The 288358-nt window shown below is 46.1% G+C and overlaps 1 protein-coding gene and 1 long non-coding RNA gene across 6 annotated transcripts in view; both read left to right on the top strand.

The window, feature by feature from the left end:
• The first annotated feature begins 64451 nt into the window (after positions 1 to 64451).
• On the top strand, positions 64452 to 269337 carry LOC144936742 (uncharacterized). 2 transcript variants are annotated; one of them, XR_013637464.1, is made up of 5 exons: positions 64452 to 64761; positions 104441 to 104516; positions 240194 to 240350; positions 265906 to 265944; positions 269322 to 269337. It is a non-coding gene; the product is annotated as an uncharacterized LOC144936742 (long non-coding RNA). The 2 variants fall into 2 exon arrangements; XR_013637465.1 differs by lacking the exons at positions 265906 to 265944; positions 269322 to 269337 and adding an exon at positions 258058 to 258514.
• Positions 269338 to 277695: 8358 nt separating this feature from the next.
• The window catches only part of ADCY2 (adenylate cyclase 2), a 300516-nt gene continuing 289853 nt past the window's right edge, over positions 277696 to 288358 (top strand). For 2 of the 4 annotated variants that reach the window (XM_078864180.1, XM_078864181.1), the window contains exon 1: positions 277696 to 277863. The gene's annotated coding sequence lies outside the window, so the exon portion shown is untranslated. Of the gene's footprint in view, positions 277864 to 277949; positions 278350 to 279530; positions 279585 to 288358 lie in introns of those variants that run through there. The other 2 variants (XM_078864182.1, XM_078864183.1) reach the window with 2 other exon arrangements.

The following is a 288358-nucleotide window of genomic DNA, read 5'->3' as shown; positions in this document are numbered from 1 at the left end:
ACTAATATTTATGAAAGCAAGGTTTAATATCTCATCTTCTGGAGCATATTCCAACCACCAAGGCCCTGAATGCCCTGGCTGAATGTTTTCAGTATTTGCTATTAATAATAATGAATAATTGACATTTATGAGGCGCAATTCATCCAAGGATCTCAGTGCACCATGCACAAAGTTAGGCAATATAAATACATGGGAAGTGTAGACCAGGCGAAACAGGTGAGTCTTTAGAGAAGACGTAAACAAGGTGAGTGACCTTGCCTGCCTGACCACAGGTGGCAGGGCGTTCCATAGTCTTGGCGTAGCGCATGCAAAGGCTCGGTCACCCCAGGTACAGAGTCTAGTTCTCGGCACATGCGGAGAATCACACCAATATAAACACAATGCTTCATTAGAATTATGTATTGCACAATGATATTTAGCCTTTGACCTGTAAAATACAGGAAAACATGACAACTGTGAGGTTGGTGGGTACCTAAAACATGTCAAGAATTTTCAAATAGTGAAAAGGTTACAGCAAAAAAAATGTATGCAGCATATCACTCCAGAAGGGGCCTTTGGCAGAGGAAGAATATTATTAATTGACTAGCCTTTTGCCTGTTCTAGGGCAGAAGCTGTAATATTAAAGATTAGTGGGAAGTACCCGGCGTTGCCCGGGTCTTAAAAAATATTTAAAAACTACTCTTAAAAATCTAACAGCAGTGCGTACTGTGGTGGTACCTGCTATGATTACAGCAGTGCATACTGTGGTGGTACCTGCTATTACAGCAGTGCATACTGACTGTGGTGGTACCTGCTATTACAGCAGTGCATACCGACTGTGGTGGTACCTGCTATCACTACAGTAGTACATGCTGACTCTATAGCAGTATTTATCGACTCTAGCAAAAAATACTCACCTGACAGAGTGGCGTGGTGAGGCCTAGTCCCGTGCAGAGCCTCCGGCCTCACCTAGATTGTTCAGCCGGCCGAGGTGGCACCTTGGAAGGCTGGGGCTGGGCTGCTACCCCTGACCCCCCCCCCCCCAGCCACGATCTACTCGGCCGCTCTGCAGTAATATCTACGGCCTATAGTGGTAGCATCTAGCGACTGTATAGTAGTAATAACTGCACGCATCAGGGTGGGGGGGACATCACACAGTGAAGAATTAACGTCAGCGTTTAGTGTATTTTTACAGCATTTTTAACGCGAAAGAAAATGTCCCCCTCACTCCCACCGAAGGCGTGCGACTTGGCATGGGCCATTCCCCCCGCCAAAGGCACGTGAGTCGGTATGGTCGTGCATGCGTCATAAATAAATGAATGATAAGCGCACAAAAATCGCACTAAATCGCTAATTAAACTAATTAAAAGTTGACGCTTGCTCACCGCGGGGCTTACGGTTTGGTACCTCGCTATTTTTTTGTTTACGTAAACCCCACCGTTGGAGAGGCAAATTGTTCGCAAGCGCGCGGACACAAACCTACACACAGTTTTTGACTTTTATATATATGTAGGACTTGAAATATGACGTGCCACGCGTTCGGTTGTTCTGTTGCTATGCAAGCGAGCGGTGTACAGTGGGGGGTATCTGAGGACGGGGTTGTTGTTGTCGGGTATGAGGGAGACGTCGTTAAGATGGGCGACAGGTGATAGGGGTAACCGAGGATGCAGGCCGGTGATTGGTTAGGAGGGTGAGTAGTTAATGACCGGCGCCGCTCTGGCGGGAATAACAAGGCCACGTGAGGCTGGGGGCCTGAGGGCGAGTGACGAAGCGGGGGGGGGGGTGAGATAATTGATTGGGACTGATTGGTGTGGGGATAAGAGGATAGCGTAACGGAGAGACGGGAGTCTTGATTGGGATTGGAGCTGGAGCGGTTGGTGCCAGGGAGAGAGACGGAGTAGCAGTGAGTAGAGAAGATACGATAACGGTAGCAGTGGATAGAGATAGGATAGAGTACGGTAACAGTGGATAGAGATAGGATAGAGTACGGTAACAGTGGATAGAGAGAACGCAGAGTGCGGTAGCAGTGGTAGCAGTGCATCGGAGGAATAGAGAACAGGGTAGCAGCGGAGTAACGGACCTGGGGAGAGCAGGAGAGCGAACGGAGAGACATAGAGTGTCGTTGATGGCGGATAGTGTAACGGAGCGAACGAGGAGACACAGAGCGGTGATAAGAAGGTGTGAACTCTTAAAGTGTGAATAAACGGAACGAGAAAGACAACCGGAGTACGAGTCCTACATATATATAGATGTACATTTGCGTGTTCTTGTGTGATTGTACACATTTTTTAGGAATAGTTGCACGTAAATACATTTTTCTTAACTTAAACAATTTAATTAAGGACTTTGGAAGATTTCTCGGTATACGATATTTCGTCTGAATCTCTTATCACTGTTCAAAAGGCTTCCCTGCAGTTGACTATCCTTGATGAACACTTTGATCCGCTGAGGATTTTTAGATCTAGACAGAGCCACGTACAACTGTCCATGGGAAAATACGGGTTTATTGAGATAAATAGCCACATTTTCAAAAGTCTGACCCTGGCACTTGTTGATCGTCATCGCATACGCAGGAATTATCGAAATTTGTCGTTGTTTCGGTACGAAAGGAAGAGTGACATCACTTGGAGCTAGGTCGATTTTCGGGATGAAGATGATTTCGCCTCGGTTGCATTCCAATACAATCTTTGCGGTAATGAAGTTATTTTGTAATGATTTGACCATCAAACGCGTTCCATTGCAAAGACGTTCGTCGGGTTCAGATTTCGCAGCAGCATGATTATAACACCTGTCTTCAGTGCCAATGTGTGTGGCGGCATTCCTGAAGGCGTTTGATCGTGAAGAAATTCTGGAGGGTAATGCAATGCGTCCGCAGGATCTTCCGACACGATCGAGCCATAGCTGTAGTTATTTGACTCTTGTGTATCTTGTGCAATTTTAAAAGGCAAACAATATCTGTCTCAAAATTATTTGAATAAACACTTCCCGTAACTTTAACACTGCTTTGAACTCAACTGAAGCTTTGAACTGACAAATGTTTCTTCCCCGATGGACGATTGATCGTGAAGAATGTAGGCTGCTGATACTGTCAGAAGTAAGTTTTAAATTAAAAAATACCAAACATAACCATTAAAGTTACTAAAAAAATTACCAGAGTATTATTGTATCTTGTGTAAAATTTATGGCAGTGAATATTGCACAAAACTAAGTCATAAAACATGTCACTTCATGTCACTGTAACACTGTATTTAACTCACCTTCAATTATTTCAAAATCACTGCTCGGATACTTTATTTTCTTCTGCTTTCACTCGCTGGCGTTGAAATAAATTTGAATTCGATACAATATCTGGAAAATCACGGAGAAATATCTATATTTTATCATAATTTAGAAGCAAAAATTAGACTTACCTTTTGTTTTAAGTGCTGAAGAAATAAATAAAGACACCAAAAGCACATTGTTGCTGTGAAGAATTATTTATTTGATACAATTTCAATAAAGAAACGTAACATTTTAAGCGAATTTGCGTATTTTTTTCTCCGCTCGACCTGGGGGAGTGGAAAAATCCACCCGCTCATGATTATTAATGAGGGGGGGGGGGGCACTTTTGCAGTGACGTCACGTACGGATGTAGCACTGCTGCGTACATTAATTATTGACCGTCACTTTCTGTAAAGAAACGTCATATTTGAAGCGACTTTGCGAAAAAAAATATCTTTCCGCTCCACCTTCTTCCGCGTGAGTGTAAACATCCACTCGCTCATGATTCTTTTATTATTATTGACGGGGGGGGGAGCGGCATGTGGAGTGACGTCACATGCGTTGCACACATTTCTGGCCTATTATCTATTTAAATTAAATGATTAATTAAACAATCATTTTAATCACTAAAATAAAGTTGACACTTTGCTGTATGTTATCCCTGCAATGCATGTGTATGTATGTAGAACTCCTTTCACACCGTATGTAGCCAACCATGCTAATAGGAGGTGCAGAGGAAGGACAATAAACTAAACCAAAAAAGAAGTTTTAAAGAAATGGAATTTCAATATAGATTTAAATGTGCATAGCTCCAGCGGCTTCCGTATATTGGAAGGAAGAGCGTTCCATACGGCCGCAGAAGCGTATCTGAAAGCGTGCGATGCAATTGCCACCTTTGATCGGTTCCTTCGTTAAATACAAATGCAGGCCTGGTTAAATACAAGTTCTGGTGGTGCATATATGGATAAGCCATGGTTATAAAATAACAGGGGTATAATGTATTTAGAATTCTCATCCACCATGTATTATATTAAGTGATCAATTAATCATTGTGGTCCTGTACAATTCCATTTTACCATAAATTGACTATTCATCTGTACCTTCGAGCAAGCAACAAATGAACCATGAAATGTATTTATCAGTGACATGTTGCAGTGTAGTCCCACATGTTATGTTGCCGTGTTCAAGGAAAGGTAGAGAGAGGGTTTGAGCTAGAGTGGCATTGTTATGCATATATCCACATAATCCTTCCATTGCCTTTGTCCTAAAGCAACTCACCAGCTGTTCAAGTGCCATTATTTCAATGATGGTACTACAACACAGGGCAGTGTGCCAATCACGTAAAACGTTACAATACAGATAAATTACCAATATGAGCATCACCAAATATACGAGGAATATAACACAATTGAGTTACAATAAGCATGTCGTTCACACCGGATCATTAAACACATGCAAATTAACATTTTCAATTGAGCCTCACTTAAGTGATGTCACTGGGGTGTAAAGTTAAAAGTACCGCTATCCTCACGAGGTTGAAACTTTGGAAAGGTAAGATAACGTTAACTGAACCAGCAGGAAATCAGGGTTATGGTGGAGCAAAGAGGGCACGGCAAAGTGTTATGCATCTTTGAGTCGATATAGTACGATGGCGAAGCAACCATCACAACACACGTGACCCAAGGGTTAAGTTGCACTTTGGTGGTATGGACAAGTTTCATCCAAAATTATGTTCACGACGCAGGTCAAACATGCAGTGTGAACTTTCCCTAACCAGCTATAATAGCACTACAATGCACAGCATCTAATACTTTAAATATATATTAAGGATAAAGACATTAAAGTTAATGTTTTATTGGAATCAAACTGTGAGGACAGACCTTGGGGGCATGGTGTTGACTGTAAAACAGTTGCCCAATCTTGCAGCAGCAAAATTATACGTGGAAAGTCGTGGTGCATCAGCTGTTTAAGCCATTTTAACATCTTGGCATTGTCACTAATTCTGTTACACAACACACTGATGCATCGTCGAACACACCTACACAAACTGATTCGATTGTTGGCTTTGGTTGTGTATAGTTATTGCCATTGCGATTATGTATTTTCAGTATTGTTAAAGCTCTTATTTAATTTCAAAGAGTGCAAGATTAGATAACGTGAAAATTGGTACATTAAAGTGTCAATTTGCTCCGTATGTCTGTCTCCAGGAGAATTTAAGTCTTGTCCTGTTACATCACACAGAGCAGGAATCAGTGTCAGTGACAAAATAAGCCAGTATTCGCAATGTTAATTACTGTACCAGCTAAACAGTTTAACTGCACAATACAAATGTGGCCCGCTCTCTTAAGCTCCGGTTGTTTTTTAAATTAAGTTCAAATATCTTAGAAATTAAATTAAGTCTGCTGTAACCAATGGCACGTTCAGGCAAATGTTACATTGTATTCGATCAGGGTGATTATGACGTGATCTAATTTAAAACTCGAGAGATAAGCAGGCTTGAGGCCTAGCCAGCGTGACGCTGGGGTGGGAGGTCGCCTGAGAACCGCAGCGACTGTAGGTAGAAGCATGTGAATTTTCACGTTGCAGAATGTCTCTATTCCGAGCTTCTGGACCATAATTTGGGCAATTTTATCAATAAAGATTTTAGTTTGGCTTGTGAGTTGTGTACATATGTAATGTATATGTTTACTACATTGCCTGGTTTATAGGAGGTCGTGGGTTTGATCCCGATCCTGACGCATGCTGTATATTTGGAATTTGCATGTTCTCCCCATGGTCATGTGGATTTTTCTCCGGGTCCTCCAGTTTTCTCCTTCACATTTAGAATTACCATGCGTTTAGAGTATTTGGCTGCTATTCATTTCCATGTTATAAGCCACTTCGTTGTGCTATCATTTGTGACCAGGTCGCTTCTGAAAAAGAGCTTTCAATGGGCCTTACCTGGTAAAATAAAAAATAATATATATAGTTTAGTTTATTAACGACGAATGTGGCCCTGCGCACTAACTAATAGCATGTATGTGGAGTTTGAGAAGGATCACATTGTACCTCTATTATTTTTAAGAATTATCCATTTAAATTTTTCTTAAAAAATAATTTCGAAAATACGGGGACAAGTCTGGTAGTTAAGAAGACATCAACTATGCAGTCATGTAATCACGTGCAAATGTGCACAAGCATGTGAATATTTAAATACACCCCCCTCCACCCCCACCCCCCTGGCTCCTCCCCCCCTCTTGCCTTATATAATATCTTGTTACGAGCAGTTCTTGTCCACTCCAGCAAATTATTTCTGCTGTGGCTGTCCTACCTGATGACGGAGGCTTGTGTTGCTTCCGAAACGTCGTGATGTAATTTATTTATTTTCATTTTTATATTATTATTATCATTTTCATTTTCACCTACGTGACTTTACCGAAAGAACCAAAGAGTATGGATCCTTGCAGTCACGAAAACTTAAAATCTAGAATGCTAATTTCTCTGCTCCAGCAAACTCACCTCTCTCTCTGCCCACCCCCCCTCCCTCTCTATTTAAGGCCTCGGCACAGAGGCGTTGGGTCGCTGTGTGTCTATGGTATGTGTCTCTCTCTGTGTGTCTCTGTGTTGTCTCTCTCTGCTTGTGTGTCTGTGTGTCCCCGTGTCTGTGTTTTGTCTCTCTCAAATTTAGCAATCTTTGGAAGAACGTAATCAACCAGATAAAGTGTTAACTTGTGTTAGCCGACTCTCTGTGTTGGATTGCATTTTATTTCTAAGTTCACTAGGTTTGTTTCCTACCTGATGACGATTGCTTTGTTGCAATCGATACGTCGTATTCTATTGTTTAATTTTTATTTTATTTCTACGTGACTTTACCGAAAGAACCAAAGAGTAATTCGTGCAGTCACGAAAGCTTCAAATCAAGTTTGGATCAAACATGCTGTGAAACAACCCTTCCAACGGGCGTAAAGGTGTCATACCCTGGCTTGCCGGAAGAAAGCAGTGCAGCAAAATTGCGGACTACACCTGCTCCGTCTGTATGGAATGGAGTGTTTCCCCCCACATGTAAAAACTAATTAATGGACATTAACACCTTCATATAAAGAGGACCGCATCCCTTTGGCGATTTGTAGCGCTGACTTATGACGTGGCTTCCTTATTCTGCAGTTCCTTGTGCATGAGTCGTTCTCTCTCTACGATAGTGGGCGAATACCGTGCACGTTAAAAGTTGAAATTAGTCCTATGATAACTATGTTACACTTTCGAACCATGCGTAGCCAACTGTGCTAATTGGAGGTGCGGTATAACTGGTGAGTGATAGCTTAAGCCAGGCATGTCCAAAGTCCGGCCCGCGGGGCAATTACGGCCCGCGGTCAGATTTCATACGGCCCGCAGCTTCTGTCTCATAATCTGTTATTTATGGCTCGCTAGCTCTGTCAGAATAAATAAATCATAAAACTTTAAAGATGTAATTCCTACTTTCACCACACGGTGGCAGCACCATTCTAATGCTATCTGGCTCTGCATCCGTGCCGCGAACCCTTCTCGAATAATTTCTGCCATGGCGACTGCAAAGAAAAAGAGAAAAGTTGACAGTGAGGGCCGCCGCTTTCAGGAGCGGTGGGAATTACAATACTTATTCACTGAAAATCGAGGCAATTGTGTTTGTCTAATTTGTAAAGAGACGGTTGCCTTGTTTAAGGATTTCAACGTAAAGAGACACTACGAGACTAAACATGCTACAACATACGACAAGCTAACAGGGAGAGACCGCGCTGAAAAAGTAAAGCAACTCCAAGCTGCTTTGGCATCGCAACAGCGATTCTTCACGTGGGCCTGTGAGTCAAAGGAAAATATCACCAAAGCCAGCTATGAAGTGGCCATGTTAATAGCTAAACATGGCAAACCTTTTACTGAAGGTGCGTTTATCAAAGACTGTGTCATGAAAATGGTGGAGAACATTTGTATGAATGTTTGCCTGGCACGCAACGCTGTGGCACGGAGAGTTGAGGACATATCGTCAGATATTCAGAGACAACTGGGGGACAGGGGAGTGGCTTTTGGTTATTTCTCAGCCTGCGATGAAAGCACCCATGCATCTGACACTGCACAACTGCTTATTTTTTAAAGAGGAGTTGATGACAACATGAACGTGACAGAGGAGCTGCTTGACCTCAAAAGCCTTAAAGGGCAAACAAGAGGAACAGATTTATTCGTTTCTGTTTGTGAAGCTGTTGATGATATGAAACTACCATGGAGTAAAGTTTCTGGGATCATTACCGATGGTGCGCCTGCCATGGCTGGTGAGCGAAGTGGATTGTCCACACTGATCTGCAAAAAAGTCAGCGAAGAAGCAGGTAATGCGATTAAACTTCACTGTATCATTCACCAGCAGGCTCTCTGCGCCAAACATCTCAAATTTGACGATGTTATGAAACCAGTGGCAAAGGCAATCAATTCTATTCGTTCTAAAGCTCTATACCACCGACAGTTTCAGCAGTTCTTGCGTGACATCCAGACTGAATATGGTGATGTAATATGGCTAAGTCGGGGGTCCGCACTGCAGCGATTTTTCTCTCTCAAAGAGGAAATTGGACATTTTTTGGGTGAGAAGGGATAACCAATGGAAGAACTGTCTGATCCTGTATGGCTGGCAAATCTGGCTTTTTTGGTTGACATAACGAAGCATCAGAATGCACTGAATGTTAATCTTCAAGGAAAAGATGCAGTGGTGAGCCAAACTGCAACTTTTCCAAAGACACTTGTCCCAAACAGAGCCCTACACCGCGCACTTCCCAGCTTTGAAAGAGGTCATTGACAGTTTCCCACAGGACAGCATCGGTGCGCAAATGAAGAGTTATGCAACAGCTATCGCATCTCTTTCTGTGGAATTTAACAAACGCTTTCGGGACTTTGCAGTTATTGAAAAGGACATGTTGCTTTTCTTTTCTCCCTTCTCCGTGGACCCTGATGATGCTCCTCCACAGCTGCAGCTGGAGCTCATTGAGCTGCAGTGTGACGATGAGTGCCGCGGAAAACACCAGCAGTGTTCTCTTATTGACTTTTACCGGCAGCTGGACAAAAGCAGGTTTCCAGAAATGCGGTCATTCGCTAAGAAAATGCTGAGCTTATTCTGCTCCACATATTTGTGTGAGCAAACATTCTCAGTCATGAACTTAAACAAGAACCGGTTTGAGGTCAAGGATGAGTGACTCCCACTTGCGTGACATTTTACGCATCTCAACCACTGCCCTCAAGCCAGACCTGGTCTCTTTACTGAAATCTAGATCTCAGTATCACCCTTCTCATTAGTGTCAGCAAGTTATCTGTTCCTTGATCAATCTGAAATTGAGTGTTTTAAACGGTAATATCTGTCACTATTAACAGTGAAAAACCTAAAGCACACTAATGCACTTGGACTTATGGCACTTGTTTTATTAAACTCTTGGATAAGATTTGGTTATAACTGTTGATGTTATGTACCTGTAGATGTGACACAAACTATTGCTTTCTGAAAGATCTTGTAAAAGACAAGGGCAAAATTCACTTGTTTTAAAGTTTAATGATAACAGACCACTTTTCATTACTTATAACTCCTGTTTAAAATGTTCATGAGGCAAAGATATTTAACTCTTGGAAATTTAAGGTATTCTATACAGTTTGTTCAATGTTATCTGACTGAATGAAAGTCAGAATTGTGTTTTTAAAGTTGTTCACGTCTGCCTGAGTAGCTTATATTTGGTTACATTGTCATTTGAAAAATAAAGGTAATTGTGACAATGAAAATTGTTTTATAACAGTGTGTATTTTCATGTAACTTTTGTGGTTAAAAAAATGTCAGAAGGAACTATTGGCCCCCGGGCATCTTCACATTATCAAATTTGGCCCTCTTTGCAAAAAGTTTGGACACCCCTGGCTTAAGCGGTCCTCGACACCATCCTTTTACCATACCACATTGCCAAGTGCGGTGAGGAGTGATCAAACAAACTCCAATGACCAACAATGGAGAGAGGCCTTCATCCAGCAGTAAATTGATAGAGGGCTAAATATGTTTTCGTAATTATTCTGTACGTAGTTGCGTGCACGTTGCATAACGATTAAATGTAAGGGTCAATTACGTTATCACATAATCATCATTCAGCTCTTTAGGGTGACATCACCACGCCTCGGACATAAGCGTTCAGGGCTGATAACATTACGCAGAACGGGTTTGAATATAAATAATTTGGGAACCCAATTTCTGGAACCTATCAAAGGTGTCACACTTGAAAAAGATTTTGGCTCCTTTCATTTTGTATTGGACGTTTTCCCCGAGAAATTTTAGGTTAACAATTTTGTTAATTTAGAAAGGCTACAATTTTGTGTGTATATCCTCGCCAAGATAAACATTTTTCAACAGTTTTTTTCGTACAAGAATCATGTGCGAGATACAGAGCGTGACGGACAGTCACTTACACATTATACATATGGATTGGCTACTGTGGACCCTGAAAGAGGAAAACAGTATAATATTATGTTTTAAATGATGCCATCGTGGTAACTGCAAGACCTGTAACTGTATAGAAAGCAGGAAGCTAATGAAGTTAAGGAAATTCCTTCAGGACACCTGGAGCAGTGGTTCTATCAGGGGCGGTTTCTTCATTAGGGCGATTGGGCGACGCACCACCAAAGTGTGAAAGGGACTTTTTCAATCACGTTCACAATCTCATTCAACCACAGAGTTACGCTAGCCGTCACTGTGCCTCTGGATATAGTCCAATCAGCGTCATGTCACGTTCTGTGGAGTACCGCCTCTTTTTGGGCGATTTCACTCTGGCTGAGAATCGCCCAGAGTGTTCCCATAGACTTACATTCAAAGATGTTTTTTTCGAGCTGCAGGCACTGCAATGCATTCTCTATGGGTTCCAGGAGGGCTCGCACTAACGTTCTTACGTCATCATACGTATCCTTAACTTGTGCAGCGATTGGTGGGAAGAAACATCGCTGTTGGACGGAAGACTTGTATGTCCAAAACTGTTACTTTTCAGGAAACGAAAGAAAAGCTGTTTTTTCCCCAAAATAATTTCCAAGCTCTTTTAATGCTTTTCATTGGTTAAATATTTGTAAAACACATTGACAGATGTGTGACCAATAGCATTAATTTTTGAAAAAATATGGAGATATAAAATATGGATTCTGCCTGATACATTGTTGCTGTCGGGATGGAAACCTTGTATCTCCATATTTATATTATAATAAATAATTTATTTTATAACTAAAATAAATGTATTTATTTTGTCAGGTCTGCGACACAATCTTGGTCAACACCAAAGAAAGGTTCTCCTTTACCGACCACCTTGTAAGTGCCACGCTGCTACAAGGAGAGATGTTTCAACAGCATGGCCATACATTCCCTGTTGAGGCTCTGAACATCACTGTCAGGGCATACCCTATGTTAAATAAGGCGAAGCTGAAGACTAAACTGTCTCATTTATGAGAGTCCAGAATTCAAGGGCTGCTGTGGTGCACTGGCGCTGTACCAGGTTTTGCTGAAGTACAACCTCCAGGATACTTTTTCAGAGACTGTTGCTCTGTTGAACATCCTCATAACCACTCCCATGACAACTGCTGAAGCTGAGAGGTGTTTCTAAACCTTAAAGAGAATCAAGACATTCCTGAGAAATGTAATGGGACAGGAACGTCTGAATGCACTGGCTATGCTTTCCATGGAGAGGGAACTAGTCAGGAACATGCCTGCTTTCAATGAGAGAGTAATTGATCACTTTGCTACTTTGAAAGAGAGAAGAGCAAAATTTCAGTATAAGTAAGCAGTGTATTAAGCGAGTAATGTGATGTAAGCAGTGTAATAATAGTGAGAAACAAACAAGGAGATGTATTGTAAGAGTCACTTTATTTTTCATTAATATTAAAGTAGTGAAGTTGCCTTTACATGCTTAAGCTGTTAATTTATCCATTGCATGGGTGGACCTTATCCTTATCAATCATCCAAACATTTTCCCCCTCTGAGAGATTTTGCAGGAGCCGCCACTGGGTTCTATCATGACACCACAAAACTAGTTGTTGTGTTACTTTCGGTATCACGTTCATCAGCCAACCTTATACACTGTAGTTACAAATATTAGTGCAAATCTGGTGGGACAAGACAAAATACTGCTGGCACACGACATTTAAAAGTTTTCCGAATTTCCTTTTAAATATATGAAACGAATAAGATGCTATATATCAACAACCAACGATGGGGGGGGGGGGGGAGAAATGTGACGTCACATAAAAATGTGCAACTTTAAATACATTTAGACAACACGTTCTACTTAATTAAATATACTTTTTAATAAATGTTTTCTCCTACAACATCAGAGTGCAGCGCCACATTAAATACGCACTACAATGACAATAGTTTAAAGCGATTTGAAGCGGGTTTTTTTGGGAGGGGGGGCAGAGCTTTGTGATGTCATATTTGAGGGGGGATCTGACTTTTTGTGACGCCGTGTGACGAGAGGGGGGGGGAATCGTCCAAAATTGCGTGACGTCATTTATGGACAGCCCTTAAGACCCCAAGGCAACCACTGCAAAACAGGAGGTTGCTCCTTGTACTGCTTATGTTTTCTGGAATCATCTCCCTCTGGCGACCTGCATTTTCCATTGCTTTCCCTGTTAAAAGTCAGGCAATAAATGTCCATCTTGTCTTCACTTCAAATACTGGTTTAGGATGCCCAGATTTTAACTGACAAATTCAGTGGTAAATGTAACTTTTTCAATCTTATATATTTATCACTGACCCCGTTTGTAGCAAAACCTCCATTACTGCTTTTAATTTGAAAATGTAATTTAATAGTTGCTTTCTTTAAAACGTTACCATATAAACATGGCACAAAAGCACTTGACCTCCCAGGATGTCTTTAAAATGGAATATCATTCACTTAACCAAAGTCGTTTTCCTTGTTACTAAATACGTATGCTCACTAATGACCTGCATTTACCTATCAATTTTTTTGGGTTAGATCGCATGAATATAAATGTATCTTTAAACTCACCACCACCCGAAACAGCCCATTAGTAAGGTTTGTCAAGCAAACAACACATGCTTATTCGTTACTATTATTCAGTACACCGGTTTGTTGGAGCGTAAACCTATAACATTTACAATTCCAGTACATTTCGCCAGTAATTACAAGCCTCATGCTCTTGAACCAACACGTGTTTTAAAACCCACTGATAGCACTGATTTAATATGATGGATGCATCATTTATATATTATAGAGTATACTGTGCTTACAATATTTAAAATGACAAATATGCTCACCCAGCTCGAGAAACTTACGTTGAAAGGAGTCTTCATGTCAAGTAATTAAACTTCTAGTTCAATAGCAAAGGGCAGTAGCACGTAGGGAAATCTAATGAGACCCGGCAATAACCATTGACTAGTTAATTAATATTTTAAGAACACTCTTTTGCTTGCCAAGATGCATAATGATTTAAAGGTCCATGGTCTTGTGCAAACTTTAATGAACAAGGACATTTGGACTCCTGCCCACTTTAGGTCAGTGCATGCGCAAATACATTTGGGCTACTTGTTCATTGGGAAACAAAAATGCATTTTCCAAAGAAGCCATCTTCGAGTCTCAAAACTGGTTTTCAAGATTATACTTGGGATATTGTTGTACATTTTTACGTTTGCACTATGAAACTGGAGGATCTGAAGAAAACTCACTCATGGTTAGTGGCTACGCTTAGATATCTAAGCTTGCAGGAGACTCAATGTGTGAATGCTGTCGAATACACATGATCTTTGCATGTTCTACCAACCCCATTTCCAAAATCCTATATTTTACGTACCACAATGGTTGGCAAAAATAAAGTAATATGTCATATTTTTTTAAAATGCCCATTACGGAGAATAAAATAAAATGAGGGACATTTGGCTAAATGACCTTATTCATAAAATAAATATTCTGCATAGAGGTAACGAGTTGACTGACAGATGCACCACCTGTGCTCCCTAATATACCAACTTGCTGCAGTTTAGCTGCCTGGCGCTCCACTTTTTGCTGGGAGCGTCGCTCCTCTACCCTTCGTTTTTATTGGAAGGTGAGGGCCTCCAACTGCCAAGTAGCGTCCTTCACAAACGTTCTACATAGAGGCAAATCATAACACTGCTGGTGTCAGTCATCAGCAAGTCCAATCAGCTCCACATCCTTAAGTATCACATCAGCCAACCTTATCTCTAGCCTATTTCGCATCCATTTATTCCCATCTATCCAGCCAAACAGGTGCTGCTTTGGCATGTGGTGACTGGCCATGTGGGCTATGTGAGCCAGCCTCTCCTGCTGGAGGAGCTCACTGATGGTCTTTCAAGAATATGTGAGCTCCTCAGACAATCCAGTCGATTACCGCTGGCTCAACAAGGTCATGTTAGCAGATGCCGAATCCTATTCCTGGATAGATGAGTCCATCAATTATCTTTCCAGGGCCTCTTTCTTCAAAAACTTTGATTCCTCCTGTGGGTACTATCAGGTTGAACTTGATGAGGAGTTCATATCCAAGGTGGCTTTAGTGACCCCAGACGGCCTTCAAAAAAAATACATTAGGGTTAAGAGTTTCAGAATGCATCTGCCACTTTCCAACAGTTTATTGAATTGGTCTTTAATGGATTCTAATGAGAGTCCTGCCCCATTTATCTAAAAGACATCAGTCTTCATGAATTCAATTTGGTAAACATTTGCTGCAGCTTATATTGGTGTTACAAAAGCTGCACAAGGGCAACCCTGAATTGGAATGAGTGATTTCTGTTGCGCTACCTGGGGTACGTATTTAGCGTGGAAGGGTTGCCGACAAAACCGGAAAAGATTGGCTGTGTCTGCAATTGGCCTATACTGCAGAATTACACTCTTGTGCATCAATTCGTACATTTGGCTACCCACTTTCGACAGTTTGTAGCAAATTTCACAGATATTGCATGAATTTTGCATAGGGTTATGGCTAAGCACCAGCCATATGATGTTAAATGTAGGAGCCATAAGACATCCCTATTGCACCCCAAGGTGAACAGAAAATCGCTCTGACTCCTGGCCAGACAACTTTACCTGGACCTGCCCACCATCATGAAGGCCCTAAATTACTGTGAACAGAGGGTCAGGGACTCAAAAAGCAAATATAATAACCCAGGAGCCTGCTCTAGTGATCTATTAAATGTCATGTTCAGGTCAATAAATCATAGATGTAGGTCCTGCTGACATACACCTTTGCTGTAGCATGCAGACAGAATATGGACTGCCCTGGTCTGAAATCACATTGGAACTCCGCAAGGTTCTCCTCAGTATGGCTGGTGATGTTGGCCCACTAAGGAATATGCCATGGTAGTTGTTGCAATCAGTGCAGTCCCCCTTCTGAAAAATGGAGACCACCAGGACATCATTTCAATCCTGCAGAACCCATCCTGTGGACCAGATGGTTTTAATTATGTCGTATAGAGCAGCCTGTACACAAACACCACCCCCTTTCAACAGATGGCACAAGTCACTTACAGGGGGAGGCTATTTTCTCAAAAATGTTGATGCACAGCAGTCCCAGCAGGGTTAATCCCACCTTGTCCTGTGATGTTATTTGAGCTGAGATGTTTCCATCCCCCAAAGACCTCACATAAATGCTCAGCAAACCTGTTCCTGCAGGTTGGAGATAACCATTTTTCCCCCTTAAAGGTAATATGTGTGGTGCTACGGGTTACTTTTCTGATTAAATTATAGAGTAGATTATGATCCTATGCTACTGAAGCACTTTCCATCTCCTCAGCAACCACCACTCATTGTTGGAGTGTCACACGGATTTTCGAACCTCTGAGCGAAGGTTGTGGGAAACCTCCTAATTCTCAGATGTAAAAAGTAGGGTCTCTGGGGAGGTCTGGGCTGTGTACCCAATGCAGCCATTACTAGTCATAAGCACACTGCCCAGGTATGGAAAATTCTCCTCTCGACAACTGCTCCATCACCAATGGGGAGTGGAGGGGGTTGAGTGTTTGATGGCACAAAATACCCAGGCAGGTGCTTAGTTTTGTGGGGCTAATGATAAGATCCCACCCCTTGGTCGCACACTCCAGGTTCAGCAGGATAACCTCCAACTCCTCCTCTTGAGTGAGCAGCAATCACCAGATCATCAGCATACACGACATCGTCAACTAATAGGGAGCCATCCCTCAACTGCACCCGGCCACCGATCAGCCTCTCATTGTATCTGCAGCAGGTGGAAATTCCTATGGTACAGCCATGGGAAGTTTCTCGAACTACCCGGTCAAAGATGATGTTAAATGTTGGAACCAGACATCGCTGTCATACCCCAAGGTGAACAGGGAATGGCTCGGATTCCTGGCCATGTAGCTTTACCCGGGCCTTGTAGGAACTCCTTACACCTCAACTGTAGCAAATAGAAAGAGAATATGGTATCCATGCAGGATCGCCCTGGTCTAAAACTACATTGGGACTCCGCAAGCCTCTCCTCAGCGTGTCTGGCAAGGCGATGTTGAATAATCCTTGCCAGGACCTTTGTTGGCACACTGAGGAAAGAGATCCGCCGGTAGTTGTTACAATCTATGCAGTTCTCCTTAAGGGGACACCCAGGGCATGATCCCATTCCTGCAGAACATAAGACAGTTGTGATGTCATGTAGGGCAGTCTGCACCCAGACACCACCCTCCATCAGTATTCTGCTTGGGAGATCATCTCTGATGATGCATAAACAAAAACACAATGCCACAAACAAGAATATACGGAAAAATATGCTTAGCACAAATTATATCACAATATCCGTGCCAGGCAAGGACGCACGCACGATCGTAAAACCGAATATTTAACTTACATTAACTTAACTTGACAAAACCACCACCTCATCAGCTGATTAAAGTTAATTAATTACACTTATTAACTTTGATTTAAATAAAACCTTATTTAAAAACTCAAAAAAGTAACATATTTTACGTATTAAAGACACGATGCCTAGGAGGAGGCGAGGTGCTGATTAGGCCTCACCTCAGGATTTTCCGCAGAAAACGGTGACATCCAATACAGGAAAGGGCAAGAGGGGGTGGGGTTAATTAAAATCAACATACACGTATACACATAACACATTCCTGCGGAGGGAGCTGGTAGGAACGTTTGGTTGCTCGGTCAATGGCCAGGGTCAACGGCGGCGTGGTGTATTCCGCAAATATGCCCGACTGTGAGTGCGGGCACAAGCCGGCGTGAGTAGGTTAAACGTTGAGTTTTATAAGGGCACCACGGGGTGACCAGCCCCACCCAGCCCATCTCCACTCTCCCCTCCCCACCCAGCCCCTCCCCACCCACCCCACCCGGCCCCTCCCCACCTTCCCCTCTCCACCCAGCCCGACCCCTCCCATTTTTGGATGCACGACGGATGGACGGACACAATAATATCCTGTGGGCTGGTGGAACCAGGTGGTTCCTACCAGTATTAAGGTAATACAAGTACACAACAACAGCCACCATTCGCCATGTGCACACATCACCTCGCCATCACCCCCCGGGTACCCCCACCCTTGGGCCCCCCCCCTCCCTTACTCCCCTCCCCCCTCCCCCTACTGTGAGATATATAATTAATTATCTACGATGAGATAATCTGGCGCAAATTTAACCCTCCGCTATTTGTAATAAACAAGAGAATAGCACACGGTAGTAATTACTCCTTTTGAACGCGTTAAGTATAATACAGCATTATTACGACAGCTACTGTGTTATTGTCTTTTAAATGGCAAAATTGCATTTGACAACATTTATGAAGCCCTGTTATGACTCAGAAAGTGTTCATTATGTACATCTGATGGCATTGTAATCATTTTCCATGACGGTTCAGATTTTCCATGCCTAATTTGCACTTCGTGTGTGTTATGACTTGTCAATTGGAATTTATTTCATTAGGGGCGTCCTTTCTCAAACGAGAGAACACAATGTACAAAGCCCGAACTTTCCAGAAAAATAATCGTAAGGTCTCACTGAATATCAAAACAGTCCTGCTTTGGATTTTCTGTAGCACAAGGTCGTAGCCATGGAGTCAACATTGGGGGCGACCAAATCTTCCAGGGTGTCTGGGGGTCCCAACCCAGAAAAATATCTACATTTGAAAACTAATTTCCTGCCTAAAATATAAAAAAAATTCACTAACACATGGGATGGACTTTTTATTTATTTTTTATAATAATGTCTAATAGTGTATTGTATTACATTGCTCTGTTTTTACTTGTTTACCATTTCGTGTTTCATTGTATGTAATGGCAGAGATTAGGGATTAATAAAGTACAACCATAACCACAATCACGCTACAGTAATTTTACTGGAGCAGTTACACCTGATGACGGAGGCTTGTATTGCTTCCGAAACGTCGTTATTTAATTTAGTTATTTTCATTTATTATTATTTTATTATTATTATCTACGTGACTTTACCGAAAAAACCTAAGAGTATATGAACAGAAATCTATGCATTGATTTATATGAAGACATAGCATAACACTTTTATAGAAATATATTGGGGGGGACATTTTGAGCATATTTGAATATTCGGGGGGGATGTGTGTCCCCCAATATATATTATAATTACGGCCTTGCTGTAGCCGATTACATATTTCAATGTTTTTGTGAGCAGAAAAACATACCGGAGTGCCGGGAGAACACTCTATTAAACTAACAAGCGAGGGAAGAAGAAGAACACTACAAATCTGCACAGATACATTGGGCAGGAAGGATGCCATAAAAAGTAAAGGCGCAGCCCTGCAATTACTTTCTCACTCCTCTGGAGGGAATTCAACAGAGTTCTGGAAGGTATTTGTCCTACTCTTCCATGCTGGCAACACATCTTGCAACTCACCACTCTACGGGACGTCTGGCAAAAACAGCGAGCTGGAACGTGTACAAATGTATTTGGCACATGTCGTGACGGGTACTGTAAGATCCGATCATGTCTGTCCGGCGTCCGCTAAGCTGCATTGGCTCCTGGTTGCTGAATAAATACGTGTTGTAAGGTTGCACTCATTACACACAAAGTGCTTGCCACGAATGAACCACAATACCTTGCTGATCTCGTCAAGGAGCATAAACCATCACGCAAACTCCGGTCATCTTCGCAGCAGCTGTTGGCGAGCCATCGAACAAAGACGGTCACTGAATCGCGCGCTTTCAGATGCCCTTAGGCGGCCATCTGGAGGCTCTTCCGATATTCGGAAGCCACTGGAGCTATGCACTTTTAAATCTAGATTGAAAGGTAATTTATTGAGAACTGTTTTTTGTGTTTAGCTCGTTCTTCCTCCGCACCTCCGATTAGCACGGTTGGCCACGTACGGTGCGAAAGAGGTTCAAAATACAGTACATACTTCTTGGAAGAGAAGTGGGAGTACACATACTTTACCCAACCACATGCCATTATAAATGGTGTGCCCATTTATACTGCTGGGTGGACAGAAGCCAGGGTGGGGAGGGGGATTTAAGAAACTTGTTAAATGTTTCAACTGCTGCATAGCAAGTCCCAGTGTGCTAACAGATTTCTGTACTCATATACACGTAATAATTTTGACCTACAGGTGAGTTTCTCTGATACAGTGTCTCATGGTGATCAATCATCCTCGCTTTCAGGATTCTGGATTGCAGGTGTGTACCACAAAAAACTGACACAATTATTGATACTGTACGATTGTACACATTGTAATTACACAATGCGCTTTAACAAAGGAGACAATCTCGATCAAGTGTATCAGTGTCGTGATGTATTGCTCTGCATGCAGGTTTGTGTGTGTGATTATGTAGTGCAATGGATAGTGAGTTCGATCCCCGCTCCTGACCAATAACATTTGCAAATATATATTACCCGATCCTGGGTCTCCCTAGGTCGACTCAGCCTTAAGTGAGTACCTAATGCGGGTGTGTAAATAAGAGTACTGGGAATCGGCGTGGTGCTTTTCGACTCACCCCTTCACGTGACAACCACATTTGCAGATGTGAGTCGTAACTTTGATCCTTAGTAAAAATTGTATGTGCAATTCTATTGAGGGACTGTGTTTTGTCTTGGGGTGGTCTTGGACTGTTGTTTTGCTGCTTTGCCCAAGCTTGCATTTTAGTGTTCAAAAATCGACAGGAATTGATGCGCTTTTGCAATTTGTACTTAGTATACTTTCTATTTTTACTTATTTATGTTTAGTGACTTGCTTACCTTTCCTCTACTTTGCACTCCTATCGGTGTTTATATTGTTTGTTGTAACGTCCCGACCCGCCCCTACTGAAAATCTGTGAAAAAGAGCCTCATAGCTGATCAGATTCTTCCAGGATAAATAAAGATTCTGATTTTGCGTGATACCAGTCTTAACAGATGTAGAGGTGTTACGGAGGGGGTGTTATAGAGTTGATACGGATGGGAAACAAACACACTGGGCGTGGCTATGTCTGTACGCGAGCAGGTGCTTACATCGACGTCCGCGCCGTTTAGCCTGGGGGGCTAATACGGCGCTGGGATCCCCCACTGCCCCACCCCTCAGGGGGGAGTTGCTATATAAGGCGGTGAGCCAGAGGGCTCGGGGTTGAGTGTTCAGCTTTAACCAGAGAAGCAAGAAGACCTGCTAGATAAGCCCTGGGACTCCCTTGGATCGCTGTCCTTCTCAGGACCGACCAAGGCCAGCCAGTGGCGTGGCCCCAAGAGCCCAGAGCCGATGCTCTTGTAAGAGCCGGTCTGGGGACTCAGGGTGCCGTAATCCCAGCTTAACCAGGGCTGGGTTAGCTAGTCTCCCCTAGCCCGATAGTGGAGTACATAGGAATAGGCTAGCTGTAACATAGGTTGTCGATCTCCCAGTTAGACGGGTGGAGGGGCCGATACCCCTCCGAGTGTTGTATATCTCGGCCTGTAGATACAACTGTGTTGAATAAATAAGTGTGCCTCAGACTACGTCTTCCAAGCCTCCTTGAACAACACTACACATGTATAGTACTCGCTAACAGCACCTACCCCAACAGTCTGTTAAAAGCTATATGGGGGATCATTGTCTGTATGTGTGATTAAAGTACTGTGGTATGCTTCGATTTCTTTGCACACTTTGTCAATGACAACCAATGAACACCGTTTTGTGCCACGTGTTTCTGCTTGGTCAATGGTCATTTACATCCGAGCTGGATTAAACTTGACACTGGGATAAACTTGACTGTGATAGTTGATGCCATCCAATGTGTTAATTTAAGCTTAGAGAACAGCATTGATTCTTCAATCGTTGCAAGATCAGGAAACAATAAACCTTTGCACCACGGTTTTCAAAATGAATGTTTTCAATACATTTCCGTTTAACCAGGCCATAGCCCATTGTGAAGCTACAGCACAATACAATACTGTATGCATATCTCTATGTAAGGTTGACTGGGAGTTGGAGCGGTGGTGCAATGGTTTGCAAGTTGCACTATGAACCTGGTGACCTGAGTTCTATTCCGAGCCGTCACCAACCCCAATGACGGACGTGACTTGTGGACACCTTCATGCAACAGTAGTCTGAAAACGGTTGTATATATTTTATGGAAAGATGACCTCTTTTAGCATTACAGACTGCAGGGGTACTTACTACGGCTGGCACAACACGTAGTAATGTAGTGTTGTCAGCATCATACATCTGTATTTCTAATGTTGATGTTTATACACTGCATAATGTAGTCACTGCAGGCTGAATAAATCGAAGTAAGACCGAGGACAGGTTCAGATATTGCTTGCTGCTGATGTTACATGCGGACAAAAATAGAACCCAGGTCGCCAGGATCATATCGCGGTGTGCTAATAACTACACCACTACTCCCCACACGCACAAAAACAACACACCGTGAGCCATTAATTGGAAAGTAGTAGTGACGTAAATTGGCAGTGATGTGGCCACAGTGCTATTGCCAGTTTAGTTGCACTCTGAGGCCACATGATGCAGTGAAGGCTCATTTGCAGGAGATCATGTGGCTCACTTAGTTGATTTTGGGTTAACTGGCTGGGGTGACTGGTAAAAGAATCACTACTGCCCTCACTCGTTTTGTTTTAGCCACCAATTTCTGCTACTGGGTGCGTGCTCTCAGCCACTAATGATACATTTTGATACTCTGATTCACAGAGACCAGCCTTGACAACCATGGGGCCAGTATTCACTGGGTTCTAAGCCTTTATGTATCACATCAGTCTAACTATTTAGCATGCACTATAGTTTAGATAGATGATTAAACATCATCATTCAGCCACACTTGGTAACTGTGCTGGAATATCACAACAGTAAACTCTTGACTTAAAAGCTTTCGTGACTGCAGGAATTCATATTCCTTGGGTCTTTCGGTAAAGTCACGTGGATAGAACAACAAGATAATACAAATACAAATTTAAATAAAGTGAATGAAAAAAAAATCACGACGTTTCGATCACAGCACAAGCAACCACCTATATGGGGAGGATTTCTACACAACTATTAGATATTTTAACAAACTTCGAGACAAGAAGGCTCATTTGATCGAGTCGCTCACATTTCTCAAGAGATGCCGCGACACTAAGGTAATACCGATCGCCCTTACACTGACATCTGCTGCTATAACTTCTCCTAATGCTAAACGGATCTTGTTCAGGGCTGGCCTAGCCCAAATCTCAGAGAGAATAAGATTGCTCCGATTTGAACTAGACAATTCTGACAAGACTCTCTTGAAATCACACTTAACATTGACAGAAAAAATGTCGACATCTGATTGGGAACATGTAGACAGCATAACAGCCTCTTCAGCCGCCTCAATGTCAGCTAAATGCAAAGATAACCTGATTTCCAAGTTCAACCTTTCCAAGAAGAAGCCAGATCCACACGTTAAAAAGTTAGACGTTGACAAGATTGTTATCAATCAGAGTAGCTAAAGGGTTGAATTTCGCAGTCACCCCTAAACACATCCAAGTTGATATCATTGCCCAGGTCGACATAGCCCTTAAGGGTTTGGGACACATTCCTGCAGACGTGGCAAGATCGGAAATCGCTGCAATCCTCAAAAAGCTAAGACACCTATTAGCAACATCAGTAAGGATGAGCGCTTTGAGCTTTCTCAATAAAAAAAACGGATGACATTTCGATTTAAAGCTTTCGTGACTGCAGGGATTCATCTTCTTGGTTCTTTTGGTAAAGTCACGTAGAATTGAAATAATAAAATAATAAAACATAATAAAATAATTCTCACGACGTTTCGGCCACAACGCAAGTAGCCGTCCTCAGGTGGAGACTCTGTCTCCTCGACAGACCTGTTCTCCACCTGAGGACGGCTACTTGCGTTGTGGCCGAAACGTCGTGAGAATTATTTTATTATGCTTTATTTTTATTATTTTATTATTTCAATTCTACGTGACTTTACCGAAAGAACCAAGAAGATGAAAAGGATGACAGTCATCCTCTCAGCCGACAAGGGTAATACCACTGTCATCATGGACAAAACCACATCCAATAACAACATTCAGTACCTACTTAATGATGGTAGCTATACCAAAATCAATAGAGATCCCACCAACTGCCTGGTTACGAAAACCAACAATATCATCACTGATTCGACATCTTTAATCGAACCCTCTGCTGCTAGACCACCCAGATTGTATGGCTTACCAAAAATCCATAAAGAAGGCACAATACTTCGTCCTATCGTCTCCACCATTGACTCACCCACCTACAAACTGGCCTGATTTTTGCCTGAGACCTTACAATCATTCACTGGTAAGACAACCTCAGCTGTACTTAGCTCACTTGTTATCGTTAATTAAGGACATTTCACTATCTACAGGTGATGTACTCGTTAGTTTCGATGTAGTGTCTTTGTTTACCAAAGTTCCTGTGCCTGACACCATTGCAATCATTGAAGATTTGGTCCAACAAGGACTGAATGCTGATGTACTGGCCCTGGTTAGACACTGCCTCACCAACACTTACTTCACCTGGAATGGAACATTCTACTAACAAGTTGAAGGTACCCCAATGGGTTGCAGCCAATGTTTTCATGGAAATTTTTGAGACAGATGCCATCCAGGCATCCACTCTATGTCCGTCCTTGTGGAAGAGGTACGTAGATGACATGTTCGTCATTGGCCACATGGCCTACCAGCTCTGAACCAATTCCTCAACCACATCAATTCCATACACCCAGACATCAAATTCACCATGGAGGTGGAAAAGGATGGCAAGTTACCATTCTTGGATGTTTTAATAGAAAAGAGACCAGATGGCTCAATGGGACACTCTGTCTACAGGAAAGCCACCCATACGGATGCCTACCTAAAACCTGACTCCCACTACCATCCATCCCAGAAGAATTCCCTCATCAAAACTCTACACCATATAGTTCGTTGTATTTCCGACCATCACCACCTAGCCAGTGAACTGGAACACATACAACATGCCCTCAAGATACATGGATATTCAGACTACACAATCCGTAAAGCTATCACTCCAACCTTTGGGAAAGAACCATCTGAGGACCCAATCAAAACCATCACCTTGCCATACATAGCAGGGGTAACCAAAAATATTTCCAAAATCATGAGCAAACACAAGATCCAGGTTCGATTTAACACAGTACATAAAATTCGTGATCTGATCCTATCTGTGAAGGATGTGATCCCTGACATGCAATACCCCAGCATCTACAAACTAAGCTGTGCCTGCAGCATTGGGGAAACTAAGCAACATGTCTCGGACCGTGTTCGTGAACATAAGGCAGATCTGAAACACGGTAGAACCAATACCTCAGCCGTGGCTGACCATTGTTTTAATGCGGTTGGCTCACACGAAATTGATTTCTCCAAGACGAAGGAACTCTGCAAACCCACTGGCTATTAACAAAGATTCGTTCATGAAGCCATCCAGGTATATAGACACGGACACAAATTCAACCGAGAAGATGGGTATTAACTGAGCAATCATTGGAAGGACGTTATTAACCAGTTTAAGTCATAACTGGCTGTGATATTTGCATCCTACCTTCCGATGTTAGCAGTTTTTTTCGACTCTCTGATTGTACATTAACAGGTTCACACTAACACAGCCGCAATTTACATTGACATGCTAATCTCTTAAATTAACATGCTAATCTCTCTCACTTTAACATCACTAGCCCCACCCACTTCGTTTATGACCCTTGGGCTACACCCATTTCAAATATTTAAAACAGCCTGCCTCAGCAGCTTTCCCCCTCTTTTTTCTCCTAATGACGATTGCTTGTGTTGCAATTGAAACGTCGTGATATTATTTTTTATTCACTTTATTTTGATTTTAATTTTAATTATTTTATTGTTCTATCTACGAGACTTTACCGAAAGACCCAAAGAATATGACACATTACTGTCAAGGAAGTTTAAAGAAATTTAAATGGAAACGAAACAAATGTGATACCCCTCACATCACGTAACTTATTCATCCGTGTCAGTTGACTGCATGCCTAAAAATATATTAAAATAGTAACATGTAATATTGTAATATACGCTACTCATAGAGATAAAGTGTCCATTATATGTAGGATATTGTAACACTGTATAGTATTTTAAAATGCACACTGTCGATAGAGACGAAACCATTTGATTAAAAATAATAATCATATCAATGCAATAGAGGCACATATGCATCCATAAATTAAAACGCTGTGTTTTTCTAATCAACAAAAATGTGCCTTGGCTTTTGTTGTTGAGTGATTTGTTAAAACAAATTGCCGATCATTATTGTGCTACCACCAAAGATTGTTCGCTCTCACGAATGAAGTATGGACATTTTGGTTGGACCTTTTTCTATTTGCCCAAGAATGTCAAAGTCTATAAATACATACTTCTGTGAGGGACCTGCTTGGAATATGTGGCCAATTCCTTGCTGATTTATCACTATTTTGCATGTACGAGAAAAAAACACTCAGAGAAATCCGATGCATATGGGGGTTAGAACTCAAAATTATGAAGGAACTTGTCGGCAATTGAGTTGCCTTCTGCAGGCCAAGCCTTAATAAGTGGGGTTTTCATGATGTATACAGTCTATAAACTTTACCACATTCCAAACTACCACACCGGGTAAAATTAATGTTTATTTTGACAACTTTTAATGATGAAGCACCCCGTGTTTTCAGCATATTATGTGATTATTTTTTCCAGTTATTATGAACACAAATTGAACTCCAATGAATACACTCCCTCAAGTTAAATTACTGCGTAATTTTAAGCAATACTATTCACAGAATTTGATTTAAATCACTATTTTAAAATCATACCTAATTATTAGAATTATACAATGCACAATTGTATAACATTTTTAGTACAATTAGTGTAGTGTTTAAGAATGTCTTACTTTTCAGCAACATATAAACTACAAATGACACAGCAGCTTAGATAACTGGTTCAGAATCAAAACACATTTCCACATATCGTCATAATATGATATGGTTATGTATTAATTTCCCTGTGAGCACTTTCCGTTCAAGAATAATAATGAGTGAAACTAATATTGCTTAAACAAATGTTACATTAATTGTTAGGGCGTCGTGGTGGCGAGATGTTAACTCTGTTGCCTGGTATGCTTGGTCGCTTCTGAAAAAGAGCTATATTGCTCAGTGGGCATTACCTGGTAAAATATGAAATAAAATATATTGCTCAGTGGGGATTATCTGGTAAAATATAAAATAAAATATATTGTGTCAAGGAAATAAATACAATATTGTATACAATGTATTTGTGCAGCTAAGTCTATTGTTGCTCTTTTGTACTTTTGATACCTTCACCAATTTCTTCGGAACAAGCGTGGTGACAAACATGGTAAAGTATGGTCCAATCATCTTCACAACCTGCACTGGCTCTCACTCAGCAGTGGATTGACAACAGGGGTGTACATGTATCTAGAATTTATTCAGAATGTATGGTTAGGGCAAAGATGGGTTGGAGCATTTATTTTATTTGTGCTATGAACTTGACTACCTAGGTTTAATTCCAGAGCATGGGCTAACATTCATAACAATACACACACATGTTAACGCATGCATATATCATGCAATGATCAATCAAAAACTTGGAGGTCCGGAGCCAGAGCTCAAAGTCTCTCGTATGCCAGCTTGAACAGGTGAGAGCTTGAACAGGTGAGAGCTTGAACAGGTGAAAGCTTGAACAGGTGAGAGCTTGAACAGGTGAGAGCCTTGAGCTGCCGCCTGAAAGTGGATGGTGCTTGGATGCTGCGTATGTATTTACGTGTAATGAGCGACTTCCACGACACGTCGTATAGAGGGTACTTCTTTGATTTCTCACACGAGCACAACACAGACCAACCTTATTCTTCTCAATCTGAGATATTAACGTTTCTACTGGCTACACACAGCCAATCATTCGGCGTGGTCCCACCGCCCTCAGCTACGCCGCTGGCTGGCGCCATGATGAGGATGGCGATGGAAATCCCGCAGGAGATCTTCCACGTGGCCGCACAATGGAGAGAGATAACAGCGAGCAGCGACGCAGTCCGTACCCACGAATCCACATACGAACCTCGAGCCCCGGGTCTGCTTGCCCTTATATCTCCCTAGGCGTGGATTGGCTCCGCCTCCGGTCACGCCCTCTTGTGGAACCTTCGAGCAGGTTCCTGGAGCATCTCGGCCAACTCCACCTATTTATTACCTTTGTCCCAGATACCTCTCCCTCTCTGATTGGATGTTATCTTAACTGTGCCCGTACCCGTGCTTCCCTTTCCCAGCCAGCAGGTGTCATCATGTCATTACATATGTATGCATTCTGAACTTCTTTTGCACTGTATGTCGACAACCGTGCTAACTGCAATGGAGAGAGTTCCATATGACCGGTGCAACTACAGAGAAGTGCCGCTCAGCCAGGTTAGTCCTGGTTCTGAGTACAATGAGCAGATTGTTGTATTTATTCCATAGGGTGGTGGCAGTTTACTGTGGTCAGTGGAGTGAGAAGTTTGGAAAGGTATGGTGGGAGACGATAAGAGAAAGCTTAATGGCACATGATTTAACATTTTTTATCCTTGATTTGATTGTGAGCTAGTGCTAAGGTTTTAGCAAGGCCATGGATGTCATATGGCCACGTCTGATGCACAGGACGGCACGTGACATCACATTTAGTGATCAGGGGTATTATGAAAATAAGATCATTGGCACTTGTCACAATGGGAAAAGCCTTAGAGCCATTTTGTGCTTCATTGGTCAGATATTTGATGAATATATTGGCACAAATAATATATTTTTAAAAGTGATAATATTGTTGGGGGTGGTACGTTAATGAGAAGTGTCGGCTAAACTATTACATGGCCTAACCCAAAACGAAATATGGATCATAATGGGATTATATTTAACAATAATGATCCAATTACAGTGTCTAATGTGCAATCAATGAAACACTTCCTATGTATGAGGGTAATTTTGTCTAGACATTGTTGAAATGTCTGAAAACTTTGCTCTAATTTTTTACACGTGGATCATCTTGCTCATAAGTACAACAAATAACCTCATTATCTCTGGTATTGCCTGCATCAGGAACTCTATATGTATGTTGAACTTCTTTCACGTCCTACGTAGCCAACCGTGCTAATCGGAGGTGCAACTTTAACCAACTGGGAGTGGTTATTCATCAACCAGTTATGCTTATGGGCCGTCCATAAATGACGTCACGCACCTAGGGGGGGGGGGGTCAGACATTTGTGACGATGTGTGACGAGGGGGGGGGGGGTTCAGAAATGTGACGTCACATCAAAATGCGCAACTTTAAATAAATATAGACAACACGTTCTATTTAATTAAATAGACTTTTTAATAAATGTTTTCTCCTACAACATCAGAGTGCAGCGCCACATTAAATATGCACTACAATGACAATAGTTTAAAGCGATTTGAAGCATGTTTAATTTTTTATGGGGGGGGGGGGGGCAGAGCTTTGTGACGTCATATTTTAGGGGGGGTCTGACTTTTAGTGACGCCGTGTGACGAAGGGGTGGAGGGGGTCAAAAATCGTCAAAAATCGCGTGACGTCATATATGGACGGCCCCTTATCAACGTCAATCAGAACATCAGAATGGCAACCAGTTAAATACGTGTAGTGCTTATACTGCAATGCTTATGCTTTATTCTCCTGTCGCACATTGTACTTTGAATACACAAAAGAATTTGGCGCATTACATTGAAAACACTGTTCAACCTATATTATGCCTAATAGATTAATACATTCCAGCTATTCTCAAGCTACCATTCGATGAAGGCCTCCCCCATACCATGTAAGTCATGGGGGTTTTGGATGCTTTACCACACTGAACAGTGTGGTAAAGCAGGAGAGGGAACGTTTGGTTCTGATATCACGTGCCACTGATGTTCGCCATGGACGTGAATCAAACTCAGATTTTCTGCGTTATATCACAGTGTGGTAACTGCTTTGCCACCACTCCACCCCATTCACTGTATATCAGCTGTCATTTATTCATTTAACTTTCCCCATCACTTCTTCGCCGACGACATGCAGATTTTATTTTCCTTTCCCTCCTTTACCCGAGTTTTCCCGGCACATTTCCAACTGCTTAACCGCTGTCCAATCCCGGATGTCATGCCACTACCTCTCCATCGATTCTTCTAAAACTGAAAAAATATATATTCCCTTTTCCATGCTTCCCTCCACTCTGTCCTACCATCTCAACCCCTCCCTTCTCCCTCCTGTCTCCTCTGCTCCCAACCTCGGGGTAATCTTCAACTCCTCTCTCTCCAACCACATCACTGCCACTAACTGAACTTGCTGCTTTTCCATGTCCAATGTTCGAAAAACATGTCTCCTCACCTCACTAGCTGCTGCTAAACTCCGGGTTTACTCCCTTGTCTTCACTCACCTTGACTACTGCATATCTCTTCTTCTCGGCCTTCCTGCCTATGCTTTCACTCATCTTAAGTAAGACAAAATCCCACAACTGTGATCCTATTTAACCTATAGTGAGGGAAAAAAGTATTTTATCCCCTGCTGATTTTGTACGTTTTCCCACTGATAAAGAAATGATCAATCTATAATTTTAATGGTAGGTTTATTTGAACAGTGAGAGACAGAATAACAACAAAAAAATCCAGAAAAACGCATGTCAAAAATGTTATTAATTGATTGGCATTTTAATAAGGGAAATAAGTATTTGACCCCTCTGCAAAACATGACTTAGTACTTGGTGGCAAAACCCTTGTTGGCAATCACAGAGGTCAGACGTTTGTTGTAGTTTGCCACCAGGTTTGCACACATCTCAGGAGGGATTTTGTCCCACTCCTCTTTGCAGATCTTCTCCAAGTCATTAAGGTTTCGAGGCTGACGTTTGGCAACTCGAACCTTCAGCTCCCTCCATAGATTTTCTATGGGATTAAGGTCTGGAGACTGGCTAGGCCACTCCAGGACCTTAATGTGCTTCTTCTTGAGCCACTCCTTTGTTGCCTTGGCCGTGTGTTTTGGGTCATTGTCATGCTGGAATACCCATCCACGACCCATTTTCAATGCCTTGGCTGAGGAAAGGAGGTTCTCACCCAAGATTTGACAGTACATGGCCCCGTCCGTCGTCCCTTTGATGCGGTGAAGTTGTCCTGTCCCCTTAGCAGAAAAACACCCCCAAAGCATAATGTTTCCACCTCCATATTTGACGGTGGGGATGGTGTTCTTGGGGTCATAGGCAGCATTCCTCCTCCTCCAAACACGGCGAGTTGGGTTGATGCCAAAGAGCTCCATTTTGGTCTCATCTGACCACAACACTTTCACCCAGTTGTCTTCTGAATCATTCAGATGTTCATTGGCAAACTTCAGACGGGCATGTATATGTGCTTTCTTGAGCAGGGGGACCTTGCCGGCGCTGCAGGATTTCAGTCCTTCACGGCGTAGTGTGTTACCAACTGTTTTCTTGGTGACTATGGTCCCAGCTGCCTTGAGATCATTGACAAGATCCTCCCGTGTAGTTCTGGGCTGATTCCTCACCGTTCTCATGATCATTGCAACTCCACGAGGTGAGATCTTGCATGGAGCCCCAGGCCGAAGGAGATTGACAGTTCTTTTGTGTTTCTTCCATTTGCGAATAATCGCACCAACTGTTGTCACCTTCTCGCTAAGCTGCTTGGCGATGGTCTTGTAGCCCATTTCAGCCTTGTGTAGGTCTACAATCTTGTCCCTGACATCCTTGGAGAGCTCTTTGGTCGTTGCCATGGTGGAGAGTTTGAAATCTGATTGATTTCTTCTGTGAACAGGTGTCTTTTATACAGGTAACAAGCTGAGATTAGGAGCACTCCCTTTAAGAGTGTGCTCCTAATCTCAGCTCGTTACCTGTATAAAAGACACCTGGGAGCCAGAAATCTTTCTAATTGAGAGGGGGTCAAATACTTATTTCCCTCATTAAAATGCAAATCAATTTATAACATTTTTGACATGCGCTTTTCTGGATTTTGTTGTTATTCTGTCTCTCACTGTTCAAATAAAGCTACCATTACAATTATAGACTGATCATTTCTTTGTCAGTGGGCAAACGTACAAAATCAGCAGGGGATCAAATACTTTTTCCCTCACTGTACCTCACAATTCCCAAACTTCTGCTATACTTTTCCAACTCCTCTGGCTCCCAGTCAACTATTGCTGTCTGTTTAAATGTTCACCTTGGTCTAAAAATTCCTCCATGGTCTTGCCCTATCATGTCTTGCATCTCTGATCTCTTGCTATGTCTTATCCCGTCCTCTACGCTCCCGGTCTTTAATGCCCCTTTCTGGGCCCTCTCCCTCTGCGTCCAGTCCGGCTCTCGTTCCTTTTCCCTTCTCGTTCCCCTTTACTGGAACAAACTTCCACTGCACATAACACGATCTTCTTCACTAACCTGTTGCCATCCGTCCCTTAACACAACCCCCATCTCTTCTCCCTGTTTTGCCCCATAAGCTACGATCCGGCTTACCCCAACCCATATCACTATCCCTACCCCTAGCACTACCCTTATCACTATCACTACCCCAACACCTCCTTAACCACTCCTACCTGTGCTCCTAATTGTCACCATAACTACACCACCACATTCAATAACCCCACTCTTTATTTTAATCACTATCATCTAAAGTATATGTTTTTAATTATTGTGATGCACCTTGGACGAAAGAGCTATAAAATATATATATAATAATATATTACTGGCTAATAACTAAGTAGTTAGTCTAATATAGGCAACATAAAGATAATAAAAGTTAGAAAAAAATTACTTGTAGCCACATAAACCAGCAACAACTTTCTACCAAAATATGGAATGACTGGAATTTGCATGGAGTAATGGCACAATTATGGCTTGTGGTTTGGAGTCACATTTCTCCTGTTAGGCCAGTCATCCTTTCACCCATTTTAGGGTAGGATCTGTTTCCCATTCCCTCGCATTTGTTGTTGAATTGCTCTTTAGAGCCACAAACTCTCGTTGTTTTCATCATCTGTACGGGCAGAATAACATGCGCTGTTGTCTAGACTGCACAAAATGACAAAGCATGGAGGAAAAGGTCATTAATCGCGTGGCGGGCGTGAGAATGCTGATGGTGAAATAGTGTGGCTATTTCTGTGCCTGCAATTGGAAAATATGGACGATTGAATGTCATAAATGTTCGTTTTCAAGAATATATTAATTACGATTATATATAAACCTTTTGCAATTGTTATTATTTTTATGATTGGACTTAGTGGATTTTTAAATGTTATTTTGCAAAAATTACGACCACTCTTTTCTCAGGGCTGCAGCAAATCACTTTGCGATTCGATGATTTTGTTACGATTTTGGGTTATGAATTGATTTAGGCATTGATGTTGTTGCCCTTACAGCACTATGTGGAATTTATATTGATATCGATAAATAGAATTTGTATTTTATAAAGATATCTGAATCAGAAATAATCATAATTGTAGAATGTGATTGATTTGATGCATGGATCTTTGGCTTAATAATCAATTTAACCCAATGAATCAATACATGCCTACTCAAACACTGTGGTATTATGTGCAAGAATAGAGGCTATCATTATTGACATAATGGTCTCATTTATTTTTCAATGAATATACTGTAATGTAATGTTCCTAATTATCATGTTGTGAAAATTAATTAATGACTGTCCCAGTGCAGAATTGGGTTTTATGAAAGTAATGTTTGCATTTTGTAAGGATTTCATTGTGTTAAGCTTCCGGCTGTTTGATATGTTTGTATCCTTTGAAGCATGTTTACTTGATTACGTATTTGAATGTCTTACCGTTGGATCCCTCTTCGCTGGTACATTAGGCCCTAATGTTTCTGCCCTGTTGTCGTTTGTGTGGACCCAGGTCGCCCTTGCAAATGAGACTTGATGCCTTCGTAGGTTCTTACTTTATATTACTTTCCACAACTGACACAGAAATAATAAATGATTAATGCATTATACATGTCTTATGAATGTCTTATGAACACCCCGAATATATGGTAATTGTGCATTTCTGTTACGGCAGGGTATAATTAAAACCGTTTACGGTGCAGTAAATATTTAGATGCACAAAATATGGCAATGCAAGAGACACGACTTTAGCTGTGCTTGCATAAAATAAAAACATTTGCTCCTAAATGTGTACATATATTAATGCTGCCATGCACGTGTGTGTGTGTGAAAATGAAGACTCCGGCCCATAAATTTTCAAAAATCACATCAAGGTGAGAGTATTACACAATTAAACTTTGTGTGCAGATGTAAGCAAAAATGTAACTCCGAGTACAAATGCATTTATATACACAGTTGTGCATAAGTTTCACGCCTTAATACTGTAAATAATATTTTAGTCGCCATGCGAAAGTAAGAATTATTCTAGCATGCATTAATGTTCATCATATATTAGAACGATTTATAGTAATGCACATGCTGTCTTCTGTAGTGAACATTATCAGCTGCAATCAAGAAAAAACACTCCACCTGATTGGAGGAGCGGTACCACAGTGTTGTTAAGGCGCTGTGCTTTAAACCCAACCAGCCGAGTTTGTTCCCGGCCACAGCTAACATCAAAGTGCAAGTAAGATCTGAACTGATCCTCTGACTAAACTTCACCAATCCTCACTTAACCAGTGTAGATTGGTGTTTGTGAGTGCTTTTACACGTTTCTGTGTGTAGTTTGAAGCCTTTGGTTTTCCAGTCTGCACTATATTTCTGTTGTGATGGGTTTTTCTCATCATTTACAGATTTGATTAAGGCAGGTTAGCTGCGCTAATCTCTCCATAGAGAATGTATGACGCATCTGGTGACCTTTGTTGAACATTATTATCATTAGTCATGATCAATGCACTGTTGGATGATGGGCTCCCCAAGCTGTCACCATCCCACACAGTCCTGCGATGCCACAATCCATCTCGCGCCAGCACATGAGCTGGTCTTATTTCTTCGTTTACTCTTTTTGGTAGTGGCCCTCTTTGACATATTTTCTCATTTGTAGTACTTTCACTCTGCGTACAGTATACATAAACTGCCAAGGAGCCTGAACATATGACTGCAGTACACAAATCCAACAAATACATTTTAATCAATACAGACATTCCGTTGTAGCATCACTGGAACATATTTTTATTTGGAAAGGTTTCACAAATTCTTTTCCCATTGGCACTATTCTGTAACTGCAAGTGTCTGCTGAAGTACATTTGTTCAGCATGTATGCCCTCAGGAATATATAGTTTTGCCACCAATTCAAGTTGGGGAGGCCTTCATCCAGCAGTGGATTGATGATTTGCTCACTGTGATAAATTCAAGTTGTGCAGGTGGTGGCTTCATCGGTATGGTTGTGAACAGAACATTAGATTTGCCGAACCACTGGAGATGGCCATCCTAAAGGTGAAAGAGATCCATTCTAGGGATGCTGACATTGTTTTTGTATGAAGAGGGGGACTATTTTTTATTTCCTAGCCAAGCGAAGTTACATTAACTTAAGTTGACGAGTACTTTTTTTAATGTCATTTGAAAACGAAGTAAAATAGTACATGCAGTACTTTAACTGTGATTAGCATCATAAACATTTTCTTAAAATCTGAAGGCTGACGTGTTAATGCAGTACAGCAGGAGACTGCAACAGATGTAAAATGATCAAATTATCCCATAAATAAGAAAGAGATGTATTTAGTTATTTTTATTGCACTGTCAAAATGTATTGAATAAAACACAACCACTATATTCATGTCGTAGAGTGAGAGGTTATCTTGTAATTGTCCCATAACGGCTGTAGAAAATGACAATATCAGCCTGTAGCCTAGACATACGATGTCTGCATGAATCATCTGTCATGCATGTTCTTAGAAGTTTCAAATATTTTTTAGTAAAAGCTTCACTGATTCTTTTGCATTTCTCATTTCTTCACTAAAGTTTTTATCCGTGAATATTTCTCGGATAGGTAGAGATTATTTGCAAATTTATCCTATTAAATAAATTCACGGATAACGTCGCAAATAATTCATAAACTGTTTCTTTTGGGATAGATTTGAGCTTTTCAAAACGCCGAATGATGTTGGATATAAATATTCAGCGAAAAATGACACAAAAGTTTTAAACATTTTTCTTGCTTTTCAACATTCCAGTTTGAAAGAAAAAAACTAATCAATTGGCATATTTACCCACGCAACAACTTTATTTTATTGGCTCTGTTGGGTGGTGGAAGGTTTCACTTTATACAAAAATGGCATTTTGGCTACATGATTTAACCCAAAAGAAACACATTATGAAGCATAATGTTGGTCATGAAAGCCTACCGATACAATTAACATCGTAAATAAAAGATTTATACTGTTCATTCCCCACCTGACCATGGTGGATAACAGGAGTTCTACTGGACTTGAGACTTGATGCCTTCTTACCCAGCGAAATAAAGTCTTTATATTACTTTCCACAACTGACACAGAAATTATAAATGATCAATGCATTATACATATCTTATGAATGTCTTATGAACACCCCGAATATATGGTAATTGTGTATTTCTGTTACAGCAGGGTATAATTAAAACCGTGTACGGTGCAGTAAATATTTTAATGCACAAAATATGGCAATGCAAGAGACACGACTTTAGCTGTGCTTGCATAAAATAAAAGACATTTACTCCTAAATGGGTACATATATTAATGCTGCCATGCACGTGTGTGTGAAAATGAAGACTGATTTATATCAGAAAAAGACCCCGCATTCTTTCGAAGAAGACCCACATGTTTTGTCCATTAGCAGGTGGGTGTCTTCTTTCATATCTTTGCATACATTGATGTGATCCATCAACCCTACTTACAGTGTTCTGGACTATAGATGTGTGCATAATGAACACTATCAGCACTGCCAATAAAAGTTCCCATACACGTATTTATACGTCCAGTTTGGCCGTCTTCACGTGTGTGTACATCTCATTTGTGTTTTGAAACATTTTTATTCAGCTATTATTATAAATTAATACAGTGAACCAATTTTTTTTTTAGATCAGTTCAATCTTTCAAATGCCCACTGTAAAAATATTTTTTCCTTTTATATGAACAATGCAATTGTTACTGTGAGTTGAATGGAGTGACTAAAATGCCTCATGGCGCAGGATGTGAGCTCGATTGTTTGCATCTCAAAGACTGTGCCACGTTGTCCAAATTTTCCAAATTCGAAAAATGACATCGAGAAAAAAATCCTCAATTTGAACTACATGTAGAAATCGTGGCATGTGCTATATTAAATACAAATCATGATTATTATTTATTATGTGGTGGGGAGAGTGGCACATGAGAGAGATCAGTGGACAGCGAGACGATCTCATTGGTTAGGATGGGCGCTGGTCAGTTAAACGTACGTAGTTATTTTGCATCATCCATCATTTGGCCCTCCCCCCCCCAAATGTGTTCCAATTGTGGTTTCAGAATTGTGTCGTGAGATGGAAAGATCCATTTCGAAATGTTACAGAACAATGCAATTCGTGTCAGAGGATAGCTACTGAAAAACATGTTCATACAACTTTAACAAAAAAATCCTTAAAGTGGCCTTTTATCCGAAAAGTCATTGGATGCATGGCACACATATACAGGGGGTTCTGCACCCTGGTGTGGGTATTATTGCCTCCAATCAGCCAGTCACTTCTATTTTTTTATTACTTAAAATGTGCAATATAAACTCAGCTATGGCATGTGTGCCCTGTTCAGAAAGACACACTGAGTTAATTAAGTCTGCTGAGAAATCCAATAACAACAGAAGGATTAGATAACAGAACTGCTGCGAAAATATGAGTAGCAGTAAAAAAATAAATCGCGCTTATTATAAAGTATTTGACCCGGGATATTAAGGTGCATAGGGCTAAGTTCATGTTTTTGAGGAGAAATGACAATTCGCTCTTTGCCACATAGGCCATTATTCTAGTGTTGTGTGGTGTAAAACGACTTGAAGACGGAACTTCTCATAAAGGCTTGCGCCAGTTTATTAACAGGGATAACACACACCAGAGATAGGTGTTCACTACACTCGGTCCTTCCCGTGGACCCCAGACCCTATTCTTGCCTAACCTCGGCTATTCCCTTGGCTCTCCCACTCGTCGAACCCGGACCGGGGTTCAGCCAACACCATCCGGTCACGAGCGGTAGAGACCTTATTCGACCGCTCCACATTCCAGGCTCCCACAACGACCCCGCTCACATCACGGGGTCCCCCTTAAGTACCCCCTTACAATACCCGTCACATGACGTCATCCCACTACCCCATCACGTCATCATGCAACTCCTCAATATCACCCCTCCCCCGTGAAAAAAAATCAGCCGTCCCGGCTGTCAATTAAACTAAAGCAGCACCGCATCGAACCCGATGTGTAAGATATCAACCAGCAACAAGAACAATAATAACAACAACTAGAACAATAACGATATGGAAGAGAGTATGAAGGCTGAGGCGTCTGCGGGGGAACGAAAGGGATAATAAGGCAGACTGGCAAGGTAGGAAGGCCTTCATCCCGCGGTGCAAGGCGCCGATCACATGACGGCGACGGTTGGTGCCCGATGACAACGGGCCCAAGGGGGGGCGGTCAGCGGAACCGAGCGCCCCTAGATCGTGTATGAGCCGCCGGTCCGCTCCCGTGGGTGGTGTCCAGTGTCGGAGCATACAGAGCATCCGTTAATGTCAGCCCCTTCGCCAGAGCCCCAACAGGAACAGGCTGCACCTCGGGAGCTACTCGGGGAAGTTCTGTGGGCGTACAGACAGAGTGTTTACACTGCAAGTCATCCCGGCCAGGGCGGCCCGGCTCGTCGGATGCATCAATCACCGGACACTCAGGAAGTGGAGATTAATCAATAGGACTCGGTGGCACATATCTTTTAAGCTTAGACGGGTGGACAATCCAGTGCCCGTGACTGAAGCGGATATGGACACACTGCGGCTGTCGGACCTCCACAACTTCAACAGGGCCTTGCCAAGGGCGATTCAATTTTGGGGACGTCCCAACAGGCACCTGGGGACAATGAAGCCAAGCCCTCTGACCCTTTACCCATGGAAGCCTGGAACCTTGATGCTTTGGCAAGTGCTCGTTAGCCACTTGCCGGCTGGCCAAATTGTCGATGGCCGCTTGTCGTGCCTCATGCAACCTGTTGAGCATGACCCTCATCGAAGCGGGCACCGCAGATGTGCATCGGGGGCTCTGGTTTCCTCCCATACATTAAATAAAAGGGTGAGAACCCCGTTGAGGCATGAGGGGCCAACCTGTACGCGGCCAGGACCCCCGGAACGAACAGGTTCCAGTCCGACTGAGACGCGCTCACATGGTGGCACAGCATGGACATGAGGGTGCGTTTCAACCGTTCAACCATCCCATCGGACTGAGGGTGGTAGGGCGAGGTACGTATTTTCTTGGTGCCAAGGAGGTCGCAGACCTCCTTGAACAACCGAGAAGAAAAATTCCGACCGTGGTCAGTCAACAATTGTTCAGGAGCACCCTTATCTAGGACGTAACCCTGCACAAAGGCCTCGGTGATAGACGATGCCGATTGATCCACCAAGGGCACACCATAGGCCAGTGTGTGAGATATTCAACCCTGACTAGGAGGTACTTGTGGCCGCGTTGAGATGTTGAATATAGTCCCAAAATATCAAGGGCCACCAGCTCGTTAACACGAGAAACCCAGATGGACTGTAGCGGGCCCGATCACAGCCAACCAGGGTCTTCCGCCGTGCACAATCGTGGCAGCCCCTCAACAGCAGCACCACATCGCTCTCTACACCCGACCAGTAATAATCCCGCTTAAGGGTTTACAGGGTCTTATGGTATCATGAGGTGTATCAGTTTCTCGTGAACTGCTCGGGTCAGATTCCCCCGCAGGGCAGTGGGCACAATATCTCTCGAACTCTGTGTCCCAATGCATAAGAAGGCCGTCCTGCACGGCGATGACCGGGGCGGCCGACAGAGTGGATCTCCGGGCATTTGAATCAACACGGCATCACAGCCTCAGCAGAAAGGAATCCTCCATCTGCAACCTGGACCATTCCTCCCGAGGGAGACCCAGGCCGAAATCCGCAGACAGCGGCACACCTGGAGGGGCGGCCGTGTCGGCCGATGCTACCAACTGGGCCACAGTGTCAATGGGGGCCCTGCAGTGACCCAAACCCATGGTGCATGCACACCTGCTCTCTGTAGGCAACCTGGACAGGCCATACACATTACAATGCTGTGCCCCCTTCCTGTGGATAACGTCAAAAGTATATTCCTGCAGCACCTCGAGCCAGTGGGACAGCTGACCTGAGGACTGATCAATACGTAAGGAATATTGCAGGGCCGCATGGTCTGTCCGAACGGTGAACCGCCTGCCATACAAATAGGGCCTATACAATTGCACAAAAAACACGATGGCAAGCAGCTCTCTACGAGTCACAGTATCGCTGCTCTGTGGGGGACAAAACACGACTACCATATGCCACGACCCTTTCAACACCATTGACCAACTGGGCCAGTACAGCCCCAATGCCCGTGTCGCTGGCGTCAGTGTCGAGCACAAAGGGCAGGGAAAAGTCCGGATACCCCAAGGGTGGTGCATCCACCAGGGATGCGCGAAACGCAACAAACACTGCTTCCTCCTCTGTGCCCCAATGAAACTTCTGGCCCTTCGCAGACAGCACGTGCAGTGGCTTCGCGACCGTCACAAAATCACGCACAAAGTGGTGATAGTACGAGGCGAAGCCAATAAAGCTGCGTACTCCAGCGACAGATGGGGGAGTTGACCACGCCCGAACGCAAGCTGTCTTTTAGAGATCCGTGGCAACACGTGACGCACTCACAATATGGCCCAAATATTTCACTGACGGCTGCAACAAATGGCACTTTTAGGGTTTAAATTACAAGTCTGCAGCACTTACTTTGACGAAGACCGACTCAAGATGACACAAGTGTTCATCAAATGTATGGCTGAAAACAATGACGTCCAAGTAAATTAAGTAAGATTCCCATTGCAGACCCTCCAAAACTATCTCCATGAGGCATTGGACGGTGGCCGGGGTCGAATGGAGGTCCATAGGAAGCCGATTTAATTATAACAGCCCCTGGGGTGTGCGGAACGCTGTCTTGGGTCTGGAGGCCTTATCCAACGGCAATTGCCAGAAGTCTGAGAGCAAATCCAGGGTCGAAAATAACCGCGTACCCGAGAGAGCATCGAGGGAATCGTCCATGCGAGGAAGGGGATAGGCATCAGCCACCGAAATCTTGTTTAATTTACAAAAGCCGACGAAGAAACAGAGACTCCCATTCCGTTTCTTGACTAAAACAATGGGAGCGCCCCAAGGGCTAGTAGAAGGAGAGATGATGTCCGCCGCCAACATCTCATCAACGGCCAAGTGGACATGATCTTTTTCCTTTGGGCTGAAATTATGTGAATTAAGCCGAATGGGGGGCGAATTTCCCGTGTCTATATGATGCTCCAATAAGGACGTGCATCCATTGATGGACCCGCTTAGGCCACCCAGAGAATAATGACGAATGAACCCCGAGCGTCCCGGAGCTTTTAGTGATGGCCGTGTGATCCTGAGCCCTATCCTCGCTAGATGTGTGAGGAGAAGGGAGCGGCCGAGTGATCGATGTGTCTCGACTCGCCTGAGGCCCGGATGGCGACGCCGATGTGGAGGTGGAGGAAGACGAGTTCCTGAAGGCCCCGGAAGCGTTGTGGCAGTGGAAATAGGCACCGGGGGCCGCCGGCGGTGGATGTCGACCCGCGCGAGCGAAGAGTCCTCGCCTGTCACCGCTGTTCCGGCCGGTGGCCCCCGGCGCCTTTCCTATGTTGGTCGCCCACAGTGAAGGCGGCAAGGCCATCCTCTCCCTCAGGCGTGCCAGCCCCCGCGGGGCCCGGGACCCCCGTGCATGCCACCACAATGGGCAACTGCCACAGTGCAAGATGAGCCTGGATACCCTGCGCTACTCTAAGGGAAGAAATATCAGCCTCCTTGTCAATCGCCAAAACCACTCCGAGCTCTCGCACGAGGGACAGCAAACGCTCAAGAGCCAATGAGTCAAGCACCGCTCCATCCATGGTGGGGTAGGCTGCCTGAGCCAGCGCCAGCAAGGAGCTGTGGAATGCGAGAGACGTCTTGGCCTCCTCTTGCCGCCACGACGAGAAATTTAGGCACGCGCTGGAAGGCAGTTCAAAAATAGCGGCTCTCTGGGCATATGCCATGGGGAACGTCGCCCTATCTGCCGGAGGAATCGATTGAAACGCGGCCAGAGCCCTGTCGTCAAGTGCCATCGGGAGCACCTTAAGAGCCTCGTCCATAGGCCACCCAACAAAAGTTTAAGTCGCATCAAACTGGTCTTGAAATGACGTCCAGTCACCGCCTGCCACGATGAAAGGGCGAACGGATGGCAAGCGATGGAGCTTCTGACAGCTGGAGGTGAATACCGGCGTGGGCGCTCCCACCGGCACACACGGAAGCATCGCTGCAGCCGCAGCAATGTCGCCCAGTTGCTGAGTCGTGTCAACAATGGTGCCCGGTTGCAGAGGCGCAGAAAAAATGGCGCCCGGTTGCTGCATCAATCTCTCGAAACAATGGCACCCGGTTGCTGTGTCGCATCAACAATGGCGTCGAACTGCTGAGTCATGCCAGTTGGTAAAATGGCGCCAAACTCGAATGAGGCGGGAGGTGAAACGGCGGGAATCGGCCGATCCCGCTCCGAAAAAGTGCTGGGTGCACGCGGCTGAGCTCCCACCTCCGACATCGTGGCTACGAGCTGCGCGGCTGAGTGCAGCAGCTGTTCAAGCTGGCTCGTGAGGATGCACCAGGCCACCATCTCCTCCTGTTCCGGTTGGCCCGGCTCCACGGGTCACATCTCCGGGGCCCTGGACTCCGGGGATGTTGTGAGGACCTCTTCCATACTGTCCTCATTGTCCAATCTCAGCACAGGTAGGTTCTTCCGTTTCGCCGCCGACTTTGACATGGCGACGAAGGCTCGAGTGACTTATGGCACCATTTATTGTACGGTGTAGAACGACGTGAAGACGGAACTTCTTGTAAGGGCTTGCGCCGGTTTATTAACAGGGATAACACACTCACACCAGAGATAGGTATTCACTACACTCGGTCCTTCCCGTGGACCCCAGACCCTATTCTTGCCGAACCTCGGCTATTCTCTTGGCTCTCCCACTCGTCGAACCCGGACCGGGGTTCAGCCAACACCATCCGGTCACGAGCGGTAGAGACCTTCTTCAACTGCTCCACATCCCAGGCTCCTACAATGACCCCGCTCACAGGGTCCCCCTTAAAAACCCCCTTACAATACCCAGCACATGACGTCATCCTACTACCCCATCATGTCATCACGCTACTCCTCAACACTAGTAAACATTTGCAAGCCAACTGATTTCTACCCTGCCCACATCACTATTTTTTGTTGAAATGTCCTCAATGTATTTCTCATGTAAAGATCAACTGCTGGGCCCTGTAGAATACCTAAGCAATAATACTATGTACTTGTGTGGCTTTGTAGGAAGAAGGCAATCCTGGCCTGGCACTACACCCTCCTGAAACATTCCCAAGCACTAAATCTGCTTCCAAGTCTGGATGCATTGTTAAACTCCTAGAAGGCACAAACTTTTGCACCATACGTAGCCAACCACGTTAATCGGATGTCTCATCTCCACAGGCAAGTTTTTATCCCTGGACAGAAATGGGGTAAGCTGAGTAAATGCAGGCTAAGAAGGTAACTCCAATAATCTGCATTGATATGGGGGGACCATATCACGGATCCCATAATCAGTGGTGCACTGTGGCGGTTAAGCATGGAAATCCATGGAAATGTTGATACAAGCACAGTGTGCCATGGATTATGGGAGTGTAACGCGAGCAAGGACAGGGTGGGCGCTGCCTCCGAACCACTCACACGGGTCGGTGTATTGGAGAAGCGGAGCCTGGTCGTCGGGGTGAGTGAGGGTGGAGACAGGGGCAGTAAGAGAAGGTGGAGTTTGGGTCACGTGAGAGAGGGGATATAAGGAGAGAGCCGGGAGAGGAGGGGGGGTGAGAGAGAGTGAACCACGGAGGGAGCCACGCTGGCGGTGGAAGGAGAAGTGGCGCCATTGCCACGTGGTCGGGGGTCATAGGCGTACTGGCATCCAGCGTACGCGGGGTGCGGCCAGGCCAGCGGAGCGTGCGGGATCGCACGGAGATAGAGAGGGCCAGCGGAGTGTGCAGTGTACCCGAAGGGCGATGTGGCCAGGGCGGGTGAGGAGAGGGCACACGGAGGGGCCGACGGAGACGGTGTGGGCGAGAGCCACACGGAGCGTGCGCGGGGCGCACGAACACGGAGACGGCGAGGGTCAGAGAGAGGACCGGCAGGTTGCGAGGAAGAACCCAATAAAGGACCAACGGAGAGCGACATCGTGTGTGAAGGAGTCCTTTATTACAGGAGGAAAGAGCCGAGCGACTCTAGAAATTCACAGATTACAGGGGAGGTACGGCACGTGACTAGCGACTCCATTAATCCAGGATAAATGTGCATATTATAGGAGATGATTGTTTTTAAGACCCATATAGAGCAAATCTGGATTATGGGCCTATATAAGAAAACATTGTTTGACAAGAATGCGTGCAATTAACCTATGTGTAGTGGTGATACGCGCTGGGTGTGTACGTCATGTGCCAGCGCGTATGTACGTGTGTGTGTGGTGACGCGCGCTGACGGGGAAGAGCAGGCGTCAGTGCGCGGGTGGGGGTAGTGCTGCTGATTGGCTGTGTGCCGGTGACGCGCTGAGAGGGAGTGATCGGGTGGCAGCGCGGTGTGATTGGTCGAGGAGTGGAAACACGCGCTGGGCGGAAACGGATCGTAGAGATAGCGCGTGGTGATTGGGTAACTGAGGAGCGGTGCCGACGTTGAGGTCCGCATCCGCTCCGTCTCCCGGGAGGAAGAGATATATAAGATGATGCACAGAGGAGTAGAGGGCAGAAGTGGAACCATCTAAGAATGAAGACGAAGGTGCAGAGATAGAGCCCGGAGAGGAGAGTAATGGAGAGTAGAGGAGAGTAAGGTATAAGTGTGTAGCCAGAGAGAGAGAACGGTCTACACGAGCTGAGTAATGTATAGTGTGTAGCCAGAGAGAGAGAACGGTCTACACGAGCTGAGTAATGTATAGTGTGTAGCCAGAGAGAGAGAACGGTCTACACGAGCTGAGTAATGTATAGTGTGTAGCCAGAGAGAGAGAAAGGTCTACACGAGCCGAGTATGCATACGGTGTAGCCAGAGAGAGAGAAAGGTCTACACGAGCCGAGTATGCATACGGTGTAGCCAGAGAGAGATGCAAAGTCTACACGAGGCGAGTGGAGAGTGTAGCAGAGGCGCAGAGTCTACACGAGACGAGAGAAGAGTGTAGCCGAGGCGCGGAGTCTACACGAGGCACAGAGAGCCAGCAGCACAGAATCTAAGAGAGTCAAGAGAGGCGTAGGGCGGAGAGAAGAGGTCACGAGTTGTACCGTTGTATGGTGACCGCATTGTGAAGAAGAGAGGCCACGCGTTGTATCGTTACAAGTCAAGATTTAATAAAAGAAGTGTGTTCCCGTCAAGGAGTTTCCTGCCGTCATTTTCCAATACTTCATTTGGCGTCAGAAGTGAAACGGGCTTCCAAGCATGGAGACAAGGAAGACCCGTAGGACCCACGGGATTGACCGCGAGGAAAACCTGGACGACTCGGGGCCGCTGGTGGCGGGGGGTGAGGAGGAGGACTTGCCCACGCTACAGGATCCGTCGACGGCGCCGGCCGAGCGACCGGGGACCGAGGCCGTGCTTCGTGAGGCGCACTCCCGACTGGCGGAGCTGCTGCTCGCCGCCGCGTCCATCTTGGCGGAGATCAGCTCGTCGGGAGGAGCGGGGACGGTGGGGGACATTTTACAAGGTCGCCCCGCAGATTCCCGCCAAAACGAATGGGGGATTCCCGCCATTGCGCCTGGGCCTACTTTTGGCGGGAACGGCGAGCGCCACGTGGTGGTGGGTTCCCAAGCGCGCGCATCGACGTCATCAGCGCGCGAGGGGGTCCGCCATTTTACGTCTGCCGCTGGAGCCGCCATCTTACACACCGACGGAGAGGCGGAGAGGAACCACGAGGCGGATGACTTCATTTTTCAGCAGCGTCTGCCCACGTTGTCAGCCTTCAAGGCGGAAGGCGGAGACTGGGGCAAATTTCAGCGAAGGTTTTTGGCGCATCAAGAGATGTCAGCGTGGTCCGATGCTACGGCGCTGCGGGCGTTGCCTGCCCTGCTGGACGACGACGCGCTCGCGGCCTTCAGGTCTGCACGGAAGTCGGACCGCTCCACGCTGAAGGATGCGCTGGGTTTGTTGGCCAGGGTCTACGGACCTCCCTCGGCGTGCCGCCATCATTTCTACGCAAGACGGAAAGCGGCCACGGAGACCGCGCTGGCCTATCGCACGGCGTTGCTGGCTCTTGCTGATGCTGCGTTCCCTCGGATGGACGAGGAGGGCCAAGACGCGATGGTTTTGGAGCAGCTGCTTAAGTTGGCGCAGGACCTGGGGGTCCCTATCAACACAGCTGACGAGATTGATATTTCTTCTTTGAGAGTCGCCACGAGTATTCAAGCGCACGAGGCCCTACAACGGAAACAAGGAGTTGGTTGCAACGCTGCTGTCGTCGCAGCTCCGGGTTCGGTGGTCGCCGAACCCCAAGTCGTCAGCCCACGAGAGGAGGCGTTCGCCACGGGACGACCAGGGGGACTGGAGGCCGGGGGCTCGGTCGCCTCTGCGATCGGGCCGAAAGTCGGAGCAAACAAGATCTACTCCGACCCTCGTCACGTGCTATAACTGCGGCCTCCGGGGCCACGTGGCGTCCGGGTGCCGCGCTCCGCGTCAGCGCGCCATGGGTGCTCGGCTGGACGACGACCGAGATCCCAAGTCATCTCTACAATCCCCGGCAAGTCGCGGCACCTCACACGCTCGGCCTGTTTATTCGGCACACATGGGACGCCGCGTTGCGGCGGAGGAGGGCCGGTTAAGGTTCGGGGATTCGGTTCGGCGAGGGGGGTTCGGCCGGGACCAGGGAGACATTGAATGGGCGGAATTGGGGCATAGAATTGTGGCTGCTTCGGCGGGTTCGTCCGTTGTTACGGGATCTATTGATGGGGTCGAGATTAGGGTGTTAGTGGACACGGGGGCATCGGCAACTATTATATCGGACCTCATTTATGATATTCTCCCAGTCCAATGTCGTCCGCTGCTTCCAGTGGATGTGCCATTTTACGCCGCTAATGGGGGATCGTTGGGCATTATCGGTCAGATTAGGGCGTCCATTTGCATTGGAAATATCAAATTGTCGGGACCCGTTTTCGTTTCGTCTTCTTTGGCGGTTCCGTGTCTTTTGGGCACTGATTTTTTGGCTAAAATGCCCATTAAAATTCTTATCGATCAACGATGCATTGAACTGCCATCGGGTCGCCGGATTGCATTTTTGACGAGCCCTACTGACATTCGGACGGCGTGCGCTACGATACAAGCGGTGGCGACACAGACCGTGCATGTGCCCCCGGGTTCACAGATGTTGATTCCCCTCCGGTTGCGGAAACCATGGGTGAGGGAGGCTTCGGAACAAAGTATGCTTTTGGGTCCTTCTAACAAGGCTGTCGGGGGTCTTGATTTATCGGTGGCTCACACTTTGGTGCGGGCTGACAGGGATCCGTTTGTGATGGTTTTGAACGCGGGGTCGCGGCCAGCCGTCATTCCACAGGGCACCGTGCTGGCTCACGCGGCGCGGGTCCCTGTGGATGATGGGTTGGTTGCGCAGGTGGGCTCGAGCCCCGCGCGGAACGTTGAGCCAAGGGAAGACCTTGAGTGGGTCCATTCGCTATGCGCCGCCTCGGACGATTTGTCGGCGGCGCAGTTGGGTGCGCTGCGCGAGTTGCTCATAGAATTCTCTGATGTGTTCAGTAAACATGAGTATGACATTGGGTGCACGGATTTGTTGCACCACCACATTGAAACGGGCGATGCGGCGCCGGTCAAGCTAAATCCCTTCCGACTGAGTCCCGTGGAGAAGGAACATGTTCAGTCGGCTGTTAACGAAATGCTAGAAGCCGATATTATTTCGCCCTCCTCTAGCCCGTGGGGAGCGCCTATTGTGCTGGTTAAGAAGCAGGACGGGTCCCTGCGATTCTGCGTTGATTTCCGTCGCCTGAATAAGATCTCTGTGGCTGACGCGTATCCGCTCCCCAGGATGGATGAGTCCCTCGATGCATTGTCTGGTGCGCGATATTTTTCGACTCTTGATTTGTTATCGGGGTTTTGGCAGTTGCCGCTCGACGAAGAGTCGAAACCTAAGACAGCATTTCGGACTCCAGGGGGGCTGTTCCAGTTTAACCGGTTACCCATGGGACTTCACTCCTCTCCAGCGACGTTTCAGCGACTTATGGAGTTGGTTTTGTCGGGCTTGCAGTGGGATACATGCTTGATTTATATGGACGATGTCATTGTTTTCAGTAAAACGTTTGAAGAACACCTCCAGCGATTGAGAGGGGTGTTCTTGCGAATGCGATCGGCTAAGCTGAAATTTAAACCGGCCAAATGTCACCTCCTTCGGAAGTCGGTTAGATACTTGGGTCACATTGTCGATTCTTCGGGGATCTCCACCGATCCCGCGAAGACGGATTGTGTCGGTTCGTGGCCGACACCTACGTCCGTTTCCGACGTGCGTAGTTTCATCGGGTTTGCTTCTTATTATCGGCGGTTCGTTGAGCACTTCGCCACTATTGCAAAACCCTTGCACGCTCTAACGGCGAAGGGAGTGAAGTTCAAATGGGGACCGGAGGAGGAGGCCGCGTTTCGCTCCCTCCGGGACGCCTTGGTGGGTGCCCCACCCTTGTGTTATCCCGATTTTGCGAGTCCCTTTTTGCTGGACACGGATGCTAGCAACACGGGCATTGGGGGGGTGCTATCCCAAGTCGTTGGGGGTGTCGAAAGAGTTGTCGCCTACGGTAGTAGGGTGTTGTCTCCGGCGGAGCAGCGCTACTGCGTCACCCGTCGCGAGCTGCTTGCCATTGTCTTTTTTGTGCAGCAGTTTAGGCCATATCTCTATGGTCGTCACTTTACGGTCCGAACGGACCACGCGGCGCTACAGTATTCATTGAGGGTCGCCCAACCCTCGGGCCAGTTGTCGCGTTGGTTGGAAGTCCTCCAGGACTATCAGTTTACGACTACGTACCGTAAGGGGTTGCGACACACAAATACCGATTGCTTGTCGCGGTTGTTGCCTTGTGATGAATGCGCGTGTTTGTCGGGATCGGCGCGCTGTAAACCGACGCTTGCGGGGGAGATGGGGGCACTGGCTGCGACAGCGGGCGCACCGATCGTGGATGATTCCACTGCCTCTCAGGGTCGGGACTCGCTGCTCTCGTTGTCGCTCAGCGAATGGGGCCGTCTCCAGATGGCGGACAGCTCGCTGCTAGCATTGCGCCGCAAGGTTGGGGGTCCCGAGGGGGACCAGGAGCGTACCGGCTCCTATGTACTTGAGCAGGGCATGTTATTGAGATGAAACAGTTTGTCCCGGCGGAACGCACTCGTGGTGCCTTCTGCTGTAAGGGGGAGGGTTGTCTTGGCGGCACACGAACGCCTCTTGCACTTGGGAGTTAACAAGACGCTTGCCCTGCTTCAGCGTGACTATTACTGGCCGGGAATGGGAAGTGATGTGGTAAATATTCTGAAGGGGTGCGTTGAGTGCGCCAGGCGTAAACCACCGCCCGTGGCAGCTAATCCACCGCTGCAATCTATTCAGGTCTCGCGTACTAACGAGCTCGTTGCACTCGATATTTTGGGGCCCTTCCCAGTCACGCCGAGAGGGAATAAATATTTGTTAGTGGGGGTCGAATACTTTACCCGATGGCCTATGGCGTGGCCTCTCGCTAACCAGTCGGCAGCGGCTGTGACGGACGCCTTCGTCCAGGGCTATGTCCTGGACAAGGGGGCTCCCGAACGCCTGCTGACCGACCAAGGTAAAAAATTTTCGAGTAAATTGTTGCAAGAGGTGTGCGATCTGTTTGGTACCAAGAAGGTGCGTACCTCCCCGTACCACCCGCAGACAGACGGGATGGTGGAGAGACTCCACAAAACTTTGACTTCCATGCTGTGCCAGCAGGTGTGCGAGGCACATGTAGATTGGGACCTGCAGGTCCCGGGAGTCCTTGCCGCGTATAGAATGGCCCCCCATGCAGCTACGGGGTTTTCCCCATTCTATTTGATGTACGGTCGGGAAGCTGACCCGCCAATGGAAACGCAACTTGGCCTGTCCGCTCCACGAACTAATTCTAAATTGGCAGAACATATTAAGTTTAATATTCACAAGCTGACAGAGGCGAGGGAGGCCGCACGGCTTAATTCGCGGGCTCGCCAAATTGCTAATGAACGGTTGCGGGCACGGAAGGTGTCCGGGCACGATTGGAAACCAGGTGACAGGGCCTGGCTGCATTGCCCTCAGGCACCCTTGGCTACGTCGCCTAAATTGTTGAGACCGTGGAGGGGACCCGTGGAGGTCGTGCGCGTTGCACGACCCCAGTGCGTTCAGATAAAGTGGGGAAAGCGCCGTTGGTACGTTCACCCCTCCCGACTGAAACCGTTCTCGCCTCCATATGGCCTCCCCTTGTGTCGTCATGGCCGAGCGTGTGACGTGACCGGCGACCCACAGGGGGAAATGTCTCTGCCTGATCCACGCGTATTTTCGCCTGATCTGCTCCCAGGTGTCTCGGATCTGACAGCTGCCAACCACCGGCGGCCGGATCTCCGCGGCGGGGCCGGCCCTTTCAGGCCCGTTCCGCGCCGTCTGGAGCAGCCGGAACCGTCGGACGGTCGTCAGTGTCCCGCCCCATACGACGGACCAGCCAGACGGACTCGCGCCAAGTCGTGCTACTTTGCGCGACCCGCCTCGTGAGGAGTCGGGGCTGTTGGTGCGCCTCGTCACTGCGTGTAGTCGCAGGGGCGCGGGGCGCGTTCGTTTTCTGGAATTTGCTTGTATTGTGTTGTTGTTGACTTTTCGTGTTCGTTGTCAATTTGTACATAGTTGTTCTTGTTGTTGTTGTTCTTGTTGTTATGTTACGGGGCACACTGGGGGGTTACGGGGTTTTTTTTTGGTTGGTTGTCATCTTATCGTAGCGGTTGGTTGTTGTTAGCAGCCGGGCCGGCTGCGAGCTATGTGGGAGGGGGTGATGTAGTGGTGATACGCGCTGGGTGTGTACGTCATGTGCCAGCGCGTATGTACGTGTGTGTGTGGTGACGCGCGCTGACGGGGAGGAGCAGGCGTCAGTGCGCGGGTGGGGGTAGTGCTGCTGATTGGCTGTGTGCCGGTGACGCGCTGAGAGGGAGTGATCGGGTGGCAGCGCGGTGTGATTGGTCGAGGAGTGGAAACACGCGCTGGGCGGAAACGGATCGTAGAGATAGCGCGTGGTGATTGGGTAACTGAGGAGCGGTGCCGACGTTGAGGTCCGCATCCGCTCCGTCTCCCGGGAGGAAGAGATATATAAGATGATGCACAGAGGAGTAGAGGGCAGAAGTGGAACCATCTAAGAATGAAGACGAAGGTGCAGAGATAGAGCCCGGAGAGGAGAGTAATGGAGAGTAGAGGAGAGTAAGGTATAAGTGTGTAGCCAGAGAGAGAGAACGGTCTACACGAGCTGAGTAATGTATAGTGTGTAGCCAGAGAGAGAGAACGGTCTACACGAGCTGAGTAATGTATAGTGTGTAGCCAGAGAGAGAGAACGGTCTACACGAGCTGAGTAATGTATAGTGTGTAGCCAGAGAGAGAGAAAGGTCTACACGAGCCGAGTATGCATACGGTGTAGCCAGAGAGAGAGAAAGGTCTACACGAGCCGAGTATGCATACGGTGTAGCCAGAGAGAGATGCAAAGTCTACACGAGGCGAGTGGAGAGTGTAGCAGAGGCGCAGAGTCTACACGAGACGAGAGAAGAGTGTAGCCGAGGCGCGGAGTCTACACGAGGCACAGAGAGCCAGCAGCACAGAATCTAAGAGAGTCAAGAGAGGCGTAGGGCGGAGAGAAGAGGTCACGAGTTGTACCGTTGTATGGTGACCGCATTGTGAAGAAGAGAGGCCACGCGTTGTATCGTTACAAGTCAAGATTTAATAAAAGAAGTGTGTTCCCGTCAAGGAGTTTCCTGCCGTCATTTTCCAATACTTCATATGTGTAATAAACGACTTCCATGACGATCTTGACTGGCGTCTTTTATTGATAGAATTCTTGCACAGCTCACTCCGGCTCTCCCCGTATGTTTCCCTTCTCTCTACGGCCGGGGACGAGCCGTTCTCTCTGTTCCGCCATTGAGATCTGCCTCTCTCCCACTCCCCGATCCCGCCGCTGGCTGGCGGCGTGCCAGGAGGAGAGGCGAGCCTCGCTGGGTTCCGCCACGTGGTCGATGGCGAGGAGAGGCTTGCATAGCGACGCGGTCCGGACTCGAGGCTTCACACACCAATTTCTGAGTCCTTCCCTGCCCCTGCTCATATCCCTCTCGGCAGAGCGAAGCTCCGCGTCTAGCCACGCCCCTTCGTGGAACCTTCTCGATGATTCCTGCACGTTCCCCTTTTACTCCGCCCATTACCTTTGGCCCAGATATATCCCGGCTTGGGATTGGATACCCGCTACCCGGTGGTGGCCGTGTAGTTACCCCTTTCCGCCCATTAGATGGTCCTCTCTCATTACATATGTACGTCTCACTGCTGCTCCCTTTGTCTATCTGCAGCTTTGTTTGTATTTATGCACCTCCGCTTTTCTCTATGCATTTCCCTTTGTCACTCTCCAGCTCCACTTGCTTCTCTTCAGAATCACTTACTGTCTGCAACTCTGCTTGTCGACCCACAGCTCATTTTGCCTCTATGCAGCTCCACTTGTCTCTTATGCTCCGTCTCACTGTATCTTTGGCAGCTGTTTCCCTCTGCAGCTCCATATCTCTTGCAAAAAAAGAGCATTCTTAGTTGAAATAAATGTATTTGCATTGCACAGAGAGGTAGAGAGACATGTTTTAATAAGTAGCAGGATAGTAAGGGCTGTGAAGGGAGAGTTTATTCAAATTTACGCATTTTTTACACAATACATTAGCCCCATGGCTTTCTCGGAGTGCATAATTTCAGCAGCATTGGCTCTATATAAGCAAATTCTGCACCGTTGTTTGTCATACATTGTCTCATCAGCAGTCGGGGTAGCTTAAAACCATGCTGAACTTGCTGAACTACCAGATGTTAAAGGTAAGGACCCTTTCTTTAGGATATAGGTCCGAGTTCAAGGCAAAATTGTACAATAATACAAAATAATTATTAGCATCGTGCAAAATTTGAAGTAATGTCTCCTTCAGATTTCTGTTTTTCACACCTCTGATTAGCATGGTTGGCTACGTACAATGCGAAAGAAATTCAACGTACATAGTACATTGCCACGTAAAAAACTCGAATTCACAACCCATCGGCCTCACTGCCTTCTGAAAGTGCATAATTTCAACAGCATTGTTCAATAAACTCGTGGCAATATTTGACATACAGTGTATCATCAGAAGGGTCAGGCCTTATTTAATAAATGCTGGTGAACTGCCGAACGTTATAGCGATTAAGGATCACCAGGCAAGATGTTAGCTACCTCGCCTGGTATGCAGGAGGTCGTGGGTTCAATCCTGACCCTACGCCTTTATATTTGGAGTTTCCATGTTTTCCCTGTGGTCGCGTCGATTTCTATCTCGGTCCTCCGGTTTTCCCCTCCACATTTAGAATCAATGTGCGTTTGGAGTATTTAGCTGCTATATATGTCCACTTGATAAACCTTTCGTTGAGCTATCATTTGTGGCCAGGTCGCTTCTAAAAAAGAGTTGTACAGCTCAGTGGGCCTTACCTGGTAATATAGTTTCATATTTTAGTTTCAATAGTAAAGCAATATAAATCTCACATATATGTGAAGTCAAACATTACAAAGAGAGCATTTTCATCGGTAAAAACAATACTGAGTTTACAATTTTAATTGACTTTCCGATCTGAACATGATAGAAAGCCTTATCAATTATATCATGTATAATTTGTGTGTTAAGGTCTGGTATTACACTATAAATGCCAGTTGAGTGCTTCAGAACATTGCTAAATGAGCTTTTCCATATTGGAATAGCAACAAGTGAATCTGCACATTCTTTAAGGGCTGCCTTAAAGGCGGTTGAGTCACAGTTGATGTGTAAATACAGCATTGCAGGTGACTCAACAAATAATACCTTCAAAATGGCAAAGTTTGGAGACGGACACTTTTTTGTGTCAATTTAAAAAAAATGGAACGTGGTTTTTACAGATCTGGAGTTTAAAGAAAATACATTTTTGTGCAGATGTGATATGCCATTCATACATTTAAAATGCAAAAAATGCACCACATACTAGTCTTCATTGATCAAACTGAGAAAACAGTTTGTCAATACAAAATAAAATGTTTAATACAGGATTGTATAAACTTATAGTATGTACGCTTTTGCTTATCGCTCAGACTACATACAGGACCATTCTGGGTTTTAAAAATATGTTTTATCCAATAATTAATTCAGAATGGTGTCTGGTCCTTTCAGTGCTTTACCAGGTTTAATTGGTGGCTCGAGAAACATTTAGCCAATACATTTATATCCAGAGTATTTGGCAAATGAATTCTACTGATAACATTGGAGGTATCAATTTCTGGAGTTATTATATAAACGACTGTACAACGAGCATATAAACTAATTCAATGCTGTCGGTGCCCATTGGGCATGTCTGCTATGCAGTCATGACCCCTCATGATTTGCACGAGTCGGTCGAAGAAGATGGTAAACAATAACGGAATCGAGGGTAACCCTGAATGGAACCTCTCATGGGTAAAAAACAGTCTCCCACAAAGGGCCATTAGCTGTGACCCTGGAAGATGAGCTCGTGAATGAAACATTCACCTAATTGAGAAAACGTTTCCATTGCACCCATTTTTTCATGACGCATCGCAGTGCCTCCCACTGCACTCTTATCAAGTGGTTTTTGAGTGTACGAGGCTCTTACATGAACCGGAAAGGAGAGCTTCTTAGCTTTGAGCATTAAGATGAATGATGATCCAATACTGTTTGCTATGCATTTCCTTCTAATCTCAGCCCATGAGAGCCATCGGTGATGTTTTATTATAAGATGTACAAGTCATGAGATTATACTTGATTATTTTTCACTTATATATTACAAATGTGTACAGTGATTACATAAATCACTGCCCTTATTTACAACATATTTTGATTATAAGAATTTGTAAAAAAAATTTACTGCATCAATTTTACTATCACATGTGTTTAGTTTATTGTCCTTCCCCTGTACTTCTGATTAGTGCGGTTGGTTATGTACGGTCCGAAAGAAGTTCAACATACAAACATGTTAACTTTAGAGTGCAGTAACCCCTAACATTACATATTGGTAACCCCCCCCCCATAAAATTGGCATTAATCTGATGTGATTTAGAACTGCATCTTCTTTCCATAACATTTCGACTTCAGCTTGTAGTTAAAACGTGTTCCTTTCACTCCTCAACACTCCTATGTGGATGTAATTGTGAAAAAGTATTTGATCCCCTGATGATTTTGTACGTTTGCCCACTGACAAATAAATGATCAGTCTATAATCTTAATGGTAGGTTTATTTGAACAGTGAGAGACAGAATAACAACAACAAAATCCAGAAAAACGCATGTCAAAAATGTTTTAAATTGATTTGCATTTTAATGAGGGAAATAAGTATTTGACCCCCTCTCAATCAGAACGATTTCTGGCTCCCAGGTGTCTTTTATACAGGTAATGAGCTGAGATTAGGAGCACACTCTTAAAGGGAGTGTTCCTAATCTCAGCTTGTTACCTGTATAAAAGACACCTGTTCACAGAAGCAATCAATCAATCAGATTCCAAACTCTCCACCATGGCCAAGACCAAAGAGCTCTTCACGGATGTCAAGGACAAGATTGTAGACCTACACAAGGCTGGAATGGGCTACAAGACCATCGCCAAGCAGCTTGGTGAGAAGGTGGCAACAGTTGGTACGATAGCTCGCAAATGGAAGAAACACAAAAGAACTGTCAATCTCCCACGGCCTGGGGCTCCATGCAAAATCTCACCTAGTGGAGTTGCAATGATCATGAGAACGGTGATGAATCAGCCCAGAACTACACGCGAGGATCTTGTCAATGATCTCAAGGCAGCTGGGACTATAGTCACCAAGAAAACAGTTGGTAACACACTACGCCGTGAAGGACTGACATCCTGCAGCGTCCGCAAGGTCCCCCTGCTCAAGAAAGCACATATACATGCCCGTATGAAGTTTGCCAATGAACATCTGAATGATTCAGAGGACAACTGGGTGAAAGTGTTGTGGTCAGATGAGACCAAAATGGAGCTTTTTGGCATCAACTCAACTCGCCGTGTTTGGAGGAGGAGGAATGCTGCCTATGACCCCAAGAAGACCATCCCCACCGTCAAACTTGGAGGTGGAAACATTATGCTTTGGGGGTGTTTTTCTGGTAAGGGGACAGGACAACTTCACCGCATCAAAGGGACGATGGACGGGGCCATGTACCGTCAAATCTTGGGTGAGAACCTCCTTCCCTCAGCCAGGGCATTGAAAATGGGTCGTGGATGGGTATTCCAGCATGACAATGACCCAAAAACACACGGCCAAGGCAACAAAGGAGTGGCTCAAGAAGAAGCACATTAAGGTCCTGGAGTGGCCTAGCCAGTCTCCAGACCTTAATCCCATAGAAAATCTGTGGAGGGAGCTGAAGTTTCGAGTTGCCAAACGTCAGCCTCGAAACCTTAATGACTTGGAGAAGATCTGCAAAGAGGAGTGAGACAAAATCCCTCCTGAGATGTGTGCATACCTGGTGGCCAACTACAAGAAACGTCTGACCTCTGTGATTTCCAACAAGGGTTTTGCCACCAAGTACTAAGTCATGTTTTGCAGAGGGGTCAAATACTTATTTCCCTCATCAAAATGCAAATCAATTTAAAACATTTTTGACATGCGTTTTTCTGGATTTTGTTGTTGTTATTCTGTCTCTCACTGTTCAAATAAACCTACCATTAAAATTATAGACTGATCATTTCTTTGTCAGTGGGCAAACGTACAAAATCAGCAGTGGATCAAATACTTTTTTCCCTCATTGTATATTATTGCAACGGCTGAGCTAAGAGGACTGGGAAGCGTGGTGTCTGTGGCACGTGAGGGCTGAAGTTATGTGTCTGGCCAGTGCTACAGTGGTGGAGTTGAAGACAGAAGTATAACCCTTGGAGGACCTTTGGAATAAAGTGTTTTCCATTCCACTCGAAACCTTGCAGAATGAAGACCACAACACAACGCACGACTTCCATCCTAACAGTTCCCACGTTATTGGTTTGAGTCGAGCGGTGCTCTCACTATTAAGGCTGGAGAAAAAGGGAGACATGCCAAGGTTTTACATGTGCCTGCCATTATGCTGGTTACTGCAGAACACAAATGCAGATATGTATTCTGCAACATAATGCATGCAGCATAGCACAGTGGGGATATGCCATATTTACAAGAACGGTGCAGGACACGGTGCAACGGAGTAAAGGAGGCCTAACATTTCTAAGAGGAAACGTATATTTCATGGAAGGCCACTGAAGATGTGCACATTCAAGACTTTAAAAGGTCTGATTCGTTTCAGATAGAGATATTATTCGTGGTGCTAATTCGGTTTAGACTGCAGCATTGTTGGGAATCGACTGCAGTGTAGGCAGTTTAACAAGTAGACTTTCCCGACCAATATTATCCATGAAACAAGTTTTTTTGGGTTAGATCTGAACCCGCTACCACCTGACGGGTTTAACGACACATTTTTTACGCATATTTATGCAATATAACCCCCTAAAAAAATCTGTATCATGCAGTAAAGGCTTTTATTTATTACCCGACATGAAATTGTTGCAGAACGAGATATTTTTTTTTATTTTACTCCGTGAAGTGCCTTGCTTGAGGCACTTGCCACAACGGAAGATATTGCTCAGATGTTGGATAGCACCTATTTGCCAATATAGTGTGGAATGTTTATTAATACATCTCAGAATGTATTTACTCCATTGCCACCAGTTGGACCCAAGCAACATTCTTAAAAATGTATCTTTATAAAGTAGTAAATGTCCTTGTGTCGGCTACCGAGCCACCCTTAGACGATTTGTGAATCAATTCTGACACTATTATCAATTTACATTTACCTTTCTATTTCAGTAAAAAAATTGCAACCTTGGGCATTGCATTCAAACATATTCAGAGCCATTTTGAACTAAGGTCTTGAGAGCTCAAAGCATCGCGACTCGTCGTTATTTATGCGAATGGTTAGCGAGTAGTTTGAGGCAGAAACAAACCCCATTGCACGCCGGGATGATGGAGATTACGTTTGATTTAAAATATTCCGGGATAAGTGAAGAGAGAAGCAATATTAACGAACGAACTTGGCAGGCTTACCCGTGTTCAACGACGTCGAAATTTTCTGAATGTCAGCGGAGAGGTTAGGCACCTGGGGACTGTCCCGGAAGGAAACAGCTTTCGCACAGTGGCACACTTGCCGTTCTAATCGTGCCCAAGCGGTGGTGGCTCACGCGAAATTATTTATCAAAGGCACAGCGGCGGTCCGCTCTGTGTGCATTGTGCAAGAATCCAATTAGGGCTTTAAAGCTCCTCACACACGTTCAACTTTGCCTGTCTGGTTATATAGCCTTGTGGATTCTGCTCCCTCATTAAGGGTAGACAAAAGATGAAACCCTCGGATGTTGCTGTGAGTTAATGTTTTCACTTTGATCTATTTTTTACGTATGTACATTTTCGCATTTTTTTGAGATTTTTTTATGCTTATACTCGGTGACCATTGTAATGAACGTATGCACTCACTTCTAAAGCAAATGCTTGCAAATTGATAGGAGTACCAAAAGAAGTTGGTCATTTGTTAAAAGCCATCCCAAGCTTTGGTCACAGTTAATAACTGTTTTGGCCATGGAGTAATTTGCTTTGGCGTGAAATACATTTGCGGCCGTCGCGTCAAATGCACATCATTTCACTCCTGGTCAACAGACTGGGTACTAGGTAAGTCAAAGCGGGGACGTGCGTGCAGCGCTTTGAAAGCACGGACAGGCGACTGGAGATGGAAACCAGAGTGGTTTAAGCAGGGGGCTGTAACCGGACTTTGCAATGCCTGTCATGGGAAGGGTTCAAGTTGGGACTTTTTAAAGTCTGTGGTCTGGTTGATTTTCCTGATGTTACCATTTCCTAACTCGTATTATCTTGAAAAAACGTCGCAGCTGTTGGATTCACTGTTGTGCTTGTTTCGCATTCAGTTGTTTGCTCAATACGTGGTACGGAGCCTGCTCTTCATGTGGAGCTCAAGCCCTCCATACTTCGCTCAGGAAGAGGTGTTTTTTTGTAGGGCATACAAATTGATAGAAACATTCTGCCTGTATTTCCCCCGTTGTTATGTTTTCCCTTAGCGAACTGGTAGTTTTTTTTTTCAAAATGCATTACATTTGTGGCTGCAGATTAGTTTAAAATAATTATTTTGTGGATATAGTTTACCTGTCACCTGAACAGTGATCAGCCAAAAAACTGGGAGGATGATGGTTAAATGAATGAGAGGTGGGGGCCAGAGGGAGAACATATGATGAGTCAGGTGGTACTAAACAGCCAATAGGGGGGCATACATTTGTTTAAAAAGATGAAGGACCAGTGGTGAGGTTGGCAGAAAAAATACATTGCTACTACTATGGGGAAGGAGAGACGTTGTGGTTTTCTGTGGGCTACAAAGATGAGGTCTTTTTTCATTTTGCCTTTAAATCCGCTAAAGCGTGTACTGAAATGTAAAACAGTGACAGCAAGGCAAAATGTAAAACAGTGACAGCAAGGCAAAATGTTAATGCCTACTCAGACAAAAAAATGCGTTGCGCAGTTGAAAATAATATGGAAAAGACAGCACTCATCCAAATCAGTCCAACGAGAAGTCGTGGGTCTGTCCATTCAGCGCGGCTGGTGCTATATCACCCGCATTGATCTGTGGCGCCATATGAAGGTGCGCTTCTACGGCCGTCTGGAACACTCTTCCTTCTGATATTAGGAAACTACTGGAGATATGCACTTTTAAATCTATATTGAAAACGTATTTCTTTACAACCTCTTTTAGTGTTTCATTTGTCCTTCCCCCGCACCTCCGATTTGCACGGTTGGCTATGTACGGTGCAAAAGAAGTCCAACATACATACATTGTAAGACATCATCCTCGAACCCGAGGGACAGGAGAGAGACAATATGAAGATATAATTTCATTCATGATACCATAAAAAATTGGAGGCCTTACAACAGTCATGTGAAAAAGCCCATTATGTAACAAACCGTTGTATAAGGTGTAACCATATCACTGACAGATACGAATTTGTGAAGATCTTTGTTATTGTAGAGGTGTTACGGAGGGGGTGTTATAGAGTTGATACGGATGGGAAACAAACACACTGGGCGTGGCTATGTCTGTACGCGAGCAGGTGCTTACATCGACGTCCGCACCGTTTAGCCTGGGGGGCTAATACGGCGCTGGGATCCCCCACTGCCCCACCCCTCAGGGGGGAATTGCTATATAAGGCGGTGAGCCAGAGGGCTCGGGGTTGAGTGTTCAGCTTTAACCAGAGAAGCAAGAAGACATGCTAGATAAGCCCTGGGACTCCCTTGGATCGCTGTCCTTCTCAGGACCGACCAAGGCCAGCCAGTGGCGTGGCCCCAAGAGCCCAGAGCCAATGCTCTTGTAAGAGCCGGTCTGGGAACTCAGGGTGCCGTAATCCCAGCTTAACCAGGGCTGGGTTAGCTAGCCTCCCCTAGCCCGATAGTGGAGGACCTAGGAATAGGCTAGCTGTGATATAGGTTGTCGATCTCCCAGTTAGACGGGTGGAGGGGCCGATACCCCTCCAAGTGTTGTATATCTCGGCCTGTAGATACAACTGTGTTTAATAAATAAGTGTGCCTCCGACTACGTCGTCCAAGCCTCCTTGAACCACACTACATTATCATGGAATATGATGTAACAATATGAAAGTATCTACCCATACGAGCACTAATAAGCTTTTACACTGTTTCCAACAGTGTCCCACTTGGGGTATATGGCCAAACATTGTTCGAAGTTATATTTTGTTTTTGGAGGAAATGAAGGCATACAAGATAGGTCTTCACAGATATATCCACACTCTACACGGCCAACAATCCCATAGGCACATTTCCCTGCATCAGGAGGTTTCATTCATATGTCTAGTTGATCTACCAAATTGCAGAAATGGGTCAAAGATTCAAAGCATGTCATCCAGATGAGGTCAAACACGTTAATATTCCATGAAATTTGTTTTATATTGGCAATGTTGTCATATATCCTGACTTAAAGTTTTTGTGACTGCAGGAATACATATTCTATGGGTCTTTCGTTAAAGCCACGTAGATATAAAAAGTAAAAAAATATCACGATGTTTCAATCCCAACACAAGCAATCGTCTTCATGTGAGAGAGAGAGAGAGAAAGCTGCTGAGACAAGGTATTACATAGGCCTGACATGGGTGCAGCAAGGTAGGTGGGTGGAGCTAGAGATGGTCCAACCACAGAGGTTGGGGCAGTGACCTTTGTATTGTGAGAGATTAGCCTGTAGGGCGCCACCAAAGCTGTGGAGGTGGCTATTGTATTGTGTGTAGCCCAAGGGTAAATGGGTGGGGCTAGAGATGGTATGTGCATGTAAATGTACGATCGAAGGGCGCCTTGAGGCTGTGGAGGTGGCCATTGTATTGTGAGAGATTAGCATGTCAATGTAAGAGAACCACCGCAACGGTGGATGTGCAAGTGAGATATTGAGCCCATTGAAAAAAAACAACGAGAGCCACTGCCACATCGAGGGCAAGGAGCGTCGGTGGCTGTGCTAGTGAGACATCCAGCCTGTCAATGCAAAGACATCCAACCTGGCAATGTAACTCAGCGTCGAAAATAACAGCTAACATCGGCAGGTAGGACGAAAACATCATAGCCAATTATGACTTAAACTGGTTAATAATGTCCTTCCCATGATTGCTCAGTTTGTACCCATCTTCTCGGTTGAAATTGTGTCCGTGTTTATATATCTGGATGGCTTCATGAACGAATCTTTGTTGATAGCCAGTAGGTGTGCAGAGTACCTTCGTCTTAGAATAATCAATTTCGTGTATGTCCACAGTGTTAAAACAATGATCAGCCACGGCCGAGGTATTGGTTCTACCGTGTTTCAGATCTGCCTTATGTTCACGAACACGGTCTGAGACCTGTCGCTTAGTTCCCCCAATGTAACTACTGCCGCAGCCACAGCTTAGTTTGTAGAAAACCAGGGTATTGCATGTCAGGGATCACATCCTTCACATATATATATACTATTATGCCAGGCACACGTTGAGAACAAAAACCCTATAAAACAACGGAAACCAAACATTGGTATGCGTTTTTATTTTATTTTTAATTGTTTTGTTGAAGTTTGGCCACTAGTCCAATCGCAGATTATTGGGGTACAAGTGGCCCTGACCTCTTTTCATGCTCACTCAAATAAATCACTACACATATGCCGTGGAGTCAAAAACAGGGTCACGTGACACGTGGGACCAGCCAACTAATGATCACACGAACTTTAAAATCTATGCAGTTGCCTTGGCTTCCTTTACCGTCAAACATTGCCGCTATGCTGCAACACTCCTTGATCTGCACTGCTCAGAAGTCGATCAGCAATGACCTGAACAACAGTACGCATGTCTAGAGATCCAGAGAGCCATTTTGGAAACATGCATAAACTCTTGCGTGACACAAATTTCAGTATCGAAATGGTGTGCACCAGTTCGTGGGATTCAAGCAACGTACCCAACAAAAGCGTTATCAGTGAGCCCACCGCCTTACTGCCCAGCTTCCCAGTGCCGGATTAAGCTAAGTTTGGAGCCTGTAGCATATGTTATAAAGCGGCCGTAAATAAAAAAAAACACGTAAATATTAAAACACTAATTTTTAACTTGCATAGTAAAGTAATTGTATTTTTTTTTCATTTTTATACAGCATTTTAAACAACAAATCGCTAACCTTAAACACCCAGTCGTTCATAAAACTTGAAGGCAGTATAGTAATAGAGCAAGTGCAGAACCACTGACCGGAAATTATAGCTTGAAAGCATTTATAGTGGGGCCCTTGAAAGTGCGGAGCCCGTAGCATATGCTACTTTTGCTACTAGGATAATCCGGCACTGCAGCTTCCATCGTCCATGGAAACTATGGACAGTGCTTAACCGGATCTGCACAAATCCCAGAAATTGCGGATACCTGATGCACAAGCTGAAAATAAAAACCCCGTGTGTGACTGCAGTAACAAACACCTAACCTTGAATCATATGACTTTGCAGTGGCCAAAATAAAACATTGAAGTTGGTGTATCTGCAGCTCACCAATCTCAGATAAATCAAACGAGTGACTACATCACTTTAAAATGTATCTCTAAAAGTTGCTCTTTATTGACAATACCTAAAAACAAGTGATTTTCATGACAATTTCCAGTCGCTCGATTTATGGTCAGCTTAAGGCGCTGTCAGTAAAAAAAATTGTCTTGCTATCTTATTGCCATGACAACCTAGGCCTATTACATAAAACAGCCTTTTGGCATACTATGGTGTCTTCATATTCAACATTACTGGCACATCCTAAAGGTTTATTGAACAAGTAAACATACACTGCAGATGATGTTACTGTTGCACACTCGAAATGAAGGACGTAGGCAGGTGCTTCAAATCGAGGGCAAACACATTTATTGTGGTTAATCTGTAAAATGCAACAGCACGTGTGTCACACGGCAATCTTCAACCGAGTCGCCATTAACCATGTGACTGGTGTACAAGTGTGGTTAATCCTAAGCTGTATGTCTATCTATACCATCGACTTATATCGGTATCTTACACCCATTACCTGCACTGTATGTGTACAATATACGTACTGTACTTGTCACCATTGTACCACTTACGACTGTACATGTGTAATAAGAGAGCACACCGACGGTCGCCGACCGGTGGGATAGGCTCCGCCGCTTCAGCCATTAGCCAATCAGGTGGGATGGGATCATCTAGGCCAAAGTTCAAGGGCGGAGCTCAGGGGTGCTCGCAGGGAACCATCGTGAAAGTTCGAGAGGGGGTGTGGCTGGAGGCGGGGCTTGGCTACGCGTGAGGGGGTTATAAGGGGAAGCAGGAAGAGGCTCGAGGACAGTGTGGGAAGTATTGAAGCGGGACCACGTCTCACGCCTCCATCAAGGAATTTGTCGTGGGTGGCGACTGGAGTGCTTTTACATGGCGGTTCGAGTCGGCATTTTGTTCGGTGTGGTGGACGGAGGAGGCGGCGCTGGATGCTTTACCTACACTCCTCGACGACGTATCACTAGCGGTGTTCCGCTACATTCCCTCTGATAAAAAAAAGACATTGAAGGGCGCGTTTGCTGAGATGGCGGAAGTTTATGAACCACCTTCAGACACTCAGAGGAAGTTTGTGCATCGTCGGCGGAGGACCAACGAGTCTCCGCTTGCCTACCGGGGTGCTCTGTTGGCACTCGCGATGGCCGCTTACCCCGATGCCTGTGTGCGGTCATGAGCCGCTAACATCCCGGTGGGCCGCCAGGTGCCTCGACACCCAGGATAACTTTAGCCGTTGGGCGCAGATGGCCGCCTGGACAGGAGACCCTGCCAAGGATGGTGAACCGATGGGATGGGTGCCATCTCAAGTCGTCAACATCCCGGACGTCGCGGGGGTCGGAGACCTAGCCGCTGCCGCGCCTCGCTGGGATCCGTGGCGGGGACCTGATACGCGTCGGGGAGGGTCCTCTAAACCACACGGGGACAGAGATGGGGCCATTCGGCGGGCTGGGATGACGTGCTTGAAGTGTGGCCGCTTGGGCCACTTCGCACGTGACTGTCGGAGTCGCCCCCATCCTCCACCGCCTCCCGGGCCTTCATCTTCGGCGCCGCCTCCATGGACAGACCGCGACCCTGGCCAGGCACGCATCAGACACCCGGCATCAATTGACATCTCATGCATCTTCCGACGTGCGTAGTAACCCACCGTTCTAGATTTGAAGCTTTCGTGACTGCAAGGATTCATACTCTTTGGTTTTTTCGGTAAAGTTACGTAGGTAAAAAATAAAATAAATGAAAACAACTAAATTAAGCTAAATTAATTATAAACAAACACAAGATCCAGGTCCGATTCAGTACAGTACACAAGATCCGTGATCTGATCCCATCCGTAAAGAATGTAATTCCTGACTTACAATACCCTGGTGTCTACAAACTGAGTTGCACCTGTGGTGATTGTTATATCGGAGAAACGAAACGACATATGTTTTACCGCATTCACGAGCACAAATCGGATTTGAAGCACGGCAGGATGAATTTTTCGGCCGTAGCTGACCACTGTTATAATACTGCTGGTTCTCATGACATTGCATTCTCCGATACTAAGGTACTCTGCAAGCCTCCTGGATACTACCAAAGATTTGTCCATGAAGCCATCCAGATATACAAACATAGACATAACTTCAACCGAGAGGATGGATTCCAATTGAGCAATCATTGGAAGGATGTAATTAACCAAGTTGAGCTTTAGCTGTTTTTTTATAGTTTTACAGTCATATCCATATTTCCATTCTTTTTACTCCCAGCTTTATACACTACCATCACTCAGAAATTTGATGTACAGTGTTTTAATAGTGATCAGCTTAACTTACCGTTCATATTAATCAATTCACCTTCTGCCCCTTTGTTCACGGTACCCCAATACTCACCCTCCGCCCCTATCCTGCATAATGAATAGATGTTATCAATTGGCTTAACTCATCCTAGCATCCCCCCCCCCCCGACTCATGGTACCCCAATACTCACCCTCCTCCCCTCTCCTGCATAATGAATAGATGTTATTAATCAGCTTAACTCAGCCTAGCATCCCCCCCCGATTCCACACGGCACCCCCCCTTGGCTCCTCTCCCCCCCTCTTACCCTATATAGTCGCGTTTCTCTATTAGCTCTCTTCACTTAATACAGTCATCTTAGCTGTAATGGTTCCACCTGAAGACGGAAGCTTGTGTTGCCTCCGAAAGGTCGTGATTTAATTGAGCTGTTTTCATTTATTTTATTGTATTTTTTACCTACGTAACTTTACCAAAGAGTAGTAATCCACCGCTTCGCGATTCACACGAGGCTGTTGGGGGTTCGCTGCGTTCGATAACGCAATGGAGGAAATTGGCACGACGTGTTGTGGCAGCTGCGACAGGATCCTCCCAAGTGCCTGGTTCTATACAGGGGGTGGACGTTCGAATATTAGTGGACACCGGAGCGTCTGCCACTATTATCTATGATGTCATTTTTCACCTCCTTTCTATTCCCGCCTCGTGGGTGCAGCCGGCTTTCGATGCATGTATTGCTGCTAATGGTGATAGTATAGGCATTGTCGGACAGGTGGAGGCCCATGTCGCCATGGAAAATGTTGTTGCGTCGGGGATGGTTTTGATTTCCAGGTCCTTGGCGGTGCCCTGCTTGTTGGACACCGACTTTCTTCGTAAGATGCCGGTTAAAATCCTTGTCGATCAGGGCTGTCTGGAGTTGCCAGCAGGTCGTAAGATATTTTTCTTGCCATCCCAGTTTAGTCATCCCTCGCCATGCGTGGCTGTGCAGGTGCTTGTGGATGTCACGGTTGAGATTCCTCCGGGCTCCCAAATGCTCGTTCCATTACAATACCGGGAACGTTTCGACAAAGTAAACGCGGCGGCAGGCGTACTGTTGTCCCCGTCAAACACCGCCACCAAGAGTCTTGCTCTTGTGGGGGCTCAGAAGATTATCCGGGCTGGTCAGACCCCCTTTTTGCAAGTTTTGAATGGGGGTCCGGAAGGTGTTTTGGCCAGTATGGTTTTGGCTCATGCCACTACTGCTTTTACAGATCACGATGAGAGCCGACCTAGAACATTGGCTGGGGCGATTAATTCCAGTGCGATGTCCGATGATCATTGGATCGCGGGATTGTGCCAGGAAAATTCATCTTTGGCCGCTGACCAACGCAGCGCGCTATGGGCACTGCTATCCAACTACGCCAACGTTTTTAGCAGGAATGATTTTGATTTGGGGCGCACATCGCTCTTGTCCCATCACATTGATACTGGGGAGGCGAGCCCTATATGACTGAATCCACACCGGCTGAGTCCCTCTGAGAGGGACCATGTGCGCTGCGCGGTGGATGAGATGCTGGCCTCTGACATAATTTCTCCATCTAATAGCCCTTGGGGTGCACTTGTTGTTCTCGTTAAGAAAAAGGATGGTAAACTCGGGTTTTGCGTGGATTTCCATAAGCTTAATAAGGTTTCCGTGGCAGATGCGTACCCTCTGCCATAGACGGACGATTCCCTCGATGCGTTGTCAGGAGCAAAATATATTTTACACCCTCGATCTTTCTTCCGGGTTTTAGCAGCTGCCCCTCGATGATTCTTCAAAGCCGAAAACAGCGTTCTGTACGCCTCAGGGACTATTTCAACTGAACTGTCTTCCCATGGGATTGAATTCTGCTCCCGCCACGTTTCAACGCTTGATGGAGCTGGTTTTGGCTGGGTTGCAATGGGGCACGTGTCTCATATACTTAGACGACGTTATTGTGTTCAGTCGTACGTTCGAGGAGGACCTACGGCGATTGAAGTCTGTTTTCGACAGAATGCGTTCCGCTAATCTCAAATTTAAACCTAAGAAGTGTCATCTTTTGCAACGTTACGTGCGTTACTTAGGACACATTGTCAGCTCCGACGGCGTCGCCATGGACCCGGACAAAACTTCTTACATTCATGACTGGCCGACCCCCACCTCTGTGGGGGATGTGCGTAGTTTTGTCGGGTTCGCGTCCTACTACTATTGGTTCGTTCCAAATTTTGCTACCATCGCAAAGTCTCTACACATCCTCATGGCAAAGAATCAGAGGCTGAAATGGGGGACGGAGGAGGAGCAGGCATTCAGGACCCTTCGGGATCGGTTGGTGACCGCGCCGACGCTTTATTATCCTGACTTCTCCTTGCCCTTTATCCTGGCGTCGTTTTGTCCCAGTCCAAAAATGGCGTGGAAAGGGTTGTAGCATATGGTAGCCATGTCCTTTCTCCGGCTGAGAGTCGCTACTGTGTTACGCGTAGGGAACTATTGGCGATCGTCCATTTCGTTTGCCAATATCGTCCTTACCTGTACGGTAGAAAATGTATTGTACACACTGACCAAGCTGCCCTACAGTATTCCTTGAAGATTGAACAAGCATCTGGCCAGCTGTCTCGATGGCTTGAGACATTGCAGGAATTCTCCTTTGACATACGTTACCGTAAGGGTTCTCGTCATAGCAATGTGGATGCGCTCTCCAGGTTGCCACAGGGGTCCCCTTGTGCCTGTGCATCAGGCACTAATCGGTGCACACGTCTCTCTCAGCCCCCTCGGCCTGTTATGTCTGCGGTGGCGAATTCCACGGACCATGCCAGCCCAGGGCCGGCTGACAGGGCTTTACACCTGCCGTGCTCGGTATGGGTACGCGAGCAACTATTGGACGATTCGTTGGTTTCGTTGCGGTGTTGGGCTGACGGGTCGCATGTGTCCTCGTCCAAGGACGACTCCCTGCAGGCGGCCTTCTAGGACGGTCTATTGATGTGGAGAGACGATTTGTTGGGCGGTTAGCATCTGGTGGTTCCCGTCGCGCTTCAGCATGAGTTGATTCGGGTGCTGCAGGCCGAGAAATTGTTACACCTCGGCATGCAGAAAACCTTACTCACGCTACAGAGGGATTATTTTTGGCCCGGCATGACGGCCGATGTCGCCAAGGATATTCAGGCCTTCCTTGAATGCGCTCGGCGGAAACCACTGTGCCAGAAATATATTCCACCCTTGAAATCAATTCAGGTTACGCGGATTAACAAACTGGTGGCTCTTGATATCCTCGGGCCTTTTCCTCCTACCGCCAGGGGTAATAAATTATTGTTAGTGGGGGTGCAATATTTCTTACAGTGGCCAATGGCTTGGTCCTTGCCCGATCAATCGGCGTCTTCCATCACGGATGCGTTTTTGAATGGTTACGTGATGGACAAAGGTGCACCGGAATGATTGCTTACGGACCAGGGCCGTAATTTTTCGTCTAAGTTGCTACGTAATGTGTGTGATGCCTTGGGCACTAAGAAGATATGGACTTTGCCTTACCACCCGCAAACGGATGGGATGGTTGAGCGATTGAAGCGTACCTTGTCTGCCATGCTCTGCCACACTGTAAGTGAGAAACAAGCCGATTGGGATCTCCACAGCCCTAGCATGCTGTCTGCCTATCGTATGGCCCTGCATGCTTCCACCAGGTACTCGCCGTTCTTCCTCATGTATGGCCGGGAGAACGTGCCACCGATTGGCGTGCAACTGGGAGCGCTCACTAAAGGACCTGCGCAGACCCTCCCTGAACACGTCCGCGACTCTGTTTGCCGTGTCACAGAAGCACGGGAGGCGACACGAATCGGCACGGCCAAAACCCAGGCTCGTAACGAGCGGTGTGTTCATTGGTCGCATCGCGACATGCCGTGGGCTGTGGGCGACCGGGCCTAGCTCCATTGCCCCCAGGTGCCAGTGTGCACCTCTCCCAAGCTGCACAGGCCATGGCAGGGGCCTGTTGAATTGATAGAAATACGACATCCTCAATGTGTACGTATTCGGGCGGGTCCGCGCCGTTGGTACGTCCACACGTCTCAGTTGAAACTTTTTTTTCTCCGCGCGTCGATCCTTCATCCCCAGCGATTACCTTGCCAGTGTTTGATGCATCCGATGTGCCACCCCAGTTGCCGGTTGAACCCCCGAAGGGGCCCGTTTTGCCTTGCCCAGACTCGCAGACCCTGAGGACCCCGGTTGCTGATGACCCTGCTCTGGCCGGGCCTTCACCTGCTGCGACAAATGCGAATTCCGCCGCGCTTCTGCCTCCTGCTGGGTCGCAGCCAGCGGGGCCTCGTGCCGATGCAGGGGATGGGCTGGCGTCGCGTACTCATTTGAAATCCGTTAGATTCCATTGATGTCTTATCATTTACTTACCTTACGGTCATTGGATTCGTTATGCATCTTGTTATTGTTGATCTGTTCCTGATTCACGGTGTCTCTCTCATTATGCTTCTTTACCTCGTTCCTAGCCATGATGGCTAGATGATATTGGAGGGGGGCACCGGTGGACGGGGGCCGCTGGACGGTCACGTGTTTTAAAAGAGCTCTCAGGGAGCCTTCGGGAAAGAGCTCCAGAGATCTAGAAGGTGGGTGGGGCGAGGGGCGGAGCCAGCCCCAGCCCAGGCCAATATAACGGGGGCCCCGTGAGGGGCTCGGGGTTCTTCGTGTTGCTGCTGGTGATGAGGGTGATATGCATTTTCAATGAAGGTATGCTCCCATCCCTAGAAAAAAAATGGCATTGCTCTCTGAGCATCATTTTGGTGGCAATTTTCTGCTCCTTTGTTAGGTGGTCCAGTTTTACCAGTGGGTTCCATTTTTAAATCCTTTATATTAAGTTTGCGTGCTTGCTTGCTTGCTTGCGTGCTTGCTTGCTTGCTTAGGACCGTGCAAATCTTTCGGTCGTTTTTTAACCCACTTCCCGTGATCCAATCGAGCTGACATTTTCCACACAGACTCGTTGTGTCAGACAATTATTGTTCGTGAAAAAAAATTCCCAAAATTTTACACTTTTTAGGCAAAAAAAATGTATTTTACATATATTCAAATAGAACGCATTCATGGCTTTGGCTGAACGTCAGAGTGTAAGAGCCCAGAGCGTAACCCCTGCACAGGCTGTGGCGGAGTAGCGCAGTTGGTAGCGCCCTCGCTTCCCATGCCAAAGGTCGCGGGATCGATCCCCGCGTCCTCCACAGGCGAATATATTTTTTAATCCTTTATATTAAGTTCACTTGCTTGCTTAGGACCGTGCAAATCTTTCGCTCGTTTTTTAACCCACTTCCCGTGATCCAATCGAGCTGACATTTTCCACACAGACTCGTTGTGTGTGACAATTAATTTTCGTGAAAAAAGATCCAAAATTTTACACTGTTTAGGGAAAACAAATTAAATATTTAATTACCAATTGCTTAATGGTGGCAGACAATCATCTGACGCATAGGTGGCAGCCATCTCAAGCCAGAGGACGAGAGGACTCTAGCCGCCACGCATAATAAGGATTTATAGTGAAAAACTTTGTTTTTACGGGTTTACTTGTTCGCCCTGCTCTTGAACTTTTGGCCTCAGCTGCAGCCCCTTAGCTTTTGCTCCACCAGTTGTGTGGTCATCCTGTGTTTGTTGGCATGTCTGATCCTGAATAGGGGTGCCTTGGTGATACGCCACAGGTCTTGCTGCTGCTGGATACACAGATTTCACCAGCTGTAAGTGTCCTAGGGTGACCCACTGATCAAGTATGATGCTGTGTTTGGTTGTGTTGATCACTGAGATTGGTATGCAGGATGACTGTAGGTATTGTGGTCTATGTAAACATGACTCCTTGTAAAAAAAGTTGTCAGTTTTGTTGCCAGATAGAAGGGTAGAAAACCAATTATCAAATTTTTACTGGCAAATGAGGTTCCAATGGTGTAAATCTTAACACCTGTTTTGTTACAAAAAAAACAGGGGAAACCCTAATCTCATTATCTGTAACATCACAGGCTGTACGCCCTGTCCGCTCAGTGGGAACATTGCCAGCGCTAATTTTCCTGATCCCTGGGTCCATGGGGCAAGCCAGATGAATCGTGAACCTCAGCTCAAATAAATGGACTGCATCACCGAATGTAGTATTACAACTCTTACAATGTAATTTCTCATTGTAGCACGAGTAATAATGGTGTAATGGATTCAACTGAGTCGTAGACTTGGAGGCAACACATTTATTCAGTTCCAACACACGGGGTAACTTTCCCTTAACAGAATAACAACCAATGGTGGTGACCACCACGCTAACTACACTAGTTACAACGTATCTGCTACTATGGATCGGGACCGATAGCTTCGGCCTGGGTCCACGTGTTGGAGACTCATTGAACAGAGAACGTAGACGAAGGGTTTCTTCCAGGATGAACAACAACCCTGGTCCCTCTCGGGACCCGGCTTATATTCTCTGTGGCGTGGCCGGCTCCGCCCTTGGCCACGTCCACCTTCCAGAATCCTCTAGTAACCCCCAGCCCCCTCTTGGGGCTTCTTTGTCAACTTAACTGGTCACGTGTCCTCCCGGGTCAACCAGAGTGCCATGGGCTCACGTAACCTCATCCTTCGGCCGGCACCCACAAACCCTGTCCTGTAGGGTCGGCACTGTCCACAAAGCGTGGTGCCATCAAGCGGTATTATATTCAGCGCTCACCGGTCCACTCTAGGGCCGGCACTGCACCCAGCATGTTGACATCCAGCGATGTCACTACAATGGCATTCCAATGTTGTTATTTGAGCTCACTTAAGATTCCAGCTAATTCAAAAACACGAGTGTTTTCATTACAACCACTCATAGCAAGATATGTTCAATTCTGGATGGAGAGCAATCATTATATTAAACGATAATATCAAGATACGCATATTCTCGTAAATATGATATTGATGAATTGTTAAAAAAAGTATACATTGCAAGATATTTGAAAGCTACAATAAGCATTGATCAGTGGCTATCTCTACATCAGGGTCGTGTTAAACCTGACCAGGATTTGATTTCAGGATTTCATGATTGGGATTCCACTGGCATACCAATAGAGCAAAAGGTCTAAGAATGCTTTTTTATTTTTGTTTGCACACCCTCAGGCAACATGCTTCAAACAATACCCCATTTGTACCTGTAGCTATAGAAATATAGATGTGTATATAGTTTTAAAAAGTTAAAAGAGAGTGTAGGATTTTATATATATTTGACTTAAAACAATGGTAATTGACTGTGAGTCGTGTGCCGAATTCCTCCTGTAATCTGCAGCACACCCTGTCAGCACAAAAATGTTTTTGTACATTATGGGACGAATGGTTTGCTATATGGTTCCCTTTACATAACTGCACAAATTGCACAAGGCAGAGTGTGTTCATGTGTGCGAGTTATATCACCATGTATTTGTTACCGGACACAATTGATGTCGTAACATGATGGCATCTACCTCGGTGATAATTATGTGTATTTTGTTTATTGTGAAAATAAGCATATTATTAAAAATAACCCAGACCCGACACTTCAGACATTTTTTTTTAAAATATGCTCAGTGGGACCATATGTCATAGGCAAAATCGGAGCTCAATTTCAAGAATGTTTCTAATGATGGGCACTAATGTTTTTTTTCCTCAAGAGACAGTCCTCAATAGTGGTGATCAATATAAGTGGGCTCTGATTGTTTTAAATGCAAATGGCATTACTGAGCAGATTGCTCTCCTAATGGGTAGAAGGAAAAAGCCATCTGGTAGAGGCATCTCCCCAAGTGCCTCCACTTTTAATTTGGCTGGCACCTATAGCCAGGATCAACACCACAAGCCCGGTGGAGACCTTAACAATATCTGAGACCTCAGATGAAAGTTTGAGGCATTTTTCTAGAGAGGCAGGCGTGCATGAAATGGAATTTACGCAACTGAGACCGACACGCAGCTGTTTTATGAAAAACATCACTGCTGCACAATGCTGTTATTAAATTATAATTGCTAATGGGGGAACATAAATTTAACGGCATGTCTTAAAATCTTTGACTTAATAGCAGAATGGCCTGCTTTGCCAACTGTTCTATATTTAGTACGTAATTTCATTCACGCTTGTCGCTTTGGAATACTTCTCAAGTGTGCAACGATGATAACTTCTGGAACAGCGCATATTTTCTCAGTTTAGTTTCATTCCAAAAATAGATGACTGGGACCAAACTACTTTCACAGCAGTTGAAACACGTACCGACGGTTTAACTTGCTATAGAGGAATATCCAAGCCTGTAAGCTCGCCTTAAAATGCCCACATTATTCACATCTCATTGAAGTATCTCTTGATTTATGAATGTTTGGTTTACAAAATTTCTTGTTCACGTAATTCCGGACACTTTTCGATTGACAAAATCGAATTTCCGCGTAAACTAAATTTGACTTCGACATGCGCCATGAGATCATCAAACAAGAGCCACCGGGAGGCTGCGTCATCCATCCGGGATAGTGTCAAGGTGTTCCTATAGTGCAACAATAACGCCTCTACATCACCTTTACAGTCATTCCAACATGCAGCAGATTTTTAGGCGAATTGCCTGAAAAGGTACTTTTTATTATTCATTATTATTCAACCGTTTTCATATTTGTGTTCTGTATTTTTTTTACGGTATCGTGAGTCATATAGGTGTATATTTTTGGGTTAGTAGAGTTGTAATGACTGTCCAAAACATATTCCTAACTTTTTATTATTAAATGAAAGTGGAAAAGTCATTCTGATTTACGAAATATTGTTTTAAAAGTGTTTTTTGAGGAACGCATCCTTTTTGTAAATCAATGGATACCTGCATGCACAGATAACACTCAACTGTAGACTAGATATATTTTCTCAAACAAACAAATAGAAGTTGTTGATGTGTAGCATTTCTATAATGATGAGGCAGGGTCCATTACATATGCCACATGTAGATTTAATATGTCTGTAACAATAAAATACTAACACGGAGGTTCAGCTTACTGCTCAGGAGCACACTGTTAATGGCTTGCATGCAATGATGATTCACTGTGAGGGTGTAGGAATACAGTTTTCAGCTGTAATAACACTATGTAACACAATTTTTGTTCCTGCGTAGTAAGTGTTATTTCGTAATGGCTTATGCCTAAATAGTATAGAAAATGGCTATTATTCCCCACAAACTTTGCTTTTGTGACCAGGACAGTGATATTTTGAAATTTACATATTTTCAATGAGAAAACGGGCGAATTTGTGTCTTATACTTAAGTAATACAAAAATGACTATAAAAGATTTAGAAGTGAGTAGTTTTTCGAGACTTACGATTATTCTATAAATCACTTTCATGAATCAGCCCCCAAATGTAGTCTTCCATTATGTTCTCGTTATACTGTCCTTGGTAGCGGCATTCAAAGTCCAACATATCCTGGTGGAAGTGCTCGCATTGCTCCCCCGAGTACCCTCCCATTTTTTCCTTGAATTTATCAAGATGAGCATCAAGTATGAGCATCAAGGATATGGACTTTGAGGGACATCCTACAGCCCATTGTGCTGTAGTTCTTCACCAGAGTCTCAACAAGCTCCACGTAGTTTTCGACCTTGTGATTGCACAGGAAGCCACGAACCACTGCGACAAAACTGTCCCAAGCCGCTTTCTCTTTACTAATGAGCTTCTTTGGGAATTCATTGCACTCCAGGATCTTATTTATCTGCGGTCTGACAAAGACACCAGATTTGACCTTTGCCTCAGACAGCTTAGAGAAGAAGTCTTGAAGGTACTTGAAGGCTGCCGACTCCTTATCTACAGCTCTGACAAATTGTTTCATAAGGACCAATTTGATCTGCAGTGGTGGCATCAGCACCTTCCGGGGGTCCATCAGTGGCTCCCACTTCACGTTGTTCCTCCCCACAGAGAGCTCGGTCCGCTGTGGCCAGTCCCGCCTGTGGTAGTGCGCCTTGGTGTCCTTTTTGTCCCAAAAGCAAAGATAGCAGGGAAACTTGGTAAAACCGCCTTGGAGACCCATCAGGTATGCCACCATTTTGAAGTCTCCGATGACCTCCCAGCCATATTCATCATACTTTAAGGTGTCCAGGAAGGTCTTGATGCTGTTGTAATCCTCTTTGAGGTGCACCGAGTGAGCCAGGGGAAGAGTCGGGTTCTTGTTACCATTATGGAGCAGCACGGCTTTGAGGCTCCTGGATGAGCTGTCAATGAAGAGGCGCCACTCATTCTGGTTACAGGCGATTCCGATTGCCTCGAACAGACTGGTAACATTGTGGCAGAAGCAGAGCCCATTTTGATGGGTGAAGAAGCTGCAAAAAGGTTGGTGACGCTTGATCTGCGACTTGCTCACTTTCATCCAACAAGTTCCACTGCTTGAGCCTAGATGTCAAAAGCTCGGCATTGGGCTTGGTGAGACCAAGATTTCTGATCAAGTCGTTGAGGTCTTTCTGGTTGGGGTAGTGTGGGTTTCTCTCCTCAGCTCCACCTCTGACATTGTCATCTGGGTCTACAACGTCTTCTGAATCTATCTGGAATATTCTGGAAAATAGGTCAATTTCAAAATATCACTGTCCTGGTCAGAAAAGCAAGGTTTGTGGGGAATAATAGCGATTTTCTGTGGTTTTGAGGCATAAGCAATTAGGAAATAACATTTATTACCCAGGAATAAAAAAAATGGTTACACAGTATAAGTGATAGCCGTCTTATATGAATTGAAGAAACGATTCTATGTTTTTGATCTTCTTTCGCACCGTACATAACTCACCGTGAAAATCGGAGATGTGGGGAATGGATAACAAACCAAACACAAAAACACACATGCCATAGTTGGGTGTTACTTCGTTCACTCCCCTTGGAAATGTCAGCTTTTTCAGCCATATGCAACCATTGTGCCACATCGGCGTACTTATGTAAGTTCAACACATATGTAAGGGTTTTTTTCTCGCACATCTATGATTCGTGATATTTTAATGTTGAAATACCTGAAGAACGGAACATCTGATTTCAAAGAAGAACGAACCCAACATTCCGTTAATCGTTAGGATTTTTTTCTAGATATTTATGGACGTCCAGCTATTAAAAAAGCACGTACATTTATTTGAAAAAGAATAGACAGCATAATTTGCAATTGATGACCTATGCTTTCAGTTTTAATTTAATTCATCTTTCATAACTCTAAGTGGTGAAATCTACATGTAGACAACAGAACAGCAAGCAGCACAATGAAAATATCTATACACTGATGAAATTTGACATAACAAAAATAAAATTATATTACGTTTGACGTATAAAAAAGTCAGGTCATAGGGTCCACACCGGCACATTTTCTGCAATGATTTAGATTCTTGTTCTTGTGTTTTTTTTTATTGATAGTATATTGTATGTGTCAATGCTGTTTGGAAAATAACAGGGCTAGCGCCCTGTTATTATTCAAACCAAATAATATACACTACCTACAGCACAAATACACAAAACGCAATCCGATAATCTTCTGATTCCTGTAATTCGCTGATTATTGGTGGTTCACAACTGTTACTGTAATTCGCTGCAGACCGCACCGGATAAAAAATGCTTCGCAGACCTCGAACTGTGATCCATAAAAGTGGACACAGGGCTAATGCAAAGCTGCAGGAGTGGAGCTGCAGATGGAGCCGAGGTAAGTTATATTTTAGCATTTATTTGAGTATTTACATTACAAAGGTTAGCTCACATAGCTGTGCTGTAGTGATTTGTTAGTAGAAAATTACTTTTGTGTGTTTAAAAAAAAGTCCTTTCACATGGTAGAGTTGGACCATTTTGGTCTTAGAAAACATCGTAACCTCATATTCCACTAATTTATCGCGGAATCATTTGTGAATAGTGTTAAAATAAGCCAACAATAATGTGAACAGCATATTAACACAACATTTGAGACGTCAATATATTTATAAACATGTCCTGTCACCACCTCAAACATATCAATGGTAAGTAGGGTTAGTGCTCCCAACACCCGTGGGTTTAGTGTATAGTATTTCAACAGAACCATCTGTGTCAGTGGCCATTCACCCCAGCACGCAGCAAAAGACAGCATTTAGGACAGTTGCATAACTCTCAACCCCTTATCAGTGCTTACCTTATTACAGATAAATTCAGACCTTAATGGTCATCCCAGATGAGTCCTACTAGCAGAGTAGGGGATAGTAGCCTCCGCCAGTGCCGCAGGTAATCGCCACATAGTCGTTCACTGGGGTAGTGTGGTGAGGGCAGCTGGCGGTAGGGGGCATGTGGCGACAAGTCACCCCGGCACCGGGTTAAGCATGTGATGGGCCGGGGTGAGGAATATGGGCCAAAGGTGAATGAGGGGACATGGGAAGAGTAACTGAGAAACGTCTAGAGAGTTCCCGAAGGGCGGAGCCAGAGAGAGGTTAAGGGCGGAGCCAGAGAGGGAACAGGTGTGATGTTGCCTGAAACCATCGGGAATATTCCACAGGTAGGCACGGCCGAGGGTGGAGCCAGGCCACGCCGAGAAGGATAAAAGTGAAGCTCCGATTGTATATCGGGGCTGTCTGCAGGTGAAGTGGAACCCAAGTGTTACGTCTTCGTCTCCGTCTTCGACATCGTGGGTCAGGCAGCACGTTGACTGCTCTGACCCAATTATAGTTATCCCGTATGGGAGAGAAATAGGTGTATTGTGGTCCTATGTGTAACAAGAGTGAGAGATAGGTGTATTTAGTCCCATGTGTGTAACGGGGTTGCATAAAGAGTAGAATAAACGTTGTTGCCTCCTAAATAGTGTCTTTGAATGACTCAATACACTTGTATCACCACCGCAGATGCAATGCAGGTTCCTTGCAGCCTTTCCTTGATAGGACCCCTTTATCATGTGAGCTGACACGGGTTGTGGGAGTTTAGGATGCGCATTGAGCCTGTGATGCTATGGCCACACAGACACACGAGGAAGAACCCCAAAGCACAAAAAGACAGATCCCCCATATAACTTAAACAGACTGCAGGGGCAGGTGCTGTTAGCGAGCACCTATGAAGCCTGGAACGGTACACAAGTGGGTGGGTGGCCAAAACCACGCCCGGCCGCCTTTGTCTCCCCAGTGGTGATGTTCACACACCACACCAGGTACTCATTGGAGGCTGAGTCGACCTAGGGGAGGCCCAGGACCAGTTCAGATAATCGTCACCGGTATTGGCCATGAGCGTGAAATCGAAATCAGTCTCGTCGAGTTCGTAGGGCAGCACGCTAATGGCTACACCACCGCTCCCAAAGGATATCACGAACGCCACGTACATGTACCTGGGGTGTAAGCCCTAAAACCATCATCCCGACATCAACCTGCTTAGCGAGCGACCTCAGGCCAAGGGGTTCCCTAATGTGGATAAGAAAATAAAATCTACCACATTTCATAGCTGTCAGGTGAAGTTTGATATGGGGCCACCCCAGGTAAGACTGGCTACCTCAAAGGTCCCGAGACTGAGCGTCATGGGGGCAAGGGGGGTGGGAGGCGGCGCGGGCATAAAAAGGTGCGGGGGAATGACTGGGCTGTAGTTTTCTGGGTTTCACAATTTGTGCAGTCGAGGCAGGTAAATCAGGCAATCCCTTTCAGTTTGCTTGCACATTCCGCCCCCCAAGTTATAAGCCAGAGCCGTTGCACAGCCTAAATTGGCTCATAGAGTCAGGCATCGAAGTCATCTAACAAAGATGGGTCAACTGCATCACACGCTTTTAGATGCGTGCATTGGAACGTTCTTCCTATATTAGGAAGCCACTGGAAGATATATACTTTGAAATCAAGATTGAACTTAACGTTTTTAGAACTGATTTTTGTGCTTAATTTGTTGTCCTTCCACCGCACCTCCGATTTGCACGGTTGGCTACGTACTGTGTAAATGAAGTTCAACATATATACATTATGTTATACATGCAGAGCCGTTGCACTGCCTAATTAGCATAATTTAGAGGCAGGCGAGACAAACACGCCCCAGTTATGCATGTATCCCTGGGTCAGGTATCAATACGATTGCATGGCCTAATTTTTATAATCAAGGAAGGTGAGTCATTCACGCACAGGTAGGGTAGGGAATGTGGCCATTTCCCACCGCTCACTAACTCCGAGAAAGGGCAGGATCAATGCCAAGCACGGGTGAAGTTGTTAGCGCAATATTGCTCCCCACTAAAACAATGAGCTAATGGAGTTTGAGGTCAAAGGGCAGATGAAAGGGTGGGAGGGGGTGGCTAGAGGGAGGTTTAAAAGGCCCTAATAGAAGCATATCTCTCCAGGCCAGTCTGCCATGCCCAGTGACAGCTCTCCCCAGTAATTAAGATTCGTATGCTGTGGCTCTTGCCAGTACTGACCTGTCCGTTGCCTGCAAACCTCACCCGGTGAACATCGAATACAGTATTTCACATTGTCTGGCTAAAATACTCATGCATGTGCTCATAACAATACGATTAACAAAGTACTAACTATATATGTACATGTTTACTTCATATTACCTATACAGTACATGTGTAGTGAGTTCAACTGAGTTGCAGACGTACTCTTTGGAAGCAACACATTTATTAACACGAACACACGGGGTAACTGCCCCTTGACAGAATAACAACCTATGGTGGTGACCACCAGGCTACTTACACTAGTTACTATACTATTTACTACACTAGTCACCAGGCTAACTACACTAATTACACCGTAATTAGCTACAACAGACTGGACCACAGCTTGGGTCCCGGTCCACTTGTTGGAGACTCTGTAGGACGTAGAACGTAGACGAAGGTTTCTTTAGGATGAACAACAGCGCCGATTCCTCTGGGGGACCTGGCTTATATTCTTTGCGGCATGGCCGGCTCCACCCATGGCCACGACCACCTTCCAGAACCCTATAGCAGGATCTCAACCCGGACCACGTGACCACCCTTAGCCCCCATCTGGGGCCCTTTGTAGACTGAACTGATCACGCCAAGCGTGATGCCATTCAGCGCTATCACTCAGTGCCAACTGAGCCCCTCTTGGGCCGGTACTACACCCACATCCTAGAGGTGTCCGCGATGTCAATACACCACACGACGTGCCTTTCTCTGGCCATCATTACCCAGTGACATCCCGTGATGTCACTACAACATGTATAATGATCAGAAATTAAACATGGGTTATCACGCAATGTGCTAAGCACTATTCCACAACTAAAAAACATACATAGTATAGTACTGTCTGCTTTGTCATTGTACTGTCTGCTTTGTCATTTATAACTTCATCTTTCCTCAGACATGAATGTGTGAAATGCAAAGGCTGCAGAAAATTAACAGTGAGCAATGCTTTTGCAGAGTGCAATTCATCTGTATGGTGCAGCTGCATACCACCAAAGATGCGAACGAGAACTAAACAATATTTAATCGGCTCACCATTTTTAAAATGCACCCTTGTGCTAATTATTCAGCATAAAAAAGGATTTTTTTTTAAACTATGTCATTGCACAATGTTAACATCGATTGTTACACTGTGGTGTTTTAAGCACATTTTTGCTTTTTAAGTGTATAAATGATAGATTCATATCACGAGATGTAGACGAGAAATCCAAGTTTTATGCCATCCCACAGTTGGAAACAGCAGTGGCACAGATGGTGCTACCCATAACAAAAGGGATCCCATTGGATGGCTAGTTTGAGCAACCTGATGGCATGGACATGGCTGTGGAAAGAGAGCAGAGACAAATCTATGTGACAGCCCCTGGCAGCATTCGCACAGCCCTGTTTGGGCTAGCGTTTACAGAAAGATATCCATATTCCAGCGTTCCGATGATATCTCACGTGAAATAAAGTAAACTATTTTTCGAGGTGAGGTTCACTGAGCTATATAGATCTTTTTAAATAGTGACCTGGCCACAAATGATAGCTCAACAAAGTGGCTTATCATATGGAAATTTATAGCAGCCAAACTGCAGGACATGGAGAAAAATCCACATACCCACGGGGAGAACACGTACACTCTAAATTTACAGGTTTCAGGGTCGGGGTCAAACCCACGATCTCGTGTATAACAGGCGAGTTAGTTAACACCGCGAACCCACGATCTCGTATATACCAGGTGAGTTAGTTAACATCGCGACGCCCGAGGATTTCCTGAAGCGAGGATTTCCAGAATCTGACATCTGTTGCAGTCTACTGCACGGACCTGGGCATTGAGTCCATTTCATGTTGGGGCAGGGCCATCTCAGGAACAGTTGTCTCACACAGGATCATGTGACAGAAGAACTCTGCAACCCCCGTGAATACAAAGAGCACCCTGGTGGGATTTAGTTTTAAGTGGGATGGTCGTTTTAATCCAGAAGAGGTAGCCTTTGCCAAATCATCGATGCAGAGGCTGCCAAGGGAAGACATCAACGGTCAGGTTGTGTCAAACAAGGGTGGTTCATGCAACAAACATCACGGGGTACATCCTCAAGAGCAGCCTCACCCTTCTGGTGCAGGTTCAGAGGGAGGATGAGAGGCAGGGCATGAAGCATATTCTTAGGAAGCAATTATGCATAATCTCAAAGCAGCAGGGGATCCACCACCCTGTTTCCAGGAGCAACCACGTCAACCTTCATCCCCAGCTCCCAGTTGATGGTTGAAGCCCTCTCCAACCTGAACCCTCGGCCTTCCATCGGCCTCTATGGGGTTACCTGCACTTCTTCAGGGAGCAGGACAGTACGGTAACAGAAAAGTGAGCTGAGATGGTATCCAACGGCTATGCACTGGGGTTCTCCCAACCTCACTTTTCCAGTGGTGCCATGTCATCCTCATCCAAAAATCACGAGTTGGGTGAGGCTTTGTGAGGAGATCGACAAGTGGCTATTCCCGGATATGGAAGGGGGATGTACAACAGATACGTCATTATAAAAAATTCCAGAGATTTTAGCCCATTTCCGTGTCTGCGCCTTTTGAACAGGTATATCGCCCAATGATCCTGCAAAATGGAATTGAGCACCTTCGAGAATAAATCTCTCATGCCAGGGGATTAGATAGTGTCAAGTGTCTTTAAAGATGAGTGTTTATACGTTATAATTTGTTCTGATGAGGGTATTAATAGTACAGGTGATTATCTGTGCAATATTTCACATGCATTGGCTGCATTGGGATCTGATGCCCAAATGGTCTCCCTACAGCAAAGATACAATGGTCTCATTTGAGAACTCAAGGCTGAACCTACACGGTAGTGTTTTCCTGAAGAGGTTCCAACAGGAACTCACATCGGCTTCTAAAACCCCTTTTCTTGATAACCACCAACACTTCCTTGACAGGTTGTGTGGTGCACAGTGTGGTGGGGTGGTAGTTCAGGGTCAATGGCAACCAGAGGACATGAACTACATCAATTTGCTTAAGGTGAAAGCCATTCATCGGATTCTTCAGAGCCAGTGAATTTTCTAGAGACCGACTTATTCACTCAGACAACACATGAACGGGCAAGGGTCACCCAAGTTGAGCCACCTCATGCAACATGCCCCCCTTCTCTTCACACGGGCGAAGAAGGAACTGAGGAGCTTGTCACCAAGACACATTGTGGGGGTAGTCAACTCGATTGCCAGTCGACTGACCAGGTAACGGGTCAACTCACACGAGTGGATGCTCAACGTGAGATGTTCCAGCAGAATGGCGAGAGGTTCGGGATGCACGTGAGGGACCTCTTTGTGACAGGGATGAGCATGCAGATTACTTAGTTCTGCACCAAGTTCAAAGGCCAAGGGGAAAAAGGAGTGGATACCTTTATATCCAGCAGGAGCCACGATCTCCTGTATCTATTTCTCCCCTTTCCTTTGATTCCCAGGGTCCTGTACAATATCTGCTCTTACCAGATGAAGGTGATCCTGGTGACCCTTTACTGAAGCAGGAGGAAATGGTTTCCCGAGCTGGTGGAGATATCTGTCGACAACCTGTGGCTACTGTCAGATCGCGCAGACCTTAGCACGAAGATGGGACACGTTTGTGCAAGCGTGAAGCTGCTCAAGCTCGTGGCATGGACATACAATTTTATGTTTTCGAGAGACAAGGTCAGTCCAGAAGGGTATAGGCCATGTACGTGGCATCTCACAAACCTGCAGTGAGTCAGGATATTTGAGTACGAACATAAATCGTTTCGTACTTTCCACTATGGAGATTGTCCTATACATTTATGACTGGAGTTTTTAAACTATGGAATCCAACAGCAGGCTTGGTTGCATCCACAATTTAATATACATTTGTAGTGGTGATACGCGCTGGGTGTATATGTCGTGTGCCAGCGCGTATGTACGGGTGTGTGTGTGGTGACGCGCGCTGACGGGGAGGAGCAGGCGTCAGTGCGCGGGTGGGGGTAGTGCTGCTGATTGGCTGTGTGCCGGTGACGCGCCCAGAGGGAGTGATCGGGTAGCAGCGCGGTGTGATTGGTCGGAGAGTGGAAACACGCGCTGAGCGGAACCGGATCGTGGGGATAGCGCGTGGGGATTGGGTAACGGAGGAGCGGTGCCGACGTTGAGGTCCGCATCCGCTCCGTCTCCCGGGAAGAAGGGGTATATAAGGTGATGCACAGAGGAGCAAGGGGCAGAAGTGGAACCATCTAAGAATGAAGACGAAGGTGTAGAGATAGAGCCCGGAGAGGAGAGTAATGGAGAGTAGAAGTGAGTAAGGTATAGTGTGTAGCCAGCGAGAGGGAAAGGTCTACACGAGCTGAGTAAGGTATAGTGTGTAGCCAGCGAGAGAGAAAGGTCTACACGAGCTGAGTAAGGTATAGTGTGTAGCCAGCGAGATAGAACGGTCTACACGAGCTGAGTAATGTATAGTGTGTAGCCAGCGAGATAGAACGGTCTACACGAGCTGGGTAATGTGTAGTGTGTAGCCAGCGAGAGAGAACGGTCTGCACGAGCCGAGTATGCATACGGTGTAGCCAGCGAGAGAGAACGGTCTGCACGAGCCGAGTATGCATACGGTGTAGCCAGCGAGAGAGAACGGTCTGCACGAGCCGAGTATGCATACGGTGTAGCCAGCGAGAGAGAGGCAAAGTCTACACGAGGCGAGAGAGGAGAGTGTAGCAGAGGCGCAGAGTCTACACGAGGCGAGAGAGGAGTGTAGCCGAGGCGCGGAGTCTACACGAGGCACAGAGAGCCGGCAGCACAGAATCCTGAGTCAAGAGAAGTGCGGTGTGAAGAAGAGAGGCCACGCGTTGTATTGTTACAAGTCAAGATTTAATAAAAGAAGTGTGTTCCCGTCAAGGAGTTTCCTGCCGTCATTTTCCAATACTTCATCTGGCGTCAGAAGTGAAACGGGCTTCCAAGTATGGAGACGAGGAAGACCCGTAGGACCCACGGGATTGACCGCGAGGAAGACCTGGACGACTCGGAGCCGCTGGTGGCGGGGGGTGAGGAAGAGGACTTGCCCACGCTGCAGGGTCCGTCGACGGCGCCGGCCGAGCGACCGGGGACAGACGCCGGGCTTCGTGAGGCGCACTCCCGACTGGCGGAGCTGCTGCTCGCCGCCGCGTCCATCTTGGCGGAGATCAGCTCGTCGGGAGGAGCGGGGACGGTGGGGGACATTTTACAAGGTCGCCCCGCAGATTCCCGCCAAAACGAATGGGGGATTCCCGCCATTGCGCCTGGGCCTACTTTTGGCGGGAACGGCGAGCGCCACGTGGTGGTGGGTTCCCAAGCGCGCGCATCGACTTCATCAGCGCGCGAGGGGGTCCGCCATCTTACGTCTGCTGCTGGAGCCGCCATCTTAGACACCGACGGACAGGCGGAGAGGAACCACGAGGCGGATGACTTCATTTTTCAGCAGCGCCTGCCCACGTTGTCAGCCTTCAAGGCGGAAGGCGGAGACTGGGGCCAATTTCAGCGAAGGTTTTTGGCGCATCAAGAGATGTCAGCGTGGTCCGATGCTACGGCGCTGCGGGCATTGCCCGCCATGCTGGACGACGATGCGCTCGCGGCCTTCAGGGCTGCACGGAAGTCGGACCGCTCCACGCTGAAGGATGCGCTGGGTTTGTTGGCCAGGGTCTACGGGCCTCCCTCTACATGCCGCCATCAGTTCTACGCAAGACGGAAAGCGGCCACGGAGACCGCGCTGGCCTATCGCACGGCGTTGCTGGCTCTTGCTGATGCTGCGTTCCCTCGGATGGACGAGGAGGGCCAAGACGCGATGGTTTTGGAGCAGCTGCTCAAGTTGGCGCAGGACCTGGGGGTCCCTATCAACACAGCTGATGACATTGATATTTCTTCTTTGAGAGTCGCCACGAGTATTCAAGCGCACGAGGCCCTACAACGGAAGCAAGGCGTTGGTTGCAACGCTGCTGTCGTCGCAGCCCCGGGGTTGGTGGTCGCCGAACCCCAAGTCGTCAGCCCACGAGAGGAGGCGTTCGCCACGGGACGACCAGGGGACTGGAGGCCGGGGGCCCGGTCGCCTCTGCGATCGGGCCGAAAGTCGGAGCAACCAAGATCTACTCCGACCCTCGTCACGTGCTATAACTGCGGCCTCCGGGGCCACGTGGCGTCCGGGTGCCGCGCTCCGCGGAAGCGCGCCATGGGAGCTCGGCTGGACGACGACCGAGAGCCCAAGTCATCTCTACAATCCCCGGCAAGTCGCGGCACCTCACACGCTCGGCCTGTGTATTCGGCACACATGGGACGCCGCGTTGCGGCGGAGGAGGGCCGGTTAAGGTTCGGGGATTCGGTTCGGCGAGGGGGGTTCGGCCGGGACCAGGGAGACATTGAATGGGCGGAATTGGGGCATAGAATTGTGGCTGCTTCGGCGGGTTCGTCCGTTGTTACGGGATCTATTGATGGGGTTGAGATTAGAGTGTTAGTGGACACGGGGGCATCGGCAACTATTATATCGGACCTCATTTATAATATTCTTCCAGTCCAATGTCGTCCGCTGCTTCCAGTGGATGTGCCATTTTACGCCGCAAATGGGGGATCGTTGGGCATTATCGGTCAGGTTAGGGCGTCCATTTGCATTGGAGATATCAAATTATCGGGACCCGTTTTCGTTTCGTCTTCCTTGGCAGTTCCGTGTCTTTTGGGCACTGACTTTTTGGCTAAAATGCCCATTAAAATTCTTATCGATCAACGATGCATTGAACTGCCATCGGGTCGCCGGATTTCTTTTTTGACGGGCCCTACTGACATTCGGACGGCGTGCGCTACGATACAAGCGGTGGCGACGCAGACAGTGCAAGTGCCCCCGGGTTCACAGATGTTGATTCCCCTCCGGTTGCGAAAACCATGGGTGAGGGAGGCTTCGGGACAGAGTATGCTTTTGGGTCCTTCTAACAAGGCTGTCGGGGGTCTTGATTTATCGGTGGCTCACACTTTGGTGCGGGCTGACAGGGATCCGTTTGTGATGGTTTTGAACGCGGGGTCGCGACCAGCTGTCATCCCGCAGGGCACCGTGCTGGCTCACGCGGCGCAGGTTCCTGGGGATGATGGGTTGGTTGCGCAGGTGGGCTCGAGCCCCGCGCGGAACGTTGAGCCAAGGGAAGACCTTGAGTGGGTCAATTCGTTATGTGCCGCCTCGGACGATTTGTCAGCGGCGCAGTTGGGTGCGCTGCGCGAGTTGCTCATTGAATTCTCTGATGTATTCAGTAAACATAAGTATGACATTGGGTGCACGGATTTGTTGCACCATCACATTGAAACGGGCGATGCGGCGCCGGTCAGGCTAAATCCCTTCCGACTGAGTCCCGTGGAGAAGGAACATGTTCAGTCGGCAGTTAACGATATGCTAGAAGCCGATATTATTTCACCCTCCTCTAGCCCGTGGGGAGCGCCTATTGTGCTGGTTAAGAAGCAGGACGGGTCCCTGCGATTCTGCGTTGATTTCCGTCGCCTGAATAAGATCTCTGTGGCTGACGCGTATCCGCTCCCCAGGATGGATGAGTCCCTCGATGCATTGTCTGGTGCGCGATATTTTTCGACTCTTGATTTGTTATCGGGGTTTTGGCAGTTGCCGCTCGACGAAGAGTCGAAACCTAAGACAGCATTTCGGACTCCAGGGGGGCTGTTCCAGTTTAACCGGTTACCCATGGGACTTCACTCCTCTCCAGCGACGTTTCAGCGACTTATGGAGCTGGTTTTGTCGGGCTTGCAGTGGGATACATGCTTGATTTATATGGACGATGTCATTGTTTTCAGTAAAACGTTTGAGGAACACCTCCGGCGATTGAGAGGGGTGTTCTTGCGAATGCGATCGGCTAAGTTGAAATTTAAACCGGCCAAATGTCACCTCCTTCGTAGGTCCGTTAGATACTTGGGTCACATTGTCGATTCTTCGGGGATCTCCACCGATCCCGCGAAGACGGATTGTGTCGGTTCGTGGCCGACACCTACGTCCGTTTCCGACGTGCGTAGTTTCATCGGGTTTGCTTCTTATTATCGGCGGTTCGTTGAGCACTTCGCCACTATTGCAAAACCCTTGCACGCTCTAACGGCGAAAGGAGTGAAGTTCAAATGGGGACCGGAGGAGGAGGCCGCGTTTCGCTCCCTCCGGGACGCCTTGGTGGGTGCCCCACCCTTGTGTTATCCCGATTTTGCCACTCCCTTTTTGCTGGACACGGATGCTAGCAACACGGGCATTGGGGGGGTGCTATCCCAAGTCGTTGGGGGTGTCGAAAGAGTTGTCGCCTACGGTAGTAGGGTGTTGTCTCCGGCGGAGCAGCGCTACTGTGTCACCCGTCGCGAGCTGCTTGCCATTGTTTTTTTTGTGCAGCAGTTTAGGCCATATCTGTATGGTCGTCACTTTACAGTCCGAACGGACCACGCGGCGCTACAGTATTCATTGAGGGTCGCCCAGCCCTCGGGCCAGTTGTCGCGTTGGTTGGAAGTCCTCCAGGACTATCAGTTTACGACTACGTACCGTAAGGGGTTGCGACACACGAATGCCGATTGCTTGTCGCGGTTGTTGCCTTGTGATGAATGCGCGTGTTTGTCGGGATCGGCGCGCTGTAAACCGACGCTTGCGGGGGAGATGGGGGCACTGGCTGCGACAGCGGGCGCACCGAGTGGGGATGATTCCACTGCCTCTCAGGGTCGGGACTCGCTGCTCTCGCTGTCGCTCAGCGAATGGGGCCGCCTCCAGATGGCGGACAGCTCGCTGCTAGCATTGCGCCGCAAGGTTGGGGGTCCCGAGGGGGACCAGGAGCGTACCGGCTCCTATGTACTTGAGCGGGGCGTGTTATTGAAATGGGACAGTTTGTCCCGGCGGAACGCACTCGTGGTGCCTTCCGCTGTGAGGGGGAGGGTTGTCTTGGCGGCACACGAACGCCTCTTGCACTTGGGAGTTAACAAGACGCTTGCCCTGCTTCAGCGTGACTATTACTGGCCGGGAATGGGAAGTGATGTGGTGCATATTCTGAAGGGGTGCGTTGAGTGCGCCAGGCGTAAACCACCGGCCGTGGCAGCTAATCCACCGCTGCAATCTATTCAGGTCTCGCGTACCAACGAGCTCGTTGCACTCGATATTTTGGGGCCCTTCCCAGTCACGCCGAGAGGGAATAAATATTTGTTAGTGGGGGTCGAATACTTTACCCGATGGCCTATGGCGTGGCCTCTCGCTAACCAGTCGGCAGCGGCTGTGACGGATGCCTTCGTCCAGGGCTATGTCCTGGACAAGGGGGCTCCCGAACGCCTGCTGACCGACCAAGGTAAAAATTTTTCGAGTAAATTGTTGCAAGAGGTGTGCGATCTGTTGGGTACCAAGAAGGTGCGTACCTCCCCGTACCACCCGCAGACTGATGGGATGGTGGAGAGACTCCACAAAACCTTGACTTCCATGCTGTGCCAGCAGGTGTGCGAGGCACATGTAGATTGGGACCTGCAGGTCCCGGGAGTCCTTGCCGCGTATAGAATGGCCCCCCATGCAGCTACGGGGTTTTCCCCATTCTATTTGATGTACGGTCGGGAAGCTGACCCGCCAATAGAAACGCAACTTGGCCTGTCCGCTCCACGAACTAATTCTAATTTGGCAGAACATATTAAGTTTAATATTCATAAGCTGACAGAGGCGAGGGAGGCCGCACGGCTTAATTCGCGGGCTCGCCAAATTGCTAATGAACGGTTGCGGGCACGGAAGGTGTCCATGCACGAATGGAAACCAGGTGACAGGGCCTGGCTGCATTGCCCTCAGGCACCCTTGGCTACGTCGCCTAAATTGTTGAGACCGTGGAGGGGACCCGTGGAGGTCGTGCGCGTTGCACGGCCCCAGTGCGTTCAGATAAAGTGGGGAAAGCGCCGGTGGTACGTTCACCCCTCCCGACTGAAACCGTTCTCGCCTCCATATGGCCTCCCCTTGTGTCGTGATGGCCGGGCGTGTGACGTGACCGGCGACCCAGAGGGGGAAATGTCTCTGCCTGATCCACACGTATTGTCGCCTGATCTGCTCCCAGGTGTCGCGGAACTGACAGCTGCCGATCACCGGCGGCCGGATCTCCGCGGCGGGGCCGGCCCTTTCAGGCCCATTCCGCGCCGTCTGGAGCGGCCGGAACCGCCGGACGGTCGTCAGTGTCCCGCCCCATACGATGGACCAGCCAGACGGACTCGCGCCAGGTCGTGCTCCTTTGCATGACCTGCCTCGTGAGGAGTCGGAGCAGTTGGAGCGCCTCGTCACTGCGTGTAGTCGCAGGGACGTGGGGCGCGTTCGTTTCCAATTTGCTCGTATCGTGTTATTGTTGACTTTTCGCGTTCATTGTCAATCTGTACATAGTTATTCTTGTTGTTGTTGTTGTTGTGTTATGTTACGGGGCACACTCGGGGGGTTATGGGGTTTTTTTTTTTTGTTGGTTGTCGTTTTATCGTCGTGGTTGGTTGTTGTTAGCAGCCGGGCCGGCTGCGAGCTATGTGGGAGGGGGTGATGTAGTGGTGATACGCGCTGGGTGTATATGTCGTGTGCCAGCGCGTATGTACGGGTGTGTGTGTGGTGACGCGCGCTGACGGGGAGGAGCAGGCGTCAGTGCGCGGGTGGGGGTAGTGCTGCTGATTGGCTGTGTGCCGGTGACGCGCCCAGAGGGAGTGATCGGGTAGCAGCGCGGTGTGATTGGTCGGAGAGTGGAAACACGCGCTGAGCGGAACCGGATCGTGGGGATAGCGCGTGGGGATTGGGTAACGGAGGAGCGGTGCCGACGTTGAGGTCCGCATCCGCTCCGTCTCCCGGGAAGAAGGGGTATATAAGGTGATGCACAGAGGAGCAAGGGGCAGAAGTGGAACCATCTAAGAATGAAGACGAAGGTGTAGAGATAGAGCCCGGAGAGGAGAGTAATGGAGAGTAGAAGTGAGTAAGGTATAGTGTGTAGCCAGCGAGAGGGAAAGGTCTACACGAGCTGAGTAAGGTATAGTGTGTAGCCAGCGAGAGAGAAAGGTCTACACGAGCTGAGTAAGGTATAGTGTGTAGCCAGCGAGATAGAACGGTCTACACGAGCTGAGTAATGTATAGTGTGTAGCCAGCGAGATAGAACGGTCTACACGAGCTGGGTAATGTGTAGTGTGTAGCCAGCGAGAGAGAACGGTCTGCACGAGCCGAGTATGCATACGGTGTAGCCAGCGAGAGAGAACGGTCTGCACGAGCCGAGTATGCATACGGTGTAGCCAGCGAGAGAGAACGGTCTGCACGAGCCGAGTATGCATACGGTGTAGCCAGCGAGAGAGAGGCAAAGTCTACACGAGGCGAGAGAGGAGAGTGTAGCAGAGGCGCAGAGTCTACACGAGGCGAGAGAGGAGTGTAGCCGAGGCGCGGAGTCTACACGAGGCACAGAGAGCCGGCAGCACAGAATCCTGAGTCAAGAGAAGTGCGGTGTGAAGAAGAGAGGCCACGCGTTGTATTGTTACAAGTCAAGATTTAATAAAAGAAGTGTGTTCCCGTCAAGGAGTTTCCTGCCGTCATTTTCCAATACTTCACATTTATTAGAAATGTTGGCTGATCATAAGGGTGAGAAAGGGGTCTCCATAGAAATTGTTTCCCTGGCACGTCAGTTTACAATGTGGGATAGCCTTACAAACCCACAGACAAATGCTACTGCTGTCCGTGGGATCTCTTTTTATCATAAATGCTCTTTGCCATCCTCCTTACTGGACATCTGTGAAAAAGAGCTTCGTAGTTAATCGATTCCTCCAGTGTAAATACATATTGTGATTTTTGTTTAGCCGTTGGAGAAAGCACACTTGAATTTCTGACCTAGAAGGTCGTTTTGCTTGCGGCCATGACCTACAGTGAGGGAAACAAGTATTTGACCCCCTGCTGATTTTGTACGTTTGCCTACTGATAAAGAAATGATCAGTCTATAATTTTAATGGTAGGTTTATTTGAACAGTGAGAGACAGAATAACAACAACAAAGTCCAGAAAAACGCATGTCAAAAATGTTTTAAATTTATTTGCATTTTAGTGAGGGAAATAAGTATTTGACCCCTCTGCAAAACATGACTTAGTACTTGGTGGCAAAACCCTTGTTGGCAATCACAGAGGTCAGACGTTTCTTGTAGTTGGCCACCAGGTTTGCACACATCTCAGGAGGGATTTTGTCCCACTCCTCTTTGCAGATCTTCTCCAAGTCATTAAGGTTTCGAGGCTGACGTTTGGCAACTCGAACCTTCAGCTCCCTCCATAGATTATCTATGGGATTAAGGTCTGGAGAGTGGCTAGGCCACTCCAGGACCTTAATGTGCTTCTTCTTGAGCCACTCTTTTGTTGCCTTGGCCGTGTGTTTTGGGTTATTGTCATGCTGGAATACCCATCCACGACCCATTTTCAATGCCCTGGCTGAGGGAAGGAGGTTCTCACCCAAGATTTGACGGTACATGGCCCCGTCCATCGTTCCTTTGATGCGGTGAAGTTGTCCTGTCCCCTTAGCAGAAAAACACCCCAAAGCATAATGTTTCCACCTCCATGTTTGACGGTGGGGATGGTGTTCTTGGCGTCATAGGCAGCATTCCTCCTCCTCCAAACACAGCGAGTTGAGTTGATGCCAAAGAGCTCTATTTTGGTCTCATCTGACCACAACACTTTCACCCAGTTGTCCTCTAAATCATTCAGATGTTCATTGGAAAACTTCAGACGGGCATGTGTATGTGCTTTCTTGAGCAGGGGGACCTTGCGGGCGCTGCAGGATTTCAGTCGTTCACGGCGTAGTGTGTTACCAACTGTTTTCTTGGTGACTATGGTCCCAGCTGCCTTGAGATCATTGACAAGATCCTCCCGTGTAGTTCTGGGCTGATTTCTCACCGTTCTCATGATCATTGCAACTCCACGAGGTGAGATCTTGCATGGAGCGCCAGGCCGAGGGAGATTGACAGTTCTTTTGTATTTCTTGCATTTGCGAATAATCGCATAAACTGTTGTCACCTTCTCACCAAGCTGCTTGGCGATGGTCTTGTAGCCCATTCCAGCCTTGTGTAGGTCTACAATCTTGTCCCTGACATCCTTGAAGAGCTCTTTGGTCTTGGCCATGGTGAAGAGTTTGGAATCTGATTGATTGCTTCTGTGACCAGGTGTCTTTTATACAGGTAACAAGCTGAGATTATGAGCACTCCCTTTAAGAGTGTGCTCCTAATCTCAGCTCGTTACCTGTATAAAAGACACCTGGGAGGCAGAAATCTTTCCGATTGAGAGGGGGTCAAATACTTATTTCCCTCATTAAAATACAAATCAATTTATGCAATTTTTGACATGCGTTTTTCTGGATTTTGTTGTTGTTATTCTGTCTCTCACTGTTCAAATAAACCTACCATTAAAATTATAGACTGATCATTTCTTTGTCAGTGGGCAAACGTACAAAATCAGCAGGGGATCAAATACTTTTTTCCCTCACTGTATGTCAAGAGGGTACGGGAACTACCAGCCCCGTGCTGCAAAGCAGCATACCTTATTTGGCAGAAATAGAGGGTGTTTCTGTCAACAAATACGACTTTTGTGCCAAAGGTAGTTCAAACGTGATGTTGAATCAGAACATTGTTTGTCTCGGCCTTGCTGTGCGCTGCGTTGCACCGCTAGCTGAGTAGTTATCCTCGCGTCCAATAAACCCTCAGAGCCACGGTGAACATTTGACTCCAAACGTTATTTATTGAATTGAACAAGTTAAAACTGATGGAAAACACAGCACAGATACACCATCTGTTAATACTTGGAAACATCAACACAATGCTTGAACACTACAGCATCACAACATTGTCCTAGATAACATGTTTCTCAACAATAGATCCTGGATGGACCAGGCACCCACACCAGCACTGAACAGCTATACAAGAGAACAAGCTACTGTGTTAAACAAAAGCACATCGTGGAATCATCACACTGCACCCCAGATGTACAGTACTACACATAACACTAAATTGTGGATGAGATATTTCATCATCCTTGCTCTCAAGATCGCAATATAGTTACTTGGGTACAAGTTTGACTCGACTTATTAAATTACAAGTAACATTCACAATAAGGAAAGTTGCAGGCTTCGTTATTAACTAGGCCTCGTATTTATCATAACAATTTAACAGCATTATAAAGGCATTTACAGCATTATAACGGTCATTCTAGCATTATAACAGCATTCCCAGTATTTTAAGAACATAAACGAACTTACAGACAATGCTTCTTAAAGTCCCACAATGGACAATTACAGCTGGCTTCACTGGGACGCGATTTGTGCTGCCATCTTGAACTGTGTAATGGCTGCCTCCAGCCTCGTGGCTGAAACTGTCAAATCGTAACTTCCTGGTCATGTGACCAAACTCAGCATCAAAACAGGAAATTCCTGTGTACTCACACCCCCACTCTCACATGGAGCAAAACACCTGCTGTGAGGCAGAACATTGTTCTTTCATCTTAAAGTTTGGATCCCTCCTTCGACAAGGCCAGTCATCTGAGACTCCTGGACATCCCGAGATCAATATCCATATATCTGCAGCAGTCTAAGCATTGACGATCTTCTGATAGGCTTTTGTGTTGTATGGGGTTACGTGTAGAGGCATGTTGGTTTCAAAGATCAGAATGGCCTTATGGATCAGGGATTAATTGAACGACTTGCCCTCGCCCAGCTAAAACCACACATCACCTCCTCTGCAAACTACTGCTGCTTCCAGTCAGCTTACCGTCAAAACTATTCCACAGAAACAGCACTCACTAGAGTGCTCGATGACATTTTAACGATCATTGATTTCGGCTCAACTGTTGCACTTGTAAGTCTGGACATTTCGTCAGCCTTCGACACCATCAACCATTCGCTCCTTACTTCCCTCCTGAAATCCGACTTCGGTATATGCGGCTCAGCACTCAAGTGGATAGTTTCGTACCTTTCTGACCGGCAATCTTCAGTCAGGGTGGGCATGTCCACATCGCCTGAAACAACAGCATTATGCGGGGTTCCCTAGGGCTCTGTTCTAGGTCCCCTGCTCTTCACAGCCTACACTTCCCCGATCGGCCGGCTCATTGCGGTGTTAAGCATCACTCATACGCGGATCACACGATTCTATTCACCGCCATCGATTCTAGCAATGCATCTGGATTCGAGAGGCTCTCGGAATGTACCACCGCCATGCAACAATGGTTCACTGCACACAACCTAGCCCTTAATCCGAAAAAGTCAGTGGCCATCATGTTAGGTACCAAGCAATGTCTCAATTCAGCAGCACTCCCCACACACATACACATCTTCGGTCACAGCATCAAGTTCACTGACCACTTCAGCTACCTCGGTGTCATCCTAGATTCAACTTTATCCTTCGACCGTCACATGAACCATATCATCAGCTTATGTAACTTTCACCTGAAGGCTCTTAGACACATACGTCCTCTCATCTCTACTGAAATTGCCAACACATTGGCATGTCGCATAGTTGGGTCTCGCCTTGACTATTGCAACTCCGTCCTAGTCCGGACCTCCGCTGGCAACCTAAAGAAACTTCAAAGACTACAAAATAACCTAGCACGCGTCGTCATTGCCCACACTCATCCCCGTCTCGACTCACTAGCTTGTCTCCGTGCTCTCAACTGGCTACCCATCGCCAGTAGGGTCACATACAAGACCGCCTGCCTCTGCCACAATGCCTTCATATCCGCCTGCCCGTCGTACCTTTCTTCATTATTGACAACTTGCAGCTCAGCACACGGCAGATGCCTGCGCAGCGCGACTCACGACCTCCTCTTGATGCCAAGATCCAGGATGGTCATGTCTATGCGCCGCTTCTCGGTGGCAGCCCCAACAGTCTGGAACGATATCGCTCTGCACATTCGCAGCATCACCTCAATCGCCTCCTTCAAGAGAGACTTAAAAACTCACCTCTACAATCATGCTTTTGAGCGACTCTGAGCTTGGCTCTGCGCCTGTGAGTTGCGGCCACTACGTCTGCAAATTTGCGCGCGTTACAAATTGAACTATAATTATTATTAGTAAAGGTCAGAATGGCCTTATGGATCAGGGATTGTTTTCATTTCTGTTACGACAAGTCAGGGAATAAGACCCTTCCGTCTTTCAGAGTTCATTCCCTTAATGCAGTATCCACTTCTTTGGCCCTGGTGGCATCTTGGGGTAACACTAATCCCGTTATCAAGCATTACAAACTGGATACGGAGCCGCCACCCGAGGCTAACTTTGGTGGAGTCATCAAGTCAACAGCCGCTCAAACTTAAAATATTCAACACTTGCCAGTTTAAGGTTGCACTTCCGTGATAAGGGAGCAATTTATTTCGTACGTCACGCAGGGGAATACGGCAGTGCCCATCGGTGGATAAAGTTGTGCGGGCGATTTGAGGGGCAGACGGCAGGAATGGTGGATCTTGTGTCCATCCCTCTCTCCCTCACATCGCTGGTAAGGTTTTTATGTTGTTGATAGAAAAGCATAGCCGCTTTTGTTGTCAGGTCATGGGCACGAGTACCATTGTGTTGTATGGTGGCATGTCAGGCTAGTGCACTCTAACAATGTTTAAGAGCGATAGTGCAACATATGTTCTGCATGCTGTACCTTTCTTAATCTTATTTTAGAACCCTATTATCCATGTGTAGTGCTAATGCTTACGTGATCGGGGGGGGGGGGGGGCTAGAAATACTTACGGGATCCCAGGTTACACTTAAAATGACGTCACGAAGGAAATAAAAGAGAAGGCGGGGCGAGAGAGAGGGAACGCACAGGGAGAGAGTGGTGACGTCACCGGATGAGGCGCGTTGATTCGGGGGGGGGGAGCTGGAGGGATTCGGGGTGGAGTAGACATGTGCTGCGTGAGCTCGCGCGTAAAATAAAGAAGCGTGTGTCATCCCAATCTTCATCTGGTGGACTCATTACATATGCATTCCAGTCAACTTGTGATTATTCCCGTTTTATACGGATAGCTCTATGGTTGCAGAAAACACGTTAAGCGATGTTTCACTTAGTTTTAAATAACCATTCCAATAGAAATATCACTTAAGGTCGGAATGCAACATCACAGCTTTTCATTATCCACTGTAAAGAAATTGTGTCAGGAAGAATGATTCCGCAAACAATTTGTTCACGTCTCACCATGCTGCACTGTATCATTGATAGCTAACGCTTAAAACTCCTACCCTGATTTTATTCTCATTTCTAACATTGGTTAAACTAGCCAGTCAGAAGTGTAATGCTCCACTATTCCCATAGTCTACAGTATTCTCTTTATTGCACAATATTTAAAATAAAATCATGCATTGCAAATGATATAAATATTAATGGCATACTGTTTAAATTATGTAATTGCTTAATAATGTATTATGTTTCGACAGTTTAGAGTAAAGTTAAGTTATTTACCCATCATCTTCAGCAATTTGAGCATTTACCACTATAATGAGCCAAGACTGTCTGTGTCCCGCGCGTGATGTCACTCCACGTCGACCAGCCCCCCTCATTAATAATCATGAACAGATTACGTCCTATTCATATTCATTGGGTCTTTTGGTCAAGCCACGTAGATAGAAAACATTATAAAAATATCACGATGTTTCGATCGCAACACAAGCAAATCGTCATCAGGTAAAAAAATAGCGGGAGAGCTGCTGAGGCAGGATGTTATAAAGGTTTGAGATGGGTGTAGCCGAAGGGTCATAAGCGAAGTGGGCAGGTATAGTGATGCAATTTGCATGTAAATGTAAGATCGGGTAAATCGGAGAGCTACCTACACGACGATGAAGCTGCGGAGGTGGCCATTGTATTGTGAGAGATTAGCACGTCAAAGTAAGATCGTAGAACCACTGCCATATCGAGGAAAATTAGCAACGGTGGTTGTGTTAGTGAGACATTTATCCTGTTAATGTACAGATATCTAACCTGTTAATGTAACACCAGAGAGTCGAAAATAACTACTAATATCGGCAGGTAGGATGGAAATATCACAGCCAGTTATGACTTAAACTGGTTAATAGTCCTTCCAATGATTGCTCAGTTTGTACCCATCTTCTTGGTTGAAATTGTGTCTTGTGTTTATAGATCTGGATTGCTTCATGAACAAATCTTTGTTGATAGCCAGTGGGTTTGTAGAGTACCTTCGTATTGGAAAAATCTATTTCATGTGTGCCCACAGCATTAAAACAATGATCAGCGACAGCCAAGGTATTGGTCCTATCGTGTTTCAGATCTGCCTTATGTTCACGAACACGGTCCGAGATATTTAGCTTAGTTTCCCCAATGTAACCGCTGCCGTAGACACAGCTTAGTTGGTAAACGCCAGGTCATTGCATGTCAGGGATCACATCCTTCACAGAAGGGATCAGACCACGAATTTTATGTACTGTGTTGAATAGAACCTGGATCTTGTGTTTGCTCATGATTTGGGAAATATTTTGGTGACCCTGCTATGTATGACAAGGTGATGGTTTTGATTAGGTCCTCAAATGGTTCTTTCCCAACGGTTGGGCTGATAGCTTTACGGATTGTGTAGTCTGAATATCCATTCATCTTGAGGGCCTGGTGTACGTGTTCCAGTTCACTGGCTATGTGGTGATGGTGGGAAATACATCGAGCTCTATGGTGTAGAGATGAAGGAATTCTTCTGAGATGGATGGTGGTGGGAGTCAGGTTTTAGGTAGGCATCCGTATGGATGGCTTTCCTGCAGATAGAGTGTCCCAATGAGCCATCTGGCCTCTTTTCGATTAAACATCCAAGAATGGTAACTTGCCATCCTTTTCCACCTCCATGGTGAATTTGATAGCTGGGTGTATGGAATTGATGTGGTTGAAGAATTGGTCTAGAGCTGGTAAGTCATGTGGCCAGATGACGAACGTGTCATCTACGTACCTCTTCCACAAGGAAGGACGTAGGGTAGATGCCTGGATGGCATCTGTCTCAAATTTTCCATGAAAACATTGGCTACAACTGGAGATAAGGGAGAACTCATTGGGGTACCTTCAACTTGGTTGTAGAATTTTCCATTCCAGGTGAAGTAAGTGTTGGTGAGGCAGTGTCTAACCAGGCCGGTACATCAGCATTCAGTCCTTGTTGGATCAAATCTACAATGATTGCAATGGTGTCAGTCACAGGAACTTTGGTAAACAAAGATTCTACATCGTAACTGACAAGCAAATCACCTGGAGATAATGTCCTTAATTAACGATACCAAGTGATCTTAGTTAAGTACAGCTGAGGTGGTCTTACCAGTGAATGGTTGTAAGGTCTCAGACATAAATCGGGGCAGTTTGTAGGTGGGTGAGTCAATAGTGGAGACGATAGGACGAAGTGGTATACCAACTTTATAGTTTTTGGTAAGCCATAAAATCTGGGTGGGCATAGCAGCAGCGGGTTTTAAGGAAATCCGCTTGGTTGGTTCGATTAAAGATGTCGAATCATTGATGATATTGTTGGTTTTCGCAACCTGGCAGTTTGTGGGATCTCTATTGATTTTGCTATAGCTACCATCATTAAGTAGGTCCTGAATTTTGTTATTGTATGTGGTTTTGTCCATGATGACAGTGGCATTGCCCTTGTCGGCTGAGAGGATGACTATGTCATCTCTCTTTTTTAGTTGAGAAAGCTCAAAGCGCTCATCCTTACTAATGTGCCTAATAGGTGACTTAGCGTTTTTGAGGATTGCAGCGATTTCCGATCTTGCCACGTCTGCTGGAATGTGTCCCAAACCCTTCAGGGCTACGTCGACCTGGGCAATGATATCATCAACTGGGATGTGTTTAAGGGTGACTGCGGAATTCAACCCTTGAGCTAGAACCGATTTTAGGTCATCGGAAATTGGGCTATTACTCTGATTGATAACAATCTTGTTACCGTATAACATTTTAATATGTGGATATGGCTTCTTCTTGGAAAAGAGGTTGAACTTGGAAATCAAGTTATCTTTGCATTTAGCTGACATTGAGGCAGCTGAAGAGGCTGTCATGTTATCTACATGTCCCCAATCAGATGTGGACATTTTTTTGTCAATGTTAAGTGTGATTGCATGAGTGTCTTGTCTAAATGATCTAGTTCAAAACGGAGCAATCTTATTCTTTCTGACATCAGGGCTAGGCCGGCCCTGAACAAGATCTGTTTAGCATTAAGAGAAGTGACAGTAGCAGATGTCAGTGTAAAAAGACATGTCTTGGACCGTGTTCGTGAACATAAGGCAGATCTGAAACACGGTAGGACCAATACCTCGGCCGTGGCTGATCATTGTTTTAATGCTGTGGGCACACACGAACTAGATTTTTCCAATACGAAGGTACTCTGCAAACTCACTTTCTATCAGCAAAGATTCGTTCATGACGCCATCCAGATATATAAACACGGACATAATTTAAACTGAGAAGATGGGTACAAACTGAGCAATCATTAGAAGGACATTATTAACCAGTTGAAGTCATAACTGGCTGTGATGTTTCCATCCTACCTGCCGATGTTAGTAGTTATTTTCGACTCTTTGGTGTTACATTAACAGGTTAAATGTCTTTACATTAACCGGTTAAATGTCTCACGAGCACAGCCACCGTTGCTCGTTTTACTTGATGTGGCGGTGGCTCTACGATCTTACATTGACATGCTAATCTATCACAATACAATGGCCACCTCCGCAGCTTCATCGTCTTGGAGGTAGCTCTCCGATTTACCCGATCTTGCATTTATATACAAATTTCATCACTAGCCCTGCCCACTTCGCTGATGACTCTTGGGCTACAGCCATCTCAAACCTTTATAACATCCTGCCTCAGCAGCTCTCCCGCTGATGACAATTGCTTGTGTTGCGATCGAAACGTCAAGATATTTTTTTTATAATTTGTTCTATCTACGTGGCTTTACCGAAAGACCCAATGAATATGAATTCCTGCAGTCACGAAAGCTTTAAGTCAAGAGGTTACGTCCTCCAGATGGACCACCCCCCCCATCATTAATAATCATGAGCGGGTGATGTCACTCCACATGGAGCACCCTCCCCCCTCATTAATAATCATGAACAGGTGACGTCCTCCAAATGGACACGACCCGCCATTAATAATAATTAGCGGGTGACGTCACTCCAAATGGGGGGGGCGAGGGGCCTCCTCCCCCCTCCTCAGCGTAAACTTACAACCCTCACTACAAAGGCAGAACCTCACGTCACGCGATCTCCGTAACTCTATTGAGACATATAAGTAAAAATGACGCCATGATGATCAAGGGATTATAACCTTTAAATGAAATAAGTCTGTCACCGCGGCCTTACAAATTTCACAAGAATGGATGCAATGAATATCACGTCGCGGTCTGCTTTTCGCTTGCAAGTTTCAGATTTAATACAATACACCCGTCCTTGGACTGGCAAAAAGGCTAGTTTTATTTATTGAAACATCCATGCAGGCATTAATTTGTTGTTATCGTGCTCTCGTAGCCCAGCAGTACATATGGCTTTTAAAATATTACATCATGTCTTGCAGAGATGCTGCTGTACATATACACTGCATGTTCCTACTGAGAGCAAGCAGGATGTTCAGCAGAGGAAAGCATATCGATTTCATCAAAATCAGTCTAAAATTGGATATTTTACTTGGGAAGTCCAGGTGCATTTGTTTTTATCCACACATTATTTTTACCTTTTTCTCTTTTGCCCCTTGTATTTATGATAATGTAGTGTGCCAAATTAGGGGATTTCAGCTCCGAAACACAAGGATGAGAATGGAAAATGAATATAGATTTTATTTGGATCAGATTGCCACGCAAGTAAATTGCCCATGTGTGTCGTACACCCTCCTCCACCTAACGCAGCCAAATAAATAAAGCTTGTCACGTGAATAAGCACCCCATAATTTGCTTTTTGTGTTTAGTTTGTTGTCCTTCCCCCGCACGTCTGTTTAGCACGGTTGGCTACATACGGTGTAAAAGGAGTTCAGAATACATATATACAATTATCATTTGCTAATGATGATTTCATTGACCTAACTTCAACAGGTCTACCCATATTTCAATCGTGCCAGCAACATTTCATTATTTTACCTTCAATACATACATTTTTGAGAAGTGAAGGATTTTATTATTCAATAGTTACTAAAAGTGTAACTATTCACATGCCCTTTTTAACAATTGTAATAAATAAACATTTTTTAAATGTAATTCGTATCAGGCCCCATGATGAAATCTGCAGTCTCTATGTATGTGCGATAAAGAAGAGCCATTGCCCAAAACGTTGGCCATTATATATTTATCCTTTAAAGGTCACAATATTATTGACGAATATGTTGAGTTTTTTGTCATCGATGTTTATGTCATTCAACACGTGTAACATCAACATCGTAATACATTTTACTGCTTTTTTGCATTTAGTTTGTTGTCCTTCCCACGCACCTCCGATTAGCATTGTTAGCTGCATACGATGTGAAAGAAGTTCAACATACGTCCTGGAAAAGGTTAGAAAACATCATTACAAGGATCGTTGCAAACAACTCGGCCAGTGCTTTTTTATCTTTAGGCAGGTATCAACACATGCTGGATATATAATCAGTGCACCGTTTTTGAAATGATGAAAATAAAGAATTTATCATTATTGTTTTGTAATCTTTCACCTACTAAAGCGCAAATGCCATTGATTCAGTACGGTCGTGTAATTCGTGAATTTCTGCATTTATGACCCTTTCTGCCAAATGACCTTCACGTGTGAAATATAGCATCTAAGAGAAGGCAGTTTTCCTATTTCAGCATATATTTTTAAACGATAATCCCGCAGGATTAATCTGCCAATACAATTGTGCTATTGGGTGAAAATTATTTTTGAAGGGAATATACAGGCATTGTTTTGAGCTTGTATACACACTTTTACCTTCGGCAGTAAATTATGAAAAAATAATTGTCTGCAAATTTGCATGTGCTGACACACATAATTGTTAATGATCATTAAATAAAAGTTATAAACATTAGTTTTTTTCAACGCTTGAATGTTTAGATAAAAATGTAAAGATTCAGCCCCACAAGGGGTCTCCACTGCAAGCAGCTCTGGAGAGAGCCCCTCTAGGGGTATTTTGGTCTACTCTTCCACTGATCAGACGTCCTGGAAGAAGTGAGAACCAGTACCCTCACTTTACTCCACCACATGCGGTGTGCCTTTACACCACAGTAGAGTCCCACATGTTTAAATAATAACATCTTGATAATAATAATTTACAGCCGCATGTATCCATCCCCCACTGAACGAAATCCTCCCCATGCCGTGGTCGTGGGGGATTGTTTGACCATACTTCACCATTATATTCTGTGGATGGTGAATGGGCGTTTTCAGGACTGGTTCAGAGTTGGCCAAGGATGATGGATGTGGTCAGGTATTGAACGTAGGTCGACTCGTTCAGAGCACAGGGCTCCAAACATTGTGCCACAAGTGCACTCTGAATTAATATGCGAGTGAAATCGTAGAGAGGTTACAGATGCGTGGTTGTTCTTTTTGGGGTGTTTATTGAACAGACTAACACACGCCTCATAGAATCATGAATAGTTGGTTGCATTGTCTGAAAAACAAATAGGGCTGAAAAACCTCAGTTGGCAGTGCTGTGAACTTCTTTCCATGGCTTACGACAAAGACATTTACTATTGTGGCTGATATGACTGCATGTGCCAACAAAATTAGAATTCAAACGATATACAATACACTTACAATATGTGTTTTCCACAGAACCTTGTGACCTCTGGGTGAAAGTCACTTGAGAAGTCTAAAAAATTATGAAGTTATTATTTATTTTCTAAATCACTGGTGTGCATGATCATTGAAGTGAAATATTTATGACTCCTATTAGCATTGTGCTAGAAAGTTTGCTGCATAGAGCCTAATGGCGACTGTACATGCCACTGAGCCTGTAAGCATGAAATCGTAGGTTTGATATCATTTGTAACTGTATATTTTTTTCAGAACATAACTAACATTTATCCTGTATTCTTTTGTTGAAACAAGTGGTATAGAATAACGTGGCATTGTTTGTAAGAGTTGACCTTTGAAAGCAAACTGAGAGAAAATTGTGCAAATCAGCAAAATACATGGTGAGCAAGTGGAGAAACCTGAAGGGAGAAGTGAAAAATAAGATTGAACACTAAAAAAAGGAAATCTGTAAAACGATTTGAAGGAGTGTTAATAGCGTTAAAGCAATGATCAGCAACGGCAGAGGTATTAGTCTGTGCCCTCGTCCAGGAGGCCGCTCCCCTTCTATCTTACAGTTACATGCTAATTTCTCACATTAACATCACTAGCCCCGGCCACTTCTTTATGACCCTTGGGCTACACCCATTTCAAACCTTTTTAAACAGTCTGCCTCAGCAGCAGACCATGCTTTCCCACCTGATGATGGACGTTTGTGTTGCGCCCGAAACGTCGTGATTTATTTCATTTTATACCTACGTGACTTTACCGAAGGAACCAAAGAGTAATAATATTATTATTTAATGTGAAAATTAATGTAGATTATTTTTTTACACAACGCATTAGCCACACGACCTTCTGGGAGTGCATAATTTCAGCAGCATTGTTTCTCCAAAAACTCAAAAACACGGGTGAGAAGCCGTGCATGTGTGACGAGTGCGGCAAGACGTTTCTCGCGCTCGGCCTACTACAAGTATTTTATTTCGCTTGTGTGTTAAACTGTGTGTACCCTTGGTATTTTACAGATGGCAGTTCTCCTGCTATGTATCCGACTGCTGTCCCTCCCGGACATATCTAGTGCCACACTCAACTCTACCACTGGTAACCCTCGTTACTTCTCGTCCATACTTGTTTCTCAATTTGGCACTACACCTGCTAATGAAACAGCTTATAGACACTTCTACACTCCATCATTGTATCCTTTTAAACCCTATCTATGTCCCGTTACTTCACCAGCATTCCTTCCAAACTTCATTCTGCTCTTAAAAATATCGCCATCTGCGAGCTGCTGCTATTCGTCCAAGGTTCGCCGCTCTTCATCCTTTCACAGAAAATACCTGTGCAAACTATTAATTCTACTTTTCTTATTTCTGGGAGGTATTGAGCTTCACTCTGGCCCAAATGTAATGAACTCGTATAATTCTGTAGATTTTTCTGGCAGAAAAGGTGTTGGTGTTCTACATGTCAACATCAGAGGGCTTTTGATTAAATTAAGTCAACGAAAACTATAAGTGGCAAATCTGGACCCGGGCATTTTTTGCCTAACAGAAACATTTCTCACTCCTGCCGTAAATGACTTGCAGATTACGATTGACAACTACAACATTATTGGGCTTGACCGAGGGTCTAAAGGAGGTGGAATTGCCATCTATGTTTGTAATACTACTGCATGTTCACCAGCTTACTCCTTGTTAAAACAATGTTGCTTTGAAGGTCTGGCTCTCAGAATAACTCTCCCAAATAATCAACAGATATTGGTAGTGTGCTGCTATAGACCGCCTAGTCCTAGTGGTAAGGATGTTGAAGCTGCGTCTGCACTGAGAGAGCTTCTTGGGGGTCTCCCTAAAGGTTAAATCGTTTTAGTGGGTGATCTAAATTGGAATTGGCTAAACCTGCTGGCCGTGGCCACAAATTTTGCACATGAATTTTACCTATTTCAATTAATAAATGTCCCACGAGACCCAACCTAAAAAATCCGGGACAGTCATCTCTGCTTGACATCCTATTGACAAATGCCCATCACAGTTTTACGCTGACTGGTGTTCTGGGTAATAACCTTAGTGATCACTCCATCACATTTGGGGTGAGATCATCAGCCAGAACCAAGGCCCCCCCTAAATTGGTTGAGAAGCACTCCATGAAACACTTAAGCATACAGGCATTTACTAATGATGTGCTTCACTCGGATATTGACAAGGTCTGTGATATCCCCAACCTGACTACGGCTTGGGAGACCTTCAGGTACACGTTTCTCCAAATTCTTAACAAACATGCTCCGTTGGTTAGATTTAAAATTCAAGGCAACCGCTCACCATGGTTTGATCCTTTGATTACTAAGCTCATGAAAACTAGGGACAAGGCATGGGCATGTGCTCAGAAAAGTAATTTGGTCAATGACTAGCTAGAATACAGGATTTTAAGGAATAGACTGCGTCCAACAAATATGGCATGCAAAATATGCTTACTTTTCCTCCACTCTCCTGGAATCACATGGCACTGCCAGGATCTTCTGGAAAATAATTAAATGGAGTGAAAAGGCATCCAACACATATAATCTGTCCATTGTGCTTAATCTAAATGGAGACTATTTTTCAGAGCCCCAAAAAATAGTCGACAATTTTAACCTTCATTTTTCTGAAGCTGGTGACGTTTTTGATAATGTATTGGGAGTCACCCCTGCTCATGCAATTTCCTACACCTCTGTCCAAACATTAAACGAATTTAGTTTTCAGCCTATCCACGAAAGTAATGTTCTGAAACAACTGTCCTACTTCAAAGGGTCCTCCTCTACCGGAGCGGATAGTATTCCCGTCTTTGCTCTGCTAACTGTTGGTCACCTAATATACAAACATATAGCCCATATTTTCAACCTATCCATCAAAGAAGCATCAGTACCTCTAAAATGAAAACATTCTTATGTTCGTCCACTTCACAAAGGTGGCTCTAAAGATGATCCAAATAACTACCGACCTATTTCAATTTAGTCTCTGTTGATGAAAATGTTTGAAAAATTATTGAACTACCAAATTAGCAGTTTCCTGTCCGACAACAATCTATTACATCGAAACCAATCTGAGTTCCTAAAAAATACAGCACCACATCTGCTGCATTAGATTCTCTGAATCACATTTACAGTAGCCTTGATAATAAGCAGTACTGCGCCAGTCTTTTTCTTGACTTGTACAAAGCCTTTCATACAGTGGACCAAAACACCCTGCTTATGAAACTAAGTTGCCTCCGTTTCTCCAAACACGCAGTAGAATGGTTAAAAAATTACCTCTCTTCTCGCACCCAAACTGTATTCACAGGTGGTTGGAGGTCAAACAGTGTTAAGATGACAAAAGGGGTTCCACAGGGTTCCATCCTCGGCCCCCTCTTGTTCTCTCTTTATGTCAATGACTTGGGCACTGACCTGGATCATTTCAGGAAAAATCTTTTTGCAGATGACACGATACTGATTATTGCTGGCTGCTCTCTGGATGACGTGATTGCTAAGCTCCAGGGTGATTAAAAAAAACTACAACATCATCTAGTTGCTCTTAAACTAGTCCTGAATACCTTCAAAACCAAGGTGCTATGCTTCTCACCAGGACTAAAGTAGGAATTTATTTCCCCCCAATTATATTCCTTCAATAATCATCAAATAAAGTAAGTCAAGATCTATAAGTAACTTGGGGTCATATTTGATTCAAAACTGAATTTTAAAGATCACATTGATTATATTGCTAAAAAGACAAAATAAAAAATTTGGTTTCGGTATCGACACAAGCACTGCTTCCCTCCTATGTTCTGCTTGGAATTGATAAAAGCTACCGTACTGCTTCTACTTGATTATTGTGACATCGTATAGAAATCAGCCCCCAGTACTGTACTAAAGAAGCTTGACTCAATGTATCACTCGGCCTTAAGATTTGCATTGAATTGCCCATATAGGACCCACAACTGCGATCCCTAAATTGGGTCAAACTTAACTTACATTAATGATCGACGGCTTGTGCATCAGATCTTATTTATTCACGAAGTACTTACAAAAAAATCAGCAGACTACCTGCTGGATCTCCTCATTGTTTCGAAGAACAAATACTGGAGTAAGGGCCTTTTCTATTGATGCCCCAGGGTCTGGAATGCTATCGCCAATAAGCTGCAACTTGGATCACTACCTGTGAGATCTTCATTCAAAACTGCTCTCGAGGAGTTGTACATCCCTAGCTGTCACTGCTATTCACAATGGCCTGAAATCAAATGTATAATTCCAAATGACCGCTGCAAAGTATGATCTTGAGTTTTGATCATAGTGTGCTGATTTTTAAAGGTGTATTGAAAAATGTTGATTCTGCTACTGATACTCCTGCTGTTATGGAGTGACTCATGCAGCCAACTATGGCTGCAAAGTTTGGTCGTACATGTTATGTATATCGTTTATTGTTAAATTTGAATCACAGTTCCTATGATCACTGTTACATTGTTTTTATAGCTTTATTTGAGTGATTTTGAAAACTTTTGGTTTAGCCATGTTTGTTTGTTGTAGTACAGAATTAGCCTGATGACTTTAATCTACATTGTCTTATGGTTGTTATTGTTTGACTTGCATCCCACTGGGATTTTTGCACACAGAGTTGAAATACGGTGTTTTTTCTGTTGCGTGTAGTCACTTTAAGATTTCTCTTGTTTATGTTTTTGTTTTGTTGTGCCACATGGCTCACAGGGTTATACCTAATAAATTTAACTGAAACTGAAAACCAATCTTTACCAGTTTTAACATTCAATGTCTCATCAGCAGAATCAGGCTTGCTTCAATTACTGATCTTATAGGGAAGGGCTCTGCCATAACGAAATGGGTCTGGATTTAGCGTTGTTGTAAATAGTTGATTGCAGTCACAGAGGCATAGACTCAAGGCTCTATCTGACAAAAGCCAGATACAGTACGAACAATGATCATATATTTTGATCCAACAATAATATTATTATTTAATGTGATAATTAATGTAGATATTTTTTTTTATATATGTGATGTATTTTGTAAATATTTCTACGAATGTTCTCACCCAAGGTGTGTGCACTCTCATGACCCGGTCTGTAGGCAATCCAGATGATATGTGTTGATTGATATATTTCTGGATTTAACAAATTACCTTCGTCAAATTTGGCCAGTAAAATCAGTCTTAACGCAATGGAATGCGTTCCGGAATGTATTATTGCTTGACATACTTACAGTGGGTAATGCGCAGCTACTATAGAAGAGCCTTCTCTGATATGCTTCAACCCCATCCCTCACAACACGTATTATTGCTTTGCCCCTGAATCAAGGACATATAGCGGTGGTTATCGAAGCCTTGCCTTTCCTTCGATGAGATTTAAATCAGAGGTTTAAGAATTATGTTGTGTCATTGAAAAAGGTAATGCCCCTATTTCTATAGTGCATGCAGTGAATGATTTTGCATAGAAAAATTAAAAGACGTTGTTTAGAAATACGGAACTCAAAATAATAACGTCACATCCAAATTTCAATTCGTATTTTATAAAGACCCACACTTTACCACATTATGCCATGACACCTACAAGAATTATTGTGCGTGTCCAATCGATGTTTTAAATTGTAGGTTTTGCTGCGTCTACTCTGCCTGTGTTAGCGGTCAAAAACACGGTCGTAATTTGCAAAACAGTATGGAAAGATTATGCAAGAGACAATTGCTGGCGTAGATATTTGTTGGACTTTTTTTTACCATGAATCGATGTCGAGCTCTCAGGTTAACGTATTTATTGCACTCAGCCGGGAAATGGGGTAAGTGCTGCACAAGAAACGGTCTGAGTCTCGACATATTATTGCATTTAACTACCTTCCTATCTCCCTTAAACTTTGTAATAAATGTCTAATTTTGTCTTGCTCGACACCTTTTTTGTTGTAACATATTTTTTATGCGATCAGGGGACAAATGGTGGACAAATGGCAGAATAGGGTATTTCGAATGAATATATTGGGATGCTGTTTCCATTATGCTATTGTAGTATATCTTATCCCAGGTTGCTGAAGCAATTCCTTGTAAAGCAATGTGATGCATTTTTCTCCAACAATCCTAACGGTATTACTGCTACCACCGCTGCTATAGCAACTTCAACAGCATCCAATTTTCAAAATTGTATTTGTATGTACTGTACTCTAAATGCATATGTTTGTATATGGGTTTTAGTGCAGTTGACATACTGTGCAATGATCTCACAGATTGAAGATAAGATCCTGGCAATGCGTGCCACATTTGCTTTGGTGTCTGCTATTGAACCTGACCTCCTCTAGATTGGCTAAGCTTAAAATTAATGCCTGATAAATTGTGGTTAAAATCAGCATTGCAGAGACAAAGGCAGCTTAGGCATTTTGCATAGCCACATGTGTTGCTCCGGCCTTTTGATGAGCTCACATCTGCAAGTTCACAAGGAGGATACAATATCTTTGTTATACATGTGTGTATTTCTAAATCTTTAATATATACATATACACATGAATGTATCAACGTGTGTTTGTACAGTTACGAGCACGGCTGAGTTGAAATCTTTACTCCTGATGTTCGTCAGCACGCACCTCTCTGAAGACACGTGCTCTGGGAAAACGCGCGCTGTGGAAAAGTGGCCAGTGATTAATAATAATGGGCGTGCAGGATTATAGAATGGAGGCTTGGGTAGTTGAGGGAGCGACGCGAGTGGAGGAAGGAAGCCACCGATTCACGGTCGGTGTGGATATTCGTCAGATGGACGAGAGAGAGAGAGACTCCGTCAGTTCTCATTACTGTGTACAGCGTGAGGTCGCCACCAGCTTCCAAATGAAAATAACTTGCACTCAGGAAATGTTTAAGCAATTACAGCATCTCGCCTAAAAACTAAATAATAATAAATTGAATAAATCTTGCCTTAATTTGATTACGGCGGTTGGTGATTTGCATAATGTTGCACAGACAGTGAATGTCTACATTTGTGGTGTTCAGGGCAGACGGAAGGGATCTTGTGTGAAACGAAGCTTTCGCGAGTGAATCTCTCACCGATGCCAGGAATCATATTGCACAATGAAACGTTATTATTGATAGGTGGAATGTTTGTATTCTCATAAATAAAGTAATTTTGCGCCTTTGTAATCCAGTTATCTGGTTTGTTGATGTCCATTATTGAAATTATTTAAGGGCCCATCCCAATAATGCTTCCTATATAACGGAGGCTTGAGGAAAATGCAGGATAATTTCAGGCTTATGATTGAAAAAATATAATTTTCACTAATCTGTAGTACATTATAATTGATTTGAAGCTTTCGTGACTGCAGGAATCCATACTCTTTGGTTCTTTCGGTAAAATCACGCAGGTAGAAAAAATAAAAATAAAAATAGATCACGACGTTTCGATCGCAACACAAGCGGTCGTCCTCAGGCGGAAAAAAATAATCCAGCAGTGGAACTGCTGAACCAGGAAGAACACAGTGAGAAAGCTGTTACAACAAGAGGTTATATATGTTGGCAAGGGCAAGCAGGCGGGGTCTGAGCTGGAAAGGAATTCCATCCCTGCACGCAAGCACGTCAGTTGTGTTAATACGGGAAATTAGGGAGTTAGAGATTAGGGAGAGGGAATAGCATGAAATGAGCTTCCGTCGCCGCATAAGACTAACGTCCCCGCATATGCGCACAACAGCAGTGTTAATGGGAGATTATCAATATGTTGATGGGAGAGATTATGCAAAGAGATTAGGGAGATTAGCAAGTTAATGTCACGTCGGGTGGATGTCAGGATGGCATATGTTTCAAATGTCTCCATGAAAATTACACCATCGGGCCCGCTGCATCTCCGACCAGTGCCACCTAGCCAGTGAACTGGAGCACGTACACCAAGCCCTCAAGATGATTGGATACTCAGACCGCACAATCCGCAAAGCTGTATCCCCAACCATGGGGAGACAGCCATTTGAGGACCCAGTCAAAATGATCACATTGCCATACATACCAGGTGTTACCAAAAAGATTTCAAAAATCTTAAACAAGCACAACATCCGTGATTTGATCCAATCTGTGAAGGATGTAATTCCTGACATTCAATACCCTGGTGTCTACAAACTAAGTTGTGTCTGCGGCAGCAGTTACATTGGGGAAACGAAACAACGTCTCGGACCATGTTCATGAACACAAGGCAGATTTGAAACACGGCAAAACCAATACCTCTGCCATGGCTGATCATTGTTATAAAGCAGTGAGCTCACACGATATTGTTTTTTCTGAGCCATCCAGATATATAAACACAGAGACAATTGCAACCGAGAAGATGGGTGTAAGCTGAGCAATTATTGGAAGGACATTATTAACCAAACAAAGTCGTAACTTGTTGTGGTGCTTCCATCCTTCCTGCCGTTTGGCTGTTATCTCCGACTCTCTGAGTTGCATTGCCCTGTTGCGTGCCTCTGCATTAACGGGCTGGGGTCTCACTAACATGGCCACCTCTGCTCCCTTAGCCTCGATGTATCGATGGTTCTGGCTGTGTGATGGGCTGTGTGTCTCACTGGCGCGACCACCGTTGCGGTGGCTCTCTTGCCTTGATGCGCTTGCCTCTCACAGCGCAGTTGGCAGCGCCGCAGCTTGTGTTACACATAGACATGGCATTAACTTGCTAATCTGCCTAATCTCTCTGCCTAATCTCTCCCATCAACATAGTGTTAATCGCCCATTAACACTGCTGTTGTGCGCATATGCGGGAACGATACTCTTATGCGGCAACGGAAGCTAATCTCATGCTAATCTCTCTCCCTAACCTCTCTCTTCCTAATCTCCCCCATTAACACAACTGACGTGCTTGCGTGCAGGGATGGAATTTCTTTCCAGCTCAGACCCCGCTTGCTTGCCCTTGCCAACATATATAACCTCTTGTTGTAACAGCTCTCTCGCTGTGTTCTTCCTGGTTTAGCAGTTTCACTGCTGGATTATTTTTTTCCGCCTGAGGACGACCGCTTGTGTTGCGATCGAAGCGTCGTGAATTTTTTTTTTCTACCTACGTGACTTTACCGAAAGAACCAAAGAGTATACATTATAATTAGACCCAAATTCAGTGTCTTTTTGCTCAAACTATTAAAAGGTCAATGTTCATTCCTGCTGGTAGCGTGAAGTCAGTAGCATACATTCCATATTACCATGGGAGAACCACACTTGATGTTTATAGGACAAATCACTGTTGACTTCTCACAAAATGGTACGTATTTATTGACCCCCAATTGATGGGCTGTCATTACCCAAGTGGCATTTGAAATCACAATCTTCCGACAGCTTCACCTGACCACAATTCATCAGAAATTAATTATACGTTTAATTGAAAACTAAACAAATATAAAAATACGTCATCAATGCAATTATCCAACTGAAGTAAAAAAAAATGCTTACCCCGATCTCTCAATACTCTGATGGTGCGTTTTCTTTGAGTTGTGCGCCTTTTGGCGTCATCTGGTCCAACACCATGTGAGACTGGGCTCTACGAAAAGCTGTCTCGGGTGTGGACCAATCAATTTCAAGGACAGTGCATACATTATCAAAGTTGTCTTTTTATTTGCATCTTGACCACAAGTGTTGTGGTTAATGCAAATGTAATAAACGACTGGACCACGATGTCTGGCTCAGTGTCCTTTATTCGGTTCGTGCTGTACACCCACACGGCTGTCTTTACTCTGTAGCTTCTCCACGGTGCTGACTCCAATGTCGGCCCGATCCACAACAGCAGCTCCGCTGCTGTTTCTCTCACACAGCCCCCCTTGGCTGTACTCGCTGCAACTCCTCTCCCTCCGCAGCTCTGACAGCCTCTTGCTGTCTCTCTCTCTCTCCGCAGCTCCTCCTGGCAGCCACACCGCTGCCTCTAACATGCAGCCCTCTCTCTCTCTCTCTCCGCAGCTCCTCCTGGCAGCCACACCGCTGCCTCTAACACGCAGCCCTTCTGGCTGTCTCCTCTGCAGCTGCACACCACTCCGCAGCTTCCTCTTATCTTCGGGGTTGGCTCCCGATGGCCGTCGGCGCCCCCCCCTCTCCACACTCGCCCGCGTGGCCTCACTCTTTTCCGCTCACACCCCGACTGCCTTCCCCTTCCGGTTTACCCGCTTAAGGACCCGAACCTTCCCCCCACGTCACATGACTCCACCCCCCGTGACGTCACATCCGGAAGGTCGCTTACGCCCGCATTACACCACCCTCCCCCGTAGAAAAATCCCAGCCGACCTCGGCTGACCAATAGCAAATCGTAATGCGGCGAACCGAGCTTCCCCCCCTAAAGGACACTAAGCATACAATGTAACAGCAAGAACAACAACAACAACGCAATTAACATCAACGAACGTACAAAAGCATGCAATAAATACAACTGTAAGAAAAAAATAACAAGACAACAACAATCAACGAAACGTAAGCGATTTGGAACGTGTGCGGGTCGCCGGCCCGTCCCGGACGGTCGGCGGCCCACTCGCAGAACGGGAACGCGATGAAAGTCGAGGAATGACAGGGGGTAATCCCCCTGTCGCAGCTGGAAGTCCACCGCCGTCCCGTGTCTCTAAAGAGTTAGTCTTGGGCTTGTCCTGTGACCGTGCCCGCAGCTGGGTCGGAAGGGCTGCAGGGCTCGAAGGTCCCGCAGACCTGGCAGGCGTCCTCCGAGCAGGGCCCCTCGTCCCCCGCAATGTCACGGCCGGCCTGTCTGGAACAGGTACGACAGGCGCTCTGGCAAGATCAATGGACGCAGGCAGGGGAGAGTCAGCAGCAACAGACCCCGGCAAGGCAACATTGGGGGATGACGCATCATGTAAGGGAGCAACATATGGTTTCAAGCGCGACGTATGCACAACCCAGCGACGAGACCCAATCTGGACGCGTGCTGACTGTGGGTTGGGAACCGCAATGAGGCGTACGGGACCATGCCAGGGTTTGTGCAATTTCGGCGAGGTCCCCGGACGTACCTGTGGACAATGAAGCCAGGCTAGGTCCCCAACCTTCCAAGGGCACTCCCCCTCAGACCGTCGCGCATATCGCTCGTTCCGGGCCTGGGCTTTGGCCGTAGCCACGCGGGCATTCTCCCGCGCCTCCGTGACTCGGCGAACCGTGTCCTGAATGTATTCAGGAAGTGGTTTACGAGGTCCCTTCACCCCAGTTCCCAATTGCACATCCACCGGCGGCACGTTTTCCCGACCATACATAAGGTAAAACGGCGAATATCCTGTAGCCGCATGAGGCGTCATCCTGTACGCCGAAAGCACCCCGGGGATGTGCAGATCCCAATCTGATTGTTGTTCACTCACGGTATGGCAAAGCATGGCAGACAATGTCCTGTTCAGCCGTTCAACCATACCATCCGTCTGCGGATGGTATGGGGATGTCCGTACTTTCTTAGTCCCAAGGCCCGCGCACACTTCCGCCAATAATTTAGAAGAGAAATTCCTGCCCTGGTCCGTGAGGAGTCTCTCAGGCGCCCCCTTATCCATAATATACCCAAACAAAAAGGCGTCGGTAATGGCCGCGGCCGACTGATCGGGCAACGGCCAGGCCATCGGCCAACGGGAGAGGTACTCAACCCCTACCAGCAAATATTTATTACCCCTCGCCGATGGTGGAAAAGGTCCCAATATGTCCAGTGCCACCAATTCATTGACTCGAGACACCTGAATCGACTGGAGAGGCGGCACGTAAGGATGTTTCGGCGGCTTACGTCGTGCACACGCAGGGCACGCGCGCACGTGCCCTACGACATCTGTCGCCATGCCGTGCCAAAAATAATGACGTTGCAACGTCAACAAGGTCTTCTGCACCCCTAAATGTAAGAGAGTGTCACAATGGAGGGTTCTAATCAACTCGAATCGCAAGGACGTTGGTACCACCAGGCGCCAACGTTCCTGGAACCCCTCCCGCCACATAAGCAGACCATCTCGGAGAGCGGTTTGCGGCCCCACAGCCGTACTCGGACTCCCATTGTCCTTAGCAGACCGCTTCCGCAAGGACACCAATGACTCATCCATCATCTGTTCCCGGATCCAGACAGACCGCGGCAGATTCAAAACCCCGTCAGCCGGTCCCGGTTCCATCGGAGTGTCCGACTTCTCGACGGCCAACGTAAGCGGCTGAAGGGGGTTTGGAATCGGCGAACACCTATGCGTCCCCGACTCACATTTACAAGGGGCGCGCCGCGGTAATCTGGAAAGTGCGTCAGCGTTCGCATGGCGCACTCCCTTCCGATGTTGAATTTGGAAGGAAAATTCCTGTAGCGTGTCCAACCAACGTGCCAACTGTCCGGATGGCTGGTCAATTTTAAGGGCATATTGCAAGGCCGCATGATCCGTACGCACAATAAAAGAACGACCGTAGAGGTATGGTCGAAATTGCCGTAGGAAAAAAACAACCGCCAATAGTTCTCTGCGAGTGACACAGTAGCGGGTTTCCGCAGGAGACAAGACTCGGCTACCATACGCCACGACACGCTCTACACCCCCTTTAGACTGTGATAACACCGCCCCAATACCTGTGTCACTCGCGTCCGTATCAAGAATGAATGGGTGATCGAAATCGGGATAATCCAATGTTGGGGCCGTGGCCAATAGATCACGCAGACTCCGAAAGGCCGCCTCCTCCGGCTGTCCCCAAACAAACTTCCGTCCTTTACCCGTAAGGAGATGCAAGGGCCTCGCAATCGTCGCAAAACCCGGCACAAATCTTCGGTAATACGAGGCAAATCCCAAAAACCGCCGAACATCCCCCACGGTGGCCGGAGTCGGCCAATCCCGGACGCACGCCGTCTTTTCCGGATCCGTGGACACTCCCTCAGCACTCACAATGTGCCCCAAATAGCGGACGGACCGTTGCAGTAGGTGACATTTCTTTGGTTTGAATTTCAATTTGGCAGAACGCATCCTCGTGAACACTGTCTCCAGCCGCGTCAAATGTTCATCAAATGTGCGGCTGAAGACAATGATATCGTCCAAATATATAAGACATGTCTCCCACTGCAACCCCGTCAAAACGAGCTCCATCAATCTTTGAAATGTAGCAGGGGCCGCATTCAATCCCATCGGGAGACAGTTGAATTGAAATAACCCCTGCGGCGTACGGAATGCGGTTTTCTCCCGTGAGGACTCGTCAAGGGGAAGCTGCCAAAATCCCGAAGAGAGGTCCAGTGTGGAAAAGAACTTAGCCCCCGACAATGCGTCGAGGGAGTCATCCATACGCGGCAGGGGGTACGCATCTGCCACCGATATCTTATTCAATTTGCGGAAATCAACACAAAATCGCAATTTGCCATCCTTCTTCTTAACCAAGACGACTGGAGCGCCCCATGGGCTGTTAGATGGCGATATAATGTCCGCAGCCAACATGTCTTCCACTGCCCCCCGTACGTGTTCTCGCTCCGCAGGACTCATCCGATGCGAATTTAATCGAATAGGGGCAGCATCGCCCGTCTCAATGTGATGGTAAAGCAAGGAAGTGCGGCCCAAATCCAAATCATCGGAGCTGAACACATCGGAATATGTCAACAACAATTTACGCAGCGCACCACGTTGCTCCATGGACAGGGAAGAATTTTCGTCACATAAATGAGCAACCCAACGATCATCCGAACTCCTTGGCTCGGAAACCCCAGCAACAACTCCCCGGCTATGTGGACAATCATGGGTCGCAAACGCCGTAGTGGCATGTGCCACAACCGTACCGGCCGGGACACGGACGTTTTCTCCCCCCGCATTAAGCACCTGTAAAAACGGTAATTGATCCGGCCGGACGATGGTCTGTGCCCCCACTAACGCCAACCCGGTTGTTATCGCGGCGGACGGTGACAACAAGACCCCTACTGCTCCTAGCCGATCAGGCAGGGGCTTCCGATACCGCAAGGGTATAAGCATCTGTGTACCAGGTGGGATGTCCACAGATGCAACGGACAGCGCCTGCACTTGTACGGCCGAAACAGGTCGCCCCCAGGGCGACGGCAGAAACGAGATTTGACGGCCCCCCAGCAGTTCAATACAATTCTCATTGATTTTGATCAAAATGGGCATCTTAGCCAAAAAATCGGTGCCTAACAAACAAGGAACCGCCAAAGATCTCGATATCAACACAACACCCGAGGCCGACACATCCCCAATAGATATCTTAGCATCCACCTGACCCACGATACCCATGCTACCCCCGTTGGCAGCGACGCACGACCCATAAACCGGACGCACAGCCCCCGGCGGGATGCCCAACAGATGAAAAATGACATCCGAAATAATAGTCGCAGACGCGCCGGAGTCGACCAAAATGCGTACGTCCACCCCTTGTATAGACCCCGGTACAGTGGACGAGCCCGTAGCGGCCGCGACGACTCTCCGTGCCAACTTGCGCCATTGCGTGACCGAGCGACAAGGCCCCGTCGAAGGGCATGCTTTAACCACAACGTTAGGATGGCGCAACGACGGTGATGGGTGAGGTGTAAAGCCTTGCCGAGTGTCTGGTGCGTGCCGACATGCCTGTTTCGGAGGATCTTTAGCCGACTTGACCGGTGCCGAGGCCTCCTGCTGCGGCGGAGCCGGGAAGCGGGCCCAGCAGTCTCTGGCGTAGTGGCCCCTACGCCCGCAGCGGAAACATTCGGCCTCGTTGCGCCGAAGCGCAGGCCTCGCCTCCTGACGGCCCCGTTCTGGTAGCGCCGCGCGCGGTCTCGGCCCGCCGCGTCCCGTCCATGGAGCGGAGGCGGCCGTCAGTTGTTGAGGGCCCCGGTCATCCGGAACATAGACAGCCTGCGCAGGGTTCCACCCCAGCGCATCCCCTTCTTTGACGGGCCCCCCCGTCCACGCCGTCACTTGTTTCCAGCGACGGAGGTTGAATTGCGCATCGAGACACTTAGCAGCCGTCCGGGAAGTTAGCTTCTCATGCCCACACACAGGCATGGGGATCCCTAGATCCCGAGACAGCTCCAACATTTTCCCTAATATGAGAGGCTCGAGCAGGTCCTGTGGCGTCTCAGGATAAGCTGCCATGGCCAGCTCCAGCACCGCACCCCTGAACGCCACGGGCGACTCCTCTGGTGCTCGTTGTCGTTGAGCGAATCGCCGATGCGCATCATCTGGTGGCTCATAAGCATAGGCCATTTCTTGAAAAACACCACATAAAGTTGCCTTCTTATCGGTCGTTATGGAACGGAAGAATCGGACAGATTCGTCGTCCAGGAGAGTCGGCAACACCTCCAAAGCCTCCGCATCGGTCCATCTTGCTGTGCGTACCGCCGCCAAGAAGCGGGAGGCGAACGCGCTCCAGTCCCCACCGACGGAAAATTCTTTAACCGTTGTAAGGTGGCGACTCCGACTCCTCTTCCCGCCGTCTTCCAATGGTGGTGGTTGTGATGGCAAATTCAAAATGGCGTCGGCCCGCGGCGTGGCCAAGATGGCGGTTTGGCGCCACGGAGCGCGCAAAATGGCGGCCTCTTGCCGCGTGGGCAATGGCGGCGGCAGGACAGGCAACGTGGCGGCCCGCGGAGCACCACTTGCATCATCCATCGTCCCTGGCGCGACGAGATGGCATAGATGCGCCAGGACGTCCTTAAGTGCCTCCAGTTGTACCGCCATCGCTTGCCATCGTTGATCCGCGTCTGATGATGTCGACGGACCCGCCACCGCGCCAACATCCTCCACTCCCGTTCCCGTGGTCGCCTCAGCCGGGCTCTCCTCCACCACCCCAACAGGATCCGTGGTTGGAGGGAGTTCGTCGTCGTCGGACGAAGAAGCCGATGCAGGCGCCGGATTAACTTTCTTCCTCACTTGTTTCGACATGCCGTTGCACTTCCGACACCAGTGTAATAAACGACTGGACCACGATGTCTGGCTCAGTGTCCTTTATTCGGTTCGTGCTGTACACCCACACGGCTGTCTTTACTCTGTAGCTTCTCCACGGTGCTGACTCCAATGTCGGCCCGATCCACAACAGCAGCTCCGCTGCTGTTTCTCTCACACAGCCCCCCTTGGCTGTACTCGCTGCAACTCCTCTCCCTCCGCAGCTCTGACAGCCTCTTGCTGTCTCTCTCTCTCTCCGCAGCTCCTCCTGGCAGCCACACCGCTGCCTCTAACATGCAGCCCTCTCTCTCTCTCTCTCCGCAGCTCCTCCTGGCAGCCACACCGCTGCCTCTAACACGCAGCCCTTCTGGCTGTCTCCTCTGCAGCTGCACACCACTCCGCAGCTTCCTCTTATCTTCGGGGTTGGCTCCCGATGGCCGTCGGCGCCCCCCCCTCTCCACACTCGCCCGCGTGGCCTCACTCTTTTCCGCTCACACCCCGACTGCCTTCCCCTTCCGGTTTACCCGCTTAAGGACCCGAACCTTCCCCCCACGTCACATGACTCCACCCCCCGTGACGTCACATCCGGAAGGTCGCTTACGCCCGCATTACACAAACATGATCCCTTGTAAAAAGGTGTCAGTTTTGTTGCCAGATAAAAGGGTAAAAACCTATTACTATATCTTGCTACTGCCAAAAGAGGTCTAATAATGCAATATCCAACTGAAATGTAACATTTTGGAAGATCAAATAAAGTGAGCAGTAAATGTCCGAAAGCGTTATTATTTACAATGTCTGTGTGCAGAATATCAGCACATGTTTACATCTTTAGTGTTTCAATATCCAATAATACATTAGAAGTAGCACCGGAATATATCCAAGGCCCCCAAGGGACCATACTGACAAACAATTTCAATCAAACGCTGATTATCTAGATGTGTTCCAGTGATCATCTGTGGATTTTTCAAGAGTAATCGTGACAGGTGTGGCCAAAAGAGGTAATTTGTGCTTAGATGAATGCTATCGCTGTAAGTTTGCTCTAATGACCACACCTGCTGCAAGCAATTTGAAATACAGTATACATCGCAAGACACGTGCCTCATAAAATATGAAGATAGTGTTCACGTATTCCACAAAACCTCTTACCCATGTAAGAGATTGTGGCTCCATAATGATTCTGATGCAATTCACTGACCATTACTAAAAGCGTAATGCTTCCTATGCATCAACAATGTACATTGATCAATAAATGCATGCAAGAAAGTAGAAAAGAGCATGAACGGCATTATTGCATGCTAGGCAATTAGAGGCACGTATAGTAATTGCATTCTATTAACTTTTACATTTCTCGCGCAACAAAGTTAATAAAACATGTGATAATTGCAAAAAATATATAAACTATATAAAAAAATAATAATCTAAATCCAAATATATATACTGCACTGTGTATGCATTAATCATCATCAACAGTCATGATCAGACTATCCGTTTGAGGTGTGCAGACTTTGAGCATTATCTTCATTTGTGCACGAGTTTTTCCTCAGGAACTTTTCCAACATCAAAATGGTCAATTAATATATATTTTTAAGGAATTGCCAAAACATCCCAATGTGGAACCAGAATGAAAACAGTCGAGAGACTCATCGTTTTCGAGGGGTGCAGAACGATGATTTATTTTCCTTCTACTTTCCAATTGTTGTTGATCATTTAGCAGTTATGCAGAGGTATATTGTAAGTAATCACGAAGAGAAATATTCAAAGTATGAGTCGGGCGGCTTTTGTAATGAATAACTTATCAGCTCCATTAGTCGTATGAAAGGCGAACTTACTAAACCATAGAGTGTTTCCTCTCTTGGGAGAAAAGCTAACATGTTCATATTCATATTTTTGAATGGTTACATGTGAAGTATTTGAAATGACGGCAGGAAACTCCTTGACGGGTAACACACTTTTTATTAAATCTTGACTTGTCACGATACAACGTGTGGTCTCTATTCTTCTGACTGCACACTTTACTTAGCTCGTGTAGACTCTCTGCCTCTACTACACTCTTCACTTAGCTCGTGTAGACTCTCTGCCTCTGGCTACACTCTTCACTTAGCTCGTGTAGACTCTAGGCCTCTAGCTACACTCTTCACTTAGCTCGTGTAGACTCTATGCCTCTGGCTACACACTCATCACTCGTCTCGTGTAGACCCTATGCCTCTGGCTACACACACATCACTCGTCTCGTGTAGACCCTATGCCTCTGGCTACACACACATCACTCGTCTCATGTAGACCCTATGCCTCTGGCTACACACACTTCACTCGTCTCGTGTAGACCCTATGCCTCTGGCTACACACACTGCATGCTCACACTGCATGCTCACCCTACACTCCGCCTCTGGGTTACACAGAGTCCCGGTCCCCACAGGACAGCGGGACTGGGTACCGCAGGGCCCTATCTCTTCCTCTCCGTCTTCAGTCTTCGCTGGTTACACTCCCCCCTTACGCCTGTGTGCATCACCTTATATAGTCCCTCCTCACGGGAGACGGAGCGGATGCGGACCTCGACGTGAGCATCGCTCCTTAGTGAACCAATCACGACGCGCTATCTCTACGATCCGTTTTCCCCCAGCGCGTGTTTCCACTCCCCAACCAATCACGCCGCGCTGCCACCCGATCACTCCCTCTCCAGCGCGTCACCGGCACACAGCCAATCAGCACCACATAACCCACGACCCCGCGCTGACCCCTGATCCTTCACCGTCAGCGCGCGTCACCACACACACAGCCAATCACTACGCGCTGGCACCCGATCGCTACACCAGCGCGTATCACCACTACATCACCCCCTCCCACATAGCTCGCAGCCGGCCCGGCTGCTAACCAACAACATCACACAACGTTAACACAACAAAACCCCCACCCCCCAGTGTGCCCCGTAACGCAACAACAACAACCCAACAGCAACCTATGTACAATTTGACAACTAACACAAGAAAAGTCAACAATAACACACACAACACCTCGATAAGAAGCTATATACAGCCCGACGAACAACACAATAAAAGCGATTTCCAGAAAATGAACGCGCCCAGCGTTTCTGTGACTAAACGCAGTGACGAGGCGCTCCAGCTTCCTCGACTCCTCACATGGTAGGTCATAAAAAGTAGCGCGACCTGGCGCGAGTCCGTCTGGCCGGTCCGTCATATGGGACGGGACGCTGACGACCGTCCGGTGGTTCCGGCTGCTCTAGACGGCGCGGATCGGGCCTGAAAGGACCGGCCCCGCCGCGAAGATCCGGCCGCCGGTGGTCGGCAGCTGTCAGTTCCGAGACACCTGGGAGGAGATCAGGCGGAAACATGTGAGGATCAGGCAGAGACATTTTCCCCTTTGGGTCGTCGGTCACGTCACATGCTCGGCCCTCACGACACAAGGGGAGGCCATATGGAGGCGAGAACGGTTTCAGTCGGGAGGGGTGGACGTACCACCGTCGCTTTCCCCATTTTATCTGAACGCACTGGGGGCGTGCAACACGCACGACCTCCACGGGTCCCCGCCATGGCTTCAACAATTTAGGCGACGTAGCCAAAGGTGCCTGAGGGCAATGCAGCCAGGCCCTGTCACCTGGTTTCCAGTCGTGCACGGACACCTTTCGTGCACGCAACCGCTCGTTAGCAATTTGGCGAGCCCGCGAATTAAGCCGTGCGGCCTCCCTTGCCTCTGTCAGCTTATGAATATTAAATTTAATATGTTCTGCCAATTTAGAATTAGTTCGTGGTGCGGACAGGCCAAGCTGCGTTTCCATGGGCGGGTTGGCTTCCCGACCGTACATCAGATAGAATGGGGAAAACCCCGTCGCTGCATGGGGGGCCATTCTATACGCGGCGAGGACCCCCGGGACCTGCAGGTCCCAATCAACATGTGCCTCACACACCCGCTGGCACAGCATAGAAGTCAAGGTCTTGTGGAGTCTCTCCACCATCCCGTCCGTCTGCGGGTGGTACGGGGAGGTACGCACCTTCTTAGTACCCAACAGATCGCACACCTCTCACAGCAATTTACTTGAAAAATTTTTCCCTTGGTCGGTCAGCAAGCGTTCGGGAGCCCCCTTGTCCAGGACGTAGCCCTGGACAAAGGCGTCCGTCACAGCCGCCGCCGACTGGTTGGCGAGTGGCCACGCCATAGGCCACCGGGTAAAATATTCGACCCCCACTAACAGGTACTTATTACCCCTAGGCGTGACTGGAAAGGGCCCCAGAATATCGAGCGCAACGAACTCGTTAGTGCGCGAGACTTGAATAGATTGCAGCGGTGGATTAGCTGCCACGGGCGGTGGTTTTCGCCTGGCGCACTCAACGCATCCCTTCAGAATATTTACCACGTCGCTCCCCATTCCCGGCCAATAATAGTCACGCTGAAGCAGGGCAAGCGTTTTGTTTACTCCCAAATGCAAGAGGCGTTCGTGTGCGGCCAAAACAACTTTCCCCCTCACAGCGAAAGGCACCACAAGTGCATGCCGCCGGGACAAACTGTCCCATCTCATTAACATGCCTTGTTTAAGTACGTAGGAGCCAGTTCGCTCCTGGTCCTCTTTGGGACCCCCCACCCTGCGGCGCAATGCTAGCAGGGAGCTGTCCGCCATTTGGAGACGGCCCCACTCACTCAGCGACAGTGAGAGCAGCGAGTCCTGACCCTGAGAGGTAGCGGGGACATCCCAGATTGGTGCGCCCGCGGTCGCAGCCAATGCCCCCATCTCTTCCACAACCGGCGGTTTACAGCGCGCCGATCCCGATAGACACGCACATTTCTGACAAGGCAACAATCGCGACAGGGCATCGGCATTTGTGTGTCGCAACCCCTTACGGTATGTAGTCGTGAACTGATAGTCCTGGAGGACTTCCAACCACCGTGACAATTGGCCCGAGGGTTGGGCGACCCTCAATGAATACTGTAGCGCCGCGTGGTCCGTCCGGACCGTAAAGTGACGACCATAGAGATACGGTCTGAACTGTTGTACAAAAAAAACAATGGCAAGCAGTTCGCGATGGGTGACGCAGTAGCGCTGCTCCGCCGGAGACAACACCCTGCTACCATAAGCGACCACCCTTTCAACTCCCCCAACGACTTGGGATAGTACCCCCCCAATGCCCGTGTTGCTAGCATCCGTATCTAGCAAGAAGGGACTCGCAAAATCCGGATAGCGCAAGGGTGGGGCACCCACCAAGGCGTCCCGGAGGGACAGAACGCGGCCTCCTCCTCCGGTCCCCATCGGAACTTCACCCCTTTCGCCGTTAGAGCGTGCAAGGGTTTTGCAATAGTGGCGAAGTGCTCAACGAATCAGCGGTAATACGAAGCAAAACCGATGAAACTGCGCACGTCCGAAACTGACGTGGGTGTCGGCCATGAACTGACACAGTCCGTCTTCGCGGGATCGGTAGAGATCCCCGAAGAGTCGACAATGTGACCCAAGTATCTAACGGACTTACGAAAAAGGTGGCATTTGGCCGGTTTAAATTTTAATTTAGCCGATCGCATTCGTAAGAACACCCCTCTCAATCGCTGGAGGTGTTCCTCAAATGTTTTACTGAAAACAATGACATCGTCAAGGTAAATCAAGCACGTATCCCATTGCAAGCCCGACAAAACCAACTCCATAAGGCGCTGAAACGTCGCTGGAGAGGAGTGAAGTCCCATGGGTAACCGGTTAAACTGGAACAGGCCCCCTGGAGTCCGAAATGCTGTCTTAGGTTTAGACTCTTCGTCGAGTGGCAACTGCCAGAATCCCGATAATAAATCAAGAGTCGAAAAATATCGCGCACCAGACAATGCATCGAGGGACTCGTCCATCCTGGGGAGTGGATACGCGTCAGCCACAGAGATCTTATTCAGGCAACGGAAATCTACGCAAAATCGCAAGGACCCGTCCTGCTTCTTAACCAGCACAATAGGTGCTCCCCAAGGACTGGAGGAAGACGAAATAATGTCGGCTTCAAGCATATCGTTAACGGCCGACTGAACATGTTCCTTCTCAGCAGGACTCAGTCAGAAGGGATTTAGCCTGACCGGTGCCGCATCGCCCGTGTCAATGTGGTGGCGTCACAAATCCGTGCACCCAATGTCATACTTATGTTTACTGAACACATCAGAAAATTCCATTAGCAACTCGCGCAGCGCACCCAACTGCACCGCTGACAAATCGTCCGAGCCCGCGCACAGCGAATGGACCCATTCAAGGTCCTCCCTCGGTTCAATGTTCTGCGTGGGGCTCGGATCAACCTGCGCAACCAGCCGCTCATCCGCAGGGACCCGTGCCGCGTGAGCCAGCACGGTGCCCTGCTGAATGACGGCTGGCCGCGACCCAGCGTTTAAAACCATCACAAACGGATCCTTGTCAGCCCGAACCAAAGTGTGAGCCACCGACAAATCGACCCCCCCGACAGCCCTGTTAGAAGGACCCAAAAGCATGCCTTGTTCCGAAGTCCCCCCCACCCATGGTTTCCGCAACCGGAGGGGAATTAACATCTGTGAACCCGGGGGCACGTGCACGGTCTGTGTCGCCAACGCTTGTATCGTAGCGCACGCCGTCCGAATCTCAGTAGGGTTCGTCAAAAATGAAATACGGCGACCCGATGGTAGTTCAATGCAACGCTGATCGATGAGAATTTTAATGGGCATCTTAGCCAAAAAATCAGTGCCCAATAGACAAGGAACCGCCAAAGAAGACGAAACGAAAACGGGTCCCGACAATTTGATATCTCCAATGCAAATGGACGCCCTAATCTGACCGATAATGCCCAACGATCCCCCATTAGCGGCGTAAAATGGCACATCCACTGGGAGCAGCGGACGGCATTGGACGGGGAGAATGTTGTAAATGAGGTCCGATATAATAGTCGCCGACGCCCCCGTGTCCACTAACACCCTGACCTCGACCCCATCAATAGATCCCGTAACGACGGATGAACCCGCTGAAGCAGCCACAATTCTGTGCCCCAACTCCGACCATTCAATGTCTCCCCGGTCCCGGCCGAACCCCCCTCGCTGAACCGAATCCCCGAACCCTAACCAGCCCTCCTCCGCCGCCCCGCGACGGCCCATGCGTGTCGAGTATGTGGGCCGAGCATGTGAGGTGCCGCGACTTGCCGGGGTTTGTAGGGATGACTTGGGGACTTGGTCGTCGTCCAGCCGAGATCCCATGGCGCGCTGACGTGGAGCGCGGCAACCGGACGCCACGTGGCCCCGGAGGCCGCAGTTATAACACGTGATGAGGGTCGTCGGAGATCTCGGTTGCTCCAGCTTGCGGGCCGATCGCAGAGGCGAACGACCCCCCGACCTCCAGTCCCCTGGTCGTCCCGCGGTGAACGCCTCCTCTCGTGGGCTGACGACTTGGGGTTCGGTGATCACCGGACCCGGAGCTGAGGCCACGGCAGCGTTGCAGACGACCCCCTGTTTGCGTTGAAGGACCTCGTGCGCTTGTATACTCGTAGCGACCCGCAAGGAAGAAATATCGATCTCGTCGGCCGTGTTGATGGGGACCCCCAGGTCCTGCGCCATCTTAAGCAGCTGCTCCAAAACCATCGCATCCTGGCCCTCCTCGTCCATACGAGGGAATGCGGCATCGGCGAGAGCCAGCAACGCCGTGCGATAGGCGAGCGCGGTCTCCGTGTCCGCCTTCCGCCTTGCATAAAAATGATGGCGACACGCCGAGGGAGGTCCGTAGACCTTGGCCATGAGACCCAGCGCTGCCTTAAGCGTGGAGCAGTCCGACCTCCGTGCTGACATGAAGGCCGCGAGCGCGTTGTCGTCCAACATGGCAGGCAGTGCCCGCAGCGCCGTAGCGTCGGACCAGGCGGACATCTCCTGATGCGCCAAAAACCTGTGCTGAAATTGGCCCCAGTCCCCGCCTTCCGCCTTGAAGGCTGACAATGCGGGAAGGCGCTGTTGAAAAATGAAGTCGTCCTCTGCCTCGTGGTTCCTTTCCGCCGCCCCGTCGGTGTGTAAGATGGCGGCCCCAGTGGCGGGTGTCTGATGGCGGTCCGCAGCGCGCGTTGATGACGTAAGAGGGCGCGCTTGGAGAACCGCCGCCACGTGGCGGTCGCCGTTCCCGCCAAAAGTCAGCGCAGATGAAATGGCGGGAATCGCCAAGTCATTTTGGCGGGAATCTGCGGGGCGACCCTGTAGAATGTCCGCCGCCGTCCCCGCTCCAGCCGACGAGCTGATTTCCGCCAGGATGGATGCGGCGGCGAGCAGCAGCTCCGCCAGATGGGAGTGCGCCTCGCGGAGCACGGCATCGGTCCCCAGTCGCTCATCCGGCGCCGTCGGCGGATCTTGCAGCGTGGGCCATTCTTCGTCCTCGCCCCCCGATGGCAGCTGGCCCGAGTCGTCAAGGTTATCCTCGCGGTCAATCCCGTGGGTCCGACGGGTCTTCCTTGTATCCATGCTTGGAAGACTGTTTCACTTCTGACGCCAGTTGAAGTATTTGAAATGACGGCAGGAAACTCCTTGATGGGTAACACACTTTTTATTAAATCTTGACTTGTCACGATACAACGTGTGGTCTCTATTCTTCTGACTGCACACTTCACTTAGCTCGTGTAGACTCTCTGCCTCTGCTACACTCTTCACTTAGCTCGTGTAGACTCTCTGCCTCTGGCTACACTCTTCACTTAGCTCGTGTAGACTCTAGGCCTCTGGCTACACTCTTCACTTAGCTCGTGTAGACTCTATGCCTCTGGCTACACACTCATCACTCGTCTCGTGTAGACCCTATGCCTCTGGCTACACACACATCACTCGTCTCGTGTAGACCCTATGCCTCTGGCTACACACACATCACTCGTCTCGTGTAGACCCTATGCCTCTGGCTACACACACTTCACTCGTCTCGTGTAGACCCTATGCCTCTGGCTACACACACTGCATGCTCACACTGCATGCTCACCCTACACTCCGCCTCTGGGTTACACAGAGTCCCGGTCCCCACAGGACAGCGGGACTGGGTACCGCAGGGCCCTATCTCTTCCTCTCCATCTTCAGTCTTCGCTGGTTACACTCCCCCCTTACGCCTGTGTGCATCACCTTATATAGTCCCTCCTCACAGGAGACGGAGCGGATGCGGACCTCGACGTGAGCATCGCTCCTTAGTGAACCAATCACGACGCGCTATCTCTACGATCCGTTTTCCCCCAGCGCGTGTTTCCACTCCCCAACCAATCACGCCGCGCTGCCACCCGATCACTCCCTCTCCAGCGCGTCACCGGCACACAGCCAATCAGCACCACATAACCCACGACCCCGCGCTGACCCCTGATCCTTCACCGTCAGCGCGCGTCACCACACACACAGCCAATCACTACGCGCTGGCACCCGATCGCTACCCCAGCGCGTATCACCACTACACATGCATTAAATATGTATATGTGCAGTATATATGCACATAGTACGATCATGTGCAGTCCATGACCATGTTCCACAAGGGGCTTGAAATATTCAATTTTGCCCAAATATAGTTTAGTCTCTGTTTACAGCAATAAAAACAAATCTACATGTATCCAATCTGAGCACATGTATCAAGGAATGGATATTGATTGGTTTCTCTCTTAGCATAGGCTCAGATTAAAGTTCTAAATTGCTAAGTTTGTAATAACACACAGCGTCCACTGCTCCCGAGGTTTGGTGACTGGGTCCAGTGGCAGCGCGTTTGCCGCTTGTTGCAGAGGTTCGCAAATTACTCAATGGGGATTACATGGAGAAATCACGCCCTCCTTGGGACAATTGGCATTGGGGGTGCCCGCTCAAATGCTTGCGGTGAGATGCGAGATAAGTTACGTATTGTACACAAGCGCTCTGAAACGTCCCGGCGTGAGGTGCGCTATATTTAAAACAATTATGATACATTTTTATCGTTATCTGTGAACCAAGTAACGAGCCCCTGTGACGTATGACGCTAAAGCCAATATAAATCGCGCAAAGAACTCTGCCGGTTACCGGTATACAGACCCACAGGCGCGCACGTGTATGATGCACATAAACAAAAACAATGCATTGATATTTTTAGAACAAACATTTCAAAACGTGCCTCAAGATTGAGGCTGACCTAGGTCATATTGCGTGTGTGGTTTGAGCTGTTTTGGGGAACGACTACCGAGTGTGTGGACTCTGGGGGGGGGGGGGATGAAGGAACAACGTTAGGCCAAAAAACATCAGTGAAGAACAGAAAGCTCCACCGTGATTGACAGAATCAAGGATTAACACAGAATGGCTCTGATGTTGGATACGTTCCATTGGGAATGTCAGCTAAAATTGTATTGATTGTTTTCATTGGGTACAGCTGCTACTATTATGGGGGTTTTCCACAAGTCTACGGGTGCTAGAAACTCTCAAAGAGCAAAATATGACGATGGTTGTGGTCACAGCCATGGATGTCAAACACAAATACATAGGCCCTACGTTAAAGTGAGACCCTTATTCCAATGTGAATTGCTCTAACCGAGCTATTAATGCTTTTAATATTTGTACTGTCTTTGTGCTGTTTTGTTGGTGTTCTTTGTTCTAACGCTGGTGATACAAGACCATACAGGAGTCTGCCTCTGATGTAGGCCAATCAGTTTCAAGGAAAATGCACGCATTATCAAAATATTATTGTTTTCTTGTTTTACCACAAGCATATGTGGTGCATGCAGACTTGATGCCTTGCCATATGTGTCTATTTGGTGTTTGAACATCTTAACACCTCCTGTATTCTTGCCGGAAAGGGTACAGCCTATTATTTTGTATGTTAAAGTGGTAAATGGTCATTGATACACTTTATCGTAGACGTGCAGGAATTTTCAATAAAATACTACTCTATAATACTCCGACTTAACACATACGTTTTGCAACGGAGTATTTCACGTGTTTTTTTTTTGGGGGGGGGGTGCTGCGTGGTGAGCATTTCTTCTCTCATTTCTTCTCTAGCCATCGAACAAAGACAGTCACTGCATCGTGCGCTTTCAAATGTGCTTCTGTGGCCGTCTGGAACGCTCTTACTTCCGATATTAGGAAGCCACTGGAGCTATTCACTTTTAAATTTAGATGGGAAACTAATTTATTCAGAACTGCTTTTTGTGTTAAGTTTTTTGTCCTTCCCCCACACCTCCAATTAGCACGGTGCTACGTATGGTGCAAAAGAAGTTCAACATACATACTACTTAACCCTATGGATTTACAGGTTACTGACTATTCTGTTGATTTTTAATTGCTTCGTTAACAGTGTTAATTATAGTCTTGCATTGGCTCTGGGCTTGTAATCATCAAGGACAACAGTCAGGATACTCTCAGCTCCGCTGATATGGGCTCCCTGCTGGTGTACCTGCTATAGTGGCTGAGCGTGGCGTTGGTGAAAAAGGTTTCATCTCAAGCTGTCCTGAAACAAACTGAAAGTTATTGTGGCCATCGTGGAATTGCAGAATACTGTACATTTTTATACCGCTCCACTTGTCTGAAAATACCAGTTTCAGTAGATTTGTAACCATAAGGGGGAACGTATTCATCCCCACAGTGCATATTGCAGCTTGATTACAAAGGTAAATGTTACCTCTAAAAGGGATATTTTATGAGATTTCCCAAATGGAAATTAGCAATGTTAATGTCGGTGCCATAGTAATAATAGATGTACAATTAATTCACATCCGCATACACTGAGGCTTTATCGTGAATAGAAAAAACACGTAACAAAGTAATAGTTTACCGTTGTTAGTTGCATATAATTGTTTATTGATTGTTTTCTTTAACGGAGATAGCACTAAAGGGCCTATAAATCCTTCAGTAATGAAAGCAAGTGCTCATTGCTTTGGATTCTTAAAACACTTTGTGACGATTATTGGAATATCAAAACCTTTTAATGGTTTCTCAGGTAAGATTGTTTTTTTAATGTATAAAACTATTAACAAAATATAAAGTGCATATTTATAAAGTATGGTTACACTTGCATAATTCCAAAGCACAATCAATTAGAGTACGTCAATGTATATTTAACTTTTATCGCACCATACGTAGCCAACCGTGCTAATCGGAGGTGTGCGGGAAGGACATGTGTGCGTGAGAAACTCACTTCTTCTGAATAAGTGATTTTGGAATTAGAATTTGGGTTATTTTGTGGTAAAAATGGAAGTACCTGTAAATATTATTTCTGAAAAAAATAGTATTTTCATGAAATATAACTAACTTGTACACTCTCATATATGGCTAAATATCGTGCTTGCAAGCATATGCTCTTTCCGTGGTAATGTAATGACAAGATAGGACACAGAAGCTGATAATCACAAAACGTAACATTATCTTTTTTTTGGGCTTTTAAACTTTTACATTTTTTCATGTGGAAATGCATTAAAACAGCACGGGTTCATTCCATGTCTAATGTAACGGAATTTGTATGATAATTATCTTCCCATGGAATTCTTCACACGCAACTACAATAAATATGTAAACTACTACGGAGAGTCTCACTTGGTAAAAAAAGCTACTTAACAGAACTATTTATGAGCGTTAATTGTGCATTTGCGTCATTATTCGGGTGCATTTGGAAGCAAGTGTGTATTTATACTGCAATTCTAACCCTGTATGGTGCATTAAAAACTTCCATCTAATTGCCATCCTAACATCCCATGCATAATATGCCAAAGCCTTAATTTGTATGCATCTCAGCAAAAATTCTGCTCAGGAGAATGTAATTGGCAATGATTAACATGAGTGAATTTCAGTTGGGCTTGCCACTTTGCTTGAATTACCATGCAATGTATTGAGAGTAAACAAATGCTACAGAAGAAGATAAAACACTTGTATCTACATTGTAAATTAGCTGGAATATTCACTCAGACCCTTTTAGAATAACATCTTTGCACATTATACACACTCCCAGCCGACATTAACATTCGTGGTGAATAAGAAATAGTAGGGTTTATAAATGATCATTGTTACAATTTATTATTGTAATTTTTGTATATGCATCGACTAATGTTATACTATACTTCTTTGCTCCGCATTACCCTCACAATTATGTTAATGTCTCCCTATTAGCATCGGTCTATTACGAGGTCAGCTGATGGTGGTCTGCTCTGCATTGTGAAGGTAATGCTCAGTAGGAAATGATAGGTGGATGTTTGTGCTCGGGCTCCACAACTGTGGACCCCTGTCTGCAAGCTTCACAGAGGGTTCACCCACAGTGGCTTCTTTTAAATCAAGGCTTAAGACTTCGTTGTATAATTTAGAATTCTTGTATTATTTTGGTATCTAATGGTTATTTGACTGTTTTATTTATTTTTCCTTTTTATGCATTTTTGTATTATTTTATGAGTGTTTTCACATTTGTCTGTGTAATGTCTGTTTTGTCTTGTGTGAAGTGCATTGCACCTTTAGGTATGAATGGTGCCATATAAATAAAGATTATTATGAATGTAAACATTTAACACTCACTCTATGCAACCTTCCAGAAGTGAAATCATGCCAAAGAAAAGGTCCATTCAGGTTATTAAATAAACCACATCGTTAATCTTTCTGGAACTTTTCAACCATTGTAAGCAGGAAAAACAAACCCACCACCACACCAGCGGTTCTTAATGTGATGTTCGGTTCCATGAGTGTCTACTTCAAAGCGAGTGCATGAATGCCATTCTGAGCAGACGAGTACAGGCAGGGATGAATCCCCACTTGGGCTGCTTCATGATCGACGTTTTTTACTGGTAGGAATCTCTTGGTTACACCAGCCCACAGGGAGTTATTGTGTCTGTCCGTCCCTCGTGCAGGGAGCGGCTGGGTGGGGAGGGAGGGGCTGGGTGGGGAGGGTGGGGCTGCGTGGGGAGGGGAGGGTGGGGAGGGGCTGGGTGGGGAGGGGCTGGGTGGGGAGGATGGGGAAGTGGCTGGGTGGGGAGGGTGGGGCTGGGTGGGGGGAGGGGTGGGGCTGGGTGGGGAGGGGCTGGTCACCCCGTGGTGCCCTTATAAAACTCAACGTTTAACCTACTCCCGCCGGCTTGTGCCCGCCCTCACAGTCGGGCATATTTGCGGAATACACCACGCCACCGTTGACCCTGGCCATTGACCGAGCAACCCAACGTTCCTACCAGCTCCCTCCGCAGGAATGTGTTCCACGTGCAGGAAAGTGCTCTGAAATGTCATAGAACAGCTTGTATTTTTAAATCCTTTATATTAAGTTTGCTTGCTTGCTTGCGTGCTTGCGTGCTTGCTTGCGTACGACCGTGCAAATCTTTCGGTCGTTTTTTACCCCCACTTCCCGTGATCCAATCGAGCTGACATTTTGCACACATACTCGTTGTGCGAGACAATTAATGTTCGTGAAATTTTTTTTCAAAAATTTTACACTTTTTAGGCAAAAAAAAATGTATTTTACATTTATTCAAATATAACTCATTCATGGCTTTGGCTGAACGTCACAGTGTAGGAGCCCAGAGCGTAACCCCTCCACAGGCCGTGGCAGAGTAGCGCAGTTGGTAGCGCCCTCGCTTCCCATGCCAAAGGTTGCGGGATCGATCCCCCCGTCCTCCACAGGCGAATATATACTTAAATCCTTTATATTAAGTTCGCTTGCTTGCTTAGGACCGTGCAAATCTTTCGCTCGTTTTTTAACCCACTTTCCGTGATCCAATCGAGCTGACATTTTCCACACAGACTCGTTGTGTGTGACAATTAATTTTCGTGAAAAAATTTTTCCAAAATTTTACACTGTTTAGGGAAAACAAATTAAATATTTAATTACCAATTGCTTAATACTGGCAGACAATCATCTGACCCATAGGTGGCAGCCATCTCAAGCCAGAGGACGAGAAGACTCTAGCCACCACGCATATAAAGGATTTATAGTGAAAAACTTTGTTTTTACGGGTTTACTTGTTAACGAGGTGTTTGTGTAAAATACGGCACTTCCGAGCACAAAAAAACTTTAAAATAGGAACCATAGTGTAATTATCTTCAACTTTGCTTGAGTATCTTAGCTTATCCCTGGAGGTCAAGGCTGTTATATAAGGCACGAACTAGAATCATCTTGTGGTCCGCAATGCTGTACACCATAGCAGGTCAGCAGGTGCATGTCTTGCCCAAATGTCTTTGTAATGGACACATTGAATTATGAAGCCTGGGAATATTGTCCACTTTAAATACAAATGTTCATCCTCACAAATAATATATGTTCTGACATCATATTGGATGAAAATCCATTGGGTCTGTAGATAATTGGAAGGATCATCAATTTAGTGGTCACAGACAATCACGCTGCAGTATGACTGCATGGCTATATGTTAGATATTTTATCTTGTTTTGGGGTCGCCCCAGCAGTCATCAACCTTTCATTGCGACAGCCATCATAAAATGTTACACATTATACGTATTATTTATCAGTGGCTTACATATGGCTGGAATAAATTGACGTTCTTTACAAATAAATTTTCTTTTTGTTTCAACATTTTGCACGAGGCAACCTGTCAGCAATTTGTAACGGATAAGCCAATAAGTGAGATGTTCATTTAATTAAGTAATTGGCTCTTGCATAAAAAAATATATATTTAAGAACATAAGGCTACATTGTATTGATTTACATATGCGTAAAAGCCAAATAGCTGATTCGACAGTAAGTCCACCACTCAAGGCACCTCGTTGATGTCTACATTTTTAAACATCGTTATGTAATTCCATTTAACTGATTCGGATGAGGCAGAGTATAACGTACAATTATTACATGTTGGTGAGCGGATTAAAGTGGTTATTAAGAAAAGTACAATCATGCAATTTCAACAGACAATTGACACATCCCTCCCTACATGTTCTTACTGACCAGCCCGTTTCAGATATTCAAATGTTCTAATACATTCCAATTTCATACATGGTCATTGCATTTAATCAGGAACCTTACTTTACTTGTTAAAACACGATATATAAATCAAGCCTCTAACTGACGTAATGTTGGAGAACATATGGCGGTGAGGCATTCTAAAATGATAAATGCTCAAATTCATAAATCAGAATTGTCCTATAAATTTGTCACACATGTGGTTGATTTTGTTGAAGCACTGAGAGCCCCATCTTGGTCTGGTACCCGAGGAAACCTCACCTGTCACATGCTTGCTTCATATTGCATTTGCACATTTAAATGCAACTCGTGTGAGTATGTTAATTATATTTTCATATATTTATGTTTTTTTGTTTACATATGAAGCCCCCCCCCCCGGATGGTCCTTTGTGGTGATGTTTAGTAATTGTGTGCAGAAAACTCACACGTATGAGAGAATAATGCTTGACCTCTGCTCGATTAGGTCCTGAACAGTGGCGGATAGTTTGTTTGGGGCATTTGGGCTGCATCTGACCTTAAATGTGCCTTTTACTATTACTTAAAACAATGTTGTAAAACAGTACATGTTATAAACACAACGTAACAAAAGTGGCTAATTTAAGCAATTGTTTTTATTTATTTTCAAAGGCATTCCAGTACACTGTAAAAACCGAGACTGGGGTTAATTAATGTTTAGTAAATATATAGGAGTAGCCTATACATAAAAATAATGACTATGTGTAGTTTAGAATCACATTGAGATGAATTCAACACATTTCTATAGTTATTAATTGTATTTTACTCAGTTTTGTTCAAATAAAATCAGCCATCAATAACTGAGTAGAATTTAATTCTATTTTATCAGGAAAGTCAAAAATGCCAAAAATTGATTAATTTTACTAACCGGGAGATTTTTGAATTTCATAACGTTACACTTCCGCCCAAACTCGAGGCATTTTTTCGCGCCACGTGCATGTCAACCATCTTCTTCAACAGACACGTTTCAGGGACCGCCGTTCTCCCAAAGGTAAGACATGTTTTATTATTTTAGCGAACAATTTTTTAACAAAGGTGTGGTAGCAGTTGAACATTGTTTTATGTTACTGCATGTTACCAGCATGCCAATTTAACTGGCTGTAACGTATATCGGAATTAACTAGCACAACGTTAGGCCTTTGGAAGTCAGTCTGATTCGACTAAAAGCACGAGACTATAATTTTTGTTCCGCACACGAAAAAGTAACGTGCGTGATTAAAACTAGACTATATTCATTCGGATCACAGCGTGTACCGAACCAAAAGTCCTGTACCTGCCGTTACACCTCCAGTATATTATATCTTGGTGTTGATGTACGTACAGTATGCTAACGTTAGCTAGCTTGCCACCAGTCAGTTAGCGTCACCTTTACGTTGTGGCTAGCTTGTTGTGTAGTTGCTAGCTAGCTAGGTGATGTGAGTGACAAGAAGTTGATGTGCTAAATTTGAGCATGAAAATTTGAATATTAAAAATAATAAAGAATTATCTTTTAAATGCGATTCTATTGTCCTCATGTGATTAGAGACCTGGTGGCCTTGCATCTGATACATGTGAAGTACCGTTGATGACTCTTGGACACCGTTGGTGAGGCACACGTATTTATTCCGTACAAGTAGTCACAACTGTGGACATACAATACTGGAGGGGGTATCGGCCCCCTCACCCGGCTAGCTGGGAATACACTGCTAGCTATCTCTGACCTACCTCCTAGTCCTCCACTAACGGGCTAGGGGAGGCTGTCTGGCCCGACACTGGTAAGTCGGGCTACGGTACCCGGAGTCCCAGAGCACTAGCTCTGGTTCTCGGGACCACGCCGCTGGCTCGGTCCTGCGCGGCCCTGACAAGGGCGGCGTCCCAGGGGAGTCCAGGGCTCTAGCTAGACGATCTTCGGTCTTCACTGGTTTAGCTTTAACATTCTGCCCCGAGCCCTCTGACACATCCCCCTTTATACTCCACCCCCGCTGAGGGGTGGGGCCCCGGGCTGCCTGGTGCGGACGTCGTTGAGAGCACCCCCCCCGTGCACTCACGTAGCCCCGCCCACTGTGTTTGTTTCCCATAAGCTGCCATGCATAACAGCTCTCTCTCTCTAACACCCCTACATCACCCCCCCCCCCCCCCCGCATAGCTTGCAGCCGTCCCGGCTGCCAACATACAAAAAAAACGACAATAAAAGCGCATTTACCCCCTGACCGCGCGTGTACCTCACTATTTTTCAACATAACGCGAAGAGAACAACAACAAGAACCAGAAAACCCCGAAGAAAAAACAACCCGACGCACCCCCCCCGAATAAATACAAATTCCGTAAAAGCAACGTATATACAAATCGCAAGGAACCCCCAACACACACACAACACAACACAATGTGCCAGGAGCACACCACCGACGCAGCGCACAGTAACCATACACGTGAAAATAAAAAAATAAAAAAAATTTCTTCTTTTTGTGCATCACAAGAGTCTGCGCATTCTTGCACGCGTCCTTGCCGCAGGCCCGTCACACGGGGCAACCCCGGATGGCGGACCATCCGGTGGCAGCTGTCCATTTCGAAGTGAGTCTGCGCTTGATGTCGCGAGACCCTCGGCATCCCCCGTAGGGGTTGTTGGGCGGGAGCCCATCATTCCTGGTGCACCTGGGGGCGGGACAGCCGGCAACACGTCAGGCGAGAGCAGCAGAGACGGACCCTTTGAGTCGGCCGACCCCCCACATGTTTGGCCACGCGTGTGTGGAGTGGGGCCTCGCACAGCAAACGAAGGGTTTCAGCCTAGAGGGGTGCACAAACCACCGGCGCTTCCCCCATTTGATGCGAACGCACTGAGGCCGCAAAACCTCGACCACCTCGACGGGGCCCCGCCACGGCCGCACCAGTTTTGAGGAGGTCGCGAGTGGTACCTGGGGACAGTGCAGCCATGCTCTGTCCCCCGGCTTCCACTGTAGCACGTGCGCGCGACCCAGTCTGAGGCGCTCATTCGCTTTCTGACGCCTGTCGGAATTTAGCATGGCAGCATCCCGTGCCTCAGTCAATTTCGCAAGGTTAAATTTAACATGGTCGGCCAATTTAGTTTTTCCCAGCGGCGCGGGGATCTGCAGCTGTGCCCGAACAGGTGGGTCAGGTTCGCGGCCATACATGAGGAAGAAGGGTGAAAATCCCGTCGCAGCATGGGGGGCCAATCTGTATGCTGCCAGGACCCCTTGAATTTGCAAGTCCCAATCGGTCTGTGAGTCCGAAACCTGCTGCGACAACATAGACGTGATGGTTCGATGCAGACGCTCGACCATCCCGTCAGTTTGCGGGTGATAGGGAGAGGTACGAATTTTTTTCCTTCCCAGGAGCTCACAGACCTGTTGGAGGAGTTTGCCGGAAAAAAATTTTCCCTGGTCGGTCAGCAGCCGCTCCGGAGCACCTTTGTCCATGACGTAACCTTGGACAAAGGCCTCCACGATGGCTGCTGCCGACTGGTTGGCCAGGGGCCAGGCCATAGGCCAGCGCGTAAAGTATTCCACCCCGGTCAACAAATATCTATTGCCCCTAGGGGTGGCGGGAAATGGCCCCAGAATATCCAGCGCGACAAGTTCGTTCACTCTGGAGACTCTGATAGACTGCAAAGGCGGGTTTGACTCCCGTGCTGGTGGTTTTCGCTGCGCACACCGAGGGCATGATGCCAACAGATCTGCGACATCCCTCGTCATGCCTGGCCAAAAAAAATCAAGCTGGAGCAAGGCGAGGGTCTTTTGGGTACCCAAGTGGAGGAGGCGCTCATGAGCAGCCCACACCACCCTACCCCGTAACCCAGAAGGGACCACCAGCCGGTGTCGATGGGATTTCCCGTCCCAATGCATCAGCAACCCCGCGTGCATTTCCCATGCGTCGGCATCACCCATCCCCCGCCCCGCCTCCCCCCGGCGCGACGACGCGACGCGAGGAGGGAGGTATCCTCCATCTGGAGGCACCCCCATTCATTACCAGGCAAACCCAGCAGGGAATCTTTTCCCTGTTGTGCGATAGAATTTGGAAGCAATGTTTCGTCGTCGGCGGCGGCCGCGAGGACCGGAACCGGCATGTCCCCTGCTGGCTTGCAACGTCCCGACCCCAGGAGGCATGCACATTCTGAGGTGGTTGGCATGCGCGACAGAGCGTCCGCGTTGGTGTGGCGAACGCCCTTACGGTAGGTGGTTTCGAAATCAAAATCCTGGAGGATCTCCAACCATCGGGACAATTGTCCCGATGGCTGTTGAACTCACAGGGCGTACTGCAGTGCCGCATGATCTGTGCGGACGGTGAAATGCCGACCGTACAGATATGGGCAATACTGTTGGATGAAATAGACAATTGCCAACAGTTCCCTACGGGTGACACAATATCTTTGCTCCGCTGGAGACAACACCCGACTGCCGTACGCAACCACCCGTTCCACGCCGTCAACCACCTGGGAAAGCACGCCCCCAATACCCGTGTTGCTCGCATCGGTGTCGAGCAAAAATGGTTCCGAAAAATCGGGGTAAATCAAGGGAGGAGCTTTTACCAGGGCGTCCCGAAGGGAGCAGAAAGCAGCCTCCTCCTCCTGACCCCAGTGGAACCGAACCCCTTTTGATGTTAAAGCGTGTAGGGGTTTGGCAATCGTCGCAAAATCAGCGACGAACCGTCGGTAATACGACGCGAAGCCAATGAAACTCCTGACCTCTCCCACCGAGGTGGGAGTCTGCCAGGAGCTGACACACTGCGTTTTGGCGGGATCGGTAGCAATACCTGAGCGCCCCACGATGTGCCCCAAATAACGCACCGAATCGCGTAACAAATGACATTTTTGGGGTTTGAATTTCAAATTAACAGCCCGCATCTTTAGGAAAACCGCCCGCAACCTCTGGAGATGTTCGTCAAAAGTTTTACTAAAGACGATAACGTCATCCAAATAAATCAGGCACGACTCCCATTGCAATCCAGCCAAAACCAATTCCATCAAACGCTGGAAAGTTGCCGGCGCTGAGTGTAAGCCCATCGGCAACCGGTTGAATTGGAACAGGCCGTGCGGTGTACGGAAAGCAGTTTTAGGCTTTGAATCATCGTCCAGAGGAAGCTGCCAGAATCCCGAAAGTAAATCCAGTGTGGAGAAGAATCGCGCTCCCGCCAAGGCGTCCAGCGATTCGTCCATCCGTGGGAGCGGGTATGCGTCGGCAACCGAAATTTTGTTAAGGCGCCGAAAATCAACGCAAAACCGCAACGAGCCGTCCTGCTTTTTAACCAGGACGATCGGTGCTCCCCAAGGGCTGGTGGAAGGAGAAATGATGTCGGCGGCTAACATGTCATCAATAGCCGATTTGACATGGTCCTTTTCGGCGGGACTTAACCGAAACGGATTCTGGCGTATTGGCACGCTGTCACCCGTGTCAATATGGTGACGCAGCAGATGAGTGCAACCCAAATCGTATTTGTCCCGACTGAAAACGTCGGAAAATTCCCGCAGTAGCGTTCTAAGCTGTTGGCGCTCTGAATTTGACAGGTCCGTCGATCCCGCACAAAGCGCATCGAGCCACCCTCCATCGCTGTCCGAATGTGGGTGCGGCCGGGGAGCAGTGCCGACGTGATTCGCAACAGGTTCCTCGCAGGGCACCGGCGTCGCGTGAGCAAGCACCGTCCCTTGAGGAACTACCACTGTCTGCGACCCCACATTGAGGACCGCGATGAAAGGGTCCCCGTTCCCTCTTACGACGGTCTGGGCCGGAATCAAATGAGGTCCACTAACCCCGGCCCTAGATGGTCCCAGCAGAATTCCCTGGTCCCCAATGCCCTCAGCGGAGGGCCGACGAAGTTTTAGAGGCACCAACATTTGAGCTCCCGGCGGCACACGAACTGTTTTAACGACGAACGCTGGTACTGTTACGAACGCCGTCCGAGCCGCAGTAGGGGAAGGCAGGAACGCCATGCGTCGTCCCGACGGGAGCTCAATGCATCCCTGGTCTATTAAAATACGAATCGGCATTTTGCCCAAGAAGTCCGTCCCCAGCAGGCACGGAACCGCCAGCGAGGAGGAAACAAAAATCGAGCCCGACAATTTGATATCCCCGATACAAATTTGCGCTCGAATCTGTCCAATGATGCCAAGAGAGCCCCCGTTAGCAGCATAGAATGGGACGTTAACCGGCAGTAAAGGACGGCTCTGGACAGGTAGAATATTGTAAATGAGTTCGGAAATGATGGTCGCCGATGCCCCCGTATTGACCAGGATGCGTACCTCCACCCCGTCAATGTGTCCCACCACGGCCGACGACCCCGACGACGCGGCCACAACGCGATGGGCCAACATGGACCACTGCCTGGGTTCGATTTGAGTCCCCATAGTGGTGCGTGTTGGCCCGTCGCAGCGCAATGTCGGCCCCCCGTTCGTTGCGGTGTGCGAGTGTGTGATGAGTGTGTGCTTGGGCCAAACATGAGGGGTGCCGCGACTCGCTGGATTATGTTGATGGAGCTTGGGAGGAGGAGGGCCGGCGTCCTGTCGAGGCGTCGTCCCGCGCTGCCGAGGAGAGCGGCACCCCGAGGCGACATGGCCCCGGACGCCGCAGTTGAAGCAACGCGGGAGCGCCGGCGGCGATGACGGACGGTTGAAGCGGCTCGACCCGTGCTCCCGTCCCCTGCTGCCGTCGACGGTCGACGGCGTAAACCTCCTCCGCCGGGAGGGTGGCTGCAGCCACCGCACGCCCGGCCGCTGCCCTGCTGGCTTTCCGACGCTGTGACAGCAGGTTGGCGTGGAGGAGCCGCGCAGCCTGGAGGGAACTCATCTCCGTGTCCTCCTGTGCAACGACGGCGATGTCCAGGTCGTCTGCCAGCAGGAGGATTTTTTCTGTGACCATGGCGTCCACGCCGTCGTCGTCCATTCGAGGGAAGGCCGTCTTCGCCAGTGCCAGGAGACTCGTCCTGTACGCCAGGGGCGACTCCTTTGCACCCCGCTGGCGATCGTAAAACTGCTGCCTGCATTCCGCTGAAGGTCCGTAGACCCCGGCCAGCAACTGCAGCGCCATCTGTAGCGTGGAGCGCTTCTCCCTCGGCGCCGATGTAAGGGCGGCGAGTGCGTCGCTGTCGAGGAGCGCCGGCAGCGCGCAGAGAGCCTCAGCATCCGACCACCGTGCCATTTCTTGGTGGGCGAGGAAGCGTCGCTGGAAGCCGCCCCAGTCGCCCTCCGCGCCAACAAACTCTTTGAGCGGAGGCAGCCGTTGGTGCAGCGCAGCGGTCGCCATGGAAGCTCGCAGGCTGCTGTCCCCGTAACTCGGCTGCGCTTCGGCGCGAACGGCAGATGGTATCGCCTGTCGCAGCCGTGATGACGCTCCCTCCGCTGGCGGTGACGCGGCAGCCCCAGCGAGAGCGATGTTGGACCCGAGGTTCAGGCCGGCCACGCCCTCAGCAGCTGCTGCGGCGATGGCGGGAGATTCAAAGTTTGAATCCGTTGAGATGGCGGGAAGGCGCATCGGACGTCGGTTCTCCTCGCCCCGTGGTGGTCCACCAGCCCCCAGCCGCGTGATGTGTTCGAGTGTGGCGGCAGCGGCGTAAAGCAGCTCCGCCAGCCTCGCGTGAGCCAGCCTCAGCCCTTCTGATGGCGGCTCCTCTTCATCCTGATGCCCCGGTAAGAATGCGTCCGGCCCCGGCTGCACGATGTCTTGTTGAGCCGTTTCGGGCTCGACAATTTCAGCGGTGTCCTCCACCTGCGGTACTCCGGCTCGAGCTGTCCGGCGCGTGTCCATGTTCGTAGTTGTTCTGACACCAGATGAAGTACCGTTGATGACTCTTGGACACCGTTGGTGAGGCACACGTATTTATTCCGTACAAGTAGTCACAACTGTGGACATACAATACTGGAGGGGGTATCGGCCCCCTCACCCGGCTAGCTGGGAAAACACTGCTAGCTATCTCTGACCTACCTCCTAGTCCTTCACTAACGGGCTAGGGGAGGCTGTCTGGCCCGACACTGGTAAGTCGGGCTACGGTACCCGGAGTCCCAGAGCACTAGCTCTGGTTCTCGGGACCACGCCGCTGGCTCGGTCCTGCGCGGCCCTGACAAGGGCGGCGTCCCAGGGGAGTCCAGGGCTCTAGCTAGACGATCTTCGGTCTTCACTGGTTTAGCTTTAACATTCTGCCCCGAGCCCTCTGACACATCCCCCTTTATACTCCACCCCCGCTGAGGGGTGGGGCCCCGGGCTGCCTGGTGCGGACGTCGTTGAGAGCACCCACCCCGTGCACTCACGTAGCCCCGCCCACTGTGTTTGTTTCCCATAAGCTGCCATGCATAACGGCTCTCTCTATAACACCCCTACACATGGACCTTTTTCTGCCTCAGGTTTTTGCTTATGGAATGGAAGTGTAAGATCTGCAAGTCTTTGTCTGCCACAAAGGGAAATCTACTAAAGCATTACAGACAACACGCAATATTTGGTCGTGGCCAATCCCAGCCATGCCTATATGACAGTTGCCCTTGCACATTTAAAACGCAGAGTGTCCTTCGCACACATTTGTCCAGATACCATTCAGATGAAGAAAGTCTACAGTCAGGAAATATCTCTGCTTTTAAGTGTTTAGTTTGCAATGCTTGTTGTTCTATAGAGAAGGACTACTTTCAGCATATTGGAAATCATCTGAAGAGCCACGAAACTGTCTTTTGTGTATTTGAAGGATGCAGCTTTCAAACAAATATATACAATACATTTCTAAAACACAAAAGCAAAAGACACAGATCCTATTCTTTGAGTGATTTTAAGAAAGATGTGTATGAGAGTCGCTATAATCAGACTGTTGACCATTCTGATTTACCAGAGGCCAATGATGGTGAGTGCACTAGTTTAGATTGTGATCAGGAAAGTGCAGCATACTTAGTTCTTCAAAGAATTGGCTTACTTCTGCTGAAGCTAGAAACCATCTATAATGCCACAGTGAAGTGCATTGATGTCTTGGTTGAAGACCTTCAGTTCATTTTATCTTCAGTATCAGTTGCAGTTGTTAGGAACATACTAGATTCAACATTGAAGGTGAATAAATGCATTGTTGACCAGGCCATCGTAACTGAATTGTCAGCAGTTGTGCAACTTCCATCCCATTAGTACAGCACTTGGAGCAGGTGGTCCACTTGGTACGGCTTTTAAGAGAAGAAAGTATTTTAAGGTGCATTTCCAGTGTGTTGATAGCATTGAATATATTATTGATACTGAAAAGAACAAGACCTTTCAATATGTGCCTATTCTCCAGACTTTGCAGGAAGTCTTGAAGAATAAAGACATTGCAGAAATAATTTTATCCAGAAAATCAAATAGTACTGGATATATTAAGCCAATTTTTGATGGAAAATCCTTCAAGCAAAATGTATTTTATGCTGGGGAAGAAACAAGACTGTATATAATCCTTTACGTTGACGACTTTGAGGTGTGTAACCCACTAGGAACTTCGAGAAAAAAAACACAAAATAACAGCTGTTTATTGGGTTTTGGCAAATGTTCCAACAAAGTTGCAATCTGCATTAACGTCAATACACCTAGCTTTACTTTGCAAAGCTGTTGATGTCAAACAGTTTGAATACAGAGCAGTTTTGGAACCACTCTTGAAGGATCTTGTCATTCTAGAACAGGAAGGGATTTTCATTTCCAGTGTTGGAAAAAACATTAAAGGGACAGTACATTGTGTTGTAGCTGACAATCTCGATGCACATTCTATCAGTGGACTAGTTGAATGTTTCACGGAGCCGTACATCTGTAGATTTTGTCTTGGACATTCTTCAGAGTACCAGACACACGAAGTGCGGACCGGAGTGTTTCCACCTCGGACAAAGAAGAAACATAGTTTGCATGTGCAATCTGAGAGAAAATCCAAATGTTATTCATTGCTTTGGCGTAAAGCGGTCATGTCCATTGACTGATAAATTAAATCATTTTCATTTTGAGTCTGGGTACCCACCAGATGTACTACATGACCTTTTGGAAGGCATAGTCCCAAGGAAACTAGCATTGTGTTTTCAGATTTTCACCAAGAAGAAGTACTTCAGTTTGACTGAGCTTAACGAGTTAATAACTGAGTCTGACTGTCAAAGTTATGCGTTATAGGCCTATACATCTGATAGGCTATCAGAGAATGCACTGATTTGTTATTGAAAGCTATCTTTATTTTTGTTTAATGTTTCTTGGGTGTTCTAACATTGTGCTTTCTTCTGATGTGACGCTGACCTAGGCCATTGCAAGTGTTTGTTCTAAAGGAATAGATTTAAGATGCATAGAACATCTGTAGGCTGTGCTAGTTTACTTGTTAGGAAGCCATGCTTGTACTGTAATTATGCATGTTAAAAAGATAGGTCCACCCGGATTGTGGATTATGGCTACTAGTATAAGTACAGGGAATGCAAGTCAATTCACGTGATGTTTTAATCTCAAAACATATTGGCCCTTAGGATTTCAATTTGCGCATATAAAAAAGAAATATGAAAGTTTTTTTACAGATTTTTTTAAAAAACATTGTCGTAATTAAAATGTGCTAAAAAGACTAAACCTTGAATCACATCCAAAAAAGTAATCTGTGCCTGTAATGCCCACAAATTATAAATACCTCCAGTATTGTATCCCTATTGTACACATACATGATTTCTGTCTTTGTTTTGTACTTGTAATATGTTGAAAAACATGTTGAGACAAAATTGCACGAATAAATGTTAACCTGCTGTTCCTTTTCATGGTTCTTATCTTTTTCATGGTGATCGGTTGACTTAACGTAAGTGAATTGTGGCACCACGAAGGCATGATATTGGGTGGATTAGAAATAGAAAAGTTATGGCAACAGACATTCAATATAAGTATTTTATTTAGTAAATCCAAATCATTTTGATCCAGATATTTAGTAAGCTTATATCAATTTCACCCAGACAATTAGTAAATGTAAATCAATTTCACCCAGATCATTAATAAATATTAATCAGATTCCACCAGATATTTAGTAAATCTAAATTACCATTGCTCAGATATTAAGTAATTATAAATCACTTTTCCTTGTAAAATCTATTTGGATTTACACAATTTTTTTTAGGCTATATAACTCATCATTTGGAATCATATTACTAAATCCAACACATTTTAACTGTTGCTTTTATTACCATGTACTTATTTTTTATTATTTTTTAGTTAATTTATTCAACACTTTTTATTCAAAGTTGTAGTGCTTAAAAACTACTCAATTATATTACGCGTCACTTTGTTGCCATAATTTTTTTAAGTAACAATGTGTCACATTTTTTACAGTGTACTGCCAATTCGATAAAGAATTGAGTTTTAATCGATTTAAAGTATCGGGGCACTCTCTTCGCTGGCCCCGAGCGAGACTGATATTTTGGCATCTCATTCGCCGATTCAATTAACCAACCCCATAGCCCTGTCCTCCTTCCCCTGCACCACCAAAAAAGGTAGAGGGGGACTGCCAAGCTTACAGGCGCAAGAGCTAACAGAGGAACACCATGGGGCATGTGGGGACACTCGGATAAAGTGGATACACACCGCAAAGTGCATACAAAAGGGCACATTGGGACACATACTCGGTATAATGGGTGGACACATTGAGCCACGGGGGTAGAACACAATATGACATGCAAGTCAATGCTTTGGTGAGTGGAGAGAAACGGCTACTTAAATAACCCTTGTATCTATGGATGTAACTGTGAGAGGTATGCTGCAGGGCTGGATAAGCAAGCAGCCTCTTCTAAGTGAAATTCAAATATGTTATGAGGTGCGATTTAGAGCAGACTGGTGAAAATAGGAGTTAGTTCACAGGTCCTCCGTCCAAGCCTCCGAATTATTAACTGCACCCCTTTCTCTTTTTGTTATTGTGCTGAATGATATCCATCGGAATAAGACAACTGGCTTATAATCAGGGGTGGTTTACGCCTCCCCCACCACTTAAACAATGCTCAAGGATAGACAAATTGTGCACTGAACACGTTCTCCCCTTGAGCAAGGATGGACCTCTGGCTTATTTTGTACGTTATGTCCCTAAATTGAACATTTTAACCGGGCTTACTATTGTCGTGGACTTCAATATTCGTCCTTTGCTTGCTGTCAATAAAACACCAGTGGAACTTTTTGAGTCTAATTGCTGTAATTTGTAGGGATTTACTTGAATAGTCTATATACTACGACGCCATTTTTCATTATTATTCAATAATTATATTTGTGAATCACACATGTGAAAAACATTCCCATACATTACATGATAATGGCCAAAAAGTTGTACACAATACTCGAAACATATATTATGCGAAAAAAGGATGTGCTAATCATCCACAGATATGGAGTCTACTTTTTGATTGAGATTGTTTTGTCAATGTAACAGCAACAATCATGAGTGACGTAGAAAAAAAACATATATTTGAGTGCTCAGACAAGAGATGTCCACTCTGATTTACAAGGAGTCTATCACAGCCACACTGCACTTTTGCAATCCTAGGCTCTGTATGGCTGATGTCATGTAACTATTGGAATTTTGGAACCCCACTTATTGTAATCTAATATATCATTTGTAAAATAACGGCCAGAGATCAGAATAGTTTTTTTTGCCATTTTAACTCGATTTTTTTTCTTCTTCAAAAAATGTTTAGTTCCGATTACAATTTAAGCTTAACATGGGATTTCTTCAAAACCTTTTGCAAAATAAAACCGTACATTTCCTAACCACTTTAACTTCCATCAATATAGTTTGTCGTTTTTGTTTTCTGTCCCATTTGTACAATTTAGTTTGCTTTACTTGCATATATATGAAATGGCATGTTATTTGCAGATAATTTTCATTCATTAAGACGTAATTTATTATCTCACGTTAATTTGTGCACGTAGCATAAGCCTTAGCAATAAATAATTCGTGATGTCTTAATGCCCCGTTATACTCCTGCTTAAAACTCATATGAAATTTGCAAATAATCAAAGTGGGACTTCCTGAAAAAGTGAAGCGTCTTGAGGCTCAGCAAGACTTGTTTAATTATTTTTGATGTATATTCCATTATATTATCATTGTAAAATGTTGAAAAGATTATTCTCATGCTTTTTTGTTGTTATAAATCGTTGAACTTGTTTTTCGTATTTATAGTAAATCTGTAAATGTGTTTTACAAATTATAAATATGTTTGTGATAATGATGATGGATAAATGTGCAACCTTTGTCATTTTTAATAATAATTTTGCAGAATATGAATATCGTATACACACGTAAGTACATTGACGGCATATAAGTTATACGTGAAAACAATGCACATAAATTCGTGACAATTTCAGAAATTATAGTATTATTATATAGCTTGTTTACCTAGGAGAGCCTCAAAGAGTCTCAATAATCTTTTTCAGGAGGGTTTTCGCAGTGTCGGGGAGGCGATGTTATTATGTACAAATCCACACAGAACAGGAGAAGGTCCTATAAAGCCCGCACAAAAAATGGCACTTGAGATGGCAATCAAACTCAGGACATTGCTGTGATGCATTTTTATTTGTAATATATAAAATGTAATCGATGCACATGAGCTATGCAGCAACAAGAAACACGACAATTTACCACAACTCATTCTATATTTTTTCATTGTATCCCCGAATCATAACAACTAATTAAATTTCTGAAGTAGGTGAATAGTTAGTTACCTAATGTACATAAGCACATGGGTTGCTTATGAGTGTGTCCACGTGAACGAGGTGACGACTAGCGATGGCAGTTGCTGTGCCCGCACCTCCCCTGCTCAGGCTGTTACACGTGCGACCCAACATGTGAAATTTACAGCCAGGAGGGGGGTTGACACTGCCAACTAAATTTGAGCCCCTTTCCACCTACCCCAAGCTCAAAGCGGGCCCACTTGCCTAAACGCTCCTGTGTACTCCCATTGCCTCAGGCCAAGCCCCCCCCCCCATGGCATCTTGATTTTGAATTCTGATTTAGCAGCTCAAGATGTACGTATGTTGAATTTATTTCGTACCGTACGTAGCCAACCGTGCTCATTGGGGTTGCGAGGGAAGGACAACAAAGTAAACACAAAAGAACAATTGCAAACCAATGCGTTTTTAATCTAGATTTAAAAGTGCATTGCTCCAGTGGCTTCCTAATATTGGAAGGAAGAGCATTCTTTGGCCAGGGAATTTATGACCATGCAACTAAGAGATAATAAATATTTAGAACTTATAATTTGATGTATTTCCAACATATATTTGAAGCCAAGAAGCAAATGTGTAAATCATGACGGCTTTTTTCTTAAAGACATTTTTGGTTTTCCTAAAATCACTTCAGATTTAAGTACACATCGTTTTGTGTGCAGTCTCTAGGGACTGCTATAAATCCATCAATGCAAGAAAGATGAAAATCTAGTAGGTGCCCGAGGGTTAAACCCAGGATCTCAGTCATGTTGGCTTAGTCATCGAACATTACAGCCTCCTTAGATACTCAGTCACCCACTCCTGATGCATTTTTACTTTATTCATTAACATTGCAAAAATAAATGCTCAGTGCCCCATGCTATATGTGATTAAATGCCTACCCCATCCATCACAACAATATACAGTAGACCCACGTAAAGCTAAATTACAGTACTCACTTACCGTTGTTGATCTCTTGCTGTAGCTTTTGTTAGGTATAATATACACTTAGGAATAAAATCACCATTTTGCATTTTATCCCATCATGCACACTGAAGTATCAACGTCTGTATACTAATGCATATTTTGAATGTCAGCCCCCATCACAGGAATGTGTAATTTCCACCACTGTCTCAGTGCCACCAACAGAAATGAGTATTGAGACACTTTGACTTCTTCAACCATATTATGTCATATTCTTTGGGACTTTCTGGAAAGTCACATTCGTCATCAGATGACGAACGTTTGTGTTGCGATCGAAACGTCGTCGTTTTTTGTTGCGATCGAAACGTTGTCGTTTTTTTTTTTGAACCTATGTACGTGACTTTACCCAAGACCCGAAGAATATGAATTCCTGCAGTCACGAAAGCTTTAAGTCATATTATGTCACTTATGCGTATGTACGTGTGTACCTCCACGCTCTGTTACGAAAATTGCATTAAACAAAGGACACTGTTATAGCTCTACATAGAATGTGATGGGGATGGGAGGTCAGTAAACTCTTGCCAATGTCATTCACCTTAGCAATTTTTTTCACACACTGCAACAGGCATTCTAAATTGAAAATTAATTTATTTGGAACTGCTCTTTGTGTTTAGTATTGCGTCTTTCCCCCACACCTCCAATTAGCACGGTTGGCTACGCACTGTGGGAAATAAATTCAACATTTATACATTTTTAGGCTGAGCTGGCCTATAAGAGGTCCGTATGAGCTTGGTTACAATTTTTTACAGGTGAGCACTTTGGCCTTATGTTAGTATGCTAACCTTTATGCTCCTACTATCCTGACGAATACAAAGGTCCCCGGTATAGCTTTAACAGACTGGTGGGGCAAATGCTTTTAGTGAGTACATATGAAGGCTGGTACGGTACAACACCACGCCCCAATGGCAATGTTTTTACACACCGTGCTAGGTACCCATTTGAGGCTGAGTCGACCTAGGGGAGGCCCAGAACCGGTTCAGATAATCGCTACTGGTGTTAGCCATGAGCGGCAATCAAACCTGTGTCGCCGGGTTCATAGAGCAGTGCGCTAACCGCTACATTTCCGCTCCCCAGACTATCCTGACCACACACACACATGCACCCATGGTTTAAAATAAGACTGATTTGCCAGCTTCTTTTTTACCCTGTAAAAATATTTATTTCACCAGCAGGATTACACATTTCTCAGTATTCTACTTAATTTCCACAAGCCCACATTGGCTGACATATCAGAACCAAACTTTTGAAAAACATTGCACCGATAACAAAATATGAAGAGGTAACATACCAAGGTCACGTAAATTCAGATCTGTACTAACTTCAGATGCAAATTCACACTCTGGAATTTTAACACACCCTGCCCACTCTTAACCTACTGCAAATTTTATCATTTCGAATTAAGGACTCACTGTAAAGGAATTTTATGAGCAACTGTGTCAGTAACTTTAAAGTAAATAAATAATGGCATTCCCTACAAGCAATGCCCACATACTGAAGACAGAAGTGTCTCTCTTTTAAGCAGCAATTTGGTTTGTGTTTTTTATATTCAGATTATTTAATAGACATCGTAGCGCTTTATTCTGGCATAATTGATCTACCAATCAAATTATATAAATGAAAGCAATTTCCACCATCATCATCATCATCACACTTTTAGCATACTCAAATAGCACTACTCTGTGTAAAATACTAATTTCTCAAATGGTGCACCATCATGCTTCAAGACAATTGAATATTAAATTAATGTTAAATTTAAGGATGAATTGATGGGATAGCGTCCGAAAGAAAAATATTTCCATTTTCACTTTGAAATGTCAGTTTTAGCAGATTAGTGCATTTTTTTTGCAGACTTATTTGATAAAGATTCGAAAGCAGAGAGAGACACAGACATTTAAAAAGAATATGAAGTGATATACAATGACCATACAGAGGTGTATAATTGTTTATACAAACCTATGCTCCAGGTCTTCCTTGCAAAAGATACTTATGAGGCCATTTTCACATCTTCACGAAATGGTCAAAACATACATTTGGTAATGTATATGTTGACGCTTGTCATACAAACATAAACAAATGGCAGAAAATGAACATTTGACAAGATATACATCTGACGAATTCTCTCAAGTGGGCTCTGCCACGATAACAAAAAAACACGTGAAGTCAAGAAGTGAAAGCGTCTCCATGCTCAAATGAGCAGTCACACGAATTATAGAAAATTCTACATGTCCATGGGAAGGATGACTTTTACTAATATGCGATGTCTTGGATGACAAGTATTGCATTCATTCAGTATAGAAAATGTAATGCGTAAATAGTTAAATTAAATACTAAAAGGACTTCTCAAAACTTAACAGACGTAGATATGATTTATCAGCTGGAATAAAAAGGATGTTTAAGTTAATGGAACACCTTTGGAAATAACTGATATGTTGGTTATACACCTTGTAAAAATAAGCTGAATTGGTTGCTTTAGCACATTTCACAGAATTTTTACGCAATACCATTTCATCACACAACACCTGCTACATTTATTGACATGAAACATTGGTTTTCAAAAAGTTAAAACCACATGTGCTAGAACATACATAATTGTGAGACAAACCGCACCTTTTGCATTAGTCATGAAAAAGGATAATGAAGGACAGCCCTACAAGGTACTACAACTAGGCTACATTAAAACTTGCTGCACACACGAATTTTGTTTTATCGCAATTCCAGGTGATATAATTATTTGTAAATAAAAGCACAAGCAACGAACATAAAATTGAGAACAATTAATATGGTAAGTAATACCAAGTGCTTCATTACGATGCTTTCAGCCTACAACATAAGATGCATTTTCGTGTGATGCATTTAGTTAGGAGTCACTGGAGTTTTATCGCCGACATTTATTAATACAATGGTGCTACTGTGTTGTGTTCTCGATGCATTTGGTGATCACTTTCTGTCAGTTTACTTTCAGTCATTCCCACGACATTTGATATTTTATATAAATGTATAGAAATTACACAGGTTCATAAAGCTCCCAAGGTGTAAGTCATGGCCTTATCCTCAGAACGTATAAATTATTGCATTCTGGTGTTGTCGTTTAAGAAGGATTGCCGATACGGCTAACCACATGAATTTCAGTTATGCTTACATTTTTTTTAAGTCCAACCTAATTAATGAAAAAGGCAAACATGGAAATTGTGTTTTTTTTAAAATATGTGTAAGAACATCCACTTACAGTACTGCAATACCAATTGGAGTATTAAATAGATACTTCAATTGTGATGTGTTGTGGAAATAATGCGGAACTCTTTTTTAAAAAATGCTTTTAAACTATTGTAGAGATTTTTCAAAGAGGATGAACTGGACATTTTAAAAGCACCTCCTAGTAATCACAAAAATTAACCCGTAAAAACAAAGTTTTTCACTATAAATCCTTTATATGCGTGGCGGCTAGAGTCCTCTCGTCCTCTGGCGTGAGATGGCTGCCACCTATCAGATGATTGCCTGCCACCATTAAGCAATTGGTAATTAAATATAATTTATTTTTTCCTAAAAGTGTAAAATTTTGGAAAAAATTTCACGAAAATAAATATTCACGCACAACGAGTCTGTGTGCAAAATGTCAGCTCGATTGGATCACGGGAAGTGGGTTAAAAAACGACCGAAAGATTTGCACGGTCGTAAGCGCGCAAGCAAGCAAGCAAGTGAACTTAATATAAAGGATTTAATAAATAGGAACACCATGGATGCTCTTGTAAGCATTCAATCCAGATACACATCGCATAAAGTTGTTGTCATTTGTTTGATTATCTTACAAGAATATATTTACAGTAATATGTGAATATAAAATGTGCTATTTCTACTATACAATTCAGACTGCTTCCCAAAATGTTGTAACAGCCTACTGGAATGAAAGTAAACTCAGAATATAGAAATTTATTCCGAAGATGCAGGACATCATAATACCACCCAATACGTCCAATACGTCTTGTGTAATTAATGGGTACACATTCCAAGAGAAGCACAAGGGTAAGGAGCTCGATGCATTATCCATGTGTAGTGACATCGTGGATGTCACTGTGTAATGCCGGCCCTAGAGAGGCATGGCGTGCGATGTATTGGAATCGCGGACACCACGTATATGTGGGTGCAGTACCGGCCCTAGAGGGGCTCGGTGAGCACTGACTGACAGTGCTGGATGGCACCACGCTCTGCGTGCAGTGCCGACCCCTACAGGATGGGGTGTCAGGGTTACCGGCCACGGGATGGGGTTACTATAGGTCATGGCACTTTGGTTGACCCTAGAGGACACGTGACTGGTAAAGTCTACACAGGGGCCCTAGGTGGGGGCTAGGGGTGGTCATGTGTCAGGATCGAGATCCTGCTAGAGGATTCTAGAAGCTGGTCGTGGCTAAGGGCGGAGCCAGCCCCGCCACAGAGTATATAAGCCGGGTCTCCAAGAGGGGACCGGTGGCTGTTATTCATCCTGAAGAATTTCCGTTCTACGTTCTACAAGAGTCACCAACACGTAGACCTGGACCCAAGCTGGGGTCCGGTCCGTTGTAGCTAATTCCCGTGTAATTAGTGTAGTTAGCCTGGTGGTCCACCACCATAGGTTGTTATCTTGTTAAGGGGTAGTACCTCGTGTGTTGGTTTTAATAAATGTGTTGCCTCCAAGAAGTGCATCTGCAACTCAGTTGAACTCACTACACATAGAAAGCATTATGGAATAAATAAAGCTACCAAGGCCATGTTGTAAGGAATCTGTTTTCAGATCAATGGAGAAATCCTGTGTAAATATCTTAACCTATATAATTAATTTTTTGTCTGTCTGTCTGCGTCTCTGTCTGCGTGTGGATGAAACTTGCGAAGGATTTGGCTCGCGAACCGTGGGGTTAACGTTAAAAAAGGACCCAGGTACCATGCCATAAGCCCCGTGGTGAGCCAGCGCTATTCAAATTTCGCATCCGTCAACTTTAAAGTAGTTAAATTAACAATTTTGTACTATTATTTATTATATTACGCTACTCGGCATGCGCCAAAGCACACATCTGCGCATGCGCGACAAAACCGAGCAGTGGTTGCCCCTAGCAACGCACACACGCGTTCGGTAGGGGGAGGGGGGGATTTTCATTCACGTAAAAAATGCTAAAAATATACACAAAACGCTGAGGTAAATTCTTCAAAGTGTAATGTCCCCCGACCCACACCCCAATGTGTCCACTTACTACTATAGGGTCGGTAGATACTAATATTATAGCGCTTAGATACTATTACTGTAGAGCGGGCGGAGGGATGGTGGGTTCGCAGCCCAGCCCCCAGTCTGCAAAGGTGCCACCTCGGCCGGCTGGGAAATCTAGGGGGGGCCGAAGGCTCAGCACGAGACTAGGCCTCACCACTACACTCTGTAAAGTGAGTACTATTATAGAGTCGATATTTACTATTCTAGAGTCGGTATATACGACTATAGAGTGGGTAGATACTACTGTACATTTTGTAGTTACTGCTACTGTAGGGCGGGTGGTGGGGGGGGGCAGTAAAGCAGCCCAGCCCCAGCCTGCCAAGGTGCCACCTCGGCCGGCTGGGCAATCTAGGCGAGGCTGGAGGCTCTGCATAGGACTAAGCCTTACGACGGCACTCTGTCAAGTTAGCAGTTTGTGCTATAGAGTCGATATATACTGCTATAGAGTCAGCATGTACTACTGTAGTGATAGCAGGTACCACCACAGTTAGTATGCACTGCTGTAGTGATAAGAGATGCCACCACAGTCGGTATACACTGCTGTAGTGAAAGCAGGTCACACCACAGTCGGTATGCACTGCAGTCGATACTGCTATAGAGTTAGTAGTTACTACTATAGTCAGTGGATACTACTATAGAGTCAGCAGATACTACTATAGAGTTAGTAGTTACTGCTATAGAATCGGTAGATACTACTGTAGGGCCAATAGATACTACTACGGTCAGTAATTACTACAGTCAGATACTACTGTAGGGCCAGTAAATACTACTATGGTCAGTAGTTACTACAGTCAGTACATACTACTATACAGTCAATAGCTATTACTGGATCAGTAGCTACTACTGTACAATCAGTATATACAACTACAGAGTCAATAGATACTACTATAGAGTCACTAGATACTACTTACTTTGTTGTATGTAGGGTGTGTAGGTATATATACCTACACGGGGGTAAAACTTTTTTGAGGGGGGTCGACAATTTTCGGAAAACTTTTAGATCAACTATTTACCCCCCACTTTCTATAGCTTTTTGGACTTCTGCAAGCCTCTTATAATTTTGTTGGTGGAGAAATGGACAAACGGCCCACCGGGCTTTCACAATTGCTTAGTATCTGTGTATGTATATGTTATGTTTTTAAGAGAAGTTTTGAAATATATTTTTCGCTCGGGCAACGCCGGGTACTTCCCGCTAGTATTCAATAAAATAAGCACAACCCTCCTATAAATATGCTTTGTAAACTCAATGGTTGCTGTCTTGTATAGATTACTTTCAAACTTTATACATCTTTCCCCTCCCCAATTTCATCCCAAATGTATTATCAGGATCATGTCATGGGATACATAACTAATTTGTAATCATTGAAGCTACGGGTAGCCCTGCTAAATTTAACAAGATATGGACAAAAATCACACATGAAAGTCATATATCCCAGAAAATTGTTGTTTTGGACTATGGTGTCAAAATCATGCTGGAGACAATTTAAAGATTAAAAAAGCACTGAGGCATATTGGGCATTGCATCAGAACTATATGGCTTATTCTTTAGTTACTGTTCCAACCAAGAGGCTTGTTCCCCAGCTTGTGGGTCAACCTTGTTGATGCTTCTACGTTGTTCTGGGCACTTAACGTGGACGTTGCTGCTGTTCCAACAAATGGTTGCCTATCTCTGCAACAGTCCATTCGAAAAACAAGAAGAATCTGAAATAAGTACCGTCCATAATAATTGTGTGCGGTTTGCGACCCCACTCGCAGAGCGTTGCATCGACCCCAGTGTTAGCGAACAGCCCTCCTAAGGAGATAACACAGGGCTATTTCTGTGCTGCTTTGCTCATCCCAGGCCTTTCTCAAGAAAGAGACGATTAGTCTCAATGGGATCTCAATGGGTTACGTAATGAATGGGTAAATGCCATTCACACATGAATGCATGGCTAGAAGATGGTGCACTCAAAGGATCTCAGCTCCTGACGAAGGACAGATAAAGAGAAGATAAGCCTGTGTTTAGCCCCTGTCCAAAACGTGGAGAACAACTTTTATCATCTTTTCTCACCTCTGGCCAGGGGTTCCCATTTCAGAGGCTTCTTGCAGTGCTACTTTCATCATGTTTTAATAATAACAATTCTAATTTCTAATGAGCATTCCATTCTCTAGGTTAAATATATGGGCTATCGGTTTTGCAATTAGGGTCTCCACAAGGTAGAGGGAAGGTAAGTGGCTGTTTCGGGGTCTCCTCTGCTGAGGTAGATAAAATAACTACTTGGCAAGATTCACTATTAGTCAACATTGGTAGTGACTCATGAACCCCCCCCCCCATAGAAATATGGAATGTACACAACTTTGCTCAGGACCACAAGTAGAGTACTCTTTAATGCTCATTAGATCAGGAAATACACACGTTATAATTTTCACTTGCATTGTGTATGTGCAGCTGCATATTATTAGGACTGAATTTGCACATTCTCTAATCAATTGCAACGCTATGTGATACACGCACCTGATGATAATTTCTTGTGTTGCGTTCGAAACGTCGTGATTTGTTGTATTTTATTTTATTTTTAACTACGTGACTTTACCGAAAGAACCAAAGAGTATGGATTCCTGCAGTCACGAAAGCTTCAAATCAAGATTGATACACACACGGACTACTACTACTGCGTGGACTGCGTTCTTTGGTGAAATTGACGTCACCCTGATACACTGTATTTCCATTATATTCCTTGCCAATTATCGCTTACTTCCTTTAATGTGTGTACTTGGAAGCTGCCCGCAATGCAGTGATCTTAGATGGAAGCAATAAATGAAAGTAACTGTAAATTAAAGGCAGTAAATAGAAAAGTGCATGTCAGTAGTTTTCCCCGCGGACCAGGTAATGTGTGCATGTGCCTGCATTTTATGCGTTTTCTGTTCAAAGACAAAGATCCCCCGTATAGCCTGAATAGACTGTTGGGGCAAATGATGTTAGCGAGCACTTATTAAGGCCGACACGGCACATGAGGGAGTGGGTGGTTAGCACCACGCCCAACCGCCTTTGTCTCCCCATTGGCGATGTTTACACATCACACCACGTACTCATTTGAGGGTGAGTCGACCGAGGGGAGGTCGATTCAGAAAATCGTAGGCCGTGAGCGCGAATCGAATTCGGGACGCCGGGTTCGTACCACAGCACGCCAACCGTTGCACTACCACACACACACACCGACACTGTTGCATATTGTGCTAGTTACAGAATTGTTGGGTTTTTTTAGCATGAATATTACGCAGTAAAACGCCTGCATTTGTGCAGCTCAAAATAACGCAGGCCACTTGTATGGACTCTTCCCTGATTGGTTAATAATTTGACACATTCAGGTGTAATAAAGATAGGCAAGGCAATGTTCCTGAAAACGTTCGCTAGCATTTGTGCTATTTAACTGCTTGCTTTGGGCGATTTATGGATTCATAATAGCAATAATTCCAAGCATACACATGGCATCTGTTCTGTGTGTATGTTTGTACATATGTGTGTGTTTGCATAGCTATATTACATTGTGTCTGTAATTACCTGAAGTAGAGATGGTTATTTAACTCGCTGGCACAGCAACTTTCACTTATTATATGCATATTATTACTGCTGCAAGTTGTTTTTATGATCCCCATAGTCTTTAGTTTGCCAACAATTGCTGAACATCTAAATTGCCAACATTTGTCGAGTTTTCTTTTCTTCTTCTTTCGTACGGCTGCTGATGTAGATGCAGAGCAACAACTACAATTTCACATTCAAGTGATCAAGCGCAGATAACCGTGTCATTATATGTTGTACGGTCTGTTCTGGATGACCACAGTCGCACACTGGAAAGTTTTTTTTATTTTCCTTTTATGCATCAGATATCTGCATCTCCATGGTTTGGGCGGATGCGATTAAGGGTGGACCATGAGCTTCGTGGAAGATCAAACCCAGAGATCTGCGTTGGGTCTTTCACAACAAGTTGATTATTTATGAGTTATTTTGAACTCCATTCAGCTCTCCAAGCTTCATCGGGTTGAATTCGCGTTTTTTATGGTTAAGCACATGGGTCCAAAAGACCAAAAGTTGCATTCTAACATAAGAACACAACTATATCTAGCCATGTGAAGTCAGTGTCGGTTATGGGGGCTTGTTTGACCATATTTCACCACCCTGGACAGTGCAATTTCAGAAGACGTCACTGATATGAATGTATCACTCGCCACTGGTGTTAACCGTGGCTGAGAACTTAACTCAGGTCGGATGGTTCATAACACGGTCCGGCTGTGCCACCCTCCCACCCCTCTATGGAATAGAAAATGTAAAATAATGTAACTCGCCACGAGACCCCCATTGGCCTTCACCACCCTTGACCAAGACTTAATTATGATTTTTTTTCACCACCTAGCACTGACCACCACGATTAAGTTTGGTCAAATAACCCCGGTTAGCCAGTAGCGGATTGATGTAAGTTCACCAGTATGTATAAAAACAAATACAACTTTAAAATGATCAAATTCTATTTGAGGTTTATTTAAAGCACACTGTTCCCCAGCCTGTGTGACCTTTGACTTGACTCCAACATTTACGCGACGCTTCTCATAGAAGGTCATTGTGTTGGTCTTTTTTCTGTCCACAGATTTAGTTCAGTATGGTGCAGAGAAAACATCCCTGCTACGTTGTAGTAAAACGCGGCGCCATTTGCTGTCCATTTGTATCGTATTCTTCCCAGACCTTAAGTGCCTCTTATAAACCGATCAAATACAAGGAGCAGTAATGTTAATATTGACATCGAGCTCACGCTAAGAGCTCTGAGACAACCGTGCTCGTATGACAGCCCTTCCAGAATGAGCGGAAAAATTCTGTATGCGGGTCTTTTCATCACAGGGCTTGAATAAACTTGAGGCCAATTGAGTTACCAGGCCACGTAAAAAAACACACATTTATATGAATGGACATGAGGTTAGTTATGTTGAGGGGCAGTTGAAAGCATCATAATTGGCATTATTTTGAAAAAAAAGATCTAATCGAGTTTTAATGTAGGTAAATACATTAACCGTCCATGAATGCATTATTCCAATGACTGAATTAATAGAAGATTTCCGGCAGGTGTATCGTAATTGTTCCAGGCTATGATGATTTCCTCATTTAATTTTACACAATTTTCTATAGCCCCCATCTCTAGCCTGTACCTCCTGCATTTATTCACTTTTAGCTATGAACACATTACTTAAGAAAACAAAGTTTAACGTAATAATTAGAACTGAAGGTCGCATTGACCACAATTGTAAATGCTGAAAGTGTTACCGTCTATATTTATACAGAACTCTGCGTGAAGACCACCGTTTTCCACACATAAGAACATAAGAGTTCAAATATGATAGAATCATATGGCTTGCGTATTCCCGATATTGCAACCAAGATAATTTACACCATGAAGTTAATCGGGAAGTTTTCTGTTTGACATTCAGAAGGCGATTCCTAAAATTTCGTCATTTTGGAAAAAGCAGTACATAATTACGTTTGGGTTACAGCGGTGGCACAGTGGTTAGCGCACTGCACTTTGAACCCAGTGATCTGATTTCAATTTCCACCCACTGTTAACATTAGAAGTGAGTGATATTTGAACCTGTCATGCTGGGCCAATCCATAGTCACCACCAGAGTGAAGTATGGTCAAGCAATCCCCATGAGTAACACGGCACGGGGAAGGGCCTTTCTCTTACACCTGATTGACAAATGGCAGTAAGATTTTACCTCTTGCTCGAAACTAATTTAAAGAAGCTACATGTCTTGAGGACTATGAGGGTATTGTGTCCACATTTCTTCTTCAAATTAGTACATTTTTGTACTCTTTATTTATCGAGGCGAGATTCCAATGAGCTGCATTATCTTTTTTTAAAGGTAACATACGTAACCAAATAGTACATTTTGACATTTATACATTTCATACATGCATATTCAGTAATTGTGTAATGTGAGGATATATCCGGCTCACTGACGTATCACAACTCGTCATGATGATTGGCTCTGCCGGTCCTGGTTTATAGCCAATGGGGGGAAGCCTAGGGGCGTGGCCCTGACGTAATGGAAAGGTGACAGCTGTAAGGATTGGTCCTGCTGGCTTTGGCCACAGCCAATGGGGAGAGGAGTCAGGGGCATGGTCCCGGGAGCTTACGAGGGGGCCTGGAATATTCCATGGAGGCTAACGAGGATTGGCGGAAACGTACCACGTGACCCGGGTATTAAATAGGGGTGGAGACGAGCGACACGTGGTCAGAACGGGAACGAACAGAGGAAGGGGGCCACGCGGGGCTCCTTGTTGCCACGTGGCAGTGTGTCTCTCTCTCTATCTGTCCCTCTCACGCTGCCTGTCAGCAGCGTGAAGGAAAGCAGTAATACAAGTTGAATAAAATACGGATTCCAGAAGTTGCCTCAACGAGCTTTATTGCAATTGTAAAATGTGAGATATTCAACCATTATGAATCTGACAACATAATGGCCCAATCTTGGGAAATATGTCACAGGGCCTTATTGCCAATTGGAACGTCATGGCTATTCAGCCATCCCTGCCCACGTAAGTGAAGAGAACACGATAAGCTAGCCATTCCAGTTATGGTTTAACCCCTAGAGCTGCTTCAAAAGGAAAAGCCAATTAATTATTTATTTACCTATGCATCTCCACAAATTTTGTGTTTGTCTCCTAAGTCATTTACAACTTTTTTCCTACTTAAATAGCCATGCATCTCTATTGCTGGTAGAATGGTCGTCCACTTGAACAATATAATATTTGACTTGTGACTGAAAGAATCAATTCGTATCTCGTGTGTTCATTGAAGGCCACAATATAATCTTCACTGAATAAGCAACATTAGACTATAATAAATAATTACAGCCCATTATCAACCCCCCTCCTGGTCAGTGTGGGTTGCTAAAGGAAGTGTAGTGACATCTCGGATGTCACTGTATAATGCCGGCCCTAGAGAGGCACGACGTGCGATGTATTGACATCGCGGGCACCACGTATATGTGGGTGCAGTACTGGCCCTAGAGGGGTTCGGTAAGCACTGACTGGCAGTGCTGGATGGCACCACGCTCTGCGTGCGGTGCCGACCCCTACATGATAGGATGTGAGAGTGCCGGCCATGGGAATGGGATTACTAAGGGCAATGGCACTCTGGTTGACCCCGAAGGACACGTGACCAGTAAAGTCTACACGGGGCCCCCAGGTGGGGTCTAGGGGTGGTCACGTGTCAGGGCCGAGATCCTGCTCAAAGGTTCTCAAAGGTGGTCGTGGCTAAGGGCGGAGCCAGCCACACCACAGAGGATATAAGCCGGGTCCCTGAGAGGGACCAGCTGCTGTAGTTATCCTGAAGAATCTACGTTCTACGTTCTATATCCGAGAAGAGTCACCAACACGTGGACCTGGACCCAAGCTGGGGTCCTGTCCGTTGTAGCTACTCCCAGTGTAATTAGTGTAGTTACCCTGGTGGTCCACCATCATAGGTTGTTATCTGGTGATATCAATAAATGTGTTGCCTCCAAAGAGTACATCTGCGTCTCAGTTGAACTCACTGCAGAAGTACCCAGTGTCAGATAAGATATCACTTGCCACTGATGTTAGCCATGGCTGGAAAAAGAGCTCAGACCACTGGACTGGGTTCATAGCGCAGTGTGCTGATCACTCCACCACTGCTCCACCTTTACCCTGCATTGGTGTGAAAATTCAAGGATATAATAAAAGGGAGAGAAAAATGAGAAAAGGACTTTCTTGACTCTCACATCATGGATAATTCAGTTTCAATTTCAGAGTATGTAGAAGAAAAATAGTTACGACAGTGAAGCCAAGAAATGACAAATGCTCAAATAAGCATCTCAGTTATGGAGATGATGTGTGACAAATATGAAATATGTTACACAGGTGAAAGTAAGGAGTTCTGCAATGTTGAGAAATGTGAAGTGAGAAAGTGAGTAGAATGAAGATGATGCCAATCTGGATGTCTGAATGCAAGCGAATGTTAGCTGAGAACAGACACTTTACAATAAAAATAACGTCTGTTTTAGGTAATTTAGATGCAGGATGTTTGAGTTAATCCAAGATGCGATCACATCATTGCAAGTTACAATATATTGAAGTTTCAGAAATTTGAGACGTGTTCTGGAAAAACTTGATAACTCATTCAAAAGTTCCATTATGAAGGAGGTTTTTGTTCAGATTAGGAATCTTAAGTGGTTAAAAATTTAAATCAAGTTAAATGTGTAATGGGTTCGAATTAGGTGCACACACACACAGCTTGGAGGCAACACTATTGATTAAACGGTAAGTAACATAACGCTGTACATGAGGTGGTGACCACCTTCCTCAACTCACTAACACTCTGGAACGCGACACAGACTGGACCAGGCAGGCAACGGCCTGCCTGGCCCAGGACGACGACTCGGGACTTGACGACCGATGATGTCTTCACTTCGGAGTACAGTACAACAGCCTCGCTCTGCGTTCACACCACGCTTATATCTGGTTTGGCGTGGCTGGCTCCGCCCGGCGTGGCTGGCTCTCTTCAGGCCACGCCTCCCTTCCCAGGACACGCCTCACTTCCCCCACCTCTGGGAAGGTCCGGATCCCTCCACCACGTGACCCCCCAGGCACCCCCTTGGGGCCCCCAGCCTTCGTACAGGCCGACACAGTAGTGACCATTCTATGTCACTACATCACCCCCCCCTGTATAAACACACAGCCGTCCCCGGCTGTAACACAACTGTGTAAAATCGAAAAGGTGTGCCTCCGAACCAACAACATCAATAAATGACCGGCGACCGATAAGAAATACAATCACGTAATATATACAGAATCGACGAGGGTAAAAGGGAACCGCACAGAAAACGGGGAATTAACAACAAATATACATGAAAACTGGCTAACCCACTTACGCTCCAGCACAGCCCCCCCCCCCCCGTGAGAATCACGCATGCACTGACATGTGAGTGTGGCCATTGGAACGACGGCGTAGGCAATGAGCAAGGAGTCTGAGAGGCATGTAGAGCAGCCAGTCTTCAACGAGTCCATGTGGCCGGGCCTGGGGAACCAGAAGCGGCCCAAAGGGCACGGCCCCTCCCCCCAGGAGTCAGAACAGGAGGAGCAGGAGTAGCTGACACATGCTCCACTCCCCCCCCCAGTCCATAGCCGGTCGGCATAACCGGCGACTCCAAGGTGCCAGGTAGATACTGCCTCCTGTGACGAGAACCAAACCCTCCTGAGGCATCACTCAACGAACACTCGCCTCCGCTCTTCGGACATGACAGTCACCCGTTAGCACCCCCCCGCCTTTCCGACGTGGCGTCACAACCAGTAGCACGCATCAGCCATATCGGGGGGAAGAATTTCCATGTTACCACCCCACCGCCTTTCCGACGCGGCGTCACAACCAGTAGCACGCGTCGGCCATATCGGGGGGGGGAATTTCCATGTTACCACCCCACCGCCTTTCCGACGCGGCGTCACAACCAGTAGCACGTGTCGGCCATATCGGGGGGATTTTAACCCAGTCTCTCTCCAAGACTCGCATCGCAGCATATAGCTGTACCGACCGAGCTGAGACCCAGTCTCTCTCCAAGACTCGCATCGCAGCATATAGCTGTACCGACCGAGCTGAGACGACCCAGTCTCTCTCCAAGACTCGCATCGCAGCATATAGCTGTACCAACCGAGCTGAGACGACCCAGTCTCTTTCCAAGACTCGCATCGCAGCATATAGCTGTACCGACCGAGCTGAGACAACCCATCGTTCACTCACTGCACAACATGCACCCTAACAACTGAGGTATACAGTCCCAACGTAACAGGACACTCCACCTGAACCTTACGAATCTCCAGCCCACTGTTTCAACGCACCTCGGAGTGTCTCACTCTCCGGGCCGTCAGGTCAAGCCATCAGACACAGCATGATGGGACCACACTCTCTGAGCCATGTGAGCGCACAGCCCACTAGGCTAGACAAGCCACGGAGTGTCTCGATCTCCGGGCTGTCAGGTCAAGCTGTCAAACACAGCATGACGGGACCAAACTCTCTGAGCCATGTGAGCGCACAGCCCACTAGGCTAGACAAACCACGGAGTGTCTCGATCTCCGGGCTGTCAGGTCAAGCCGTCAGACACAGCATGACGGGACCACACTCTCTGAGCCATGTGAGCGCACAGCCCACTAGGCTAGACAAGCCACGGAGTGTCTCGATCTCCAGGCTGTCAGGTCAAGCCGTCAGACACAGCATGAAGGGACCACAATGTTCGTGTTAGACACGCAACTCTCACTGGGCCATCCTGGTCAGGATCTGCGCCCCAAGATAAGTGACAGCCAGCACCACAATTCCAAATCCCTGGCAGCATGTCACCATCACAATTTAACACCATCACAACACATACAATTTGAATTATGATCCCCCACAGAACTGATCCAATGCCGAACAGGTACGCACAATTTGTGACGATCCCGAATATTCAATGGTCACAACAATACACCTCACATCCCGTATCCGTACACATCATCTCCGAGACTCGCATTGCAGCATGCAGCTGTACCAACCGAGTGGAGAGAGCAACGCAATTTGACAGCAATTAACGGAAACGCACCCCCGATCGATGTAGAACACAAGGGGCATTCCCGCACAAAAGACATCATCTGTGCAACAACGGACAGGAGCCAACCAGTGAGGTTGAACACACCGAACCTGTCATTTTAAAAACCCCTTCAACATTAACCATGGGACTCAGGGCATTCGAATTTTGAGAGCAAAAAAACTATACACAAACCCCAAGAATCGCCAAATTGATTAATACAGTATATGCAGTATATGAAATTCGTACAGTCAATCATTTGGCGCAATGCTCCATCCAGTCCCCACATGGCAACACACACAATCAATACTCCAGACAATCCGTACATAGTAAATAATCACAAGCAAGTACCCAACAGTCCATACACTGTTAACAATTTCAAGCAAAGTTCCATACGGTCTGTACATTGGCAACAATGACGATCAAAGTTTCTGACAGTTACAAGTGACAATCACGAGCGAAACTCCATACAGTATACACAATAACAATGGCGATTTCGCAACACAACGATGTAACAACACGAGTCATTAACACGGCAACATACAAGATATCAACGGAGCTCGGGACACCAACAAAGAATTAATCATTAACTACACCCAGAAGATACCGATCTCGACGCCATAATTAACAACAACACTGTTACAAGCAGAAACCCGCATGGTCGCCGCGTCACTTTATCACGCACACAACCGGACGAACACGCTCCGCAAACCAGCGAGTAAAAAAAAACACCCGCGATCGCAACCCGGCACACGCAAGATGGGTGAAGTTATTATTATTTTTCTCGTGTCATGTCACGACTCGCCTGGCAAACTGTGAATATCGGAGGGCGGCAAGGTGGAGCACTGGGACGGCCCGAAGAATCTTGCATGGTGAATATGGCCTGCTCTTGCGAACCCCCATCCACAAGACGGGGGCGCCACCTGCACGTGTGGAACTCCCCCTCCGCAGGCGTTGATGTCGGCGGGAGCGGCGCTTTGGCGGGAACAGCGCCCCGACCCGCCGCCGAAATGGCGGGAGCGGCGCTTTGGCGGGAACAGCGCCCCGACCCGCCGCCGAAATGGCGGGAGCGGCGCTTTGGCGGGAACAGCGCCCCGACCCGCCGCCGAAATGGCGGGAGCGGCGCTTTGGCGGGAACAGCGCCCCGACCCGCCGCCGAAATGGCGGGAGCGGCGCTTTGGCGGGAACAGCGCCCCGACCTGCCGCCGAAATGGCGGGAGCGGCGTTTTGGCGGGAACAGCGCCCCGACCCGCCGCCGAAATGACGGGCCCACCGCGTGGCCCGCATGCCCGGGCCTCCCCCGCCAGCCCCCGCAGCGACGATGGTGTCCTCTCCCCGTGGCTCCGTCGCTCCGTTCCCGATGGCGGCGAAGCAGCAGTGCGATGCAAGTCCCACCGCTCCGCGTGCAGCGCCATCTCTCTCTCTCTCTGTCACCGGGGCTGCCATCCCCGGGGCTGTCCGAAGGATGGTCGTCACACCGTCCCCGTCGTACGAAGGCATCCAGGTGAGTTTTATATTTGTTTTTCGTGTACCCATTTTACTTCCCTAGGATAACACCTAGCAATATTTATTTTTCCACAACTTCTGACGCCAAATGTAATGGGTTCGAATTAGGTGCACACACACACAGCTTGGAGGCAACACTATTTATTAAACGGTAAGTAACATAACGCTGTACATGAGGTGGTAACCACCTTCCTCAACTCACTAACACTCTGGAACGCGACACAGACTGGACCAGGCAGGCAATGGCCTGCCTGGCCCAGGACGACGACTCGTGACTTGACGACCGATGATGTCTTCACTTCGGAGTACAGTACAACAGCCTCGCTCTGCGTTCACACCACGCTTATATCTGGTTTGGCGTGGCTGGCTCCGCCCCGGCGTGGCTGGCTCTCTTCAGGCCACGCCTCCCTTCCCAGGACACGCCTCACTTCCCCCACCTCTGGGAAGGTCCGGATCCCTCCACCACGTGACCCCCCAGGCACCCCCTTGGGGCCCCCAGCCTTCGTACAGGCCGACACAGTAGTGACCATTCTATGTCACTACAAATGCATAGCCATAAAAACAACTATCACAAGTGTATTGTAAAACTAGTGCCATGGGTTACCTTAAAGATATATGATCGGATTACCAACTTTTTTAGGAACTGCAATACCCCCCTTATTTTTAGGTTATTTTTTAAAAGAATAGTTTTGATCATAACACTTGACTACAGTTGCCTTAATTTGAGATTTATGTTCCATATCTTTAGAGTTCACTACACAATGCATGATATATAATTGTGAATTTCTTTTGTAATAAATAAACCAGCGCTTTAGCAGGTTTTGTGCTTTATGAACTGATTCATTGGCCAATTCATGAACCACTGAGCTTGCGAGCGATAATCACACTTTGTAAAGGCTTGCAAGTTAAAATGTAGCCTGCGTGAACTGATTAAACACTATCCAGCCTGATACATGGAATTTTCCGTGGCTTTTCTTCAATCATTTCAGTGATATTACAATTTGATTATTTTTTTCCTGCAATGTAGGGCATGTCTGCAGAAGTGTCCAAGGCGATAATATTCTGTATGATGTGACCTGCAGAGAGCATTGTACTCCATGGTAATGCACCACAGAAATGCACCACTGAAGGCCAAAGTCTGGCACAGCTGAAATTGTAAAATATTTTCCTTATTTCCTGAATGTTAGTAAAAGTAATGCTGACCCTATAATGAGTTTCACATTTAGCGGTGGAACACTGGAATGGAGCCAAATAAATAATGTCCAACCCGGCTAACCCCCACTATGTTGAATTGTGGCTCCTTCTGCTTTCTCCCTTTTTTGCACAGATTAATAAGGTGAAAGCATTTTCACCTTGTTCATCTGAAGAAAAAAAAGCACATGCAGATGCAGGTGTATTTTTGGCACTGTTAATAATTCAGGATAATTGGCAGATGTTCATACGAGATCGACGGTGGAAGGAGGGAGCGCCGTCAAGCCGGGAGCAACACGATTGGTTTTTTTTGGCATTTCGTCCGATGGCTCCAACTGCGAGCAGGGATTTTTTGTTTTGCCTCGCCTTGGAGCCAGCCGGTTCCTAGCCACTCCCTAGGGGGCCAATTAAGCCGTGAAGTGAAAGTGGGGGGCGGGGGGGGGGTGCCCCCATATTGGGCTGTGTTTTGCGGGGCACGCACATGGGGAAGAAACAGAAGCGGTGAATAACTAATTTCACACACTGGCGCGTGAATTCATCACAAAGGCTTAATGTGGTGGTAGAATGATGGAACTGTGCCCGCGTGAGGGGTCGCAGATTTGGCAACAGTGCTGAACCTTACACATCAGGAAAGCGTGGCATGTCGCTGGATAACCTTTTGGGAGTGTTTGTGGTGTAAAGTAGTAAGTACAGTAGTTCAGTGCACATGATAGTACCCAACAGTCGATGGCAGCAAATAAATGAATTAATTGCAGTGCCTTCTAGAATTAAATAATGGTGGGATTATATGAGGAAGCCAATTACTGTTACACCTCGGTGTAGTCTCCATTCGCAGTGGTTCTGTCACTGGAATGAACATGGAATGTAAAGTAACTAATTATTTATTTATTTTGGTGACTGCTGCTAGTTTTCTCCAATTTAGCTGATGAAAGGTCAGGTCAGATGCAGGAAGAATATCTTCAGTTGAATGTCATCCGGCAGGAAAATGGTTGTTTGACTGTCAAGTGCGTCTGTACATGCCGATCTTTAATTAGTTTCAGTGTTTGGTCACCCCCGCATCCACACTTGTGTTGTGTAGTGTAGAACCACTCGAAGACAGAACTCTTAGTGAGGGCTTGCGCCGGTTTATTAACACAAGGGATAACGGTTTACACCAGAGATAGGTGTCCCTACACTCGGTCCTTCCCTCGGACCTCAGGCTCTATCTGTTCCGAGCCTCGGCTATCTCCTGGGCTCTCTCACCCGAGTCGGAACAGGGGTTCAGCCAACACCGCCCGACCGAGAGCAGCACCCCACGTAACCTTAGCCGGCTCTTACAGACTTCTCAGAGCCCTACCCCTGGCTATATCTTCTACTCTCCTACTCGTAGAACCCGGACGGGGGATCAGTCAACACCGTCCGGTCTCGAGCAGGAGAGATCTACTTTCAGACGCTCTCCATCCCGGACTCCCACAACGATCCTCCTTTTGTCACTGGGTCCCCCATAAGTTTGTCCCGTGACATGACGTCATTGCGCCTCACAGCGCTCATGACGTAACGTCGTCATACTACTCCTCTACACTTGCATACAAGCCGGTGGAACTCCGTGCCCACTGTTTCGTTCTTCTCGTTGTGATTTTCACCAAGAACAACAGGGGTGTTTAACAATAAAGCAAATTGTCAACGTTCGGATGTACTCCCTATTCTTTATTCAGCTTCCTGTTACTAAACTATGAAACTAAATATGTTTTATTTGTATCAGGTCAGGCTCACAGTTATTTTTCAGCTATTTTTTAGCTCTTTTCCAGAAGCGACCTGGCCATAAATTATAGCCCATGGAATTGGCTTATGTGGAAAGGTATAACAGCAAAATACTCTAAACACATGTTACTAAATGTGGAGGGAAAACTGGAGGACCCAGAGAAAATAAGAAATTTCCACACGATCACAGGGAAAACATGCAAACTACAAATATACAGGCGGCATAAAACCCATGATCCTCCTGTATACCGGGCGAGGTAGTAAACATCTGGCCACCGCGTCACCCTCTTTGCAGAACGCCCACATCGCACTTTCTCATTCGCCCACCACTGCACAAGGGGAATCTCCAGGAAGTGGTGATGAACCACTATGGAGCCCGTTTATTCGCGAGTCAGTCCAGCAAATACAGCACATCTCCTTCCCCTGCTCTCAGTGCCCAACTTGAATCTCAATATGTATAACAGTGGTAAAGCAACAGGTTGCAGTTATCAAAACATATTACCCATTAATGTATACCTTAATTATCTGTATATCTCCGAGTTATCCTTATAATCACTCATCACGGATTGATAGACATTATTTATAACTGGCTGCTGTTAGGGCCCTGGAGGTAGTGTAATGGGAAGTACTCTGGGGTTGTATTTTTAGAGGCTGGGAGGCTTGATCAGTGAAACCACAAATTGACAAAGAGGTCAAAATAATCATGTGCGTCTTCATGGTTGAATATAAATAACACACATATATCCGTCATGTCAGTCTCTCCACATATCAATCTCTCCACATAAAAAAAAAATTCTTACAAAACCAATTCGCCTTCTGGGCATGCATATTTTCAGCGGTGTTGTTTCAAGACAAGTGGACTCTGCTGAAGAGAGACTGCGTGTCGAAACCAGAGTTTACTTGTCTTGAAACAATGCTGCTGAAGTTATCCACTCCCAGATGGACGTGTGGCTTACGGGTTGTGTAATTAATAGTTTTATATTTTGGATATGTAATAGACAAAGAAGGCGTAAAGTTGGGTGGTTCGGGGCAAATGGCGGAAGAGATGGAAGCCAGTGTTAAGGAGCCAGAGGGCTCAATATCTAATTTACTATTTTAGGCTGAGTGCGGGCTCTCTGGAAAAAGGTAGCAGTTATGATTGAAATAATTTAAACCCTTAAAAATGATCAGCTATAAATAGTTAAACTTTCACTTTTTTTTATGAAAGAATGGTTCAATAAACACATCAGCCATGAAAAAAGGAAACATGCTGCTGAAGCCTTGGATACCAACTTTATGGTATATTTAATAATTGGCTCATAGATGATATTTAGACAGACCCAGCTCCAGCTCCTCTTGAAGGGGCAGCCAAGTAGAAGTGTTTGTTTGGCTTCCGCTAAAGGAGAGTTAACTTGGATGTACCAAAGGGACAGTGGGTGGTGCAAAGCCCCACCCCAGTAATCACCTAGCACCAGCTCTATTAAGTTTAAAATGTTGCTGTTTAGGTTTCACTTGCAATTATCCTTTTTTGTCAACTGGAATTGCCAGCAACAAATTATTTTTCAGATTATTATTCATAGGAGAACATTGGAAAATTACCAAATATTCAACTCACATTTTTACCTATTTACATTGTATGCATTTTTAAAGGAAAACCATCACACTTTTAATAAATGTTTCTTTTGGCCTTCATTTATAAGCCATTTAAATCCTATTTAGCCTCTTTTTGTAGGAAATTCCAAGGACACGTGGCAAATATGGAACCCAAGGAGCTTATTCCTACAAAAGGAATGCTTTATTGAGTTGTTCTTCCACCACCATTAAGACTGCACATGTAGGCTCACATCAGCAACACAGGCCTGGCGCAATGGATTAGCGAGGGCCCAACTGACATTCCTCTCCACTAATCTCCCTGCCCCTTTCCAAACTCAATTTTCAGAGTATTAACCTCACATTACCATTCCAATTCTCCAGTCACTTTTTTAATCCTGCGTGGCATCAAAATCAACTTGCTGCAGGTTGATAAATGTACATTTGCCGAGGCTTGAAGAGGTCAACCAAAAGAGGCTCCATTCGACTTGTGTAAGAAATCGTGTATGGCGGCTGGCAGAAATAATATTGCAGAAAGGGCGACACGTGGGAAGCCTACATTTCCTAACGTAGTCTCAGGAAGTTTGTAATTTGGAGCACACATAATGGGCAATCAGTGGGTTGTTTTAAAATATCGCGTTGCGTTCTCGTGTATCCACTTAGCAGCTAAAGATGTGTTTTGGTTATTTCCCACAAGTTAACAGGCACATAGTGGGAAAAGTGGCATAGTGATAAGCGTGCTGAACTACGAGCATTGTATCCTGAGTTTTATTTCTGGGTATGGCTAACGTCAGTGAAAAGTGATATCTGTACTGAGCCTGGGCTTCTGCCCCTACCTTATCCCTATTCACCAATCCGCACTGACCAGCGTGATGAAATATGGTCAAACAACCCCCACGACTAAGATGGTGTGCGGAAGACCTTCATACAGCTGTGGGTTAACAAAGAGTTATAATTTTTTTTTAAATCAAACTGGCATATACAAAAATGTAGCCATTTCCCTCATGCGTTTATAGTATTCGCCTGATATGAATTTCCATATGATAAGCCATCTTCGTTTAGCTATCATTTGTGACCAGATCGCTTCTGAAAAATAGCTATGTAGATCAGTCGGCCTTACCTGGTAAAATATAAAAAATAGTAAAACGAGATAAATACCGGCTTCGTGGTCGAGTATAGGTCTGCCCTCTGTGATGATATTTGGCTGTCTGCACGACATTGCAACATGAAGCCAATTAACATTCCCTTTAAACGTATCATCTTCAGCGTGATTTGGTGTGTGCAACTGTGATTTTGAGACATGGAAACCATTTCAAATTGGCTCAAAGAGATCTGAAAATATGCACTCAATGTGGCAAAACAAAATAAACCAGCCTAGCTACCATCCCTGTAGTCTTATGAATAATAATTAAGTTAAAATGTTAAAATATGTGAGAATAAATCAGCAGTGAGGGTGACTGGAGTTGACTGGTGTATTCCTGAGAAAAGGGTAGGCTGTCAATTTGTAATTAAAAGTTAGACCCTGTTTAGTTGAGACTTACCATGACCGCTTAGTTGGATTATTAATTAGTAATGAGCAGCAGCTTATGTAGAGACAGAGCATGCCTGCACAAACACTTGCACATGATATTCCAGCAAAACATATTAAATAATGTATGTCCACACACACACAAAAACACTTGTGGATATTAAGTGCAGCAATTACAATATTTTAATAAACTAAACACCCCTGAAGTAATGTTAGAATGCCCTTTTGCTGGCTGTGCAGTAGTGTTCTGAAAGGGACTTTCATCGACAATGATCAGCAATATGCTGCTGGACGCTATGGCCCTGTAAGCTATGTGATAATCGTCGAATATTGACATGTTTTTTTACTTGCGAACACTAATTCATACTTCCGGTGCTAACATAAATTAACTTCCAACGGTCTCGAATATGCATTCAAAACATTCTGGAGTTGGAGAGCATAAGGAAAATAGCTCAGCTGCCATCCCTGTAGTATTATATAGATAATAATTACTAAGAATGTACAGATCTTTTAAAATTAAATCTGTCAGTCATGGGAATTGTTTAACCATATTTCACAATTCATCAGTGTGGGTTCGTGTGAAAGAATAATCCCCGTGATGGTCAAAATTTAACTCCCCACTCAATATTAGGCATAGCAAGGAATTAAACTCAGGTCACCAGTTCCATAGCACATTGCACTAACCACTTCACCATGGCTAATTCCTTCGTATGTCATATGGCTGATGTAGATGCAGAGCAACAATTACAATCTCACATTCTGGTGCTAATTCCTTATACAGGTACAATGGGGTTCTATACAGGGACCTATGAGCTTTTAAATAAATATTGGTGGACACTTCAATTTTCCCCATGAACCACCTACCGAGCGATTTATATTTTTGGAGCAATAATAATAATGCAACTGGAATATAATCTCGCAGTGGATAAGTGTGGCAGAGTGCCTGTCTCTCAATCAGAATGTCATAAAATATCACATTTCGGTCTGACATCGACACAGCCCATAATCTCCCCTGAGTTGACAAAAATGAGTCCCAATTTGTAAGGAATCGACGGTGGTTGTCCCATGCTGAGATGGGTCCTCACCATATTTGAGTGTAATTTCCACCACTGGCTCAGGATCTGAGTTCTCAAAAGTTGTTTGAGTGTGGGTGGTACTCTAACTTTGAATAATGCAGAAGTTAGGATATTTATCCTGTAAAGCCTCACTGAGTCTCGAGGCTGAGCAACCTTTAAACATGGTAAAGCTCTCACAATAAACGTCTAAATATAGCATACAAAGAGCATGGCATGTTTTGCACATATGAGAGATTATCGTTATTGAGAATAAAAAAACCCAGCATGAATAAATCCATAAATCATTAGTTTACTTGACACTTAAGGAATGGTGACCCATTCAATTATTCGGTACCTTTTGAAAAGTGCTTCTAAGCTCGGACCAGTTGTAAATAATTTAAACCTTAAGTGTAGTGTTGGCAGCCAGCATACATCTGTTATTCTTGTGCAGCCTTAAGCCTTGAGCTCCTGAGATTTATCACCAGCAGTGAATGGAAGGCCAAGCAGAACCTTCATAATGACCCGACTGCACTATTCACCCAAAGCAAGCATTCGGTAATACAAACTGCTTGTATATAAAAAAAAATCAGCAAATAATATATATACTGGTAACCTTAACATTGTATTTTTTACTCTTTGAGACACTAGAATGAGGCACTACCAGCAGCAATGCACTAAACATATGAATGTGGCTCACATTGTTTCTAATGGGTCTCAATGTCCATAGAACATGCATATCCACTTAATATGAAGACGTCATCACGTTAAATACTGTTGATGCCACTATAATTTGCCATCACTTTGTCCTGTAAGATCACACATCCGTTGCAAAGTGGACACTCTACCTCCAAGGTATAATCCCCATCATCTGGTGAGAGACACAGTCTTCATAATCTGCCATGATCTATCCACTGCTAGATGAAGGATTGTCCGAACTGGCCACGGGCCTGTCGATGTAACGATATTGTCGGACACTACGCACACAATATGAACTAAGAACAATTTTTTTTTATTTCACCAGGTAAAACCCAATGAGCATTATAGCTCTTTTTCAGAAGAAACCTGGCCACAAATGACAGCGCAACGGATAGATTATCATGTGGAAATGTATAGCAGCCAAATACTCTCAAGGCATGTTTCTAAATGTGGAGGGCAACACCGGAGGATCCGGAGAAAAATCCATGCAAACTCCAACTTTGCATGCTTCAGAGTTTGGATGGAACCAACAACCTCCTGTTTACCAGGTGAGGTAGTTAACATCTCGCCACCGTGGCGAGATGTTAAGATTAATCGAAGTGCTCCCTTTCTCCGCAGTCGATGTCAACTTGGGCACGTTCCCTCTTATTCGTCACATCTCCTGTCCAACCTACATAGTATTTTCCCAATATTCTGCACAGGCCACCGCTTCTGATGTTGGCATTGCCAATCTCCCTCCTTTGGTTAAATGCCCCATCGTTAGTCTTGATTAGCGAGTGAGGGAGCGGGGCGCGTTGCCCCACTTAGATTTTCAACCCCTCCCCTGCTTGGATTCGGACGCGAGTGAAGAAGCCACTCTGTCCCTGAGCTGTGTTGCAATCAAAATACACGCTTGATTTATATAGCGTCAAGAGATGCAATCGCATCTCAAGAGGCTATACAGTAACAGTGGGGATATTTACGTAGGGGGGGGGGAACAGTCAGTCATTGGTAGAAGGAAAATGTCTTTAGTCTGGACATGAACGACACGAGGCAGTCATTATGGATGGGGGTAAGGGATTTTCAGATTACGTGGGTAGCAGAAGATAATGGGTGAATTTGTGTGTGTGTGTTGAGCTTCTTTCGTACCGAGCCAACCGTGTTAATCGGAGGTGCGGTAAACTTGACGATAGTCAACGTACTGATAACTCTGAGCCCCCCCCCTCTACCTGTATATACCCCCCAGTTGCCTCCCCCACCCGTGCCCCTTTCTTCACGCACTCCTCCTCGTGTGTGCTCCCCACAGCTTCTCACAGCTACCCACAGCTTCTCCCCCCCACTACGTGCCTCCACCGGACACCAGGTGCGTCCCCTCCCCTCTGCGGGCTGGGTGATGTACGGCCTCCAGCCAGTCAGAACATGCTCTGGGCGGCACGTGACCATCCAGCCAGCAAAACTTTGTTTAAAAAATATAGTTTCTTTATCTAGGGGAACAACAGTGCAGCGCTGCAAAAAAAAGTATATTATGATTGTTCATGAAATCCTAAATTGAGTCTTAATAGTATTTTTTTCAGAGATGTCCCCATATTGCATGTGCCCAGAGAAAACCCGCAGGTACGCTCAAATATAAAAATATCTGCATTGGATCAGAAAACAATTACACTATGTGAAGTATTGGAAAATGACGGCAGGAAACTCCTTGACGGGAACACACTTCTTTTATTAAATCTTGACTTGTAACGATACAACGCGTGGCCTCTCTTCTTCACAATGCGGTCACCATACAACGGTACAACTCGTGACCTCTTCTCTCTGCCTTACGCTTCTCTCGACTCTCGTAGATTCTGTGCTGCTGGCTCTCTGTGCCTCGTGTAGACTCCGCGCCTCGGCTACACTCTTCTCTCGTCTCGTGTAGACTCTGCGCCTCTGCTACACTCTTCACTCGTCGCGTGTAGACCTTACGCCTCTGCTACACTCTTTACTCATCTCGTGTAGACTTTACATCTCTCTCTGGCTACACCGTATGCATACTCGGCTCGTGTAGACCTTTCTCTCTCTCTGGCTACACCGTATGCATACTCGGCTCGTGTAGACCTTTCTCTCTCTCTGGCTACACACTATACCTCGCTCAGCTCGTGTAGACCTTTCTCTCTCTCTGGCTACACACTATACATTACTCAGCTCGTGTAGACCGTTCTCTCTCTCTGGCTACACACTTATACCTTACTCTCCTCTACTCTCCATTACTCTCCTCTCCTCTCCATTACTCTCCTCTCCGGGCTCTATCTCTGCACCTTCGTCTTCATTCTTAGATGGTTCCACTTCTGCCCTCTACTCCTCTGTGCATCATCTTATATATCTCTTCCTCCCGGGAGACGGAGCGGATGCGGACCTCAACGTCGGCACCGCTCCTCAGTTACCCAATCACCACGCGCTATCTCTACGATCCGTTTCCGCCCAGCGCGTGTTTCCACTCCTCGACCAATCACACCGCGCTGCCACCCGATCACTCCCTCTCAGCGCGTCACCAGCACACAGCCAATCAGCAGCACTACCCCCACCCGCGCACTGACGCCTGCTCCTCCCCGTCAGCGCGCGTCACCACACACACACGTACATACGCGCTGGCACATGACGTACACACCCAGCGCGTATCACCACTACATCACCCCCTCCCACATAGCTCGCAGCCGGCCCGGCTGCTAACAACAACCAACCGCTACGATAAGATGACAACCAACCAAAAAAAACCCCGTAACCCCCCAGTGTGCCCCGTAACATAACAACAAGAACAACAACAACAAGAACAACTATGTACAAATTGACAACGAACACGAAAAGTCAACAACAACACAATACAAGCAAATTCCAGAAAACGAACGCGCCCCGCGCCCCTGCGACTACACGCAGTGACGAGGCGCACCAACAGCCCCGACTCCTCACGAGGCGGGTCGCGCAAAGTAGCACGACTTGGCGCGAGTCCGTCTGGCTGGTCCGTCGTATGGGGCGGGACACTGACGACCGTCCGACGGTTCCGGCTGCTCCAGACGGCGCGGAACGGGCCTGAAAGGGCCGGCCCCGCCGCGGAGATCCGGCCGCCGGTGGTCGGCAGCTGTCAGATCCGAGACACCTGGGAGCAGATCAGGCGAAAATACGCGTGGATCAGGCAGAGACATTTCCCCCTGTGGGTCGCCGGTCACGTCACACGCTCGGCCATGACGACACAAGGGGAGGCCATATGGAGGCGAGAACGGTTTCAGTCGGGAGGGGTGAACGTACCAACGGCGCTTTCCCCACTTTATCTGAACGCACTGGGGTCGTGCAACGCGCACGACCTCCACGGGTCCCCTCCACGGTCTCAACAATTTAGGCGACGTAGCCAAGGGTGCCTGAGGGCAATGCAGCCAGGCCCTGTCACCTGGTTTCCAATCGTGCCCGGACACCTTCCGTGCCCGCAACCGTTCATTAGCAATTTGGCGAGCCCGCGAATTAAGCCGTGCGGCCTCCCTCGCCTCTGTCAGCTTGTGAATATTAAACTTAATATGTTCTGCCAATTTAGAATTAGTTCGTGGAGCGGACAGGCCAAGTTGCGTTTCCATTGGCGGGTCAGCTTCCCGACCGTACATCAAATAGAATGGGGAAAACCTCGTAGCTGCATGGGGGGCCCTTCTATACGCGGCAAGGACTCCCGGGACCTGCAGGTCCCAATCTACATGTGCCTCGCACACCTGCTGGCACAGCATGGAAGTCAAAGTTTTGTGGAGTCTCTCCACCATCCCGTCTGTCTGCGGGTGGTACGGGGAGGTACGCACCTTCTTGGTACCCAACAGATTGCACACCTCTTGCAACAATTTACTCGAAAATGTTTTACCTTGGTCGGTCAGCAGGCGTTCGGGAGCCCCCTTGTCCAGGACATAGCCCTGGATGAAGGCGTCCGTCACAGCCGCTGCCGACTGGTTAGCGAGAGGCCACGCCATAGGCCATCGGGTAAAGTATTCGACCCCCACTAACAAATATTTATTCCCTCTCGGCGTGACTGGGAAGGGCCCCAAAATATCGAGTGCAACGAGCTCGTTAGTACGCGAGACCTGAATAGATTGCAGCGGTGGATTAGCTGCCACGGGCGGTGGTTTACGCCTGGCGCACTCAACGCACCCCTTCAGAATATTTACCACATCACTTCCCATTCCCGGCCAGTAATAGTCACGCTGAAGCAGGGCAAGCGTCTTGTTAACTCCCAAGTGCAAGAGGCGTTCGTGTGCCGCCAAGACAACCCTCCCCCTTACAGCGGAAGGCACCACGAGTGCGTTCCGCCGGGACAAACTGTCCCATCTCAATAACATGCCCTGCTCAAGTACATAGGAGCCGGTACGCTCCTGGTCCCCCTCGGGACCCCCAACCTTGCGGCGCAATGCTAGCAGCGAGCTGTCCGCCATCTGGAGACGGCCCCATTCGCTGAGCGACAACGAGAGCAGCGAGTCCCGACCCTGAGAGGCAGTGGAATCATCCACGATCGGTGCGCCCGCTGTCGCAGCCAGTGCCCCCATCTCCCCCGCAAGCGTCGGTTTACAGCGCGCCGATCCCGACAAACACGCGCATTCATCACAAGGCAACAACCGCGACAAGCAATCGGCATTTGTGTGTCGCAACCCCTTACGGTACGTAGTCGTAAACTGATAGTCCTGGAGGACTTCCAACCAACGCGACAACTGGCCCGAGGGTTGGGCGACCCTCAATGAATACTGTAGCGCCGCGTGGTCCGTTCGGACCGTAAAGTGATGACCATAGAGATATGGCCTAAACTGCTGCACAAAAAAGACAATGGCAAGCAGCTCGCGACGGGTGACGCAGTAGCGCTGCTCCGCCGGAGACAACACCCTACTACCGTAGGCGACAACTCTTTCGACACCCCCAACGACTTGGGATAGCACCCCCCCAATGCCCGTGTTGCTAGCATCCGTGTCCAGCAAAAAGGGACTCGCAAAATCGGGATAACACAAGGGTGGGGCACCCACCAAGGCGTCCCGGAGGGAGCGAAACGCGGCCTCCTCCTCCAGTCCCCATTTGAACTTCACTCCCTTCGCCATTAGAGCGTGCAAGGGTTTTGCAATAGTGGCGAAGTGCTCAACGAACCGCCGATAATAAGAAGCAAACCCGATGAAACTACGCACGTCGGAAACGGACGTAGGTGTCGGCCACGAACCGACACAATCCGTCTTCGCGGGATCGGTGGAGATCCCCGAAGAATCGACAATGTGACCCAAGTATCTAACCGACTTCCGAAGGAGGTGACATTTGGCCGGTTTAAATTTCAGCTTAGCCGATCGCATTCGCAAGAACACCCCTCTCAATCGCTGGAGGTGTTCTTCAAACGTTTTACTGAAAACAATGACATCGTCCATATAAATCAAGCATGTATCCCACTGCAAGCCCGACAAAACCAACTCCATAAGTCGCTGAAACGTCGCTGGAGAGGAGTGAAGTCCCATGGGTAACCGGTTAAACTGGAACAGCCCCCCTGGAGTCCGAAATGCTGTCTTAGGTTTCGACTCTTCGTCAAGCGGCAACTGCCAAAACCCCGATAACAAATCAAGAGTCGAAAAATATCGCGCACCAGACAATGCATCGAGGGACTCATCCATCCTGGGGAGCGGATACGCGTCAGCCACAGAGATCTTATTCAGGCGACGGAAATCAACGCAGAATCGCAGGGACCCGTCCTGCTTCTTAACCAGCACAATAGGCGCTCCCCACGGGCTAGAGGAGGGCGAAATAATATCGGCTTCTAGCATTTCGTTAACAGCCGACTGAACATGTTCCTTCTCCACGGGACTCAGTCGGAAGGGATTTAGCTTGACCGGCGCCGCATCGCCCGTTTCAATGTGGTGGTGCAACAAATCCGTGCACCCAATGTCATACTCATGTTTACTGAACACATCAGAGAATTCTATGAGCAACTCGCGCAGCGCACCCAACTGCGCCGCCGACAAATCGTCCAAGGCGGCGCATAGCGAATGGACCCACTCAAGGTCTTCCCTTGGCTCAACGTTCCGCGCGGGGCTCGAGCCCACCTGCGCAACCAACCCATCATCCACAGGGACCCGCGCCGCGTGAGCCAGCACGGTGCCCTGTGGAATGACGGCTGGCCGCGACCCCGCGTTCAAAACCATCACAAACGGATCCCTGTCAGCCCGCACCAAAGTGTGAGCCACCGATAAATCAAGACCCCCGACAGCCTTGTTAGAAGGACCCAAAAGCATACTTTGTTCCGAAGCCTCCCTCACCCATGGTTTCCGCAACCGGAGGGGAATCAACATCTGTGAACCCGGGGGCACATGCACGGTCTGTGTCGCCACCGCTTGTATCGTAGCGCACGCCGTCCGAATGTCAGTAGGGCTCGTCAAAAATGCAATCCGGCGACCCGATGGCAGTTCAATGCATCGTTGATCGATAAGAATTTTAATGGGCATTTTAGCCAAAAAATCAGTGCCCAAAAGACACGGAACCGCCAAAGAAGACGAAACGAAAACGGGTCCCGACAATTTGATATTTCCAATGCAAATGGACGCCCTAATCTGACCGATAATGCCCAACGATCCCCCATTAGCGGCGTAAAATGGCACATCCACTGGAAGCAGCGGACGACATTGGACTGGGAGAATATCATAAATGAGGTCCGATATAATAGTTGCCGATGCCCCCGTGTCCACTAACACCCTAATCTCGACCCCATCAATAGATCCTGTAACAACGGACGAACCCGCCGAAGCAGCCACAATTCTATGCCCCAATTCCGCCCATTCAATGTCTCCCTGGTCCCGGCCGAACCCCCCTCGCTGAACCGAATCCCCGAACCTTAACCGGCCCTCCTCCGCCGCAACGCGGCGTCCCATGTGTGCCGAATAAACAGGCCGAGCGTGTGAGGTGCCGCGACTTGCCGGGGATTGTAGAGATGACTTGGGATCTCGGTCGTCGTCCAGCCGAGCACCCATGGCGCGCTGACGCGGAGCGCGGCACCCGGACGCCACGTGGCCCCGGAGGCCGCAGTTATAGCACGTGACGAGGGTCGGAGTAGATCTTGGTTGCTCCGACTTTCGGCCCGATCGCAGAGGCGACCGAGCCCCCGGCCTCCAGTCCCCTGGTCGTCCCGTGGCGAACGCCTCCTCTCGTGGGCTGACGACTTGGGGTTCGGTGACCACCGAACCCGGAGCTGCGACGACAGCAGCGTTGCAACCAACTCCTTGTTTCCGTTGTAGGGCCTCGTGCGCTTGAATACTCGTGGCGACTCTCAAAGAAGAAATATCAATCTCGTCAGCTGTGTTGATAGGGACCCCCAGGTCCTGCGCCAACTTAAGCAGCTGCTCCAAAACCATCGCGTCTTGGCCCTTCTCGTCCATCCGAGGGAACGCAGCATCAGCAAGAGCCAGCAACGCCGTGCGATAGGCCAGCGCGGTCTCCGTGGCCGCTTTCCGTCTTGCGTAGAAATGATGGCGGCACGCCGAGGGAGGTCCGTAGACCCTGGCCAACAAACCCAGCGCATCCTTCAGCGTGGAGCGGTCCGACTTCCGTGCAGACCTGAAGGCCGCGAGCGCGTCGTCGTCCAGCAGGGCAGGCAACGCCCGCAGCGCCGTAGCATCGGACCACGCTGACATCTCTTGATGCGCCAAAAACCTTCGCTGAAATTTGCCCCAGTCTCCGCCTTCCGCCTTGAAGGCTGACAACGTGGGCAGACGCTGCTGAAAAATGAAGTCATCCGCCTCGTGGTTCCTCTCCGCCTCTCCGTCGGTGTGTAAGATGGCGGCTCCAGCGGCAGACGTAAAATGGCGGACCCCCTCGCGCGCTGATGACGTCGATGCGCGCGCTTGGGAACCCATCACCACGTGGCGCTCGCCGTTCCCGCCAAAAGTAGGCCCAGGCGCAATGGCGGGAATCCCCCATTCGTTTTGGCGGGAATCTGCGGGGCGACCTTGTAAAATGTCCCCCACCGTCCCCGCTCCTCCCGACGAGCTGATCTCCGCCAAGATGGACGCGGCGGCGAGCAGCAGCTCCGCCAGTCGGGAGTGCGCCTCACGAAGCACGGCCTCGGTCCCCGGTCGCTCGGCCGGCGCCGTCGACGGATCCTGTAGCGTGGGCAAGTCTTCCTCCTCGCCCCCCGCCACCAGCGGCCCCGAGTCGTCCAGGTTTTCCTCGCGGTCAATCCCTTGGGTCCTACGGGTCTTCCTTGTCTCCATGCTTGGAAGCCCGTTTCACTTCTGACGCCAGATGAAGTATTGGAAAATGACGGCAGGAAACTCCTTGACGGGAACACACTTCTTTTATTAAATCTTGACTTGTAACGATACAACGCGTGGCCTCTCTTCTTTACAATGCGGTCACCATACAACGGTACAACTCGTGACCTCTTCTCTCCGCCTTACGCTTCTCTCGACTCTCGTAGATTCTGTGCTGCTGGCTCTCTGTGCCTCGTGTAGACTCCGCGCCTCGGCTACACTCTTCTCTCGTCTCGTGTAGACTCTGCGCCTCTGCTACACTCTTCACTCGTCGCGTGTAGACCTTACGCCTCTGCTACACTCTTTACTCGTCTCGTGTAGACTTTACATCTCTCTCTGGCTACACCGTATGCATACTCGGCTCGTGTAGACCTTTCTCTCTCTCTGGCTACACCGTATGCATACTCGGCTCGTGTAGACCTTTCTCTCTCTCTGGCTACACACTATACCTCGCTCAGCTCGTGTAGACCTTTCTCTCTCTCTGGCTACACACTATACATTACTCAGCTCGTGTAGACCGTTCTCTCTCTCTGGCTACACACTTATACCTTACTCTCCTCTACTCTCCATTACTCTCCTCTCCTCTCCATTACTCTCCTCTCCGGGCTCTATCTCTGCACCTTCGTCTTCATTCTTAGATGGTTCCACTTCTGCCCTCTACTCCTCTGTGCATCATCTTATATATCTCTTCCTCCCGGGAGACGGAGCGGATGCGGACCTCAACGTCGGCACCGCTCCTCAGTTACCCAATCACCACGCGCTATCTCTACGATCCGTTTCCGCCCAGCGCGTGTTTCCACTCCTCGACCAATCACACCGCGCTGCCACCCGATCACTCCCTCTCAGCGCGTCACCGGCACACAGCCAATCAGCAGCACTACCCCCACCCGCGCACTGACGCCTGCTCCTCCCCGTCAGCGCGCGTCACCACACACACACGTACATACGCGCTGGCACATGACGTACACACCCAGCGCGTATCACCACTACATATGTAACATAATTTTTGTTCCTGGGTGGTAAGTGTTATTTCCTAATTGCTTATGCCTCAAAAGTGCAGAAAATGGTTATTATTCCCACAAACTTTGCTTTTGTGACCAGGACAGTGATACTTTGAAATTTACCTATTTTCAAAGAGAAAACGGGCGAATTTGTCTCTTTTCGTTCACATAAAGTCATAAAAAATTAACGTATGAATCAAAATTAACATGTATTTATACTAAATAAATACTAAAATTACTACAAAAGATTTATAAGTGAGTAGTTTTTCGAGATTTACGATTATACTGTAAATCACTTTCACAAATCAGCCCCCAAATGTAGTCTGTCCTTAGTAGTGGCGTTCGAAGTCCAATATATCCTGGTGGAAGTGCTCACCTTGCTCCTCCGAGTACGCTCCCATGTTCTCGAATTTATCAAGATGAGCATCAAGGATATGTACTTTGAGGGACATCCTACAGCCCATTGTGCCGTAGTTCTTCAGAGACTCAACAAGTTCCACGTACTTATCGACCTTGTGATTGCCCAGGAAGCCACGAACCACTGCGAAAAAGCTGTTCTAAGCCACTTTCTCCTTACTAGTGAGCTTCTTGGGGAATTCATTGCACTCCAGGATCCTCTTTATCTGTGGTCCGATGAAGACACCAGCTTTGACCTTTGCCTCAGACAGCGTATGGAGGAAGTCTTGAAGGTACTTGAAGACTGCCGACTCCTTATCTAAAGCTCTGACAAATTTTTCATGAGGCCCAATTTGATGTGCAGTGGTGGCATCAGCACCTTCCGGGGGTCCGCCAGTGGATCCCACTTGACGTTGTTCCTCCCCACAGAGAACTCGGTCCGCTGTGGCCAGTCCTGCCTGTGGTAGTGCGCCTTTATGTCCCTGCTGCCCAAAAGGCAAAGATAGCAGGGGAACTTGGTAAAACCGCCTTGGAGACCCATCAGGAATGCCACAATTTTGAAGTCTCTGATGACCTCTCAGCCGTACTCATCATACTTCAAGATGTCCAGCAAGGTCTTGATGCTGTTGTAATCCTCTTTAAGGTGCACAGAGTGAGCCATTATAGAGCAGCACGGCTTTGTGGCTCCTCTGATCTGTGACTTCGGTAAAGTCACGTGACTTTACCGAAAGAACCAAGAAGATCGTTGAGGTCTTTTTGGTTGGGGTAGTATGGGTTTCTCTCCTCAGCTCCACCTCTGATATTGTCATCTGGATCTACGTCTTTCTCGCTCTCTGACTTGCTGCTCTCTTCTAAAGACGGCTGCTCTCTCTTCGGAGGAGTGGGTACGGGGAGCTCATGGCAGTGTGGTACTCGGGTGATAGATTAAGGAAGGTCTGGATACGTAATAGTAGGTGCATTCTTGACAGTCCGACGTTTGGAAGGGTCCACCATGCAGAAGTAGCAGTTGCTTGAGTGGTCAGTGGGTTCCCGCCAAATGCTTGGGATAGCGAACTTCATGGTTCTCTTTTCCCCTCTGTACCATCCTACAATAATTCATGTATTTTACCCATGACTAATGTGTGAGAGATTCTCACAACATTTTTCATACGCGATATATTTTTTCAATAACATTTAAAATTGTAAAACATTTTAAAATAAAAAAACTTTAACAATTTTTTTAAATTTTAACAAATTTTATAACTTTCGATTTAAAGCTTTCGTGACTGCAGGGATTCATCTTCTTGGTTCTTTCGATAAAGTCACGTAGAAGGGAAGTAATAAAATAATAAAAATAAAACATAATATTATGTTTATTATGTTTATTATGTTTTATTTTTATTATTTTATTACTTCCCTTCTACGTGACTTTACCGAAAGAACCAAGAAGATAAATTTTATAACGTAAAATTCCGATCAACAATTTTTTGTTTGCATTGCTCGCAGGTGAAATGAGGTGCCCGGGGTTTGTCTTCATCCCCGACAGGCATGCCTAAATATGCTTTGTAGGCCTCGCACATCTTAGCAGATGCTTCCACAGAGTACTTTTTCGCTCTTGTCTTGATAAATTGGCTGCAGATATAGCAAAATGCATCTGCCGAATAATTGCAGCCTTTTGATGCCATCTCAGAAAAATGCAGATATGTATCCACTTGGCTTAAGGCCCCTGTATTTATACTGTTATTTATATTACTGGAAAGGTCTAGAATGCTCTAGAAGTTACTCCAAGTTTACACTGCACTGTATATATCTGGAATGTTCTGGAAAATAGGTAAATTTCAAAATATCACTGTCCTGGTCAGAAAAGCAACGTTTGTGAGGAATAATAGCCATTATCTGTACTTTTGAGGCATACGCAATTAGGAAATAACACTTACTACCCAGGAACAAAAAAAATTATGTTACACAGTGTTATCTGATGAGACATGTTGAAACCAGGTTTGCTTGTACAGTACTGAATCAATGCTTCCGAAAATATGCACTCCCAAAAGGCTGCACGGCCGATGTAAGAAATACTTTAATTTTTTTAATATGGACAAATATATGATGGTGACCGATTGTCTGCTTACCTGTTTTGCACAAATTATATTCTACGCAACGATGCTAGTCATTATTTTCTGCCATACCTAATACTGCCCCTCTTACAGTCGGGAACCTCAGTCACATGACACTTGCACGGTTTACCAACCACATATCCAAAGCGCTAAATTGTAGGTGCGCGCGACCACGCCTGGCTGACAGGAGGAAGTTAATTGAAACGCGTGGAGGATTGTCTCTAAGATGCCAACAACAGAAGCCACAGTTCACATGCTGTCGCTGACCGAATGTTGTGGCTCAGCTCGCAAAAAAACAACATCTTGAGGGTCTTTTTTGACGAGCCAAGTTTAGATGTGCAGACGTGACCCAGCTTAAGGACTGGCAGTGCTTTAAAGCGATTTTCAATCAGCAAGCAAACAACTCCATAGAAATGTTTTGGCGGTAAAAGACGGGTGAGCTGTGCATCGATTGTACTGAACATCATTCCAAATTCTACAGCTTAGCAGCTCCTAACGATGCCTTGTGCAGATGAATGGATGTGCTTTGGCCCCAGCAGCTCTCAATGAAAAGGGAAGCAAATCCCAGCAGCAATAGGAATGTTGTTGAGCTTGCAATGCCAAGGGAAAATTTTAAAATGTTAAATATACGATATTTGAGACGCGTCCGTGAGTTATTATGGTTTGTATTTTCAGGTGGGTATGTTAATACAACTTCATTGAAAAATAGACATGTAAAAAATACTATTAAAAAAATGTAATGTAAATAAAATGGTAACTATAATTGTATTGTCTGTTTTGTATGTATTTTGTATTTGTTATAATATCTTTTAATAACACATTTAAACATTGCTTGTTTGGAGAAGATGAACAGTAAGCGGGGATCCTATAAACATCTCCAATGACTTTATAACACATTGTATCTGTATTATGTGTTTTGCTTATAAATCACTACATGCTCATACTTTTTGAAGTGCAATGGTGTGAGCATAACCACTGCAACAAACCGTGATATGGATCTATAACTCTACTATATGTGGCACAGTTCAGAAATATATAACATGTATGTCAAGTACTGTTCGTTATAGTAATTTTAGCTTGATAGAAAAACTACATTCCTGCTGCTTAAGGATAATTGAATAAAAGCGATGTTTAAAAATTAAGGTGAAAATAAAAATACATTGTGATATAAAAGTAGATATTTTCAATATAGTTTGAGTTTCCTCACAACTACATAATGTAAGCTTTATAACCGCAAAGACATAACCGCAAAGACATAATGTTTTCACGTCTTACGTTGAAAAGTAGACAATAAAATTTAATTTGGCTTGATGCAAGATAAAAAGGTGAAATTCCAGATAACACTGGAGTCTCGCAAGAGCGTGATAACAAAACCCTGCATGAATCGGGTCCCAAATCTCCTGTGCACCGGTCCCCTGTGCACCGGTCCCCTGTGCACCGGTCCTCTGTGCACCGGTCCTCCACCAAAGGCCTCAAATGCCACTTGGCCAGCAACAAACTGCACTTTTTAAATGTGCGATAGGTTATGGTGAGCACGTTTCTTGAATTGTGCAAGGTTAAAATTAATTGGGAAACTGGATCATAGGAGGGAATTCCAAAGTCCAGCAGTGCATGGGAATAAGTGTTGTTTTACCCTACAGTGTGGTAGCTGGACACAGTGTGGATGAGATGAAACAGTAAGTCCTAAACTTTGTGGAGGAATACATGAGCGAGCGTTTCTGGGAACAATGGTGGTTATCAGACGGGCAGACTTGCCCCCACCAAAAGGAATGCAACATTCCCGACCACCAGCTCAGCGCTGTGAACACGCGATGAATACCACCCCATGCACACGCTTCAGTAATTTTGTACATGTTTTATTAATATCCAGTGCTATTGCTTCCGTGTCGTTTTACACGAAGTTGGAGGTTTGTATCCCACAGCCATCCAGTAATGTCTGTGTGCAATTATCCAGCGATGATATTTGCTGTGAAGTACAAAATAGAGTCTTGTTACACCATTTGCAAAACCTAGTATATTGTATGCCTCCAGTCCTAGCCTCTATCCCGCATGTAAAATCACTGTTCTGACAACTATGAATCTTCCATGTCTCAAGTTTTAAAAAGATCCTGAATGTCACTGTGTTCCTCTCCTGATTACATAAAAGTATGATCGATAAAAAAAATACATTTCATATATTAATAATATTTTTTGGGACTAAATAGGAATGTCGTTAACCCACCACCACCTGACACAGCCAAATAGTAAGGTTTGTCACGTATATAAAACGTTGCAATTAATTACTACTTCAGCACACTGCTGTTTTGGAAAGTGAACCTACAACATTTACAATTTGAGTATGACGTTGTCAATTCTGGCAAATCGCCTGAGGAAGCTGGTTGTAATCACCAGCAAAACATCGTACTTAAATTAGAAAAAAAATTGGTCGCGAAAGCCTACGTGTTAAACTGAAATTACAGATATATGGCCATACATCCTTAAAGTAGAAAGCCAAGCGAATACAGTCTTACCAAGGCCAAACACGTGAAATAGTTAATTTAACTGTAAACACTTCATCATTAATGTGGGCAACAGTGGAAATTTTGTTCTAAACTGTAGGAGAAACAGGACGTTTTGGAAGGACCTCTCTTCCAGAAATGTTGTGAAATATTGTGAGGGAGGTACATAAGACCAAGGCCACGAAGGATGTGACTGTGAAACGTACAGTGAGGGAAATAAGTATTTGACCCCTCTGCAAAACATGACTTAGTACTTGGTGGCAAAACCCTTGTTTGCAATCACGGAGGTCAGACGTTTCTTGTAGTTGGCCACCAGGTTTGCACACATCTCAGGAGGGATTTTGTCCCACTCCTCTTTGCAGATCTTCTCCAAGTCATTAAGGTTTCGAGGCTGACGTTAGGCAACTCGAACCTTCAGCTGCCTCCACAGATTTTCTATGGGATTAAGGTCTGGAGACTGGCTAGGCCACTCCTGGACCTTAATGTGCTTCTTCTTGAGCCACTCCTTTGTTGCCTTGGTCGTGTGTTTTGGATCATTGTCATGCTGGAATACCCATCCACAACCCATTTTCAATGCCCTGGCTGAGGGAAGGAGGTTCTCACCCAAGATTTGACGGTATATTGCCCCGTCCATTGTTCCTTTGATGCGGTGAAGTTGTCCTGTCCCCTTAGCAGAAAAACACCCCCAAAGCATAATGTTTCCACCTCCATGTTTGACGGTGGGGATGGTGTTCTTGGGGTCATAGGCAGCATTCCTCCTCCTCCAAACACGGCGAGTTGAGTTGATGCCAAAGAGCTCCATTTTGGTCTCATCTGACCACAACACTTTCACCCAGTTGTCCTCTGAATCATTCAGATGTTCATTGGCAAACTTCAGACGGGCATGTATATGTGCTTTCTTGAAAAGGGGGACCTTGTGGGCGCTGCAGAATTTCAGTCCTTCACGGCGTAGTGTGTTACCAACTGTTTTCTTGGTGACTATGGTCCCAGCTGCCTTGAGATCATTGACAAGATCCTCCCGTGTAGTTCTGGGCTGATTCCTCACCGTTCTCATGATCATTGCAACTCCACGAGGTGAGATCTTGCATGGAGCCCCATGCCGAGGGAGATTGACAGTTATTTTGTGTTTCTTCCATTTGCGAATAATCGCACCAACTGTTGTCACCTTCTCACCATGCTGCTTGGCGATGGTCTTGTAGCCCATTCTAGCCTTGTGTAGGTCTACAATCTTGTCCTTGACATCCTTGGAGAGCTCTTTGGTCTTGGCCATGGTGGAGAGTTTGGAATCTGATTAATTGATTGCTTCTGTGAACAGGTGACTTTTATACAGGTAACAAGCTGATATTAGGAGCACTCCCTTTAAGAGTGTGCTCCTAATCTCTGCTCATTACATTACCTGTATAAAAGACACATGGGAGCGAAAAATCTTTCTGATTGAGAGGGGGTCAAATACTTATTTCCCTCATTAAAATGCAAATCAATTTATAACATTTTTGACATGCGTTTTTCTGGATTTTTTGTTGTTATTCTGTCTCTCACTGTTCATATAAACCTACCATTAAAATTATAGACTGATCATTTCTTTGTCAGTGGGCAAACGTACAAAATCAGCAGAGGATCAAATACTTTTTTCCTCACTGTATGTACACTGTATATTGTATGCAGCTTCAGGTGGGACATAAAATAGTGTGCACTATACTGCAGATAAACAAGAGGGATCAATTTGTGAAGACATACCAAATCCGAACAATTTAGCCACTAAGAACCTTGATTTAGTTGGAGCATTTCCAAAGCTGGTTGCTAAAAATAGCATCACATTTCCTGCGTTGCTGTTTGGCAATCAGAGCACTGTTTCTATAAAGCCACTCTTCAGGGACCACCCGCCATAGCTTCGAGGTGAGCTATATTTTGACCAATCGTGTTTTAATCAGCCATGCATGCAAATGTAAATTTGCGAAATCACATCAAGTGGAAAACCCAAGGGCCAGGTCAAGTCCCTTCATAATGCTGAAGTCTTTTCACCTGCAAACTCGACATCGACCCTTTTTCGAAACAAATATCTAATTGAAATGCATATTGGGTGTTTGCTTAGCTTTTTTTACAAGTAGGGTTTGCTGTGAAATTTCACCTGTGAATTGCATTAATTCTTACTCACACTCTGGTAGGCATTGAGCTGCACGGTTGTTCTAGGATTGAATAATCTTTTTGATTAAGACGAAGCCACTTATCCAGTACAATTGCAAGTCAAAGGGCCCAATTCACTTAACTATCTCATCATTCTGTCACCTTTTGTCAGAGTCGTTGTTGGGTTTTTCTTTTCAAGAAAAAAATGCCCCATTCCACAATTCACGTCCTGCAATTTCTGTGCAAAATACACCGAATCAATTCTATGAAGGGACCAGCAACCCCCATCATAACAGAAATATTGTGCAGGATCTGGAAATCCATAAGAATCAAACAGCTCACAGACACGTGTATCATGCAAAAACAACCACCGGTAGTTGCTGAAATCGTGCATTGTGTTTCTTTCGTCTTACACCGCCCATTACAATAAATGTGAAAAAATATGACCGACTAACTGCAGCAGTGATGCAAAGATAGGTAACTTGTGGCTTTGTCTGATCCTCATTAGGACCTACACATTGTATTGTTGTCACCAGGGGCGGTTTCTTCATTAGGGCGATTGGGCGACGCACCACCAATGTCATTCAACCACAGAGTCACGCTAGCCGTCACTGTGCCTCTGGATATAGTCCAATTAGCGTCATGCTACGTTCTGTGGAGTACCGCCTCTTTTTGGGCGATTTCCCTCCAGCTGAGAATTGCCCCGAGTGGTCCCATAGACTTACATTCAAAGATGTTTTTTTTCGAACGGGGGCGCTGCAATGCATTCTCTATGGCTTCCGGGAGGGCTCGCCCTAACGTGCTTACGTCATCATCCGTGCTTACGTCATCATACGTAAGCACGTTTCATCCAACAATATAATTTGTTGCCACCTAGTGGAATCTTTAATAAAAGAAACTTGAGTGGTTTGTTTTAATAGTGAGTATAGAAACAAACAAGATGTATTGTAAGAGTCACTTTATTTTTCATTAATATTAAAGAAGTGAAGTTGCCTTTACATGCTTAAGCTGTTAATTTATCCATTGCATGGGTGGACCTTATCCTTATCAATCATCCAGACATTTGCCCCCCCTGAGAGATTTTGCAGGAGCCGCAACTGGTTGTCACTTTTGAATTCATATGCCTCTCTCTTCCAAACAAGGTTTGTTTGTTATTTGGGTTCTCAAATTTATGTTAAAAGGTCAATCAACTAAAATCAAGTGCCAATGCTGGATCACAGCATTGGCATTACGTGTTTAGCCCATTGATAATTCACTGTGTATCATTTAAAAAAAATTGTACCTGGGTAGTAAATTTCCTAACTGCTAATGCCACAAAAGTACAGAAAATGGCTATTATTCCCCACAAACTTTGCTTTTGTGACCAGGACAGTGATATTTTGAAATGTACCTATTTTCCAGAACATACCAGATAGATTCAGTGCTGAGTAAACTTGGAGTAACTTCTAGAACATTCTAGAACTGTCCAGTAATAATAATAGGAGTAGTATAAATACAGGGGCCTTAAGCCTACCAGGTCAGTTTAGTTCCAGCTGCCTAAGTGGATGCATATCTGCATTTTTCTGAGATGGCATCAAGAGGCTGCAAGCATCCGGCAGATGCATTTTGCTACTGTATGTCTTCGGCCAATTTATCAAGACAAGAGCGAAACAGTACTCTGTGAAAGCATCTGCTAAAATATGTGAGGCCTACAAGGCATATATCGGCATGCCTGTCGGGGATCAAGACAAACCTTGGGCACCTAATTTCACCTGCGAGCAATGCAAAAAACTCTGAAAGGTAAGATGGACAATTGTTATCAAATTTGTTAAAATGTTTAAAATTGTAAAAGTTTTAAATGAAAAAATGTTTTACAATTTTCAATGTTATTGAAATTTCTTTTCTCATACATGAAAAATGTTGCGAGAATCTTTTAAACATTAGTCATGGGTGAAATAAATGTATTTTTGTAGGATAGTACAGAGGGGAAAAGAGAGCCATGAAGTTCTCTATCCCAATAATTTGGCGGGAACCCACTGACCACTCAAGCAACTACTACTTCTGCATAGTGGACCCTTCCAAACGTTGGACTGGCAAGAATGCACCTGCTATCACGTATCCGGACCTTCCTTCATCTATCACCCCGGTGCTACACTGCAATGAGCTCCACGTACCCACTCCTCCAGAGAGAGAGAGAGAGCAGCCATCTTTAGAAGAGAGCAGCAAGTCAGAGAGCAAGGAAGACGATGTAGATCCAGATGACAATTTCAGAGGTAGAGCTGAGGAGAGAAACCCATAAAACCCCAACCAAAAAGACCTCAACAACTTGATCAGAGATCTTGGTCTCACCAAGTCCAATGCCGAGCGTTTAACATCTCGGCTCAAGCAGTGGAACTTGTTGGATAAAAGTGTGCAAGTCGCAGATCAGAGGAAGCATCACCAACCTTTTTGCAGCTTCTTCACCAATCAAAATGGGTTCTGCTTCTGCCACAATGTAACCTATCTGTTCAAGGCAATCGTAATCGCCTGTAACCAGAATGAGTGGCACCTCTTCATTGACAGCTCATCCAGGAGACTCAAAGCCGTGTTGCTCCATAATGGTAACAAGTGCCCGTCTCTTCCCCTGGCTCACTCGGTGCACCTCAAAGAGGATTACAACAGCATCAAGACCTTACTGGACGCCTTGAAGTATGATGAGTACGGCTGGGAGGTTATCGGAGACTTCTAAATGGTGGCATTCCTGATGGGTCTCCAAGGCGGTTTTACCAAGTTTCCCTGCTATCTTTGCCTTTGGGACAACAGGGACACCAAGGCACACTACCACAGGTAGGACTGGCCACAGCGGACAGAGTTCTCTGTGGGGAGGAACAACGTAAAGTGGGAGCCACTGGCGGACCCGGTAAGGTGCTGATGCCACCACTGCACGTGAAATTGGGCATTATGAATCAATTTTACAGAGCTGTAGACAAGGCAGCCTTCAAGTCCCTTCAAGACTTCTTCTCTAAGCTGTCTGAGGCAGATGTCAAAGCCGGTGTCTTCGTCGGACCACAGGTAAAGAAGATCCTGGAGTGCAATGAAGCTCACTAGTAAGGAGAAAGTGGCTTGGAACAGATTTGTCGCAGTGGTTCGTGGCTTCCTGGGCAATCACAAGGTCGAAAAAATATGTGGAGCTGGTTGAGACTCTGGTGAAGAACTGCGGCACAATGGGATGTAGGATGTGCGTCAAAGTCCATAATATTGATGCTCATCTTGATAAATTCAAGGAAAACATGGGATTGTACTCGGAGGAGCAAGGCGAGCACTTCCACCAGGATATACTGGACTTTGAACGCTGCTACGAAGGACAGTATTACGAGAACATGACGGGAGACTACATTTGGGGGTCGATTCGTGAACATTATTTACAGTAGATTCCTAAATCTCGAACAACTACTCACTTCTAAATCTTTTGTAGTAATTTTTGTATTACCTTAGTATAAATGCATGTTAATTGTGATTCTAATCTTGTTTCTTCTGACTTTATGTGAACGAAAAGACACAAATTCGCCCGTTTTCTCATTGAAAATAGGTAAATTTCAAAATATCACTGTCCTGGTCACAAAAGCAACATTTGTGGAGAATAATAGCCATTTTCTGTACTTTTTAGGCATAAGCGAATACGAAATAACACTTACTACCCAGGAACAAAAATTGTGTTATATAGTGTAATATGATGCTTAGCTTGAATGAATTGACAATAATCCTGTTGAGTTTCCGAGCAAATGTTATCACGATTTTTTGGAAATTGAAAATCAGACCCACTGGAAAAATAATTGTATTCATACGCTGAAGTAACTGATGTAGTCGAGGAAAGTGATGAAAATGTGCTTCCGATGAAGTGATTAACTGTAAAAATCTTGATTTGAAGCTTTCGTGACTGCAGGAATCCATACTCTTTGGTTCTTTCGGTAAAATCACGAAGGTAGAAATAAAATAAAACAAATCACGACGTTTCGATCGCAATACAAGCAATCCTCATCAGGTGGAACAACCACAGCATGTTTTTTGCCGTGGTCGTTCCACCTGATGCTTGTGTTGTGATCGAAACGTCGTGATTTTTTTATTTTAATTCTACCGACGTGACTTTACCGCATGAACCAAAGAGTATGATTAACTGTAATCGTCACCTTTACCTACTGGCACCATCGCAACATATCTTGAGTATTTTCTGCCCATTGACAATTTATTTACTTATATATAGCAAGTATATACTATACGTGCGTATGTGTGTCTCCCCAGGTATGCGTGTGTCTCCCCGATGTAGTGTTCACACAGCCCTTTCTATAAGGAGATTCCTTCTGTAGCTTCTGAGGCTAACGAGAGATTACAAATTTACATACAAAAGATTGAGCTGTATACAATATTTAAGGCAATTATTGTTGGTGAGAAGATATTAGAACCATATTAGAATATAATTATTGTTGTGACATCTCTCCAATCATTATTTTTTTCATAATGCATTAAGTGTGAGAAGTGATTATTTGACAGTGCTCCTAAATAAACCCTGGCAAGGTCATTAACGACACATTATCAAGGTGGTTGCATTGTGGTAATGTCGAACGCATGTGAGGCAATGACTCAGAGGCTGGGTTGGTGGATCACTGAGAGACGGAGCCACCCACCTGCATGACAATGAGGTGCCAGGCATAGGGATAGCAAGAGGTACATTTCTGTCCTCTCTGTGGTCACCCTATAACAGAGAAACTGCCTCACATCAGGGGAATGTGGAAATGTCACAATTGGCGCAGAGCCACCATTGCAGAGGAATGCCCGAATGCACCTCCCACCCCCCATTGCCCTTAGGATCAGGGAGACACTTTGATCTTGTGCTTAATGTGAATGTTTTTCCTTTAAAATGTGTGGGCTTTCCTTGGTGCACTCATACCTTCCTTCAAACTTGAAAGAAAAAACACACCGTACGTAGCCAATCGTGCTAATCGGAAGTGCGGGGGAAGGACATCAAACGAAACACAAAAAGCAGTTCCAAAGAAATTAGTTTTAAATCTATATGTAAACGTTCCTAGCTCCAGTAGCTGCCTAATATTGTAAGAAAGAGCGTCCTAGACGACCGCAGAAGCGCATCTCAAAGCACGCGATGCAGTGACCGTATTTGTTCGATGGCTAGCCAAAAGTCGCTGCGCGGATGACCGGAGTTCGCGTGATGGTTTATGCTCCTTGACGAGATTAGCAAGGTATTGTGGTTCATTGGCAAGCACTTTATGTGTGATGAGTGCGACCTTATGAGCCTGTGAGACCAATCAGGCTGATGTTTCATATACAGTTTCTTCTTCGTTTTAAGTAGAATCAAAGTTGGAAATCACATATTGTAGTGTGGTGGTCTGAAATAGTTGAGGTTGAAATGTGAATCATTGAGAATAGGTGTTCAAGCTATTTTACCTCATCAGACTTTTGAGTGGTAAAACCAACCATCACGGATTGATACATAAATCAATTCCGCCTACAAATACGAATAGGTTTATGAGTTTTAAAACTGTCTGCACATGACTGCAGTATCTTCTTTTTCTTATAAAAAAAAACGCTTTGCAAAACATTCCAAGCAGGCTTGTCCTAAAAAGTATACATTATATATGGCGGCTCTTAACTAGTTGAGGAAATTTTACATTGCCAAGCCGAGGGACAGTGTCTGTAAAGGATGAAGACAGACAGGACAGAAACATAGTCGGTGATGCGTTTCTCAGTTAATTGCATATTACCGCATTAAAGCGATGTACGCTGTGCCCGGAACGGTCAACCAAGGTATTTACTGGGGTGGGGGGCATAAATATTTAATCGTTTTTTGTTGTTGTTCTTGCGTGCGTTGAAGAAGGCAAAACGTAATTCCGTTAAGTACTTTGACGGAACGTGACAGCCAAAGAGGCCACGCTTCCCCCCCCCCCCCCCGATGCTCGATTGCACGGACCTGCGGCCACTGCTTGCTGCTCACCTCGCGGGGCCCTTTGCACTGCGCAGGCCAAGTGGGGGGAGGGGGGGGAGGCTGCATTGTGAGAGGGCCCTGCCGTACTCAGTCATCGTGACAGGCCCAGGGCTCGCTCACTCAAAACAATCCAGTTATCAACGTCACCTGCCAGGGCATGATGGATCATCTCAAATATGCTTTTCACTTGTAATGGATGGCGCAGAAACATGATTGGGGAGAAAATGCATTAACTCTTGTATGTGCAGCCTCATTCTATTCACTGTTTACTTTCAATTTCATGCACAGCACTGCGTATTTAAAAAAAAAAATCTGAATATTGTTGGGTGCAATTTAATGGGGGAAAAGCCACGGAGTGGAATTGCATATTCACGCTTATAAGCTTGATTAATACCGCCATACTATTAAGCAGTGTAACTATGAGCAAAGAGGTTGAGTTGTCCGATAGCCCATACAATGCCACAACAATAACGCTCGATAGCAGTCTGTCGCCATGGAGACGTGCACGCAAGTGACTGCAGTGCAGCCTGCTGGAAAGACCTCATTGGAAGTGAGAGGCGTGAAAAATGCAAACGTGCAGCTCTCAACGTTGACACACAGCATCACGGCCCGCGTTATCTGAGGGCAGTCACCAAACACGAAGGATGCGAGCCTTCGGCCGGTGTTGTGCTGCAGCTCGGTTTTCGAATAGCGGAGCTTCGCGTGCGAAAAGTACTTGTGTTGCTTTTGTTCCAGGGTGGCGGTTGTTTATGAAGTGCTACATTTACTGGTTAGGGGTTTCCTACTATGTCTGAATGGGATCTAGCCAGACTCTATGGAGGATCCCTCAATGGCTATGGAATTTCCATGTTTGCCCCTGTTGCTCTGTTAGCGGTTTAGCGTGTAGGATGTTGAATCCGATGAACACTACAATATTATTTTGAAGCATTTGCACAGTTCTAGTTGAACGGATCACAGGGGCCACAACCATGAAATTAATCCTGTGGGTTTCTCCATTCTTCTAGGCAAGATGTGCAACCACACTCTGGAATGTGTGTATGTTGAACTTCTTTCGCATCGTACGCAGCCAACCGCGCTGATCGGAGGTGCGGGAAACGTGTGGGTTTCCTGCTATCGAATGGTTACCGATGGCTATTGGTAAGATTACAGACAGGATCCGCCGAGTTTCCCTCTCTACTTTCTCACGAGTTCTGCTGTACTCCAACGATACGAAATCTAAGCAACGTGTCGGTTTACTCGCTCGTTCGTTCGTGCACCACCGTGTGCTGAAAGCTTTCACTATCAGCACACTTTCTCACAATATTGAAGGGAGAAAAACGCGGACTCAAGATTAGCTTGATTGTTGTTGGGTGGCTCTTCGCCGCATATTAAAATGTTTGGGGGTGCAGACCCCCACGACACCCACAGTGGCTGGGTCCCTGTTTATAAGTCCCCAGCAATGCCAAGCACTGTTCTAAGTAATGAGGTTTAGGTCACCAATTTGTCCAGCTGCCCTTTTACGTACCCCCTGTACGCTTACTTCCGCACCTCCGATTAGCACGGTTGGCTATGTATGGTGCGAAAAAAGTTCAACTTGATACATATGTAATATAGTAATTACGGCGGGAGACCACTTGACGGGTAGCACACTTTTATTAACATTCACTTAGCCACAACGACACGTGTAGCCAACTACAGCCTACGCTACGCGTTCCCCCTGGCTACACACACGCGGGCTCTCCGGCCCCGTAGCTTCCAGGGGAACTCCCAGACCCACCCCGGCTGGGGTATGGGTCCCGACCACTGGGTCCCACAGCCGGCCCTCACAAGGACGTCCGGCCCCGGGTCCCACGGTCTCACCTCTGAACCACACAGGGTCCCGGCCCTTACAAGGACATCGGGGCTAGGGGTCTCAGGGCCCTATCACTTCCTCCTCCGTCTTCTGTCTTCACTGGTTACCAACTCCCCGAGTGCTGCTGCGCTTCGCCCTAAATAGTCCTCCGCTCCAGGGGGCGGGGCCTATGCGGACCGCGATGTGGACATCTGCCTGCGGACCGCGATGTAGCCACACCCGACCCGCTCTCACACGATCCCCCCCCTTGTCAGCACGCACCGCCACTACACATACATACTTTTAACCTTCAATAAACGCATGCATTATTATCAACAATTATTAATCTGTATTTTGTTTACATAGCAGATTTCATAATAATAAAAAAGTCACCTCAAGGTGCTTCACAGCCAAATAACAACAAAATATTTAAATATATACTTGCAGATCACCAGCATTCGTTCAACAAGACCGACAATGCTGATGAGAACCTGTTTGTCAAACCCTTTGCAGAGTTTGCCAATATTGAACCAATATGTTGTTTAAATTGTGCACTCCCAGAAGGCTGAGCGGTTGACGGAAAGTGTGGCATCAAATGTATTAACCCCATAGGATGATCGGCTTGAATTGACCCTGATTGGCAATTTAACTTTCAACAATTTAATTGTGAATTCAGTCCACTGATCATTGTATCTCACATTTGACAATTTCCTTAAGGTGAAAGATTTGATAACTGTTGCAGTCGATTTCACAGTGTAATTTTAAATAAACAAAAATACAAAGAACCACAATAGACTTGTTCTCTCATATGGGACATTCACACCACAGTCGTGAGAAACAAGTACAGCAGATTTGATCTCCACCTGTAATCACCGTGGAACAAACACAGACGTACACGCAGGTAGTGCCCCTGGTAGTGCATCACACCACCAAATATGTGAGCAGCGCTGTTTTGCAGCTGAGTGCGCTTTCGTATTGACCTACTTGTGCAACGTGTGCCACTGTGTCGAGGTTGCCGTGGCAACATCACGTGGGGACATGGTGCAAGATAAATTACCGTGCTACCCGTCCGACCGGCCAGCTGTTGGGGAGAAAGAGGGCAAAGGCAGAGTGTGAAGCCAAAGTATTCACGCGTGAGGGCTTAAACGAAAACAACATCACAAGCCATCAACAAGGACAGAGAGGACATGTGGCAGGGCACAGACAGCGTACTTCACTGTGGGCTCTGAGAGAGATTCATCTCCAGCATGCGACCGACGGCATGGAGATACACAAACATATTGCACCATAACTCAGCCACTTTGGGCAGTCGTGTAAAAAAGAATTGTAATTTTTGAAATGTCCCGTTATTAACTGCGCCTGGTCAGCGGTGTCAGTGGTGGAACAACCACATTGCTGCATTCTTCAGAAACAAGCTAACCGCCACGACTTGCCAATGCATGTCTCTTTCCATGCTACGAGAGTGTCCTAGCATTTCGTGCAAGTCTATTAATACTTTTGCTTAAACCCTCTCCCCATGTTAAAGTAGTGCGTTTAGGGGACTGACATGCAGGTCATTTGCTCCAGTTTAAATAGGCAATAAAAATCTGTCTCTGTCAAGCAGGGACATGCCACAAGTTGTTTATGAAGTGCCTGGAGAGTCGGGAAATATTAAAAAAGTTTATAAAATGTCATGAGATGAACCCCTACACATGACTTAATTTTTATTGGTTGGAAAGTGGATTAAAAATTGTGAGGCATTGATTGGAGACAGGGATTGTGACTTGTGCTGTGATAAGGTTTGCAAGACGTGCATATGCAGGTGAGTTTTATGCAAGCACTTTTGCATCTTTGAGTAAAGAGTTTCTACCAAAAGAATTTGGCCAAATACCCCAGGCAGAATCATTCTAAAAATAACCTTGAGACTCAGTGAGGCTATACTGTGTTGATACATATTTAAACGTAAATGCTGTTTATATTCATACAACCATGAATTCGATACGTTTCACCCTGTGTACATCACTCATGGTACAAAAGACATGTTCACGCATTTCCCAAAAGCTTGAAATCTAATTTATTTAAAGGAACTCTTAGTTCATGATAATATGCCAAAGAGGTTGAGCGGATTTAGTCATAACTCAAAAAGACTTAAAGTAATGAAAATCAAAATGCTATTTAAATTCATTGTAGAGTACATGGAGGGTGGCTTATGAATTTGTACATCTGGCCCTGCCTACATATGTTCACACACAGTTCTGTGAACAGTGTAAAAAGGTGATATGGGGGTTTGTATTAGGTTATCAGATTGGCATTATGGTTTATGGATAATAGCCTGGATGGTTTGAACAGCAAAAATAGAACATCTGGTCAATTTAGCCCCCAGACTTCATTTATGCAAAATAATCTATATTCTGCCCGCTAATTCAGCTGTTTACCTCTACTGGTCTCTGTTTCAGATTAAATATTTGCCTTGGGGCAGGGTTAAGGGAGGTCATTGCGTGCCCCATGTCACTTGAAAATGTGGGCCAGTGCACATGACCTGATGTTCCTGTAGCGGTACCTAGAATATGCATACTGTAATGTAAAGAGCTGAGTGAGTTGATTGTTTTGCCCTCATTCAAATCGAAATTGTTGATTTGGCTACATTCGGATCCAGTTGTGTGTAAGAACATGTTGAGTTTAGTGCTGGAGCTGACAAGTCACATCAGAGTGAGCCCACTTCTTCTCAAGGGCAGCTGTGGATTGTTACACTACAGGTTGGCTCTTAGTTGATCATTCATACAATCACATAATTTGAATATTCTGCGTAGAACACAGCATGTTTGCATGTTCACCAGAGGTACCGAGTATGGTTAATACAGACTTGAGATTCTTTGCAAAAGGTATCTCATTTGGTGTTTGAACATCTTAACCCCACCGGTTTTATTGCCAGAAAGGGTAAAAACCTATTCTTATTTTTCATACTTTGATGCTGGCAAAGAAGTATCTCATGATACAGTATAGATGCTCAGCCCAAGCTATAAATGCTCTGATACGTGCATTGCCTTTGTACTGTTCACATTTTGGCCTTCTCTTGTCTAACACTGGTGATGAGACAAGGTCACAAAGAAGGCTCCCTCTGGGTGCAAGCCAATCAGTTTCAAAGACAATACATCTTTTATCAGAGCATGTTTATTTGCATGTTCACCACAAGTGCTGGGTGTGTGGTTAATGCAGACTTGATGCGTCGCAAAAGGTTTCTATTTGGTGTTTGAACATATTAACACCTGTTTTATTGGCAGAAAGGGTAAAACCAATTATGTTTCAGACGGCTTGGTTTGCACAATCCTGCACTCAAACAAGGGAGCTTAAAAACACAAAATCCGAACAACGAATGATCATATGAGTATTTTAATGTATCATTAACTCCGGTATTTTTAAATTGCACTTTTGGCCTCTCACCTGGTTGAAAAAAATAACAGAATTGATAATGATTCATTATTTACCATAATGCTGTAGCAGTATGACCTCACAGCGAGCCACCAACAAGCTTTCAAAGACATACTGCTAATACTTGTTAGAGTGCCCTATCTGAGACTGTAAAAGATCTCACGATTTAAACCTCTCGGACAACAACCATCTCTATAAATATTCTTAGGTTTTTTCGGTAAAGTCACGTAGGTCAAAATTAATGAAAATAAAATAAAACAAAAATCACGACGTTTCGGAGGCAACACAAGTCTCCGTCATCAGGTGGGACCGTCACAGCCAGATTAGCTGCATAAGGCCAGCGTCTCGAGAAGCTGTGACTTCTTTTCTCGTTGTCTGTTAAAAACTCTAACAGATAGGTGGAATTCCTCCCCGTAGAGGGCATTAATTCTAGATTTGAAGCTTTCGTGACTGCAAGCTTCAAATCTAGAATTAATACATCTCTATAAAATCCGGTTGTAGTTGGCCTACTGAGCAATTTTTTTATATTTGCATTTAACATTTCCTCCATTTATAAATACATTATTGACCTACATTAAAGACGCTAGTCATGCCCTACAGTTATTCAATAATCTTCCATTCACAGGTTTTACATCTTTGTTTTCACAATGAACATAAGTTCTCCGTACACTGTTATTCCTAATAATCACAGCTTACACGTGCTTAAACTATTCCTCTACACCTGGGATGAACATGCCCCGTCAACTGCAACACTGCTGAGGTTGACCGAACTTATGCTCACCCTCAGTAACTTCACCTACAGTGGAGGCCATTACATGCAGACCAGTAATTTGGCAATTGGCACATGTATGGGACTGAGTTATGCCAACCTGTTTGTAGAATATTTGGAAAAATGAATCTTCCAAAAGGTGTAAATGACCCAACCACTTCGGGTCACGCATGGTGTGTTATACGGTTCTGCACTGGCAGACCCGTAACAAAGACAAAGACCCCCCTTGTATCATCCACTCAGATAATCGTCACTGGTGTTGACCATGTGTGGGAATCACGTTAACTGCAACACTACCGCTCCCCAACACGACTACTCCGCATTGTGTGGTATACTGACAGACTTCTTTCGCACAGTACGTAGCTAACCATGCTAATCATCGGCAAAAAAATGAGAGGGTGGGGCGGGGTTACGAGTGAAGTATTGGAAATGACGGCAGGAAACTCCTTGACGGGAACACACTTCTTTTATTAAATCTTGACTTGTAACAATACAACGCGTGGCCTTTCTTCTTCACAATGCGCTTCTCTTGACTCTGGATTCTGTGCTGCTGGCTCTCTGTGCCTCGTGTAGACTCCGCGCCTCGGCTACACTCCTCTCTCGCCTCGTGTAGACTCTGCGCCTCTGCTACACTCTCCACTCGCCTCGTGTAGACTTTGCATCTCTCTCTCCCTGGCTACACCGTATGCATACTCGGCTCGTGTAGACCTTCCTCTCTCCCTGGCTACACCGTATGCATACTCGGCTCGTGTAGACCGTTCTCTCTCTCTCTGGCTACACACTATACATTACTCAGCTCGTGTAGACCGTTCTCTCTCGCTGGCTACACACTATACATTACTCAGCTCGTGTAGACCGTTCTCTCTCGCTGGCTACACACTATACATTACTCAGCTCGTGTAGACCGTTCTCTCTCGCTGGCTACACACTATACATTACTCAGCTCGTGTAGACCGTTCTCTCTCGCTGGCTACACACTATACCGTACTCTCCTCTACTCTCCATTACTCTCCTCTCCGGGCTCTATCTCTGCACCTTCGTCTTCATTCTTAGATGGTTCCACTTCCCCCCCTGCTCCTCTGTGCATCACCTTATATACCCCTTCTTCCCTGGAGACGGAGCGGATGCGGACCTCAACGTCGGCACCGCTCCTCAGTTACCCAATCCCCACGCGCTATCCCTACGATCCGGTTCCGCTCAGCGCGTGTTTCCACTCCCCGACCAATCACACCGCGCTGCTACCCGATCACCCCCTCTGGGCGCGTCACCGGCACACAGCCAATCAGCAGCACTACCCCCACCCGCGCACTGACGCCTGCTCCTCCCCGTCAGCGCGCGTCACCACACACACACCCGTACATACGCGCTGGCACACGACATATACACCCAGCGCGTATCACCACTACATCACCCCCTCCCACATAGCTCGCAGCCGGCCCGGCTGCTAACAACAACCAACCGCGACGATAAAACGACAACCAACAAAAAAAAACCCCGTAACCCCCCGAGTGTGCCCCGTAACATAACACAACAACAACAACAACAAGAATAACTATGTACAGATTGACAATGAACACGAAAAGTCAACAATAACACGATACGAGCAAATTCGAAACGAACGCGCCCCACGTCCCTGCGACTACACGCAGTGACGAGGCGCTCCAACTGCCCCGACTCCTCACGAGGCAGGTCATGCAAAGTAGCACGACCTGGCGCGAGTCCGTCTGGCTGGTCCATCGTATGGGGCGGGACACTGACGACCATCCGGCGGTTCCGGCTGCTCCAGACGGCGCGGAACGGGCCTGAAAGGGCCGGCCCCGCCGCGGAGATCCGGCCGCCGGTGATCGGCAGCTGTCAGTTCCGAGACACCTGGGAGCAGATCAGGCGAAAATACGTGTGGATCAGGCAGAGACATTTCCCCCTCTGGGTCGCCGGTCACGTCACACGCCCGGCCATCACGACACACGGGGAGGCCATATGGAGGCGAGAACGGTTTCAGTCGGGAGGGGTGAACGTACCAACGGCGCTTTCCCCACTTTATCTGAACGCACTGGGGCCGTGCAACGCGCACGACGTCCACGGGTCCCCTCCACGGTCTCAACAATTTAGGCGACGTAGCCAAGGGTGCCTGAGGGCAATGCAGCCAGGCCCTGTCACCTGGTTTCCATTCGTGCATGGACACCTTCCGTGCCCGCAACCGTTCATTAGCAATTTGGCGAGCCCGCGAATTAAGCCGTGCGGCCTCCCTCGCCTCTGTCAGCTTGTGAATATTAAACTTAATATGTTCTGCCAAATTAGAATTAGTTCGTGGAGCGGACAGGCCAAGTTGCGTTTCTATTGGCGGGTCAGCTTCCCGACCGTACATCAAATAGAATGGGGAAAACCCCGTAGCTGCATGGGGGGCCATTCTATACGCGGCAAGGACTCCCGGGACCTGCAGGTCCCAATCTACATGTGCCTCGCACACCTGCTGGCACAGCATGGAAGTCAAGGTTTTGTGGAGTCTCTCCACCATCCCATCAGTCTGCGGGTGGTACGGGGAGGTACGCACCTTCTTGGTACCCAACAGATCGCACACCTCTTGCAACAATTTACTCGAAAATTTTTTACCTTGGTCGGTCAGCAGGCGTTCGGGAGCCCCCTTGTCCAGGACATAGCCCTGGACGAAGGCATCCGTCACAGCCGCTGCCGACTGGTTAGCGAGAGGCCACGCCATAGGCCATCGGGTAAAGTATTCGACCCCCACTAACAAATATTTATTCCCTCTCGGCGTGACTGGGAAGGGCCCCAAAATATCGAGTGCAACGAGCTCGTTGGTACGCGAGACCTGAATAGATTGCAGCGGTGGATTAGCTGCCACGGCCGGTGGTTTACGCCTAGCGCACTCAACGCACCCCTTCAGAATATGCACCACATCACTTCCCATTCCCGGCCAGTAATAGTCACGCTGAAGCAGGGCAAGCGTCTTGTTAACTCCCAAGTGCAAGAGGCGTTCGTGTGCCGCCAAGACAACCCTCCCCCTCACAGCGGAAGGCACCACGAGTGCGTTCCGCCGGGACAAACTGTCCCATTTCAATAACACTCCCTGCTCAAGTACATAGGAGCCGGTACGCTCCTGGTCCCCCTCGGGACCCCCAACCTTGCGGCGCAATGCTAGCAGCGAGCTGTCCGCCATCTGGAGGCGGCCCCATTCGCTGAGCGACAGCGAGAGCAGCGAGTCCCGACCCTGAGAGGCAGTGGAATCATCCCTGATCGGTGCGCCCGCTGTCGCAGCCAGTGCCCCTATCTCCCCCGCAAGCGTCGGTTTACAGCGCGCCGATCCCGACAAACACGCGCATTCATCACAAGGCAACAACCGCGACAAGCAATCGGCATTCGTGTGTCGCAACCCTTTACGGTACGTAGTCGTAAACTGATAGTCCTGGAGGACTTCCAACCAACGCGACAACTGGCCCTAGGGCTGGGCGACCCTCAATGAATACTGTAGCGCCGCGTGGTCCGTTCGGACTGTAAAGTGACGACCATAAAGATATGGCCTAAACTGCTGCACAAAAAAACAATGGCCAGCAGCTCGCGACGGGTGACACAGTAGCGCTGCTCCGCCGGAGACAACACCCTACTACCGTAGGCGACAACTCTTTCGACACCCCCAACGACTTGGGATAGCACCCCCCCAATGCCCGTGTTGCTAGCATCCGTGTCCAGCAAAAAGGGACTGGCAAAATCGGGATAACACAAGGGTGGGGCACCCACCAAGGCGTCCCGGAGGGAGCGAAACGCGGCCTCCTCCTCCGGTCCCCATTTGAACTTCACTCCCTTCGCCGTTAGAGCATGCAAGGGTTTTGCAATAGTGGCGAAGTGCTCAACGAACCGCCGATAATAAGAAGCAAACCCGATGAAACTACGCACGTCGGAAACGGACGTAGGTGTCGGCCACGAACCGACACAATCCGTCTTCGCGGGATCGGTGGAGATCCCCGAAGAATTGACAATGTGACCCAAGTATCTAACGGACCTACGAAGGAGGTGACATTTGGCCGGTTTAAATTTCAACTTAGCCGATCGCATTCGCAAGAACACCCCTCTCAATCGCCGGAGGTGTTCTTCAAACGTTTTACTGAAAACAATGACATCGTCCATATAAATCAAGCATGTATCCCACTGCAAGCCCGACAAAACCAGCTCCATAAGTCGCTGAAACGTCGCTGGAGAGGAGTGAAGTCCCATGGGTAACCGGTTAAACTGGAACAGCCCCCCTGGAGTCCGAAATGCTGTCTTAGGTTTCGACTCTTCGTCGAGCGGCAACTGCCAAAACCCCGATAACAAATCAAGAGTCGAAAAATATCGCGCACCAGACAAAGCATCGAGGGACTCATCCATCCTGGGGAGCGGATACGCGTCAGCCACAGAGATCTTATTCAGGCGACGGAAATCAACGCAGAATCGCAGGGACCCGTCCTGCTTCTTAACCAGCACAATAGGCGCTCCCCACGGGCTAGAGGAGGGCGAAATAATATCGGCTTCTAGCATATCGTTAACAGCCGACTGAACATGTTCCTTCTCCACGGGACTCAGTCGGAAGGGATTTAGCCTGACCGGCGCCGCATCGCCCGTTTCAATGTGATGGTGCATCAAATCCGTGCACCCAATGTCATACTTATGTTTACTGAATACATCAGAGAATTCAATGAGCAACTCGCGCAGCGCACCCAACTGCGCCGCCGACAAATCGTCCGAGGCGGCACATAACGAATGGACCCACTCAAGGTCTTCCCTTGGCTCAACGTTCCACGCGGGGCTCGAGCCCACCTGCGCAACCAACCCATCATCCCCAGGGACCTGCGCCGCGTGAGCCAGCACGGTGCCCTGCGGAATGACAGCTGGTCGCGACCCCGCGTTCAAAACCATCACAAACGGATCCCTGTCAGCCCGCACCAAAGTGTGAGCCACCGATAAATCAAGACCCCCGACAGCCTTGTTAGAAGGACCCAAAAGCATACTCTGTCCCGAAGCCTCCCTCACCCATGGTTTCCGCAACCGGAGGGGAATCAACATCTGTGAACCCGGGGGCACTTGCACTGTCTGCGTCGCCACCGCTTGTATCGTAGCGCACGCCGTCCGAATGTCAGTAGGGCCCGTCAAAAATGAAATCCGGCGACCCGATGGCAGTTCAATGCATCGTTGATCGATAAGAATTTTAATGGGCATTTTAGCCAAAAAGTCAGTGCCCAAAAGACACGGAACTGCCAAAGAAGACGAAACGAAAACGGGTCCCGACAATTTGATATCTCCAATGCAAATGGACGCCCTAACCTGACCGATAATGCCCAACGATCCCCCATTAGCGGCGTAAAATGGCACATCCACTGGAAGCAGCGGACGACATTGGACCGGAAGAATATTATAAATGAGGTCCGATATAATAGTTGCCGATGCCCCCGTGTCCACTAACACCCTAATCTCAACCCCATCAATAGATCCCGTAACAACGGACGAACCCGCCGAAGCAGCCACAATTCTATGCCCCAATTCCGCCCATTCAATGTCTCCCTGGTCCCGGCCGAACCCCCCTCGCCGAACCGAATCCCCGAACCTTAACCGGCCCTCCTCCGCCGCAACGCGGCGTCTCATGTGTGCCGAATAAACAGGCCGAGCGTGTGAGGTGCCGCGACTTGCCGGGGATTGTAGAGATGACTTGGGCTCTCGGTCGTCGTCCAGCTGAGCTCCCATGGCGCGCTGCCGCGGAGCGCGGCACCCGGACGCCACGTGGCCCCGGAGGCCGCAGTTATAGCACGTGACGAGGGTCGGAGTAGATCTTGGTTGCTCCGACTTTCGGCCCGATCGCAGTGGCGACCGGGCCCCCGGCCTCCAGTCCCCTGGTCGTCCCGTGGCGAACGCCTCCTCTCGTGGGCTGACGACTTGGGGTTCGGCGACCACCAAACCCGGGGCTGCGACGACAGCAGCGTTGCAACCAACGCCTTGTTTCCGTTGTAGGGCCTCGTGCGCTTGAATACTCGTGGCGACTCTCAAAGAAGAAATATCAATCTCGTCAGCTGTGTTGATAGGGACCCCCAGGTCCTGCGCCAACTTGAGCAGCTGCTCCAAAACCATCGCGTCCTGGCCCTCCTCGTCCATCCGAGGGAACGCAGCATCAGCAAGAGCCAGCAACGCCGTGCGATAGGCCAGCGCGGTCTCCGTGGCCGCTTTCCGTCTTGCGTAGAACTGATGGCGGCACGTAGAGGGAGGCCCGTAGACCCTGGCCAACAAACCCAGCGCATCCTTCAGCGTGGAGCGGTCCGACTTCCGTGCAGCCCTGAAGGCCGCGAGCGCATCGTCGTCCAGCATGGCGGGCAATGCCCGCAGCGCCGTAGCATCGGACCACGCTGACATCTCTTGATGCGCCAAAAACCTTCGCTGAAATTGGCCCCAGTCTCCGCCTTCCGCCTTGAAGGCTGACAACGTGGGCAGGCGCTGCTGAAAAATGAAGTCATCCGCCTCGTGGTTCCTCTCCGCCTGTCCGTCGGTGTCTAAGATGGCGGCTCCAGCAGCAGACGTAAGATGGCGGACCCCCTCGCGCGCTGATGACGTCGATGCGCGCGCTTGGGAACCCACCACCACGTGGCGCTCGCCGTTCCCGCCAAAAGTAGGCCCAGGCGCAATGGCGGGAATCCCCCATTCGTTTTGGCGGGAATCTGCGGGGCGACCTTGTAAAATGTCCCCCACCGTCCCCGCTCCTCCCGACGAGCTGATCTCCGCCAAGATGGACGCGGCGGCGAGCAGCAGCTCCGCCAGTCGGGAGTGCGCCTCACGAAGCCCGGCGTCGGTCCCCGGTCGCTCGGCCGGCGCCGTCGACGGACCCTGCAGCGTGGGCAAGTCCTCTTCCTCACCCCCCGCCACCAGCGGCCCCGAGTCGTCCAGGTCTTCCTCGCGGTCAATCCCGTGGGTCCTACGGGTCTTCCTCGTCTCCATACTTGGAAGCCCGTTTCACTTCTGACGCCAGATGAAGTATTGGAAATGACGGCAGGAAACTCCTTGACAGGAACACACTTCTTTTATTAAATCTTGACTTGTAACAATACAACGCGTGGCCTCTCTTCTTCACAATGCGCTTCTCTTGACTCTGGATTCTGTGCTGCTGGCTCTCTGTGCCTCGTGTAGACTCCGCGCCTCGGCTACACTCCTCTCTCGCCTCGTGTAGACTCTGCGCCTCTGCTACACTCTCCACTCGCCTCGTGTAGACTTTGCATCTCTCTCTCCCTGGCTACACCGTATGCATACTCGGCTCGTGTAGACCTTCCTCTCTCCCTGGCTACACCGTATGCATACTCGGCTCGTGTAGACCGTTCTCTCTCTCTCTGGCTACACACTATACATTACTCAGCTCGTGTAGACCGTTCTCTCTCGCTGGCTACACACTATACATTACTCAGCTCGTGTAGACCGTTCTCTCTCGCTGGCTACACACTATACATTTGTAATAAACGACTGGACCACGATCTCTGGCTCAGTGTCCTTTATTTGGTCCGTACTGTATTACCCACACGGCTGTCTCTTCTTTGCTCAGTCCCCACAGTGCCGACTCCGATGTCTCTCTCTTCTCTTCCAGCAGCCCCTCTGTTGGCCTCGGTCGCTCTCGTAGCCCCCACAGCAGCTCCGCTGCTGTTACTCACTCTCAGCCCCCTTGGCTGTAATCGCTGCTGCTCACTCCACACCGCTGACAGCCTCGTGCTGTCTCTCTCTCTCTTCGTCGCTCCTGCGACTCTCTGCAGCCACACCGCTGCCTCTAACACACAGCCTTCCTGGCTGTACTCTGGGGTCGGCTTCCGCTCGCCGGCGGTGCCCCCCTCCTCTCGTTCGCCCTCGTGGCCTCACCCTTTTCCATTCACAACCCGACTCTTCTCTTTCAGGTTTACCCGCTTAAGGACCCCAACCTTTCACCCACGTCACCTGGCTCCGCCTCCTTGTGACGTCACATCCGGAAGGTCGCTTTCGCCCGCATTACACCACCCTCCCCCATAGAAAAAACCCAGCCGACCTCGGCTGAACAATACCAAAGCGTAATGCGGTGAAGCGACTTTCCCCCTTAAAGGACACTAAGCATGTAATATAACAACAAGAACAACAACAGCACAAAGCACAACAACGCACATCCGCATGTCGTACACGACAGCCACCCGGCCCCAGGATAGTGGAGATGATGTAATTCCGGGCCGCTTAAGAAAACCCCAATAATTACCCAAATAACCGCGATGGACGCCCCAGTATTTACATTTTAACAGCAATATTATTTACACGTGAAAACAACAACAAAAAAATTTCTGCTCTTACCCACCAGCAGTCCTCCCTTGAGGACCAGCACAGACCTCAGACGTACACAGCATGTACCCACAGTCACTCTCAACAAACCAACAACCCCTAATCGCACACCCTCGCGTGGAGAGCCACGCTCCCCAGCGGTAACGTTTAACTCGCCGTAACCCTCACCGTGGTCGTCAACCCACAGCAACATCCATTTACCATACTCTCGGCTAGTGCCATTTCGGGGATGAGCAGCACTCGGCCATGCTCCTCCCTTACTATCCCATCAGCGATGGACACACACCAGCCTCTTATAGTCTGACGCTTTATAGCCAAGGGAAGATCAATCCCTCGGCAAGGCCAGATATCAACGACCCCCCCCATGGGGTAATGTTCTCTTATAGAGACAATAACGCCCTAACCCAAATCCCGTGAGCCCCCGGCACACCAGGTTCAGTCTGCCACCGCACAACTGAACCATGACTCCCCAAGCCATATGAGCACACGGCCCATTAGTTTAAGACATACCACGGAGGTTTCGCCTCCGGGCTGTCAGGTCAGCCATCAGCCATAGGCCGACGTGACCACCACTCGTGCATCACCCAATCAACAATGGCAGGCATAACAGATGGAATATTTGCCCCACCGAGGTTTTTCCCGCGCGCTCAAAATGGCGGCCCCCTTCGCCCAGCGCGTTCGCGCAATATCTCGCGCGCACTCAAAATGGCGGCCCTTTCCGCAAAGCGCATCGACGCCATACCCCGCGTGTGCGCAAAATGGCGGCCCAACGTGCGAACACGTGGCCAGTTTTCTCCATTCGTGCACCCCAGCCTCCCTTTGCTGGGGGTCACAAATTGCTTCCCCCGTCTTATTGTAACAATCCCAACAACGATAGACGCACAGCCCCAGCTTGCTGCGCGCAGCAGTCATATCGGGGAATTTTTAACCAATATTTTACCAACCACATTGGTTACACAACCCAACTCGCAAAGCAACTCGTGGCTGCATGCGACCAACCGAATACGCGACGCAACTTGGCGCCAATTTACGGTCCCATTAGCATTAACCTTTGAGACACCCACAACGGCGTCATCACACACCCCCAAAGCGCGCTCTCTCTCTCACAAAGCGCCGTTACCCATAATATACACAAAATCGCGTGTACATAACATCCATACGACCAAATAATAGGGTCCCCCTCGAATTTGTTACCACATTCCAAACAGGTACGCACAATTAATAACATCCCAATCCCAATAGTCAATCAATGCATCGCACCCCATAACCGTACAGAACGGTGTAACAGCACATACAGTCAGCATATCGCGATCACACGCACACATTTAAGCACAATAGCAAGCCGATCTGCAGGTAACCAACACACCATTAATCCAGTCGTAACATTGCAGCAACAACACAAATATTCTCTCTCTTGCAACAACCACATCGCACATAGCACCTCGCAGCACAATACACCAAAAAAAAATATATATTTTCCAATTAAGCCCATCGCACAAGGTAACCCACGAGATGATACAGCGCAAGATACCCGACGCTCCCGAGTTAATAATTAACTTCGCCATCAATATAACAACTCCACACCGCAGCGCACACACACAATTTAACACTCAGCAAGCACAGCATACTCTCCGTCCATTCTCAACACACGTACACACTTTAATTGACACCGAGCAACAAGCAGATAGCGCGTTCCTCGTTATTACACACACATACACACTTTCCGAACCGCGCTCCGCACAATCGAGTCATGAGAGAACAAAATCGCCCCCACCCGGCCCTCGAAAGATGGGTGAGGTGTGTGTAAAGGCCGGTTGCGTATCGTTACGACCCGCCCGGGGCTGCAGCAAGAAGAGGACGGCAGGGCGGCAACTTGAGTCGTCTCGCAGAACTCGTTCGGCGACTTGACTGCTCCGTTGTCACGCACCCGAGCCAGGACGGGAGAGCTCCCGCCCCAGCAGCTGTAGCGTCGTCGTCCTCTCCTCGCAGCTCCCCCTCGCAAAACAGCAGCTCACAGCAGGCTGCTCTCCCCGCGGCACCTCCAGATGGCAGCGCAAGGCTGCCTCTCCGCCGCGATGTTGAAGATGGCGGCGTGTCCCCGCCGCGGTGAAGACAAGATGGCGGCTTCCCGCCGTTTCTCCCCTGCCACGCCCAAGATGGCGTCTTCGTGCCGCGTGGCAGATGGCGCTGGCAGCGCAGGCAAGGCGTCGGCCTGCAGACCACCATCGGCTCTCCCCACTGCCGTCGTCGGCGTGGTGAGCTCACACGGTTTCGCCAGCACGATTTTCCAGGTCTCCAGCTGCGCCATCTGTCTCAATCGTAAGTCGGATGATGTAGCAGATGATGGCACAGGAATATTCTTTCTTCCGAGCCGTCTTGACAAGCCGTTTCACTTCTGACACCAGTGTAATAAACGACTGGACCACGATCTCTGGCTCAGTGTCCTTTATTTGGTCCGTACTGTATTACCCACACGGCTGTCTCTTCTTTGCTCAGTCCCCACAGTGCCGACTCCGATGTCTCTCTCTTCTCTTCCAGCAGCCCCTCTGTTGGCCTCGGTCGCTCTCGTAGCCCCCACAGCAGCTCCGCTGCTGTTACTCACTCTCAGCCCCCTTGGCTGTAATCGCTGCTGCTCACTCCACACCGCTGACAGCCTCGTGCTGTCTCTCTCTCTCTTCGTCGCTCCTGCGACTCTCTGCAGCCACACCGCTGCCTCTAACACACAGCCTTCCTGGCTGTACTCTCCTCTCTCTTCGTCGCTCCTGCGACTCTCTGCAGCCACACCGCTGCCTCTAACACACAGCCTTCCTGGCTGTACTCTGGGGTCGGCTTCCGCTCGCCGGCGGTGCCCCCCTCCTCTCGTTCGCCCTCGTGGCCTCACCCTTTTCCATTCACAACCCGACTCTTCTCTTTCCGGTTTACCCGCTTAAGGACCCCAACCTTTCACCCACGTCACCTGGCTCCGCCTCCTTGTGACGTCACATCCGGAAGGTCGCTTTCGCCCGCATTACACATTACTCAGCTCGTGTAGACCGTTCTCTCTCGCTGGCTACACACTATACCGTACTCTCCTCTACTCTCCATTACTCTCCTCTCCGGGCTCTATCTCTGCACCTTCGTCTTCATTCTTAGATGGTTCCACTTCCCCCCCTGCTCCTCTGTGCATCACCTTATATACCCCTTCTTCCCTGGAGACGGAGCGGATGCGGACCTCAACGTCGGCACCGCTCCTCAGTTACCCAATCCCCACGCGCTATCCCTACGATCCGGTTCCGCTCAGCGCGTGTTTCCACTCCCCGACCAATCACACCGCGCTGCTACCCGATCACCCCCTCTGGGCGCGTCACCGGCACACAGCCAATCAGCAGCACTACCCCCACCCGCGCACTGACGCCTGCTCCTCCCCGTCAGCGCGCGTCACCACACACACACCCGTACATACGCGCTGGCACACGACATATACACCCAGCGCGTATCACCACTACACGAGTACTAAACCCGTGTGAGGTGGTGAGGTATAGAGTCGTTCCCACTGTGTGTGACCATAAGCCTGGGTGATACGCTATGGCACTTGGAGGGGTACTCCAAGGGGGCCTGTGCTCGCCATCCACGCCCCGCTCCGAGGTTAAAATTGTGAATTGGCTGAGCCCCTAGGTATCGAGAGTGAATCGGAGGGAGGCCCGAGAGGGGGGGTTGGGCTCCTTCTTGTCTGTTTGGAGCGGGCCACCACCACCCGTCCGTCGCCCCCCCACAAGGTTAGCGGATCTCCCACGTTCACGGGAAGGGGTGGTTCCCCCATGCAGGAGATGGAGGTACAGACGAGGAGTTGGAGGGGGCAACCCCACCAAGTCGGTGTTCAGGTCTGGCGACACGGTACAGAGCCATACGATGCATCCCCAGTGGAGTCATTAGCGGGGACGAGCGATGATGGTGCAGGAGGAGCGGGCTGTGTGGGGAGATATATCAGGCCAGCTCTTGCCATGCCCATGAAACCTGGGGCTGTAGCGGCCAACCAATTTACCAATCCTGCTCGCGTAGGCTTCGCGTCATCACATGACGACATGACAAAAAGGCCAAAAGCAATGAAAGACAAAGACTTGGACACACATAGCTGGTGGACATAAAGTATGCCGGGGCTTCTAGTGTGGTGCTGAGATTGTCATCGCTGCCGACATGGCCGCAGCCACTACCGGCGCAGCCAAGATTGCCATCATCGCCAGTGCCATTGGTTGTGGCACCGCGGCAGGAGTGCTGCATCGCTGCAAACTCAAGCCGTGCAGGGTGCCACCAACTTATTGACCAGCAGAACAACATTGGGTTTACTTCAAGCAGGTTTTCGGGTTGCAGTGGCTGCAGTGAGTTGGATAAATGAGATGCTGGAGGAGCTACCAGCGTGCCTGGATGAAGACACTCTGAAGCCATGGTTTGTGATATCGATGATAGACCGAGGAACATTGAATGATGTAGGAGATGGGCGACCCTCTATGGGCCACCTTCAAGAGTGTCGATGCGGCAATAGTTTATGACAAAACATAAACAGCTTGGAGAGACGTCACGGATGTATACCACAGCACAGATGGCACTGGTGTAGAGGGCCATTGTGGATTGGCATGAAAAATATGTGGGGACAATGGTAACCAACTGACTCCTCGGGCATGCCCGAGCACAGCAGATTGCACTGCCGTTGGTAGACAATGAGACCATCACTTCGCTTTGGGTGGCACGCCAGGTCGAATACTGGTTCCTGCCAAATGAGTATTTAGTTTTCACCACCGGCCTAGGGCCACTAATGTAAAAAAAGACTGCCCATAGTTAATGCAGACTTTTTAAATGGTTCAGAAACATTTGGTGGATTGCACAATTGTTGAAACTCCCAAACCCATTGGGCTTTGAGGTAGCCGGGAAATGGCTCTGGGTATTATCCCCTCATGTGTTTGGGTTTTTCTATGCGTACTCCAAATTCCTCCCACGTACTAAATAATTATAAATGGGATTGCCATAAAGATTCCAATGCAAGACCATCCTGAAAATAGTCTTGTGACTCAATGAGCCTTTCCTGGATGAATAAAATGCATTATTTTTAACTATTATTATTTTACAGAACTCTAATAATCCGCGTTATTGGGGGGGGGTCCATCAAGCAATTTATGTAAGCAGTGGCCCACCGCAAAGGCTACTCGTGTAATGCACTATTGAACATGTTTTTGTACTGACGCCTCGGAAGAGATCCACAAAAATAATTTTTTTACAGATTTCAGCATTGACGGTCCCATTGCTTATGAGAGGAGTTGTGAATAATGGGTAATTTACAAATCTTGTAATCCGCGAATTGCAAGATTTGCGCCGATTATTGGAGCACACATTTGGAGTTCTGCTGTAACAGGAAAGATTGTTTCCTATTATTCTGCAACATGCTTGCAAATTGTGACTATACTTCTATCATCACGCGGAACATCCGCGTGCATTCCAGCGAGATTCCTGATGTTCTTACATTACAGCAAGTAGTAGTCAATCTAGGAAAGGTTCAGACCAGTCCTCAACACAAGTTACCGCTCGTGTTGTATACAGTCAGGATTCAAATCTAAGTTTGTAGGATCACAGCAGAGTACGCAAACCCACTGTGGCCACTGCTCTGTCTGAAGTGGATCACACGCATGCAACACACTCGTTTGTGAGCACGCAGGTGATGTGGGTTGCTGAACATTTTTTTTGTCGTTCTCAATCTGGATAGCCCCCTCTGGCTAGTGATGTTTCACGGACGTTTTGGAAAGGCAAAGATTAATGCGCAGTTTACCCTGTGTCCTCAGGGGAGGCTTCGCTTGGGGAAGTCAGGGGAGCTATTCATGGCTTGGGGTCAAAAAAGAGCATTTAGGGTGAATGGAATTCTCAATTTCTCCAAGCGGTTCATTCCGCCATGACAAATGCACAAGAAACAGTCATCCAAAACGAAAATAGCACTAAAGTTGAAAGCTATGCAGAGGCTGACAAAGTACAATTAATCGTGACTGTGAGTAAATAAGTCATTCCTAGGGAACTGATGATATGTGTACCACATCTGAATATTGAGCCAGAGCTATGTGAGATTATGAATTCATATATGTTAGCCCATGAAAAAAAATGTTGTTTCTATACAGTGAGCAGATAGTTTAAAGACAATTCGTCAATGATTATAACCCTTGCATTGCATTGTTTTTGAGCTTCATTTTGTTGAATTCGCCGCTGATGATTAGGTACCCAAATGGGTAAACACTGTGGCAGCACTCAACTTATAAATTAAGAGTTTCAAACTTGGTCAGGCGTCACATGATTCACATCATCCCTTCAGAGTTGATAAAATACATACTACTTTGTAGGAAGTTAAGCATGGTTTCCTATATAGAGATAATTCCTCGTTGCAGGAATGTGGAATTTCCAAAACTTGATTAGGAACTCCACTCAATGCTCATTTGAGTACGTGGACACAATCTGCGACACCTTGCCAACGAACAAGAACCCTAAGTATTAAACCAAAAGATGTACTGCATATGAGTGGGATAGGGAAAATACCTATTTTTTTCTCCACAGCATTATATTGAATTGATACATATTTTAAACATTTATGTATGGCAATGTCTTCGCTCTGAAACATTTGGCTATTTTTAGACAGCCTCCAATCATTTATATGCACTCGTGCCAATGGGGAACCAGAGCCACATTCGGGGTAAAATAATTCATCAGTGTCACGTAACCATTTGGGTACAGCGTTCTCTACAGCAGTGTCATTTTTAAAAAAAATTCCCATGTAGGCCATCCTTGAAGGGGCTGAACATATGAAAATCTCGACGGTGCCAGATTTGGGCTCTGTATGTATGTACGTTGAACTTCTTTCGCACGGTACGTAGCCAACCGTGCTCATCAGAGGCTCTACAATAGATCGACCAGCACAGTCAACCCAAAGTTCACTTGCCACGAATGTCCTCATGCTTATGTGTGGTCTGGCTTTGGCTGTGTTGGCTTTTGGTGTCCAGATGATTTAGTCAATAATGCACCATTACTTTCGGGCAATATCTTATGAGGCTGGAGTTTAATTTTTTGTAACGTAAATTTATTTCCCTAGTTATATACAGTTGCACGAGCAAGGAATTAATCTGTAACTAAAAGCTTAGTTTCATGAAATGTAGTTCCAGGCCAATATGTGTGGACACAACGGAAGAATTAAGACTACGTCTGAGTCAATAAAAAATGTAGAAATTATTTATGGTAACATAACTATAGAACAGAGAAAGTTAATTTCAGTGGTCGTGTGCAGTATTTCTACGTGTTAATTTACAATAAATTGTCTTTATATAAATTATATTGAAATGTGGTCAGATTTAGACATATAAATGAAACGTGTGCTGTTTATTATTATTTGTCAGCTTAAATTAAAATACCTCACATTTTTGTATGTCTGCAAATTGATGTTAGGTAAGTATTTTAGAAAAACTAAAGAAGATGGGAAGGTGACTTAATGTTTAATTTTCACGTGATAAGCCGCTTCGTTGGGCTATAATTTGTGGCCAGGTCGCTTCTGAAAAAGAAGCTAATAGCTCAGTGGGCCTTACATCGTAAAATAAAAAGTTTCGATTTATTCGTATTTGTTTTGTTTTAACGATTTGTTTACCTTTCCTATGTTTGCACTCCGAACGCGGTTTTTGTATTGTTTGGTGTTGTCATGTTTTGACCCGCGGCTACTGATATAATTTGTGAAAAAGAGCTTTATATCATTATACCTCCTTTGCCAGTACCAAAAAGAGCTTTATAGCTCGTCGGATTCCTCCAGCATGAATAATTATTCTGATTCTGAAATTAAGTCAACTAGTTTTGGGTTTCTTTGGAGCGGTGGACATGGCCCACTCGTGGCACGGTTCGCCATTTGTTGCAGAGATTCATGGTTCGAACCAGCAGCTGCCCCAATTAATACTGCAGCATTAACCAAATAAAGTGCGCGCTGACTAATCCAAAGCGATTACTAAATATCCTATGACTTAATTCGCAAAGTAGGCCATTGTGTGCTGGGACCATGGTTAAAATTTTTCAAATTTTAAAAATGACACGTGAATTACTAAATTGGTATCCATATATAGATATTTCAATCATTGCCTCCTAATGCAAAACTTGCCAGGACCCTCCTAAAAAGAGTCATGAGTCTCAGTGAGGCCTTCCTGGGTAAACAAGTGGAATAGTAATGTGGCTCATCACGCAGTGCACAAACCTAAGGACCATCAATCCAATTCACGTGTTTGTAAAGTACAAGATTTGTGAAAGGTTGTTTAGGTTTCTAAATAAAAGCTAAATTTGGGCAGGAGGGAGAAAGCAGGTCTTGTGAGAGTGAAATTCTCCCCAATATATATCATTTTTGTCAGTATCAAGATGATGAAAATAATAATGGGCTTTTACCCTTTCCAGCAAGGGTACAGCTTCTTCCCCCGCCCCCATTGTCCGCCCCCCCCCCCCCCCCCGATAAGCGCTTCTCTTGAAATCCTAAAATCGCATACGTTATTGTATTTGGGTTATGAGGTTTGTTTCATTTTATAACGAGAGGAAAACAATGTGGCACTGTAAACTACAACGTGGTTGTCGCTATTATATTATCATGCTAACACGGATATTAAATCAACCCTAGGAGAAGGGTGACGTCCAATTGATACTTACAATATTTACACGCTGCTCGTGCGTGTTCTAACATAAGCTGCATGTTGCATCGTAGATGCATTTTGCTTTATATTACGTTTCCTTCAATGTACGTTTATATCCTCGCTTGTATTTTTACTTGATGTCTTTGCTTTGTGGTATTTTATAACAAGAAAAAAACATGTCCCGTTTAAGGAAATTTACTGAGGTTTATTGACAGCTATTTTTACACTACCGTAAATGTGTTTCGTTGGTAAAACATGTTGAACGCTATGGTAACATTAACGGCCTCTAAAGGAGACTGATACAATATTGAAGTGGCCTATTCTAGATTTGAAGTTTTGTGGAGATATTTTCTCCCCGCGTAATTGATGAGTACATAATGACAAATAACTACAAATACTTAATCGTCACCACACAATTAATGTATATGCAATCTTTTGGCTTGTGCAGTTTTTCTACAATTATATATATTTTTTCAGAATAGCTTTTACTGAGCTTCGAGACTCTTTTAGAAGAATAGTCCTGGCTTCAGATTTTAGGATTTTTTTTATTCTTGCATTGAGAAGGAAGTCAGAGAAACTGGAGAAACCTCATGCAAACACGGGGCTAACACCCCTGACAAGCATACACATGAGCCAGCGATTTATTTGCTCCACTGGCCACACCAGTCTCAAATCTATGATGATATCAGCACAACACATTGACCTCACCACCTAGTCTACATGTACTGTAAATATGTTGTAGTCGTATCGTGCATGATATGAACCCATTGACCTAGCTTTTATTTCTGGCCACAGCGAATATTAGCGGTGAGTGGTATTTGAAAGGGTCCTGATCCTCACTCACTACTGACTAGTGCGGTGGTGAAGTATGGTCAAACAATTCCCATGACCGACACGGTGTGAGGAGGACCTCCTCTGCTGGTGGGCTGACCAAGGGCTGTACATTCTCTAGAACTATCGACGTTATTTGCCATGCAGGAATACAAGTTATTATATATATTTTTAAGACGACTAGCAACCTCCACGTCTTTTGGATGTGACCGTCCATCCATCCGCACCTCCGATTAGCACGATTGGCTACATTCGGTGTGACAGAAAGAAGTTCAACATCCGTCCCTGTCAGCTAGCTAGAAAAACATTTTATCTTTTAAGGGGCCCTGTACCTATTTATATTCTTGGTTCTTTCGGTAGTCACCTAGAAGGGAAATCATAAAATAATATGAATATAAAATTATAACAATTCTCACGACGTTTCGACTGCAACACAAGCAATCATCATCAGGTGTGAAATCCACAGCAAGAAAATGTGTACCTCTTGACCTCTCTGTGCTGTATATCTCAATGTATCTCGATTTTTCACCGAGTCTGTTTCTAGCTTTTTTTTTTATCCCTCTCTCTCCCTCTACTGTATATACCTCTCCTCCCTTTCACTGTATCTCACCCACTTCCACCCCATCTCTATCCATTTCTCGTCTAAATCTTTCCCCTCTCCCTAATCCTGTCTCCCATCGCTCGTTGCTTTCCCTCACTCTCTCTTTCCGCTTTGCTCTCTCTTTCTTCTGTTTCACACCCTTCGGCTATCTTCCCACCCCTATCTTCTCCATCTCTTCGTCCATCTCCCTCCCTCCTCTATCCTGTATCTCCCTTCTCTATTTCCCTCTATTTTCTCCCTCACTTCCCTTCTATATCTCTTAAATATCTCCTTCATTTCCCTCCCTCTATCTCTCTCCCTTATCCTCTATCTCCCTCTAATTCACTCCCTTACCTCATCTATCTCAGCCGTTTATCGCCCTTGCTAATCTTCCTCTCATATCTCTTCTCCATCTCCCTCTAGCTTTCTCCTATCTCCCTCTTGTATCTCCCTCCCTCAACTCCCTCTGTCTCTCTCCTCTTTCTCCCTCCTCTTTTCCATATGCACGGGATACACGGTTAGGGTTGGAGGTGGGCCAGGGAGTAGGCGTGACATCAGCACGCACAAAGACGGTTCAACGCTGTGGGATCCGGTGGCGTCATAACGCAGGTGCACGCTGTGACATCACCACTGCACATGCACACTTGGGCACCACACTTGGGCACGTCAGCCAGGAATCCAAACAGGAATGCAGCGAGAAAAGTGTTTTTATATATCAAGCGATTCTCCACAAATGGTCATGGAATTAAACATTATTGGTAACTTGTGATTTGTTTAAAAAATATAAAACATCCCAAAAATGCAAGCAGGATAGTAAATACAATAATAAATATAATTCCACCAGATAGACGAAGGCCTCCCTATCATTTTAGGTCGTGAGGGTATTGTTTTATCATACTTCATCACAGCGGGCAGTGCAGGATGGTTATGCTCATGCCACAATATGGATGATATATCAATTGACACTGATGTGAGCCATGACCAGGAATCAACCTCAGCAATAGTCAACCAAATTAAAGACATCAGGGTTATCTGTTCTACAGGTAGTAACAACAGGTTCCACACTGCCCACCAGGGATTATTTGTCTGTCTGTCGTGCACGAATGTGCTATCCAACCAAGTTCCTACCTGCCCACTCCAAAGGAACGTGTTCCAGCATAAAATATTTTACACAAAACATGTCTGAATGTAACTTTTGCACATTTATTCAGCGATTGGAATTGCCAGAAAAAAACTAAATCGAAGCCAATCAATCTTCTAATCACTGCCCTGAATATAAATATCATGTCTGCTTTCATATTTTGTATATTTTAATGCACACATATCGATATTCCTGAAGATATATTTGAAGATTAGCAAATACAAATTGCTGGTAAATGTTTGTTTTACCAAAAAAAAATCTCGTAACTTATTTTTTGTTCACTAGTAAATCACAATCAATTTTCAATTTCTATTTATTTCAGCTGCAGTTTCATTCTTCATAATATAGGTTTTTTGGAGGTAATAGAGGTTTCATTCTTACAAGTTGTTGCTCTATTAATACCAGCATCTAGAATTGACATTTCTTCCAGATATGTTTTTAGGTCAGCCCTTAATCATACAAATACTTGGCTTTGCACGTGATTCTATCTTGTGAATTTACTCACCATGTGTATGCCTTTTCACACCATAAATTGTGCTGCCAATGCCCGAGAATTCCCTGCCCGTTGAACATATATACAGAAATAATTAATGAAATAACATTTAATAATTATTTTGGAAACATGAACTCTAGCTAAATATATATAGTGTCTCAATTATGTTATCATCTCCATTGGCAGCCCTGTGGCAGGGGCAGAAAGTCTATATTCCAATGGCAGGGACCAATCTCTCTAATGCAACCTTGTTGGCTTTTTTCACAACGTGGTACATGTACTTATTTGATCACCAGATCAGGATTGTAACTCCTCAGAAACTTCCTGTCAGTCAAGTGCTCTTCCAACAGCATCACTCACCAAAATTAAATAAAATGGCCCCATATGAGCCCTAAACACAGCATTGCAGATATGCGACTAAATGTAATTAGGATGCTTTACTGATGTTAGGTAATTGTGGAGAGCTTTCCCACAGGGGGTGCATGCGACATGGCTGCAATAAGTCTGTTGTTCAAGGATATATGTGCAGCATTTATGAAAGGTCGAGGCAACCGAGTCAGTCAACCTGATGTCCTGTGCCTTGAAATGTGGCGTGAGTATTTGAATCGGGGTTTTATTTTTCATAACAAGTACTTGGGCCTTGTCATAAATCCCTTCTTTCCTTCACCGCGATTTCTGCTTTTGTGTTAGGGTAGCCAAGGCCAGTGTAACACAACCACCAATGCAAATGTCATGCTATATAGACCATCAGCAGAAATGTGTACAAAAGATATACGTTGTCACAATCGGAATGATTATTTGAAAAGTGGTTGATTGATATAACCATGGGTTGGTCGAGAGAAATTTCACACATACTGGAGATTAAGATTTTGAGAGAGTTTAATTACCCAACCCTCACTTTCTAGAAACCCACGATAAACAAACATGCCAACAATATCTTATATTAAAATAACACAGGGGTTAACAACAACAACACTTTTGTACAGGAGGGAGTGTGTTTCACAAAGGTTTCACAGACAGCGTATTATATCCTCACTGTAGCATATTCACAGATGATGCTTTTAAACTGTAAACTATTTTTGTTTATTTCACCAGGTAAGGCCCACCGAGGTATAAAGCTCTTTTTCAGAAACGACCTAGCCACAAATGATAGCTCAACGAAGTTAGCTTATCATGTGGAAATGTTCAGCCAAATATTCTAAATGTACGTTTCTAAATGTGGAGGGAAAAACCGGAGGAACTAGAAAAAACTCCAGGCGACCACGAGGAGAGACACGCAAACTCCAACCATACAGACGCTAGGGTCGGGATCAACCCACGATCTCCTGTATACCAGGCGAGGTAGTTAACATATCGCCACTGTGGCGCCCTTTTATAGGAGCAAGGTTTTTTGTTCCTTACCACCACTTCATCAGTCAGTTGTACACACAATTGCACATCGAACGGAGACCGACAATCACCATCCGAGATGAGACTTCACGTCACGTGGGCACCGCCTCACCCTCGTCGGTTGCTCCACCCCACGCGGAGTCCGACCTGCGCGCTCTTTCAGAGCGTGGACTCCATCCTGGAGACTCACTCTGGGAGACTCGCTTGGCTCGGCCCCATGAGTCTTGTCCCCACAGTCACGGACTCACGTTGGTGCCCTGCCTCCGGACTCCTGAAAGGCAAAAATTAAATATAATTTGTAATGATTTCTTGGATTCATTACATTTACTCACTGCACACCTAGAAATACGTGCACTGTGGTGAGATTACGTTCCGTTTAGCTTGCGCTTTTTCAGCCCTCACTTGACAATATCCCCAAGAAATGCTGCCCACTTGCCTTGGAATAAGCAACACCGTACGTTGAGTGCCTCCAGCATGAGGCGAAGCTAATCGTTTTACTACCCTCGCGTTTATGGTAAACCGTTTCACTCCTTCTGTGGGAAGCTTGGGTAACTCTCTGGGTAGCTCCTTGGGTAACTCCTTGGGTACCTCCTCCACCCTTGTTTGTCATAACCTCATCCCATTTTATCATCAGATTTTTTACTTTGAGTTTTTAAAACGTGCACTGTTTTTGGGGTTATCAAAAGATCAAATCACTCAGGCAACAGTTTATGAAATCTAATGACATGTTCTCTCCCGGTAATGAAAATAGCTCTTATTATATCTGATATAATTAATGGCAAAACGTCGACTTATATTGTAAATGTTGTGGCTTTGCTCTCCAACACACTGGTGTGCTGTACTCGTAACTGGCATGTTCTGTTTATGTGACAAATCTTACTAATTGGCCATGTAGGGTGGAGCGGGTTTAATGAAACATTTACATATTTACACAATCTAACAAAAACAAATCTGTGTTATGGAGTTCTTATAATTTTTTTACATCAAATGAAATGTACATTTCATCACATACCTATGTAGTAAGTATTCAGGAGGCTTTGACGACGGGGTCGGAGGCACACTTATTTATTAACACAAACTCGTGCACAGTAACGGGTACACACAGCACTTAGAGGGGTATCGTCCCCTTCACTCGTCTAACAGGGAGACACAACATCTAACCCCACTAACCTACGCCCGAGTCCTCCACTACGGAGCTAGGGGAGGCTACCTATCCCAGCCCTGGTCAAGCTGGGATCCCGGCACCCTGAGTCTCCAGACCGGCTCTTATAAGAACGTCAGTCTGGGCTCTCGGGGCCACGCCACCGGCTTGCCCTGGTCGGCCCTGACAAGGACAGCGAGCCAGGGGAGCTCCGGGGCCTATTCTAGCTGGTCTTCGCTCTTCGCTGGTTTAAGCTGATACTCGACCTCGAGCCCTCCGGCTCACCACCTTTTATAGTACTCGGCCCCCAGGAGGGGCCCGTGGGGGATGCAGGTGCGGACGTCGGTGTGAGCACCTCCTCTGTGTACGGCCCTAACCACGCCCCTTGTGTTTGTTAGCCATCCGTGCCCATACACAATTACACCTCTACACCTACATGCACCATCGTATGAGATTGTGAAAAAGTACATATATATTTGAAGTAGCCATATTCTGTAGGGAGACAAATAGGTTTGTAAATAGGTTAGTTGTAGGATGGAAGACTAGTAGGCAGGCAGCACTGTATTTTCCGCACCTACAATTAGCACGGTTGGCTACGTACGATGTGAAAGAAGTTCAACATACATACAACCCGGCCCCCCAAGAAGTGCTAATGGCTTAAGGTGGACGAGCGCTTGGGTTGGGTAGTGGGACCCTGATGGAGGAAATGCCATCGACGTTGGATGAGCTAATTCAATTCATTAGACAACGGCATCCACAACACATTCAGAGGCTTTTTAGCCTTGGAAGGCAACCTGTCAAGAAGGAACTCCTAATAAATAACCTTCAGCAAACCCACCACCATCATCCTGGGTTAATTCCATGCTGTTGAATATTGGTGAGAAAGCAAAGAGAGTGTGGCGAGGACACTGTGCAAGCTCCCAACCACTTTAATCAATCCACGCATCACTTGTGTGTATATGGTGTGTCACATCTCTCCACCATCTTTCAACAGAAGTCCTGCAAGCGAGGGATGAGCAGGGCTGATGATGCTGGAAGATGTAGCAACAAAGCCACATACAGGCAGCTTGGGGAGATGGGTCGTGCAGCATCTACAAGAGTGATTTATCTGCAGGGCAGTAGCCCAATTGACTGGGCAGCCCTGCTAAGGGAGGCACTGCCCACATCAATCTGGGGAAAAGCCTTGAAAAGGTGGCTCAAAAGCAACGCTTACTCCAAACCGCACGTGATCAGTTAGTCGCGGCTGGTACATATCTAATGCAGCAGTATGAACTTGTACAGACACTTGTAATTATAACTTGGAACGCTGGTGCCCGAGTTGACCGAGTTTTGCCCCCGTCCAAAACGAATGACTGCACTCCTCACACGGGAACTCAATTGCCATGGCATAGACATCGCTGCTCTCTCCGAAACACGTTTGTTTTCTAGAGAAGGGCAGCTCACTGAAGACCTGGGAACATGAGGATACACCTTCCTCTGGTCAGGAAGACTCACAGGAGAGAGACATGTTGCAGGGGTGGGATTTGCCGTCAATAATTCCCTTTCCAGGAGGTGGCCATCACATCCCAATGGGATTTCAGATATACTCTCGGTACTGTGCCTTTTCTCTTAAGAACAATCGGCACATCAGAGTTGTCTCTGCTTATTTCCCAATCTTGAATAACCCTGAAACGACAAAGATAAAAATATAATGAACTTGGCCAGATTGTATCGTCTATTAAGAGGGCTGAAATGATCCTATGACTAGGGGACTTTAATGCAAGGGTGGGGACCGAACACAACATCTGGCCTGGCATCATTGGAAGGCAATGCTCAACTCCTCCTGGGGCTCTGCTCAGTGCATGGCCTCTCATCTCTAATGCTCTGTCAGCTTACCATTACAAAACAACCTGGATGCACCCTAGGTCAAGGCATTGCAACTTTATAGATTTATGTTATTACACTACTAAGTGATTTAATAAAGACACCTACATCACAAGTAATAAGAGGATCGATTGGGGACACTGACCATTGTCTTGTAAGATCAAATATAAACCTTAATATAAAACACTCCAAAGTGTAAGACTACGCCACTTCTACCAAAGAAACTCAAGCAAAGTAACGCAAGTATAAAATATAATACATTAAATCATGACGTTTCAGGCGCAACACAAGCGCCCGTCATCAGGTTGGACAACCACAGCAAGAAACAATTGCTGAAGTGGGCAAAAGGGACTGCTACAACAAGAGGCCATATAGGCAAGATAAGGGGGGAGGAGCCAGGGAGGGTGGGGGTGTGGGGTAGGGGGAGTGGAGGCTACAAGCAAGCAACAAGCACAGCAAAAAAGCCGGGGTGGGGAGGGGAATTGGGCGGGACTGGGAGTGGGAGGGTTAGGAGCCAGGGAGGGTGGGAGTGTGGGATAGGGAGGACACAAGTACGGCAAAAAATGCCGGGGTGGGGAGGGGAAGTGGGCGGGGCTGGGAGTGGGAGAGTGAGGAAACTGAAGATGCAGATATGAAGGCAGGCCAAAACCAGTTATGGTTTTACCTGGCATATTGAACAATGTTCCACTCTCCAGAAAATAAATAAGATAATTAAAAGTAAATGGTGGCACAATAAGGCAGCCGAAATACAGAGCTACCCGGATGCAAATCATATCTAACTATTTATCATGCACTTAACTAATTCCATGGCCCAATTAATCATACAGAGACCCCTCTTGAAAGTGAAAATCACCAATGCCTGTACAGAGAGAGTGGGAACAATACTTTAAAGACATACCGAGTCAACCTGGCACAATCTCAGATCGAGAACTAGATTAAGTAGCCCAGCATAAGATCCTGCATGAATTTGACAGTGAGCACACATTTGATGAGGTCAATCACGAATTCAACAACTCTAATCTGGTCAAGCCCCAGGAGTAGATGGGATTCTTACTGACATACTTTAAGCTGGAGGATATGTTATTGTTGAAGAACTATGGCACCTCTTCAGAGAGTTCTGGAGTCCTACCACAGGACCTGAAAGATGTCGTGGTGGTAGTTCTCTTTAAAAAAAATGGAAATAGCGTAGACTGTAACAAGCACAATTCGTTTATCTCCTTTCAATTCCAGGTAAATATTTAGCCAAGCTCATTCTTAATATAATCAATACAACCATTACAAACAAAATACTACCACAAAGCCAAGGTGGTTTTAGGAAAGGTCGTGGCACAACAGACATGATTTTAACTCTCAGACAACTACAAGAGAAGTGCATTGAAGATCACCAAGCACTGTTCTAACCTTCATTGAGCTCACCAAAGCCTCCGACACTGTAGGGACAAAGGGACTATGGAGACTACTCCAAAAGGCAAAAACATTACCAAGCTGCAATGTGTATACAACTATTTGGCACGTGTCTGATCTGACCTTTCATGTCCAGTGCTCAGAGCTGTATTGTTTTCCGGTTGCCGAACGAATACATTATGAGGTTGCACTCATTCACACAAAGTGCTTGCCACAAATGAACCACAATACCTTGCTAATCTCATCAAGAAGCATAAACCATCACGCGAACTCGGGTTATTATCGCAACGGCTTTTGGCTCGCTATCAAATAAAGATGTTCATTGCATGTGTTTTTAGATGCGCTTCTGCAGCCATCTTGAACGATCTTCCTTCCGATAAAGGGAAGCCACTAGAGCTATGCACTTCTAAATCTAGATTGAAAGCTCATTTCTTTAGAACTGCTTTTTGTGTTCAGTTTGTTGTCCTCCCCCCACACCTCCGATTAACATGGTTGGCTACATACGGTGCAAAAGAAGTTCAACATGCATACATAGATGATACATGTGTAGTGTACTAATTCACAGACACTAGTAGGAGGTACTCACTCTCTCTCTCTCTCTTTCATTATGGCCTTCACAGCCTTAGGGGATAACTACATACCGGGTCGGGACATTCAACATGCTGCCAGACGCACAGCTTGAAGAAGGCGACGATCATGACGACGACAGCACGACAAGTTCCATTCCAGATCACAGCAGCCCCGTCTGTGAGTCGGATCTCGCCTTTTATCCTGCCCAGCGTGGCCAGGCTCCGCCCTCGGCCCCGCACCCCTCTGGATCCCCCAGAGGGTTCCGTGCCTTGCCCACAGGTCCAACTGGTAGAACGGGTTGCTACCCCTAATTCCATTGTCTACTAATCTCCCAGCAGTACGCACTACAGTGACTCATTCAATGTAACTACACATGTGTGTAGTGCCTGAAAATACGCGCCACACGCGAGAGTGGGTGTACGCGCGTGCGGCGTACAGTGGGAGCAAACGAGGTCGAGTGTGTTGTTGTCGTTAGGTGTAGGGAGAAGGTCAGAGACGGGTAGGGGGCAACTAAGGACACAAGGCGCTGATTGGCTGGGAGTTTTTATTGTCCAAAAGTGGTGCCACGCTGTCTGAGGACAGTAGCAGGTGGTAAGGGGTGATTAAAGACGCAGGGCGCTGATTGGCCGAGAAGTTGTTGTTGTCGCTAAGTGGCGCCGCATTGTCTGGGAAAACATGGCAGGTGCCAGCGGGGGCTGGGGGCGAGTGGCGTTGCGGGGGATGCCACAGATTAATTGAAAATTAATTGGCTCGGGGATAAAGAGAGGGGTTTTTGGAGCAGACAAGAGTTTGCGCCTGGGAGGAGACGGAGGATGTTGGAGTTGAAGCAGCGGAGCTAGTAGCAGTGGAGAAGTGTAGGGTAGCAGTGGAGAAGTATCAGGTAGGAGTGGTAAGGTATAAGGTAGCAAATGAGATGCCAGCAGAAGCGGCTGGAGTGTGGCGGAGAAGCTGATAGAGATACGGCTGAGTGTGACGGTGGAGCTGATAAAGAGCGGCTGAACTGTGACGGGGAGAGTGGAGAGGAGAGTCGACGGAGAGACGCGGAGCGAGCGAGGCCGGCGGAACGTGGCGAGCGAAGAGCGCGGAGGAGGAATGTTGATCGGTGTTAGCTGGAGGAATGTTGATTGGTGCTAGCTGGAGGAATGTTGATCGGTATAAGCGAAATAAAGTGAGAGAGAAAAGCAAGAAGCTGTCGTGTCAAGTCGAGCACTACACATGCATACACATTGACAACATGGCCAGCCCTATAAAGCTGGGCCTACATGTTGAATACCCTGTCCTGCAGGGAATCATCATCAGGGACCTAAGATGGCACTTGAACCCTGTCAAGATGTCTCAGGTGCCAATAGTACAGTGGTCATGTATCTGCTGTATAAATAAGAGAGGTGATGACTGCCCTATACATTCTACAATTGTTACCCAACTATGTTCCTGATTGCAACCAGAGTCTGGAGGATGGACAGCTAAAATAAGTACATCGGCGTTGACCTCTTAGTCAGAATCTTACAACTTTGTCTTTAATGTATTCTCCCGTACCTCTGAATGTCCTTTGAGTTCAATTTGTGAGTTACAAATTTATTAATGAATGAAATAATGATATAGTCCAAGAAGCATATCCTAGGTATGTGCTTGCAAAACAAGCACCATGTGATTACTTTTAGGGAAATATGTTTAAAATTATAGCAGAACATGTGAGTGGGCCTCCACAGAGAAACACCGGAAAACATGCGCAAAGCAAGAGCAATAAGTGAGATCCTCTGGACGCTCACTTGAAATACTGAATGCTCTAAAGTTTACTAGGAATGGCTCTTCAATGACCGCTGGGCTTGTTTTGATTCACGTGAGAGCACAGTGCCGTCATAAACCTAGGTAACCCCACTTTCTACGGCTGAAGGTTGCAGGAGTATGTACGCAATCGTGACAAGGTCGATTTTAAATGAACATGCTGGTAAACGGGTTGTTTTCACGTGAGTGAAAGTGTTGTGCTGGCACAAACCCATTATGTGCAGTCCTTCAGCAACCCCATTTTCTTGAATTCTTGAGCACGGTCCTCCATGAATGCTAGTGAGTAGGTATACATTTCAATGCAATAACAAATAACATACCTTGCAGCTGCGCTAATGTATTGCTGAAATTAATTGTACAATATGCGATGGGCTACAGTTTTATCGCATTGCAAAGAAAAAAGGCGGCAAAGCGAGCTGTTAACAGAGCCTCCATTTTATCAGGAGCTTCAGATGTACCAAGAATTATCCTCGGAAACGCACAGACATACATACAAGTTAGTCGTAAGCTAGCTTATACCAACACGCATGTGTTCAGAACTTATGCACTAATTGCCAATATTTATTTCCAAAACGTGCAATAATCTGGCTGGAAATTGGCATTAGTAAGCTGTACGTTAACTCTCAAAGCAATTGGTTTAACAGTTTTGTTGTTTTTGTGAAAAAATCGCATACTCTGATGTATGGATGGACACGCTATGTCCTGAATCATACCAAAGTATTATTGTGACACTGCAATGGCACGTTTCAAATGATATAATAATATTTGTTGTACAAAGGGAAATGTGATTTAAGAGTGTTGAATATTTCCTAGGTATTGGAATATGTGAATAGCTCATTGGCTCCATTAAAAAGGAAAAATGAAGACTTTATAGCCTTGTTGCAACAGCACATCTGCTACGAGGCAGTTGTGAAGCAAGCACCATAGCCGTTGCTTTGAAGAGGCATTGCCATCAACCCAAGCACAGATAGCAGTTTCCTCTGACGGGCGTGGCCAGGTTTCCGATTCTCGATGGGCCATTACATCGAAGTTATGGTTCCACACACAAAAATCAATATTCTCCCCTTTTTAGGCTTACAAGTTGTCAAGACAAGAGCTGTTAGCAAGCACCTGTTAAGACCACATAACACCTGAGTCATTGGTGTGGCCAACAACACTCGTGGCTTTCTTTTGTTTCCCCCAGCACAAATCCTACAGTGTGCTCATATTAAGCTGCATCAGGTTTAGAAGCCATTTCCCACTCACATTGTGTATCATGGCCGGATATCCAACATGGGACTCCCTATGAACACTTGCAAATACAAAGATCCGCTTCATCGTCAGTGGCGATGTTTTACACACTGCATCAGGTACTCATTTGGGGTTGAGTCGACCTAGGAGAGGCCCAGGACCGATTCAGATAATCGTCACTGGTGTTGGCCGTGAGCGGGAATCAAATTCGGGTCGCCGGCTTCGTAGTGCAGCACGGTAAATGCTACACTACCGCTCCCCTTGCAAAGAAAAAGAAAGACAAAGATCCCCCGTATAACCTTAACCGACTCTTGGGGCAAGTGCTGTTCGCGAGCACTTATGAAGGCCAGAACGGCACACGAGGGGGTGGGTGGCCAGTACCACGCCCGACCGCAATGGCACACACAGACACCTGCACGCGCACACACCTCGCTCTTTGTCGGAGATACACGTGTCCGGCGAATAGGACCCAAAACGACGGCAATTGAGATCTGCTGCTCGGGGGTGACCTTGTTGCTAAAGTCAACGGACTAAAAGATGACCGGGCTTTTCCAAATCACAGCCCCCATTGAGTGGAACGCTCCAGCGGACCAGCGCAGCAACAACAAAGGCCTCGAGCTTGGCCACTTCCAAGTCGTGACCTGCAAACGCACACTTCAACGTGCGGAGCGCGACGAGAATGCGCGACGAGAATGTGCTGAGCGTTAGAGACGCTTTTAGCATGATTTAGCGTTTCTCAATTGGCTATTTACATTATTACTTTATTTGCATGCTGCTTGGACAGTTGTGTGTAATGTCCCTCCAAGGGCAAACCCACACAATAGAGAAGACACTCTTCTACAAGGATTATGTGGGATGCAAAGCGGTCACTCGTGAACCCGTTAGTGACGAGGGTTATTCACTGAACCAATACAAATAGCCTGTGTGGAAACAACGCTTTCATTAAAGTGAAATAATGGATGCTGTGTTATTCAGTGGAAAAAAAGATATCACTATTGTCGTAATACTATCATTAGTGGTTTTCCATTGGATTGGGCCATAATCTAAAATTGCATGGTACTTAATACATTTGATTTGCCGGTTCGAGAGATTGACATAACATTGCTACAATCTGAAATTATTTTTACATTTGATATGAATCGCTTTTCGTGCAGGGAAGCAGTAAAACCTCGAAATCATTCAGCGGCAGCAAGTCAGATAAAAACAGTATAAAAAGTAAACACACAACAGGTTTAAAATATTATGATTACAATTTAATATAAAACTAAAATGTTGACTTGGTAAAAACGTAATAATACCGGACTGTCAATAAAAGCAACATTTTTTATTGTCCTGGCTTGCATAGCATGATAACTGCAATTTTTACACTGCAATCAATTAAATTGACATTAAACTTGTAGCAATGCACCAGCATCGCCATTTAAAGATTTCCCACGATTCAGGAAAACGAGTTGCCACAAGAATAAATGTTATTCCCTTTTTTACTGCCATGGGTTTTTAGAGATTTGCTTCTTTCTCTTTAATTAGTTTTTATGTAACATTTACACCCAATTTACATAGATATGTATGCATGTACAGCACCACACATAGCCAACCGGGATAATTGTAGGCGTGAGGGAAGGATAACAAACTAAACACAAAAAGCAGTTTTAAAATACTCAATCCGTAGGCCCAATCTCGAGCTATAAGCTCAGAGACAAGGAAGAAGAACATACACGTACATGGGGTCCATTTCTAAACCTTAAAACAGTCTTCAATACCTGAGCTCAGAACAGCAATGACCTGGCCAAGTCCCCCACCTCCTCCAAAGAAAATTCCTTCCCCTCCCCCCACCAGGTGTTGATGAGTCCGGTTTGCCTGATATCGTCGATGCCCTTGGTAATGCCGTCCAGAACGTCAGGATGTTGCAATGTATAATGTGAGGGAGGATGTGGAATACATTTATTTTAGAATAAAAAAGCAGTTAAAAAAAATTTGTTTTCAGTTTACGTTTAAAAGTGCATAGCTCCAGTGGCTCCCTAATATTAGAAGGAAGAGCATTCCAGATGGCCGCAGAAGCACATCTGAAAGCGTGTGATGCAGTGACTGTCTTTGTTTGATGGTTAGAGTAGTGATTTTCAATACTCAAGCCTTGTCGATTTCATGCTACACACCAACATGTTGGCTATGCCACCACTCAATTGTGGTCAAATGTGTCGTAGAACCCTGATATGAAAATTGCAGGACCTGCTTTTATTTTTGCACGTGGCGATCAAACGACATATTCTGGGCTTACTCTACAACACACCGGTATGCTGAACTAGTAACTAATTGGCATGTTTTGTTTACGTGACAAACCTTACTAACTGGCTGTTTCAGGTGGTGAAGGGTTTTATCAATACATTAAAACCTGCATGATAAATTACATTGGTCGCGAAAGTCTGTGTGTTAAACTGATACCTTTATGTTTACACAATAATACCCCAAAAACTCTGTTATGGATAATATTGGTCGCGAAAGCCTATGCGTTAAACTGAGTATCTCACGGTCGATGGTGTTGAAAGCAGCTGGCAGATCGAGGCCAACCAATGCTGTGGCACACCAGTCCTCCATGACCTTATAGAGGTCATCGGTGATCTTTAGTAGAGCAGTCTCAGTGCTGTGGAACTTCCGATACGCCGACTGCAATCGGGTTGAATCTGCCCATTGCAGCGACGTGAGGCAAGTAACCTCTTCAGACAAAGGCGCTCTATTATTTTTTAAATCATACTCAGGTTTGAGATCAGGCAATAGTTTGCAGGGTCAAACCAATTTTTTTTCAGGGGTGGTGTTATCTACTGGCCTAGGAAACAGCCCTCGCTGAACGAAATATTTACCAGGTAAACAATCAGCGGCACAAGCACGTCCGAACATGATTTGAAAATCAACGTGTTAATGTAGTCGAGCCGCGATGTCTTATTCGGCAGCTGTGTGATGAACATCGACACCTGCCACCGACGTTGGTGCCAGGGTCTCAAGTTTTGCATTGATTCCAGGTTGATCAAACTAAAATGGTAGACCGGGAGAATGCATTGCCTTCAAGTTAGAAACTGCCATCTTGACCGTCACTATTGTATTGTCCACAGACTGGGTTGTGTAGTTGATGGGTGGTTGGAGTGCAGCGGACTCTTCACGATGCGCAACACAGCACGGAGGTCGCAAGCAGACTCATTGATGCGCAGAGCATAGAATGAGTTGGTTTTTAGATCTGCAGTCAGCTCTGTAAGCGAGTGGGACAGTCTCACAAAGGGTTTTATTCTAAAGACACCCCAGCCTCCTCTGGGTCTGCTTCGCTCGATCGTCTCTTGTTCAGATTGGCATCGATGATCAGTTCATTTCCAGATTCATGATATATACTGTCACATGATTGGTTATCACGTGCTATATTGCATTCCTGCATGCCTAATCATATTGATTAATTTTACGATAATTTATCTTACCCTATTGCCAAACAAACATGCAGGCAGCTGCTAATCTCTACTAATCTCGACAAAACTTTACTCTTCAGTGATTTAAAAATGTTATCATGTTACTTGTTGAATTCTAAATAAATGCTATTATATTTTTATTAGTCTAGTACAAATGTATTAGTATCTGTTAGTGTTTTTTATTGATTTGCTATTACATTATGATAAAGGTATGATTAAAACTGTCAGATCAGATTGACTGACAGATTAGGACCGATTCCCTCTAATTGTGGCTCGGACCAGCTTTGTTTGACTTTTGGAATTCATGATACGATCCGGGCCACGTGATTTCATTAAAAACTAGAGCTACACACCTTTGATTATTATCAAGTTGATAATTTTTTGTTGCATCAGACATCCACAAATACACAATCCAATCATTCACACACTCCTGTAATTCGTGATTATGACTCTTCCCATAATCCGTGGGACCATTGACCCTGAAATACACAAAAAGATAGTGGATTTATGAATCTCTTCTGAAAGTGGCTCATTCCTCCTGTAATCTGTGGCACAATGCAAACCCTCTGAAACATTTTAATAGCGTCGCTGTGGATAGAAGCGCAGAGCTACTTACGGAAATAAAGACTAGATGTTTTTTTTACAATTTTTCTGCATGTGATCTTTTGAGTAATAAAGGATTTTTTTTCATATTCAGTAAAGATGCAAAAAATCCTTTAACTCCAACATATGGTACATTTGCCCGATTTGGGTATTGAAAAAAATGGTTACCTCACAATGTAAATTTATCATGGATTAATTTAGCCGCTATTAATGAGACACACTTCCCCTGTAATCCACAAATTGTTCACGGATTAATCGAGTCACGTGACTAATTCCTCCTGTAATCTGCGGCACAATGTGTCAGCGCAAATTTTCTTCAGCAGATTACAGAACCTCCGTGATGCACCAGATTATTGTATCCCAGATCAACATGGATTTTGCTGTATATGTTGTAATAACCACATCGGCGATTATGGACAACTGGAAGATTTATTTTTCAACAAAGGGTGGGGTTATTATAACCACTCGAACAAAAAAGTAAGTAAACGAATAACGCATATCACTGCGATGTGTAACACTATCATAACACTCTACCACTATTTTGAACTCTCCACTTCGTCCACTTAGTGACTAGCATTTTTGAAAAACCCACTCTTCCTCCCAACCCATCCATCCCACATCCACCCACCTCCACTCGGCGTTCTCCACCCTGGCTCCATTGGTCTGGCCAACTACTCCGCCCCCCAGGTCTCTCTCTCCGCCATCGTCTTCACTGCTTGACACCACTCCCCAGGTACCCCTTCCCGTTTCGGTGCCTTCTCCTTTTGTCTTGTTACCTAGCCCCAGCCGCAGGATATCACCCATTAACCGCCCTTCGTATTTTCACACCTGGTGGCCCTTTCTGGTCATTAGCTCCCTCCGCTGTCTATTGTCTACCTCTGCACCTGTCCCTCAGGCCCGGTGGCCTTGACATCTCCCACCATTTCCCCCACGGCTCACCCACTTTGTCCCCCATTCCTTGGAGGCCTTCGTCCCTCCCCTAACTGCCCCTTCTGCTGGTGTCGTACTTCCGAAATGTAGAGCGTATGTCCCAGTTCGGTGGCTATACATTGTGTAAAAATGAAGAAAATCAGTCAATTCAGGTGTCAACGGGCGGACGTAGAGAATTCTTGGAGGTTGGTTTCTTTTAATCTGGGACTCCAGCTCGAAATCCAACTCCTGTACGCAAAAAGTAAAACTTTTATTTCAGCCATTTTCTCACTGCCTCACCGGGTTGGCACCTTCACTGTTGTGAATCTGACATTGGTTTCCCTATCTATGAATAAAAAACAATATAATTACTGACATTCGACAGTAGTAACGCATTTTAAATATTAAACACTATCGCAAAAACTTAAAATTAAAACCACCAAGCGAATTAAATCAACTCTTTAACAATAGCTACAGTACTGTATTAATTTAAGTGTAGTGTGGTTTTTATTCACGCGGACACTTCGTCTTTTCTCCTGTGTCACTTTATTCACAGCATCCCACACGGATGCGTCTCTTGTTCAACACCACACACTCCTGTCGCAAACTCTTCCACTGCAAGCCTGCTACTTTGAGCTTACTCTCTCTTGCTCCGCTAGCTTGGAACTTCCTGCTCTCCTACCCTGTCACGGACTCTCTCTCCGTATACTTTGCTAGCTTCTCACCCTGCTAGCCTATCACACTCAGACTAAGGATTCCGTTAGCCTCTTCACTGCTAGCCTGTCCACACCTGCACCTCCAACCTCGCCCGTTCCGCCAGCGGGGGTTCAACCAACACCGCTGGGGAGGACGAGGTGAAGAGCACGAGGTCCCGGACTTTTCATGAATCTCTTCACTGCTTCATCTCCAACCAACTCAACTCAACTGCCTCACACATTCCCCTTTTACCCCCTCCTCATTAAGTGCCCTCAGATGGCCCTCATTAAGCTGGCGTCTTCCCGACGCCTCTCACACGTGTTCTCCCCCTTATCGCCACTATCTCTCGCCCCCGTGGCGCCTACTCCACGTTTGCATTTGTAGCCAGCCAATCACTGCCTCTTTCCCTAATTGTTGGCGTCTCTCTGTCTGCTGTCACCCAGGCCACCTGCCTTCACCTGCTTATCCTTAGCTGACTTCACTGTCTGCAACACCGTACATAAATGCAACTGCTGTTTGCAAACCCTGCCCGTGTTACGCCACTACATATGCAGCAGCTGACAACGTCCAGTGCGTAAATGACTACAAAAATTAATCTAGCAAGTTTCCTTCAGCTCTTTTTACCTGTACTCTCATTGACTCATTAATCATATAAATGAATACAGCAGTCACTTTTTATAAAATGAACATTTAACAAATTACTTTCTGGTCTAGTCTAATGTATTAATTTAATGGTATATTTTATTTTACTCTCATTATATAATTGTTAAACCATTATTTGCTTTATGCCGTTAGCCTCGTTGAAACAATTATTTCCCTCAAAACGTTAATTACAGCATATTTCCCTATCATATTTCCTTGTAATGACATACAAATGTAATGGGTTCCGGAGACACTTGTAGAGGTAACTTCTTTTTTACAATACAACACTCCAACAGTCCTGATACACTGTTACAGCCTAGGGACACAGCCTACTCCTAGTGTGCCTGACACTGGCTATGCTCTCGGGTCCTCCGGCTACAATTACCCTAGGGGAGGCTACCTGACCCGACTCAGCCAAGGTGTGAGTCTAGACTCTGGCTTCCTCGGAACTCGCCCTTACAAGGGCGTAAAGCGGGAGTCCCAGAGCCCCACCACTGGCCCGCACAGCGTCCCGGCCCTTACGAGAACACGCGGGGCGAGGGGGTCCAGGGTCCTAAGCTGGCTGGTCTTGGGTCTTGAGCTGCGACTGGTCCCAATCGGCTGGGGAGCAGCCCTTTTATCCCCCTTGCCCATCGACGGGCTCAGCTGTCTGGGTTGTCTGGGATCCTGTGGCCCCGGCGCCGATGGCTTAGCTGCCTAGGATCCTAGAGCCCCCAGCAGCCCCCCCCCCTCTTGGGGTGGCACAGTGGCCCCTCCCCTGGGGGTCCGAGGTACCTGCTGTCTTGCCTCACGGCAGATGTGGAGCGTACGTTCAGAGGAAGTTCCTGTTTTTTATGCTAATTTTGGTCACGTGACCAGGAAGTGACGATTTTAGATTTTCAGTGAACCACGCGGGCTTCTGCCATCTTACTGATAATTCAAGATGGCGGCACGCATCACATCTCAGTGAGACCACAGCCGCACTTGTCCATTGTGGGAGCTTAAGAAGCATTGTCTGTAAGTTGTTTATATTCCTATAATATTGGCAATGCTGTTGTAATGTTGGAATGACCGTTATAGTGATGTAAATGCCTTTATGGTGCCGTTAAGTTGTAGTAAATACGAGGCCTAGTTAGTAACGAAGCCTGCAACTTTTCTTATTGTGGATGTTACTTGTGATTTAGTAGGTCGAGTCAGACTTGTGCCTATGTTGCGATCCTGAGAGTAAAGATGATGAAGTATCTCATCCACAGTTTAGTGTTATGTGTAATGCTGTACATTTGGGGTGCAGTGGGATGAATACACGATGTGCCTGTATGTAACGCACCGGCTTGTGCTTTTGTCTAGCTGTTCAGTGGTAATGTAGGGGCATGGTCCGTCCAGGATCTATTGTTATCTAAGACAATGTTCTGATGCTGTGGTGTTCATTGTGTTGGTGTTTCCGGATTATAACAGATGCTGTATCTGTGTTTTCTCACCAGTTTTACCTTGTTACAATCAATAAATGATGATTGGAGTTGGACGTTCATCCTGGCTCCGAGGGTTTATTGAATGCAAGGTTATCTACTCGACTAGCGGTGCAACGCAGCGCACAGCGAGGCCGAGATACCTGCAGATGGACCCTGTCCACCACTGCCGGTAAGTGTGGCCCATCTACGGCACTACACAAACATGCAAACGAGTTTCTAGAATCATGTAAGCTACACAATTATGTTATTGTGAGTGTTGACATTTGCAACTTAAATCTGTTATTAAAGATTTACCTCAGAATGCGACAGAGTTGTGTTACATTCTTAATCACGTAACTATTCGTACACGTTGTGACCTTATTGCACTGCTCCCTACGTCATAGCACGGTACATTTAATGTACCCAGTGACTTTATTTCACGTACCTGTACGCAAAAAGTAACACTTTCACTCGAGCCCGTTTCTCCCTACCTCACGGGCTAGCAACTTCACTGCTGTTGACCAAAAAGATAGGCGTCGCCTGTGCTACAGTGGGATGTTAGTGTGGCGGTTAGCGCACCGTACTACCTGAGTTCGATTCTCGCTCACGGCCAACATCAGTGACAATTATCTGAACTAGGTCCTGGGCCTCCCCTAGGTCGACTCAGTCTCACATGAGTACCTGGTGTTGTGCGTTTAAACATCACCACTAGGGAGACAAAGGCGGCCAGGCGTGGTGCTGGCCTCTCACCCCCGTGTGCCGTTCCAGCCTTAATAGGCGCTCGCTAACAGCACTTGCCCCAGCAGTCTGTTAAGCCTATAGGGGGATCTTTGTTAATGGATCCCGTGACGTCATTTTCAAAAGTAAGACATTGTGTGCTGGCGTCATGATACCAATTTGCCAAGTTTTAAAGATTACCAGAACATTACCCTATTGGGATTGCACATATCAGTCATTGCCCCCGACAAGAACAACTTGGCAGAAATCTGAAAAATAGTCTGCATGAACATTTCCTGGGTAAACAAGTATAATATATATATAAATAAATATCTTCATCTGTATGTCTCAAAAACCTCTAGGGCACTTCCCGACAGGGTAGAAAGCTGCCATTTGGTACATAGGTTGCTTTTAGGACTCAACAAAAAAAATCTGAAAATTTCGATTAGTGCCCCATTAACACGTTTGTGCGTGTCATTCAGAAACCGTTAAAATTATAAGATTGCGGGTTTTCTTTTGATAGAGCATTAAACGGCAAAAGATAGGAGCATCCCCTCAAAGTATTCAGTTCATTCATTTTTGTTCTTTATAGTCAAAAAAGAACGGAATCTTTAAATGAAGCGGTTTCCGATGGGTACATCTTGAAAAGTTTAATCAACTCGTCAACAATTTTCGTGGGAATTTTTTGCGGGAAAATACACATTTTTGGAGTAGTTAGTGTTTCATCGTAGATAAAAAAAAATTGTCAAAAAAATAATGTTAGGTTAATTATTACGTTTATTGAAACTTTTGCCTGGCAACGACAGGCTTTATGAACTAGTCGATAATATAGATGTCCTTCATAAAATAATCCTCACCTTAATTCCCGGCTGAAATGGCGAGAGGCCTTCTGTAACCGAGGTACGGTCGCACATACACACCTTGTATTCAAAAATACTCGAACGATGTTGCAAATGTAAGGTGACATTTGGTTTGTAAACATTGGCACACGACTTTTAGGAGGTAATGTCACTAACATGGGTCGTGTTGTATTATGAAACGGGCTGTGAGAATATCCTTTGAGAGGCACGTTGGCCCCTACTTGTTTGTAGAAAATAATTGTTAATGAAACTATTTCTGTTGAAATGGATAAAAATTATAGTTCCCACTTAGTGGTTGTACAAATTCAGCATTTTTTTTTATTGTTCTGTCTTTCATTAAGGGGATAAACACTTGAATTAAAGGTAAAAGTGCAAGCCTGAAATTGCTTGCTCATGCCACTGCTGGTGGAAAGGCCGCCAATAGGCAGAGCTCCATAAGTATTTTGCCTACTCTTCCATGCTTACCAGACGTCTTAGAATAGGTGGGAGAGTGCCCGAACTTTGCCACACCGCACGTGACCTGCCTGTCGACTGGCTCTGGTGTACGCTCTTGATACTGCTGAGTGGAGAGTTTCAACTGCCGCACCTGGAGAACGATCCTATGACCTCTGGCTTGAAAGTCTGGTGTGTTTATTACCATTTAAAGAAACATACGCATATACTTTTTCACTTAGGTAGGCACATGATATGTATCTCCAAAATAAATAAATAAATCGGGAATACCCTTTTTTTTCGTGATGTATTACTTTTAAATTATTAACTTACACATGCTTGTTTATTTTATGTTATTGTATGGTATTATACACTCATAAAGGCATTTCAAATATTTCCCCAACAACTTAACATAGACATCCCAACAAGGTTGGCCGTTTTTAGAGTGCTTCAACTCACAGAAGCTTACATATTTAAATCCTGGTGGGGAATTAACCAATATTGTCATGGAATCAATGAAACGAATAACTGTTTGTGAGTCAACAATGCATTTTTTTGTACGGAGCGATGCCAATGAAAACGAATGCTTCCCCACTGTTAGCTTAGCAGGAGACTTGTACAGGAATGACAGGCCAGATGTTGGCTTAGGGGCCATTGTTCATCTGCAGTAATTGTCTGTGACTAATAACTAGTTGTACAGGTCAGGAAAAATGATGCTCAATCATTATTTTCTGTTGGAAAAAAAAAAACCTGCACGTGGAATGGGCTTAGAGAGATTAAAGAGATGTGCTGTTTCTATTACCATTAAGGTGAAACAGAGAAGCATTTAGTAAGACGATGTTTGAGATATTGATGCCCAAATCTAACATTTCCTGTACAATTAATGACAATGCACAGAGTGAACGCCATACGATACGTAAAATTGTGAAATGGTCAATCTAGAAAGAAAGATTAAGTATTTTGATAATGTACATCCTGATACGATTGTGAAATGGAATGTTTTGGTTTGTTAGTTAATTTTTTTGCTTAAATAACATTTCCATCAGCAAAAACATATCGGACAGCACAAAATGTGACCTTAAAGTTATATCACACAAACTTGCAGACAAAACACATTTTAGGCATTCACAATGGCTTTCATAAAATTATTATATTTTACAAACACTGTAATACGACCTCATCTTCTTGGTTCTTTCGGTAAAGTCACGTAGAAGGGAAGTAATAAAATAATAAAAATAAAACATAATAAAATAAAATAATACTCACGATTTTAGTTTTAAAGTGCCTTTCACACAAAGCATCACAAGTGCATTGGACAACAGTACACACAAAATTATAATGGTAAACATAATACAAATTAGGTAGCTGAACAACGTTCTCTTTCTTATGGCAAGGGGAAATTTGCAACACGACATGTGGGTATCAAGGTTAAGGGGCGACGCGGGGTGAGCGAGATGTTTACTACCTAGCGTGGTATATAGAAGGTCGTGGGTTCGATCCCGAACATGATGCCTGCATATTTGGAGTTTGCATCTTCTCCCCATGGTCATGTGGATTTTTCTCTGGCTGCTATATATTTCCACACGATAAGCCACTTCGTTGATCTATCATTTGCGGCCAGGCCGCTTCTGAAAAGGAGCTATATAGATCGGTGCGCATTAACTGGTAAAATAAAAATAGTTTAGTTTTCTAATTTTATTGTGGAATGGCTTCATGTTTTACCTTCTGCCCACAAAAGGTCACTTAAATGGCATGTTGACAGCCTTGCTGTTCAAATGGCAAGCTATCACCATTGTCCTGACTGGGTTCGGGCGTTGTTAAGCTATGAATAGATCAGCAACAACAACACAGCTCCATAAGTTCAGATGTAGAAACAACAGAACATGAACAGAACATGTGCCACTGTTTGATTTACTTGTTGCAAAACAATCCATGGCACTACCAGGAGGGTTGAGTTGGGATTTAACACAACCCTTCATCCCTACATTATCGATACTATATATATGTTTTAACATTGTTAACAGTGGCTGTCCAGTGAACAAAGTTTACCCTGCCAAATAAATTAGGCATTTTAGCCAATTACTTGCAGCCACTAATGGAATTGAGCACCATCCCACGTCAATTTGAGCCAGGGGACATTGACTTTTGAAAGCAGAAAAATACAAAAGGAATTCTGCAAGATGAAGCCATATATGCGCATAAATACAGCTGCATAAAGGTACATTTGGTGGCTCATGCAGAATTAGAACCTGTGAGGTACACATTCCTCATCCCATGGTTCCATGACGAGTTTTTAAGTGGATCAGTAGCATTATGGGGCCAGAATCGAGCCAGAACTATGCAAAACTAGGCTGAGTTTTATCCCCACAAACCTCGACATCTCCCATCGCAACTCCCTTCCCACTCTCTGCACGATACCACGCACTGGTTGGGAACTTTGCTCAAGTTTTTTTTTATAATAAATGTTGATGACGTTTCACGCGTGGGAGGTTAGGTCAGCATGTGGAGTGTAACAACGTATGTTTTGTTCAGCATGTTATTTATGAATTGACACATGTTAGTGTTTAAGTGGTGTTTAAGTGGAGTGAGCAACATCACGACTTATTGCAAGGTCGGTCCGGTTGCCCGGCAATATTTTCCAAGTGTGCTGAGGGCCATGGGCCAAGCTCACTCACGGCACACTTGACATCACAGGCCCTCTCACAGATTTGCGGGGACGAGACCAGCTCAAACCGTAGCCCGGCACGAATTGGAAGTGTCATGGGAATAATAAACAAATCTGTTTTGTTCTTGGCTTCTGTGAGCCGCAATGTTGTGTCGCAATTGCAACCATCAGGGACATGGGGAGGCATCCGTGGCCCGACGTGCCCCACTCCATTGAGAAATTTGATAGCACCGAGGGGGAGATTCAAATCTCGCCACTGTGGCTCTCGTGAGATGCTATGTGCAGTAGCATAGGGGTTTACCGGACCTGCTGTCCCATGCGAGAGACATCGCGAGTTCAGGGATGCTGCCGAAGTGAGGGCCATTTCCTCTTCGCCAGCACCACCAGCAATTAAACGTTAAAGAAGATGACATTAGGCGTTTCCGATTAGGTATGCAGCAATACGCGCAAAAGTGATTAGATGGATGACCACGATTTGTGGTCGCGGTTCATGGTCAGAATTTGATTCAAAAATAATTTTTGCTTCGTGTTTACTATCTCGTTTATATCGTTTATATATTTTTTCCCGTGCTGCTTGTATAGTCGTGTGCTCTTCCTTTGCCTCAATGTAACATTTATCGTAAAAAAAACAGTGATGTGGCCATAATCGTAAAAACATATCCTTATGCCTACTCTTACATGTCCAGGTTTGCATGGCAGTGATATTATTCTCTGATAACTAAAAAAATTTGCAACTTTTTTATATACCCAGAAATCTTGCCAAATCTAGCTTTGGGCAGAAAGAGTTAACGAATGAAAAATAATGGCTGATGCTCGTCCAGTCAGGTGCACTTGTGCTACATTATATAATTATCATCTTCAGGATCATTTGTCATTTTTGTTGCATTCCATTTGTGGATTGCCTCACGTGTACCATGACATACTGCCCTGTAATACTGGGTAGCAGCTACTGCTGAAACCCAATTAACATTACTTAACACGGTGCCACTTTGCTGTCTGATTAGCGATGCCTGTTTTTTTTACAATTCCCAGAATGTGATGCATTGACGAGCAGGAGAAAATCTTATCTGCAATCGTTGGCCATATCTCCCAAGCGTACATTGCATGCACAACAATCCCCGACAGGGTATCTATCTTAGACAAAACGTGTGTGGCTGAAATGGGAGTTTTCCCCCAACGTAGGACTTCTTTTGTTGTGCACAATGCCGTTTGAAGTCTTTAAAACCCACAGGTCTACGTTTGCTCAGCACGAAACGAAAAGAGAGATAGACTAATGGGAACATCGGCATTAAAAAATCTATTGTTGGTGGTCATTTGTATCCAGTATTTTTCAGGGAGGGTCTTGCCAAGTTTTCACCATTGCTATGTGGAATTCCCATTGAGTGATTTGCAAGTAATTTTTAGTTTGGGATATTTAGCCAATACCGGTTATATTGTATGTGTTTATTTTAGCTGTAATGGGCTCAACTGAGTCACAGACGTACTTCTTAAAGGCAACACATTTATGTATACCAACACGTTAACACAAAGGGTTAACTGCCCCTTTACTAGATAACAGCCTATGGTGGTGGACCACCAGCTAAACTACGCTAATCACACTGGAAGTTAGCTACAACGGACCGGACCCCGGCTTGGGTCCAGGTCCATGTGTTGGTGACTCTTCTCGGACGTCGAACGTAGATCTTCAGATGACGGTAGCAACGCTGAACTCCGGTCCCTGTGGGGACCCGGTTTATATGCTCCCGGATCGTGGCTGGCCCCGCCCTTGGCCACGACCACCTTTGAGAAACCTCCTGTCGTTTCTTGACCTTTCCCGTAGGATCTTTCCCCCAACACGTGACCATCCCCTAGCTCCCACCTGGGGGACCCATGTAGACTTTACCGGTCATGTGTCCTTCGGGGTCAACCAGAGTGTTATGGCCCGCAGTAACCTCGTTCCTGTGGCCTGCACTCTCACACCCTACCCTGTAGGGGTCAGCACTACACGCAGAGCGTGGTGCCACTCAGCGCTGTCACTCAGCGCTCACCAAGCCCCCTCTAGGGCTGGTACTAATCCCACATATGTGGGGTGTCCACGATGGCAATACATTGCACGCCGTGCTTCACTAGAGGGCCCCGGCTTGGATCCTTCCCTTTTCATTGCGGATCGTTCCACCATATACAAAATATTTTGTTGTTTTGTTTTTATTCTGGTTTGATTGTGGAACGTGTCTGCCTCACGGATGTGATTTGTTATTAATATTAGCCAGGACGGCTATCTTTTAAACGTTTGGGGGGTGATGTAATGACTTGTCGGCCAGGAGGGGTAATCATGGATATGGGCGCGTTATATAATAACCAACTAGAAGGGGGCGTATCTAGGTTGAAGGTTAAAGGCGGGGTCAGTCGGGAAGCTATGGGTACCTCACTCGAAGGTGTGGCTGGAGGCGGGACCTGGCCATGCCGGGAAGTATATAGGGGGGATGTAACCAAAGGTTCGGGGCTGTCGCAGCGTCCCGGGACCTGGCTGCATCGCTGCTTGCCATCATCTCTCTTCATCGTCCGGAAGCATGGCCGATCCTCTGCATGGCTCCCATCGTCGTCATCACTACATTAGTCAGCCAGCTATGTAGTTAGACAACGACGATGGGGCTATGTAGAAAGGTCGTCTGTGTGTAGCTATGTCGATACGTTTCAATATATAGTCCAGTGTTTGTGCCCACATTGTGTCTCGAAAGTCGCTCATTACACTAGTACAGCACACCGGTGTGTTGGAGGGCAAATACACAACATTTACAATTTGTGGATTTGCTCTCCAACATACCGGTGTGCTGTGCTAATACGAATTGGCATGTTTTGTTTATGTGACAAACCTTACTACTTGGCTGTGTCGGGTTGTGGTGGGTTTAACGACACATTTGTAATGATATAAGAGCCTACATGCGTTGTGAGTGGACTACTGGCCATCAGTAGGTAATGACAAGACAGTAAGTCTAGAGTGCGAATGCACTAGTGCCCACGGTAGGTAATACCAGAGGTATCAGTTGTGAGTACGAAGGGACTGGTGGCTATGAGAATGATCGAGAAGGGAGCGTGGTCAGGTGACGGAAGAGGCCAGTAGAGTCTGTCGGTGGCGGGAGCGTCCAGAGTAAGTGAGAATGATCGAGAAGGGGGGCATGGCCTCGAGGCTGTTGCAATGCGGTCTCCACCTGCTGTCAAGTGAAGTGTCTTTAATAAAGTGCCATTTTAAGAGAAGTGTGTCAAGTCGTCATTACACATGTATTATGGATGATATTGGTCGCGAAAGCCTACGTGTTTGTTTGCATTACCTATTTCGTGTATTGTACTTGTCAAGGCAGAGCAAGGACACAGCATGCTGTGCTTTGAACACTGACCCAAGTTTGATTTACAAAAATGGCTATCAGCACCTAGCCGCTTTCATCCAGCAGTGGATCGACAAAGGGCTGACATTTTTTGTATTATTCTTATATAATTTCTAAAGTAGGTCATTTTAGTCCTCCAGAACATGAGAATAGGGATATTATTCCTGATGCAGCAGACCCATTACAAAGCCCCGTGTAGGTGTTTTTCATATTTGACATCACACCATCTGTATACCTATTGTGAACAGCATATGCCAATTCTCTTTCATAGCCATTTAAATATGAATATATATATTTCTGCCGCATTCTTCTTTATTTCACAAACAGGGCACTTACCATCTGTGTGAATGCGACAAAGTGAGATCTCGTGCCTATTAACGTCATTCATGTGCTCGGTTTGCATCGGAGCAGGACACTTAAGTCAAAGTTAAATCAACGTTATTTTTGTTTACACGCGCGTGACGCATCTCTGACACAAATCTGCCACTCAAAGCACCATCATTAATGCTGATGAGCCATCTTTTTCCAATTGGATTTTTTGCAGGTTGAACTTAGGCAATGTAACAAGCAACAACATTTCACGTAGACGGAACAGGAGGATTTCTTCACAATTCTGGCTGTCGCCTGATGATGCTGGTTGTAATTACCGGCGAAAGGTCGTTTTCGAATTGTAAATGTTGTGGGTTTAATTTCCAACACACCGGTGTACTGAACTAGTCATTAATTGGCATGTTATATTTACGTGACAAACCTTACTAATTGGCCGTACCAGGTGGTGACTGGTTTAACGACACATTTATATTTAAGCAATCTAACCCAAAAAATCTCTGTTATGGGTATTCGCCATTGAACAGACCATATTGGCCTCCTATTTTGCGTCTACCCGAGAAAACACGCAGCAGCTTTTGGTTTAACTTCATGCTAAATCACTGACTTTCACGTATCGCCGACGCAAGGGGCCTGCAACTCAATATAGTGCAGTCCTTTCGGGCAAACAAAACGGACAATTGAGGCTCGTATTCACTAATTTCCATAAGAAAGGAGGATAATTTGCAAACGTGTGAAAGAATGGTAGGCATGGAAAAAAAACGGGGCTATGTAAAGACACAACGTCTACAGGTGTGCGTGTACTTTTAAACATTTGCGCAGTCTGGCTTTAAAGAAAACACAGCTTCAAAAGGGTAGATTATAAATATAGAATACTACATATAACTGTGTGTGTGTGCGAAACAATGTTCCTTTTTAGTTGCTATGAATATAAAAAGAAAGGTGAGACAATAATAAAACAATCTCAACCGGCCATAAGTCACGAACGATAATGAGAAAAAGGGGTGCACTCGGGGGTTTGAACAAATGCCTCACAATGACCTTAAAGTCCTTACACACCTATGCTAAGGGATTTTAGCTGGCTGCTGTGAGCTCCAGGCACTGGGTGGGAAGCGTGGCTGTAAATAAGATCCAGACAATCCTCAATGGGAAGATTTCAGGGTGAGGGGGGGACGAGCCACCCCCCACCCACATCCCCCCCCCCGGAGTCATGACACTGTTGTCAAATTTATGCTTAACAAACATGGTTTGGTTTGACATCTGCTTCAAATATATGATAAAAAAGTGCCAATTGTATTCACCGCGAGCGCCGTCACGCGGAATGACTTCTGTAAGGTTGCATGATATAGGCAGTGCAGTGCCACGCTCTAAAATGCAGAGGCAGAAATAATGAAGCAAGATGGCTTATAAAGCACAGAGTACAGTAATTACACATGTGTAATAATCAGTACAGACTCAGGAATTCAAGTTTTCGATTAATCAATTATTTCCACACAATGTTCACAGTTTCAAATGTATTTTGGGATTCACTTTGTACATTTACACCTGGATGTTTACACTTTCATGACGACCGTGCAGTACAAATTATAATTGCACCGTTTTATTGCCATATACAGGAAATGTCTCTCAGCTACAGGTGGTGACAGAACATCCGACTAATGTCGACTTGCCAGTCACTGCAGTGACTGATTGTGCTGTGCCAGAGGGCTCGACTCATAAGCAGAGGGGTGCAAGTTAAAAACCTGGACAGAAGTCAACTCAGCTTAGAATTACCCCCTCCTGGGGTTGGTATAATGAGTAGCACTGTGATATTCAAACTAATACTTTTTTTTATTATATTTATTGCCAGGTCAGGCCCACTGAGTTATGTAGGTCTTTTTCAGAAGCGACCTGGCCAAATTTGATAGCTCAACGAAGTGGCGTTTCAGGTGGGAATTTACAGCAGCCAAATACTCTAAACGTGCGATGTTGATTCTAAATGTGTAAGGAAAACCCGGAGGACACGGAGACAAATCCATGCGACCACCACGGGGAGAACATGCAAACTCCAAACATACATACAGACATGTAAACTCCAAACATTCATACAGACATGTAAACTCCAAACATACATACAGACATGTAAACTCCAAACATACATACAGACATGTCAACTCCAAACATTCATACAGACATGTAAATTCCAAACATACATACAGACATGTAAACTCCAAACATACATACAGACATGTAAACTCCAAACATACATACAGACATGTAAACTCCAAACATACAGGCGTCAGGGTCGGGATTGAACCCACGACCTGCTGTATATCAGGGGAGGTAGTTAACAGCCCTGTGGCAATACTGTAGCGGCCGACAAAAAACAGCTTGGTGGGGAGGGGGGGTGCAAAGGTAAATATAAAAGTCCACTCTCACAGTTGAGACAGCCACAGAGATTATTACATATTCACGTTGACCAAGATTATGTGGAATATATGGGTTTGCTCACTTTATCTCGAGTGCCACGGTGGCAAAATAATATCTCCCTGGCCTGGTATGGAGGATATCGTGGGTTCGATCCCGATCCCAACCGTGATGCCTGTATATTGGAGTTTGCATGTTCTCTCCCTGTGGTCACATGGATTTTTCTCCGGGTCCTCCGGTTTTTGCCTCCACATTTAGAAACGTGCGTTTCGAGTATTCGGCTGTTATGAATTTCCACATAATGATAAGCCACTTAGTTGAGCTATCATTTGTGGGCAGGTCGCATCTGAAATAGAGCTACATAGCTCAGTGGGTCTTACCTGGTAAAATAAAAAAAATAGTTCAGTTTTAGTTTAGTTGATCTCATCAGTGGAGATCCATAATTTACAGGAAGTTCCCTGGCTTTCTGGAAAATATGCCTACTGCCTTATGTGTGATGCATACGCCGTGGTGCGGGGCATATTCTTCAGTGTTTGTAACTTGTGCAGGATACATGCATGGCTATTCATGTAGCTTACATGTACACGTCTTTGCTCATGCACGCTCAAAATAGAATACATAAACATATGAAGATGCACCTGAATGTATTCCGTAACAACAAGCGATCTGCGCGCACTATGGTGCAAGCGGATACATTTGGTTGTGCTTGCACATTCACACGTGCTCGTAATTGAGCACACGATGAACGCTTTGTGCGCAGACTGATTAACAAAATAAATATTCTGCAGGCAAGTTTTGCAGACTTTAATCTTAAAAATGTTCCCAGGGCAGGTCAAATATATGATGTGAACATATGATTACAATCCTTGTGTTGTGCTTCTTCTACTTCTTGGCATTTGTATCAGCATTGCGGGGGTTCTGTATTCCAAGTCCCATGTCTATACTCATTGAAGTCCTGGGCCATCTTCACATTTTATCAGTCTGTAAACAGCATGTGCAGTGAAACTGGTTCTCACCAATTTCCACTTCTGCTCTCAATATTCTTCCGATCACCTTTTCCCACCACCTCAAGATATGGCTTGTCAGCTTTGACACCTCAAAAGCGTAAACAATGTATCTATGTCTCCTCTCCTCTTGAACAGCGGTATATCAGCACGCTATTTATGTATTGAAAAGGTGCTTAATATATCAGAGAGAGGAGACAATGGGTGAGCAAATGTTGGTTTTACAAATGCCTCGTTATCTCATGGTGCAGTGGTCAGGGAAAATGCACTGCATCTGATGATCTGAGTTGACTTCCTGACTACGGCTAACATTAGTGGCGAGTGATATCTGAACTGGTTATGGTTATCCACCTTCACTGACCCGCAATAACCATCATGGTTGAAGTATGGTCAAACAACCCCCCACCACCAAAACGGAATGTGAAGACATGTCATAATAAGCAGGGTAATATTTAGGAAATTAAAACTGAATGTGAAATGTGATGCAATACAATGCATGTAAGTGACATATATGGATTAAGTCAACAACCGTTGGGAATGGAGTTAATACAATTATATCCAAGAGCGAAAGATGAGTATCTGTATTTCCATAATGAGAATACTGTATACATCGTGGACTGGCAAATAGTGGGCTTTTTGGAACTAAACGATCGGCAGAGGAGAATTAACAACCACCCACTTTGCAGATTCATGGGAAGCAGGGCGACAAGACTACGTCGTAATAGCATAGCGAGGAGGGAGGGGGGTCAGTAAGGTTATAGGAGATCTGATTCAGATTAGGAATAACGCCATGAAATATTTTAAAGGTGGGGGCAGATGTTGTAATTAATGAACAATTGAATGGAAGGCCAGATGACAGGTTTGAAGACAGATGTAACGTGGTCCATCTTATATGGAGCCATTGTTTTTAATTTGGTGTATTTAAATGAAACTAAACTATTTTATCTACCAGGTAAAGCCCACATAACATCTCGCCGCGATGCCGATATGGTATCTGCCTCGCCTGGTATGCAGGAGGATCGTGGGTTCGATCCCCACCCTGATGCTTGTATATTTGGAGTTTGCATGTTCTCCCCGTGGTCGTGTGGATTTTTCTCTGGCCCTGTGGGCCAAAATTCAGGACACAGGGTTATTTTATTTATTTCACCACTGTCATGAAAACATTTGAATTGTTTATTCTTGAAGTTAATATTTCATCTATTACGGTATAATTATTTTATATCTAAATGTTTCTTCCTGTGAGGTGTCAACTTAAATCGGGCAACGCTCTTGTAGAGCGTGCCATTGAATGTTTGTAAGCAGCATATAAAACGAGAACCACGTCGATGAACGATGGATGAGGTTAACTGCGGAGTGGATACTGAGAGAAGGCAAAAAAAGCAGATGAGACAGTGGACGAGATGGAGAAATGAAATCAGAGTTGGGAGGCCACTACTGGACAAGGACAACTCAGGAAAGGAATCAATGGAAGAAGACAAGGGAAGTCTTAGCCAAGCAGTGGGAGAAGTTACAGGCTGACGATAACAACAATGACAGATTGTATAATGCACGTGAATATACACTGGTGAATGTGTGGCTTTGTACAAATCCACAAGTTTTTTTGTTAATGTGTCACCATTATCCTCACCCTTAAGTGAAGAGATCAACATTTCCTTACTCAAACGAGTATTGAGTGGCACTCCACTTTATTCAGAGTCCTAAGCCAGTGATGGCAGGGGCGAATCACGACGTAGAACAACCGCTGTTGAATTCCCACAAAGTGGTAGTAATTTTATATAATTCTCTTCTGCGCATTTTTTTTTATTAATCCAAGTTGTATTTTAGCAACACCAAGAAATGAACACCAAGATGAATTAGTGACCAATATTTAAGCGTTACAACCTTCCAACAAAATGCAAGCGGTAATTACCTAATGCAGATGGCAATATGTTCAGGAGGTTTGTTGGCTACGAGAGGGCTTCAGGAGAGAGTTCGTGTCGTTTTGCTATCCCTCCATTGAAGAAGCGCAGATTGCAGTGGTTTTGTCTATATGGTTCATAGTTTGGGTTGCATGGCTGCAGTCGCAGTGCTGTGGCTTTTTAAAATTTTCATTCATGAAGGAGATGTACGCATCGGCCTGTTGATGTTCTGATGTGATTGATGGTTACACCGGCAGTGTCTTTGAGGAATATCAAAACCAGGAGGCGCAATGTGTCGCGCTGCGTCGTTCCACTCTGTTTTCCAGCGTTCTTCCGGATCTGCGTGACATTCTAGGATGGTGACATCGCGATCCAAGAATGTGGATCGCGAACTGGTTGAGTGGCGAGGTGCGTTGTTCAGGTCTTGGCTGATGGGTCGATTATTGTTGTTGTTGGCAAGAAAACTTGTAATCTCCCTTGAAATTTGCAAGTCTCCATTTATAAGTAGTGGCAGAATGTTCGCCAGAACAGGGAGCCAGGTAATGATGCACATTTCGTTATTTAATTGTACATCTGACAGTGTTCTGCATGAGCTCCCAGACCAGACTGCAGCGCAGTAATGTGCCACTGAGTAGATCATCATACCACTTGGGCAAAAATCAACACAAAATTACAAAATATGTACAAATGTCATTTAAATATTCCACATAGCCCACAATTCCTCCCACATTGCTTCACCTTAAATGCCAGGGCCATCACTCACCACACTCCCACATATTATTTTCTCTCATCTCCTTGTAAATTTAGTTAGATCGCGTAAATATGTGTCGTTAAAACCCGCCACCACCCGACACAGCCAACTAGTAAGGGTTGTCACGTTGTTTACGTGACAACCCTTACTAGTTGGCTGTGTTTTAACGACACATTTATATATTTAAGCGATCTAACCCAAAAAAAACTATTATGGATGATATTGGTCGCGAAAGCCTACGTGTTAAACTGACATTTGGTCTGTGTCCACAAGACACTCATTTATTTATTGCACACCCTCGGTACAACGTCGCCCATTCCCTCTCCACGTAAAATTTTCACTGCACTGTTACCTTGTCTTCCTTCATAATCACTCTGCACATCCGAGCAAGAGTGACGTCGTGATCCCTCATGTCAGTAGATGGCCGAGTGGCTCAGGAAGGGCCGCGATGGCCCTGTCAGAGCACTATGTCAATATCACTTAAGTCCTGAGTTCATATCTGAACAGCCACCTGCGATTACATTGAAGTGAGTGAGTTGTTGATAGTGTTAGCCCTGTAAAGAATGAGTACAGCAACAAAAATACATCTATATCCCCACACCCCCCCACACTGAATTTGATTTCACGTAACCCCGAGAGATAAAATGTATAAATATGCAGGAAGCACACGTGGAGTTGTGAAAGAGGGGTCCAGTGAAGTGAGTCTATTTAGTTCTACCTCACCTTCTCTGACATAGTTCCAGTTGAGGGTTATTCATCCCATAGCTTGATTGTGATAACGCAACGGGGATTGTGAGAGGACAACGGGGATTGTAACCCCACGAGTGTGGTTGTGATCACCCCACTGGGATTGTGACAGCGCATTCCATACTATGATCGCAGAGTATATAGTGAAATAACATACACATCTTCAATACCTAATTCATGCACATTACTAAAGCCAACATTGTATTCCATTAATATTTAATATTTTTGACTTCTCTTTAGCTTGCCAAGTTAACAAATACTAATGGCTGTAAAACTCATAATACTCCTCAAAGAGTTTAGCAGGAGCAACTGTTCAAACAGATAGCAATGGAATTAAACATCATTATTACGGATCACCACGAGAATACAATAATACGATTGCACATGTGTATGTTCTTTCCTCTTCTAATCTCAACAAAGCGTCTGCATTTGGCTATGACTTTGAGGCACAGGTTTGCACCTTCCATTTGCTCACATTGTGTCCTCATGCACACGTGCGGCCCTTTTGTGTTGGATGAAGACCTCTCCATATCATATGAGCCATGGGGGGAGAGGGGGGTGTTATTTGATTATACTTCACCACGGTGTTCAGTGCGGGTTAGTGAAGATGGGGAGCGTGGACGCTGGGAGCCCTTTGCACAATTGGAATGTAATTGGGATGTAAAAAAAAACGAACCAAAAATTTAAGTGAGCCCTTTCAACCGGCGCCGCACACGTTGGCGTGTCACAGCCTTCCCTACAGGACCTTTTTACAATGAGACAGTGAGCTGTGGTGATCATATATATTTATATATTTGTCCACCGTATACCTTCTCTGGCTAATCAAACCAAACATTACCAACAATTACAAGAGCATTACAGTGACACAGTGATGCCATTAAGTTCATGCACCAGTTAAGCATTCATTTTATTACCGGCAGAACACAGCTGTCAGTGACGCGGGTCGTATAATTGTGTGCGTAAAAGGTTTATTACTGGAATCAGTAACAGCTACGTGCATTTGTTTTCCTGAAGGCAAGACATGTATGCCTCATCATAGTTTTTTGCCAATGTCATTATCAGACATTTTTAATCCACTGCTCATTAAACGAAAAACAAAAAAGCTCTGTTCAGTCAACGGATTTGTCTGTCGATTATCTTCTCCGCTGGCCACGAATCGTTCCTCAGACAACTTCTCTTCATCAACGAAGGTCAATGTGTGATCGTGACCAATGTCGCTGATGACACTATCTCACCGTTCCAGATGCCTCGCCTTTTTGCGCACTGTGACATGATCCTGTCACCTTGCGGTCTTGCTTGACAATATCCCACCGTCGGGCTTAAAGGTCGACCAAATTGGTTGCTGACCTCTTGGTTGGCACCCCAGTGCCTGTCACACACACCCTCTTTCACGTTGTTCTCAACGTTCCAAGTTGCCTACCCCTATTCTGCCATTGCATTTCTAGTGTCCTCCACAAGCACCTATATGCAGAATCATGGTTGTTGTTTGTTTAATTACTGTCATTTGATCACGTTCAGCTCTCTGACCATATTATAACAATTTTACGCCTGTCTTAAGCACTCTTCACACTGTATGTGTCCTCTCCTATGACACGAATAAGGTATGTAATGTCTCGAAGAGAACAAACGCTGCAGTAATTGCCTGATTGCCCTACTATAGACCGGAATTTCACATGATTACTCAATAAATTATTGATAAGACTTCCAAAACGCTGTCAGAATCGCCTGACTGAATATTCCTTTTAGATTTTTCATCTTTTCCTCATGGAAATATTTTGGACCTCATCGGAGAAACCCAGTGGCCAGAGATAAGCTCACAAACAAGAGGATAATTGTCTCGGCGAATGAGGCATTAAAGGTGACTAGTTACGGATGATCGAAATCGTGTACCGGTAATCCCATATCACGTGATTGCGTGTGTAATCGGATTACAGGTAATTAGCAGGTATCAACTACTTCATTGGTTATATAATTGTATTACTTCACTTTCAAAACCTTTTTTCCTTAAAACCTTATTTCTTTCGAACTGCTTCTTGTGTTTAACTTTGTTGACCTTCACCCGCGCCTCTGATTAGCACGGTTGGATACATACGGTGCGAAAGAAGTTTAAGATACATATGCTCTCTTGGTGTGCACGATTTGCTCAAACATTACACTGCGGTGGATATTTTCAACATACATAAGTTCAGCATACATATGTAATAAAAGACTTGACCACGATCTCTGGCTCAGTGTCCTTTATTTGGTCCGTACTGTATTCCCCACACGGCTGTCTCTTCTTTGCTCAGTCCCCACAGTGCCGACTCCGATGTCTCTCTCTTCTCCACCAGCAGCCCCTCTCTTGGCCTCTGTCACTCCTGTAGCCCCCACAGCAGCTCCGCTGCTGTTACTCACTCTCAGCCCCCTTGGCTGTAATCGCTGCTGCTCACTCCGCAGCGCTGACAGCCTCGTGCTGTCTCTCTCTCTCTCTTCGTCGCTCCTGCGACTCTCTGCAGCCACACCGCTGCCTCTAACACACAGCCTTCCTGGCTGTACTCTGCTCTCTCTTCGTCGCTCCTGCGACTCTCTGCAGCCACACCGCTGCCTCTAACACACAGCCTTCCTGGCTGTACTCTGGGGTCGGCTCCCGCTAGCCAGCGGTGCCCCCCTCCTCTCGTTCGCCCTCGTGGCCTCACCCTTTTCCATTCACAACCCGACTGACTTCTCTTTCCGGTTTTTCCCGCTTAAGGACCCCAACCTTTCACCCACGTCACCTGGCTCCGCCTCCTCGTGACGTCACATCCGGAAGGTCGCTTTCGCCCGCATTACACCACCCTCCCCCATAGAAAAAACCCAGCCGACCTCGGCTGAACAATACCAAAGCGTAATGCGGTGAACCGACCTTCCCCCTCAAAGGACACTAAGCATGCAATATAACAACAAGAACAACAACACAAGTAACATCGACGAACGTACGAAAGCATGCGATAAATACGACGGCAAGAACAAGAACAATAACAACATACAATCAACGAAACGTAAGTGATTTGGAACGAGTGCGGGTCGCCGGCCCGTCCCGGACGGTCGGCGGCCCACTTGTAGAACGGGGACGCGATGGAACACGAGGAATGACAGGGGGTAAATCCCCTGCTGCGATTGGAAGTCCACCGACGTCTCGTGTCCCTGACGAATCAGTCTTGGTCGTGTCCTTCGAATGTGCCTGCAGCGTGGTCGGAAGGGCTGCAGGGCTCGAAGGTCCCGCAGCCCTGGCAGGCGCCCTCCGAACAGGCCCACTCCTCCCCCTCGGTGTCACGGCCGACCTGTCTGGAACAGGTACGACAGGCGCTCGAGCAAGATCAGTGGACGCAGGCAGGGGAGAGTCGGCAGCAACAGACCCCGGCAAGGCAACATTGGGAGATGACGCATCACGTAGGGGAGCAACATATGGTTTCAACCGCGACGTATGAACAAACCAACGGCGAGAACCAATCTGAACGCGCGCCGACTGTGGATTGGGAACCTCAATGAGGCGCACAGGACCATGCCAAGGTTTGTGCAATTTAGGAGAGGTCCCCGGCCGCACCTGCGGGCAATGGAGCCAGGCCAGGTCTCCCACCTTCCAGGGGCACTCCCCCTCAGACCGCCGAGCATACCGCTCGTTCCGGGCCTGGGCTTTGGCCGTAGCCACGCGGGCGTTTTCCCGCGCCTCCGTAACCCGGCGAACCGTGTCCTGAATGTATTCAGGGAGTGGTTTACGAGGTCCCTTCACCCCAGTACCCAATTGCACATCCACCGGAGGCACGTTTTCCCGACCATACATAAGGTAAAACGGCGAATACCCTGTAGCCGCATGGGGCGTCATCCTGTACGCCGAAAGCACTCCGGGGATGTGCAGATCCCAATCTGATTGCTGTTCACTCACAGTATGGCAAAGCATGGCAGACAATGTTCTGTTCAGCCGCTCAACCATACCATCCATCTGCGGATGGTATGGAGATGTCCGTATCTTCTTAGTCCCAAGGCCTGCGCACACTTCAGCCAATAATTTAGAAGAGAAATTTCGGCCCTGGTCCGTGAGGAGTCTCTCAGGCGCCCCCTTGTCCATAATGTACCCAAACAAAAAGGCGTCGGTGATGGCCGCGGCCGACTGATTGGGCAACGGCCAGGCCATCGGCCAACGGGAGAGATACTCAACCCCTACCAGCAAATATTTATTTCCCCTCGCCGATGGTGGGAAGGGTCCCAATATGTCCAGTGCCACCAATTCATTGACTCGAGACACCTGAATCGACTGGAGAGGCGGCACGTAAGGATGTTTAGGCGGCTTACGCCGGGCGCATTCAGGGCACGCGCGCACGTGCCCTACGACATCTGTCGCCATGCCGTGCCAAAAATAATGACGTTGTAACGTCAACAGAGTCTTCTGCACCCCTAAATGCAATAGTGTGTCACAATGGAGAGTTCTAATCAACTCAAATCGCAAGGACGTTGGTACCACCACACGCCAGCTTTCCTGGAACCTTTCTTGCCACATAAGCAGACCATCTCGGAGAGCGGTTCGCGGCCCCACAGCCGAACTCGGACTCCCATTGTCCCTCATAGACCGCTTCCGCATGGACAACAACGACTTGTCCATCATCTGTTCCCGAATCCAGACAGACCGCGGCAGATTCAAAACCCCGTCAGTCGGTCCCGGTTCCATCGGAGTATCCGACTTCTCGACGGCCAACGTAAGCGGCTGAGGGGGGTTTAGAATCGGCGAACACCTATGCGTCCCCGACGCACATTTACAAGGGGCGCGCCCTGGTAATCTGGAAAGTGCGTCAGCGTTCGCATGGCGCACTCCCTTCCGATGTTGAATTTGGAAGGAAAATTCCTGCAGCGTGTCCAACCAACGTGCCCACTGTCCCGATGGCTGGTCCATTTTGAGTGCATATTGCAAGGCCGCATGATCCGTACGCACAATAAACGAACGACCGTAAAGGTACGGTCGAAATTGGCGTAGGAAAAAAACAACCGCCAAAAGTTCTCTACGAGTGACACAGTAGCGTGTTTCCGCAGGCGACAAGACCCGGCTACCATACGCCACGACGCGCTCTACGCCCCCTTTAGACTGTGATAATACTGCCCCAATACCTGTGTCACTCGCGTCCGTATCAAGAATGAAAGGGCGATTAAAATCGGGATAATCCAATGTCGGGGCCGTAGCCAATAGATCACGCAGACTCCGAAAGGCCGCCTCTTCCGGCTCTCCCCAAACAAATTTCCGTCCTTTACCCGTAAGGAGATGCAAGGGCCTCGCAATCGTCGCAAACCCCGGCACAAATCTTCGGTAATACGAGGCAAATCCCAAAAACCGCCGAACATCCCCCACGGAGGCCAGAGTCGGCCAATCCCGGACGCACGCCGTCTTTTCCGGATCCGTGGACACCCCCTCTGCACTCACAATGTGCCCCAAATAACGGACGGACCGTTGCAGTAGGTGGCATTTCTTTGGTTTGAATTTCAAATTGGCAGAGCGCATCCTCGTGAACACTGTCTCCAGCCGCGTTAAATGTTCCTCGAATGTGCGGCTGAACACAATAATATCGTCCAAATATATAAGACACGTCTCCCACTGCAACCCCGTCAAAACGAGCTCCATCAACCTTTGAAACGTAGCAGGGGCCGCATTCAATCCCATCGGGAGGCAGTTGAATTGAAATAACCCCTGCGGCGTACGGAATGCGGTTTTCTCCCGTGAGGACTCGTCAAGGGGAAGCTGCCAAAATCCCGAAGAGAGGTCCAGTGTGGAAAAGAACTTAGCCCCCGACAATGCGTCAAGGGAGTCGTCCATACGCGGCAGGGGGTACGCATCTGCCACCGATATCTTATTCAATTTCCGGAAATCGACACAAAATCGCAAGTTGCCATCCTTTTTCTTAACCAAGACCACAGGAGCGCCCCATGGGCTGTTAGATGGCGATATAATGTCCGCAGCCAACATGTCTTCCACCGCCCCCCGAACGTGTTCTCGCTCCGCTGGACTCATCCGATGCGAATTTAACCGAATAGGGGCAGCGTCGCCCGTCTCAATGTGATGGGAAAGCAACGATGTGCGTCCCAAATCCAAATCGTCGGAGCTGAACACATCCGAATACGTCAGCAACAATTTACGCAGCGCATCACGTTGCCCCACGGACAGGGAAGAATTTTCGTCACATAAGGTAGCGATCCAACGATTATCCGAACCCCTTGGCTCGGAAACACCAGCGACCACTCCCCGGCGATGCGGACAATCGTGCGTCGCAAACGCCGTAGTGGCATGTGCCACAACCGTACCGGCCGGAACACGGATGTTTTCCACCCCCGCATTAAGCACCTGTAAAACCGGTAATTGATCCGGCCGGACGATGGTCTGTGCCCCAACTAACGCCAATCCCGTTGTTATCGTGGCGGATGGTGACAACAAGACCCCTAATGCCCCTAGCCGATTGGGCAGGGGCTTCCGATACCGCAAGGGTATAAGCATCTGTGAACCAGGTGGGATGTCCACAGATGCGACGGACAGCGCCTGCACCTGTACGGCCGAAGCAGGTCGCCCCCAGGGCGACGGCAGAAACGAGATTCGACGGCCCCCCGGCAATTCAATACAATTCTCATTGATTTTAATCAAAATGGGCATCTTAGCCAAAAAATCCGTGCCTAGTAAGCAAGGAACCGCCAAAGATCTCGATATTAACACAACGCCCGAAGCCGACACATCCCCTATAGATATCTTAGCATCTACCTGGTCCACGATACCCATACTACCCCCGTTCGCAGCGACGCAAGACCCATAAACCGGACGCACAGCCCCCGGCGGAATGCCCAACAGATGGAAAATGACATCCGATATAATAGTCGCAGACGCTCCCGAGTCGACCAAAATGCGCACGTCCACACCTTGTATAGACCCCGGTACAGTGGACGAACCCGTAGCGGCCGCGACAACTCTCCGTGCCAATTTGCGCCACTGCGTAACTGAATGACAAGGCCCCGTCGATGGCCTTTCTTTAACAACAACAATAGGATCGCGCAACAAAGGTGGTGGGTGAGGTGTAAAGCCTTGCCGAGTGTCTGGTGCGTGCCGACATGCCTGTTTGGGAGGTTCCTTGGTCGGCTTGTCCGGTGTTGTGGGCTCCTGCTGCGGCGGACCCGGGAAGCGGGCCCAGCAATCTTTGGCGTAATGGCCCCTACGGCCGCAGCGGAAGCAATCGGCCTCGTTGCGCCGAAGCGCAGGTCTTGCATCCCGGCGGCCCCGTCCTGATGGCGTAGCGCGCGGCCCCGGCCTTCCGCGTCCCGACCATGGAGAGGAGGCGGCCGTCAGCTCCTGTGGACCCCGCTCATCCGGCACATAGATCGCCCTTGTGGGGTCCCACCCCATCGCGCCTCCTTCCTTGACGGGCCCACCAGTCCATGCCGCCACTTGCTTCCAGCGACGGAGATTAAACTGCGCATCCAGACACTTTGCTGCCGCCCGGGACGTGAGCTTCTCATGCCCACACACAGGCATGGGGATCCCCAGATCCCGAGACAGCTCCAGCATTTTTCCCAATATGAGAGGCTCGAGCAGATCCTGTGGCGTATCAGGATATGCTGCCATGGCCAGCTCCAACACCGCACCCCTGAACGCCACGGGCGATTCTTCGGGTGCTCGTTGTCGTTGAGCGAATCGCCGATGCGCGTCGTCAGGTGGCTCATAGGCGTCGGCCATTTCCTCAAAAACTCCACATAAAGTCTTCTTCTTATCGGCCGTTATGGAACGGAAAAATCGAACAGATTCGTCGTCCAGTAGAGTCGGCAACACTTCCAAGGCCTCCGCATCGGTCCATCTTGCTGAACGAACCGCCGCCAAAAATCGGCAGGCGAAAGCGCTCCAATCGCCCCCGATAGAGAATTCCTTAACTGTAGTAAGGTGGCGACTCCGACTCCTCTTTACGCCGTCTTCCAATGATGGTTGTTCTGGAGGCAAATTCAAAATGGCGTCGGCCCGCGGCGTGGCCAAGATGGCGGTGTGGCGCCGCGGAGCGCGCAAGATGGCGTCTTCTTGCCGCGTGGCCAATGGCGGCGGCAGGGCAGGCAACGTGGCGGCCCGTGGAGCACCTTCTCGTTCCATCGTCGTCCTTGGCGTAACGAGGTGACATAGATGCGCCAGGACGTCCTTGAGTGTCTCCAGTTGTTCTGCCACCTGTTGCCATCTTTGCTCAGCGTCCGATGTTGTTGACGGACCCGCCATCGCGCCGACATCTTCCACGCCTGTCCCCGTGCTCGCCTCAGCAGGGCTCTCCTCCACCACCCCAGCAGAATCCGTGGTCGGAGGGAATTCGTCGTCGTCGGACGAAGAAGCCGATGCTGGCGCCGGGGGAATTTTCTTCCTTACTTGCTTAGACATGCCGTTTCACTTCTGACCCCAGTGTAATAAAAGACTTGACCACGATCTCTGGCTCAGTGTCCTTTATTTGGTCCGTACTGTATTCCCCACACGGCTGTCTCTTCTTTGCTCAGTCCCCACAGTGCCGACTCCGATGTCTCTCTCTTCTCCACCAGCAGCCCCTCTCTTGGCCTCTGTCACTCCTGTAGCCCCCACAGCAGCTCCGCTGCTGTTACTCACTCTCAGCCCCCTTGGCTGTAATCGCTGCTGCTCACTCCGCAGCGCTGACAGCCTCGTGCTGTCTCTCTCTCTCTCTTCGTCGCTCCTGCGACTCTCTGCAGCCACACCGCTGCCTCTAACACACAGCCTTCCTGGCTGTACTCTGCTCTCTCTTCGTCGCTCCTGCGACTCTCTGCAGCCACACCGCTGCCTCTAACACACAGCCTTCCTGGCTGTACTCTGGGGTCGGCTCCCGCTAGCCAGCGGTGCCCCCCTCCTCTCGTTCGCCCTCGTGGCCTCACCCTTTTCCATTCACAACCCGACTGACTTCTCTTTCCGGTTTTTCCCGCTTAAGGACCCCAACCTTTCACCCACGTCACCTGGCTCCGCCTCCTCGTGACGTCACATCCGGAAGGTCGCTTTCGCCCGCATTACACATACATAGGTGAAGTGTAATCCTGAAATTAATAATTTTCAAAGGCATAAACACTGTGCACAGAGTGTTTTTGAAGCCAACTTGCCGCACTCGTCGCTACAAGATACCTTGTTGCCCTGCAGGTGGGTATCCCATACACGTTGTGGCTCCGGTCCATGTCCCAATCATCAAGTGGCAGTCCATGGCTTCAGGTGATGCGGGCAGGTGGATTGAGACAATTGGAATGCGCTAGGCAAGGGCTTCATCATCGGCGCTTTCTCCACCAAACTGGGGCACGCATCCTATGCAGCTCCTCAGGAGAACTGGTCCAGTGTAAGCCCAGCACTGTCACAGTATCATCATCATTGTGCACTGCCTTCATGGTCCAATTCATTATCAAACACTCCACCTGTATACACTATCACCTGAGGCTGGTTAACCCGATGTGTAATATTTTTCCTCCTAAACCTGGAGCCACGAACTGCCACTGCCACCAACCAAACCTTTAATACGACACCTTCTCCACTGGCACAACCGAGCGATCATTTGTAGCCAGGTCGCTTCTGGAAAAAAAAGTAGCGTTTTATTTGTATATTTTTCTAAGTGATTTGCTTATATTTCCTATACTTTGCACTCCTATCATGGTTTGTATTGTTTCTTGTTGTATAGTTCTAACTTACCCCTACCTGGACATCTCTGAAAAATAGCTTTATAGTTAATCGGATTCCTCCAGTTTAAGATTCTGAGCCTGTGCAGTTGCAGATGCTTTTCCGCCGGATATTTGTCATATCGAGCTGGAGCCAAACCGTGATATGCGAGCTTCACGAGACGTCTGAATCCAGCTCGGGGCCAAGCAGGGCCAGGGGTTCATTGCGTGTGGCGTCGTTTATTGCACTTTGAAGACACAGCGTCACCAGCATAGTTCCGTAGAAAAAAAATAACCTGGTACCTGACCCACACCGTTCGAGCTGGGCACAACCTCAGTGCGACTTGCTCGATTGCAGTGGAAAATATGTCCAAGCGCCTTAATTCAATGGTCGCAAGCCACCTGGCATGGAATAGGCTAGCATTCTTCACTAATTTTCAGAGGGAGGCCCTGTTTCGCCAATAACACATCATCAGTGTGAGGGCCGCCACACATTTCAAACCATTGGGTGTTGACAGTACGATGATGATGGGGGGTGTTGTCACGTGTTGTGTATTGTCGGGGGCTGCACGTCAGGGGCCGCACTAAAGGCCACCAGGGGCCGCCAGTGGCCCACGGGGCCTTGTAATGAAGACCAGTGGAATAGGCATATGTCACGACTCCCTATTCTTCCTCACCCTGTCTTGAGGAATCTATTCTTGATGTTAACTACCTTGCCTGGTATGCAGTAGGTCGTGTGTTCTCTCCCGACCCTGACGCCTGTATATTTGGAGTTTGCGTGTCTCTCTCCTCGTGGTCACGTGGATTTTTCTCTGGGTACATCCAGGGTTTTCCCTCCACATTTAGAAACGTGCGTTTAGAATATTTGACAGCTATAAATGTCCACGTGATAAGCCACTTCGTTGAGCTATCATGTGTTTTCCAGGTCGCTTCTGAAAAAAAGCTACACAGCTCGTCTTACCTGGTAAAATAAGCATAGATTTTTTTCTGCATCGTTTGTTCAGTTTTGTTTACCTAAATGTATGAGCATATTACTTATATAACATTCATGAATAATAATTGATTCTCACTGCACTAATAAAAAAACGTATTGCGAGTGTAAGAATCAATTGTAACTGTTGCAGTTTTACATGCCCAGACTCTACAGTGTGGTCATAATTAATGAGGGAAGTTGTACTCTCAGATATGTAATAATGCTAACTATTTCCTACAAGATTGTTCTTCTCCCTGATGGAAAATTGTTCATTTCATGACGAGTAAATGTGTTTGTTCTACTAAATGTTTTAACGTAATGTCAAGTGAACGATGCCTTATCAGACACCCCCTTGTTTCACGTCTCCACTTAAAATACAACCCTAAGCCTTTCGAAGTGCAAATACTGATTCTCCCGTTAGCATATTTAAATGAGAATCAGTATTGACTTCACTGGATGCGTGCACTCACGCGCGGAAACTTGAATGCATTAATTATAGCGTCATGCAAAACGACATTTATTAATGATGAAAAAATACAAATAGGCGTTTACCCTTTCTGGAAATAAAACAGGTGTTAAGATGTTCAAACACCAAATAAATATCATGGGACCTCCCTTGCCAGTATCAAAATATAAGAATAGGTTTTACCCTTTCTGGCAATAAAACAGTTTGTGTTAAGATGTTAAAACACCAAACTGCAACCTTTTGCAAGGAATCATGTCCGTATTAACCACATATACTTGTGGTGAACATGCACCACAAGTCTTCTTAACACATCTTAACACCTGTTTTATTGCCAGAAAGGGTAAAACCTATTCTTATACCAAATAAATACCTTTCGCAAGGCAATGAGTCTGCATTTACCACACATACTTGATGCAAAACATGCAAACACAAATACTCTGATAATATATGGACCGTATTACCCAACTAATACAGATGTCATGATTCACCCAGTCATTGTTGAATAGTAACTCATAATGTCATGATACAAACATCGAATAACACGTGGAAGGAACACCATACAGAATGTTGTATGTACAGGGGTTGTGTGATCCCTGCCGCTGTTGGAAACGTTGCTACATTCACCACATAATGTTAAGAAAAACAATTATTCCTGAAACCAATCGTAATTCCGAACTCTGACAGTTTATTGAATTGACAGGGATAGACGTGACTTGTGATACAGTACTTATAATATACACAAATTACTAAAGTGAACAAGGTACGGGAATTATTCAAATGGTGATGTTATGCAAAATACTGACTGAATTCACAACAGTACTAGTACACTACATTCTTGCTTTGGCAGTTGAGGACATTTCTCCAGATAGTGATATTATATTCAAAGCAGAAGGTTCACATCACTCTGAAACAATCGAGGTAACTTCGCAATGAAATGGCTGCATTGTAAAATGGGAAAAAAACCCGGAGTCAGTCTTTTAGCAACGATGCACAAGTATAGACCGGGCATGTAACTTTTACATTTCAAGCAATAGCTCGGTTTCAGAGCCATGGGAGCAAGTTAAACTAATTCATAATCCAGTACAGGTTTAATTACTGGCGAAACATCGTAATTACTGGCAAAACGTTGTGGCTTTGCTCTCCAACACAATATTGTGCTGTACTAATAACGAATTGGCATGTTCTGTTTACATGGCAAACCTTACTAATTGGCTGTGTCGGGTGGTGGCTGCATTATGGATGATATTGGTTGCGAAAGCCTGCATGTGAAGTTAAACTAAACTATTTTATTTTTACCAGGTAAAGCCAACTGAGCTATATAGCTTTTTTTCAGAAGCGACCTGGCCGAAAATGATTGGCTTAACGAAGTGGTGTATCACGTGGACATTTATCACAGCTAAACACTCTAAACACATGTTTATACATGTGGAGGGAAAAAAAAACGGAGGACCCGGAGAAAGATCCACGCTACCATGGGGAGAACACCCATTCTCCAAATATACAGCAGGCGTCAGGGTCGGGGATCGAACCCACGACTTCCTGTATACCAGGCTAGGTAGTTAACATCGCGCCAGCAGGAAGAACGGGTGCAAACATTTAATTGCAACAAAAAATAGTACCAAGCGAAGCGTATTCCTGCTCAAACAAGCAATGGGGCGGTGCGCTTATCTCAAATGGTGGCCTTGAAATTGGAATGTCACACTTTCCTATCATGGGGGGCATGTCTCTCCCTGGGACAATCACCGCTGACTTCTCACGAAGTGGAATGCGGACGGAGCTGCTGGGCTGTCAAAATTTATTCTAGATTTTAACTCGCAGCCATTGGTAATCCATTGAAGTTTATGTATTGCCCTACAAAACAATGATTAAAATATTTAGGGTACAAATTTTATAATTAATGATAATTATATTGTCAATTACAGTTGTCATTACCTTTTTAAACTTCATTAGACTCAAAAACAAATATTTTCACATGTCAGTGAGTGCTTCAGTTGGCAAAATTTAATTTGGTGGAAGTGTGTATGTACACATAACTTCTTTCGCACCATACGTAGCCAAACGTGCTAATCGGAGGTGCGGGAAGATAATAATTGTAGCGCTTAATCCATTTCATTTGATGTAACCGAGGAAACTGCATTTTTACATATTTTCTATTACTTACTTTTTAGGATATGTCAAACACATGAGGTGATAGAGGGTGGGAGGCAGAAAGTGGCAAAGGGAGACGGAATAAGGATAAACACTTCCCTTGGCCGCACAGAGCCACTGTTGATAAACGGAGGCATACGTCAAACAGAGCTGTTTCACGGAAGCGGTCTCCTTGCATGCGCAGCTGTCGACAGCTTGAATGTCTAGGTAAACAAACGTGTACACACAGCCTGTAAAATTATTAGCTTGGAGAGTAATTGCTGAATTAACTCGGTGGATGTGCAAGAGTCAGATGGATTTAAACATAAAAATAAATCCACAATGAATTCTCATGGAAGAACAGGTTATTCATCCAGCAATAGATAATCATAATTTAGATATGCAAGGCGCATTTAATTCGTAGATCCCAATGCGCCATTTATTGAAATCATAAAATAAACGAACTAGAGTAAGCGGTCAGAATAAGGGGGTAAAGGGCAGTTTAAAGAGGGGAGTTTTCAAGACTGAAATATATCTAACGACTCTGTCTCATTATTAGCAAAGGCAAAGCATTCCAAAGCTTTGGATCTGCACTAGCAAAAGCCCGATCGAAATATAGATAACGGCTGATGATCATGTTGTCTCATATATATTAAAATGTGTATATGTCCTGTCTGAGTGTCTGCTTTCTACATTCTAACCCTAAAATAATTATTGATTCATGAGTATTGAGGCCGCCAGCTTCTTTGCAATGTGAACTCTTTGTAATGTACAGACGCGGAGCTGCGGAGAGAGACGCGGAGCTGCGGAGAGAGACGCGGAGCTGCGGAGAGGGACGCGGAGCTACGGAGAGGGACGCGGAGCTGCGGAGAGAAACGCGGAGCTGTGGAGAGGGACGCGAAGTTGCGGAGAGGGACGCGGAGCTCCGGAGAGGGACGCGGAGCTCCGGAGAGGGCCGCGGAGCTGCAAATAGAGAGATGAAACGCAATTTTTGCTCATATATTTTAGTTGCAAAAAATGCTTTCACTTTTGAGACTTCAATAACAAGCGATATTTTCAATGTAACCCCGTAACATTGATGCATATGGCAGATTTGCTCCTTTTGGGTCTTGGAAAATCATGTTTATGAATTTCTCGTGAATGAATGAAGCCGTGTGAACCACTATTTTTTTTTGTTTAACGAATTCGCGTGGCTAATTCCTAATTTAATCTGAGGCACACTCTGCCGGCGCAAATTTATTTTTGCAGATAGCAGGGCTAACCTCTGCAGATTACAGGATCCGCGATTTGGTTTCCAAATATTAACACAGATTTTCTGATAAAAAAAACAATTATCACAACTAATCAAGATTGACGACGTATTAATTACTTTAAGAACTTAACAAAGAAGGTTTCAATATGAGCAACACAAAAGCGATGTACAAATGGTTTGCTTCACGAAAAAATATATTGGCCCAACAGCTGGAAAATAGCATAGTGTGGTACGCGTATCTAAGCCAATTGTTTTTGTTAATGATTACATAATAAGGGGGACAAGAGACGTTTGGAGTGACTTGGAAAACTGAACTTGATCATTAATACGGGGTTTTGATCAGTACATTCACAATGAAATATGGATAAGAAATATTGACATAGAAATGTAATACAAACAGAAAAGTTATCAAGCATGGCGAGATGCATGCTGGGAAATATATTGAGAGACAGAAAGAAGAACACATGGATCACAGAATGTGAATCACAGACACAGTAATAGTTAGGTTTTCGCAGCTAATATTGATGAATAAGTATTTTTTTGGGTTAGGCCACACGTCACGTGGCCTATTTGTGGGTTAGGCAGCCTAGTCATCAAATGGCCTCACTCAAAAGTCTGTTCATGAATCATAGAGACATGTTGAATGTTAAGAAAAGTAAGTGGGCTTGGGCAGGCCACATCTCTAAGAGGGTTGATGGTTGATGGATAAGACTGGTGATGAAATGGCAGGCAAACAAAAAAGGAGAAAATATTCCGGTGAGAATGTCCACCAGGGGAGAAGGGAGCAGTGAGAATCGCTCAGTGCAGAAGTCACATGGCTATGGCACCACACGGCCATGACGGATGATGTGTCGAGGTCTTCATCAGATAGTAGATTGATCGTGATGATGATGAACTACAGTACACGAGCATTACATTTTTCCAATCGAGTTAGGGGGTAGAATTAAATCACTTAGTGCCCCTTTACAGAGATGAGCACCACCCCACACCCATTTAACGACGGAGCACATCCTGACATTTTATTTATATTTAAGATTTGACATTTCGGATGGCTGCGATTTGAAATCCAGATTACGGTTTTGACAGCCCATTATCCCTTTGGAGTTGATACAATGAGCAGCACATCTCTACAGAGAATCAACAGTGGTTGTCCTATAGAACGATTCAACCCAGTCATGGGAATAGTGAATTTACACCACAGGTGCAGGGCTGCTCATTGAGCTGAGCCTGCGCAAAATATTCTTTAGAACAGGGAGACAGTTTGCATTTTGTTTGACTGTTACACAGTCGCCTAATATTGTTGATGATGCTATCAGACACTCTCACTTTGTTTATTTTGCAACAGAGGGGCACGTGTTTTGTAATTCCCTGCAGATGTTGCCGTGACTCTGGTAACGAAACCACGGGATTTGGTGCAAACTGACGCAGTGATGTCCCAATGGGACATATTTAGATATTTACATATCTACTACCGACTGTGCAAAGCGCTGTCCTGCTGTCAATAGTTTTATGAAAGCAATGCAACAAGGAGTTGCACAATGATACTTTCCCGGTTTGTTTATTTTGCATTATTAACCACACAAACATGCGCACTTTTATGTTTTACCGCACGTTATTAATATTTACCCACCCGATGGTGTATGCACGCTACTCGTGTGTGCTGGTTTAGGAAAACAGGTTTTAAAGCACATTAATGTGCCCCTGGGTTAAATTAAAGTGTTAACAGTGTGTGGGGGTGTTTTCTAAGTGAAATGGCACACAGAAGGGAGAGTGCCTAGATGTATCAATTTCTATCTGGCTGAGCTTCGGTCAAGAGGTGAATGAGTCTGTAATTTTTCAAGTCAGATTAGTTACCTTTTTTGAATAAAATAATGTTTGAAGCATAATTATACGACTGAGATATGTAAATTTTGCCAATAAAAGAAATTGCATACAGACACATTTGCACGAAAATGTATTTTCTCAAAGATCACTCGGAACAGAATGATGTAACATTTCGAGGCCGGCCAACCATGTGAGTAGGCAGGGTTTAGGAAAGGATTGTATGTCATAAATCACGTGCTGTATGTACGATTAGAGTCAGATTTTGTAAGAAAATACCCACTAATGAATTTCAGATACCATTGTGTTCAGCGACTGTCGACTATGAAAAGGCATAGCAGGTGTGTGTCACCACCATCACCCAAGCTAGGACATTTTGGTTGACAGTCACACGGATGCAAAGTCTGTCATTCGACATTTGATGCTTCATTACAAAAGATTTGTTTTCCAATATCGTTTGGAATTTACATTAAAACATTAACATGGGGCACGAAAAACAACACATTGTACGGTTGTGAAAATTTATTGTCAATCTTCAAACGTTTCGATCACTCATTTCATACATGACAATATCACACAGGTGTGTGTGTGTGTATTGAAGCCAGCAGGGGGTGTCCGATAAAGATACTGAACTTGTCTCCCACCATGAGGATACGGGGACATTCCACCGTTGGCATCGGGATATCAATGGAGATTGGTGGGGCCCCGTTACTCACGTGAGAAGGGGGCATGTTGAAGTATCTTAGGGGCCGTCCATAAATGACGTCACCTGGGGGGGGGGGTCATATATTTGTGACGATATGTGACGAGGGGGGGGGGGTTGAGAAATGTGACGTCACGTCGAAATGCGCAACTTTAAATAAATATAGACAACACGTTCTACTTAATTAAATAGACTTCATAATACATGTTTTATCCTACAACATCAGAGTGCAGCGCCATATTAAATACGCACTACAATGACGATAGTTGAAAGCGATTTTAAGCATGTTTTATTTTCAAAATGGACATATGGTTTGGGGGGGGCAGAGCTTTGTGACGTCATATCTGAGGGGGGGTTGACATTTTGTGACGCCGTGTGACGAGGGGGGGGGGGTCAAAATCGTCCAAAATCGCGTGACGTCATTTATGGACGGTCCCTTACTTGGTATAGCAGTAGCTTACAGTGACAAGATCGTGCGTTCATCGTCGACTCCAGGTAAAATAATCACTCCGCGGTAGGTAAAATTAAAACCGCATGGCGAGCACTACTGTGTTTTCCTCTGGAGACAAATGTGGGACGTAGGTAGGGTTTTACCGTTGATTCAGAACCATCCGATGGGTCGTGCGCCACCTGATGCTTAGAAGAATGTTGCTGTACGGTGCATATAACAATTGGTTTTACCCTTTCTGGAAATAAAACAGGTGTTAAGATGTAAAAACACCAAACTGAAACCTTTTCCAAGGAATCATGTCTGTATTAACCACATATACTTGTGGTGAACATGCAACCAAAAAAACATGCTCTGATAGTATATGCATTGTCTTTGAAACTGATTGGTCCGCACCAGTTAGAGCAACAGGTACACACGCAAAACAAAGAAATGTCCCCAGAGTGGATGTCAGCCCACGTAGTGACGGCACCGACACCACAGCCTCATCCAGCACATGCAGGGCAGGCAGTCCCGCACGGCACACGTCCTGTCGCACTGCCACAGCCAGAGAGACGCCGTGCGACAATCATCGTCTCCTCCCCCCACTCCGCGCTCACACAGCGGGGATGTCAACTCAACGTAGCAAAAGCGGTCCAACGGACCTACCTCTGGGCGCATTGTGAGTGTAAAAACGTGGCCAATGCAAACATGACTCCTTGTAAAAAAGGTGTCAGTTTTGTTTCCTGATAAAGGGGTAAAAAAACAATCATCATTAATATAATATAAAGGTGTGCACGCTTACACCTTGTTTGGAGGGTCAACTCAGACTGTCATCCTTCTTAGGGTTGATCAAATACGTACAGTTAACCACTTAGCTTTCAATATCGGATGAGATCAGGCACATTCCGGGTGATTCCATAGGCTAACGAATAAGTAACACTTGAATATTTTCTGTACAGGACAGTATTCTGTATAGTAAATATTTAATTACATTTGCTTAGCGTTTTTCTCTTCACGATCATCCTGCACATCGCACCTCTGATTAGCACGGTTGGCTCTGTACGGTGCGAAAGAGGTTCAACATCCATAAAGCATAATTCATAATAAAGGTTTTTGGGTTAGATCGCGTTATTTATAAGTGTGTCATAACCCTCCACCACCCGATATGGCCAAACAGTAAAAAATGTGTCACGTTTACAAAAGACAAATAGTTCACTACTTTAGCCCACCGGTGTGTTGAAGAGTGAATCAACATCATTGAAATTTTAAATAATAATAATATTGGTTGCGAAAGCCTACGTGTTATAAAACAGAATGTCTATCTACACAGACTTACAGTGGTCATGTCTTCCTACGTCATGGTGTACAAAGCAGAACATCACAATATGCTCTTGGCACATTTAAGTCGAGGTAAGATATGTTCTCTTAACAAAACTATTTCATTGATTGCTACAAGCCAACAATGGGCATAGCACACGGTCTGATAGGCCCGCAGACACGTAAAGAACATTATCGGCTGAAGCCTTGTGTGTCCAGTGACCCTATACAAATCGCATTACCCAGAAAAGGGTTACCCGGGAGCGTAAGCCATCCTCTCTAACTCTTCCTATCATACCCCATTCTTGACATTTCCCCTACAAACACACATCCACAACATCAATGCTCGGCACTGAAATCCGTTTCGGACTATTATAAATGACTAATACGAGCATCGCATTATCTGACCATGTACGGGGAAAAAAATTGTCACGTTAAATAACGATTGTTCTAAATTTAAGACACAGTGGAAATGTGGAACCCTGCATTTTGGATAAATTACGGATGAGAACGAAGCATTGTGTATTGTTTGACTGCCAACAATTTTCCCATATTTGGCACACATGCCAAATCGACTCACGAAACCCAGCCATATTGTCGCAAACATGCTCTAGCTAGCTGCTCGGCGTTTCTCTCTTCACAACCACTCAGCACATCGCACCTCCGATTAGCACGGTTGGCTGCGTACGGTGCGAAAGAAGTTCAACATACACACATTTTCTCCAGCTCTACCCCGTACGACTAGAGTATGTGTGTCCCGAATCTACATGACTATACGCTGCTCATTCTATGCAGACCTCTACATGACTGATTATATGCAATTCCATCGATAATGTGCCTATACAGTCCATGCAACATTCCCCTGTATGACTCTAAGCCAGTGGTTTTTTCCCCTTTACTGCTGCCTGCACCCCTTTGGTTCTCAATCGTAAACAAAAGTAGAATGTTAATAGATACAAAGTAAGTTGTACTTGCGTGCCCGTAAGTACAACTTTTGTATTTTCGATGATTTACCTTCTAACAAATAAATCTGGCATGTCTCGCACCCCAAGAAAGGGCACCTTCTGCACCCCAGGTTAAGAACCGCTGCTGCTCTAAGCCCTGTAGCAGGTGTGCTGTGTTAGGCGACATATTGCACGTGGAATTGAGTCCAAAGCCAATATAGCTGTCGCAGGACTCATCTTTTTCTCTACACGGCTGATGTTTTGATGATGCCCGCTCCATAAACGCAAATCGTACACAGGGCTCGGCAACGTCATTTGAACGCGAGGGGTAACACAGAGATTGCATTAATCACACAACGATTATTAAGCTCGTGAGAAGTGCGTAAAATGACAGGTACGGGAAGAGACGTTGTTAATGTGGCCACACCCAGTTGTGTGCAATGTGGTTCCATGGCCTCTCCGGCCACTGGAAGCGAAGACATTCACGAACGGCGTTGAACCCAATCGCTTCTTGAAATGAATAATCGGCCCTGAATTGTGACGATTGAATCAGATAACGGGGGGGGGGGGGGGGGTGAGGAGTGCATCTTCAAACTCCCTATGGAGCACTCTGAAATACTTCACTAACTCTTTAATACGCTCTCATCGGTCTAAATTAAAACGGCATTGCATTGTATGGCAGCCCAGCTCAAGCAATGCCACGTGTACTTTGTTCTGCACAACCCATAGGCAGACAGTACAATACAGTACTTGACGATTATAACTCTGTATTTTATAGGCTATCCACAGGCTACCAAGGACTCATGCACTTCATACACTCTGCTGCTATATTTGAAGCAATCACGCTATACATTGCAAGGTTGTGAGTTCAAACCTGTCTGGGGACTGACTCAGTCCATCATCCCTCAAGCGCTGATACATATGAATAGCATTACCTTCTGGGAAGTTGTCATCAGCAGTCTGTGGATAGACTGGCTTCCGCCACAGAACCGTGGAATGTATCTAACTGTACTGATGTGAACTGGGGTATATTCCTGAAGTGAAATTGATAAGAGTGTTAGAGATTGGTGGCTTTTTTCAACCCATCGCAGACGTCAGCAGGCTTAGAGAAGGGACGGTTTAGAGAACGTGTGTGTGGAGGTAAACAGTGTGCCTGGTGCAGTCAGTTCTGACGAGGAGGTCAAACCACGTACAGTAGCAGTGCGTTAGCAGCGTGGGATTTTGCTGGAATACATAACCGACTCTGGAAGGGTGCAGAGGTCAATGTTATTGTTAAAACACAATGTTCGAGGCAGGGGCAATGCCTGTTTTACTGCATGGGTCAGAGATACAATTTGAATTTATATAGCGCCTAATGTCTATCGCACCTCAAGACGTTGGTATTGAAATGTAACAAAACGAGGAGAAAATAAGTTTCGAACACGTGATGGCAGGATAGAGTGAGTTAACTTAGAGGTTTCCGAATTGAACATCAGAAGAAAGTGGTGTACGTATAAATCAGCACCCTCCTACCATCCTGATATGTGTTCAGGATGGTAGGAGGGTAGGTTACGCAGATCAGCATTGGCGTGACACACAGAGGTCGCGACTACGGGGAAGACCTAAAGCCAGATGTGGGATGGGGCTTGCCAAGGTGAGATGGCATTCGTGTTATTGGGCATGATACTCCCTTGATATTAGCCATATTGCTAATATTTTAATTTGACGCAATTCTGGTGGTATATGATTAACCTTCTTGTTCTGTAAAGCAGGTGAGAGCCCTATACTGCAACAAAACATACGTGCAGGATTCTTCCCTGACAGAGCGGTCGTGCATTATTGGCGCGTCTACGCAGCTACCTTTTTGAACCCATCTGCTTTGTATCCGATGGCGGTATTCGAGTCCATACAGCGCTGCTGTCTGTGACCGCCTTACTATGGATGTTCTCTATAATATGTATGATGCACCACTGTATTTCATATACATTACGCACCCCTTAGTGTAAGTCCGAGGGGACGGATGGGTGGTGGCACAGCTGTTTGCACTAACCGATATGGCGAAGTATGGTCACACAACCCCCAGGAGTGGATTGATTAACAATGTCTGGGAATAATTGCAATATAGTACTACAGTACTGTCAATGTACCGCTGTATATGTATACAGCAGCACTATATTATGACTACATCAAGCAGCTGATTTGTACATCGAGAAATTGGTCTAAGTAGTCGTACAGAGATACACACTCCCGTGTGTCCTCCAAGTTAAATTCTCCCAGCTCAAGACCCGCTGCTGCGTTACTCAAGTCCAATTCCATTCAATGCTCCCGGCTCCCACGGAAAGAAACGCATCCCCTGTTTAGCCTTAGCGACTGCAGAGAAAGTGCTTTAAACCAGTGCCGATCAAGACGAGCTAAGCACTCAATGAGCTGATGTGGTCATCAATCGTCAAGCCTGGCCGCCTTTGTCTCCCAAACGCTCATGTTGTAACACACCATGCTATAACGCCCTCATTTACAGTCGAGTCGATCTAGGGGAGGCGCGACACAGGTTCTGTTACCACTTTCCACTGACATTCGTGGATGAGAATGGAACCCTGGTCGCTTTGGCTCCGTAACGCAGTGCGCGTACCACTGCACCACCGCTCTCCGTAAACACACGCACGCACACAATGAAGCGCGCACACACACACACAACACATCCATTACCAAACCCTGCCCATATCCCTGTCCCATACCCCCTCCGCCCCCACCACGCGACTCCAACCCATCCAACCAACCCAGCACCCCCACACCCCACACCGCACATCAACGCACGGGTTGAGTGTGCTCTCCAGTCCGGTCGCACTCGCCACTGAGACAAGGCACGTCGAGGTAAGTCTCGTTTGTCAACTGCTCCTCGTTGGCGGTGTTTCGTGCACAAACGCAGGGGCGCGCGCGCGCGCGCTCTCATCGCACAACACAGAGAGAGGCGAGACGAGCGAGCGAACTCCCCGGCTCGTATAAAAGGCACCTCGCCCTGCGAAGAACACGAGAGGGTGCACAGAGCCAGTGCTGTGACACTTTTACCCTCCGTCCCACCCGCGCACACACACACTCGCTCACCCACCCGCCCATCCCCGTTTGGCTGCGCGCGGGCCACTTCAACTGCAGGGTTCTCAAGCGCCGGGCAGACAACGGAGAGACCCAGACCGCAGCCGGGAGTCCGGCTCACACACGGGAGTAGGCATCAGCAGCAGTAGCACTATAGCGTGGGTGATTGTGTGGACTTGCTCTGTGCAAGCAAGAGGAGGAGGAGGGCAATTTACGTTGAGTTTAGGAGCTCACGAACATCTCGGCTGACTTTTCCCGTGAATCAAGGTGGGTTACGTGTTCTCATTCCGTTGTTTTACAGGGACGTGAATATTGACGCCCAAGATTGCTCTCGAATTTGCTGTTACGCGCAGTTTGTACACACCTGTACCAAACAACCAGTTTTCAAGTCGAATACTGTTACGATTATGTTTGCATTCCCTAGCAAATATTTAACCGCTATTACTCATTGTAAAAAAAGGTCAACGGTGCGTGGCTCCGTATGGCGGATTTTCATTAAAACGAAAAACTTAACGCAAGGAAGCTGTTAACGTTAGCAGTTGTGGCGGAGGGCAATGATGTGTGCGGTGTGTGTGGTGTGCATCACGCACCACGTGTGTGTCGTGAGGCCTCGCTGGCGTGACGTGGGCTATAAATGTCAGATTTCGGGCAGATGCGTGCAATGGGGATGCGAGAGCGAGCGTTTAACGCGATCGCGCTTTTATTTGCACCGCTTATAAACGACGCTTGCCAGTCTGATTTTCACGAGCGGCTGCATTGTATTTTTTTACATTTTAATACGCATTCATTTTAAGTTTAGCACCCGCTTATAAATGGATGATGTTGAAACAGCATTATAAAGATACAGAACCCCAAAACTGCGACCTTTTAATAAAAAACACACAAAAGAACTCGACTGCTGCTCTCGCAATGATGACTCTTTACACAAGACGGAGGGATGACTATGCTGTGTTGCAGCAACGGCGAAAAGTTGGCAAGAGCACACGTGTCTCTGTAATCCGTGGCATATCAAAGGAACGTGCTTGGCAGAGAGCGCTGATTTTAAACGAAACTCGTTTTTATTTTACCACCTAAAGCCCACTGAGCTATATCGCTCTTTTTTTCAGAAGCGACCTGGCCACAAATGAAAGCTCAACGAAGTGGCTTATCGTGCGCAGATTTATCGCAGCCGAATACTCTAAACGCGTGATGTTGATTCTAAATGTGGAGGGGAAAAACCGGAAGACACGGAGAAAAATCCACGCGACCACGTGGGGAGAGACACGCCAACTTCAAATATAGAGCAGGCGTCAGAGTCGGGATCGAACCCACAATCTCCTGTATACCAGGCGAGGGAGTTAACATCCTGACACCGTGAATAACCCCGCGAGACTGCGCCAGTCGTTCTTGTGACTTGGCAATAGGCGCGCTGACCACTGCTGCTCTGTACGTTTGAGGCAAGGCAATAATAACGGTGACACGCAAATGCGACTCTTAGATGGACATTAGCTATACCTATACAGGTAATGCAACACGTGACAGTTAGTCATAACTTAACCGCTGTTGTGATGCATAATGTATCACACGCGTGTATACCCGTGTGATATCGTATTTGGTTAAAACTTGGGTTTGCATGCTGTTGTCTATGAATAAACTCGCAGTAAGCATCCAACTTTGGCGCACAATCGATTGTGACTCGCAGATTAATTCTAAGAGCAAGGAACTGTACCGAGTCTGTTGTTTAGCATAACTCACGCAGATAATGGATGGGAAATCTTACGTATTATTTGATGTTAATAGGAAAACGTGTTTACGTACTGCTTATCCATTATCTCTCAGTTCTGGTTGTTATTGTGAAATGTTTAAATCTATAACTTATCACGATGTCTGTCTGTGACTTCAGTATTAATGTCTCTAGTTAGTGTACCTGTCATAATGAAGGAAATTGTATACTATTACAGTGCTACTGGGAAGTTTGGTATGAATTGTATTCAACTGCAGACAGTAGTAAAACATGTATACCTGTTAATTTTTACGTGTTACACTGCGATTTCAAAAAGGCACGCAAACATCAATTGATTTGAGGTTTGAGACTGTTAGACGATGTAACATTCGAACGAGTCACACGCGGACGGTAATCCGCTTGAACTATTGACTCGCAAACAATCTCTGTCACTTTATATTCAAGAGCAGCACATCTCATGTCACTTCATATTCAAGAGTGGAAGAGTTGTGCCGACAAATGAATCATTCCTCTCAATTATTAACTCCAGCATTAGCAGTGACCTCAACATTTTTTCTCTTTAAAAAATCGACATCCAAAGATGTTGCTTGATGTCATAAATAATGTCTGTGACGTGATGGCCAACGGGTGTTGGGTCTGGGCTGCGATTGGGGATGTAATTCTCGGAAACTAGATTTATTACTGATGTACAATTGTCGCGTTCTCTAACCTGTGCTCACGGATGCGCGGCATTAAATGAAGAATGACAGTGACACTGGCACGTCTCCACTTCAGTCCATGGACACGTCTCCTGCAAGAATGTCGCCTGTTCTTTGAGTCTACGGAGAAAATAACGTACATAGCTACCTGCCGAGCATGCCAGGGCATATCTGAGCAAGTGCATTCACACGTGCGTAAATCTAATTTCCGACTGCCTGTTCTATTAGATATTGGAGATAAAAACAGGACCCTGCGGGGTGGGCTGGTAGGAACGAATAACCAAAGAATATAAACATAATGTATTATTACACTTGTTAAGCCAGGAAAGCCCCACTGAGTCAAAAGGTTTTTGAAGGGTCCTGCCAAGTGTTTGCAGTAGGGGGCGATGTTGATACACGGACAGACGGACGGACGATATAATCTATTGGTGGTCTGGTCCACTTCGTTCCTACCAGTAAAATTCCCCATGCAAACGCAAGTCTCCAGTTGTACAGTAATACCCCGGTTTACGTCGGGGATGTGTTCCTCAAAGGTGCGAAGACGAATATCGAAACGACGTAAATCAAAGCGGTTTAAAGGGTAATAGGCGGAGGCAAAGGCGACGCATAACGAGAAAAGACGGATGATGATGCTGTCAGCGATGTAAGCGTAGTGTTGAGGCGACGCAAATCAGGTGGTGGTATTATTAAAGTGACGATGTATTTGCGGAACGACGTAATAGGGGGAGACGTGAATCCGAGCACTACTATACAAGAAACACTCTTGATGTGGATTCCAATAACAACATTGGAAGAGCAGTAATTATTATTATTATTGTTGAAGTGCAGCTACGACCAGCTGTGCACCTCACCCATCACAGTCATAGCACAGGGGCAGTCGTGGCCTGTGGCTGTTGAGACGACCCTGATATTGCTTGGCACGATGATCATTATCAATACTCAATGGGCGATGTCGTCAAATGAAACGTGACTAGTCTGAGGTGTACAGCTGTCTGTTTTCAGCACGGAGTGGGGGGTGGGAGTTGATCAATAAAGCCTACAGGCATTGCTATCCGAGACTTGAACGTGGTGTACGTGTGTTGAACTTCTTTCGCTCCGTACGTAGCCAACCGTGCTGATCGGAGGAGCGGACCATGTGGTATTTAATGGAAGCTAAAAACAATACTAGAAGGATATGAATTTATGGAATTGTTAGAAGTGAATAATATAGAATTGGGAGTGAATTATGTGGTAGGAGGTGAACATTCGTGAAAATATATTCGAAGATATTTATGGAAGTTACAGTCCTATGGATAGGGGAAATGCATACTGTACTGTAAATTTTGGAAGTTGAACAAAAATGTGGATTAACGTGAATAAACATATAGATTAAGTGAATTTAATTAATTTTTATATACTGCATTTATCAAAATATTTGCCCAGGTAATGCCTTGAGATGGAATAGTCGCTGAATATCGTAGGGAGGAATTAATCCAACCGTCGATTGATAATGGGTGTGGATTGTAATTGCTGTTGACTAATACTATGAATAAATAATACAAATTGGATTTGAAGGTAGGTTTAAATTGCACCTGTCTTTGAACGATAATAACGTTAATGAAAATAAATACCACTCATGCAGATGAGTAAGAATGTGAATGATAATACCATCATAACAAAGTAAATGATAATTCGAATTCTATGTTTGGAGATAATACGCAATGTTAGTAAGTAATGATAGGGGCCATTCGAACAGAGTTTAAATGACTCAAAGTGACGATAATGATTTTGCAAATATCATTCCTAATAATTGTTACGGAAATGTCTACTTTCTTCTGATTGATTGACTCTAAAGGAACCTCAGCAGTTTGTGGGATTCTTGTCGAACGGTATAAAGCATAAGCTTTTGCTTGGGGTGGTGGTGCAGTGGTTAGTGGCATTGCGCTACACACCGGATACATACCTGGGTTTCATTCCTGGCCACAACTAACGTCAGTGGCGAATAGCTAAACAGGTCACATGTCACTGGGGAAACAACAAGGTTACCGTGCGTGGTGATGGCCACACTATCCTCTTTGCGCCGTGACGGCCTTCATAGATGTTCGCGAACAGCAACTTGCACCCAAAGGCCTGTGGAGGCTATATGGGCAATCTTTGTTTTATGACATTACTCAGCCTGAAATGAGTACTTGGTGCGACAAAAAAACATCGGGAAATGACGGGGACAGGGGGGGGGCTCTGGCTCTGTGAGAGAACTGAATATCGTGTTTTTATATGGAACCCCAGAAATGCGCGTTTGCTGGACGCACTCACAATCCACCACTGTAACACTGGTCAACTAAAAAAAAATTCTGGCCTGGACTTTTGCAGCTGTTTTAGACTAATTTCAGGGTGCTGATTCCAAATCTGATCTCAAATTTGCTCTATCACATCTCATTTTATGCTATCGGCATACCCCATTTTCATTGATTTTACCCGAAATTAACTCTGTCACTTATGATTGCAAGTTGTTGCGAGTCAGTGACAGCTTTAGTGTTAAAACATGGTGCTGCATTTTTAGGATAGTTTGTTTATAATATCATTTTATGCAGATATCCACATTTATTTAATATTTTTCTTCTGCAGTTTTTATTGAAAATGCAATATTTGATATCTCAAAAACCTGATGTGATAGACAAAAACTGATGCCAGATTTGGAATCAGCACCCCAGAATTACATTAAAACCGTTGGAATACCTTATGCCAGAAAAAGTGTGTTGACCAGTGGATAACCTTGATATCGATGGGCTAGCGCATTACTGTGATCACTGCCCTGCAAACGTGCGTCGAGGGCCAAAGCTGCAGAATGAGAAGACAAAAAAGACGTTGTACTCTGAAGGGAGTTGTGATGAGCGCCGACGTCTTTTAGCAAGCACGCGTCTGTGCTTCCCAACAGGTTGGTTGTAGCGACACGAGCTTAAGGCTTTACAACTTGGGGAAATGGCTCTGCGCCAATGTTTGCTATATCATTATAGCCATTGAGTGACTGGAGAGACTGGGATCAATCCGATAGCAGTCGGTGAAAATGTATATTTAAATCTAGAGTGCTGTATTAATTGAGCATAATTCAAGTTTTACAAGTTTGTGTTGTCTCCAACCAAGTGAACTTAAAGTGGCTTTCTTTTGTTTCTCATAGAATATCTACAAAAAAATATCATCCCATAGTTGTGTTTGAGCTAAGGAAATATTTTTTCTTTTCATGTTCGGCTACATAGAGAAAATGTGGTATTTTGAAATATTGCAGTGGCACACGGTGACTTGCTGCAGCACACTACGGGCGTTGATTATTTCATGCAACAGCTGTATGTCACAAACAATTCAAAGGAATATCCGAACCCAGAAAAGTATTTAGGTAAATTCTAGACTTGAAGCTTTCGTGACTGCAAGGATTCATACTCTTAGGTTGTTTCGGTAAAGTCACGTAGGTAAAAACAAATAATAAAAATAATAGAAATAATATAAATAAAATAATAAATCATGTATTGTTTTATTTCTAAAAAAATTATATTATTATTTCTATTTTATAATTTTTTTACCTACGTGACTTTATGTTTAGGTAAAGTCTTTTTTGGGGATTCGATCGCGTAAATGTAAATGAGCCGTCCACCCACCTCCATCCAACCACAGCCGATTTTACATTTCAGCGATCTTATCCAAAAAACGAAAACATTATCGTCAATAATTTTGGTCGCGATAGCCTACGCGTTTAAAACGTGATGAGTACTTGGGTTGTTCGGGGGAAGAGCTCGTGTTCATTTCTGATAGAATGGTGTGGCGTATCGTCTGAATGTACCCTTCCCCCTGGATTTTTAGGTTTGTCCCGTTTTGTATGTTGATACGTTTTCAGAAAGCCTGATTGACGACTGCTTTCTTGTTTTCGTATACGATTGGAGACACGTTTTGATCATATAAAATACGTACAGTATAGATTTAACGCATTCATGTAGAATCGTTCATTGGTATAAGACAAGATAACTGTTACACAATATGTTTAAAACATTTTTCCAGACAAGTCTCAAGCATAAAGAAGCCCTAATGGTCTTGCGGGCACACTCACAGCTGCCAGTGGTAGCACCAATCAGCTGACATTTTTAGTTCACTTACGCGAAGTCCGTATCCAAGAAAACTACTTTATTCATGACATTTACACGCACGCGGAAATATAATTACTTTTCTAAACATTTGTTGAACATTAAATAATATGAGTCCCGATTGTGGAATGCAAAAGGATAAGTCAATCAGGATGCGATCTGATCCTGGTTCAATTCTTTACAATCCTACGATCCTATGTACAATCACTCCCATTCATCTCATCTGATAACATAAAAAAACACATTGGATCGGATCTGCTCCCAAACTTAAATTGCCCTTTTCCTTAAAATAGTCATACATTGTTAATAGCTCACTCAACATAGCACAATTAGTGGTGGATCTAAGGGGGTGGGGAATGAAGGGGGTGGGGGCAATGGGGCGATAAAGACCTTAAGACCCTGGAAATTTTAGTTGTATTGATATTTACTAGACAAAATATTTTAATTTGCTTTATTATTCATGTAGGGCTCTATTTTTAAAGCGTGATCTTTCACGGTGGACTCCTTCCCCTCGCTCCCCGCTGCTCACCCCTAAGGAAGTTTCTCGATCCACCTATGACACCGATTAAAGAAGAGACGTATTGCTGGGTTGAATAAATACACACGTAGTTCTCAGCAAAACATCTTAGGTATCAATTTAAATTATTGCAACATTTATACCTACTGTAGTTGAATGATCATGCATCACCATCACTATGGCTAGGACATATATTTGAAGACATGAATAATCTCCTGAAGTTTAGTGCATGTTTAATATTTGTCTTTGAATTCCTGCCTCAGTGGTTAGACACCAACAAAGTTTCCATGATATCATCACAGGCAATGTGACTGAAATCCATCTGGGTAGCGCTACTTTAGTGGAATGTTGGAGTGTAAAGCCACGACGTGAGACTGCTCATCAGTTGGCTACCTGAATGTCACTATCAGCCAACGTTCCACCTGGGGGGAAACAAAAACACGTGTTGTTGAACATTATCTTCATGGAATTGCTTAGTGTCGGAGTTGAAAGTGGTTTTGTGCTTTTTGGAAAAGTCAACAGTGACCGTCTTGTTGAGAGTCTGACTCCAAGCATGAGAAAGTGGAATTTGCAACATTGGCACAAGGCTATTTGAGACCAGCACGGCAACTATGCTCACTTGAACATAACCTTTTGATGGTACCGGCTTGTAGAACTAGCCTGCAGAATAGGCCAAGTAGTATGGGAAGCCTGGCTAGTACCCTACATTTCTTCACACCACATTGCTTGACCATGTAATCACTGAAAACATTTAATGTTAGTCAGTTTTATTTTATTTGGACCATAGACACACTTTTGATCACTGTGGTACTAGTTGGTACACACTCGTGATGTGGGGGATAAACCATGACATAACATTTTGGTTTTTCACTTATTTTAGGAAAATTCCCGCTAGAAATAACCCGTGTTAGTTTGACTGCTATGCCAACAACATATCTGCGTAGCAAGGGTGTGGGAAAGTGTGGCTAAGATCAGCCACCTTGCAGGGGATACTGCAGCAGCCGCGGGGAGCTGTGCAATACACACGGTGGAGTATTGTTGCTCTGCGACCATTCCAGATGGATGCTTTTGTCTCGTGACATGAATGCATTAGTGAAATTGGAATAATATTATGGAAAAGATAATAAATATATATATATTTGAAGGCTGGAAAATGTAGTCATGGGTCAACTAAGTCCATCACCCCTTGTGGATACATTTAAATAAGTACATCATATAATAACGGTTATGAAGGTCCGTTCCCAGCGTTGTAATTGGCTGGGCGCCACGTGCTGCCCAGTGTCCCGAGCGGGGATGGGACGAGGGGCCATTGGGGAGCTAGGATAGGGTGCCCGAGGTGGGGGGGCTGCGGGTAGGGGGCCCCGGGAGTTGCCACACGCGAGGGGAGCACCCGGGGGTGAGTTCGCTGGGGTGGGAGGTCGTGCAATGGACGGTATTTGCACGAGTAGGGTAATAAAATACAAGTATTATTATCATTAAACCTCTCAACCCCAGACTTGACTACGCTGGAATTTATAAGCCAGTCTACCCAAAACAAATACGTATTGAAATGTAAACTACAAAACTCCAACAGTAACGCTGTTTGCACCCTAATCAAGTTGTACGCGGTAGGGGCTTGTTTGTCAAAAGTCAGAACTATCGCAGGGCACGGTAATCCAGAAGAGGTCATTACAATTTATGTTCGTGCACTAGCAATTATACATCTGAATACGTATCTGCTGTATAGAAGTCGGTAAACGGTGCCCTTTGATCCCTCTTTAAACCACGCGCAATATACGATGGCCATATACATTTTTGTTACATTTATTTTACCAATAAAATCTATACTTTAAGTCGTCAGAAAATCAATATTCTCAGTCGTCCATCTCTGCTTCATGGTCATGGTTAGTGATCAGACTAAACTGTACAGTAATGATTTTTAGAGTTTATAAAAATGTGATATAACATGGCTTGGGTAATGATGACATCTTGATTTTAAAAAATGTTTTAATCTTTAACTAATTGGTATTAATTAAATATATTAGTGTTTAATTAAGCGTGTTAAATGAGCTAGATGTTAATAACGTATGATCATGGAATTTATTAAATGATTATTTGCAGACTAGCTTCCAGTGGCTTTAATATAAAACAAATAATGTCAACGCTGAGGTATTAACACTGTGGGTGGATGGTTTGGGCCCTTTCAAAAGCAATATTCATTCATGTTGTAACTTTAGCTTGGGTTAGTCTTGCGCCAAACATCTTGTTTGCAAGCGACACCGTGCATTTTTTAAACAAACATTTACTGCAGGTAGTAAATTTAGTCACAGTTTTGGCAAGCCAGGGCAACATTGGTGAAGAACTGCAGACAGTAACATGGGACACACGAGTTCAGAATTAAGGCAGAGTAGACTAATTGCCGGTATAATAATACTTGGAAAGTTTATTCCGTTTGTGCTGAGCATCATGGAGTATAACTTTACCGCATTAAGGGGGTTTATAATAATTTTCCACGTGAAACATAGAACAATGTTCCAGAAAAAAAGGTACTGTAGGATTTTCTTCAATAAAACATTAAAATACCGTATATGTTTATCTTAACTTCTCTTTTTTTGACAGAAACTACTACAAAGCATACTCTATTTGTACCTTTATTAAAACTAGATGAGGTTTGTGAAGAGATATTTTTGTATGTCCTGCATATATTATGAACGAGACCTGAAAAATGCAAGAGCACATGTGCAAGGAATGTATGAGGTGAGAAATGTGGAAAAAACACTTGCAAATATGCACAGTATTTATTACAGCATTGCAAATGTGCCAGACCTTTTAGAAAATAAAATAAAAACTAATAATTTTTAGATATACTGTATGTACATATGTTGAACTTCTTTCGCATCGTACATAGCCAACCGAGGTGTACGTACATATAGAGCCTTCTTGTCAAACCACTGCTGGGTCATGAGGGCCTTCCCATGCCATCTGGGTCATGGGGGGGGGATGTATTTGACCAGTTCGGGCTGGTGAAGGCAAGGAACAGACATTGTGGCGTATTGGTTTAACACGTAGGCTTTCGCGACCAATATCATCCATAACTGTTTTTTTGGGTTAGATCGTGTAAATAACCTGTATTATGGATTGTCGCATATTACAGCGTGCCCTTGGAGTAACGTAGCTGGAGGATATATATATGTGGGGCAAGGTAAATCCACCCAGATTAAAAAAAAATGTTTTGATAACTTCGCTCCAA

Source organism: Lampetra fluviatilis, chromosome 17, assembly GCF_964198595.1.
Source record: "Lampetra fluviatilis chromosome 17, kcLamFluv1.1, whole genome shotgun sequence".
NCBI classification, from domain to species: Eukaryota; Metazoa; Chordata; class Hyperoartia; order Petromyzontiformes; family Petromyzontidae; genus Lampetra; species Lampetra fluviatilis.
Note: the sequence above shows the minus strand (reverse complement) of the source record. Positions and strands in the feature narration are given on the sequence as shown.